General features: G+C 45.0%; 5 protein-coding genes, 2 long non-coding RNA genes and 3 pseudogenes across 15 annotated transcripts; 3 read left to right on the top strand and 7 right to left on the bottom strand.

Annotated features, from left to right (window-relative positions):
* The first annotated feature begins 3563 nt into the window (after positions 1 to 3563).
* On the top strand, positions 3564 to 5961 carry CLPS (colipase). Of its 2 annotated transcripts, XM_033216938.1 has the most exons (4): positions 3564 to 3698; positions 4553 to 4748; positions 5095 to 5217; positions 5666 to 5961. In XM_033216938.1, the coding sequence occupies exons 1-4, from the start codon at positions 3661 to 3663 to the stop codon at positions 5795 to 5797; spliced, it is 489 nt and encodes a 162-aa protein (XP_033072829.1). In that variant the 5' UTR covers positions 3564 to 3660; the 3' UTR covers positions 5798 to 5961. The 2 variants fall into 2 exon arrangements, with proteins under 2 accessions (XP_033072829.1, XP_033072830.1); XM_033216939.1 differs by lacking the exon at positions 4553 to 4748.
* Positions 5962 to 11923: 5962 nt separating this feature from the next.
* On the bottom strand, positions 11924 to 21522 carry CLPSL1 (colipase like 1). 2 transcript variants are annotated; one of them, XM_033216935.1, is made up of 3 exons: positions 21190 to 21522; positions 12960 to 13082; positions 11924 to 12214 (listed from the first exon to the last, which is right to left on the bottom strand). In XM_033216935.1, the coding sequence occupies exons 1-3, from the start codon at positions 21286 to 21288 to the stop codon at positions 12071 to 12073; spliced, it is 366 nt and encodes a 121-aa protein (XP_033072826.1). In that variant the 5' UTR covers positions 21289 to 21522; the 3' UTR covers positions 11924 to 12070. The 2 variants fall into 2 exon arrangements, with proteins under 2 accessions (XP_033072826.1, XP_033072827.1); XM_033216936.1 differs by having other exon boundaries at positions 12082 to 12697.
* Positions 21523 to 23149: 1627 nt separating this feature from the next.
* CLPSL2 (colipase like 2) lies at positions 23150 to 26274 on the bottom strand. Its single transcript, XM_033216937.1, has 3 exons — positions 26001 to 26274; positions 25135 to 25257; positions 23150 to 23351 (listed from the first exon to the last, which is right to left on the bottom strand). The coding sequence occupies exons 1-3, from the start codon at positions 26082 to 26084 to the stop codon at positions 23256 to 23258; spliced, it is 303 nt and encodes a 100-aa protein (XP_033072828.1). The 5' UTR covers positions 26085 to 26274; the 3' UTR covers positions 23150 to 23255.
* An 11238-nt stretch (positions 26275 to 37512) lies between these two features.
* Positions 37513 to 45053, bottom strand: LOC117088526 (annotated as a pseudogene).
* Positions 45054 to 67553: 22500 nt separating this feature from the next.
* Positions 67554 to 80531, bottom strand: ARMC12 (armadillo repeat containing 12). 2 transcript variants are annotated; one of them, XM_033216932.1, is made up of 6 exons: positions 80029 to 80531; positions 78875 to 79020; positions 78537 to 78671; positions 69328 to 69501; positions 69115 to 69186; positions 67554 to 67929 (listed from the first exon to the last, which is right to left on the bottom strand). In XM_033216932.1, the coding sequence occupies exons 1-6, from the start codon at positions 80270 to 80272 to the stop codon at positions 67597 to 67599; spliced, it is 1104 nt and encodes a 367-aa protein (XP_033072823.1). In that variant the 5' UTR covers positions 80273 to 80531; the 3' UTR covers positions 67554 to 67596. The 2 variants fall into 2 exon arrangements, with proteins under 2 accessions (XP_033072823.1, XP_033072824.1); XM_033216933.1 differs by having other exon boundaries at positions 80110 to 80522.
* Positions 80532 to 88453: 7922 nt separating this feature from the next.
* On the top strand, positions 88454 to 108737 carry LOC117087111. Of its 3 annotated transcripts, XR_004438684.1 has the most exons (4): positions 88454 to 89092; positions 96736 to 96956; positions 107171 to 107271; positions 108680 to 108737. It is a non-coding gene; the product is annotated as an uncharacterized LOC117087111 (long non-coding RNA). The 3 variants fall into 3 exon arrangements; XR_004438683.1 differs by lacking the exon at positions 108680 to 108737 and having other exon boundaries at positions 88463 to 89092; positions 107171 to 107402; XR_004438685.1 differs by lacking the exons at positions 96736 to 96956; positions 107171 to 107271; positions 108680 to 108737 and adding an exon at positions 90163 to 90534 and having other exon boundaries at positions 88476 to 89092.
* A 19262-nt stretch (positions 108738 to 127999) lies between these two features.
* FKBP5 (FKBP prolyl isomerase 5) lies at positions 128000 to 240747 on the top strand. 4 transcript variants are annotated; one of them, XM_033216929.1, is made up of 11 exons: positions 128000 to 128154; positions 174960 to 175083; positions 181300 to 181444; positions 194554 to 194696; positions 195582 to 195696; positions 216564 to 216720; positions 222746 to 222836; positions 226745 to 226828; positions 235235 to 235420; positions 238179 to 238418; positions 239485 to 240747. In XM_033216929.1, the coding sequence occupies exons 2-11, from the start codon at positions 174979 to 174981 to the stop codon at positions 239590 to 239592; spliced, it is 1374 nt and encodes a 457-aa protein (XP_033072820.1). In that variant the 5' UTR covers positions 128000 to 128154; positions 174960 to 174978; the 3' UTR covers positions 239593 to 240747. The 4 variants fall into 4 exon arrangements, 3 of the variants coding, with proteins under 3 accessions (XP_033072820.1, XP_033072821.1, XP_033072822.1); XM_033216930.1 differs by having other exon boundaries at positions 128014 to 128118; XM_033216931.1 differs by lacking the exon at positions 128000 to 128154 and adding an exon at positions 128507 to 128863.
* LOC117088899 lies at positions 165764 to 165880 on the bottom strand (annotated as a pseudogene).
* On the bottom strand, positions 165961 to 168232 carry LOC117087109. Its single transcript, XR_004438682.1, has 3 exons — positions 168143 to 168232; positions 166634 to 166758; positions 165961 to 166056 (listed from the first exon to the last, which is right to left on the bottom strand). It is a non-coding gene; the product is annotated as an uncharacterized LOC117087109 (long non-coding RNA).
* Positions 207907 to 208632, bottom strand: LOC117087107 (annotated as a pseudogene).
* Positions 240748 to 286632: the final 45885 nt, after the last annotated feature.

Here is a 286632-nt window from a genome sequence, read left to right as displayed (position 1 = left end):
TTTACATAAACTTTGGCAAGTAGAGATGCCATAAAAGCTACGGAGTGCTCAAAAGGGGGTCACTTTCTTTGTTTTCTCCTATTCTGAAACCCCCTTTGCAAAATTATGACTGAGACAGTGAAAGAGATCTGACTTAACTGACTGCATCTTGCTTCTAACCTCCTAGCTGTCCTTGTTCATTCCTAGGTGTAAGCTGAACTAACTATGGGAGAAACTTAGTTTATAGTTTAAACAAAGACAGTAACAGCCCTTTCCCAAAGCAGACTTTATTCTTGCCTGGGGACTAGATTGCCTTTGTAGGACTAACATTAGCCACAAGATTAGAAATTATGACTTAGGAGTCATGCAGCTGGAACCTACAAGATTCTGATCTTCCCTAAACCACTCCTAAGATCAGGGCTTGAGATATTTTGCAGACCCTGCACTTGATGGATCAGCTGGCACCACCCAGATCAATAAACTGGCTCATCTGATCTTGTGGCCCCCACCCAGGAACTGACTGAGTGCACGAAGGTAGCTGTGAGTCCCTGTGATTTCATATTGGACCAATCAGCACCCCTGGCTCACTGGCTTCCCCCCACCCACCAAGTTATCTTTAAAAACTCTGCTCCCTGCTGGGTGTCGTGGCTCACACCTGTAATCCCAGCACTTTGGGAGGCTGAGGCAGGTGGATCACTTGAGGTCTGGAGTTCGAGACCAGCCTGACCAACATGGTGAAACCTTGTCTCTACTAAAAATACAAAAGTAACCGGGCATGGTGGCACGTGCCTGTAGTCCCAGCTACTCGAGAGGCTGAGGCAGGAGAATCACTTGAACCCAGGAGGCAGAGGTTGCAGTGAGCCGAGATCACGCGATTGTACTCCAACCTGGGCAACAAGAGCGAAGCTCTGTCCCAACAACAACAACTCTGTAAAACTCTAGTCTCCCGCACCTGCACAGCTGGCTCTGCATGAAATACTCTTTCTCCACTGCAATTCCCCTGTCTTGATGAATCGGCTCTGTCTAGCTAGTGGGCAAGGTGAACCCCGTGAGCAGTTACATCCTGAGGGCTGTGTCACAGGCCACAGTTGCTCATATTTGGCTCAGAAGAAATCTATTCAAATATTGTACAGAGTTTGACTCTTTTCATCGACAGGTACTTAATTTTTGCTTTCCTTTTAGAAGCACATACAATGTAAAAGTTCTCTTTGCTGTACTTCATTTGTGATGGAAAAAACTCCAGTCTTTTTCCTCTGTGAGCTTGGCTGAGACCAACTAGGGACAGGGCTGCTGGTTTTCACAGCTCCCTGCATGGACAGAAATCTCTCCTCCAGTCCTTCACCAGTCTCCATCTTGACTTGTGAGGAGGGAGTAGTGATTCCCTTCCCTGTGGCTCACCTCACAGAGGTCCCGGGGGTGGACAGCAGGTAAACAGAAGGAAGGATCAGAGTGAGCTCATAGGAAAAAGTGGTTTCAAACACTGAGGTTTTTTTTTGTTTTTTTTTTTTTTGTTTTTTTGAGACGGAGTCTTGCTCTGTCACCCAAGCTGGAGTGCACTGGCCAGATCTCAGCTCACTGCAAGCTCCGCCTCCCGGGTTCACACCATTCTCCTGCCTCAGCCTCCCGAGTAGCTGGGACTACAGGCGCCCGCCACCTCGCCCGGCTAGTTTTTTGTATTTTTTAGTAGAGACGGGGTTTCACCGTATTAGCCAGGATGGTCTCTATCTCCTGACCTTGTGATCTGCCCGCCTCGGCCTCCCAAAGTGCTGGGATTACAGGCTTGAGCCACCGCGCCCGGCCTCAAACACTGAGTTTTGTAAAAGAGAGAGGGGATAGTGTTGTTTCATCAGTGGTATTTCCGCATCGCTGGAACCAAATGGGTTTTTCTTTTTGAGAGTCTCTTGGCTGTTCCTCCAGCTATTCCTCTACATTCCACACCCCAGGGATGTAAAGGTGAGAGGAAGTGGGTCATATTATATGACTGGGCATCCACCATGTGCCAGGCACTTCCGAAGGGGTTCCACGTGCATTGTCTTAATCATGGCCTTAGGAAGTAGGAGGCATTATCTCCCTAAGGTAAATAAATAAGGAAAGTGAGGTTCAGGGAGCTTCACTTTCAATAATGTGTCTGAGGCCATGTAGCTCTAGTAAATGCTGAGTTTTGAAGCCAGCTTGGTCTGGATCAAAGCTGTGCTTGAGGCTGGGTACAGTGGCTCACACCTGTAATCCCAACACTTTAGGAGGCCGAGGTGGGAGGATTGCTTGAGCCCAGGAGTTTGAGACCTGGGCAGCTGAGGGGGAGGATTGCTTGATCTCAGGAGGTGGAGGCTGCCGTGAGCCAAGATGGCACACTGCACTTTGGCCTAGGTGACAGAGTGAGACCTTGTCTCAAAAAATTAAATTAAATTAAATTAAAAGCTGTGCTTGAGGCCTGGGCCTCTCAGTGGAGCTATCTTCTACCTCCTGGGATGGAGAGGGGAAGGGCATGGGCCTCTGGCTGCCATGACTAGTCCTTCAGGAAAAGCTGCTCTGTTCCCATGCCTAAGCAAACTCAGGCAGCTGTGCCCTTCCCAGCTTCCTGAGGCCCCTGCTCCATCTGAGGCTCACAAGACCTCTTCATTCTCAGCTAGGACTAACGACTGCTCATGCGCACACGTGGCCTTGGGTAGGGGGCAGCGTGAGTGGAAACCTTAACTAAAGGTGTATCTGATGCTGGAATTGCAGATAGTAAGTGAGGTAGAAAGAAAAGGGGAGAGAGACATTTAGGAAGGGCCTCCTAAGGGCCCTTGAGTCAAGCCTGCAGGCAGCCCCCTGGTGTGAGGGCAGGGGGAGGGTGCCAGAGTGAAAGCACACACACCCTGGCCTGCTGGAGGTTGCAGAACTGTCAGCCCCAGGGATCTGGGCCTGGCCTGGAATCCTCCGAGGAGACTGAAGGAAGGTTGAGGGGTGGGAGGCTGGGATCCTCATACCTGGAGTCTGACACTGCTAGACACCCAGGCTTGGGTGGGCCAAAGGCAAGACCTGACTATGGTGAGGCAGAGAGGCCCTGAGTACACAGAATGTAAGCAGGCACTCACACCATAGGTGCCTCTCTTGCCTCAGACTCGTCCAGGCACTGCCCAGGAGCTCAGGACAGAAGGGCAGCTGCCCTTACCCACTGCTTATGTGGCATATGGGAATATACAATATAAATATATTCTTATAATTGTATATAATCATGTTTATATATATGTAACACATATAAATGTGTATTAATTCAACACTCACAACTCTTTAAATTATCCTTAGTTGACAGATAAGATGAAAGGCAGAATAGTTGGAACAGATAGTAAGTTTGCCTCACTAATAACTTGTACACAGTCCACACTCTTAACCATGATGCAACACAATTATCACCAATACACACACAACACACACACACACACACACACACACACACACACAAAAGGCCACCAGGTACTCACCCAGCTTCCTTATCAGGACCCGCCCCCCAGCAGATTGGCCACAGCTGTACCTCTGCCCACGGCCAGCCCTGTGGGATGTAGGTGGGTCACGTGAGGTCAAGGCCCCTTTTATAGCCCCATCACCACAGCTGGCTCTGTTTCCTGCCACCCACACCAGCTGTCCCACTAGCCATGGAGAAGATCCTGATCCTCCTGCTTGTCGCCCTCTCTGTGGCCTATGCAGCTCCTGGCCCCCGGGGGATCATTATCAACCTGGTAAGAGGGTCTTCAGGGGAGGGGCCTCCTGAGTCCCCAGGTGAAGACGTCCTAAGCTTGGACCTTGACCTCTGATGTCACCACCTGGACTGGCAGGGGCTGGGAGGAGTAGCATCTTACATCCCTCTGTTTACTTCCATGTCCTGTTGTATGCCTCTTCCCAGGGGCCACAGGAAAGGCTGATCAGCCCCTCTCCAGCTCCAACTGGAGCACACTCAGAGCAGCGGCTCAACCTGGCTATGAGGGACCTTTTTTTCTTCTTTGTTTCTTTTTTTTTTTAAGATGGAGTCTCACTCTATCACCAGACTGGAGTGCAGTGGCGCAATCTCGGCTCACTGCAACCTCCGCTTCCTGGGTTCAAACGATTCTCCTGCCTCAGCCTCCTGAGTAGCTGGGATTACAGGTGCCCGTCATCACGCTCAGCTATTTTTTGTATTTTTAGTAGAGACGGGGTTTCACCATTTTGCCCAGGCTGGTCTCGAACTCCTGACCTCATGATCCATCCACCTCGGCCTCCCAAAGTGCTGGGATTACAGGCGTGAGCCACCTCACCTGGCCCTATGAGGGAGCTTCACAAAAATCCAGAGCCCTGGGCTTCCATCCTGAGAAAATGCTTTGTGCCAATCATTCCAGCTTCTAACTTATGGTGGCATCTTACTGTGTGTCCAACACAGTTCGAGATGCCTCGGAGATGTTTACTCATTCTGTCCTCATAATAACCACTGAGGGAGGTGCTTTCATAGTCAGCCCTATTTTCAGACAGAGGGAGGGTGAGCAACCTGCCTGAGGTCACATAGCTGGAAAGTGGTTAAGCTGGGGCCCCACCACTGGCCCACACCACCTCTCCACCATAGGTCTTGGCTGGGAAAGCCCTTCCAGAACGTCCATGAGGTTGAAAGATTCTCTGAGGTCCATGAGGTTGAAAGATTCTCCCTTAACTTGGGGCCATGGCTGGATTTGGAGGCCCAGGACCCTGGAGATTATAGATCAGATCTGTTGCGGGAGGAAGGAGTCTTGCAGGGAGAGGCAATCTTCACTGCCTCCTTAAAGGTGTGTGGGACCCAGAGAGATTAGGGGCCTCCTGTGCACATTCCAGATGGGAACACTAAGGCTTGAGAGGCAGTGACTTGCCCAGAGTCACGCAGGGAGTTGGTGGTACAGCCGGTACTAGAACCCGGGGGTCCTGACCCTCTGTGCAGTCTGCTTCTCTGTCACCGCATGCCCACTTCTCATGTGGGTGGGGGGGCACAAAGGCCACCAGACCCACGGGTTGGACTCCTTCACATACATCCCCAACAGGGGAGACATTGTTAGCAGTAGTGGGTGGTGGGTGCGGGTCTGAATGGAGAAGGGACCTGAAGGAGCGAGGCCCGGGCTGACTGGCTGCCCCTGGCAGGAGAACGGTGAGCTCTGCCTGAATAGTGCCCAGTGTAAGAGCCAATGCTGCCAACATGCGGGTGCGTTGGACCTGGCCCGCTGCATACCCCTGGCCAGCGAGAACAGCGAGTGTTCTGTCAAGGTGAGTGCCTGAGGATGTGGCATGGGTCCGGGAGAATGGGGAGGAGGGCCCTGAACACTTGTGAGTGGGATCAGGGAGGAGGGTCAGCCTGGACACTGAATGTTGAGGAGACGAGAGGGAGGTCGACAGGTGTCAAAGCACTTTCCCATCCCATCATCTCTCTTGACCCGAGTGACCAGTGAGATGGGTGGGGGTAAGGATTTGTTATCCCCATTTCATGACTGAGTAAGTAGAGGCTCCCCAGAGAGATCAAGCCAGTAAGAGCAAATGAGCCAGAACAGAGGTCAGAACTGGGGTCTCCAGGGCCCACAGCACCCTGGGGAGGTAGGTGGGAGAGACACTCCCTGAAAACACAGGCTGGCCTACTGGTTCTATAGGTCAGGCAGGGGACAACTGATGTCCAAAGTATCCCCCCATAGCCTTGACTTCATTGGCTGTGTCTCTGCAGACGCTCTACGGGATTTACTACAAGTGTCCCTGTGAGCGTGGCCTGACCTGTGATGGAGACAAGACCATCGTGGGCGCCATCACCAACACCAACTTTGGCGTCTGCCACGACATTGGACGCTCCAAGCAGTGAGACCGCCCACCCACTCCCACACCTAGCCCAAAATGCTGCAGGCCACTAGGCTCAGGGGCACCTCTCCCCCTGCTCCAGGGCATCTCCGGGGCTGGCCACCTCCTTGACCAGCTCCTCTGTTTTCTGATTGGACTCTTCACAATTAAAGGCCTCCTGCAAAAATTTCCCAGTCTCCTGCATATTCTCTCTGAGTCAGCATCTTCTCTGAAGTTGCATCAGGCCTTTGGCCCACCAGGGCAGGCTTCAGGCAGGTCAGAAGAACAAGGGATGGGTCTGGGGCTGGAGAGGATGTGGCCAAACAGATTGGAGACTGGAGACAAAGCTGTGAAGGAGGCCCAGCCAGCCTGGGAGGCCCTCCATTTCTGGGGAGCAGTCACGCCTACCTGGGATGCCCTCCTTGTCCCGCCGGTTCTCAAAGAGATAAGCGGGCACATGTGCACACACAGATACACACACCCTTGCGGGTAAGGAGTTTTAATGGCCCATGTTAGTCACCCTGCATCAGAGGCATCAGTGTCCTGGGCTCTCACCTCTTTTCTGGACACAGTTCTCCAATGTGACAGCTAGCTGACACAACTCGTGTGTTAAGGGGTCAGACCACTCTCAATTGCTATGAGCTTACTCTCTGCCAGCAAATGCTCACAAGGAACCCAGGAGGGAGAATTTCTCATCTCCACTTTATAGATAGAGACCAAGTTTCAGAGAGGAGCTTGCCCAATTCCACATAATCAGAAAATGTTGGCACTCTACCATCCAACTCCACTGCCCCGCTTCTACAATTCCTACCATCCTACTCCACTGCCCCGCTTCTACAATTCCTTTTTTTTTTTTTGAAACAGAGTCTTGCTCTGTTGCCCAGGCTGGAGTGAGGTGGCTTCATCTCTCGGCTCACTGCAACCTCTGCCTCCCAGGTTCAAGCAATTCTCCTGCCTCAGCCTCTCCTAGTAGCTGGGATTACAGGCGCCCGCCACCATGTCTGGCTAATTTTTGTGTTTTTAGTAGAGATGGGGTTTCATCATGTTGGCCAGGCTGGTCTCAAACTCCTGACCGCAGGTGATCCACCGCCTCAGCCTCCCAAAGTGCTGGGATTACAGGCATGAGCCACTGTGCCTGGCCTTAGGATTCCTTTTTCTTTCCCAATTATTCACACTAAGAAAAATGGGTGGAAATTGTAGGGAATTTAATTTTGCCTTAATATAAAGATTGTATATGCCCTGCAGCCATCAAACATGAGTTACCTTAGGCAGTACTGAGGTTCCCATCCTCCAGGTATGCAAGTGAAAGCTCACCGACCCCTCGGTGGAGATGCCCAGAGAGTGAGGGACAGTGAACTGAATGAAACTTCTATGTTGCCGGGGGCGGTGGCTCACACCTGTAATCCCAGCACTTAGGGAGGCCGAGGTGGGTGGACCACCTGAGGTCAGGAGTTTGAGACCAGCCTGACCAGCATGGAGAAATTCCATCTTTACTAAAAATACAAAACTAGCCGGGCATGGTGGTACATGCCTGTAATCCCAGCTACTCAGGAGGCTGAGGCAGGAGAATCTCTTGAACCCAGGAGGCAGAGGTTGCAGTAAGCTGAGATCGTGCCACTGCACTCCAGCCTGGACAGCAAGAACGAAACTCCGTCTCAAAAAAAAAAAAAAGAAAGAAACTTCCATGTCGTGCCGGCCCTAGGATCTTGCAGTTTTGTGATCAATGAATCCCCTTTTAACCACAGGCTTATGAGTTAGGATTGCATTCAGCTGTAAGTAGCAGAAAAACCCAAGTAATTACAGCTGAAGCAAATAGGAACATATATTTCTCATGAATCCAAAGCCTAGACATAGGAAGTGCTGGCATTCTTTTGGTGGCTGGTAGCTCTGCGTTTCTCTTGACCTTCTCTTCAAGGTTGCCACATGCCTTAGGAGCAGCTCCTGACTTCATGTTCCCACCGTACTCAAAGGCAGGAAGCATGGAGTAGTTGGTGGCTGGGAAGTGGGGAGAAGGAGCAGAGAGTTTCTTCTTGCACACCCTCTTTTTCTTTTTTTTTTTTCGAGACGGAGTTTCACTCTTGTTGCCTAGGCTGGAGTGCAGTGGCACGATCTCGGCTCCCTGAAACCTCCACCTCCTGGGTTCAAGCAATTCTCTTGTCTTCAGCCTCTCGAGTAGCTGGGACTACAGGCACCTGCCACCATGCCCGGCTAATTTTTTGTATTTTTAGTAGAGACGAGGTTTCACCATGTTGGCCAGGCTGGTCTTGAACTCCTTACCTCAGGTGATCCATCTGCCTCGGCCTCCCAAAGTGCTGGGATTACAGGCGTGAGCCACGGCGCCTGGCCCATGCTCTCTTCTTGTCTTTCCCCAAATGCTCAAGGCCAACTTCTCTTCATATCTCAGAGGTTAGAACTAGGTTATCTGACTACCTCTAGCTGCAAGGGATGCTGGGAAAGCAAAGGGAATAAGATCCTTCTCCTGGGGCCAGGCACATTGATGCCTAAACAATATTGGGTTTCAGTTGGCAGGGAAGGGGGCAATGGCTATTAGGAAACCAGGTAATGTTGTCTGCCACATATGAATTATGTTCTCAACAAGAGGAGCTTTCAATACCTTAACCCAGGAGGAGTCTCAGGCCCTGAGGCAGGGCTGAGTCACGCTTCTTGGTGCCACATTCAGTCCTGGAGATCTGCATTCATGTCCTCTTCATGTGTTCACTGAATGACCATAGTGTGCCTGGCACCATGTTTTGGACTGTGGGGGGCATAAGGAAAATGTCCCTGGTCTCCAACAGTAAGTAGGCAGATGGGCTTTGGGCTCTGCAGAAGCAAGTGACCAAGACCCCAACCTTTATATAGCTTGCATTTTGTTTCCAACAGGCAGTAATGTTGTAGACTCTCGATTTCTGTTGCTTTTCAGCATCACAGAGGCACAGCAGAGGCACAGTCTACCCACAGCTCAAAGAACCACATGGTCCCAACTTACAATGGTTTTTTCAACTTTATGATGGTGCAAAAGCAACATGCATTCAGTAGAACATCAGTAAATTACATGAGATATTCGACACTTTATTCTAAAATAGGCTTTGTGTTATTTTGCCCAGCTAATGTAAGCATTCTGATTGAGCACATTTAAGGTAGGCTAAACTAAGCTATGATGTTCAGTAGGTTAGGTGTATTCAATGCTTTTTTTTTTTTTTTTTTTTGAGACAGGATCTCACTATGTCACCCAGGCTGGAATGCAGTGGCATGATCATGGCTCACTACAGGCTTGACATCCTGGGCTCAAGCGATCCTCCCTGCTCAGTCCCCCAAGTAGCTGGAACTACAGGTGTGTGCCACCATACCTGGCTAATTTTTTTTTTTTTTTTTTTTGGCCGGGGGTGGAGATGGAGTCTCTCTCTGTTGCCCAGGCTGGAGTGCAATAGCACAATCTTGGCTCACTACAGCCTCCGCCTCCCAGGTTCAAGCAATTCTCCTGCCTCAGCCTCCTGAGTAGCTGGGACTATAGGCGCATGCCGCCACGTCCAGCTAATTTTTTTTTTTTTTTGTATTTTTAGTAAAGATGGTGTTTCACTGTGTTGCACAGGCTGGTCTCGACCTCCTGAGCTCAGGCAATCTGCCCAACTCGGCCTCCGAAAGTGCTAGGATTACAGGTGTAAGCCACCAGGCCCGGACTTATTTTTTTATATTTTTAGTGGAGATGGGGTTTCACCATGATGCCCAGGCTGGTCTTGAACACCTAGGCTCAAGCAATCCATCCACCTCAGCCTCCCAAAGTGCTGGGATTACAGGTGCGAGCCACCACACCTACCCATTAAATGTATTTTCTTTTTTCTTTTTTTTTTTTGGAGAGAGTCTCACTCTGTCGCCCAGGCTGGAATGCAGTGGCACGATCTCGGCTCACTGCAACCTCCGCCTCCCGGGTTCAGGTGATTCTCCTGCCTCAGCCTCCTGAGTAGCTGGGATTACAGGCATGCACCACCACACCTGGCTAATTTTTTGTATTTTTAGTAGAGACGGGGTTTCACCGTGTTAGCCAGGATGGTCTCAATCTCCTGACCTCGTGTTCCACCCACCTCAGCCTCCCAAAGTGCTGGGATTACAGGCATGAGCCACTGCACCCAGCCTAATTTTTGTATATTTAGTACAGATGGGGTTTCACCATGTTGGCCAGGCTGGTCTCAAACTCCTGACCTCAGCCGATCCACACGCCTTGGCCTCCCACAGTGCTGGGATTACAGGCGTGAGCCACCGCGCTTGGTCCAGAGTTTTTCAGCATGTAGTCTCATTTGTTTATTTTTGCTATTGTTGCCTGTGCTTTTGGTGTCTTATCCAAAAAATCACTGTCAAAACTAATGTCGTGTAATAGTTCCCCTACATTTTCTTCTAGGAGTTTTAAGGTTTCAGGTCTTATATTTAGGTCTTTAATCAATTTTGAGTGTATTTTTGTGTGTGCTATAAGATAAGGGTCCAATTCCATTCTTTGGCATGTGAATATTCAGTTTTCCCAACACCATTTATTGAAAAGACTATCCTTTCCCTAGGGTGTCTTCTTGGTGCCCTTGCTGAAAATTGACTGTACAGGCTTGGGTTTATTTCTGGGCTCTCTATTCTCCCCTTCCCCTTCTAACTTCTTAGACATTGGGTATCCTTGGGAACTTCTTAGACACTGGATATCATTGGGTTTCCAGCTTGCCACCTCTCCTTCACAGGTTTTCTTTTTTTTTTTTTTTTTTTTGCCGTGGGAATTGCCATTTATTCCCCAAGTTGCCAAAATCATCACCAAGGATTCACCAAGGGTGCGTGGGGGGGGTGCGTGAGGGGAACAAGGAGGCTCAAACACTGACTGGGGGTTGAGAGTTTGGAGGGAGGGGGAATGGGTGGGGGCCCCAGCCGTCTCTCCCCCTTCTAATGCCATGGGAAAGGGGTCCTCCTCTGGCCAGCTCCCCTCCCCAGGCCCCAAGTCCAGTTTCTCTCCGGGGAGGTGGGGTGGGAAAGGAAGAGGGTGTAGTGTGAGTGGGCCCCAGGAGGGGGAAGGGCACTGGAGGCAGGGATCCCCCATTTCACATGCACTCACAACACTGATCTCCCAGGGAGCCAGAATGGGGCAGCCGGATGGAGCCAGGCCCCCTTCCGCCCTGGATTTCCTTCACAGGTTTTCTCTGAATGGGGAGAGCTCATGTGACACAATGGAAGTCTGGTTATCAGTCTGATACAGTTAGTACAGGACAGCATATTCTACCAAGGTATGGTTCACATTGTTTTGCTGTGACTTACAAGGGGGTGTTCTAAGTACAACCATAGATTACCTCCAAACTCCCCAGCCCTTGCATCCTAAGCCCAACATCCTGGAAGGCACGTTTGGCTCAGTTCTGGTGGCTGAATGTGGAACCTTACGTCCAAAATCTGAAATAATTAACTCCAAAATGTAACCTGAATATAACAGGCACTACGCACAAACAAGCGAGCTATCATCTAACTCGAAAAGCCTCACCACACACTGAGACTTCCTAAAACTCCACTTGACTCATTCTCTCCCCAACCCCACACCACAGTCACTGCTCCAGTCTCTTTCTCACTCTTTCCTAGGCTCTCCTTCTTCTTTTCTTGTCCCTCTTTTCTCTTGCCTCCCAGAAGATTCAGGTTCTGCACTTTCCAACTGTGTGACCTTGAACAAGTTGCTCAACCCCTGTGTCCCTACCTGCAAAAGAGAGGTGATAACAGGACAGACCCCACAGGTTTGTTGTAGGATGAAATGAGATCATGTGCGTAAGGCACCTAGAGCTGCCCCTAACATCTAGTAAGTGCTCCATAAACATCATCAATTCTTCATACACATGGATGTTTTGTGTACCTTCTTTCACATTTCTGAAATTTAAGGTCGTGGAACTGAAATATTACGTGTGAACTGGGCTTTCAGGGGGTAGATTACAGAGTGGGCTGAAGGCAGAAAGGGGTTGGGGTGGGAAGGGAGCTTTGATCTCCTCTGGGGGACTTTCATTCATGCCCCAACTGGGAAAAGACCCCAAGCCCAACAGTGTCCCTTCCTGCTTCCTCCCTCATATCACCTCCCTCCCCCCGCAAAACCTGCACCATGCCCACTCCAGCCCAGCCCACCCAGGCCCCAACTCTGTGGGCAGCAAACATTTAAAAAGCTGTTTATTTCAATGATGGCGCATCACTCCTTCCCCCTTCCCTCCACTCATGGCGGAGGCTCTGGGGAACAGGGCGGAACACAGAGCTGTGGGCAGGGAGGAGAGCAGTTGTAGGAGGAGGCAGCAAGAAGGGGGGAGCACTAGAAGAACATTTTCTTAGCCAGCTTCTGCCTTCCAATTTTCTGACAATGGCCATAGGCAATGATAGACCATTTCTCATTCTTCCAATATACACAAGTCAGGTTCTGCAGGCAGGGACACTCTCTATATTGGCCAAAGAATGCCTGGGAAAGACAGGACTTTGACCTCGACCTTGCGGGCAGCTCGTCCCTGAGCCCCTAAGCCCAGCCCACTCCAGCTCCAGGGTCTCCGTGCTTGCCCACAGCCAGGAGTCAGGGATAAAGGATAACTTGACAGCTGCGCAGAGTGGCACCTCTGGCTGCCTTCTCCAGGCTAGCTCCTGGATTGCTCAGTGCCCTCCCGGCTCCAGCCCTTGTAATCCTGCCTGTCACTGATTCATCTGCCTGTCCTAAGTCCATGGACACACCATTGTAGGGCCTCCATGTCTTGTCTTTAAATCCTTCTATGGGCAAATCCACTCCCTCCCCTACACACCCAGCTTAGAGGCTGCCTCTCCCCATCCCCCACTAGGAACACCCGAGGCCACAGCAGAACTCCTGTACTGGATGAAGACGGGGCTCTGGGGCAGAGGCCGGACCTAGCTGTGCCCATTTACTGTACTACTTTCGGCATTTGTGAGAGGACCCCTGGAGAATGAGAACCCACATTAGGGAGTGAAGCATCACCTCCCCACCCCCAACCAAGATTCCAAGATCCTAGGGTGGGCTGCCATATTGGTTCCGTCCACAGGCTCCCCCAGAAGGCTTGGAGGTGCAGTCCCAGGGGGGAATTCCAGGCTGCGGGACATTTCCGCCCACCTACCCTTCTTTCCTCCCCAGGAATCTGGGTCCGCCCTGGCTCCCCCTTCCCCTGAATCCCCTTTGGCTCCCCCCAGGCGCCGATACCCACCAGCGTTTGACATGGGCTGCCCTCGGACCCCTTCTCCGTGCAGTGCGACTCGCAGATGTCTGGAGTCCGTCGGCAGCACCCAGTCTGGCAGTCCTGGTTCCGGATGCAAATCTCCTTGAGGTCCTGCAGGGAGGGACACGGCCCCGCCAAGCTCCACCGCCCGCCTTCCGCCCTCGCCGCCCGGGGCTTTCTCCCTACGGGGCTCTCCCCAGACTGTGTTCCCACCATCATCTCTGGCTCCTGCCAGGCAGGGCGGTCTCTACGTGGGGGCCAGGGTAAGTCTGTACAGATGGAGGGTGCCTGGAGGGGACTGAACGGTTTTTAAAAGGTTTACTCTTGGTGCCCTCAACATAGGCTGCTTCTCATACACACCAGGGTGGTCTAGACTTTCCTGTCTCTCTCTTGCACTTCATTCTGCTGCAGTCTTCTCTCCCCGAAAACTCATACTTACCCTTTCACCGGTGGTTAATGGTCACCTACATGCCCCCCACCCACTCCCCCCACACACATCAATGACCTCCACCCAGTATTGGGGCTTAGGACAGTAATTAACATTATTGATCACAGCCACCCATCACCTCTGACAATTTCAGTAGTCATTCTAACGGGCAAATACTGAGCACCTACTGTGTGCCAGGCACTGTTCCAGGCACTGGGAATACAGCTGGGAACAACAAAAACAGAAATCCCTGTCCACCTGCAGCTGACATTCCGGAGCAGCACTGTCCAACAGAGCTTTCTGCAGTGATGAAAATGTGCTTTTTCTGCTCAGTCCAATAGTCACTAGCCACTGCTGAGCACTTGAAATATGGTAGTGCAACTGAGGAGATGAATTTAAAACTTTTTTCTTTCTTTTCTTCTTTTTTATTTTTTTTCTTTTGAGATGTAGTCTCGCTCCCATCATGCAGGCTGGAGTGTAGTGGCACGATCTTGGCTCACTGCAACATCCACCTCCTGGGTTCAAGCAATTCTCCTTCCTCAGCCTCCCGAGTAGCTGCGATTACAGCCGTGCGCCACCATGCCTGGCTAATTTTTATATTTTTAGGAGAGACAGGGTTTCATCATGGGCCAGGCTGGTCTCAAACTCCTGACCTCAGGTGATCCACCTGCCTCGGCCTCCCAAAGTGCTAGGATTACAGCTGTGAGCCACCGCGCCCAGCCCTCTTTCTTTCCTTTCCTTTTTTTTTTTTTTTTTGGACAAGGTCTCACTCTGTCACCGAGGCTGGAGTGCAGTGGTGCAATTATGGCTCACTGTAGCCTCAACCTCTGGATTCAAGCAATCCTCCTGCCTCAGCCTCCCATGTAACTGGGACCACAGGCATACACCACCATGCCCGGCTAATTTTTCTATTTTTTGTAGAGATGTTACAGGTAGTTAGACAGGCATGAGTGGGGTAGGAGAGGGCTCTCCCCCTCCCACCAGGAATGTCAGGTGATGGTTCAACAGTTATCACATTGCCTCTCCAAAAATGATAATTTGGCAGCTAGGCTCCAGGGAGAGACGATCTCCATTTTTTTTTTTTTTTTTTTTTTTGAGACGGAGTCTAGCTCTGTCGCCCAGCCTGGAGTGCAGTGGTGCGATCTCGGCTCACTGCAAGCTCCGCCTCCCGGGTTTACGCCATTCTCCTGCCTCAGCCTCCCGAGTAGCTGGGACTACAGGCGCCCGCCATCTCACCCGGCGAGTTTTTTGTATTTTTTAGTAGAGACGGGGTTTCACCGTGTAGACCAGGATGGTCTCGATCTTCTGACCTCGTGATCCACCCGTCTCGGCCTCCCAAAGTGCTGGGATTACAGGCTTGAGCCACCGCGCCCGGCCGAGACGATCTCCTAATGGTCCATAGCTGTTAACATTAAAGTGTTCACTGAATGCAGGGGCCAGAGAGAAGCAAAAAGGGCTTCCAGTAAAATCTCAGGTGTTGGGCGAGTGAGCCCGGGAATGCACATTAAGAGAAAAAATGGAGGAGTATGAATTTCTGTGGGTGCACTCCACTGGAAAAGGAAAGAAAGTCTCAGACGGGCATGTGTACAACTTCCTAAACACGCTGCGTGTGCTCACTTCCCAAGAGTAAGGAGGACACTGCACATGTGGTCAGCTCACCCTAAGGGAAGAATCAGGGGAGAGAGGCAGGCGACGCTGGAGGTGGGCAAGGGCTAGGGCCAAGGTTAAACACTGCACTTGTCCTTCAAGTTGCGCACTTGGGAATCTTCCAAGTTTACTTTCCATTCTTTCCTGCTCTAAAGCTTTTTAATAAACTTCCATTCATGCTCTGAAACCTGCCTCAGTCTCTTTGTCTGCTTTATGCCCCTCAGTCAAATTCTTTCTTCTGAGGAGGCAAGAATTGAGGTTGCTGCAAATGCATACAGATTCATTGCCAATAACTCAGATACCTTCCACCAGTAAGAGACAGGAGTCTCGCTTTGTTGCCCAGATTGGTCTTGAACCGCTGGGCTCAAACAATCCTCCCACCTTGGCCTCCCAAAATGTTGGGATTACAGCCATGAACCACCACACCTGGCCTGAATTTTAAATTTTGTTGAATTTTCATAAATTTAAATCTAAGTAACTATATGTGGCTAGTGTAAACCAAAAATAAAATTTGAAGCCTCCTACCACCACCAATCCACAGCCATCTCAATGGACTCCCTCCTTGGCCAGAGCACTCTAAAATTTAACCTGAAAGACTGGTTCAGGCCATGACGGGAAGTGGGGGCTGGACATGCCTCATTAATACCCCATTCAGCATTACCATTAACAAAGACCTTAAGTCTGATCAGAAACATGTACAATCTATTTTCTAGGAAGCCTATTCCTGGAGGCTTCATCTGTATGATAAAACCTTGGTCTCCACAAGCCCTTTTTTTTTTTTTTTTTTTGAGACGGAGTCTTGCTTTGTCACCCGGGCTGGAGTGCAGTGGCCAGATCTCAGCTCACTGCAAGCTCCGCCTCCCAGGTTTACGCCATTCTCCTGCCTCAGCCTCCCGAGTAGCTGGGACTACAGGCGCCCGCCACCTCGCCCGGCTAGTTTTTTGTATTTTTAGTAGAGACGGGGTTTCACCGGGTTAGCCAGGATGGTCTTGATCTCCTGACCTCGTGATCCGCCCGTCTCGGCCTCCCAAAGTGCTGGGATTACAGGCTTGAGCCACCGCGCCCGGCCACAAGCCCTTATCTTAACCCAGACATTCCTTTCTGCTGATAATAGCTCTTTCAACCAATTGCCAATCAGAATATGTTTAAATCTACCTATGACCTGGAATGGAAGTCACGCCCCCCACTTCAAGTTGTCCCGCCCTTCCATATCGAACAAATGTAAACCTTACATGTACTGATTGATGTACTGTGTCTCCCTAATGTGTATAAAAGCAAGCTGTACCCCAAAAAACAAAACAAAAAAAAGCAAGGTGCACCCCAGCCACCTGAGGGTGTATCACGGGTGTGTCCCTAACCTTGGCAAAATAAACTTTCTAAATTGACTGAGATCTGTCTCAGATATTTTGGGTTCACACTAGTAACTGCACTATTGGATAAGTACAGCTCTAGAGAGGGAAGACAGGGAAGAGATACATAAATGAAATGATAGGGTGTCACAGACAAAACGTTGAGCAAAATAAGTCAGATTTTTTTTTTTTTGGAGATAGAGTCTCGCCCTATCGCCCAGGCTGGAGTGCTATGGCGCAATCTCAGCTCACTGCAAACTGTGCCTCCCAGGTTCATGCCATTCTCCTGCTGGGATTAGAGGTGCCTACCACTATGCCCAGATAATTTTTTTTTGTATTTTTATTAGAGACGGGGTTTCACTGTGTTAGCCAGGATGGTCTCGACCTCCCGATCTTGTGATCCGCCCACCTCAGCCTAAGTGCTGGAATTACAGGCATGAGTCACTGCACCCTGCACAATCCCCCCTTTTTTTTTTTTTTTGAGACAAAGTCTCACTCTACTGCCCAGGCTGGAGTGCAATGGCACGATCTTGGCTCGCTGCAACCTCCGCCTCCCAGGTTCAAGCAATTCTCCTGCCTCAGTCTCCCAAGTAGCTGGGATTACAGGCATGTGCCACCATGCCAAGCTAATTTTGTATTTTTGGTAGAGATGGGGTTTCACCATGTTGGTCAGGCTGGTCTCGTACTCTTGACCTCAGGTGATCCACCTGCCTCGGCCTTCCAAAGTGCTAGAATTACAGGCGTGAGCCACTGCGCCTGGCCCAGTTTTTTTTTTTTTTTTTTTTTTTTTAAGTACATACTGTGTGATTTTATCATACAAAGTTCAAAATCAGTCTATAATAATGAAAGTTGCTGGGCACAGTGTAATCATGCCTGTAATCTCAGCACTTTGGGAGGCCGAGGTGGGTGGATCACGAGGTCAGGAGGTCGAGACTATCCTAGCAAACGCGGAGAAGCCCTGTCTCTACTAAAATACAAAAAATTAGCCGGGCGTAGTGGTGGACGCCTATAGTCCCAGCTACTCAGGAGACTGAGGCAGAAGGATGGTGTGAACCTGGGAGGCAGAGCTTGCAGTGAGCGGAGATTGCGCCATTGCACTCCAGCCTGGGCGACAGAGTGAGACTCCGTCTCAAAAATAATAATAATAATAATATTAATAATAATAATAATGGAAGTCAGGAGACAGTTGCCTTTGGTTCTATTGACTAGGGGAGAAAGAGTGAGCCTTTTGGGGTGCTGAAAATGTCCTGTATCTTGTTCTGATGGTAGTGACGAGGGGGTCTGCATAGATTCAAATCCATTGATTTCTGTGTAAACTCAAGATTTGGGCACCTAATAAGGTGTAATTTTTACCATATACGTTATATATATAAAGCAAGTAATATTTATATTATATATGTATAATCCTATTATGTATGATTACATGCTATAAAGAAAATAAAGCAGGAATGGAGGATTGGCTATAGCTGCCTCCCGGCCTCCCTGCTTCCACCCTTGCCAGTGACCTACCCCAGGTGCCCCCTCACCATCCCCATTCTCGCTTCCACCTCCCCAACCTCCTCAAGTCAGTCCTTCCCAGAACAGCTGGAGGAGTCTTTTTTAAAAGGTAATTTCCACAATGTCATTCTCTGGATTCAAAGCCATCACTGGGGCTCTGAATCCACACGTGGCCTGACCCCAGGGCATCTGTGCTTGCTGGCCCTCTGCCCAGAGCACCTGTCCTGCACTCTTTGCCCGGCTGTCTCCCGCTCCTGCCTCGGGCTGAAGACTTCCTGGACACAGCAGAGCAGTCCCCATCACCTGCTTGTACTTTGTTCACAACACTTATGACTCTCTGAGATCATCTTATTTATATGTTTAAAAAATAATTTATCAGGCCGGGCGCGGTGGCTCAAGCCTGTAATCCCAGCACTTTGGAGGCCGAGACGGGTGGATCACGAGGTCAAGAGATCGAGACCATCCTGGCTAACACGGTGAAACTCCGTCTCTACTAAAAAATACAAAAAAACTAGCCGGGCGAGGTGGCGGGCGCCTGTAGTCCCAGCTACTCGGGAGGCTGAGGCAGGAGAATGGCGTGAACCGGGAGGCGGAGCTTGTAGTGAGCTGAGATCCGGCCACTGCACTCCAGCCCCGGCGACGGAGTGAGACTCCGTCTCAAAAAAAAAAAAAAAAAATAATAATAATAATATAATAATAATAATATTAATAATAATAATAATGGAAGTCAGGAGACAGTTGCCTTTGGTTCTATTGACTAGGGGAGAAAGAGTGAGCCTTTTGGGGTGCTGAAAATGTCCTGTATCTTGTTCTGATGGTAGTGACGAGGGGGTCTGCATAGATTCAAATCCATTGATTTCTGTGTAAACTCAAGATTTGGGCACCTAATAAGGTGTAATTTTTACCATATACGTTATATATACAAAGCAAGTAATATTTATATTATATATGTATAATCCTATTATGTATGATTACATGCTATAAAGAAAATAAAGCAGGAATGGAGGATTGGCTATAGCTGCCTCCCGGCCTCCCTGCTTCCACCCTTGCCAGTGACCTACCCCAGGTGCCCCCTCACCATCCCCATTCTCGCTTCCACCTCCCCAACCTCCTCAAGTCAGTCCTTCCCAGAACAGCTGGAGGAGTCTTTTTTAAAAGGTAATTTCCACAATGTCATTCTCTGGATTCAAAGCCATCACTGGGGCTCTGAATCCACACGTGGCCTGACCCCAGGGCATCTGTGCTTGCTGGCCCTCTGCCCAGAGCACCCTGTCCTGCACTCTTTGCCCGGCTGTCTCCCGCTCCTGCCTCGGGCTGAAGACTTCCTGGACACAGCAGAGCAGTCCCCATCACCTGCTTGTACTTTGTTCACAACACTTATGACTCTCTGAGATCATCTTATTTATATGTTTAAAAAATAATTTATCAGGCCGGGCGCGGTGGCTCAAGCCTGTAATCCCAGCACTTTGGGAGGCCGAGACGGGTGGATCACGAGGTCAAGAGATCGAGACCATCCTGGCTAACACGGTGAAACTCCGTCTCTACTAAAAAATACAAAAAAACTAGCCGGGCGAGGTGGCGGGCGCCTGTAGTCCCAGCTACTCGGGAGGCTGAGGCAGGAGAATGGCGTGAACCCGGGAGGCGGAGCTTGTAGTGAGCTGAGATCCGGCCACTGCACTCCAGCCCCGGCGACGGAGTGAGACTCCGTCTCAAAAAAAAAAAAAATAAATAATAATAATAATAATAATTTATCTCCCCCTGCTAGCACCTCAGCTCTAGGACACGGATCTTCTGCCCTCATATTCACCGCTGTACTTCTTAGCCCCTTGGACTAAAGTCCTTACACATTGCAGGTGCTGAATGAATAACTGTTGAATAAATGAGAATATTGTAACTCTGTTCCATTTATCTCTCTGATCTCATCTCCCATGATTTCCACTCTCTCTCACTCCTCTTTGCTATTCCTTGAATATGTCAGCACATTTCCACCCCCAGAACTTTGTCCTGGCTGTTCCCTCCATCTGGAATGCTCTACTCCCAGAGACCTACCTGCTTTGCCTGTTAGAAAGGACTTCACTCCCTGTAGGCCTTTGCTAAAATTTCACATTCTTGGTAAGCTCTTCCCTGAGCACCCCCTTTAAAACTGCAAACACTGGCCGTGCGCGGTGGCTCAAGCCTGTAATCCCAGCACTTTGGGAGGCCGAGATGGGCGGATCACGAGGTCAGGAGATCAAGACCGTCCTGGCTAACACGATGAAACCCCGTCTCTACTAAAAAAAATACAAAAAACTAGCCGGGCAAGGTGGTGGGCGCCTGTAGTCCCAGCTACTCGGGAGGCTGAGGCAGGAGAATGGCGTAAACCCGGGAGGCAGAGCTTGCAGTGAGCTGAGATCCGGCCACTGCGCTCCAGCCTGGGCGACAGAGCAAGACTCCGTCTCAAAAAAAAAAAAAAAAAAACCTGCAAACACTGGCCGGGTGCTGTGGCTCATGCCTGTAATCCCAGCACTTTGGGAGGCCAAGGCAGGTGGATTGCTTGAGGTCAGGAGTTCAAGACTAGCCTGACCAATACGGTGAAACTCTGTCTCTACTAAAAATACAAAAAAAAAAAAAAATTATCTGGGCATGGTGGTGGGTGCCTGCAATCCCAGCTACTTGGGAGGCTGAGGCAGGGGAATCGCTTGAACTCAGGAGGCGGAGGTTGCAGTGAGCTGGGATTGCCCCACTGCACTCCAGTCTGGGTGACACAGCAAGACTCTGTCTCAAAAAACAAACAAACAAAAAACCCTGCAAACCCTTCTCACACCACCACTTCCCTAGCCCGTTTCTTATTTTCACTTTCCTTGCTTATCACCTGAGATAGATGTCATTATTAATAGCATGTATTGTGAGGTTTTACTTCTTTGCTTCACACACTACAGTGACTGCTCCACAAGGGCAAGAATTTTTATCTTTCTTGCTCACAGACCTATCACTAAATGTAGAAAAATAATTTACATATAGCAGGTATTCAATAAAAATGTGTTGCATGAGTGAATACCTGTCTCCCTCACCACGTGTGCATGGGCAGGGGGGCTCTCTCACATTCACCTCTGTGGCAGCAGCACCTGGCACTGCCCTGGCACAGCTCCCAGGACCAGGGTGTTTTCTCTTTCCTCCGAGACATCCAACACCCAACATTCCCTGCTGCCCCCACTTCTGGCCTTCTCCCACACCAGCCTCCATGCCCACTCACTTCCCCAAATAGTACAGGCCTTAGGACAGTGGAGGAGGAGGTGACTGCACTCTCCAGCTTTCTTACCAAAAGGTTGTATTTTGTCGGAGAAAGTGAGCCCCTGGTGAGGAGGAAGAGAAAGGAGAATAGAAGGAACAGCAGCAGTAGCCATTGGGGTAGCATCATGGCCCACAGGTGGTGGTGGCTTTTCTAAGGTCCAGCGAAATATCCTGCACACCAACCATGTGGGTGTGCTCCCAGCTGTGGGAACACCAGGTAAAACCAGCCCCCAACCGTGTCAGAATTTTCCCATCCTGCACAAAACTCAGGCTAGGCCAATCAGCAAATTCCACCACAATGATTAGTTCAGGCAGACTAAGCCAATCCAATCAGAACCGATCTTAGGATGTTTGCTGAGAATTGGGGAACAGAGACGTTTTCTTTCTCTGAAAGGCACAATATTGATATACATGGTGGATTTGTGGTTAGGAGCCTGGCCTCTGGGGCAGGATTGTCTGGGTTCAAGTCTCAGTTCCAATCCTTACTCTAGGAGCCTCAATACCTTGTTTGTAAAATAGGGATAATTATAACACCTACTATAGCCCTGTTGTGACAACAAGATGAGTCAATACAGTTAAGAAAGCACTTTGGGCCAGGCGCAGTGGCTCATGCTTGTAATCCCAGCACTTTGGGAGGCCGAGGCAGGAGGATCACTTGAACCCAGGAGTTTGAGACCAGCCAAGGCAATATACTGAGGCCCTGTCTCAGAAAGAAAGAAAGAAAGAAAGAGAGAAAGAGAGAGAGAGAGAGAGAGAGAGAAAGGAAGGAAGGAAGGAAGGAAGGAAGGAAGGAAGGAAGGAGGAAGGAAGAAGGAAGGAAGGGGGGAAGGAAGGAAGGAAGGAAGAAAGAAGAAAAAAGAAAAGAAGAAAGAAAGAAAGAAAGAAAGAAAGAAAGGAGGGAGGAGGGAAGGAGGGAGGGAGGGAAGGAAGGAAGGAAGGAAGGAAGGAAGGAAAGAAAGAAATTGGCCGGGAGAAAGAAAGAAAGAAAGAAAGAAAGAAGGAAGGAAGGAAGGAAAGAAAGAAAGAAAGAAAGAGAAGAAAGAAATTGGCCGGGCATGGTGGCACACACCTGTAGTCCCAGTTACTTGGGAGGATGACGTGGGAGGATCTTTTGGGCCCGGGGGTTGAGGCTGCAGTATGCTGCGATTGAGCCACTGCACTCCAGCCTGGGTACTGTCTTAAATTTTTAAATTAAATGAAAAAGAAAGCACTTTGCACAGTGTCTGGAACACAGGAAGTGCTCAATAAATCCTACCTGTTATTACGTGACACCTGGAATGTCTATGACTACTGGGAAGGAATTCAGCCTGAGAGCTGCTGGCTCTGGCCCTACCTGAGGGCTGCCCGACCTCTGGACTTCCATTTCTGATCATCAGGAAATCCCCTCCTCACCTAGACCAATTTGGGTTGGTTTTTAAGATACTTGCAGCAGAAACAGGCCTCACTGCTACCGCAATTATATGACCTAGGGCAAGTCATGTCGCTTCTCTGGGCCTCAGTTTCTTCGCCCATGCAGTGCAACCGACAATACCTGAGAGAGCGGAGGCATCGATGCACCAGGTCCCTTTCCCACCACAGGCATTTTTGCATTTATACTTTGCACATTCTCACCAACTCTCTAATGACCTCTACCCTTTTGTGCCCCCCAACCTGCCCCGCAAAACATTCAGATACCTCCACCTAGTCTCTACCTACCACACACCCCTCGATAGGCACCCCAACGTACACTCTACAGGCATATTCCTCAATCCCATCTCTCCCACACAGCCCTCCAGCCCTCCAACCAGAGAATTGGCCCTTTCCCAGACCCAGCCTCTGCTCCATCACACCCTCCCTACGCCATTTCCTTCCTGGAGTTCTACCCTGAGCTCCAGACAGAGCCAAATCCCATAAGAAGCTCATTCATGCCTCCAGCCTCCCCTTTTGCCTGCCCCCTAGACTGGTACAATCCCCACCAGGTCCCCTCACCCAGAAAGTACAGACAGAGGCCAGGCCAGAAAGTGACTTTAATGTCTCAGGAGCTGGATTTGGTGCAAGTTGGTGGCACCCAGGGCCTCCGGCCCCAAGGGAGCAGTAATCAGTCTGCATCTTCCTCTAAATCATATGGCACCGGCGGGCACACATCAAGTCCTTGGATATGCATGCCAAGCCCCCCCGGCAAGGGCAGATGATGTTGGTAGCTCCCTTGGTCTGCAGGGAGTGGGTATGAGAATTGGGAGTCACCAGGATGCAGGAAGGATGGGGACTTAAACTTCTTAGGGACCAGAACCAAGAGTACCAGGGCTGGAGTAAGACAGACCTAGGCTGTCTCTACAGCTTGTAACTGCATGACCTTCAGCAAGTCAATGAACTTCTCAAGCTCAGTTTCCTCATCTGTCAAATGGGGACAGTAATAGTAACCCACCTCATAGGGTTGTTGTGAGGACTAAATGAGATAGAGCAGATCAAGTGGTGATAATAAAAAGACCCTTTAGGCCGGGTGCGGTGGCTCACCCCTGTAATCCCAGTGCTTTGGGAGGCCAAGGCGGGTGGATCACCTGAGGTCAGGAGTTTGAGACCAGCCTGGCCAACATGGTCATGTACTAATAATACAAAAATTAGCTGGGCATGGTGGCGCATGCCTGTAATCCCAGCTACTCCAGAGGCTGAGGCAGAGAAATTGCTTGAACCCAGGAGACGGAGGTTGCAGTGGGCCAAGATCACGCCATTGCACTCCAGCCTGGGCAACAAGAGCGAAACTCTGTCTCAAAAAAAAAAAAAAAAAAAATACCCTCTAGCCACTTCAGCTGTAGGGCCAGGCCATGGTAGGGGCCCTGCTGCTTCCTTAGGGCATTGTCAACTCCCCACACAGGGACACAGAGGCTGAGCCCACCCATCCTAGAAAGGTTTGGGCCCAGGGCCAGGTGAGCAGGAACAGGGCGTACTGAGCATTCTTCTCCCTGCATTCCTAGAAATGAATGACAACCATGCTGGTCTGCACACTGTCCTTCCCAGGACCACATAATCTTCCCAATAGCCTGGTGGGGTAGGTACTTTAGCCTCTCCTTGTAGATGAGGAAACTAAGGCTCAGAGAGCCATGATGACCTGCTTGAGGTCACAAAGATTGGGTGTGGAAAAGTCAGGATTTAAACTCAGGTCCAACTCCAAAGCTGTGGTCCTGCCACTACAGCGCCATGCTGCTCTCAAGAAATCATGTCACTGTGGCAGGGAGATGGGGACTAGTAAGGGGAAGGTCATTTCCTACTTACCCTGCCTCAGTGATGTGAGAGAAGAGATATTCATTCATTCAACAAGCATTTATTGGCTGGGCACGGTGGCTCATGCCTATATTCCCAGCACCTTGGGAGGCCCAGGCAGGTGGATCACCTGAGGTCAGGAGTTCGAGACCGGCTTGGCCAACATGGCAAAACCCCATCTCTACCAAAAATAGGAAAATTAGCTAGGCATAGTGGTGCATCCCTGTAATCCCAGCTACTCAGGAGGCTGAGGCACAAGAATCGCTTGAACCCAGGAGGCAGAGGTTGCAGTGAGCCGAGATCATGCCATTGCACTCCAGCCTGGGTGACAGAGCAAGACTCCATCTCAAAACAAACAAACAAACAAAGATAAGCATTTATTGAGCACCTACTATATGCAGACACTAAGCTGGGGGTAGGTGCTTCATAGATGAATATGATGCAATCCCTGCCCTTGAAGAGTTCTAACCAGTGGGAGAGGCAGAGAAAATACATGGCCAATTAGGGAGATACATGTCTGACCCCAGGGTACAGGAGCTCCAAGGAGGGAAGGCTTCTCAGAGGAAGTGGCTGGAGTTGTTTTGTACCATGAGTAGGAGTTTGCCAAGTGGAGAAGAGGAAGGGCACTCCAGACAGAGGTGAAAAAACAGGTGGGGCCAGGTGTTTTTTTTTTTTTTTTTAACCTCCTCTGCCTGCTTCTCTACTTGCCAGAAGTTGCCCCTTCCTAGGGCCTCACCTGGGGCAAGCAGATCATGGTTATTCTGGCCCTGGGGGCACAGAAGGCTCCACCGGATTCCAAGTCCATGAGGCAGCAGCCACTGTAGCACTCAGAGTGGTGGAAGCACCTGTCGGTGATTTTCTGTGGGGACAGGCAGGATGTCTGCCAGGCTGGGGACAATCCCTGAGTTGTGTGGGAGGGTAGGAGAGGGTTCCCACCATTGCCAAAGAGCCCAGGGGTCCAGGAGAGGTTACGAGGTTGTCGCCCCCTGGGGGAACTGGTCCCACCAGCCCCACCCCGGCCCCTCAGCAGGACCCAGGGGAGCAGAGGAGAGGAGGAGAGGGGGATTAGCACTTTCCCTTCGGCCTCTCCTTTCGTGGACCCCCCTCACCTCCATGAGTCCCATAGGGTGTGTCCCATTTTGCGGGGCGGGGTTGGGGGGTGAGAATGAGGGGACTGCGGGCTCCAAAAAGAGGAAGAGAAAGAGAAGAGGGGAGAGCCCTCCTGCCTGGAAGAATCACTAGACAGTGAGGCCAGGCGGAGGAAGAGGGGGAGAAACCAGAGCAGGCAGGGAGGGTTTGGCTGTGAGCACTTTGGGGAGGCAAGTGAACCCAGGACTGAGGCCATCGGAAGAGGCACGGGCGGGGGAGGTGGGGGGAGCGAGGGTGCTGGTCATAGGCCAATTTCTCTCCCCTCGAGGCCGCCAGGGGAAAGTGAAGCGGCTTTTGAAGTCCGTCTGAGGATGCCCCAAGCTGCCCGCCTAGGTGTGGTTCCGGACCCACCTCTCCCTTTCAGGCTGCCCGGCGCCTTCGGGCTCCACTGCCCCTGCGGCGGGGCCACCCTCCCCTGCGGTCGCGGCGGGCTGGGGGCGTTCCCTGCCTCACCTTTTTATATTGCGGAAGCGCGCTCCAGAGGGGCAGCACCGCCCCCGCCAGGATCCCCGCCACGAGCGCCAGGGCTGCGGCCATGGGCCTGGGCGGCAGAGCAGCGGCGGGGCTCGGAGGGGCAGCGGGATAAACCCTCTTCCCGCCACGTGACCCGGCGCCCCAGGCCGCCCTCGCGGAGGAGGGGCGTGGAGGGCGCGGACGCCTGCGGAAGGGAAGGAGGGAAGAACGGCGCTCAGGCTCTCACGGCTGGGATTCTAGACTGTAGGGGCCTCCATACGTGTTACTTCCAAGTAGAAGCTTGAAACTGTAAGATAAAACTATGTTTTTATTGTATTTATTTATTTTACAGACGGACCCTCACAGTGTCGCCCAGGCTTAAGTGCAGTGGCGCCATCTCGGCTCACTGCCATCTCTGCCTCCCAAGTTCAAGTGATCCTCCTGCCTCAGCCTCCCGAGTAGCTGGGACTACAGGTGTGCGCCACCACACCCGGCTAATTTTTAAAATTTCTGTAGAGACGGGGGTCTCCCCATGTCGCCCAGGCTGGTCTCGAACTCCTAGCCTCAAGTAATCGTCCTGCTTCAGCCTCCCAAAGTGCTGTGATTACAGGTGTGAGCCACTACACCTGGCCTCAAAAATTTTATTTTTATAAATGGCACAAAACATATATACTGAAATAAAAAGAGCTTCCTTCCTGCTGCTGATTTTCTGTCTGCCCTTGCAGCCCCAGATTCTCCCCTTAACTTCAGGATAATCCAGCCCCTCCCTCTGGGCTGCTCACACCCGCTGCAGGCCCCATTCTCCTCTTCTGTAAGAACCAGGAAGTGGGACAAGATGGTCTCTAAGTCTTAAATCTCGTGCAGTCCTAATCATTGTATTAATTGTCTAAGGATTCATCTGTGAATTGTGTGAAAGTCAAGATGTGGGGGCAAAATGGAGGGGTGGGAAGAGAAGAAAACTCAGAATGGGGAAGAGGGTTAAGGGAGAGCTGCACAGCGCAGTCCTGGAACTGGGGGAGGCAGGTCTTCCTCAGGACTTCCCTATGGATGAAGCTTCCACCTCACCCCGCCTGCCTGCTTCTGCTTTTTCTGATTTCTTTTATTTTTATTTTTATTTTGTATTGTTAATATTTGTTATAGAGACAGGTTCTCCTTATGTTGTCCAGGCTGGTCTTGAACTCATGGGCTCAAGAGATCCTCTTGCCTAGCTAGGCCTCCCAAACTGGTGGGATTACAGGCGTGAGCCACCACTCCCAGCCTGCTTCTACTTTTGAAGTTTTGCTTAAGAAATGGACTGAGGTGGCCGGGCGCGGTGGCTCAAGCCTGTAATCCCAGCACTTTGGGAGGCCGAGGCGGGCGGATCACGAGGTCAGGAGATCGAGACCATCCTGGCTAACACGATGAAACCCCGTCTCTACTAAAAAATATAAAAAATTAGCCGGGCGAGGTGGCGGGCGCCTGTAGTCCCAGCTACTCGGGAGGCTGAGGCAGGAGAATGGCGTGAACCCGGGAGGCGGAGCTTGCAGTGAGCTGAGATCCGGCCACAGCACTCTAGCCCGGGCGACAGAGCGAGACTCCGTCTCAAAAAAAAAAAAAAGAAATGGACTGAGAAATCCTGTCTCGGTGGGGAATAACAGCCAAGAATAACAGCCCCCACCGCACTCAGAGGGCCCTGTATGCATTATTTCCGTGAGCCCTCCCTGTATTAACACTAGCTGTCACAGAGTAATTAACACTGGCTGTCACAACAGAACTCCTGGAATTTCATGGCTTGGCACAATAATGCTTTATGCAAAGTCTGATTTGGGGCAAGAGACCCTTCTTCCATCCTGTAGCCACACCATCTATAAGACTTGCCTCGGCCAGGCGCGGTGGCTCAAGCCTGTAATCCCAGCACTTGGGAGGCCGAGACGGGCGGATCACGAGGTCAGGAGATCGAGACCATCCTGGCTAACACGGTGAAACCCCGTCTCTACTAAAAATACGAAAAACTAGCCGGGCGAGGTGGCGGGCGCCTGTGGTCCCAGCTACTCGGGAGGCTGAGGCAGGAGAATGGCGTAAACCCGGGAGGCGGAGCTTGCAGTGAGCTGAGATCCGGCCACTGCACTCCAGACCGGGCGACAGAGCAAGACTCCGTCTCAAAAAAAAAAAAAAAAAGACTTGCCTCTGGCTGGGCATGGTGGCTCACACCTGTATTCACAGCACTTTGGGAGGCCAAGGTGATAGGATCTCTCTCTTTTTTTTTTTTTTTTTTGAGACAGAGTCTCACACTATTGCCCAGGCTGGAGTGCAATGGCACAATCTTGGCTCACTGCAACCTCTGCAAAGTGCTGGGATTACAGGTGGGAGCCACCATGCCTGACCGAGTCTCTTGAGCTCAGGAGTTCAAGGCCAGCCCTGGACAATATAGTGAGGCCTCATCATTACAAAAAAAAATTAAGAAATTAGCCATACATGGTGGCACATGCATGTAGTCCTGGCTACTCGGGAGGCTGAGGCTGCAGTGAGTTATGATCGCTCCACTGCACTCCAGCATGGGCAACAGAGTGAGACCCTGTCTCAAAAACAAACAAACAAACAAACAAACAAAACTAGCGTCCAAGGTCTCTGTGGAAGACCTGCCTTCTCCATTCACAAACCACCTGCTGGAACTAGTCACATGATCCCAACCTTCTAACCTTCTGCAAGGGAGGCTGGGAAATTCAAGGGAGTCTTGGAATATTTAGCATCTACTATCATTTCTGCTATGTAACTCTTAGCTCTGTTTTACAGACTAGGAAACTGAAGTCTCAAGATAAAGTTACTTGCCCAAGTAACAAGATGAAATGGCAGAGTCAGATATAAATCCAGGGCATTCTAGCTCCTGGGTCCAAGTTCTTACGACTAAACTACACTGGGAGTGGCCGGAGGGCTTTGCCCCTAGTAAGGGGGTTCCCATCATTAACTAGTAAGGGGGGTCCAGCAGTCGTGGTCTGAGCTCTCTTCATATGTGTGTTCTGGTACCTTGGCTAACTAGTGACCCATCCACGCAGATCATTTGTAAACTGGAGAGGAGGTCTGGGGATGGATACTTCTTGTACTGCTTCACTGGCTTCCTTTGCCCATACCCCCATGACCGTTAGACACTTGAGAAGTATTGTTGACTGCTTAGGAAAGTGGCAAATTTGAAGGCAAGGGGCCAGCAACTGTGTGTCAGGGTTGGCAGCCCCTGGGGAACCCACTGAAGGCTCTGAGGGGTGGTGAAGCCGCTGGAATTCTGTACAAAATATTATGTGCATGGATTTTTTTTTTTTTCTTTTTCTTAAGCCAGAGATCTTCTGGTTTCCTCAAAAACAACTGGTTCAGAACCTTTATTTTCAGTTGAGTAAACTGAGGCCCAGAGAGGGCAAGGACTTCTCCCAGTGACTCAGCTGGTGAGTAGCAGAGCCAGGCCTAGCTCTGCTCCTGACTCCAAGTCCTGTGCTTTTTCTCCTGTACCATGGCCTGCCAGCACTGGTCACAGGCATGTGTCCAGGGTACCTCCGCATTGCGGGGGAGTAGGAACCATATCACCAGGGTCTCCAGCACCAGGAATCACTGAGCTGCCTGACCTGTGGGCGTGGCCACAGCTCTGCCCAGGGCCCAAAACTGGCCACCTCAGACTTCAGTGAGCAGAAGGGGGTCAGTTCAGGACAGGGGAGCACCTTGCTGGTGGACTTCTTACCCCCTATTTCCTGCCCCTTCACCTTCCCCTCCTCTGACGGTCTTTAATGTCTCACTTCTTTTCTTCTGCATCTTTCTGGTGGCCCAGGTGGTGGTTTCCATGACAGTGTTCTCACTGGTCTGCAGCAAAATGAAAACAATAAGGATAATGTAGTAGTGTTTTTGTTAAAGGTAAATATATTAAATTTATTATTATTAAACAAAAATTTTTTTTGAGACGTCACCCAGGCTGTAGTGCAGTAGCACGATCTTGGCTTACTGCAGCCTTCGCTTCCTGGGTTCAAGAGTCTCCTGCCTCAGCCCCCACTCCAAGTAGCTGGGACTACAGGTGCGCGCCACTACACCTGGCTAATTTTTGTATTTTTAGTAGAGGTAGCGTCTCAACATACTGCCCAGTCAAATAAATGTATTTAATTTAAAAAGTGATTATTTATTTTGAAATTACGTCTTTTCTACTTCTTTGGTGTTAAAATGTGCTTTTTTTTTTTTTTTTTTTTTTTTGAGACGGAGTCTCGCTCTGCCGCCCAGGCTGGAGTGCAGTGGCCGGATCTCAGCTCACTCCGCCTCCTGGGTTTACGCCATTCTACTGCCTCAGCCTCCCAAGCAGCTGGGACTACAGGCGCCTGCCACGTCGCCCGGCTAGTTTTTTGTATTTTTTAGTAGAGACGGGGTTTCATCATGTTAGCCAGGATGGTCTCGATCTCCTGACCTCGTGATCCGCCCGTCTCGGCCTCCCAAAGTGCTGGGATTACAGGCTTGAGCCACCGCGCCCGGCCAAAATGTGCTTTTATGAAATAATGGCCATCAGTAGTTCAAGACCAACCTGGTAACAAAGTGAGACCTCTGTCTCTACAAAAAATTAAAAAATTAGCTGGGCATGGTGGCATCTGCCTATGGTCCCAAATACATGGGAGACTGAGGTAAGAGGAGCTCGAACCTGGGAGATTGAGGCTACAGTGAACCATGAGATGGACTGTCTCAAAAAAGTAATAATAATTAAAATAAATAAAATGGTGATGGTATTTGGAGGTAAAAAATAACAAATAAAATATTTAAAAATACATTTTAAAAAAGCAATAATAGCCACGATACAGTAGTAGTTTTGTTTCATTGTTCATGTTCTTTTTTTGGGCATATATATACATATATATACACACACACATATATATATTTTTTTGAGACCGAGTCTTGCGCTGTCACCCAGGTTGGAGTGCAGTGGTGCCATCTTGGCTCACTGCAACCTCTGCCTCCCAGGTTCAAGCAATTCTCCTGCCTCAGCCTCCCGAGTAGCTGGGATTACAGGCACCCGCCACCATGCTCAGCTAATTTTTGTATTTTTAGTAGAGACGGGGTTTCACCATGTTGGCCAGGCTGGTCTTGAACCCCTGACCTTAGGTGATCCACCAGCCTCCCAAAGTACTGGGATTACAGGCTTGAGCCACCGAGACTGGCTTTTGGCCAATATATTAAATATATGTGCACAAATTCTCAGTCCTCAAAATTTTTTGGAGGTCTTATCAGTCTTTGAAATCCAAAATAAAATCCTGGGGAAAACTGACCTTGTGAAAATTGCGCATTACTCAAGTCCTCCTGAAGGAACTCTAAAAGTAATCTGGGGAGAGTGAGGAATGAGTGGGTGCCCTAAGAGTTTGAAATGCGAAAATAGATCCTCAAAGCCTTCCTAGACAAGAGGACCAGAGTGGGAAGTGTTTGGAGGTGAGGAGGTGGAGGCCTCAAGCTTGTATGTCGCGGACTCTGGCAGGAGAGGGCCGTGCTGTTTTGCTAAGCCTTAAAGGGGGTCTGGGATTTGGTAAGCAGAGACTAAGGGTTTCCAAGCAGGGGTACAGGGTGGGTAAAGGTTTGGAGGTGACAGTGAATAGCTGTGAGTAGAATAGCAAGGAGATGGTGTCTGCTTGTGGGGGATACAGATTGGAGATGGGGCGGTCAACGTGCCAGGGAACTTGAGGGTCTGTGAAAATAGCCCCCGTTGAGGTGGCTCCTCGGTGGAAAGCTGGGCTGGTGGTGGCAGTGCTAAAGTCAGAGCAGGGGGACCTGAGCCATTGAGCCAGGGGTGCAGGGTGAGGGTGGGGTTGCCCGGCTCTGTCTGTAAGGTCTCTAGAAGGAGACGCCCAGCATGCCCAAGGGAGATCAACTGTTTCTCAGCTTCTAGTCACCCCACCCACACAACATACTCTGAACCAGGGGCAGGGCTCAGAACACACACTTCTCATTTTATTTCTTCCCAGGACAGGCTGGCCCTGCTGAGAGGCTATCAGCTCAGCTTGGGAGAAAGACAGGCCTGGAGGGAGAGGAGGGAGATGACCTGCCGCCGCCTCCTGGACTGGGCTGGCCCTTTGACCCTAGGGCTTTGGCCTGAAGGACAGAGTGGGCGGTGGTGTCTGGCGACCAAGTGTGCTGCCCCATTGCCTTCACCCATGGGAGGGGACTGAGCTTTTCTAAACAACTTAGCCTATGACAGGGGCCTTCCTTAGAGGGGCCAAGGAGGGCTCCCTACAACCTCTGTGTTCAGGCAAAAGGTTCATGCACAGAGAGGTCTCCAGAGGGGACATAGCAAGGGAATGCCCCGTTCTGCCATCCGCCTGTGCGTAGGGTGCATGTGTAGACTTGCTGGCACTAGAGTCCCTTCCTTCTCCCACTCGGTGAGTCTGAGCCACATTTGTGCCCAGTTGCCTTGGCAGTGAGGGCCCCTTGCTTACCTCAAGGAGCCATGAGGGAATCACAACTCCTGCAGCTGCAAGTGAAAGAATTCCAGCCAAATTATGTAATTTTAACACTAAAAAGCAAAAGAAACAGTATTGGGTCAGTCACCATGTGAGGCTGGCCTCAGGGCTCCAAAGAGAAACCACTGACAGGTGTCTCTCTCTTCAGCGTCAGCCTTCAGGCAGTCTCATTTCCTCTCAGGGAGGGAGACTGCCTCTCTGTAGGGGCAGCAGGGAGCTGTACACAGCTCTATGCACCGCCCTTCAGCACCCATCTAGAAATCCCTAGAAGGCCAGGGGGATTAGGGACCAGAACCTCATGGAACCTGAACAGGGCAGCTCCCCAAAGGCAGGGAGATAGGGGGTTGCTGCCTCTTGAGGAATACTGCATGGATGCTGAGTAGGTAGAATTATAAGTGCCCATAACACCCCAAGTTGCCATACACAGAGGACTGCTCTGCTTAAGACCATACCTGGGCCGGGTGCGGTGGCTCAAGCCTGTAATCCCAGCACTTTGGGAGGCCGGGGCGGGCAGATCACGAGGTCAGGAGATCAGACCATCCTGGCTAACATGGTGAAACCCCATCTCTACTGAAAATACAAAAAATTTGCTGGGCGTGGTGGCGGGCGCTTGTAGTCCCAGCTACTCAGGAGGCTGAGGAAGGAGAATGGTGTGAACCCAGCAGGCGGAGTTTGCCGTGAGTCCAGATTGTTCCGCTGCACTCCAGCCTGAGGGACAGAGCAAGACTCTGTCTCAAAAAAAAAAAAAAAAAAAAAAGATCCTACCTGGATTCAGGAACAGCCCCCTGGGGCAGGAAGGAGTCATGGACAGTAGTATCCTTTAGCCAAGGGTGACACTGAAGGAAGGGTCCTTGAAAACTTGTTCCCGCCCACCACCGTCAAGAAGCCTAAGCTACATTCTATAGAGTAATGGATCTCAATCACTTTTTTTTGGCTACAACCCATGGTAAAGGTACATTTTACACAGATATTCAGACAACTAGTAGCTCCAATTAGTTGGTGTCTGTGTTATGCTGGTTTGATGATCACCACTGCAAACGTGTGTGCTCGTGCATACATCAATGTGTAGATGTGTGTATGGAACTAAAGTTTCACAAAACAATACTTACATTTACCATATGTGATCTTATCTGAGATTTTCTATCCTTTTCGATTTCATCTTTTAAAAGTGCTGGTTAGGGGCCGGACGTGGTGGCTCATGCCTGTAATCCCAACACTTTTGGAGGCTGAGGCGGGCGGATCACGAGATCAGGAGTTTGAGACCAGCCTCACCAACATGATGAAACCCCATTTCTACTAAAAATACAAAAATTAGCCATGTGTGGTGGCATGCGCCTGTAACCCCCAGCTACTCAGGAGGCTGAGGCAGGAGGATCGCTTGAACCCGGGAGGCAGAGGTTGCAGTGAGCCAAGATCGCACTACTGCACTCCAACCTAGGCGACAGAGTGAGACTCCGTCTCAAAAAAAAAAAAAGCTGGTTAGGATGCACCAAATTGGTTTCATTGCCCACTTACCATCCATCAATTGCTCTACCACTCTGTTGAGTCCACTAGATTCATCTGTCCAACTGACTGTATACATCTTGTTGGTCTCCATTCCATTTACCTATTCATTCATCATTCATTCATGTATTCAACAAACGTTTAGTGATACCTATCGTATGTCAGGTACCTTAACATCAGAGCTCAGTTGCAGATAAGAGATACCACCGTACTTATTTTAAGCAGAAAGGAATGTAATACAGATAATCGAGGGCTGACAAAGACATTGAAATGACTGGAAGAGTGGAAACCAGACTGAGCCTCCAGGAATGACTTAAAAAACAAAACAAAACAACCTTGCAGAACTGAGCTACCAGGGGAGCTACTACCCCTGCCGCCATCAGGCAGGCGAGGAGGCAGGTAGTCGTCACTGCAGCTGTGGTCCCGGGAACACACACGTTAGCTGTGATATCGGGTTCAGGAAGCTGCCATGAAAAATTATTGCCTGCCAGGTGCAGTGGCTCACACCTGTAATCCCAACAGTTTGGGAGGCCAAGGTGGGAAGATTGCTTGAGCTCAGGAGTTCAAGACCAGCTTGGGCAACATAGCAAGGCCTGGTCTTTACAAAAAAAAGTTTAAAAATTAAACTGTAAGGCCGGGCGCGGTGGCTCAAGCCTGTAATCCCAGCACTTTGGGAGGCCGAGACGGGCGGATCACGAGGTCAGGAGATCGAGACCATCCTGGCTAACCCGGTGAAACCCCGTCTCTACTAAAAATACAAAAAACTAGCCGGGCGAGGTGGCGGGCACTTGTAGTCCCAGCTACTCCTGAGGCTGAGGCAGGAGAATGGCGTGAACCCGGGAGGCGGAGCTTGCAGTGAGCTGAGATCCGGCCACTGCACTCCAGCCCGGGCGACAGAGCGAGACTCCGTCTCAAAAAAAAAAAAAAAAAAAAAAATTAAACTGTAGTCTCAGCTGTAGTCACACCTGTAGTCCCAGCTACTTGGGAGGTTGAGGTGGGAAGATCGTTTGAGCATGGGAGATTGAGGCTGTAGTGAGCCATGATTGCATCACTGCACTCCAGCAAAACTATTGCCTGTAGGCAGGTGTGGTGGCTCACGCCTGTAATATTAGCACTTTGGGAGGCCAAGGCAGGAGGGTTGCTTGAGGCCAGGAGTTTGAGACCAGCCTGGGCAACATAGTGATACCCTTGTCTCTACAGGAAAAAAAAAAAAAAAATTGCCAGATGTGATGGCTCACGCCTGTAATCCCAGCACTTTGGGAGGCCAAGGTGGGCGGATCACGAGGTCAGGAGATCAAGACCATCCTGGCTAACACGGTGAAACCCCGTCTCTACTAAAAATATACAAAAAATTAGCTGGGCACGGTGGCGGGCACCTGTAGTCCCAGCTACTCGGGAGGCTGAGGCAGGAGAATGGCGTGAACTCAGGAGGCGGAGCTTGCAGTGAGCCAAGATGGCGCCACTGCACTCCAGCCTGGGCAACAGAGCGAGATTCCGTCTCAAGGAAAAAAAAAAAAAATTAGCTGAGTGTGGTGGTGTGCACCTCATAGTCCCAGCTACTCAGGAGGCTGAGGTGGGAGGATCACTTAAACCTAGGAGTTTGGAGTTACAGTGAGCTATGATCATAGCACTGCACTCCAGCCTGGGCAACACCCTGTCTCTAAAAAAAAAAAAAAAAAAAAGTATTGCCTGCGTCTTCCCTAGCCAAAAACAAAACAAAAACAGTATGCCTCCTACAAATGCCACTGCCCTCCCTTACCTCCATGAAGATTAGGCTTTAGGGAGTGCCTGTGATCAGCAGTCACACCTAGGTCTACCACTGTAGTGTTTAGCTTTCCTGCCCCGCAGTGCAGGAAGGGACACCAGAAGGAGATGAAAGAAAAGCTGAACAAGTCGTGCTACAGCAGCCACTATAGGGAAAAGTGCCTGGAAGTGGCACAGGTTACTTGGAGAGGGTGAAGTTAGTTTTCTACTTCCTATTTGAAATCTTCAGTTTTTACAACTGCAAATCACTTTTTTTTTTCTTTTTGAAGACAGGGTCTCACTCTGTTGCCCAAGCTGGAGTGCAGTGGCATGATCATAACTTACTGCAGCCTTGGCCTTCTGGGCTCAAGTGATCCTCCTTCCTCAGCCTCCCAAGGCTAGGACTATGAGTGCACACCACCACACCTGGCTTTTTTTTTTTTTTTTTTTTTTAGCCTTTTAAAGATTGTCTGTCTTTCAGTGCTTCAACATGATGCCAAAACAATAGACTGAATACAAATAGCAAGGAAAGGAATCAAACATTTATAAGATATTTATTATTCTTCTGACCAAAGTGCAATGATTTTTCATTTTTTTAAACAACTATAAAAAAAGTATTCAAGAAAATAAAACACAAATGGGAAATTTAACTAGATTGCTTCTTCTAATTAATCCTAACCTTGTGTTTGGTCTAGAAAACAAACAAAAAAACATTTGAAGTGTTACTAAAATGCTAACTGAATCATTTTAGCATAAATCTAGCCACATGCATTTCAAGGTTCCAGTGCTAGGAATTTTGTTAAGATCAGTTGAATCATGAATAACACCATATAATAGAGGATGAGGAACACAAGCCTTAGATGTGATCCTTGCCCCATACCCTTAGATTATGTCAGAATAAAGCTGCCAATTCTGCCAGGCTCTGAACCCCTAGTGCCTCCAACCCAAAACTTGGAAGCAAAGAATATGCCCTGTCATATAACATTGTACAACTTGTAATAAAACACAGCCTATGTTTTCTTACTTTTCTATAGGAAATGGTTAGTTATTTGATATGTACTAAAACACTGCTAAGAATCCACTTCGAGTTTGTTTACTAAACACATTGTGTGCAAGAACTGACTCCACAAAAATTTCCTTTGAAATCTGGTCCACAAATTCACCTAAGGTTGGAAATTTAAAACTTGCAAGAAAAGGAGGAAGTGGGTATCCCTAAATCCTAACATGTTGTAATTACTAAATTACAAGCATACTGAAAAGTTTTGCGCCGGGCGCGGTGGCTCAAGCCTGTAATCCCAGCACTTTGGGAGGCCGAGACGGGCGGATCACGAGGTCAGGAGATCGAGACCATCCTGGCTAACACGGTGAAACCCCGTCTCTACTAAAAAATACAAAAAAACGTGGCGGGCGCCTGTAGTCCCAGCTACTCGGGAGGCTGAGGCAGGAGAATGGCTGGAACCCGGGAGGTGGAGCTTGCAGTGAGCTGAGATCCGGCCACTGCACTCCAGCCTGGGCGACAGAGGGAGACTCGCTCATAGAAGGCACAAACTATAAAAGGGATAGTCTTTTTGAGTTAAAACAAAAAAAAAACTAGCTTGTTTAGTGAGCACTGTAACTAAGATGAAGAAGTTATGTCTCTTAATTTACTGTCTCTCCTGTGACCAAAAAAAAACTTTAAAAAATTAATTTGTCTTACCATATACTTTCCAGCCACTAATTGAGATGTAGTTATGAAAGATTAAAATTGCCTTAAAAGGGGGTCGCGATAGCAGCTATCAAAGCAATATTCAAGCAAAATTTCAAGGATGCTTTCAGGTTGAGAATTAGTTTTCCTTGTCAAAAATCTTCACAACTTCAAAAACTTAACAGATTGAGAAGCATTTATTTTCTTTACTTTCCCCATTTCTTTATATAAGTCAATAACTGGCTTTGTTGTCTGAAGATGGCTCAGTTCTCTTTCCCAAGCTTTCTCTGTTGTCATCACTCCTACCGCTACTCTTTCCTCTCTCAGGACATCATTCCATATAGATCATATTATTACAGTATATATATATATATATATACACACACACACACACACACACACACACAGAATGAAAGATACATCTGTCTGCCTTCCCATCCATTGTCTTGTTCCAACTTTGTTTTTGTGCGCGCGCACGCGTGTGTATGTGTGTGTGTGTGTGTGTTTTGAGATGGAGCCTCGCTCTTGTTACCCAGGCTGGAGTGCAGTGGTGGGGTCTCGACTCCCTGCAACGTCCACCTCCCGGATTCAAGAGATTCTTCTGCCTCAGCCTCCCGAGTAGCTGGGATTCGAGGCGCACGCCACCAGGCCCGGCTAGTTTTTTGAATTTTTAGTAGAGACGGTGTTTCATCATGTTGGACGGGGTGGTCATGAACTCCTGACCTCAGCTGATCCACCCACCTCCGTCTCCCAAAGTGCTGGGATTATAGGCGTGAGCCACCATGCCCGGCCTATGGTTCCAACCTTGAAGGTTGTCTTGACTTCTTGGAAACCCATCCATCAAGGATGTACTCTTTTGAGCACTGACAGCCATTGTCATAAACTGATGGTTATCTCCACTGGTCCCATGTTTCTTTCTTTAATGTAATTTTCAGTGAGTTCACCATACTGTGAATCTGGGCTCTTCCTTTCATCATGAAGCAACTCTCCTGCAGAAAGGTGTGTGCAGTCATCTTTCTCAAGGATGCCTGTGCGCCGGGACCGCCGTGGACAAACACCACCAGCGACTTCATGAGACTGGGAGGGCAGAGAAGACTCGGCTGGCAGGTCTGCAGCGGGAAGCTAAGGCCCAGGACGTGGAGCAGCGGCTCAGGTAGTGGCTCAGCCTGCACCGCACCTCAGCTCAGGGAGCTGACAGCAGCCAGCCCGAAGTGGGGCAGAGAGGCCGCGTGGGAAAGCAGCGGGCTACCAGGGCATCTGCGCCACGGTCAGAAGGGAACTTGTTTTTTTCTTTAATTATTTTATTTTATTTTTTATTTTTTGTACAGATGGAACATGTTGCACAGGCTGGTCTTAAACTTTCTTTGTTTTTTTTTGTTTTTTTCTTTTTTTGAGACAGTCTGGCTCCGTCGCCCAGGCTGGAGTGCGGTGGCACGATTTCGGGTCACTACAACCTCTACCTCCTGAGTTCAAGAGATTCTCCTGCCCCAGTCTCCTGAGTAGCTGGGATTACAGGCGCCTGCCACCACGCCTGGCTAATTTTTGTATTTTTAGTAGAGACGGGGTTTCACCTTGTTGGCCAGGCTGGTCTCAAACTCCTGACCTCAGGTGATCCGGCCACCTCGGCCTAGCAAAGTGCTGGTAATATAGGAGTTATTAAGAAATTATTTTAGGCAGATAGTAAGGGTAAGGAGTTATTAAGAAATTATTTTAGGCAGATAGTAAGGGTAAGGAATTCTCAGTAAAGCTTTTTCTTTTAATAAAAGCAACTCCCCGGGAGGCTGAGGCAGGAGAATGGCGTAAACCCGGGAGGCGGAGCTTGCAGTGAGCTGAGATCCGGCCACTGCACTCCAGCCTGGGCAACAGAGCAAGACTCCGTCTCAATAAAAAAATAAACTCCCCCAAACATTTCAGGGTTTTTTTGAGATTCACTCAGTTGCCCAGGCTAAAGTGCAGTGGTGCGGTCTCCACCCCCCACTTCAAGCTATTCTCCCTCCTGCCTCAGCCTCCCGTTTAGCTGGGATGACAGGTGCCTGCCACCAGCCCGGCTAATGTTTTGTATTTTAAGTAGAGACTGGGTTTCACCATGTTGGCCAGGCTGGTCTCGAACTCCTGACCTCGTGGTCCACCCTGTCTGCCTTGACCTTCCAAAGCTCTGGGATTACAGGGGTGAACCACTGCGCCCGGCCGCAACGTTTCTCTGCTAACAGAAAACAGCCTGAAAAGCCAGGCCTGCAAGCTTTGATACGCAAACACAAGCGGTTAGAAACTGGGTCCATCCAATGTGGTGATTCCTGCCCTCTTCTCCTTGTCCCAAAGTGCGCCAGCTGTCGTGACCACCTCCAGATGACTCTAAGAATGCAGGACATCCCGGAGACCTGCAGTTGCATATTAAAAGGCTAGGGTGGGAGGGCCAGGTTTTTCGCAGGCTCTGTGAATGACACACCTGATCAAACCAATCCCCTGGGCCCTATGCACATCAGACACTGCCTCCTCCAGCCTCCCAATATAAAGGACTAGTTTTCCGTGGCACCCGGGGTTTGTCTGTTTGGAGCCCCGCTCCCTCTTTATGGGGGAGCCGTTTTCTTCTTTCTTGCCTGTTAAACTTTCCGCCCTTTGAAACCACTCCACGTGTGTCCGTGTTGTTTATCTAATCAGCAAGAGACAAAGAACCCTGGTGTTTCTTCAGTCATCGGAGCTGTATCACTGGGATTACAGGCATGAGCCACCAAGCCTAGCCTGGTCTCAAACTCTTAGCTTCAAGGGATCTTCCTGCCTCTGCCTCCCAAAGAGCTGGGATTACAGGTATGAACCACTGTACCTGGCCCTATACCACATTTTCTTTACCCATTCATCTGCTGTTGGACATGTAGGTCGATTCACTTTTTCCCATTCCCACATACGGCACAATCAGGAGCTGTGCTATGCACTTTCCTGGCTCAGCTTTCCAGGGAACAGAAGTAGATATAACAATTTGAATTTCCCCATTATAATCTGAATCGATGACTCCTGTACGTATTTGTACGCCTTTTAAACTTAAACTAGACCTTCCTAAAAGTAACCCTATTGTCCCTGCTGGCAAGGATCCACAGACTTCCTGTTGGGACCTTTTGCAGGGGTTCCCCAGGCAGAAGGCTCACAACTTTTGTGCAGCAAAAATCTACTGTGGCACTACCGGCTGTGACGGGGGACACACATTGTACAGGGGTGAGGGAATGGCCTGAGCTGGAAATGCCCCAGTTTAGAACGGGGCCTGGGACGGGCCCCTCATGGCTCATTCCCAAAATTGGGTTCCCTTCTTTATCAAAAGTGATGAAAGTTCCCACTTTTATCAAAAGTGACACTGACTAGCCCCGTGTTTTCCTTTTTTACGTTTTGGACATATTTCAGGATCAGCAGTTTTCTTTTTTCCCCTATCTGGCAGCCTGACTTGCTGATTTTTTCTACATTCTTTTTTAGTATGACCACGTGTCCCATAGTTAAAACAAGCTCCAGGAAATGGAGTATTTCCTTTATCCACTCTCAGTCCTGCCATTGCCTGTGCCAATAAGGTAGCTTTATGCAGATTACCTCCAATACCATCACAGTCCTTGACATAATCAACTAAATGTGCTTTCCCTCTGATAGGTCACAGAGCAGCCTGGCAATCAGGATTAGCATTGTCGGAAGCTAGTAACTGCAACACTATATCCTGAGCAGCTGAATCTGCAATCATCTTTTTAAGAGACTTCTGTAACCGAGCTATAAAATCAACATATGGTTCTCTTGGTCCCTGTTTTGTAGCACTAAAGGAAGGGTATTTTTCCCCACCTGAAGTGATTTTTTCCCAAGCTCTAATGCACGCTCCTCTAAGCTGTTCTATGGCATCATCCTGCATGACCAGTTGTGCATCTAAACCAGCCCAGCCGCCAACCCCCAAAAGTTCGTCTGCAGTTATATTAATTTGAGGTTGGGCCTGGGCATTGAGAGCAGCCTGAATGGAAGCTTCATCTGGCCACCAAGTTTTAAATTGTAAGAACTGAGCAGGAGTTAGACAAGCTCGAGTAAGAGCGTCCCAGTCAGTAGGAATCATTTGACCGGAAACAGTAACATTCTTTAACAGTCCTGTGGAGAAAAGAAAGAGATCAGACTGTTACTGTGTCTATGTAGAAAGAAGTAGACATAAGAGACTCCATTTTGTTCTGTACTAAGAGAAATTCTTCTGCCTTGACATACTGTTAATCTGTAACCCTACGCCCAACCCTGTCCTTGCAGAGACATGGGCTGTGGCTACTCAAGGTTTAATGGATTTGGGGTTGTGCAGGATGTGCTTTGTTAAACAAGTGCCTGAAGGCAGCATGCTTGTTAAACGTCATCACCATTCTCTAATCTCAAGTACCCAGGGACATAAACACTGCAGAAGGCCGCTGCCTAGCAAAGCCAGGTATTGTCCAAGGTTTCTCCCCATGTGATAGTCTGAAATATGGCCTCGTGGGAAGGGAAAGACGGATGGGTCTGTGCTGAAGAGGATTCGTAAAAGAGGAAGGAAGGCTTCTTTGCAGTTGAGATAGAGGAAGGCATCTGTCTCCTGCCCATCCCTGGGCAATGGAATGTCGTGGTGTAAAACCTGATTGTATGTTCTATTTACTGAGATAGGAGAAAACCGCCTTAGGGCTGGAAGTGGGACATGCTAGCGGCAGTGCTGCTCTTTATGCCCTGAAAATGTTTATGGAGATGTTTGCATGTATGCACATCAAAGCACAGCACTTTTCCTTAAACTTATTCATGACACAGATCTTTATTCATATGTCTTCTTGCTGACCTTCTCCCTACTGTGACCCTATTGTCCTGCCACTTCCCCCTCTCCAAGATGGTAAAGATAATGGTCAATAAATACTGAGGGAACTCAGAGACCGGGGCCGGCGCAGGTCCTCTGTACGCTGAGCGCTGGTTCCCTGGGCCCACTTTTCTTTCTCTATACTTTGTCTCTGTGTCTCTTTCTCAAGTCTGTCGTTCCACCTGACGAGAAATGCCTACAGGTGTGGAGGGGCAGGCAATTACAAAAGAAGAACCTGGTCCATACTGACATTGCTTGCTTTAATTCTTCGAGTAATTTAAAAGGAAAAGGTGCAAAGTAGCTGTAACATTTCCCTCTTGATCTGGGGGGTGTATTCTAACAGGGAACTAACTGCCAAGCCTCTAAATCACCCTCTCGCCTAGCTTGCTGAATTCCTGCCTGAAAAGAACTAACAGCAGTCACTCGAGGTGCTGCTCTAACAGTCGCTGGGGCAACTACTTTTCACCCAGTGTCCTCCGGAAAAGAAAGATCTGGGCGGTCATTTTCTTCAAAATAATGGGGGTGCAGAAGGGTAGGGATGAACCTCTCCTTCCTTTGCCTCTTTACCTTCAGCTGGCAAATAAACATGCTCTGTAACCTCTTCTGTGACTTCAGTATACTCTTTTTTTTTTTTTTTTTTTGAGACGGAGTCTCGCTCTGTTGCCCAGGCTGGAGTGCAGTGGCCGGATCTCGGCTCACTGCAAGCTCCACCTCCCGGGTTGACGCCATTCTCCTGCCTCAGCCTCCCGAGTAGCTGGGACTACAGGCGCCCGCCACCTCGCCCGGCTAGTTTTTTTTTTTTTTTTGCATTTTTTTAGTAGAGACAGGGTTTCACTGTGTTAGCCAGGATGGTCTCGATCTCCTGACCTCGTGATCCGCCTGTCTCGACCTCCCAAAGTGCTGGGATTACAGGCTTGAGCCACCGCGCCCGGCCATACTTCAGTATACTGTTGTTCCTCCTCTTCATCAGTGTGAAAAAGTTCCAAGGTGGAACAAACCAGACCCCAAACTTGCCCCACTGTTACCCTGATGCTTCCGAGCTCCCCTCCTTACCACGAGGATTGCTTTAAGAGTCCTCGGGTGTCCCCCAGCTAGTGTTCCGTTCCAACCATCTCTCCGGGGACCCTTCGACCTGGATTCGAGCCCCCACGATGGACACCAATTGCCGAGACCAGCTCGGTCGGGGAGACCCTAACCCAGTGGTGCTACAGGAATTAAAGACACACACACAGAAATATAGAGGTGTGAAGTGGGGAATCAGGGGTCTCACAGCCTTTAGAGCTGAGAGTTTCGAACAGAGATTTACCCACATATTTATTAACAGCAAACCAGTCATTAGCATTGTTTCTATAGATGTTAAATTAACTAAAAGTATCCCATAACCTTATGGGAAACGAAGGGATGGGCTGAATTAATTGCAACAGGAACATGCCCTTAAGACACAGATTGCTCATGCTTTTGTCTGTGGCTTAAGAATGCCTTCAACGGGTTTTCCGCCCTGGGTGGGCCAGGTGTTCCTTGCCCTCATTCCCGTAAACCCACAACCTTCCAGCTTGGGCATTAGGGCCATTATGGACATGTTACAGTGCTGCAGATATTTTGTTTACAGCCAGTTTTGGGGCCATTTATGGCCAGATTTTGGGGTACTTACTCCAAACACATTAATTAATTTCTAGGTTCTCTATTTGGTTCCATTGGTTTACATGTCTGTTTTTATGCCAGTACTATGCTGTTACTATGGCTTTGTAGTATATTTTGAAGTCTAGTAATGTGATACCTTCAATTTTGTTCCTTTTGCTCAGGATGGCTTTGGTTATTTGGGGTCTTTTGTGATTCTATGCAAATTTTAGTGTTTTTCTATTTCTGTGAAGAGTGTCAGTGGTATTTTGATAATAACTGCATTGAATCTGTAGATTGCTTTGGGTAGTGATATGGTTTAGCTCTGTGTCCTCGCTCAAATCTCATCTCAAATTGTAATCCCCACGTGTCGAAGGAGGGACCTGGTGGGAGGCGATTGGATCATGGGGACAGGTTCCCCCATGCTGTTCTGGTGATACTGAGTGAATTCTCATGAGATCTGATGGTTTAAAAGTGTGGCATATCCCCCCTCGCTCTCGCTCTACTGCCGCCTTGTGAAGAAGGTGCTTGCTTCTCCTTTACCTTCCGTTATGATTGTAAGTTTCCCAAGGCCTCCCTAGCCATGCAGAACTGTGACTCAATTAAACCTCTCTTCTTTATAAATTACTCAGTCTGGGCTGGGCATGGTGGCTCACACCTGTAATCCCAGCACTTTGGGAGGCCGAGAAGGGTGGATCACAAGGTCAGGAGATCAAGACCATCTGGTCAACATGGTGAAACCCCATCTCTACTAAAATGCAAAAAAATTAGCCAGGTGTGGTGGCACGCACCTGTGGTCCCAGCCACTCAGGAGGCTGAAGCAGGGGAATTGCTTGTACCCAGGAGGCGGAGGTTGCAGTAAGCCAAGATCGTGCCACTGCACTCCAGCCTGGTGACAGAGCAAGACTCCATCTCAAAAATAAATAAATAAATAAATAAATAAATAGTCAGTCTCAGGTAGTTCTTTGTAACAGTGTGAAAATGAACTGATACAGGTAGTATGGAGCATGCCTTCTAATTCCACAAGTTACACTCTATGCCTAAGAGTCCTGTCTCTAAGCTCCTTAACTACAAAATCTCCATTCTATGACCTCTTTGTCTCCTAGACTCTTGACTCCAACATCCCCCAGAATACGATTATCCAGGATGATATGAGAATGGAGAGATTCCATAGTAAGAATTAGATTCCCTTTGTCATCCTGCCTCACCCCCACTGACAGGGCTGTACCAGACACAGTGACCCACATTTCCAGCTCTTACAAACAACAAAAATTTGCCAACCATGTCCTGAGAGGATGTCACTGATGCTCAGCAGTTAGCTTTGATGGTTTCCAGTGTTAGCAGACAGGATGCATTACACAGTGCCTCCTCCCCACTTGCCAGGGATGTGGCCTGGAGTACCTTCGGCCTTGGGGAATCTTCCCCCAGATTCCATCCATGGGTCAAATTTTAGGAATCAGCTCACTCCCTTAGAGGCAACTGTGATTCTCATGCTTGTCCTGCTGATCTGGACCTTCTGGTGCTCTCTGTAGAAACCAGGAAACATCAGGAGATTTAATCCCACCTCAGGAACTCAGTTTTCTTTCTCTCTGTCTTCATTCCCTCTTCTCACTCTATTGCGTGTAACTAGGTCACTGCATCTCAAAAAACACATAAACTTTTTTTTTGTTTATTTTTGGGTTTACTTTTATTTTTATTTTTTGAGGCACAGTTTCACTCTGTCACTCAGGCTGGAGTGCAGTGGAACGATCTCAGCTCACTGCAACCTCTGGGTTCAACTGATTCTCCTGCCTCCGCCCCCCAAGTAGCTGGGACTACAGGTGCGTGCAACCACGCCTGACTAATTTTTTTTGTATTATTAGTAGAGACGAGGTTCCACCATGTTGGCCAGGCTCCTGAGGTCGAACTCCCAAGTGATCTGCTTGCCTCAGCCTCCCAAAGTGCGGGATTACAGGCGTGAGCCATTGCACATGGCCAATACATAAACTATTTTAAGAAATCACATTTCTGTGTTTTTCTAATACTCTTTGCTCCTTGCTCATTCATTTGGCCGTCTGTTACTCATCAGCAGATAAGCCGTAGCAAGTGGGAAAATGGGAAAAAGTATCTATTCACTTAACTTTTCCTTCCACGTGATGAAAAATAGGCATCACTTTTTTTTTTTCTTTGAGTTGGAGTCTTGCTCTGTCACCCAGGCTAGAGTGCGGTGGTGTGATCTCAGCTCACTGCAACCTCTGCCTCCTGGGTTTAAGCGATTCTTCTGTCTCAGCCTCCCAAGTAGCTGGGTCTACAGGCATGCACCACCACGCCTGGCTAATTTTTGTGTTTTTAGCAGAGATGGGGTTTTGCCACATTGGCCAGGCTGGTCTCAGACTCCTGACCTCAAGTGATCCGCCCACCTCAGCCTCCTAAAGTGCTGGGATTACAGACGTGAGCCACAACACCTAGCAAAAATAAGCATCACTTTATTTGTTTATTTGTTTGTGACAGAGTCTCGCTCTGTCTCCCCGACTGGAGTGCAGTGGCACAATGATGGCTCACCATAACCTCAACCTCCTGGCTCAATCCATCCTCCTTAGTAGCTGGGATTACAGGCATGCGCCATCATGCCCAGCTATATTCTTTTCTTTTATTTTCTTCTTTTCTTTTCTTTGGTGGAGGTGGGATTTTGCCATGTTTTCCAGGCTATTCTCAAACTCCTGAGCTCAAGCAATCTGCCCTCCTCAGCCTCCCCAAGTGCTGGGATTACAGGCATGAGACACTGTCCCAGGCCATCACTTCCTTTGGACTGTAGAACTCCTTGGCCCAGCTCATGGGAAAGAGCATTCTAAGGTGGCAATTACTGAGCAGCTCAGGGGCAATAAGGGGATTTTGAGGAAAGGAAGACATTGGAGAGGAAAGGGGGCCTCCCAGGCTAGCAGGTGTTGTAGAAGGGGAAGCTCCCTCCATGCCCTTCCTGCTTCTCTGGAAGGAATCCATGCCATGTTCCAGGACATACAGAAGGCCATAGTTACTTGTGGGGAGGAGTCACAGGCATTAAAGGCTCACACTTGTCACATTGAGTATTCTTCTTCCCATCTTTGAGTAGAAGAAGAGAACTGACCCAGTGCCTGGACCCTTGGAACAATCACCTGTTGTATTGATTACCTTCTTGCATAAACAAATTCCCCCAAAGTTTAGTGGCTGTATTAGTCTATAAAGAACTACCTGAGATGGTAATTTATGAAGAAAAGAGGTTTGTTGACTCACACTTCCACAGCCTGTACGGGAAGCATGGATGAGGCATCAGGAAACTTACAATCATGTTGGAAGGCAAAGGGGAAGCAGGTGCATCTTACCATGGCAGAGAGAGCAGAGGGGGACGTGTTACACACTTTTAAACCATCGGATCTCGTGAGAACTCAGTCACTTTCATGAGAACAGCAAGCGGGGATCTGCCCCCATGATCCAATCACCTCCCACCAGGTCCCTCTCCCAGCACTGGGAATTACAGTTCAACAGGAGGTTTGGATGGGGACACAGAGCCAAACCATATCAGTGGCCTAACTCATTTTTTATCTCACGGTTTCTGTGTGTCAGGAATCTATTACAGCTTAGCCATGTACTCTGGCTCTGAGTTTCTCACAAGGCTGTGGTCGAGGTGCTGGCGGTGGCTGCAGTCATCTTCAGTTTCCACTCAGAGGTGCATTTGCTTCCAAACTTATTCAATAGGTTATTGGCAGGTTTTGGGTCCTTACAAGCTGTTGGATTGACAACTTTGGCTCTGCACAGTCTGTTGGCCTGGGTCCTTCCCGGGTTCCTTACCATGTAGGCCTGTCCACGAGGAAGCTCACAACTTGGCTGCTGCCTTTATCAGCATGAGCAAGTGAAAGGGCAAGAGAGAATGGGAACAAGAGGAATCACAGTCTTTCGTAGTTTAATTTCAAAAGTAACATGCAGCCAGGCGCAGTGGCTCATGCCTGTAATCCCAGCACTTTGGGAGGCTGAGGCAGGTGGATCACCTGAGGTCAGAAGTTCGAGATCAGCCTGGCCAACACAGCAAAACCTCGTTTCTATTAAAATTTAAAAAATTAGCTAGGCATGGTGGCAGACACCTGTAATCCCAGCTACTCGAGAAGTTCAGGCAGGAGAATTACTTGAACCTGGGAGGCGGAGGTTGCAGTGAGCCAAGATCGTGCCACTGCACTCCAGCCTGGTTGACAGAACGAGACTCCATCTCAAAAAAAAAAAAAAGGAGCATGCTCTCCCTTTGCCATATTCTAGATCAGAAGAAAATTACTAGGTCCAGCTCAGATTCAAGGGCAACAAAGTAAACAGGGCATATTTAAGAAGTTGGGGTCACTGGGATAGTTTTAGAAGGCTGCCTACCACATTTGCCGTTTATTATTATCAGAGATGTATAAAGGTTATACAAAAAATATATACAAATATATTATGAAATATTTAAAAAAAATTCTTTTTTTTTTGAGACGGAGTATGGCTTTGTCGCCCAGGCTGGAGTGCGGTGGCCGGATCTCAGCTCACTGCAAGCTCTGCCTCTCAGGTTTACGCCATTCTCCTGCCTCCGCCTCCCAAGTAGCTGGGACTACAGGCGCCCGCCTCGTCGCCCGGCTATTTTTTTTTTTTTTGTATTCTTTAGTAGAGACGGGGTTTCACCGTATTAGCCAGGGTGGTCTCGATCTCCTGACCTTGTGATCCGCCCGTCTCGGCCTCCCAAAGTGCTAGGATTACAGGCTTGAGCCACCGCGCCTGGCCTTTTTTTTTTTTTTTTGAGATGGAGTCTTGCTCTGTCGCCCAGGTTGGAGTGCAGTGGCTGGATCTCAGCTCACTGCAAGCTCCGCCTCCCAGGTTTACGCCGTTCTCCTGCCTCAGCCCCTCGTGTAGCTGGGACTACAGGCGCCCGCCACCTCGCCCAGCTAGTTTTTGTGTGTGTGTGTGTATTTTTTTAGTAGAGACGGGGTTTCACCGTGTTAGCCAGGATGGTCTGGATCTCCTGACCTCGTGATCCACCCGTCTCGGCCTCCCAAAGTGCTGGGATTACAGGCTTGAGCCACTGTGCCCGGTTCAAAAAAATTCTTATTTCATAAAAGTGAAACCAGTCTCCGCTGGGCGTGGTGGCTCATGCCTGTAATCCCAGCACTTTGGGAGGCCAAGGTGGGTGGATCACAAGGTCAGGACATCAAGACCATCCTGGCTAACACGGTGAAACCCCGTCTCTACTAAAAATACAACAAAATTAGCTGGGCATGGTGGCGGGTGCCTGTAATCCCAGCTACTCGGGAGGCTGAGACAGGAGAATTGCTTGAACTCGGGAGGCTGAGACAGGAGAATTGCTTGGACTCGGGAGGCGGAGCTTGCAGTGAGCCGAGATCACACCACTGCACTCCAACCTGGGCCACAGAGCAAGACTCCATCTCAAACAAACAAAAGAAACCAATCTCTTTCTTCACTCTTCTTCTTTGTTTCTTTACTCATAAGAGCAACACTAGAGTTCTTATTGCTTTGGGCCCAGAGAGCCGTCGTTGGTAACATGTGAGTTTAGAGAAAATGAAAGGCTCTGCTTTAAAGATTTTGTTTTCGTTTTTTTTCAGAGATAGGGTCTTACTCTGTTGCCCAGCCTGGAGTGCAGTGGCACAATCACGGCTTACTGCAGCCTTGAACTCCTGGACTCAAGTAATCCTACTACCTCAGCCTCCAAAGTAGCTGGGAGGCTACTGTGCACACTGCCACAACTGGCTAATATTTTAATATTTTATAGAAATGGGGGTCTAGCCGGGCGTGGTGGCTCACGCCTGTAATCCCAGCACTTTGGGAAGCTGAAGTGAGCGGATCACGAGGTCAGATCGAGACCATCCTGGCTAACACAGTGAAACCCCATCTCTACTAAAAATACAAAAAATTAGCCGGGCGTTGTGGCTGGTGCCTGTAGTCCCAGCTACCCCGGAGACTGAGGTGGGAGAATGGTGTGAAATCCAGGAGGCGGAGCTTGCAGTGAGCCGAGATCACGCCACTGCACTCCAGCCTGGGTGACAGAGCGAGACTCCATCTCAAAGAAGAAAAAAAAAAAAAAAAAAGAAACGGGGGTGTCTTGCACAGTGGCTCACGCCTGTAATCCCAACACTTTGGGAGGCCAAGGCACGTGGATCACCTGAGGTCAGGTTGGGGGTTCAAGACCAGCCTGGCCAACATGGTGAAACTCCGTCTCTACTAAAAATACCAAAAATTAGCCAGGCGTAGTGATGGGCGCCTGTAATCCCAACTACTCAGGAGGCTGAGACACAAGAGAATTGCTTGATCCTGGGAGGCGGAGGTTACAGTGAGCCAAGATCACGCTGTTGCACTCCAGCCTGGGCAACAAGAGTGAAACTCCATCTCAAAAAAAAAAAGAAAAGAAAAAGAAATGGGGGTCTTGCTGTGTTGTCCAGGCTTGTCTGGAACTCCTGGCCTCAAGTGATACCCCTGCCTGTCCTCCCAAAGCACTGGGATTACAGGTGCCCGGCCCCTGCTTTAAGTTTTAAGACACACCTGGCTACTCCAGGCCAGTTTTGCTTGAGAACCCTGTGTTGGGGTCCTACTGGAAGCCATGCATTGGGGCTGGAGTTCCCTTTATCTCTGTCTCTCATACATCTCCTTCAGGTAATCAGTTAGAGAAGTAACTGGCAATCGGCCTGGCCAAAATCATCTACCAGCACCCTACCCCTATCACAATCCCATCAGAGGGAAACTCTGATTGGTTTCCCCTCCTGTAAAGTCCAAGTCTCCCAACCTGGAGAGCTCTTCTCTCTCCTCTCTGGAGATCCAATTCAAGCCACTCCTCTTCTCTGAAACGTTAGAATTAAATGAGAAGATGGGAAGAGATGTTTCTTTGTAAATAGAATTGCCTGAGGGTCAAAGAGGCCTGCAAGTGAGAAAACAAGCTAAACAGCTGGAAAAAAAGACAGAGGGAAAGGATGGAGTGTCAACTACTGGTTATAAAATTTCTCTTCTCCTTGGCAGGGAATGTCTCTGTGGGGATACAGATATATCTAGCTGCTGAGCACACAGTAGGTGTCTAATTAGTCCTTGTTGACAATGTACCTGTAGTGGTTTTTAAATGTTCACAAATTCCTTGATATTCTTCCCTTTAATAGGTAGAGCCTAATTCCCTTCCTTTGAATGGGGGCTAGACTGACTTCTAATGAACACAATGTGGCTGAAATGACAGTGTATGACTTCTGAGGTGAGGTCAGAAAAGGCATTGCGGCGTCTGCTCTGTTCTCTCTTGGATGATTTACTATAAGGCAAGCCAGTTGCTATGTCATTAAGGGAGGAGACCACCCTTCATATTGCCTTATGCCCGGTTTCTGCCTCCAAAGAAAGAAAAAGTAAAAACTAAAAGGCAGAAATGAAATCCGCAAGCAGACAGCCCAGCGCCACACCCTGGGCCTGGTAGTTAAAGATCAACCCCTGACCTAATCAGTTATGTTAGCTATAGATTATAGACATTGTATAGAAATGCACTGTGAAAATCCTATCTTGTTCTGTTCCTATCTAATTACCAGTGCATGCAGCCCCCAGTCACGCACCCCCTGCTTGCTCAACTGATCACGACCCTCTCACATGCACCCCCTTAGAGTTGTGAGCCCTTAAAAGGGACAGGAATTGCTCACTCGGAGAGCTTGGCTCTTGAGACGGGAGTCTTGCCGATGCCCCTGGCCGAATAAACCCCTTCCTTCTGTAACTCGGTGTCTGAGGAGTTTTGTCTGCCGCTCGTCCTGCTACATTTCTTGGTTCCCTGACTGGGAAGCGAGGTGATTGGCAGATGGTCGAGGCAGCTCCTCAGGCGGCTTAAGCCTGCTCTCTGGAACATCCCTGCGGGGACTCCGACCAGCCTGAGTGAGGCGGATCCTGAGAGCGCTCCTGGGTAGGCATTTGCCCCAGTGGGACACCTCGCCAGAGCAGTGTGTGGCAGGCCCCCATGGAGGATCAACATGGTGGCTGAACACCAGGAAGGAACGGGCACTTGGAGTCTGGACATCTAAAACTTGGTAAGACTAGTCTTTGAAACTTGCCCACTCTGTTTGAGTGGAAGCGTGGCCTGATCACCCATGGCATGCCATTATCAGCACTTTGGTTTTGGTGTTGACTTGGTTTGGATTGCTTTGACAGGATTGGTCTTGGGAACTTGCCTACTCCATTTGAGTGGAAGCGTGGCCTGATCACCCATGGTGTGCCTGTACCAGGACATTGGTTTTTGGTTTTGACTTGACTTGGATTGCTTGATACTTTGGTTTTGGTTTTGACCTGGCTTGGATTTCTGGATACTCTGGTTTTGGTTTTGATTTTGGTTTGGTGCAAACTGCAAAAGTGTGTGTGTACCCTTTTTACCCATTCTTTGTTTTGTGGTGTGCGTGTGGTGTGAGTGTGGTGTTTGGTCTCAGAGAAGCATAGGTCAGGCACAAATAAGCCCACCCTACTAGGAACTATGTTGAAAAATTTCAGGCCGGGCGCGGTGGCTCAAGCCTGTAATCCCAGCACTTTGGGAGGCCGAGACGGGCGGATCACGAGGTCAGGAGATCGAGACCATCCTGGCTAATACGGTGAAACCCCGTCTCTACTAAAAAAATACAAAAAACTAGCCGGGCGATGAGGCGGGCGCCTGTAGTCCCAGCTACTCGGGAGGCTGAGACAGGAGAATGGCGTGAACCCGGGAGGCGGAGCTTGCAGTGAGCTGAGAGCCGGCCACTGCACTCCAGCCTGGGCGGCAGAGCAAGACTCCGTCTCAAAAAAAAAAAAAAAGAAAAGAAAAATTTCAAAAAAGAGTTTAAGGGAGACTATGGAGTACTATGACACCAGGAAAACTTAAAACTTTGTGTAAGATAGACTGGCCAGCATTAGAGGTAGGTTGGCCATTAGAAGGAAGCCTAGACAGGTCCCTTGTTTCAAAGGTATGGCACAAGGTAACCTGTAAGCCAGGGAACCCAGACCAGTTCCCGTACATAGACACTTGGTTACAGCTGGCTTTAGACCCCCCCACCCCCAACACACAGTGGTTGAGAGAACAGCAGCATAAGAGGCTGTCAAAGGCAAGGAAAGACCAGCAGAGAGAGAGAGAAAGGAAGAGACAGAGAGGCAGAGAGAGAAAGAGAGACAGATATACCAGTAGTTAAGAAAAAAAAAAGTGTACCCTATTCCTTTAAAAGCCAAGGGAAATTTAAAACCTGTAATTGATAATTGAAGGTATTCTCCCTAACCCTATAACACTCCAATACCACTTTGTTATCAGTGGAAACAAGGGCATATCCCGAAAGCACTAAGGCCTTCCTATCAAAAATTCTTAACCCAGTAACCCGCAGATGGCCCAAATGCATTCAATCTGTAGTGGCAACTGCTTTGCTAACAAAAAAAAAAAAAGTAAAAACATAACTTTTAGAGGAAACCTCATCGTGAGCACACCTCACCAGTTCAGAAGTATCCTAAGGAAAAAAAAAAAAGGAAAAAAAAAGGGGGGGTGAAATTTATATATAAAAAGAGTGTTATACGGTAGATTCTTGTCCTGAAATAAATTAACTGGTTATTTAAAGAAAGAAATATTTGTAATAAGTCAGAAAGTTGAGGCATGTTGAAGGATTGTCTACGAAAGTCATGAAAGAGAAAAATGTTATAAAAAAGAATTTATCCGTGAAACCCCGTCTCTACTAAAAATACAAAAAAACTAGCCGGGCGAGGTGGCGGGCGCCTGTAGTCCCAGCTACTCGGGAGGCTGAGGCAGGAGAATGGCGGAAACCCGGGAGGCGGAGCTTGCAGTGAGCTGAGATCTGGCCACTGCACTCCAGTCCGGGCGACAGAGCGAGACTCCGCCTCAAAAAAAAAAAAAAAAAAGAATTTATGCAAAAAATGTTGTGTAATTTAAAAGTAGGCCTCCTGAATGTAAAACTATTGAAAAAAAAATTACTGTTTTGAAGGTTTAAGCAAGTTTTAAAATGTTAATTGTAAAGAAAATTCTGTGTGTAAACATATTAGCTAAAGTTAAAGAAGTATCATCCAGTTTTTCTGTGAACTGGACTTTAAAGTAAAAACATAACAGGTTGGGCCGGGCGCGGTGGCTCAAGCCTGTAATCCCAGCACTTTGGGAGGCCGAGACGGGCGGATCACAAGGTCAGGAGATCGAGACCATCCTGGCTAACACGGTGAAACCCCGTCTCTACTAAAAAAAATACAAAAAAACTAGCCGGGCGAGGTGGCGGGCGCCTGTAGTCCCAGCTACTCGGGAGGCTGAGGCAGGAGAATGGCGTGAACCCGGGAGGCGGAGCTTGTAGTGAGCTGAGATCCGGCCACTGCACTCCAGCCTGGGCGACAGAGCGAGACTCCGTCTCAAAAAAAAAAAAAAAAAAAAAAACATAACAGGTTGTTCTTAAAGCACCAACCTGCTCTTTAGCAAAAATTTTAAAAGGTTAAAAAGAGTCTGTAAAATCTTACCTTATGGTCAAACATTAAAAATTAGATAAATAGGTCTACAAGGTTTTATTAAAATTAGGTTTAACATTAATAACACACTATATAAAGATTAAATTTAGCTTATCTGGTATAAAAATCATATGAGAAGCATTGTTAAATGTAAAATCATATTCAGCTTTCTTTGGTTTAAAAACTAATAAAAATAGGTGCTAAAGGAAATTTCTCAGTAAAAAGGCACTAAGGACTATAAAGTCCACTGCCAAGGTCCCCACATTTAAAACAAAAGGTCAATTTCTTAAAAATTATTTACTTGGTTTATCTTCCACTTTCCTTTCTCTCAAAAACTAAAAGTCTTTTAGCACATGTACCACCCCTAGAATTTCCAGTAAACCAGCACCAGTCTGAAGATCATGTTCTCATCAAAGGGTAGAAAGAAGAAAAACTCGAGCCAGCCTGGGAAGGACCCTACCTTGTGCTGCTAACCACCAAGACTGCTGTTCGTACAGCCAAAAAGGATGGACTCATCACACCCAAGTCAAGAAAGCGCCACCCCCTTGAGTTGTGGGCCATAGTCCCAGGCGAAAACCCTACCAAACTAAAGCTAAGAAAAATTTAACTATTTTCGTCTGTTCTATTACTCTTTCTTCTTTCCTCATTGTGTTGCTGACCATCTAGTTATTAACATAACCAAGTCAATTTTGCCTCAAACTATTGCATTTAATGCCTGCCTTGTTATACCCTGTGGGGACTTGCCAAGTCAAAGACAGCTTTCTACTTCAGAAAGTACTTCTGTCCCTCCTGAGTCTCCTCAGACGGCATTAGTAAACTAGGACCATTTAACCCAGGGAGATATCGATCAAGATTCCAGTGCCAACCAGAAGTCTTGCCCCCCGATGTAGGGCTTTCATGCCATAGTTGGTCCAACGTTCTGTGGACCACTAAAGAGCAAGAATGGACTTCCCCAACTGGTTTTTGTAATTTCCTAAAATCATACATTCATTTTACTAGAGGATCATAGAAGTTAAAGACTTAAAACAAACTTTAGCAATCAAGGCAGGATACCAAGATGCAAATGCCTGGTTAAAATGGATCATATATTCCATCTGCACATTAAACAAAAGCAATTGCTATGCTTGTGCACATGGCAGGCCAGAGGCCCAGATTGTCCCCTTTCCACTAAGGTGGTCCTCCAGTCGACCAGGTGTGGGCTGCATGGTAGCTCTTTTCCAGGATTCTACAGCCTGGAATAATAAGTCGTGCCAGGCTCTCTCTGTTATATCTCAAAGTCCGGCACCCTGCAGGTCAGACCCAGAGGGCCATCCAGCCTCCATCTCCCAATACTAAGTTCACTTCGTGTCTCTCATGACAGGGAGGAAACTTAGCGTTCCTTGGAGACCTGAAAGGATGCAGTGAGCTTAAGAATTTTCAAGGGCTTATCAATCAGTCAGCCCTTGTTCATCCCTGTGCGGATGTGTGGTGGTATTGTGGTGGACCTTTACTGGGCACTCTGCCGAATAACTGGAGTGGCACTTGTGCTTTAGTCTAATTGGCTATCCCTTTCACCCTGTCATTTCATCAACCAGAAGGAAAAAAATAAGACATCATAAAACGAGAGAAGCCCGTTATGGGTCTTTCGACTCTCATGTCTACTTAGATGCAGTTGGAGTCCCACGAGGAATACCAGATCAATTTAAAGCTTGAAATCAAATAGCTGCAGGATTTGAGTCAATATTTTTGTGGGTGACAGTTAACAAAAATGTAGATTAGATAAACTACATCTATTACAACCAATAGCAATGAGCTTTTCATGAGTTAAAAGAAAAACTCATGTTGGCTCCAGCCCTGAGGCTACCTGATCTGACAAAACTCTTTACACTCTGTGTCAGAAAGAGAAAAAATGGCAGTTGGAGTTTTAACAAAGACTGTGGGGCCCTGGCCAAGGCCAGTGGCCTATATCTCAAAACAACTAGATAGGGTTTCCAAAGTCTGGCCCCCAGGTCTAAGGGCCCTAGCAGCAACAGCCCTGTTAGCAAAAGAAGCAGATAAACGAACCCTTAGGCAAAACCTGAATATAAAGGCCCCCCATGCTGTGGTAACTTTAATGACTACCAAAGGACATCATTGGTTGACAAATGCTAGATTAACCAAGTACCAAAGCTTGCTATGTGAAAATCTCCGCATAACCATTGAAGTTTGCAACACCCTAAACCCCGCCACCTTGCTCCCGGTATCAGAGAGCCCAGTTGAACATAACTGTGTAGAGGTGTTGGACTCAGTTTATTCTAGCAGGCCCAACCTCCGAGACCATCCTTGAACATGAGTAGACTGTGAGTGGTACATGGACGGGAGCAGCTTCGCCAACCCCTGCAAAGTGACTCTGAAGACGATGACAAGCCCTGCTCCAGTCACACCCGGAAGCTGACTGGTCCACGCATGGCCGAAGCATGAGAAAACTCATTGCAGGATTCATTTTCCTTAAAATTTGGACTTTTACAGTAAGGACTTCAACTGACCTTCCTCAGACTGAGGACTGTTCCCAGTGTTTACATCAAGTCACTGAGGTAGGACCAAAGGTTGCTATGGTCCTATGATTTTATGGTTATTATAAGTGTACTGAACTCTAAAAAGAACTTGTTTGTATAATGTTATTCTATACAAGGTATGTAGCCCAGGAAATGACCAACCTGATGTGTGTTATGACCCATCTGAGCCTCCCATGACCACAGTTTTTTTTTGTTTTGTTTTGTTTTGTTTTGAGACGGAGTCTGGCTCTGTCGCCCAGGCTGGAGTGCGGTGGCCGGATCTCAGCTCACTGCAAGCTCCGCCTTCCAGGTTTAGGCCATTCTCCTGCCTCCGCCTCCCAAGTAGCTGGGACTACAGGCGCCCGCCTCGTCACCCGGCTAGTTTTTTGTATTCTTTAGTAGAGACGGGGTTTCACCGTATTAGCCAGGGTGGTCTCGATCTCCTGACCTTGTGATCTGCCCGTCTCAGCCTCCCAAAGTGCTAGGATTACAGGCTTGAGCCACCGCGCCCGGCCAACCACAGTTTTAAAAATAAGATTAAAGACTGAGGGCTGGTGGGGGCTCATAAATGATACGAGTAAAGTGTTAGCCAAAACAGAAGAAAAAGGGGTGCCCGAACAAGTCACCTTAAAATTTGATGCCTGTGCTGTCATTAATAGTAATAAGTTAGGAATAAGGTGTGGTTCTCTTAATTAGAAAAGAGGCTATGTGGCAGAAAATAAGTACATCCGTCATAAATTAGGACTGTGTGGAAATAAATGTAAATACTGGTCTTATGTCATTTAGGCCACTTGGATAAAAAAAAAAAAAAAATGAAAAGGATCCAGTCCACCTGCAGAAAGGAAAAAATGGCCCTTCCTGTACTAAGGGACAATGTAACCCCTTAGAGCTAGTAATAACCAATCCCCTTGATCTTCGCCAGAAAAAAGAGGAGCATGTGACCTTAGGAATTGATGCGGCCAGACTAGATCCTCGAGTAAATATATTGGTTCAAGGAGAAGTTTACAAACGCTCTCCTGAGCCGGTGTTTCAAACTTTCTTTTTTTTTTTTTTTTTTTTTTTTTGAGACGGAGTCTCGCTCTGTCGCCCAGGCTGGAGTGCAGTGGCCGATCTCAGCTCACTGCAAGCTCCGCCTCCCGGGTTTACGCCATTCTCTCGCCTCAGCCTCCCGAGTAGCTGGGACTACAGGCGCCCGCCATCTCGCCCGGCTAATTTTTTTTTGTATTTTTTTTTTAGTAGAGACGGGGTTTCACCGTGTAGACCAGGATGGTCTCGATCTCCTGACCTCGTGATCCACCCGTCTCGGCCTCCCAAAGTGCTGGGATTACAGGCTTGAGCCACCGCACCCGGCCGTTTCAAACTTTCTATGATGAACTAAATGTGCCAGTACCAGAAATTCCAGGAAAAACAGGAAATTTGTTTTTGCAATTAGTTGAGCGTGTAGCCCAGTGTCTCAATGTCACTTCATGTTATGTATGTGGAGGAACTGTAATAAGAGATCAATGGCCATGGGAAGCCCGAGAATTAGTACCTACAGACCCAATTCCTGATGAATTCCTGGCTCAAAAGAATCACCCCGATAATTTCTGGGTCCTACAAGCCTCAATTATTGGACAACATTGCATAGCTAGAGAAGGAAAAGAATTCACTAACCCTGTGGGATGACTTAGTTGCCTGAGACAGAAACTGTATAATGGTACCACAAAAACAGTCACTTGGTGGAGTTCAAATCACACAGAGAGAAATCCATTTAATAAATTACCAAAGTTGCAAACCATGTGGACCCACCCGGAGTCCCACTGGGACTGGACAGCCCCCACTGGATTATACTGGATATGTGGGCATAGAGCTTATGCCAAATTACCTGACCAGTGGGCAGGTAGTTGTGTTATTGGCACTATTAAACCATCTTTCTTCCTACTGCCCATAAAAACAGGTGAACTCGGCCGGGCGCGGTGGCTCAAGCCTGTAATCCCAGCACTTTGGGAGGCCGAGACGGCGGATCACGAGGTCAGGTATCGAGACCATCCTGGCTAACACAGTGAAACCCTGTCTCTACTAAAAATACAAAAAACTAGCCGGCGAGGTGGCGGGCGCCTGTAGTCCCAGCTACTCGGGAGGCTGAGGCAGGAGAATGGCGTAAACCCGGGAGGCGGAGCTTGCAGTGAGCTGAGGTCCGGCCACTGTACTCCAGCCTGGGCGACAGAGCGAGACTCTGTCTCAAAAAAAAAAAAAAAAAAAAAAAAAAAAAAAAAAAACAGGTGAACTCCTGGGCTTCCCTGTCTATGCTTCCCGCAAAAAGAGAAGCATAGCTATAGGAAATTGAAAAAATGATAAATGGCCCCCTGAGAGAATCATACAATATTATAGGCCTGCTACTTGGGCACAAGATGGCTTGTGGGGATACTGGACCCCCATTTACATGATCAACCAAATCATACGGTTACAAGCTATCTTAAAAAAAACACACACACTAATAAAACTGGTAGAGCCTTGACTATTCTGGCCCGGCAAGAAACTCAGATGAGAAATGCTATCTATCAAAGTAGATTAGCTCTCGACTACTTGCTAGCAGCTGAAGGAGAGGTCTGTAGGAAATTTAACCTTACTAATTGCTGCCTACACATAGATAATCAAGGGCAAGTAGTTGAAGACATAGTTAGATACATGACAAAACTGGCACATGTGCCCGTGCAAGTGTGGCATGGATTTGATCCTGGGGCTATGTTTGGAAAATGGTTCCCAGAGCTAGGAGGATTTAAAACTGTTATAATAGGCCGGGCGTGGTGGCTCAAGCCTGTAATCCCAGCACTTTGGGAGGCCGAGACGGGCGGATCACGAGGTCAGGAGATCGAGACCATCCTGGCTAACACGGTGAAACCCTGTCTCTACTAAAAAAAATACAAAAAACTAGCCGCGCGAGGTGGCGGGCGCCTGTAGTCCCAGCTACTCCGGAGGCTGAGGTAGGAGAATGGCGTAAACCCAGGAGGCGGAGCTTGCAGTGAGCTGAGATCCGGCCATTGCACTCCAGCCTGGGCGACAGAGCGAGACTCCGTCTCAAGAAAAAAACAAAAACAAAAACAAAAACAAAAAAAAACTGTTATAATAAGAGTTATAATAGTAATAGGAACCTGCTTACTGCCCCGTTGTTTGCTACCTGTACTTCTTCAAATGATAAAAAAGCTTGATCGCTACCTTAGTTCACCAAAATGCTTCAGCACAAGTGTACTATATGAATCACTATCGATCTGTCTTGCAAGAAGACATGAGTAGTAAAAATGAAAGTGAGAACTCCCACCATTGAGTGAGAGTCTCAAAGGTGGGGAATAAGGGAGGAGACCACTCCTCACATTGTCTTATGCCCAATTTCTGCCTCCAAAGAAAGAAAAAGTGAAAACTAAAAGGCAGAAATGAAATCACAAGTAGACAGCCCAGTGCCACACCCTGGGCCTGGTAGTTAAAAATCAACCCCTGACCTAATCAGTTACGTTATCTATAGATTACAGACATTGTATAGAAAAGCACTGTGAGGCTGGGTGTGGTGGCTCACGCCTGTAATCCCAGCACTTTGGGAGGCCGAGGCGGGCAGATCACAAGGTCAGGAGATTAAGACCATCCTGGCAAACACGGTGAAACCCCGTCTCTACTTAAAAAAAATACAAAAAATTAGTTGGGTGTGATGGCAGCGCCTGTAGTCCTAGCTACTCAGGAGGCTGAGGCAGGAGAATGGTGTGAACCCAGGAGGCAGTGGTTACAGTGAGCTGAGATCGCGCCACTGCACTCCAGCCTGGGTGACAGAGGCAGACTTTGTCTCAAAAAAAAAAAAAAAAGAAAAGCACTGTGAAAATCCCTATCCTATTTTGTTCCAATCTAATTACCAGTGCAAGCAGCCACCAGTCACATACCCCCTGCTTGCTCAATTGATCGCGACCCTCTCACGCAGACCCCCCTTAGAGTTGTGAGCCCTTAAAAGGGACAGGAATTGCTCACTCAGGGAGCTTGGCTCTTGAGACAGGAGTCTTTCCAATGCTCCCGGCCGAATAAACCCCTTCCTTCTTTAACTCCGTGTCTAAGGAGTTTTGTCTGTGGCTCGTCCTGCTACATCATGAAGACTCTCAAACACCCCTGTGGAGATGCCCACGTGTAGGAAGACTGAGGCCTCCTGCCAACAGCTGACACCAACTTGTCAGTCCCATAACTGTGCTATCTTGGAAGGGGATCCTCCAGCCCCAGTCAAGCCTTCAAATAACAACAGTCCTTGGCAAAAGCGTAACTGTAACCACAGCTTGACTGAGCCAGAACCACCCAGTCAAGATGCTCTCAAATTCCTGTGAGAGGTAACATATGTTTATTGATATTTAAATGACTAAGAGGAAGGGAGCTGGAGGGACATTGTGGGAGGAAGAGGTTTTTGCTTCCTGGTTCCAGTGTGCTTGATTGACAAGCTCCTGCTGTGCAAACAACTTTCAGTGCTGTTTCTGGAGTAGCCAGCAACACCCAGAGGCTAGCAGCTTCTCCTGGCACTGCCCACCTTGGGCTGTAGTGTAAGCAGAATGCCTCCAACTTCTGCCTCACATAGCACCTGTGTGCATGTGGCTTCTCCTGCATCAGGCTCCTGTAGCACCCATAGGTTCTCCAGTGCCAGCTCCCACAGCACATGAAGACCAACAGGACCCAGTGGGCAGCAGCTTCCCCTGCACCTCACTCAGTTAGTTCTGTAGTGGAAGGTCTCTGGTTCCACACCTCCCTGGGGAAGAGCTTTCCCTGGCATCCGAGACGGCATATTTCTGGCGAGTTCCACTGGCATGACAGTACAGTGACTTTTCTGCCACCTAGTGAGCTGTGGGCTGTGCTCTACTCAACAAGGTCTGGATCTCAACCCTGGGTGGGGAGAGGATACCTCTTTCTTGGGTGCTGTATCTTAGCCTTGGGAGGTAGGGGCTGCTCCTCATGCCAGCTATTCATTAGTCCATAGGGTTCTCATAACTCCTTACTAACCAATTCTTTGTTACTCCAATTCCCTGTTTTAATAATCATATTCAAATTTCCTGTTAAATTACTGTGAGGTTTCTCTCTTGATCAGACCCAGACTGATACACCAAGTTTTCTCATAATTTGTTACATGGCAACAGATAACTAATACACCGCTCCCATCTGATCTGCCCACTGCCAATTCCTTCCATTACCATCAGCCAATTGCTATCATGTGCCTGCCCTGAGCAGCCTCTTCAAGGCTTTGATAAGCATTCAGGTATGTCCTACTGCAGGCAGTCCGGGTACAGTGGCTCAAACCTATAATCCCAGCACTTTGTGAGGCCGAGGCAGGCAGATTGCTTGAGGTCAGGAGTTCGAGACCAGCCTAGCCAACATGGTGAAACCTAGTCTCTACTAAAAATACAAAATTTAGCCAGGCATGATGGTACACATCCATAATCCCAGCTACTTGGGAGGCTGAGGCAGGAGAAATGCTTGAACCTGGGAGGCAGAGTTTGCAGTGGGCCAAGATCGCACCACTGTACTCCAGCCTGGGCAATAGAGCAAGACTCCATCTCAACACCACCAAAAAAATAGCTGGTGGGCACCTGTAATCCTAGTTACTCAGGAGGCTGAGGCAGGAGAATCGCCTGGGGATGCAGAGGTTGCAGTGAACCAAGATCACACCACTGCATTCCAGCCTGGGCGACAGAGTGAGACTCCATCTCAAAAACAAGCAAACAAACAAACAAAAACATATGTCCTACTCCAAAAAAGAATAAAAGTACAAGGTATATAAGATTCAAGCTTTAATTTGCCAAATGCCAAGTGAGAGGTTCAGATGAGAAATGCTGCAGTATGCACCAAAGGCTGGTATGCTTGAAAAAAGATCTCGGCTGCAGTGGGACGTCCACTTTGATGACACTAGAAGGCACAGTGCAGTGGGAAGAAGAGGGAAGGCCATTCTAGCATTCTAAGCAGCAGGAAAGTTGTATCAAAAGTAGGCCAGGTGCAGTGACTCATGCCTGTTATCCCAGCACTTTGGAGGCCGAGGCGGGCAGATCACCTGAGGTCGGGAGTTTGAGACCAGCCTGACCAACATGAAGAAACGCCATCTCTACTAAAAATACAAAATTAGCCGGGTGTGGTGGCATATGCATGTAATCCCAGCTACTTGGGAGGCTGAGGCAGGAGAATCGCTTGAACCCGGGAGGCGGAGGTTGCAGTGAGCCGAGATTGCACCATTGCACTCCAACCTGGACAACAAGAGCAAAACTCTGTCTCAAAAAAAGAAAAAAAAAAAAAGTTTGGAGGCATATTCTCTTTATAATAGTAATTTAAAAAAGAGAACAAGTTTGGAGCAAGAGTACACATGGTATGATTAGGGCAGCAATGACTAGTTTGCTCCAGTTTGGCTGGAGCAGAGATTTGGCACAGTAGGCTTGAGGCAGGCAAGAGGATCACATTGTGAAGGGCCTTGAATGCAAAGCTAATTCATTTGGTTTTGTCATGTAAAAAAGGGGTCCAGTGACCACATCTTTAAGGACAAAACTCAAACTTTTGCTGAGAATACATTTATACCTGTCAGATCATGTGACTTTGCTTTGAGGCCGAGAAAGATTTCACCATGGCAATGGGGAGCCCCTGAAGGTTTTTGAGAATGGTGCCATGTGGGATTATAAAATTAGCCTGGAGTGTGTAGGGCTGGAGAGGATGGAAACCAGGAGGAGGAAAAGTCAGGCCCAGTGTGGTGGCTCACACCTGTAATCCCAACACTTTGGGAGGCTGAGGAGGGTGGATCGCTTGAGCCCAGGAGTTTGAGACCAGCCTGGGAAACGTGCAAAACCTCATCTTTATGAAAAAATACAAACGATTAGCTGGGCACGGTGGCACATTCCTGTAGTCCCAGCTACCCAAGGAGGCTGAGGTGGGAGGATCACGTGAGCCTGGGAGGTCGAGGCTGCAGTGAGCCGTGTTTGTACCTTAGCCTGGGAGACAGAGTGAGACCCTGTCTCAAGAAAAAAGAAAAAAAAAAAAGAAGAAGTAGGCAAGTCCTGATGTGGAGGACAGGGCAGTAGCAATGGAAATGGGAGAACTAGGTGGATATGGTGGGGAGAATTTGAAAGTGATGCCCAACACCTTGTTGGTGACACGGGCACACATGGAGCTGGTCGAAAGGCAATGCTGGCATTTGACAAGTTCCACTGGTGTGGCTGCAGTGTATCCAGCAGCAAGAAGGAGCAGCCTCAGGCCTGAACTCAGGAGGGAGACAAGGGGTGCTGATTCAGATCTGGTAGTGACTGCCCACTCATTCTGGGAGACAGTGAGAGGGCTGGCCTCTCTATAGGCTCTGGCTCTTTCCCATCAGCCCATCCTCATCAAGAAACACCCTCCCTATTCCACCTGAGTGATATGACCTTGGGCCAGGGATTAAGTGGAGACAGATTTCCTTAAGTACTTCAGTCCTAAACTGGCCAGATGCATCAAGATCCTCCTCAATTTCCATAGATTTTGGCTTAGAATCCATGATCCACTCTAGGCCGGGCGTGGTGGCTCAAGCCTGTAATCCCAGCACTTTGGGAGGCCGAGACGGGCGGATCGGATCACGAGGTCAGGAGATCGAGACCATCCTGGCTAACACGGTGAAACCCCGTCTCTACTAAAAAAAAATACAAAAAACTAGCCGGGCGTGGTGACGGGCGCCTGTAGTCCCAGCTACTCGGGAGGCTGAGGCAGGAGAACGGCGTGAACCCGGGAGGTGGAGCTTGCAGTGAGCTGAGATCCGGCCACTGCACTCCAGCCTGGGCGACAGAGCGAGACTCTGTCTCAAAAAAAAAAAAAAAAAAAAAAAGAATCCATGATCCACTCTTACGGGCTTGGACCAAAGCATGTGAGGGGAAAAGAAAAGCTCAGTAGTAGGAGGTTCTAATCCTATTTCTGCCCTAGACCAGTCATGTGACCTTGAGCAAGTCACTTTTCCTTTTTGGGTTTGTTTTCCATGCCAGGGTTGGTCCTGGACGAGACTGGTTTTCAAATCCTACTTCTGAAGAACACCAGGAGCCCGTGGCTGGACCAGGTTCTTTGTCCTAGATCGAGCAGACTCAGGCTAGGAATAGCTCCAACATTAGGTTTCTTTCCCATAGCATTTTCTTAAACCATTAGCAATCCCTACTGTTTCCCAGCAAGGACTCACAGATAAAACAATGAATGAGGGCCAGGCAACCATCACTTTGGGAGGCCAAGGCGGGCGGATCACAAGGTCAGGACATTGAGACCATCCTGGCCAACATGGTGAAACCCTGTCTCTACTAAAAAATACAGAAAATTAGCTGGGCGTGGTGGCATGCTCCTGTAGTCCCAGCTACTCAGGAGGCTGAGGCAGGGGAATCACTTGAACCCAGGAGGCAGAGGTTACAGTGAGCCGAGATCACACCACTGCACTCCAGCATGGTGACAAAGCGACATTCTGTCTCAAAAAAAAAAAAAAAAAAAAATAGGCTGGGCGCGGTGGCTCAAGCCTGTAATCCCAGCACTTTGGGAGGCCGAGACGGGTGGATCACGAGGTCAGGAGATCAAGACCATCCTGGCTAACACGGTGAAACCCCGTCTCTACTAAAAAATACAAAAATCTAGCTGGGCAAGGTGGCGGGCGCCTATAGTCCCAGCTACTTGGGAGGCTGAGGCAGGAGAATGGCGTAAACCCGGGAGGCGGAGCTTGCAGTGAGCTGAGATCCTGCCACTGCACTCCAGCCCGGGCGACAGAGCGAGACTCCATCTCAAAAAAAAAAACAACAACGAATGAACAACTGGGAAATGCAAATGAATGGGAAATCAGAAAATGGGTGACCATATTTGGTTTGACAGTCTTCTTGTTTCAGGAAACTTCGTGGTTATGGTGTTATATTACTTACACTATTGTTCTGGTTTCCAAAGCTTAAGTTTCAATGACTTTTCAGGGTGCTTCATGGAGGACTCCAGGACTCCCCAGTGCCTATAACCTGAAGAGACTGGAGAAATGCTGGAGGCAACACTCTCCAAGGACCTCCCCAGGGATGATTTCTTTTTTTTTTTTTTTTTTTTTTTCTGAGATGGAGTTTCACTGTTGTTGCCCATGCTGGAGAGCAATGGTGCAATCTCGGCTCACTGCAACCTCTGCCTCCTGGGTTCAAGCAATTCCCCTGCCGCAGCTTCCCAAGTAGCTGGGATTACAGGCGTGTGCCACCACACCTGGCTAATTTTGTATTTTTAGTAGAGACAGGGTTTCTCCATGTTGGTCAGGCTGGTCTCGAACTCCCAACCTCAGGTGATCTGCCTGCCTCAACCTCCCAAAGTGCTGGGATTACAGGCGTGAGCCACCATGCCCGGCTTTCTCAGTGATGATTTCATAGCTCCTCAGAGCCCATCTTTGAGGAATGCATGCAGAACACTGACTTATATTCTTTAACTTATATAATCCCCCTTTCTTTTTCTCAACAGCCTCATGCTATCAGTACTATTATTATATGCATTTGACAGATGAGGAGCCTGAAGCTCGAATAGGGTTAATGGCTTCCCTGAGGTCACACAGTTAGTAAGTGACAGAGCTGGGATTGCAAGCTAGCACTCTGATTCCAGAGCTCCCTTTCTGACCCAGTATGCCCCAGATCTCTGTCATTAATGCTGTCACCAAGTATCATCAGTTCTTGCTTGGACACGTGGAAAGAATGATCTTCCTTACTCCCTTTGGCTAATGAGATGTGAGCAGAAGTGATGACATTTATCACTGCCACGTTCCCTGCCCTTCTGTAATAGTTGTAGAAACACAATGAAGAAACCTCCCTCAGCCTGGGTCTCTGTGTGAGGATGTTGTGAAGCAGAGGCCTGCCCTTCCATCCCCACCGCTGATCTGCAATGGGCATGCAGTGTAAACAAGAATTAACTTTTGCCATGTTGAAGCCACTGAGGTGCGAGTGTTGTTACTGTGGCATAGCCTCGCCCATCCTAATTAACCCAATGCTATACTGTGTCCTGTTGATTATCTTTGGCTTCAAACCCCAAGCCTGCCTTCTTCCAACTCCCTGAAAGCAATGGCTCCACATTGATTTGAAAAGCAGCGGCCGGGCGCGGTGGCTCAAGCCTGTAATCCCAGCACTTTGGGAGGCCGAGACGGGCGGATCACGAGGTCAGGAGATCGAGACCATCCTGGCTAATGCGGTGAAACCCCGTCTCTACTAAAAATACAAAAAAAAAACTAGCCGGGCGAGGTGGCTGGCGCCTGTAGTCCCAGCTACTCGGGAGGCTGAGGCAGGAGAATGGCGTAAACCCCGGAGGCGGAGCTTGCAGTGAGCTGAGATCCGGCCACTGCACTCCAGCCTGGGCGACAGAGCCAGACTCTGTCTCAAAAAAAAAAAAAAAAAAAAAAAAAAAAAGAAAAGCAGCAAGAGCTAGCCTGGCCAACATGCTGAAACCCCATCTCTACTAAAAATACAAAAATTAACTGGGCGTGGTGGTGGGCGCCTGTAGTCCCAGCTACTCGGGAGGCTGAGGCAGGAGAATGGCGTGAACCCAGGAGGCGGAGGTTGCAGTGAGCCAAGATTGTGCCATTGCACTCCAGCCTGGGCAACAGAGCAAGACTCCATCAAAAGAAAAAGAAAGAAGAAAGAGAGAGAGAGGGAGGGAGGGAGGAGAGGGGAGCCAGTCCCCCAAACATAGAAGTGGGGATGTGCTTTGGGAGATAAGCCTATGCTGTGCCACACTCTGGAGCAGAAGTTATACTGAATGAAATCTCCATCCAGCCCTGGAAGGCCACCGACAGACAATCAAGCTTCAGGAAACTTCAAGTTTCTATCCCATACTCATTTATTGGCTCTCCTTAATTTTATTCCGTGTTTTTAAAGTATGAACGACTGGGCTGGCAGGAGGAGGGCCGGGATCTCAAGTCCTGGGGATACTGCAGGCTGACAATGACCTTGCATGCCTGGATCTGAACATCCTCCTCAGGGTGGATGACCAGGGCAAGCAGTCGGTCTGCCAGTCGCGACTCTTCCCCAAAGAGGGATTCATACAGGGACTGTTCGTTGTAATGCCATTTCACCGTGCGGTAGTGGGGTGCGTTCCGGCCCTCACTCAGCCGCTCAGCAAACACCAGTACCTCATACAGGAGACTCCCTGGCTGTGTGGGCTGGAACAGGTTTAGGAAGTTGGAGTGAACCTGTGATGGGAATAGAGAAAAAATGGGAATAAACTCCTAGGCAAGTTATAAAATTCTTGTTCTTGTATACTCCTATTGCCTAAACTCCCAAACATGCCTAAATTTCAGACTCAAGTATGTAGTAATTTTTTAGTTTTTCTTTTATTACTATCCTCTAACTTAATTGCCTTGTGATTAAAAAATGAGTGATATGATAATATTCATTCTGGAAAATTTGTCGAGACAAACTTTAAGGCTTAGTGTGTAACTTCTTAAATATTGTGTGTGCGCTTGAGAGGACTGTGCATTTAATCCTTGTAGACTGTTCTGGGTATGTCTAATGGCTCAAGTTTATTTGTGTTATTCACTAAGAGTATATCCTCACTAGTTTTGGTTTTTTAATCTATCAGTTGCTGCCAGAGTGGTAAAAATATTCCAAATCTCCCACTGTAGAGGTATATTTGTCAATTTATCCTTTCAATTTTTGTCATATATATTTTGAGACTATGTTATTAGGTGCATACAAGTTTACAGTTGCCCTACTGTTCTGGTGAACTGAACCACTGATTATCACAGAGTAACTTTTTCTATCCCTAATAAGGCTCTTTACCATAGTAATTTCCCCCCAATATTAAAATACCTACATTAACTTTTGTTTTGTCTCCTGTGTCCCTAACTCTCAGAGTTCAGGAAACTCCTCAAAGGGGAATCCCGGCCAGGCGCGGTGGTCCACGCCTGTAATCCCAGCACTTTGGGAGGCCGAGGTGGGTGGATCATGAGGTCAGGAGATCAAGACCATCTTGGCTAACACGGTGAAACCCCGTCTCTACTAAAAATACAAAAAATTAGCCGGGCGTGGTGGCGGGCGCCTGTAGTCCCAGCTACTTGGGAGGCTGAGGCAGGAGAATGGCACGAACCAGGGAGGCAGAGCTTGCAGTGAGCTGAGATCGTGCCACTGCACTCCAGCCTGGGCGACAGAGTGAGACTCGGTCTCAAAAAAAAAGGGGGGGGAATCCCCCTCCCAACAAAATGGTGTCTCCTACTGCAGGGAACAGAAGAAGGATGATTTTCAATGCATTTAGTGCAGAGGCAGGAAGATAACTAAAACAACTCATCAGGGGTAAATCTGTCTGGAGATGCTATGATTCTTCCCTCCCCCTATATCTGAGTTGGCATTCATCAGCCCCTCTTCAATTTCTTTCTCACCTGGCAGTTGAGAATGTCATAGAGAAGGTCATTCTTCTGTGCCAGGTAGCTCAGCAGTCGTACGGCTTGCACCTGAATAAAGGAAAGAGTAAAGCATGAGAAGGCAGGTGAGTCTGAGCCTGAGCAAGGAAGACATGAACCTCTGCTCCTCCCTCTAAGTGCTGTGCTAGGGCTGGTCAGCAAGGCAGGGCCTTGGCCATGGTCCTCAGGCACCTGTGCCAGGATGTAGTCGGACTGCAGGATCTCCATCAAGGCAGGCATCACCCGTCGCAGCTGTGGATGCACATAGTCGGGCAGCGGAAGGTTGTTGAGGAGTCTGAGGCCCGCAATGTGCAGTTCTGTGTCCCAGATGGTGGAGATCAGTTCGAGTACTTTGATGGAGTGTTCCTGGAGTGGGGGAGAACAAAAGGGCTTACTTTTACAGGTGATCACCACTATCCCAGTATCTGACTTTACTCTTCACTCTCCCCATGGATGTCCCCTGGGCCAAACCCAATAGACAACTCTCCCTAACTCTCAACATCATTTGACCCAATGACCCACTCCCACACCTTAAAATTCTTTATTTGGCTTTTTTTTTCTTTTTTTTTCCAGACTTCTTTCCTAGCGCTTCTGCCCAACCTCCTCTTTTCTACCTTCCTCACTCCCGTACCAGTATCATCCAGACTCACAGTGTTAAATACAGTCCACATGCTGGTGATTCTCCCCTTTATGTCTCTAGCTCCAGCTATGTTGCCCCTCCCCTGAACTCCAGACTCATATATGCAGCTGCCAATTCCACTTTTCTCCCTGAATGTCTAACAGAGCTCTCAGAGTTAACAGGCTCCCCCATCCCCAGACCTGCTCCTTCTATAGCTTTCCCTGTCTCAGCTATGAGTTACACTTTCCTTCCAGTGGCTCAGGCCAAAAACGGTTGGCATCAACTCCTTTCTTTCTCTCACACTCCTTTTCCAATCCTTCAGAAAATCTGGTAGGCACTACCTTCAAAATCTATCAAAATTCATCCTCACCCCAACTTCTACCGCCCTCTTTCAAGCCACTGGCATCTCACTGGGATTTCTGCAATAGCCTCCTGTCTCCCTGCTTCCATTCTGCATCTACTTTCAGAGCAGCTGACATGTTAGACATGTCACTCCTCTGCTCAAGAGCTCCCATTTCATTCAGTGTAAAAGCTGAAGTCCTTACAGTGGCATACGGTCCGATGTGATCTGCCCTGCTCTCCCTACTATTTCCTGGACTCCATCATCTCTTCTCTCCCTCATGACCAAAGTTCCCATCACAATGGCCTCTTACACATTCTGTGAACATGCCAGGTACACACCTGTCTTAGGGTGTTTGCGTAGGCTGTGCTCTCTGCTTAGCACACTCTATCCCCAGAGACTCACAACTCACTCTCACACCTTCTTTAAGATTTCATTAAAATGTTACCTTCTCAGTAAGGCCTTCTCTAACCACCCCCATCCCAGCCTTCCTTACCACCCCCCACTGTTATTTTATTTTTCTCTATAGCATTGTCATGTGTAACACATATTTTCGTTTTTTAAATTTTGAATTTTGTTTTTTATTATTTATTTATTTTGAGACAGTCTCACTCTGTTGCCCAGGCTGGAGTGCAGTGGTGCCATCTCAGGTCACTGCAACCTCTGCCTCCCGGGTACAAGCGATTCTCCTGCTTCAGCCTCCTGAGTTGCTGGGATTACAGGTGTACACCACCGTGCTCAACTAACTTTTGTATTTTTAGTAGAGACGGGGTTTCACCATGTTGGCCAGGCTAGTCTTGGACTCCTGACCTCAGGTAATACGCCCACCTCGGTCTCCCAAAATGCTGGGATTACAGGCATGAGCCACTGTGCCCGGCCTTTATTTTGAAATGATTATAAATGTACAGGAAGTTGCAAAAATAGTACAGCGAGGTCCCATGTGCTCTTCCCCCAGTTCCCCTCTATGGTCATATCTTGCATTATAGTACAATTGCAAAACTAAGAAATTGGTGTTGGTGCAATATGTGTGCATAGTTCTATGTCATTTCAGCACATGCACATATTTGTGTAACCACAACTGCAGCCAACAGATTATCCCACCAGAACTGTCCCATTGCCACAAAGATCTATCTCAAGAGACCCCTTTAGAGTCACTCCCACCTGCTCCCCCAGCCCAAAGCCCAGGCAACCACTTGTGTTTTCTATCTCTATATATGACCTTTTAAGTTTGAGGATGTTATATAAATGAAATCACACTTTATGTGATCATTTGAGATCGGCTTTTTTCACTCACCATAATGGCCTTGAGAGCCATCCAAGTTGTTGTGCATATCAATATTACGTTTTTATTTTTATTACTAAGTAGCATTCCATGGTAATGGCTATACCAGTTTGTTTAACTATTCACCTATTGACAGACATTTTTGGTTGTTTCCAGTTTGGGTCTATTCCACATAAAACTGCTATCAACAATCGTATACTGGTTTTTGTGCAGATGTAAGTTTTCATTTCTGTAGGATAAATGCCCAAGAGTTCAACTGCTGGTTGGTAAATGTATGTTTAGTTCTGAAAGAAACTGCCAAACTATTTTCCAGAGTGGCTGCTGTACCATTTTATATTCCCACCAGCAATATAGGACAGATCCAGTTTTTCTGTATCTTTGCCAGCATTTGGTATTGTCACTAATTTTGAGTTTAGATCTTCTAATAGGTGCACAGTAATATCTCAGTGTGGTCTTCATTGCATTTCCCTAATGGCTGGTGATATTACACATGGTTTCATGTGCTTATTTGCCATCCATATATTCTCTTCAGTGAAATATCTGTTCATGTCTTTTGCCCATTTCCTAATTGGACTGCTTGTTTTAACATTCAGGGTTGTTTTTGTTTTCAGATGTAGTCTCACTCTGTCACCAAGGCTCGAGTGCAGTGGCATGATCTCAGTTCATTGCAACCTCCACCTCCGAGGTTCAAGTGATTCTTCTGTCTCAGTCCCCTGAGTAGCTGGGATTACAGGTGCCCACCATCACGCCTGGCTAGTTTTTGTATTTTTAGTAGAGACGGGGTTTCACCATGCTGGCCAGGCTGGTCTCAAACCCCTGACCTCATGATACACTATGCCCAGCCTAATATTCAGTTTTGAAAGCACTTGATATAATTTACCTGAGTCCTTTATCAGATATGCGATTTTCAAATATACTCCCCCAGTCAGTCACGGTGGCTCACACCTCTAATCCCAGCACTTTGGGAGGTCCAGGCGGGCGGATCATGAGGTCAAGAGACCGAGACCATCCTGGCCAACATGGTGAAACCCCGTCTCTACTAAAAATACAAAAATTAGCCAGGCATGGTGGTGCATGGCTGTAGTCCCAGCTACTCAAGAGGCTGAGGCAGGAGAATGGCAGGAACCCGGGAGGCGGAGGTTGCAGTGAGCCGAAATCACGCCACTGCACTCCAGCCTGGGTGACAGAGAAAGACTCCATCTTAAACAAACAAACAAACAACAAAAAAACAAATATACTCTCCCAGTCTGCAGCTTTTTTCATCCTCTTAACAGTATCTTTCATGGAGCAAATGTTTTTAATTTTAATAAAGTCCAATGTATTGATTTTCCTTTTATGGATCATGCTTTTGGTGTCATGAACTCTTCACCAAGCCCAATATCCCAAAAGATTTTCTTTTCCTTTTTTTTTTTTTGTTTTTTTTGAGATGGAGTCTCACTCCCATCACACAGGCTGGAGTGCAGTGTCGTGATCTCGGTTCACTGCAACCTCTACCTCCTGGGTTCAAGTGATTCTCCTTCCTCAGCCTCCTGAGTAGCTGGGATTACAGGCCTCCTGGATTCAAGATTTTCTTCTTGAAAACTACATCACCCCTACCCAGCCTCCTTTATCCACCCCCCAACTTTTATTTTACTCCATGTCACTTACCACATGAAACACACTATATATTTTACTTATTTGTGTATTGCTTGCCTTGCCATGTTAGAATATAAATTCCACAAGCACAGGGATCTTCCCTGTACTGTTTTCTGCTTTCTCTCCTGTACTTAGAGAGCGTGTTGGCACAAAGTGTTCAATGTTACATTTATTGAGTGAATAAAGGGATCTTGGGTTCTAGGATGCAAGATGCGTGCAGGACGCGGTGGCTCACGCCTTTAATCCCAGCACTTTTTGAGGCTGAGGCGGGCAGATCACCTGAGCTTGGGAGTTCGGGATCAGCCTGACCAACGTGGAGAAACTCTATCTCTACTACAAATACAAAAAATTAGCCAGGTGTGGTGGCACATGCCTGTAATCCCAGCTACTTGGGAGGCTGAGGCAGGAGAATCGCTTGAATCCAGGAGGCAGAGGTTGTGGTGAGCCGAGATCGCACCATTGCACTCCAGCCTGGGCTACAAGAGCGAAACTCCGTCTTAAAAAAAAGTAAGGGCCGGGCGCGGTGGCTCAAGCCTGTAATCCCAGCACTTTGGGAGGCCGAGACGGGTGGATCACGAGGTCAGGAGATCGAGACCATCCTGGCTAACACGGTGAAACCCCGTCTCTACAAAAAATACAAAAAAAAAACTAGCCGGGCGAGGTGGCGGGCGCCTGTAGTCCCAGCTACTCCGGAGGCTGAGGCGGGAGAATGGCGTGAACCCGGGAGGCGGAGCTTGCAGTGAGCTGAGATCCGGCCACTGCACTCCAGCCTGGGTGACAGAGCAAGACTCCGTCTCAAAAAAAAAAAAAAGTAAGATGCTTGGACCTAGAGGTATTACCAAAGACAGGTAACCTCATGAGCTACACCTTTATGAGCCATGTAAGAAGTAAGCAAGAGTCCTGGAGTGGAAGTGAGCACTCCCATCAGCATCCTGCTCTTCCCTTCCCCTACCCCTCAAAAACCGTGGAGACCTGCAGGACAGGAGGGAGTCAGCAAGTCTGGGACAGGGTTTTAGAATGAGGGAACAGCAGCAGGGGAGCATGTGAGAGCATAAAGCATGCATTGTACATTGCTGGGGTTAGGGCAAGGAGGTGCAGCCCGTCGCCAATCATGCACTTTATGCTGAGAGCCTTGAGGCAGACCCAAAGGGCGTGATGGTCCAAGAGCCCCCTAGAGAGAGTGGGCTGATTTAGGGAATGGGGTGAGCTCCATTTTGGATATGTTGGGTTAGAGAACTTGGAGGGCATCTAAGTGGATATGCCTAGTAACAGCTGGCCATGGGGAAGGCAGGGGAGCCCACAGGCTGCAGAGATCCAGAAGGGCACAGCTAGATGGAAATTTAGACCAAGGAGTAACTACTTTCACCTGAAAAGAAACCAGGGGTCAGGCCCTCAGGAAAAAGACACTGGGGAAAAGGAAGAATGGGGCTCAGGCTGCCTGCATCAGAATTTCCCGGGGGATTTGTGAAAAAGTTCTCCTGTTGAACTGAACTCTCTGGGCATCAGTCCCAAAATCTTTGTGTTTTTTTTGTTTGTTTGTTTTTTGTTTTTTAAGATGGAGTCTCGTTCTGTGGCCCAGGCTAGAGTGCAATGGCGCTATCTTGGCTCACTGCAAGCCTCCGCCTCCCAGGTTCAAGTGATTCTCCTGCCTCAGTCTCCCGGGTAGCTGGGATTACAGGCGCCCGCCACCACACCTGGCTAATTTTTGTATTTTTAGTAGAGATAGCGTTTCACCACGTTGGCCAGGCTGGTCTCGAACTCCTGACCTCAGGTGATCTGCCCACCTCAGCCTCCCAAAGTGTGGGGATTACAGGCTTGAACCACCATGCCCAGCCAAAATCTTTGCTTTTAACAAGCTCTCCAGGTGATTATAATATGCTTGAGAATCACAACCTGACCAGGCATGGTGGCTCACACCTGCAATCCCAGCACTTTGCGAGGCTGAGGCGGGTGGATCACTTGAGCTCAGGAGTTTGAGACCAGTCTGAACAACATGGCAAAACCCCACCTCTACAAAAAGTACAAAAATTAGCCAGATGTATTGATGCATGCCTGTAATCCCAGCTACTAGGGAGGTTGAGGTGGGAGGATCACTTGAGTCCTGGAGGTGGAGGCTGCAGTAAGCCAAGATCGCACCACTGCACTTGAGAAGGCTGAGGGATGAGGCAGCAAGCAGAGATCTCTCTAGGTATATTTTTCTGTTTGTTTCTCAATCTGTTTTTATTCTTTTGTGTGTTTGCTTTTATTGATATATCATAGTTGTGCATATTTTGAGGATACATGTAAAGAGAATTTTTTCCCCAAAAAAGTTTGATACCAAAAAGTAAAATGTGGATCACACACAGTGGCTCATGTCTATAATCCCAGCAGTTTGGGAGGCCGAGACAGGCAGATCACTTGAGGCCAGGAGTTTGAGACCAGCCCAGTCAACATGGTGAAACCTGTCTTTACTAAAATACAAAAAATTTAGCCAGGCGTGGTAGTGTATGCCAGCTACTCTGGAAGCTGAGGCACAAGAATTGCTTGAACCTGGGAGGCAGAGGTTGTAGTGAGCCAAGATCATGCCACTGCACTCCAGCCTGGGCAACAGAGCCAGACTCTGTCTAAAAAAAAAAGTGAAATTATCAAATGTTAGTGAGGTTATGACACAAGAGAATACTCGTGCAGGGCTGGTGGGGTGAAAATGGATACCACCCTCCTGGAAAAGTTGGGCATACCCTTTGACCAAAACCATTCCACCCCTGCGGACACACCCTATAATCCTCTCTCAGGCACACAAGGGAAATGAACACAAGAATGTTCACAGCACAATGTGAGTGTGACGAGCACCTGGAAACAATGCAAATGTCTACCAACGGGCAAGTGGCAGGGTATCACGAAAGAGACCACCACAGCGTGGTGAAAGAGACCCAGGCGGGAGGATCGCTTGAGCCCAGGAGTTCAGGGCCAGCCTGAGAAACATAGTGAGACCCCGTCTCTACAAAAAACACAAAAATTAGCCAGGCATGGTGGTGCACACCTGTAATCGTAGCTACTAGTGGGGCTGAGGTAGAGGATTGCTTGAGCCCGGGAAGTCAAGGCTGCAGTGAGCCAACATCGCGCCACTGCACTCCAGCTGGGCGACAGAATGAGACCGGCCTCAAAAAAAAAAAAAAAAAAAAAAAAATAAGAGAAGAAGAAGAAGAAGGAAGCAGAGCTGCCCAACCACAGAATAGAAACCATCTACTTCCATGTACATGAAGCTTAAAAACATACCAGACTACATTTTACCTCTTTATTATCTGCTGTGCCCTGCTAGAATGTGCAAGGATACATACATATATGGTAAAACTACAAAAAAAATTCGAAACTGCTAAACAAAATGCAGGGCAATGACTGCCTCTGGTGGGGGAGGCAGCTGAGATGTGGGAGGGGGCTGTGCTCTATTGCTTGGCCTGGGCATGTTCTATTTTGTTGTTATTCCTTCTACCTTACACATATACACATTATTTGCAAGTTTTACATATTTTATTTGTTTTTAATTTGGGAGAGATAGACTATTTGCCAGGAAGAGATGTGGAGGTCAAGGAAGAGGCTTTTTTTGGTTTTGCTTTGTAAGATGGGAGGGGTTGGAGCCTACTGCGTGCTGACGGGGAGCATAAGCAATCAGAGAGGCCCTTAAGGAAGGGGTGGGAGGCAGGATTGAGACTATCACTGGCCACAGACCAGGAGAAAGCCATTTTTTCATGGCAGCAGCAGGAAAGCAGGGAGGATGGGTGTGGATACTATAAGTCTGGGGGTATAATAGCAGGGAAAGTGGGGAGTGACATGTGGTATTTTACATTTTCTCTATGGAGAAATGGAGAAGGTATCCGTGGCCCTGACACCAACCTCCGATTAACACAGCCACAGGGGATGGAGTATAAAAAATACATCTGATCTTTGTCCCTAGTTCCAGGAACAGAGCTCCTGAAACCTTTGGAATTTCCTGAGTGACAGCAGTGTCCTTTGTTACTGCAAACCAACCCTTTTTGGTCACAACAGAGCTTATGCTAATGAAGTGACTCCAGGCAGGGCCCTTGGATAGCTTCTGGTTACCAGAAAGACCAAGGCATGATTAGAAGGTTGGGATTTTCAGCTTCATTCCCAAATTCTGGGGAGGGGTGAGCAGCTGGACATGATTTAATTCATCAAGACTACATAATAAAAACCTCTAATCAATGGAGTTCAAAGAGCTTCCTGGTTTTTGAACACGTGGAGGTACTGGGAACAGCAGGGCACTCCTGAAGTGGGCCTGTGGCAGTCCTCCATAACAACTGTTTCAGTGCTGACTGCATGGTTAAGTTAAATGTTAAAGGCAGTGCCCTTACACAAAGGCTGGGATGTAACAAAAGCCCACCAAGAGTTTTGCTTAGGTCTTTCCTGGGTCTTAAAGCATGACAAAATAATGAAGGAATTCTTAATGGGACCCATTCAGGATTAAACAAGTTTTACTGGGGTTCTGAGGAAGCTCCCCAGGTCTCCACAAACAAGTTTATTGGGGGTCTGAAGGAATTCCTCAAAACTCCTTGATTTAGCAGGAAACAAAATAAGGGTAATCACCTCAGCACCTGGACCCATTTTGATTAAGTAAATTTACTGAGGCTTCAGAGGAAGGTCTTCAGGACTCAGACCTTAGTTATAGATTAAAATAAGTTAATCACTTATGTCTTTAGGTGAATGCACACTTACACATAGACATATAGCTTAGAAGGTATATAAGCTCTGAAAAACTTTGTAATTTTGAGTTGGTCCGGCGATAATTTCCAGGCCTTCTCCCTGTAACCGGTTACAGAAATAAAAACTCTCTTCCTCCCCAGTTCATCTGCATCTCGTTATTGGGCCACGAGCAATAGCAGTCCGACCTTCAGTTTGGTCTGGTAATAGGCCTGGAAGCTCCGTGCCCTGATACCCTGCCCTATGTGTCTCCTCCATTTGGCTGTTCCTGAGTTGTGTCCTTTATTGAAAAACAGTAGCAGTAAGTAAAGTATTTTCCTGAGTTCTGGGAGCCATTTTAGCAAATTACTAAATCTAAAAAGGGAGTTGTGGGAACCCCCGAATTCATAGCGGGCCAGTCAGAAGTCAGACCTATGACTGGTACCTGAAGTAGGGGGAAGTCTTGGAGGACTCAGCACTTAACCTGTGAGGTCTGCCCTAACTACGGATAGTGTCTGAACTGAATTGAATTGTTGAACACCCAGCCAGTGTTGGAAATTGGTTGGTGTCAGAAAAACGTGGCAGTGGCAGTAGCAGGGAGCTTGTGGGGTAGCGGGGGTCCTTCTGTTTGGGGTTGAGAGATACTACTAGTGCCTCAATTCAGTTTCATCCTGAAATTCAAAGGCCTTCATGACCCTGCTGGGAATCTGACCACCGTTTTCCCACTTATTTCTAGGTTACAAATTCACACCCAAACAAACTTCTGGAACATGCCCATTTATCCTATGGTAATTAAAGGACTTAAGGACTATAGGCATCCTGCATGCCCCACCACTCATCCCTAGGCTCACCTGGATTTTGAGCCTGAATTTTCTGATGCCAGAGAAAGCTTTAAGTGTATTCAGAGCTTGGGTTTTGACACTGTTGTCCTTGTCATCCAGCATGTAGCCCAGCAACACGATGTCATCCGTAGTACAAGCAGAGGCCTGGAGTATGTGGGGAGAGATGGAAGAGGCAGGAGAAGCGGGTGTTCTGGGCCCACTGACCCCCACGTCACCAAGATCCCTCAGCATACCCCTCCCACTATCAGCCAGAGAGAAGTCCCAGGATACAGTCTGGTCATTCCAGGGGCAGGGATCAGCTGTAACCCCCAGGGGCTAGGGGGGACCTCCTGCTTCTCTTCCCTCACCTCAGCCTCCAGCAAGTACACACAGCGAGTGATACTGTGCAGGATCATGCTCTTGGCGTACTCATCCTGTTTGCACTCCAAAGAGTTGAGGAGCCTCCGGAGCTCGCCTGAGTCCCGCCCGTGCCGCTCTCGTTCGACTGCCAGGCCTAGACAGCCACCCCAGCCCAGTTCAGGCTGTGGACTCAGAAGTGATGAAAGAATGGGGTTGGGAAGTGGGGGACAGGGACCTGGGGACAAGGCTGTCTTGCCTTTTCTTTTTTTTTTTTTTGGAGACAGAGTCTCACTCCGTCACCCAGGCTGGAGTACAGTGGCGCAATGTCGGCTCACTGCAAGCTCTGCCTCCTGGGTTCATGCCATTCTCCTGCCTCAGCCTCCTGAGTAGCTGGGACTTCAAGTGCCTGCCACCATGCCCAGCTAATTTTTTTGTATTTTTTAGTAGAGACGGGATTTCACCATGTTAGCCAGGATGGTCTCGAGCTCCTGGTCTCAAGCTCCTGACCTCATGATTTGCCCACCTCGGCCTCCCAAAGTGCTGGGACTACAGGCGTGAGCCACCGCGCCCGGCCTTGCCTTGCCTTGCCTTGCCTTGCCTTTTTGGAGAAGCCTTCTCGTCATATGCAGGACCACCATGTACAGTTGAATGAATGTTTACTGCACAAGGGCACCCTATCTAATGTGGTATTGTCCATAACGTACCATCATAGATTTGTCCATTTACTCTAACAACTGGCATATGGCGGTAACAAGTAGTGTTTTATCATAACCAGTATATGGCAATGATACTCCAGCAGATGGCAATAAAGAGTCTTGCAGAAGGGGCTCATTTTCCTACTCCGCACAAAACAACATGTGGACTAGTGGAAGCTCTGGGCATATAGTAAGTCCTCCAATTTTCCCTTTCCTTAAAGCCTCAAGTTCCTGGGGCAGAAAATGCAGGGAGCTGCTGACACCAAGTTTCTGAGAAGTGGAATCCTGCGAGCCAGAGGAAATGTAGCATTTGGAGGCCTGCCAGATGAGTCTGAGGATCCACTTGAGTGAGATCCAGGGACCCTGAGCTAGCATCTCTAGCAGGTCCTTGCCTAGGGCGCTGCAGGGTGGGCTTGAGGAAGGTGGAGAAGAGAAAGACAAAGGAAAGAGGAACTTGGAGGCGTCACCTTTGGGCCCTCCCACAGCAGAGGCCTCGGGAGCAGGTGCCTCCTGGGGCAGAGCCCTCTCCCCAGGGCCCGGACACTCACGGGCGATGCAGATGGGTGAGTTGGTACAGAGGGGCGGTTTGCATTTTATGCCGGCCTTGATGGCCTTGTAGAGCAGGTAGATCGCCCCGGCGCCTGTAGCCAGGCTCACTACACTTTTGCGGATGTCCAGTTGCCCCAGGTATTGGGGGATGCTCTTGCCCATGACTTCAGTGTTGCCCTGGGCCCGGGTGAGAGCTAGGCCCAAGGCACCTATGGGGGGCCTTCCGGAACCAGAACTCTGGCTGGGTCAGGAACCAGGGTACCAGAATTGGAACCCAGGCAACAAAGGAAACTGGGGAGATGATGGGATGGAGGGTAGTGGTCAGGAAATGGGGCAGCCAGAGGTGCTTGAGAACAGATGGGGCCAGTCACAGTGGCCCACACCTGTAATCCCAGCACTTTGGGAGGCCGAGGTGGGCGGATCACTTGAGGTCAGGAGTTCGAGACCAGCCTGGCCCATATGGTGATACCTCGTCTCTACTAAAAATACAAAAAAATTAGCCAGGCGTCGTGGCATACACATGTAATCCCAGCTACTCAGGGGACTGAGGCAGGAGAATCACTTGAGCCTGGGAGGTTAAGATTGCAGTGAGCCGACACGCCGCTGTACTCCAGCCTAAGCAACAGAGCAAGACTCCATTTCAAAAAAAAAGAAAAGATTCCGCTTTAGAGACCACAAGAGATGAAACATAAGACGGAAGGGGAATAAAAGGGGGGAGGGCAGAAGGGTCCTTCACATCCCCTCTTCTTTAAGGTGGGGCCCCAGTAGGTAGTGCCAGAGGCTGCCCTTCTGCCATTAGAGGGCAGCAGTGGTCCATTTCTGGGCTGAGCCCTTAGGGCATTTCTGGGAGGGGTGTTTGGGGTATGCCTATTGACAACCCTGTTCCTTTTCTTTCTGGGCCTTCCCATCTGTGATCGCTCCACCCTAGATCTACCCTTGGGCCTTAGGGTGTTTCTTCAGGTAGGGTTCCCTCCCTGCATCAGAGGATGAAAAGGAGGGGAGCATCTTAGAAAACAGGCACAGACTCTGAGGCAAATCCACCCTTTTCCAGCATCTGCGCGTTGCCCTAAAGTTTACCTGTTTGATGAAAAGCTCTTGAGGACAGCAACCTTTGCATCTCCAGCATAGAATCTTGTACTTAGCAGGTGATTTAAGTCATGTTCTACCATTCTTTAAGGACTTGGGGGCAGAACAATGACAGCATCTAGTAACTGGGGCTCCAGACCCATCTAACCAGAGTGACCTTGGAGGAGAAAGGATTGAATTTGCCTTAGTCTGTTTCTGCATTTGTAACCTAAAGGGATTCAGATTTACCATTGTAAAACTCAAAGATTAAAATGTGAGTAAGTCTGTGCCTTTCAGCTAAATCTGGAAGTACCAACTCTCAGCCTCCCCAGAGGTACAATGAGGCTGGAGTCAGAAAATGCCACCACCCCAGAGGATGTGAGCCTACCTGTGGAGGCCTTGACCCCCACCACTAGGATGGGGCAGGTGAGACTAGACCCTTCCCTTTTCCCTACCATGGTCTCCCTACACCCTCTGACCCCACTCTCTGTCACATAACAGGCAAGTGGCCAGCTCCAAACTAGGGTGATGCCCACAGCCAGAGCTGAGCATGCTGCACCAGAACAGGTGTTCACCCACCTGGGCCCTGAGCCCTTTTTTGTGAGAACTGGGACAGAAGGCTCTGAGTCCTGGGCTGCACCCAGGATGGAAGGAGGTAGGGAAACAGGCAAACAGCATCTCCAATAATGCTGTGGCCAGCCAGGCCTGCCCACTCAGAGCCTTGGTCCAGTACGCCCTAGGCGGCAGGCGGGGAACAAGCAACACTCCTGGGTGGCCATTCTCTTCCCGTCCTCATGCCTCTTCAAGGGTCATTCCTGGCACTCTCCTCAGCCCCAAGGTGGATGACTGCATGAACTCCCTGCGGTGAGGGGTGAGTAGAAGCCCACGAAGCCTCCCTACAATGCAACCCCATCGCATCTCCACTGAACTCTGGGCAGAAAACGGCTGTCATTTAGGTTCCTGTCATTTAGGTTCCAAGACTACTTTGGTGGATCTGAGAATAAATTCCTCAAGGCAATGTCCTTGCTCTGCCCTTCTCCAGGGTGGGACCCAGAGTTACTGGCCCCTCCATCCCATGGAGCTGATTCTGCAACCCTCACTTCCTAAGCACATGTAAGGCTCACCTGTTCTTTAAAGACCTGCAAAAAGTGTTCTTTCTTGGCTGCAACCTAACTCCCTCCTGCCACACCTAAGGCCCATTTCTTCTGGTTCTGCCCTCAAATGATTCAGAGAGATTAGAGGCAGAGTCATTCCTAGAGTGACATTTTTACTAGTCCACAGTACAACAAAAAATTAAAGACAATGGAATATCTATTTGTTGGCATAAAGTCCATTGACCATCTTTTCTTGGGAATAATTGTTTTCCTTCTCTCTTTTTTTTTTTTTTCTTTTTTGAGATGGGGTCTCACTCTCTCACCCAGGTTGGAGCTTGGTGGTATGATATTGGTTCACTGCAACCTCTGCCTCCCAGACTCAAGCAATCCTCTCGCCTCAGCCTCCCAAGTAGCTGGGACTACAGGCATGCGCCACCACACCGGGCTAATTTTTTGTATTTTGGTAGAGACAGGGTTTTGCCATGTTGCCCAGTCTGGTCTCGAACACCTGAGCTCAGGCAATCCATCCGCCTTGGCCTCCCAAAGTGCTGGAATTACAAGCATGAGCCACTGTGCCTGGCTGGGACTAACAGATTCAGATGATGTCATTCCTATTTTGAGAATTAAAATGTATTTATTAGGTCAGGCATGGTGGCTCACACTTGTAGTCTCAGCACTTTGGGAGGCGGAGGTGAGTGGATCTCTTGAGCCCAGGAGTTCGAGCCTGGCCTGGGCTCAAGCAAAACCCCCCCCCTACAAAAAATACAAAAATTAGTTCAGCATGGTGGTGCATGCCTGTAGTCCCAGCTACTCTGGAGGCTGACTGCCTGAACCTGGGAGACAGAGGTTGCAGTGAGCTGAGATCACACCACTGCACTGCAGCCTGGGTGACAGAGCCAGACCCTGTCTCAAAAAAACAGAAGTATTTTCTTTAATGATGGTGATAATAGATGGTAGGTACGTTCTGCGTGCTCTTAGGGAGCATAAATTAAAAGCTGCAGCTCTTTATGGGAACCTGGCTTTCACTTGTTTTCTTGCTTTTTCTGTCAAATCCAGAAATCTGGAACCACTGGTTAAAGAGAAGTCTGAGAGCCAAAATACACAGAGCCAGCTGTGAGTTACTTATCTGCCTTACTCAGGAAAAGGACATGGGCTGCTCAAGCACACACCTCTTTGCCATCTATGCCAGCATTTTTACCTTCAAGGCCGATGTTCTCATCATGTTAAGTACATTTGAGTTTAGTAAATAAGTATGGGTTCTAACCAGGGTTCAAAACCAGTTCAGGGCAGGGCGCAGTGGCTCACGCCTGTAATCCCAGCACTTTGGGAGGTGGAGACAGGCAGATTACAAGGTCAGAGTGGCCAGCCTGGCCAACATGGGGAAACCCTGTCTGTACTAAAAAATACAAAAATTAGCTGGTGGTGTGCACCTGTAATCCCAGCTACTCAGGAGGCTGAGGCAGAACTGCTTGAACCCAGGAGGCGGAGGTTGCAGTGAATCCAGTTCACACCACTGCACTCCATCCTGGCAACAGAGGGAGACTCCCTCTCAAAACAAACCAGTTTAGTCGCGGATTTAGTTTTGTGGTCTCCTTGTGCCTCATTTTCCCCACCTGTAAAATAGAAACAGTAAGACTTACTTCATGGGATTGTGAGGATTAAGTAAAGCACTTGGAACAGTGCCCAGTACAAAGAGCTCAACAAATGTTGACTATAATCCTAATTATCTCCGCAGGTTTCACCTGGACAACATGTGGGGTGTGGGCAGGCAGTGAGAACACAGATGGTAGCCCTCAATGCATCCCAGCCTGAAAAGCACATGAGTCAGCCCTTCCTTCCACTTACCCACTACCTCTCACGCTAGTCGTTGTCTTTTTTTTGTTTTGTTTTTGAGACGAGTCTGGCTCTGTCTCCCAGGTTGCAGTGCAGTGGCGCCATCTCGGCTCACTGCAAACTCTGCCTCCCAGGTTCGAACAATTCTTGTGCCTCAGCTTGCCGAGTAGCTGGAACTACAGGCGCGCACCACCGCCCCCGGTTAATTTTTGTATTTTTAGTGGACTGGATTTCACCATTTCGGCCAGGCTGGTCTTGAACTCCTGCCCTCAGGTGATCCGCCTGCCTGGGCCTCTCAAAGTGCTGGGATTACAGGCGTAAACCTCCACACCAGTCCTCCCTGGTCTTCTTAAAGTGAATCAACCCGAATTCCTGTAATCCATGTAACTGCTTTGAGTGACTCTGGAACCCTCTTTGAAGCCCCCACAAATACCTAAAAGAGGAGCAGGAGCCCTACAACACATTCCCCTAAACTGTGTTCCTAAGAACTATCCAACTACCTGTGGAACCCTAAGGCCCCTTCCTCATTCTCTTTACCAATATCCTGGCAATGGTTGTTTGAGCCTAGTTAATGACAGAAGCTCCAGCCAGATGCTGATGGGGGTCCTCTACGAAAAGACACCGCCATTCCCGAGGGTGATACTGCAGCGACCCAGTACTTGTGCGCATAGAAGCTAAGGGGAAATTGCCCTACCCTAAACTCCAGTGAAAAGCCCTTTGCAGTCCGACAGGCTTGCATTCACATCCCAGCAGTGTGGGGTTTGGACAAATTCCATAATCTGAGTCTGTTTCCTCCTCTAGAACGCGAGTCTATGAATTCCTGTCTACTGCCTGGAAGTGCCGCTGTCAGGACTAAGATAATGTGTGTACTTTCGGTGCACAGGGGACGCTCAACACGTGCGAGCTTCCCTTGCAGAAAACCAAGAGATGAAAGGCTGGGGGCCGCCCCTGCCTTGACGTGCATCCCATACTCTCCGAGATCATCTCTCCCCAGCTAGCGCTTACTCCTGCCCAGGAACCAGATCCTGGGGCCTCCGGGTAGCTCTGGTTAAGGCGCGGGAAGCAGAGGGGACCAGCGCCCCCAGAGGAGGAGGTTGGGGGGGAAGGAGGCCGCGCCTTTCCCCGCCCCGGGCCTCCCCCCGTCTTGCTCTCCCTCCCCGGACTACCTCCTCCCCCCGCGCGCATCCGGCGACGGGCACAGGATGTTCTTTCGCTCCCGTCCCCGCTCCGCCCCCGCTCTCACTTTCTCTTCGCTCCCCTCCCCCACTCGCGCCGCGCCCGGCGCCGGCACCTAATTTAACTCTTTCTCTCCCGCGCTCGGCGGCGCCTGTGCGCCTCCTGGGCGGGGGTCCCATCCTTCCCGCCCGCCCCCCAGGACGTGGAGCGAGGGGGCTGCCCGGGAAGGGGCGGGCCTGGGCTGATCGCTGGGCCCAGGTTCTCAGGATCCTGTGGCCCGCAGCTGGTGGAGAGGGCTCACCGGGATCCGGCACTCTAGAACCCCCGCTAGTTCACCCGGGTGAGGGTGGGGGTGGAGATGGGTACCCACACTCGAGACAGCTGCGCGCCCGAGAAAGGCGGCCAGGCGGGCTTAGATGCTGGCCCGGCGGGGGGCGAGTAGGGTCAAGGGCCACCAACCTCATCCCCCCCAGGTTCGGATGCGGAGGGGCCCAGGGCACCAGCAGAGGATGGAGAGAGGCCACGCCCCTCGGCGACGTCACTGATGTCAAGGCAACCGGGGGCGGGACGGTGGGCTACTGAAGGGCAGACCTCAGGGAATAGAGGCTGCCGGTGGCTCTGGGACGGGGTGGGGGTGGGGTGGGGGCGCAGCGGGGGCGGGCTTTTCAATTTCCTTCAGTCAATGATGTCCAAAAAACGGAGTGAGGGTCAGCTTCTGTTCGCTCTTTGATTCAACAGGCATTTATTGAGCGTTATGCTTGGGGCTGTGCTTAGGCACTGGGCTGTTGCGTGCCATTCGAACCCAGCCAGTTGTTGTGAACTACGGTAGGGTGGCTCTGCGTCCCTGGAACGGACGTAATTATTAACAGTGCCCCTTTTCAAGTTTAAAGTGTCCCAGTATGGGCAGTAGTTAAGGAACACCTTCCTCCCAATTCAGAAAAGGCTCAACCATACGGGGAAGGAATATAAACTATTGGGTACAACAGGCACTTTCCTGGTGCTTTGTATTCTCTGTAATTTTTGCCCCTCATTCTGCAAAACGAGTGTCACTAGCGACTTTTACAGACGAAGAAACTGGCTCAGAGAGGTTAAGAGACTTACCCAGGGCCAAACAGCTAAGTGTTGGAACCAGGATCCAGACCCAAGTTTTATGTGCCCTCCAAAGTATTTCATGCCCGCTTCTCAAAATAAGTAGATGATGTCAAATAAATAAAAGACACTGTCCCTGCCATTAAAAAGCCTACAGCCTATGGGAGAAGAAGTTTAAAATACTACAGGACATAACTAAGCAATAAAACATAAAAAAGATTAGGCGGGGCGCGGTAGCTCACTCCTGTAATCCCAGCACTTTGGGAGGCTGAGGCGGGTGGATCACCTGAGGTCAGGAGTTTGAGACCAGCCGTACCAATATGGTGAAACCCCGTCTGTACTAAAAATGCAAATATTAGCTGGGCGTGGTAGCGTTCAACTGAAGTCCCAGCTACTCGGGAGGCTCAGATAGGAGAATTGCTTGAACTGGGGAGGCAGAGGTTGCAATGAGCCACTGCACTCCACCCTGGGCGACACAGCAAGATTCCGTCTCAAAAAAAAAAAGAAAGGAAAAGATTAAAGGCAGCTCACAGGCTCAGAGGGAAGCCACTAGTTATGCCACTCTCCTTTCCACCTTCTGCCCTCCTCTGTGGTTTTGTCTCTTACTGAACAGGGACTCCTAGCAGGCATCTGCCCTCATTCTACTCTGCACCCAAGGTTTTGCAGTTGGTATTTGGCACAACCTTCCTGATATTAACTTGGATGTCAGCCTCTCCCTTCCCCACCAGCTCCCCCCCCTCCAGCCACCGAAGATTTTGGGGAAATGAAAAACAGTGGCCCTTCAAAACAAAAGGGCCCCAGTGAGCATTGGGAAGCCAATAGGCTTGATGGGACTGGGGAGACCAAGGCAGGAGAGAGAATCGGAACGGTGGAAAGGGAACACTACCAAATGGATGGGTCACTTGAGGAACATTTGCTGCCCTCCTGCTGTGCAGGAGGCACTGCACTCAACCCTGTGGCCTGGACATGCCATGAGTGAATTCAGGTCCCATCTCACAGAGAATACACAGGTTAGCTAGTGTACTCACTGTGCTTGGTTGAGGAGTCTGAAGTTGATAACATACACAACAAATGATGTTTGAGAAAGATTATTCCAGCAGGGTGTGTAGGAGGAAGGAAAAAGAAAGGACAGTGTGGCAGCTGCTGTGAGAATTTGGGCCAAAGGTGGAATCTATGGGGCTGGAGGGGAAAGGGTGAAGGAGAAAAGTAATGAACAAACAATATATTTTGAAATAAAAGCAACAAAGGGAAGAATTTGATAAGATATCAGACATAAGGATGGTAAAGGAGAGAAAGTAGTTAAACATTAATCTACCTTTGCAGTGAGTTTCAGGACTGGGAGGGTCATGGTGGGCAATGGGGAGGAGCTGGTGTGAGGGACATGAATATGAGTCCAGTCACTTCTAGGCCATGTAAGGGCAGGTGTCCCGTAGGTGACTGGACTTGGAGATAGGGAAGTCCGGAAGAGCAGTGGGCTGCTGTCTGAGAGTGTCCCTGTCATAGCCTCGAGCAATCACTGACCTGGGATCATGAACAGATTTCAAGCATCAGGAAGAAGGTGGGAGTAGATGGCAGTGAAGGTGCCTCCCAACTGGGAGATGCAGTGTGCACTGGCTGGGTGACAGCCTGTGTAGGAAGTGTGATGTATGTATGTATGGGAAGGGGGTCCACGGCTCAGGCCTGTGTTGGCATCTTTAGGCACAGAGGGTGCCAGAGATGCCATCAGATGGCAGGAAGCCCAGGTAAGGCACTTCAGCAGCCTGAGGTCCCTCCCCTAGGCCCACCCTCAAAGGCCCTGGAGCCCAGGCCTCTGCTGCCTGCCAGGGCCTTTCCCGGAACCACTCCTCCCCGCCTGCCCTGGCACTCTCCAGGCACAAAGCATCCCTCAGGGCACTGCACAGGCACCCCAGGAAGCTGGGACGTGGGACAGGTCCCCATCCCCAGGAAGAGCCCTGCTCTGGGCTGCTGTCATCATCACAATGGCCCCACAAGACGCCAGGAGACAGCATAAGTCCCCAGTGGGGACCCCAAATGGGACCCCATTTCCCCTGCATAGAGTTGGAAGGAGGAGCTTTGTGGCTAGGTGGCAGGATTCCTGGGTCTTTATTGTGGTTTGGGGGTGGGGGCAGAAAAGCAGGGTCTCAGGCTTCAAAACACCACACCACCTGCCTCTCCCTCCCTCCGAGGAGGAAATCTTCAGGGGCCTTGTGGTTTTGAGGGGAGGGGGCAGGAAGAGACTCTGAACTCTGGGTCAGCTGAGGACAGAGATAGGGGAGATCCTCTTGCCCTATGTCCCACTTTTCTCCTAGGATCCTCTTCCTCGGCTCCCTACTCCGCCACTACCTCAGAACAAACTCCTACTTCTGTTTGCAACTAAGAGTTACATCCCCCATGCCAAGACCTTCCGAGGCGTCCCAGAGGGGTGAGGTTTGGGGAAAACAGAACATGTACACAGCAGCTGTGTGCCTGGCCACACCTGTCGGGTGGGGTGAGGAGAGTGCTCCTCCCAGGTGGGCAGAGCCTGCCGCGCTCAGGCTGGGGGCTGGGAGACGCTTTAATAGAGGGGCGAGATGGCAGAGAGATGCGCAAACCGGCCACGTGGAGGTCCAGCGCGGTAGGCTCGGGCGCAAGCAGAGGAGCGGGCCGTACGCTCGCCCCTCCCGTTCCAGGGAGCCGCCGAGTGCCGGGTCGTCGCTGACCGCAGGCTGCAAGAGCGGTTGATCTGGTGAGCGAGCACACCCACTTACCCAGCTGCTGAGTCAGGCTGTTCTCGCTCGCGCTCGCCCGCCCGCCCGCCCGCTCGGGACATTGTGTTCCAGCCCCGGCGCGCTGGCAGCGGGCCCAGGCGCTCACACCAGCCTCCTCGCCCTGTTTGTGCTCGCGGCTTGCGCTCGGCGCGCAGCCTCCCGGCCGCCGCAACCATGCGATTGCACGCTGGGGCAGGGGCTGGCGAGCAACCTCCGGGTGCGCGTGGGCCCCGCAGCCCTGCCCACTCACCGGCCTTGGAGCACCCAGGCCTAGCCATCCCCCATTTGCCCCTGCTTGGGTACCCCAGGCTTGGGTGGCGCCTGCATTAGCACAGCTGGGGGAGGGAGCAGGTGTGGGGAGCTCTACGAGCAGAAGGAGCCACCCAGGCTGCCGCCAGCGCTCTCCAGCGCTCAGTCCGTGCCTCTCCAGCGCTCAGTCCAGGAGGCAAGAGGAGGATAGCTGGAGCTCGCCAGCCCCAGACTTGCGAGACCTGGGACGCAGTCATGTGACAACGGAAGCCCGTGTTGAGGGGGCCAATTCAAGCAATCCCCAGGAGGAGCCTCCCCTTTCCTAGCCTCCCTTGCCTGATCCTTCACAGCAGCCTGGAACACGGAGACTCCAGGGATTCCCGGGGCTGGCAAACCAAGCCCAGCCCTTTTGGACGGTTTGGGAAATCCCTGGCAGAACGCCGGGAGTAGGGAGAGCCCAGACACTGGCGGGTGGGTGTGGACGACAGGGTGGAAGAAGGGCAAGGCCAAGGAAGACGACCCCAAGCTGACCCTGGAATCTGACCCTTCCCTGTGTTTTGCTCCAAACCCCCGGTTTATTCAGAGCCACGTTTTCTCCTTACCCATCCTTCTGTGGAAAGACATCACTAAGTGCTGGTCCTAAAGATCCCACTCTCTCCAAACCAAGGAGGGGACAAAGCATTTATATAGCACGTCTGCCATGAGGAAGGCTCTGTGTTGGGTCCTGCTAGAGAATGTCACTATGAGGTTAAGACACAGTCCTGAAGTCCTTTGTTCTCCCTCCTTTCCACCTCCACAGTTTGCTGTGCCATTTCTCATGCCAGGAGTGCCCGTCCTCCCTGTCTACCCATCTCTGCTGCTCCAGTTCATAACGCTTCCTTGAAACAGTGCCAGCCAAATCTGATTCTCGTCTCCTCTGAACGCCCAGCACACTCAGTTTGTACCTTTCTCACGGCACAGCATGTGGCCTGTCTCATATTCTAGCGATCTGTTTACTAATCCTGTTCTTCTAACCAGATTAGAAAGTCCTTGAGGCAGAAACAAAGTCTGCTTCTTCTTTGAGCCCTTTCCTCTACTGCCCCCGCCTCCCGCCACCATTCCAACTCATCCCCCACAGGCCAGGCTCGGCACCGGAGTTCATGTTCAATAAATACTGGGTGTATTGAAATGATATCCTCCCCTTGGGCAATTGAAGAGACAAACACACTGCATATTAGGTTAAATAATAACCCAAGCCAGCAGGTGGTGAGTACCAAATGTGTGTAATAGCTATAGGGACTCAGAAGAAAGAAGGTGGTGATATGGGAGAAAGATCCCAGGAGGTTCTAGGCCTTGAGCTATGTGTGTGTGTGTGGAGGAGGAGGAGAGGGGAGGGGTGGATGTGACTCATTCTGGTTGACATCACCACAAAACAACCTCCACGCTAGGCACTTCACATACATTATCTCTAATATTTAAGGTTGGGGGCATAGGATTGGGAGGCTTGGAGGGGACGGTGCCCAAGCCAGGCCTGCCTTCCCAAAGCCAACCAGAGCATAGAGGCAGCCTTGGATCTGGGCTCCCCACCCTCAGTCCCTGGGCCCTGTCTCTTCTCTGGCCTGCCACTCCTACATACTACACCCAAGAGAGCTGCCCAGCACTGCCTAGTTCTGGATACACTCTGGTCCCACCCTGGTGAACAACTGCCTGTGTGACCTAGGACAAGGCACTTCCTCACCGTCATCTGTGCCTCTCTTGCAGCCCTTACAGGCTGTGACTTCCAGTCGGTATCCAGTGATGTTTGCCGCCTTTCCGGGTGTCACCTAGGCTGCTGTGGCTGTCTGCACCCCACATTCCCCCAAACACCCCATGCATACACACTTATTGCTCCCTCCCAGTCTGGAGCTACTGAGAGGAACAGGGTACAGAGTGTGAGCAGAGATGGTAGGTTTCCTGTGGTTGCAAAAGGAACATCAGGACTTTCCCTGCGGTGCCCCGAGCTGTGGGAGAAGTGAGGGAGGAGGAGGCAGGGCCAACCTCGAAGGAACCTCTGCTCTCTTCCCTCCCCTTTTTAGTGCTCACAGCTCTCAAAAAGGCTGGTACAGTTTGTTACGCTGGGGCCGGAATGTACCGTGTGTTTCATATGGCCTCTGTCCAGTCCTACACTGGCCGCTTTATATTTATACTTCCTTCTTTAGCTGTGGCATCCTGCTGTCAGTTACCTCTGCTCTCATCTCCCCATCTTCCACTTGGGCTCCCCAACCCCCCATGGATCAAGAAATGAGTCTCCTGCTTCCCACTCCCAGTCTTTAGGTTCTAAACTCTTGCTGGGGGTGGGAGGGTGAGGTGCAGAGAGACCCTGTAGAAGTTAGACTCCAGAAGGGTGAAGTCCCCAGTCTTTTCTCCCATCACCCAGCCTTGAAACTGCCTCTAAAGCTGTGGAATCTCCACACCAGGTCTGGAGTTTCTCTGGACCCTTGAGGCTGATCCCTCTCCCCTTGCTAGCCTTGTTTCCCAAGCATTTTAGCAATATTCCTGAGCCCAGCTAGACAAGCACTATGACAAGCGCTTGTCTAGCCCCGCTAGGCAAGCCCAGTGACAGCATTGTGTAAGTTGCCTCCAAAAGCTTGGCAGACCTGGTCATTATGGATCCTTCCTTGTCAGTCACAGAGAACAGAGGCAGAGGTGGGGGCCTGGCGGCAGGGAGGGGAATCTACCTATGTTGTCACCCGCAGGAGTCACACATTCCTGATGGAATTTGACGCTTGATGATTTCTCAATGATTTTCTGAGTTGTGACCAGTTTAATCTCCTCAAAGTGGCTTAGATATTGAGAGACCAATATGTTTATGATCTGGCCTTCTTCCGGCAGGAGCATGGGATATTATTATTCACATCGATGGCTAATCTTGATTGCTTATATGGAGAATTATCTCTGCACAGCAACCCCCACCAGTGTTTGGAACCCAAAGACTGTGGCGCAGGAGACTCACTACTAGACCCAAGGTTGAGGTTCAGGTCTTTCTTTACAGGATCTCATTTACTCCTCAGAACAATTCTGGGGTGTGGACGCTATTGTTAGCCCTCTTTGACAGTTAAGGAAACTGAGGCTCAGAAAAACAACAGAGCTCAGCTGAGATTCACACTCAGGTCTTTCTGACACCAAAGCCAGCACTTTTTTTTTTTTTTTGAGACAAGGTGTCACCCTGTGGCCCAACCTGGAGTACAGTGGGGAGATCATGGCTCACTGCAGCCTCAACCTCTGGGGCTCAAGCAATCCTCCCACCTCAGCCTCCTAAGTAAACATCCCAAGTAGCTGGGATTACAGGTGTGCACCATCACACCTGGCCAAAGCCAGCACTTCAAAATAGTCTTTGAGTTTGCTCAGATTATGTACCTAAAATGCAAATCCTCCATTTCTCAAGCCTCCAGTCTTACTCCCTCCTCCCCTCAAATGAAGGAGAACTCTGCCTCCTTGGAGCTCCTACATGCCTTGAGGTGTGATCTGACAGCTAGAAAATTGTTTTTAGCCCATTTGACAGGCAGCAATCTGGATGCTAGCAAGGCCCCAGAGGATAGTCTCAGCAGTGGAGTTGGACAGACAGGCCTGCTGGCTGTGGGCTCCGTATGTCTCTTGGCTGCCTGGCATGCCTGCTGCCCCTCACCCTTCACCCAGGAATAAACTGCCTGGTTGTATTGATTTGGCTCTGGGATCCAGAAACCAAGGGCTGAGCCTGGGTTCCAGGACTCTGAAGTCAGGTCTGTCTGCAGCACCCAGTGACAGTGACACAGCCTCTCTTAGGACCTGTTCACAGCAGGCCTTTGGGAGAAAGCACCACCATTATGTCAATCCCTGGCATTTGTATCAGGCTGTGTACATTTAATGTACCTGCCTTAACTCAGTATGATCTTAATATGCCTCTAAAGTAAGAATCAGACCCATTTTCCTGCTGGGAAAACTGAGGCAAGAGCAGCTAAGTTGCATGCCTAAGGGCAAGAAACTAGGTTTGTAGTTGCTGTCTGGGGTGCTTTGTTTCCTATCCCAGGGCCTCTCCTGAGCTAAGAGAGGAAAAGTTTTCCAAGATGTCCTGATGATGTGTGGGCTTTCACTCAGCCCTATCACCCAAGGAAGGGACCACAGCGCCACACTGCCCATGCCAACCTCATCTGCCTGCCCCCAGGGGATGAAGCAGGAACACCAGGCATAATGTATTTAGTTGGTCTGTCCTGGTCTCTGGCAATCTGTCCTCTATGGCTTTCATGGGCACATTTTGTCTTTCTGACCTTCTTCTTTCTCTCAGTTCATTCTTCTTTGTTTATCTTTCCTTCTGAATTTCTCTCTCCTTGTTCACTGAGAGTCCTGTTTGCCTCCATCTATCTGTGTTTACTTTTTATTTTTGCTTTTTGTATTTCCAGTCTTCTGGGAATTTTCCCAAAATCCTTTCTGCCTTCTTCCCTCTGACACCATCTTGTTTCCCAGGAAGCATCTTCCATTTGTTCCTACCCGCATGCCCTGTGCCTCACCTTGTCCCAAGCTTCTTCCAGTGTCAGATTGCTCAGCCTTGTTAATCCAGTGGGTACTTATGGAGCACCTACTGTGTGTCCCAGGAATTGAGTTAATGCCCTAGGAACCAAAGTCTAACACCTGTGCCTGAGCATTTCTTTATTTATTTTTATTTTTATTTATTTATTTTTTGAGACAGAGTCTCTCTCTGTTGCCCAGGCTGGAGCACAGTGGTGTGATCTCAGCTCACTGAACCCTCCTGGGTTCAAGCGATTCTCGTGCCTCAGCCTCCCAAGTAGCTGGGATTACAGGCACCTGCCACCATGCCCGGCTAATTTTTTGTATTTTTAGTAGAGACGACATTTCACTGTGTTGGCCAGGATGGTCTCAATCTCCTGATCTCATGATTCACCCACCTTGGCCTCCCAAAGTGCTGGGATTACAAGCGTGAGCCACCACACCTGGCCATGCCTGAGCATTTATTAAGCACCTACTGTGTGTGTGCCAAGTATTGTGCTATAAACTGGGGATACAAAACCTGGTCGCTGCCCTCCTATGGGCTACTTGGGAAGTCTGAGTCCCTGGTTTACTTAAAAACAGATCATTATAATGTCTTGGGAAGTTGGGGACTGGGTGTGACCAGAGCAGAAGGTTCAGGGAGAGAGGAACTGGCCAGGCAGAGCAAGGGTGCAGGACGTTCCAGGTAGAAGGAACAGTGTGTTTAAAAGCATACAGGCGTGAAGCAGCCCGGTGTTCTCCGGTGGGCACTGGGAGTTGTTTGGTCTGGCTGGACATGGAGTGCAGGTTGGAGAGCCCAGGGAGATGAGGCCAGAGGCAGGCAAGCCCAGATGGTGCAGAACCTCGTGTTCCAACAAGAGTTGACCTTTATCCTGGAGCAGCCGGAAGCCCAGGCAGACTCATGGTTCCCTGCAGCCCGGGAGCTTCAGAGCTGAGCCTGGGTCAGAGCCAGGCCCAAAGCACTCTCCTCTGATCCCCCATTAGCCCACAATCACAGCCCTCAGCAAGGCCTGTGAGAGTTAGTCACTTAAATATAATGCTATTTCCAAAGCTCATTCATTCATTCATAAATGTTTAGCAAGCTCTGATGTTTGCCAGGTGCTGCTCTGAGCACCATGAATGGGTCATTAAACCCCACAGAGGTTCCAGCTTTCAAGAAACGTATATCCTTGGCAGTTGGGAAGGGGACAGGCCATAAAAAACCAAACAGAACAAATAAGAAAGAAAATTTCAGATCACGATATGTGCAAATAAGAAAATGAAACAGGGATGCAATGGAGTGTGATGGGCTTCTGCTGAGTAGTCAGGGAAGGCTGCTCTGAGGAAGGTTATGTTTGAGCTGAGACCTGGTTGACAAGAACAAACCAGTCATGTGAACATCTGCAGGCTGAGGGTTTTAGGCACAGGAAACAGCACAGCACATGCAAAGTCCTCAAGGCATGAAAGAGCTTTGTGTTTTCCAGGTTTAGAAAAAACGCTGGGTTCAAATCCACCACTCTTCAGTAATCCTCTGCAAGGGTTATTATACCCATTTTGTAGAGATGGAAACTGAGGCTTGGTCAGGAAGGTTAGTTTGTTGGTCAGAATCACAACTGGGAGTACACATTTTGGCTGTAAAGCCACTATTGTCGGCTGGGCACGGTGGCTCACGTCTGTAATCCCAGCACTTTGGGAGGCCGAGGTGGGCAAATCACCTGAGGTCAGGAGTTCGAGACCAGCCTGACCAACATGGAGAAACCCCGTCTCTACTAAAAATACAAAATTAGCCGGGCGTGGTAGCACATGGCTGTGGTCCCAGCTACTCAGGAGGCTGAGGCAGGAGAATCATTTGAACCCAGGAGGCGGAGATTGTGGTGAGCCGAGAGCATGCCATTGCACTCCAGCCTGGGCAACAAGAGCGAAACTCCATCAAAAAAAAAAAAAAAGCCACTATTTTTGAGGTATTTTGGGGTGTGTGTGTGTATGTGTGTTTTTTTTTAAATAAAAGCATCAAGTTCAGCAACCATGTGTCCTAAATTATCTAGAATGGTCAAATTTCTAAAATTTTTTTTTTTTTTTTGGAGACAGAGTCTCACTCTGTTTCCCATGTTTCCCAGGCTGGAGTGCAGTGGCACGATCTCAGCTCGCTGTAACCTCCACCTCTCGGGTTCAAGTAATTTTCCTGCCTCAGCCTCCCAAGCAGCTGAGATTACAGGTGCCTGCCACCATGCCTGGCTAATTTTTGTATTTTTAATAGAGACAGAGTTTCACCATGTTGGCCAGCCTGGTCTCAAACTCCTGACTTCAGGTGATCCACCCACCTCAACCTCCCAAAGTGCTGGGATGACAGGCGTGAGCCACCGTGCCCGGCCCTAAAATTCTTACTGTCTCCTGGACAGTCATCTTGGACGTGCTCTGTGTTCCATAACATGACTTCAAGCCTTCTCTTTGTCATGTACTACCAGTGGGATCCTAGACTAGCATTTCACCACTTTAAGCCTCAGTTTCCTAATTTGTAAATAGGGAGGAATGGTAATCATTCCAATATCACAGGCTTGCTGGGAGGATTAAATGAGATCATCCACATCAGGGTCAGCACAGTGCCCGGAATGGGGTACCTGTGAAATTAATGGTGATTCTTCTTTATTGTTACCTTGGGAAATGGAGGCCAACTGCAGGATGATGGTGGCTCCAAGCAGCTGGGGACCCAAAACATGCACAGAGAAAGAGAGGCCAACAATGTGAGGCCTCTGATGCATGAGACAGGCAGGGGAGTGGTGGGAGGAGAGAGCAAGAGTGAGCAGCCAGGAGGGCCTCTTCCCTTCCCTTTACCCAGCCTCTCACTCCTCTGCTAGGATCCTACATTGACACATCTTGTACTTCCTGTTTCCAGGGAAATTCCTCACTGCCGGACTGCACCCACCCTTGAGGACCTCACAATCTCTTTGGGCAGAGCAGAAGCCGGACAGAGACAGGGACTACGAAGCGACAATCCCCAGCCCTGTGTGTTCAAGGAGCCCCCGAGGGGCAGGCAGCCACGCTGCAGAAGGCTAGCCTCTCCCACCCCCAGGGAGCCTGGCATGGGCTGCAGGGACAGAACGCTTCTCAGAGGAGGTAGGGACCCCATGGAGTACGTGACGCGGGGCCCTCCAGCTGCATGCTCCAGTTAGCAGGACAGAGACCCCTCCCCACCCATTCCCAGCCTTCCCTGGCTTCCTGCTCTGCTGCTGGGAGGCCCTGTCACCACACATGCGCGTGCACGCGCTAACACACACACCCCTCCCAGGCACCCCCGGAAGACCAGCTGCAGCTGGGGGTGGGGGTGCACAGAGCACAGCCAGGGTTCTCAGATCCCTAGCCTGTTCTCCCACCCCGCCCTAGCCCCCAACTGCCGAGCTGCTTCTAGGTTTAAAGCAAAACATGACTCTGTCCTTCCTGCTGCTCAGTGGCAGCAACACTGCCTCGGGTTATTTTTAGCAGGGATGCAGGGAAGGCACAGTTCTCCTTGACTTTAACTAGGGACAACCCCCAACCCCCAGCCAAGACTCACTGGAGGAGGCCGGGTACGGAAACCGCCCCCCCAGAAAGGGGAAATGGTGTGTTTTCTGTTCCTTCAATTCACTAGAATGGGAGTTGCAGTCAAGCTTGGGGTTGAACTGATGGGAAATTCTAGGTTCCAAAGCCTATGTATAGGCCCTGCCCCATTCCTGGTCTCTGTGTTTCCATGAATCCGGGAAGCAAGAGGCACACAGTGTCTGGAGTCAAGGTGCCCCGTCTGTGGGTGGTGGGGTCCCTGGGAAACGGTTTGGTTATAGCCAGGCTCTGTGGACCACACAGGGGCACCAGGCATTGTGGGTGGTGTTTCAAAGGCGCTGGCTAAATAATTCATTCAACTGAGCATGTCCATTCCGTGTATTTTTCCGTATGTGCATCTTTTAGATGCTAGCAGTACTTGATGAGGTATAATGTACATACATTCCACATACAGTAAAATGCACAAATCTTAAGTGTACAACTTGATAAATTTTGACAAATATATCTGCCCATGTAACCATCACCTAGATCAAGATTTCAGACGTTTTCACCACCTCCAAATTCCTTTGTGCCCTCTTCCAGTCAATCTCCACCACAGAGGCAACTGATTCTGATTTCTATCTATCACCATAGATCATGTGTGTGTTTTACAAAGTTAAAAGAAATACAGCTGCTGTCATAGAAGAGGGAAATGAGCAATAAAGTTCTTAACATGAAAGGGAGGCCTCAAAAAAGGGGGTTACTGGAATTGGAAAAAAATGAAGGTATCATTGGCCTGGGAAACAGGAGGTTTCAGACTCAGCCCGACCCCTCAGGGTTGGGACCAGAGGGCTTGGGACACTTCTTGGAGCAGAGAGGCTGTGAGTTGGGAGGGGGCAAGGGTAGGTCCAGCCGTGGCTCAGGCCCAGCTAGCTGCCTCCTGTTCTGCTAGAGGTCCCTGCCCCTCCTCCCAGCCCTCCCCACTGCACAGTTTCAGCAAGGCCAAGGCTGCAAGGAAAGGTTCTCTCAGGGGCACCCCCCAGAGGGAGCGGTTAGGGCCCCTGCGTAGTTAGGTTATTTGTTTTTCTTGCCTTCCTCTTCAAGGTCTGGGACTCCTACAGCCTTTGTCCTGCCTGGGGAGGGGAGAGGCTGAGGCTATCAAAGTAGAGTGCTAGGGAAGAGCCACGATGCTTAACTTTTTTTTTTTTTTTTGAGACGGAGTCTTGCTCAGACCCCCAGGCTGGAGTGCAGTGGGGTGATCTCGGCTCACTGCAAGCTCCGCCTCCCAGGTTCACGCCATTCTCCTGCCTCAGCCTCCCGAGTAGCTGGGACTACAGGCGCCCGCCACCTCGCCCGGCTAAATTTTTTTGTATTTTTAGTAGAGACGGGGTTTCACCGTGTTAGCCAGGATGGTATCGATCTCCTGACCTCGTGATCCACCAGTCTTGGCCTCCCAAAGTGCTGGGATTACAGGCGTGAGCCACCGCGCCCGGCCTATGATGCTTTTCATTCTTTCCTTCCTTTCTTCATTCAGAAACAGTTATTTGAGCATCTATGTCGTGCTGTAGATTCTGCCAGGTGCTGGGGATAGGAGGATGACTAAGCCACATTTTAGCTTGCTATGGAGTCCAAGTTGGCATTCCCAGGTGAGGCCAGGCCTTATACCTCCTTCATATTGGAGATGAGGGGCCCCGAGAGGGGAAGTGACTTATTCAGAATCACACAGCTAGCTGCTGACAGAGGAAGGCAAAGAACAGGGATCCCTGATTTAGCCCTAGATGGGGATAAGAAAGCAAAGGAAACCAAACCAACAGCCGACTCCCCGGTGTTCCCTCCTGCAAGCTTTTTAGGGTAACAAAAAGCACTGACCTGGAGTAAGAGGACCACATTTCTACTGCTAGGTCTTAGAAACACTTCCTCTCTCTGGGTCTCAGCTTTCTTCCATGAACACGCGGGAGGCAGCTTGCAGAGGACCTCTGGCTCTCACAAGCACACCCTGCATTTTCCTGCCTCTGTGCCTTTGCTTGGGTTGTTTCTGCCACCTGGAATGCCCCCTTTCCCCTCCCACTTCCTTCCTCTGACATTCTCCTAATCATTTCTGGCCTAATTCAAATGCCACCCCCAGAGGCCCCCCAGTCCTTGGGCATCTGGGGATGGTGTCACCCAGGTCTCCACTACAAGAACAGAGCCTCCTCCATTTTGCAACTCTCCCATCCTAGGGCACAGCCTTCCAGGGAGATGGGGTCAGTCACTTTTGGAGGAATTGAAGGGATTTATTCCTCCCGCCCTACACTTTCACATGCCCCTTTTCAACATTCAGAGACTGATGTCATCCTTCTGCTGGGCCTCCAAGACATTGTGCTTTCTGCTGGCCATGCCAGCCCAGGCTGGAGCATCAAACTTGGGCACTTCTGGCAAAGGTGGCTGCCCTGGGAGGTGACCCCAGGAAGGACGGCGGGGCCTCAGCCAGAAGCACAGCTGCCCCACCTCAGTCGTCCAGTCCTCATTCACAAACACCCGAGCAGAAATCCTCCTTCCACTACAAATACATGACTCCTGTTCCCACAACCATATCCAGACCCACTCCTAGCTGCCTGCCCACAACAGCAAGTTTGCGAAAATGTCCCCCACTGCTCCCACAGCTCCCCTGCCCCTCCTGTGGGTGGGCATTGCCACGGGTGCACATTCATTGCACATACACACAGGGCGCACACAGACATGCACATGGGCGCATAATGGGCAACACAGATGTGGACACATGCATGCATACACACAGATGCATACATGGGCACGTAGCCCCACAAACACACGTGCACATGGAGCACACACTCACACAAACATGAACACACGGGCACACAGGCACATGTGTGCACACACGGGCGCACAGGCACACACACTCACACGCTGTCTCGTGATAGGGGGCTTCTCTCCACCCTCAGCTGTCAGGCAAGCCTAGCTCACACACTGTGAGCTGAGGACGCTGTAGGGGAAATGTGGGCTCAGTTGCTGGTTCCCAGCTGCCTCTGGCTTTATATCCAACTGGAGTCTTTTCTATTAATTTTTCCTACTGATGGCCCTATGGGAATGAGAGAGTGCACAAGAGCTGTGGGTTTACTCTGGGATAGCACCTTGTTTGGGTGCCTGGCAGGAATGGGGATGGGGGAGCGGGGTAAGGATTCCATCACTTCTAGGAACAAAGGTCTCCAAGGAGCTGAGGTTTGGTGAGACCAGTAAACACAAGGCTGGTCTTTCCTCTCACTGCCACACTCCTCCCTGCAGCCCATCCATTCTTCCCATTGCTGCAGATGCCCCAGGCCCAGGCTCTCCCCTATGGGGAGGTGGGAAGGCTTGGAAGAGGGCTCAGTCCCAAGGTTGATGTGGCAGCTTTGGGACTGGCAGCAGGGTTCCAAGCTGTCTAGACCCCTTCAACAGAAGGGTGGCTTCTCTCAGACTCCTTCAGGGCAGCACAGCAGAAATCCAGAGACCAGCCAGGTAGGGGAAAATGTTTGCGACCCAGTTATCAGATCTTGAGAGTTGGGCAGGGAGGAAGCTTGGATTCAATTAAACCCTATTCAGCTGCAGTCACTGAGTACAGAGCATGTGCCTGGGATGGGTTGGGGCAGGTAGGAAGGGTGAGGGGTGGCACAGAAATCACAAGACACAGTAACTGTCTTCTAAGGGTGTGTGCGTCTTGGTGTGAGAGACTGGGGAACATCACATAGGCAGAAGAACTCCTGAGAGTGGAACTCAAACACAACGTGCTGCACACTGAGGCCATCACCTCTGCCCACCCCTCCCAGAGCATACAGACACTGCCACTTGCCTGATCTTCCTGTCGTCTTCCCTATTTTGTTTTTATTTTAGAATCAGGGTTTCTGTTGCCCAGACTGGAGTGCAGTGGCACAATCATAGCTCACTGCAACCTTGGACTCTTGGGCTCAAGTGATTCTCCCACCTTGGACTCTCAAGTACCTAGGACTATAGGTGTGTGCTACCACACCCAGCTAATTTTTTTTTTTTTTTTTTTTTGAGACTGAGTCTCGCTCCGTTGCCAGACTGGAGTGCAGTGGCACAGTCTTTGCTCACTGCAACCTCCGCCTCCTGGGTTCAAGCGATTCTCCTGCCTCAGCCTCCCAAGTAGCTGGGATTACAGGCGTGCGCCACCACGCCCAGCTAATTTTTGTATTTTTAGTAGAGATGGGGTTTCTCCATGTTGGTCAGGCTCGTCTTGAACTCCTGACCTCAGATGATCCACCCGCCTTGGCCTCCCAAAGTACTGGGATTACAGGCTTGAGCCACTGCGCCCGGCCCTCACCGAGCTTTTTTTTTTTGTTGTTGTTGAGACAGAGTCTCACTCTGTTGCCCGGGCTGGAGTGCAGTGGCCGGATCTCAGCTCACTGCAAGCTTCGCCTCCCGGGTTCACGCCATTCTCCTGCCTCAGCCTCCCGAGTAGCTGGGACTACAGGCACCCGCCACCTCGCCCGGCTAGTTTTTTGTATTTTTTTTAGTAGAGACGGGGTTTCACAGTGTTAGCCAGGATGCTTATTTTTAAAAATGTTTTTAGAGATGAGGTCTCCCTACCTTGTGCCCAGGCTGGGCTCGAACTCCTGGCCTCCAGCAATCTTCCTACCTCGGCCTCTTGAGTTGCTGGGATTACAGATTCGAGCCATTGCCCCCAGCTGTCTCCCCTATCTTGGTAACTAATGTCACATGGCAGCCCAGGACAGAAACTTTTGGGCCACCCTAGATTCTACCCTCCCCTACCCCATCCAATCAGTCCTCACATCCCACGGGTTATTCTTGTCCCATCGTTTCCATCCAACCCCTCCTTCAGGCCTCACCACCACTGCCTTGGCGTTTCTCACCACTTCCCTCCCAGGGCTTCTAATGGCACAGGGGCTGGAAGGATCTCACCTTCAGGTTTATACCATCCTCTTCTCTCCATTCTCCACACAGATGCCAGAATGATCTCAAACTCCTGACCTGCCCACCTCGGCCTCCCAAAGTGTTGTGATTACAGGCATGAGCCACCACGCCCAGCAGAACACAGAATATTTTTGAAGAAAATACATTTTGAGAGTAAAATCCTATACAACCTTTTTTTTTTTTTTTTTTTGAGGCAGAGTTTTGCTCTTGTCACCCAGGCTGGAGTGCAATGTCTCCATCTCAGCTCACTGCAACCTCTGCCTCCCGGGTTCAAGCAATTCTCCCGCCTCCCGGGTTTAAGCAAGCACCTGCCACCACACCCTGCTAATTTTTGTATTTTTAGTAGAGGCAGGGTTTCACCATGTTGGCCAGGCTAGTCTCAATCCCCTGACCTCAGGTGATCTGCTCACTTCAATCTCCCAGAGTGCTGGGATTAGAAGCATGAGGCACTGTGTCTGGCCTTATTTTTTGTTTTTTTGTTTTGTTGTTTTTTTCTGAGTCTCACTCTGTTGCCCAGGTGGGAGCGTGGTGGCATGATCACAGTTCACTGCAGCCTGGACCTTTTGGGCCGAAGCAATCCTCCCGCCTCAGCCTCCCAAATCATTGGAATTACAGGCGTGAGCCACCTTGCCCAGCCCATCTTGCCTTTTTTTTTTTTTTTTTGAGGCAGGCAGAGTCTCGCTCTGTCGCCCAAGCTGGAGTGCAGTGGCCTGATCTCAGCTCACTGCAAGCTCCGCCTCCCAGGTTTACGCCATTCTCCTGCCTCAGCATCCCGAGTAGCTGGGACTACAGGCGCCCGCCACCTCGCCTGGCTAGTTTTTGTGTGTGTGTGTGTGTGTGTGTGTGTGTGTGTGTGTGTGTTTTAGTAGAGACGGGATTTCACCGTGTTAGCCAGGATGGTCTCGATCTCCTGACCTTGTGATCCGCCCGTCTCGGCCTCCCAAAGTGCTGGGATTATAGGCTTGAGCCACCGCGCCCGGCCCATCCTGCTTTTTAAATAGAATTTATGTGAATCTCCAAGCCTAAGATTTTTCTTTTCTTTTCTTTGACACTGAGTCTTGCTCTGTCACCCAGGCGGGAGTGCAGTGGCACGACCTCTGCTCCTGTGTTCAAGTGATTCTACCTTAGCCTCCTGAGTAGCTGGGATTCAGGATTACCCTGAAACCTTGTCTCTATTAAAAATACAAAAATTAGCAGGGTGTGGTGGCAGGTGCCTGTGATCCCAGCTACTCAGGAGGTTGAGGCAGGAGAATTGCTTGAACCCGGGAGGCAGGCACCATCATGCCCAGCTAATTTTTGCATTTTTAGTAGAGATGGGGTTTCACCATGTTGGCCAGGCTGGTCTTGAACTCCTGACCTGAGGTGATCCACCCACCTCAGCCTCCCAAAATGCTGGGATTACAGGTGTAAGCCACCACGCCCGGCTGCCTAAGATTTTTCAAGTCAGTGAAGAGAGATGTCCTCATAACCCCCTAAGGACCTGCTTAACCATGGATGGGTGTCAGCCCCTTCCTAAGCAAGCCCTGTGGTTTTATGCCCCCAGGGAGACAGACCCACTGAGAAGTGACCCCAGGCCTCGGTTGAAAGAGCCTCATGTCTCAGTGGATGGACTGCGGACAGATTGTTCCAATCAGGGATGTCTGTGAGGGATTTCTGGAAGAGGTAAGATTTGGGTTGAGTCTTGACAGATTTTGACAGTCAGAAGGAAGGGAGAAGGGCAGGAAGTCAAGAAAATATTTGGACCCCAAGGCTTAGTAGTTGGACAGGCAGGGGAGAGAGGATGTGAGGGTGTGAGTCCAGAGAGGCAGGTCACAGCCCTCCTGGGTGGCTGCACAGTTTTGGACAAGTGGTTGCTTTTTACATTCTCTGCTACCCTTTATGCAAATTGAGCACTTAAGTCTGGGAAAAAGCTCCCATGAGAATCCCCAGGGCAGAAGCGTTTGCTGATCCCTGGGTCCCCACCCTCCAGCTAAGCTGCTTCAGCCTCTTACACTGACTTCTGAGAGGTGTTGTGGCTTAGAGTATACGTCACAGCTCTGCCGCTTGCTAGAAGGGCAGGTCTTTTAAAACCTCTGTGCCTCCATTTCCTTAACTGTCAAAGGGTGGTAGTATCTACCTCACAAGGTTGTTGTTGGAGACTAAATTAGTTAAGGCACCTTAGACCATCTAGACCACCAGCTTCATTAAGGGCTTAGTAGACATTAGCTAATATTGTCACTGGATCCAACTGTCTTCATAATGAGGCAAAATTCCATTGGGCTGTCCCTCTTCTAGGCCACAGGATTTGGCGTTGGCTGCTGCCGCATTCTAGTCCTAGGGTTCCCTCAACAAGTGTGGCTCCCGTTGACCTGAGCCACATCCTTCTCACGCACCACATGCCCCACGGAGTCACTCCCCTCTTTTTGCCCCTGCCCACTAATGCCCACTCTACTGATACTGGCTTCTTGTTATAAGATTTTTTCTTTCTTTCTTCTTCTTCTTCCTCTTTTGTTTTGGGGGCGGGGGGGGGGCGGGGCAGGAACCAGATCTTGCATTGTCGCCTGAGCTGGAGTGCAGTAGGGTGATCATGGCTCACTGCAGCCTTAACCTCCTGGGCTCAAGTGATCCTCCCACCTCAGCCTCCCGAGTAGCTGGGACTACAGGCACCCACCACCACACCTGACTTTGGGATAAAATTAGTTTTGCTTTGTGCCCACAGGACCTGGACAGGACAGCAAAACTGTGATGAGAGTTTACTAAATAGTTTTGGGGAGTGACCAGGCCACACAGCCAGCTTCAGTTCAAGGGTTGGCCCAGTTCCTGCCGTCAGAAGTGAGTCTCAGAAGACGAGGCACTGGTGCCTCAGCATCTCCCTGAGGGGAGCCAGCTTACCACCCTGCATGCCAGGGTGAAAGCAGCATCTAGCTATGCAATGGCACCCCTCAGATCTCTGGGAACTAGGCTGGCATGGTAGACAAATCTGGCTCCTTGCTGTGAAGGGGCAGGTAGTGAGGGGATTGGCTTACAAAATGGAGCCTGGGCCCTTTCCTAGTGCTAGGCCCTACGAGCTGTTCCTTAGCAAACCATGAGGGCCTCCATGCTTCTCTTTGAACTTCCAAGTGTATCTCCCTGCAAGATAACTACTACCTTACCATACTTACCCTCCTTACCCACTTCTGGGGCTTTCTCCTGACACCTCCCATTCTACAAAAGCCTTCTCTAAGATTCCCCTGTAAAATGGAAACAAACAAACATTTCTGTGGCAAGGGCTGAGATGATGGAGTTGGCCTTAATAGTTAGAAATTCCAGGTGACGGGCTTAATTCACTTTGGTGCAGGGGATAAAGGGAAAATAGAGAGCGGGTAACAAACAATTATTTGCAAGCTATTTTCTAGAAAATACAGAGAGGCCCCGTGTGGTGGCTCATGCCTATAATCCCAGCACTTTGGGAGGCTGAAGTTGGGAGGATTGCTTGAGCCCAGAAGTTTGAGGCCAGCCTAGGCAATATAGGGACATGCTGTTTCTACATTTTTTTTTTTTTTTAATTAGCCCAGTGTGATTGTACGCACCTGTAGTCCCAGCAACTTGGGAGGCTTAAGTAGGAGGATCATGAGCCAGGAGTTCAAGGTTACAGTGAACTGTGATTGCACCACTGCACTCTAGCCTGGGCGATAGAGCGAGACTGTCTCAAAAAACAAAAAACAAAAAAACAGACAGAAGTAGAAACATAATGTACCAGACTAGTAAGTACACACACACACTGTGTGTTTTAAATCAGCTTTACGGGGGCATAATTTACATACAATAAAATGCACCCATTTAAGTATATAGTTTGATGAGTTTTGACAAATGTTTACCTATGTAATTGTCTATGATAATATAGATTAGTTCCTCCACTCTAAAAGTTTCCCCGTTTCTTTTTCTTATCTTTCTTTCTTTTCCTTTCCTCCCCTCCCCTCCCCTCCCCTCCCCTCCCCTCCCTTCCTCTCCTTTCCTCTCCCTTCCTTTCCTTTTTTTTGAAATGGAGTCTTGCTCTGTTGCCCAGGCTGGAGCACAGTGGCACGGCCTCTGCTCACTGTAGCCTCTACCTCCCAGGTTCAAGCAATTCTTCTGCCTCGGATCCTGAGTAGCTGGGATTACAGGCATGCCACCACCCCCTGCTAATTTTTGTATTTTTAGTAGAGACAGGGTTTCACCATGTTGGCCGGGCTGATCTTGAACCCCTGACCTCAGGTGATGCACTCACCTTGGCCTCCCAAACTGTTGGAACTATAGGCATGACCCACAGCTCCCGGCCTTCTTTTTCTTCTTTTGAGACAGGGACTTACTCTGTTGCCCAGGCTGGAATGCAGTGGTGAGATCGCAGCTCAGGGAAGCCTCCACTTCCCAGACTCAAGTGATCATCTCACTTCAGCCTCCCAAGTATCTGGGACTACAGGTGCGAGCCACCACACCTGGCTTTTTTTTTTTTCTTTTTGTAGAAACAGAGTTTCGCCATGTTGCCCAAGCTGGTCTTGACTTCCTGGACTCAAGCCATCTGCCTACCTCAGCCTCCCAAAGTGATGGGATTACGGGCATGAGACACTGCACCAGCTGTCTTTGTTTCTTTTTGCAATCAATCCCTACCTGCCAAGCAAGGGTCCATCCCTACCTGGTCCAGTCTGCTTTCTATCAGTATGGATTAGATTTATATTTCCTAGAATTTTACATAAATGGAGTCATACAATATGTACTCTTTTGTATCTGGCTTCTTTTGTTCAACATAATGTTTTTGAGATTTGTTCATGTTTTTGCACATATTAAGTAATTTGTTCCTTTTTATGGCTGTATTGTATTCCACTAGATGGTTATACTACAGTTTATTTATTCATTCTCCTGTTGATGGACATTATGGTTGTTTGTTGTTTCAGGCTGTTATAAAAAGTTGCTGTGAATACTCTTGTACAACTCCTTTTGTGGACACATGTTTTTATTTGTCTTGGGAGCAGAATTGCTGAGTCGTATGGCAAATGTGTGTATGCTTAACTTCAAAATAAACTGCTAAACTGTGTTCCAAAGTGACTGTATGTTCTCACCAGCCAAGTATGAGAGTTCCAACTATTCCACATTTTGGCCAGCTCTTGGTATCATGGGCTTTCTATTTTTCACACTTTTTTTTTCTTCTTTTTTTTTTGAGACAAAATCTCACTCTATCGCCCAGGTTGGAGTGTAGTTGTGCAATCATGACTCACTATAGCCTCAATCTCCCTGGGCTCAGGTGATCCTCCCCCTCAGCCTCCTGAGTAGCTGGAACTACAGGCACACATCACCATGCCCAGTTAATTGTTTTATGTTTCGTAGAGACCCGGTTTCCTAAGTTGCCCAGGCTGGTCTCGAACTCCTGGGCTCAAGCAATCCTCCTACCTCAGCCTCCCAAAGAGCTGAGATTACAGGCATGAAGCACTGCACCCAGCCCTATGTTTTGCACTTCTGGTTAGGTGCGGAGTATCTCACACTGAAGCACACAGATGCTGCCCTGCTACCTTTTCTGAAGCTACTCTTCCTGCCCCTTGGTCTTCTGCAACTGCTCTGAGCATCCTTCTGCTTCTGCATGTGCTAGGATCATTTCCTGGAATTCTCATCATTTGGGCCTTAGCACAGATGTTACCTCCTCAGAGGTCTTCCCTCACTACCCTCTCTAATGGAATTCGCCACACTTTTTATCACATTACCCTGTTTGTCCCGTGAGAACATAAGCTCCATGAACAAACATATCTTGTCTGTTTTGTTTACCTAAAAGCCGTGCCTTAGAGATCACAGATGCTCAATATATATTGCTGAATGGACTTGCAAGTTTAAAATGTATGTTCAACATATTGACCTTTGAGGTCCTGGGAATGAAAGCGTTTGCATAACATCACATCAGAAATATTTAAAGCCTAAGTTATTTTTATTGTCTGGGACTGTTCTCTTTTGCATGTAAATATCTTAAAGTCCTACAGATATATAAAATGAGAAAGAAAAGAAAAAACAACCATAGTTTCATCAAACTATGTTGATTTCTAAAAAATCAAATTGTTATGGTTTAGAAATACAAATCATTTTTTAATTAGTTTAAAACCGATTTTTTAAAGTTCACTTTTGAATAAGTTATATTTGCACATGGTGAAAAATTCTAACAGTATATACTTCTGGAAAATGCTGCCCATATGCAAACATAGTTACATCTTTCTGCACTTTTTTCCAAAAATAATATCATACTGTATGCATTGCTTGCACCTTGCTTTTGCATTTAACAATTTATCTTAGAGATCATTCCACCTCATTATATGTGATATGGTTTGGACCCGGCGGGAGGTAATTGAATCATGGGGGCAGGTCTTTCCCATGCTGTTCTCATAATACTGAGTAAGTCTCATGAGATCCGATGGTTCTTTAAGGGGGAGTTTTCCTGCACAAGCTCTCTTCGCCTGCCGACATCCACGTAAGATGTGATTTGCTCCTCCTTGCCTTCCATCATGATTGTGAAGCCTCGCCAGCTATGCGGAACTGTAAGTCCAATTAAACCTCTTTCTTTAGTAACTTGCCCAGTCTCAGGTATGTCTTTATCAGCAGTGTGAAAACAGACAAATATAATATGTATCAGTTAAGATTAGATTTGGCTGCTGGTGAAAGAAAATTAAAAACATCAGTGCCTTGCAAAATTAGACATTGATTTGTCTCTCTAATGAAGTCCAAAGGTAAGTGACCAGGTAATACTAGGATTCCATAATTATCAGGGACCTAGGATCCTTCTATTGTTTTTATGCCATCTTCAACATGGGGCTTCTACCTCATGTTCCAATATGGCTGTCTGAGCTCCTGCCATTACATCTACATCTATCTAGAAAAAACAAAACAAAACAAAAAAAACGTTAACAAGAACACAGGGGCCCGCCTACCAGCAAAGGAGGCTGGAAAATTTATTCTTTATTTCAAATAGCCATGTACCCAGCTTAAAAATCAGAGGGGAAGAGGAGGATGGATATTGGGGCACAACTAGCAATCTCTGTTATAAGTATACATAGATTTGCCTCATTAAAAAAAAGCGCTATATAGCATGCCATTGTACAAGGCCAGGTGTGATGGCTCATGCCTGTAATCCCAGCACTTTGGGAGGCCAAGCTGGGTGGATCATCTGAGGTCAGGAGTTTGAGACCAGCCTGGCCAACATGGTGAAACCCCACCTCTACTACATATACAAAAATTAGCCAGGCGTGGTGGTGCACACCTATCCCAGCTACTCAGGAGGCTGAGACAGGAGAATCTCTTGAACCTGGGAGGCAGAGGTTGCAGTGAGCCAAGATCACACCACTGCACTCCAGCCTGGGCGACAGAGGGAGACTCCGTCTCAAGAAAAAGAATTCCGTTGTATGAATGTACCATTATTTATTTAACCAGTTGGCAGGCCTTAAGTTCTTTATACTCAGCACAAATGATGCTGCAAGGAACTAGATCTTTATACCTACTTACTTCCTTGGCATATGTGGGAATATTTCTGCAGGAAAAATTCCTAGAAGTGGAATTATTAGGTCAAAGACTGTTAGTTATTGCCAAATTTCCCTCTGAAGAAGTTTCATCAATCTTTGCTCTTACCAATAATATTTTCCCACACCTTGACCAACTGTAGCAATCTTCTAGGGAGAAAATGATGTATCCTTCTGACAGGTATAATATGGTCTTGGTTTACATTTCTCTTATCACAAGTTAGGTCAGAAGTCATGAGATCATGTCCTTTGCCAGAACATGGAGCTGGAGGCCATTATCCTTAGCAAACTAATGCAAGAACAGAAAACCAAATACTGCATGTTCTCACTTATAAGTGGGAGCTGAATGATGAGAACACATGGACACAAAGAAGGGAACAACAGATACTGGGGCTTACTTGAGGGTGGAGGGTGGGAGGAGAGAGAAGGGAGAGGATCAGAAAAAATAACCATTGGGTACTAACTTAGTACCTGGGTAACAAAATAATCTGTACAACAAACTCCCTTAACATGAGTTCACCTGTGTTACAAACCTGCACATGTACCCCTGAACCTAAAATAAAAATTTAAAAAACAAGTTAGGTCAAAAGTCTTTTCATATGGCCGGGCGCGGTGGCTCAAGCCTGTAATCCCAGCACTTTGGGAGGCCGAGACGGGCGGATCACGAGGTCAGGAGATCGAGACCATCCTGGCTAACACGGTGAAACCCCGTCTCTACTAAAAATACAAAAACTAGCCGGGCGAGGTGGCGGGCGCCTGTAGTCCCAGCTACTCGGGAGGCTGAGGCAGGAGAATGGCGTAAACCCGGGAGGCGGAGCTTGTAGTGAGCTGAGATCTGGCCACTGCACTCCAGTCCCGGCGACAGAGCGAGACTCCGCCTCAAAAAAAAAAAAAAAAAAAAAGTCTTTTCATACTTACCAGTGATCTGAATTATGAAAGTAGTTCAAGTATCTGGTAATACACTTAAAACAATCTAAAGAGAAATATAATAAAAACTAGTCCTTTTTCCTACCCTAGATTCCCAGTCCCATCCCCTTAGGCATAACCACCATTAAGAGTTTCTTGCATATCTTTCCATAAAGTTCCACTGGAACTTTATGGAACTTTAATTACATTTAACTATACATATAACATTTTTAAAAAGTAGAAGTGGGAGTATCCATTATATTCTGTTCTATGCTTTGCTTTTTCACCTAATATATTTTATAGATCTTTTTATGTAAGTACATAGATACATATCATATTCTTTTAAATTGTTGCATATGTTGAATGGCAAAGCCATAATTTAGTAAAACAATCTCCTGCTACTGATGATCAAATTATCTTTAGTTTCTTGCTGTTACAAATACTGCAGAGAACATCGTTGTATATATAGTTTGGCCAACATGTAGGAGTACAGCTATAGAATGAATTCCTGGAAGTGGAATATTAGGTCATTGAGTATGTGGGTTTTAAAATTTGATAAACATTGCTAAATTATCTGCCAAAGAGGTTATACAATCTTCACTCCCACAAACGAAAATGGCTTTGCACTATTTCCCACATCCTTACCTATATTGTATATTATCAAACTTTTAAATCAAGTAGATACAAATGGCATATCATTATATTAAATTGCATAATTTTCATTATGAGTGAGGTTCAGTATCCTCTTATGTATTTCTTTTTTTCTTTTTCTTTTTTTTGAGACAGAGTTTCACTCTTGTTGCCCAGGCTAGAGTGCAATGGCACGATCTTGGCTCACTACAACCTCCGCCTCCCAGGTTCAAGTGATTCTCCTGCCTCAGCCTACTGAGTAGCTGGGATTACAGGTGCATGCTACCACACCTGGATAATTTTTGTATTTTTTGTAGAGACGGGGTTTTGCCACATTGGCAAGGCTGGTGTCTGACTCCTGGCCTCAAGTGATCCATGTGTCTGGGCCTCCCAAAGTGTTGGGATTACAGGCGTGAGCCACTGCATCCAGCCAGTGTTTTCTCTTATATTATCTTTATAGTTTCATCTTTTACCTTCAGATCTTTGATTCATCTGGAGCATTTTTGTTGTAAGAAATGAGGTAAGGACCTAGTTCCCCTCACCCTCCTCACCCCCAGGTAGCTAATCAGTTTTTCCACCATTGTTGTTGAATACTTAAATGTTTCCTCACTGCTCTGAAATGTCCATAGGTAGTTAGAACTGTTTCTATGTTTTATATTATTTCATTTGTATGATTTGATTAAAATAAATTTGCAGGCCAGGCACAGTGGCTCACGCCTGTAATCGCAGCACTTTGGGAAGCTGAAGCAGGCGGATCATGAGGTCAGGAGTTTGAGACCAGCCTGACCAACAGAAACTCTGTCTCTACTAAAAATACAAAAATTAGCTGGGTGCATTGGTGTATGCCTGTAATCCCAGCTACTCAGGAGGCTAAGGCAGGAGAATTGCTTGAACCTGGTAGGCGAAGGTTGCAGTGAGCCGAGATCGCGCCATTGCACTCCAGCCTGGGTGACAGAGTGAGACACTGTCTAAATATATATATATACACACACACACATATATATATATATTTGCATTTCACATGGCAGAATCAAATTGTTCTAGTGACAGTTTTGTACTACGTTTTCCTCTCTGGTGAGTCTATAATTCTTTTTCAGAATTTTCATAGCAATCTTTACATGCACATTTTTCCAAATGAATTTTAGAATCAGTTTGTCAAGGCAAAAAAAATCATATTTTCATTGGGATTGCAAACAGTAAGTATTTTTGTACCTCAGTCTACAAAAATACACAATTTATAAACAAAGGCCTATAAGTGATATATGGTATCTATAAATCCCACAAAACATGTTGACAAGCTATTAGGCCTTCTCCTGAGGCTCCCAGTGATCTTGGTGTCTCAAAGCAGCTTCTGCAACTGGGAAATTGTCTCAGGAGCTAAATCCAGCCACCCAGATATATTCCTAGTTTTTTGAGCAATAAAATTGGAAAACCATTCTTTCCTGTTGAGGTGTCACTGGTACAACCAAGTGAAGGCAGTAGGTGCTGCATTGGAGTTCAGCACCTTAGGAAGAACAGAAAGAAGCAGCTTCAGATCTGGCAGTGGTCATCCTGGAAACTACAGTGGGCAACAGGCTTCTCTGGGCTCTCAATTACTTGTCTGTGACTCTGTAGGCCTGGAGCTCCTTTCTAGATACCTGATCCCACTTCTCTATAGAAGTAGAAACTGCAGCATGGAGGGGAGAGAAATTTCTCAAGTTTGCACAACTATTTAGTGAAAGATCAGAGCCCAGAGATCAGGTGTATCATTAGTGGATCTTAGTTACAAACAACAGAGTCCTATCTGACTAGAATGAGCAGAAAGGGGACTTATTTCAGGTTGTTAGGTAACTCACAGAATCATTGGGAGGGAGGAGAGAGACAGATTCCAGGCTAAGCTTCCAGGTATAATGCCTAAAATCACATTGCAGAGAAAATGATGGCTACCACCAGTGCTGAACACTGATGCTGAGAACTTAATGTTAGCACAGCCACTCCTGCCTCCAGCACCAATGCCAAATTCGACTTCAGGAACTTGACCTTACAACGCTGCGAAACCACTTCTGTTGCCATTGTGACCACCAAGCCTCCTTCTGTGCACTTCAGAATTGAAGTCTTTCTTGGGTGTGTGATTGGTAGAACTGGGTCACATGTCAATGTTCTAGCTGCAAGGGAGGCTGGGAATCTGAGTTCTGACTTCTAGTTTGAGAGGCAAAACCCATAATAGAGGAATTTCCCCAGTACAGAAAGGCCAATTAGAATTGGACCAATACTCCAAAGACAACTACATATGCTAGACAAATATCTTTAAATCTTTTATAAAATTGATAAATAATATTAGTACATATTTATGGGGTACATGTGATATTTTGTTACATGCATGGAATGTGTAATGATCAAATCAGGGTATTTAGGGTATCAATCACCTTGAGTATCATTTCCATGTGTTGGGATTTAACTTTTATTTTTTATTTTCCTTGAGACGGAGTCTTGTTCTGTCACCCAGGCTAGACAGTGGCTTGATCTTGGCTCACTACAACCTCTGCCTCCCAGGTTCAAGTGATTGTCGTGCCTCAGCCTCCCAAGTAGCTGGGATTACAGGTGCCCAGTACCACACCTGGCTAATCTTTTTTTTTTTTTTTTTTTTTTTTGAGATACAGTCTTGCTCTTGTTGCCCAGGCTAGAGTGCAGTGGCATGATCTCGGCTCATTGCAACCTCCGCCTCCTAGGCTCAAGCAATTCTCCTGCCTCAGCTTCCCAAGTAACTGGGATTACAGGTGCCTGCCATCACACCCAGTTAATTTTTGTATTTTTAATAGAGATGAGGTTTCATCATGTTGGCCAGGCTGGTCTTGAATCCTGACCTCAGGTGAGCTGCCCTCCTTGACCTCCTAAAGTTCTGAAATTACAGGCATGAGTCACGGCGCCCAGCCTGAATTTAACTTTGAAAAAAACTTTTTTTTTGATAAAATACAATTTGTTAATGTATAATTCCTTTAGTTTCATATCAAATAAATCTTTGTTTAACGCAAAGTCACAGAGATTTTCTATGTGTTCTAGAAATGTTTTTGGTTTTGCATTTAGGTCCAGGATCCATTTTTAGTTAATTTTTCTGGTCCAGGATCCATTTTTAGTTAATTTTTCTATACGGTATGAGATGTAAATCAAAGTTTATGTTTTACATTCCATTATCCAGTTGTTCTAGCACCATTTGTCAAAAGACTGTCTTTTCTTTTTTTTTTTTTTTAAATTTTATTGTAGGTTTGGGGTACATGTGAAGGTTTATTACATAGGTAAACTCATGTCACAGAGGTTTGTTGTAGAGATTATTTATTTAATCACTCAGGAATTACGATTTAAATCTTAAATGCATCAAAAACCTAATGAGATAGTGAGAAATTATTGGACCAAGATAGAGGAAAATGTAAGAGTTAGGTTAGGGTTGCCAGATGAAAATACAACATTCCTGGCTGGATGCAGTGGCTCACGCCTGTAATCCCAGCACTTTAGGAGGCCAGGATGGGTGGATCACTTGAGGTTTGGAGTTCCAGACCAGCCAGGCCAACAAGGCGAAACCCCATCTCTACTAAAAATACAAAAATTAGCTGGGTGTGGTGGCCCACGCTTGTAATCCCAGCTACTCGGGAGGCTGAGGCATGAGAATCGCTTGAGCCTGGGAGGCAGAGGTTGCAGTGAGCCGAGATCATGCCATTGCACTCCAGCCTGGGTGACAGAGTGAGACTCCACCTTAAAAAAAAAAATACAGCGTTCCTGGCCAGGTGTGGTGGCTCACGCCTATAATCCCAACACTTTGGGAAGGTGAGGTGGGAGGCGTGCTTGAGCCCAGGAGTTCGAGATCAGCCTGAGCAACATAGTGAGACCCTGTCTCTACAAAAAATAAACAAAATTAGTAGGGCATGGTGGTGCACATCTGTAGTCCCAGGTACTCAGGAGGCTGAGGTGGGAGGATTGCCTGAGCATGGGAGGTTGAAGCTGCAGTGAGCTGAGATTGTACCACTGCACTCCAGCCTTGCAACAGAGTGAGACCCTGTCTCAAAAAACAAACAAACAAAAACCCAGCACTCCCAGTTAAATTCTTTTTTTTGTTTGTTTGTTTGTTTTTTTTGAGACGGAGTTTCGAGTCTCGCTCTGTTGCCTGGGCTGGAGTGCAGTGGCCGGTTCTCAGCTCACTGCAAGCTCCGCCTCCCGGGCTTACGCCATTCTCCTGTCTCAGCCTCTGAGTAGCTGGGACTACAGGCGCCCGCCACCTCGCCCGGCTAGTTTTTTGTATTTTTTAGTAGAGATGGGGTTTCACCGTGTTAGCCAGGATGGTCTCGATCTCCTGACCTCATGATCCGCCCATCTCGGCCTCCCAAAGTGCTGGGATTACAGGCTTGAGCCACCGCCCCCGGCCACCCAGTTAAATTCTTATCTGAATTTCAGTTAATAGATAACTTTTCAGTGTGTGTCCCAATTAAATTCAAATTTCAGATAAACACTGAATGCTTTTTTCATATGCAAATTATGTTCCTGCAATATTTGGGATACACTTAACATTAAAAAAAAGTGTTTGTTGCTTATCTGAAATTAAAATTTAACTAGACATCCTATTTTTAAATTTTTATTTATTTATTTTTTAATTTATTTTTTAGATGGAGTCTTGGTCTGTTGCCCAGGCTGGAGTGCAGTGGCTCAATCTTAGCTCACTGCAACCTCCGCCTCTTGGGTTTAAGTGATTCTCTTGCCTCAGCCTCCTGAGTAGCTGGGATTACAGGTGCGCATCACCATGCCTGGCTAATTTTTTTGTATTTTTAGTAGAGACGGGGTTTCGCCATATTGGTTAGGCTGGTCTTGAACTACTGACCTAAGGTAAGCCGCCCACCTCGGCCTCCCAAAGTGCTGGGATTACAGGCGTGAGCCACCGCGCCCGGCCTTTTTTACTTATTGAATGTGGCAACTCTACCAGAGAGGTGAGCCCAGCACTTGGCCCTGCTTTTGCTCAAGTGCATTTGCCAATCTGAAGGAGCCATTGGAGAGGCTGAGCCGTACCTCTGAAAGCTTCTTGGGATTAAGGGTATGAATTTGGAGTTTGGGGCCTACCAAGGTTGGATACCCTGACAAATCACTCTTGTGATAGACTGAGCCGTGGCTATGGGTATTCATATCCTGTGTATCCCTTGATTCTGGGCTGCCCTGTGACCTGCTTTAATTAATAGCATATAGCGGTAGTGATGTTGTGCCACTTCTGGCTTAAGCCTTAAGAAGGCAGCTTCATACAAAAATTAGCCAAGCGTGGTGGCACATGCCTGTAGTCCCAGCTACTCGGGAGGCGGAGGCAGGAGAATCGCTTGAACCCAGGAGCCAAAGATTGCAGTGAGCCGAGATTGTGCCACTGCGAGACTCTGTCTCAGAAATAAATAAAACAAAAAGGAGGAAATGGCAGGCACATAGTAGCCACGGGTCCGTAGCAATTCTGAAATCAAGCTGGACACACAATTCCTTAGTTAGGTCCCTATTCTTCAGGGTAGTTGCATTTTTTTTTTTTTTTTTTTTTTTTTTCTGAGACGGAGTCTCACTCTGTCGCCTGGGCTGGAGTGCAGTGGCTGGATCTCAGCTCACTGCAAGCTCCGCCTCCTAGGTTTACGCCATTCTCCTGTCTCAGCCTCCCGAGTAGCTGGGACTACAGGTGCCTGCCACCTCGCCTGGCTAGTTTTTTGTATTTTTTAGTAGAGACAGAGTTTCACCGTGTTAGCCAGGATGGTCTCGATCTCCTGACCTCGTGATCCGCCCGTGTTGGCTTCCCCAAGTGCTGGGATTACAGGCTTGAGCCACTGCGCCCGGCCATTTTTTTTTTTTTAAGACAGAGTCTCACTCTGTCGCCCAGACTGGAGTGCAGTGGCGCAATTTCAGCTCACTACAGTCTCTGCCTCCTGGGTTCAATAGATTCTCCTGCCTCAGCCTCCCGAGTAGCTGGGATTACAGGCATGCGTCAACACCCCTGGATAATTTTTGTATTTTTTTGGGTAGAGACGGGGTTTCACCATGTTGGCCAGGCTGGTCTTGAACTCCTGACCTCAGGTGATCCACCCACATTGGCCTCCCAAAGTGATAAGATTACAGGCGTGAGCCACCATGCCCGGCCATTTCCTCCTTTTTAGTGAGTGTCAATTATGATTTTACCTTCCCTGCCTCACCATTGTGTGTGGGGAGTGGATAACTTGAAGTTCAAAGGTCTTCAGACCGAGAGCAGCATCAATTGAAATTGAAGACTCATTCGTACCTGGCCTTGATTTAGATGAGGAAAGTGTGGACATCAAGCTCAATACTAGCACATTAATGGGGTGAGACCTTGGGGGGATTTAAGGGGCAGTGAGTGTATTGTACATGTAAGAGCAAGTGAATCATTAGGAGACAGAAGATGGACTGTGATAGAGAGTAACCTTAGTGGTCCCCAGAGAACCATGTATCTGAATATTCACACCATTGTTAGTTTCCTCCCATTGAAACTGGACTGGGCTATAACCTGTTTTAACCAAGAGAATGTGGTAGAAGTGATGCTGTGTCAGTTACAGGCATAAACCTTAAGAAGGCCTGACAATTTCCATGCCTTCCATGTGAGTAAGACCAGTTTCAAAGTGGATCATTCAGCCCTGTTCAAGCTGCCCCAACCCTTGCCACATAGACTAGAGACCAGCTGTCCCTGCTGAATTCTGTTCAAATTGCAGAATGATGAGCAAATGATGTGGTTTGGATTTGTGTCCCCACTAAATCTCATGTTGAATTGTAATCCCCAATCTTTACAGGTGGGGCATAGTGGGAGGTGATTGGATCATAGGGGTGGATTTCTTATGCGTGCTTTAGCACTATCCCCTTGGTGCTGTTCTTGTGATAGTGAGTGAGTTCTCGTGAGATCTGGTTGTTTAAAAATGTGTGGCACTTCCCTGCTCCCTCTCTTGCTCCTGCCATGTGAGAGGCCTCGATCCCCTTTTGCCTTCTGCCATGATTGGAAGCAGAAGCAGAAATCGTTATGCTTCCTGTGTAGCCTGCAGAGTCACGAGCCAATTAAACTTCTTTTATTATTTATTTATTTATTATTTTTTGAGATGGAGTCTTGCTCTGTCTCCCAGGCTGGAATGCAGTGGCACAATCTTGGCTCACTGCAACCTCTGCCTCCCAGGTTCAAGCGATTCTCCTGCCTCAGCCACCCGAGTAACTGGGATTACAGGCTTCTGCCACCAAGCCCAGCTAATTTTTGCATTTTTAGTAGAAACAGGGTTTCACCATATTGGCCAGGCTGGTCTCGAACCCCTGACCTCAGGTGATCCGCCGCCTCAGCCTCCCAAAGTTGGGAATACAGGCGTGAGCCACCGTGCCCGGCCTTATTATTACTTTTTTTTTTTTTTTTTTTTGGAGTTTCGCTCTTGTTGCCCAGGCTGGAGTGCAATGGTGACCTCCACTCACTGCAACATCCACCTCCCAGGTTCAAGTGATTCTCCTGTCTCAGCCTCCTGAGTAGCTAGGATTACAGGCATGCACCACCACACCCGGCTAATTTTGTATTTTCAGTAGAGATGGGATTTCACCATGTTGGTCAGGCTGGTCTTGAACTCCTGACATCAGGTGATTCACCCACCTTGTCTTCCCAAAGTGCTGAGATTATAGGCGTGAGCCAACGCACCCGGCCGCCTGTTTTCTTTATAAATTACCCAGTCTCAAGTATTTCTTTATAGCAATGTGAGAACGGACAAATAACAGTGAGTAAATATGACAGTTGTTTTAAGCCAGGAGTAAGCAAACTATGACCCATGGCTGGCTATTTGTTCTTTTATTTTTATTAACAGCTTTTTTGAGATATAATTCACATACCATACAGTTCACCCACTTAAAGTGTACAGCACAATGGTTTTTAGTATATTCACATGTGTGCAACCATTACCATGGTCAACTTTATAATAATTTCTCAAAAAGAAATTCTGTATCCTTTACCTATCACCTTCCCATCCTCCCTTCTTTTACACCCCCAGCCCTAAGAAATCTATATATTGTCTCTTTTCTTCCCTGTTCTGGACATTCCATAGGAATGTAATCATATAATATGAGATCTTTTGTGACTGACTGCTTTCATTTATTATGTTTTCAAGGTTCATACATGTTGTAGCATCTATTAGTACTTCGTTCTTTTTTTTTTTGAAACAGTGTTTCACTCTTGTTGCCCAGGCTGGAGTGCAATGGTGCAATCTTGGCTCACTGCAACCTCTGCCTCCCGGATTCAAGCGATTCTCCTGCCTTAGCCTCCTGAGTAGCTGGGATTACAAGGCATGCAGCACCATGCTCAGCTAATTTTGTATTTTTAGTAGAGACAGGGTTTCTCCATGTTAGTCAGACTGGTCTCGAACTCCCAACCTCAGGTGATCCGTCCACCTCGGCCTCCCAAAGTGTTGGGATTACAGGCGTGAGCCACTGCGCCTGGTCTTACTTCATTCTTTTTTTTATGGCTAAATAGTGTTCCATTGTGCAGATATATCACATTTTGTTTATCCATTAAGTGTTAGACTTTGAGTTGGACCTACCTTCTGGCTATCATGAATAATGCTGATATATACATTGGTATCCACGTATCTGTTTGAGTTCCTGCTTTTAATTCTTTTGGATAAATACCTATGAGTGGAATTACTGGAATATATGGTAATTCCATATTGAACATTTTAGGATTGCCAAACTGTTTTCCACAGCCATACCATTTTACATTCCTACCACTAATGCATGAAAATTCCAGTTTCTCTATATTTTCCCCAATGCTTGGCACCCTTGTCAAAAATCAGTTGACCATAGATGAGTGAGATTATTTCTGGACTTTCAATTGTGTTCCATTTCTCTGTAAGTCTATCCTTGTGCCAGTACCACACTGCATTCATTATTGCTGCTTTGCAGTAAGTTTTGAAATCAGAAAATATTAATCCTCCTACTTTGCTTTTCTTCTTAAAAGTTGTTTTGGCTATTCTTGGTCCATATGAATTTTAAAATCACTTTGTCAATTGCTATAAAATAGTCATCTCAGACTCTGATGGGGATTGCATTATATCAAAAGATCAATTTGGGAAAAATTGGCATTTTAAACAATGTTAAGTCTTACAATCCATAAACATAGGATGTTTTTCCAATTTTTTTTTTTTTCTGAGACAGAGTCTGGCTCTGTTGCCCAGGCTGGAGTACAGTGGCATCATCTCAAGTTATTGCAGCCTCCAACATCTGGTCTCAAGCGATCCTCCCACCTCAGCCTCCCGAGTAGCTGGGACTACAGGTGCATGCCACCATGCTGGGCTAATTTTTTGTAGAGCCAGGGTCTTGTCATGTTGTTCAGGCTGGTCTTGAACTCCTGGACTTAAGCACTCCTCCCACCTGTCTCCCAAAGTGCTGGGATTATAGGCAGGAGCCACCATGCCTGGCCAGTTTTTCCAATTATTTAGATGGTCTTTAATTTCTTTTTTTAAAAAGCTCTGCATACTTTCCACTAAAAATTGTTTTTTTTTTTTTTTTTGAGATGAGTCTCGCTCTGTCACCCAGGCTGGAGTGCAGTGGCATAATCTCAGTTCACTGCAAGCTCCGCCTCCTGGGTTCATGCCACTCTCCTGCCTCAGCCTCCCGAGTAACTGGGACTACAGGTGCCCGCCACCACGCCCGCTACATTTTTGTATTTTTAGTAGAGACAGGGTTTCACCGTGTTAGCCAAGATGGTCTCGATCTCCTGACCTCCTGATCCACCTGCCTCAGCCTCCCAAAGTGCTGGGATTACAGGTGTGAGCCACCACACCTGGCCTAAAGACCATCTTTAATTTCTTTCAACAATGTTTGTTGTTTTCTAAGTTTACACTTCTTTCATTAAATGTACTCCAATAAAATGTATTTTATTCTTTTTGATGCTATCTTAAATGAAATTGTTTTTTTAATTTCATTTTTGGATTGCTCATTGCAAGTATGTAGAAATACAATTGATTTTTGTTAATTTTTCTTGTATCCTGCAACTTTGCTGAATTTGTTTGTTAATTCTAATAGTTTTTTAGTAGATTCCTTAAGATTTTCCTTATACAAGATTGTGTGTCCGTGAAGAGATAGTTTTATGTCTTCCTTTCTACTTGGATTCCTTTAATTTGTATTTCTTGCCTAATTGTCCTGGATAGAACCTCCAGTATAATGTTAAATAAAAGTGTTTGAAATGGTTGCATATGGTGGCTCAGGCCTGTAATCCCAGCACTTTGGGAGGCCAAGGCAGGTGGATCACTTGAGGTCAGGAGTTTGAGACCAGCCTGGCCAATATGGTGAAACCCAGTCTCTACTAAAAAATACAAAAAATTAGCCAGGTGTTGTGGTGTGCACCTGTAATTCCAGTTACTTGGGAGGCTGAGGCATGAGAATCCCTTGAACCCAGGTGGCAGAGGTTGCAGTGAGCTGAGATCAAGCCACTGCACTCCAGCCTGGGTGACAGAGCGAGACTCTGTCTCAAAAAAACAAAACAAAAATAAGTAGAAGTGGTTGGAATAGACATTCTTCTCTTATCCTTGTTTTATTTACTGGGGAAAGCATCCATTCTCTCACTGTTAAGTATGATATTGGCTCTAGGTTTCTCACAGATGCCCTTCATCAGGTTGAAGACGGCTGCCTGTTTTTGTAAATAAAGTTTTGTTGGGACACAGACATGCCGTTTGTTTATCTATTATATATGACTGCTTTTTGCTATAATGACAGAGTTGAGTTGTTGGGACAAAGACTGTATTGCTTGCAAGTCTAAACTATATACTATCTGGTCCTAAAAAAAAAAAAAGTTGGCTGGACATCTGTTTTAAGCCACTAAATTTTGGAGTAGTTTGCTATGAAGCAATACATAACTTAAAAATCTACCAATCTTAGACTGGGACCCCAAAGAACTGCACAACTGAGTAAAGGAGAACTGTAAAAAACACACACACACAAAAGAAAACAAAACAAAAACCCTTCCATAAACGTAGTCCAGCTTTGAGTCATCAGGTGACTCAGAAAATCTGGAGCCCTGAAATTGAGTTAAGATGATCCTAGACTGCCAGTGCCCCTAGATGCCTGGTAGAAGCAAATGGAAATCTTTCCCAGAGGAAGATATTATTATTGTTACTTAAAATGATTTTTAAAAGTACAATGTCCAAAACATAACCAGGTATATGGTGACATGAGAATGAATCAGTAAAAACTGATAATGGGGCAAGGAATGGTGGCTCACACTTATAATTCCAGCACTTTGGAAGGCCGAGGCAAGAGGATCACTTGAAGCCAGGAGTTGGAGACCAGCCTGGTCTCTGCAAATAGTGAGACCCTGTGTCTACAAATAAAAAAAAATTAACCAGACATGTTGGCACACACCTGTAGTCCCAGTTACTTGGGGGCTGATGTGGGATAATCGCTTGAGCCTAGGTGGTCAAGACTGCAGTGAGCCATGATCACACCATTGCACTCCAGCCTACGTGACAGAGTGAGACCCTGTCTTGAAAATGAAAACAAAAATAGAAACTGGTTGGTTGCAGTGGCTCACGACTGTAATCCCAACACTCTGGGAGGCCAAGAGAGTAAGATGCTTTGGGCCCTGGAGTTCGAGACCAGCCTGGGCAACATAGACAGACTCTGTCTCTCTCTTTTTTTTTTGGTAAAAAGCAAAAACAGTATCTGATAGTGGAAGCAGACTCACAGGAACTCCAGATTGGAATTATCAGTTATAGACCATAAAACAACAATACTATGTTTAAGGATGGAAAAGATAAGCCTGAAAAGTATAGCAGGGCACTGGGAGATACATGAAGTGGCATAGCAGATTTGAAAAAGAACCACCTAGAGGCCAGGCACAGTGGCTCACACCTGTAATTCCAGCACTTTGGGAGGTCGAGGCGGGTGGATCACCTGAGGTCAGGAGTTCAAGATCAGCCTGGCCAACATGCCGAAACCCTGTTTCTACTAAAAATATAAAAATTAGCTGGGCGTGGTGGCAAGTGCCTTGTAATCCCAGCTACTCGGGAGGCCGAGGCAGGAGAATTGCTTGAACCTGGGAAGCGGAGGTTGCAGTGAGCCGAGATTGTGCCACTGCACTCCAGCCTGGGCGACAGAGCGAGACTCTGTCAAAGAAAGAAAAGAAGAAAAGAAAAGAAAAGAAGGCCGGGCGCGGTGGCTCAAGCCTGTAATCCCAGCACTTTGGGAGGCCGAGACGGGTGGATCACGAGGTCAGGAGATCGAGACCATCCTGGCTAACACGGTGAAACCCCGTCTCTACTAAAAAATACAAAAAACTAGCCGGGCGAGGTGGCGGGCGCCTGTAGTCCCAGCTACTTGGGAGGCTGAGATAGGAGAATGGCGTGAACCCGGGAGGCGGAGCTTGCAGTGAGCTGAGATCCGGCCACTGCACTCCAGCCTGGGCGACAGAGTGAGACTCCGTCTCAAAAAAAAGAAGAAAAGAAAAAGAAAAGAAGGAAGAAGAAAGAGAGAAAGAACCAAATAGAAATTCTAGACTTAAATAATAGAATAACCAAATGGAGCTCAATAGTTGGGGTTTAAGAGTTGCTTTTTTTTTTTTTTTTCCTGAAAAGAGACTAAGTGAGCTGAAAATAGAAGAAACTTATTAGGACAAAGCATAGAAGGATAAAAGACAGAAAATACAGAAGAAAGGGATGAAGTAAGAAGGTTGAACGTGTTTCAATTGGAGCCCCAGAAAGAAAGAAGAAAAAGGACAGAAACCGTATTTGAACACATAATGGCTGAAAATTGTTCAAAACTGAACTATTCAAAAGGCGATAGGCAGCCGTGAAATGACAGATATCTACTCTACCATGTAGTCTCTCTTTTTTTTTTGAGACAGAGTCTTACTCTGTTACCCAGGGTGGAGTGCAGTGGCGCAATCTTGGCTCACTGCAACTTCTACCGCCTGAGTTCAGGCAATTCTCATGCCTCAGCCTCCCGAGTAGCTGGGACTATAAGCGCACGCCACTATGCCCGGCTAATTTTTGTATTTTTAGTAGAGACGGGGTTTCACCATGTTGGCCAGGCTGGTCTCGAACTCCCGACCTCAGGTGATCCGCCCACCTCGGCCTCCCAAAGTGCTGGGATATGAACTACCACGCCTGGCATATTCTGACTCTTAAAAACCTTAATGTACAAAGCTGCCTTTAAAAGGATTCTGAAACCAAGATGAAGGTAGCTTGGTAGTAGGTGGAGCAGGGCTTGCCTGGGCTGAGTTCAGGTACAAGCTCTGCTACTTCCTAGCTGTGCCACCTGGAGAAAGTTGCCAAACGTCAATTTTCTCAAGTAATAAATGAGAATAAAGAGTAACACCGGCCTACCCCATTGTGAAAATCAAATGATAAGTCCAGGCAAGGTGGCTCACACCTGTAATCTTGACAGTTTAGGAGGCCAAGGTGGGAGGATCTCTTGAGCCCAGGGGTTTGAGACCAGCGTGGGCAATAGAGTGAGCCCTCGTCTCTAAAAGAAACAGAAAAAGAGAATCAAATGATAAAATGCATGTGAATGAGTCTAGTGAATGCCAAGTGCTTTTAAAATGAGATGTGGTTTCAGCAGTTCCACAAGCATGCCCAGGGTCACTACCAGTGACAGGCAGGACTGGCCACATAATTTGCAGGGCCCAGTGAAAAATGAGAGTGCAGGGCCCTTTGTTAAGAAAGTACTAAGAATTTCAAGACAGCGGCAGTAGAGCATTAAACCCAGCACAGGGCTTTTCTAAGTACAGGGCCCTGTATTCTACACAGGTCACATACCCATGGAGCTGGCTTTAGTGACAGACCCTGCAAAGAACCATACTGTGCCTTAGGAAAGGGCTGCTCACCCCACACCCAGGTATCTGCAGCCATAGCCCATGTCATCTTTGAATTCTGAAGGGCAGCAATGTTTTGGGAAAATGCAAGCACACGTGTTTCCAAATGCCAAGGAAGGCAAGTGCAGTGACCGGAGTGGTTTTCTGGGAGAGTGGGTGGGGCTAGCAAGGCTACCATTGGAACTGTGGAACTGACTGTTCTCCACAGACTCTGGCCTAGAAAAAAAAAGAACCCTGTAGCTGTATCTACAGGGCCTGTTGTTGTTGCTGCGGTGTATTACAACACAGTCTGGCAGCCTCCCCTGCCTTTCTGTCTTCCTCCTGGAAGAGCCTGGTCCCAGACATGTGACACGTCCACACAGCCCTCTGCAGATTTGCCCACACTGCTCCTCACTGTTCCTTCAATTATTAGGCTTTTCCAGGTCTGCATGCTTTTTGCTCATGCTGTCCCCTCCTGCCTGGGAGTCCCTTTCCTCCTTGTCCACACTCCTCTGTCTGGCAAACACCTACTTCATCTTCTAAGATTCGGCTCTACTGTCAGGTGACCTCTTCAATGAAGCCTTCCCTGCCTTTCGTAGGAAGAGCTGATTCCTCTTTCCTTGGCGCCTTCCACTGTGCTCTATGCAGACATCTGTCACAACCCCTGTAACATGAAGAGGAGAACTGACGTGTTACGTGTATGTCACTGTCTCCTAGACTGAAGCCCTTGAGGGTTGGGACATATATACCCTGATAGCATAGAGCTTAATATGTGATGTTATTTTATTTTATTTTATTTTTGTTTTTATTTTTTTGAGACAGAGTTTTGCTCTTGTTGCCCACGCTGGAGTGCAATGGTGCCATCTCAGCTCACTACAACCTCCGCCTCCCAGGTTCAAGTGATTCTCTTGCCTCAGCCTCCCAAGTAACTGGGATTACAGGCATGTGCCACCACACTGGGCTAATTTTGTATTTTTAGTAGAGATGGGATTTCTCCATGTTGGTCAGGCTGGTCTCAAACTCCCAACCTCAGGTGATCTGCCCACCTCAGTCTCCCAAAGTGCTAGGATTACAGGTGTGCCCCAGGCTAATATGTGCTGTTATTAAGCATAGTAGATGCTTAATCAATTGGTATTAGTATACAGAGGAATTTTGATCAACTTTGTCTTTTTGTGTTAATGAATGAATAAGTTCTTTCAGTGACTCTCCCTGGCAACTGGTAAACAGGGAAGCTTCTAGGCATTGAGAATAGACAAATGACTGAGACAGAACCCCTGCCCTCGAGGTGGTTTCAGTCTTGCCTTTGTCTTTCTGCAGACATCATCTCTCTTTTTTTTTTTTTTATCTTTTTTTTGAGATGGAGTCTCACTCTTGTTGCCCAGGCTGAAGTGCAATGGCACGATCTCGGCTCACTGCAACCTCTGTTCAAGCGATTCTCTTGCCTCAGCCTCCTGAGTGGCTGGGATTACAGGCATGCACCACCATGTCCAGCTAATTTTTTTTAAAATTATTTTTAGTAGAGATGGGGTTTCTCCATGTTGGTCAGGCTGGTCTCGAACTCCCGACCTCAGGTGATCTGCCCACCTCAGCCTCCCAAAGTGCTGAGATTACAGGTGTGTGAGCCTCTGCGCCCAGCCTCCAGACATCATCTCTTGAAGGCAGCATGTTGATTTGATTTGTAGACGAGGCTCTTCACAAATATTTGAATGCAATATAGTGCAAAGAAAGCAGGTTTGGAGTCAGGAGACATGAGTTCTAATCTGACTATGGGACATTAGGTTTCCATAGGTAACTATTAGGTCCCACGGGTAACTAGCTATGGGACATCAGTTTTCTGTTTCCTCAAAAATGAGGGAGTTAAGAGATTCCCTAAGGCCCAGGTGCAGCTCCTTCATCTCTATGGGAGCGACTCAGAGGTAGCCATCTGATTGGAGGAAGGTAGGTTCATCCTGAACCTGCTTTTGCTCAGTAGTTTACCCTTTGGAGTTGGCGGAAGAACTCAGCCATTTTGTTTTTGTTTTTGTTTTGAGACGGAGTCTTGCTCTGTCACTGGAGTGCAGTGGCGTGATCTCAACTCACTGCAACCTCTGCCTCCCAGGTTCAAGCGATTCTCCTGCCTCAGCCTCCTGGGTAGCTGGGACAGCGCGCGCCACCATGCCCAGCTAATTTTTGTATTTTTAGTAGAGACGGGGTTTCACCATGTGACCAAGATGGTCTCCATCTCTTGACCTTGTGATGCGCCCACCTCTGCCTTCCAAAGTGCTGAGATTACAGATGTGAGCCACCCCACCCGGCCGAACTCAGCCATATAGGCCTCTTCGTGTTTTAATCTCCTGGGATCTCCTGCTTGAAAGGTAACAAGCCAAGAGAAAGTATGGTCTTTACAGTTACTGGGTGTCCAGAGGGAGGTGATATCTGCTAAACTGGTTCTCGAGGTGGGATTTCCCCAGTCCCGACTGAGCATCTTAGACTTCATGGGGTTGCTTCCTAGGGCTAACCCGGCCAGCTGACCTAACAAACAGCCTGGCCTGCCCCTCTCCAGCCTCTGGGTAGGCCCGGTGGACAGATAGGAGGGGCAATGCCTTCAGAGAGACGATACAGATGGGAAGTCAACTAGCTTGCTTAGGCATTAATTTCTCGGGATGTAAGAGATGTTGTGAGGGGGTGTCAGTTTCCACCATCCCTTCTCTATGGCCCCCACAAAGGGCAAGGGCCAGACACGTGGGCTGGCGTGGAGAGGCGGAGAAGCCAATGAATGGGGGCGGGGCCTCATTTGCATGGACGGCGAGCGGCCACCAATCCGGACAGGCGGATCGACAGCCCGCGCGCCTTTTGGGGGCGGACTGACAGCCCCGGGGCCCTATGGAAGGCGGGTCCTGCGGCCGGCGGGGGCGGGACGGCGCCGGGCGCTGCCCCGGGGATTCGGGCCGGCTCGCGGGCGCTGCCAGTCTCGGGCGGCGGTGTCCGGCGCGCGGGCGGCCTGCTGGGCGGGCAGAAGGGTTAGCGGAGCGCGGGCGAGGCGGAGAGTGACGGAGTCGGCGAGCCCCCGCGGCGACAGGTACCGGCGCCATGGCCGCGGAGATGGGGCGGCCGGCCGCGGCGCCCCGGGAGCCGAACGCCCTCCTTTCAGGTCCCGCCGCGGCCGCACTCGCTGCCTCAGCTCCCACCCCCACGCGGCTTCGCAGTCCAGGAGCCGCGTGTCGCGGGGGAGCGGGGTCCGGAAGCCTCGAGGGGAGCGCTCGGGAGGCCCCAGCCCCACTGCGGCGCCCCTCGCCGCGCCCCGGGGGCTGCGGGGCCGGTGCTCCCCGCGGGAGGCGCAGAGCCGAGTGGCCACGGGCGCCACTCCCCGCCCCCGCCGGCCTCTCCCGGCAGAGGCGAGGCGGGTCGCGCCCGCCCGTCCTCACTGGGCTTTTGTTTCCCGCCCGGGATGACAGGTCCCGCGCCGCCTCCGGTCTCTGGCCCCCGGCTTGTCCGGGACAGGCGGCGGGACCCTAAGCCGGCACCGCTGCAGGCGGGAGCCAAACTTCGCTTTCGGGTCCGGGCGCCGGGACAACCGTACCCCAGGGCAAGCCGAGCCCGGGACGCCGCGGGCGCGGGGCGGATTCGCCCACCTGGCGGGGCCGTGGAGGGGAGGGTGGCGGGGTGGCCGCACTCCGGGTGTGGATGGGCGGTCCCCGCCTTCACCTGCCGCCTCGGGACAAGCGTTGGGGAACCGCATCGCCGCCGTCGGCCGCTTGTGGAGGAGTTCGCGCAGCGCCGTCTAACAGGTGATCCGCGTCACTCCCAGGCCATACCGAAGCGGCTGAACGCTGTGCCAGGGGTCCTTATGCTCTTCAGTTCTGGGAAGTGAAAACGCCTTCCGCCTTACTGATCGTCCAAAAAGGTGTACAGGTCACAGTATAAGAGTCAAAAACCGGTATTGCCAAAAAGACACTTCGAGCGTCAGGGTACAGAGTGGCTTTCTTCGATCAACGAGCCGGCAGGAACATCGTAGTCACTAAAATCGGGTTCTGCAGTGGTGGCGAAGTTGTAAGCGGAGATGCAGAACTCTAGATACCCTTCAGTGTGGTTCAGGACAGTGTGTTCAGCGTTTGGCCGCCGTTCAGTAAATTCTGCATGAAGCAGTTTGAGCTCGTGGTTTTGGATTTACTTTTCAGGAGTATGTTTTCCAGTGGAATAAGGCTTACTACTGAATGGGAGCTTTCTTTGCCTCCCTGAGAGTAGACAGGAGTGTTTATTTTCATTGTCTTCCCATTTTGTTAGATTGTGGACAAGGAAAAAGTTAAAGCATGTTTTGGTTAAGTATTTTTAATAGTCTGAGATTTTATCCACCTCCCCCATAAGGGTTTTTACTTGAAAGAATTGTAAAGTAATTCTCTAAAGGGAGCTGCTTCTCTTGGTGTTTGAATCAAGAGCCAAGAATCGACTTGAAAAAATTCTTATTCTGGTGGGAAATTTTTATTGTCATACTTTCACTTCACCATTTTCTGTTTATCTCTCCCCCAACTGACCTCTGCCTGACAATCTACAATTATGGCCCTGACCCATTTAGAGATTCTATACAAATAACATTTTTAAAACGAGGGTTATTAATACTCATTATTAGTGAGAAACACTTGATTTAGTTACCAAGTTTTTTACTCCTAATGTGTCTTGGTTGATATCTGTATTGGGTATGATTTATACTTCAGAGATTAAGTTTAAGTTAAGAACAAAGTTGCTAATCTTGATTTAATTATGCTATCTTATTATTCATTGAATGGTCATTTTACTTATTTGCCTAGGTAATTAAAGTTAGCTGATGACTGATAAGAGTTCGCCACTGAACCATCAACTCTTTAATCATTAATAGTGACTATTTTAGATTAAAAAAAAAGATGGTCTTTATTGTTTTATTTCTCCAAAACAAGCTCTGAGGTCTTTGTATGTTTCTGAATCTTTAATTCTTTTAATTATGGGAATTTTGGGTGAATTTCTTTTTTAAAACATAATTTTAATCAGTTCAACATGAAAAACTTAAAATACTGCATTAGGCAACTAATTAAATCTTTAGTTTTCTGTTTATTCTTGGAAAATAATGCATATTTTGGGTTTAGTTTAGTTTCCTAAAGGCTTCTCTGCTTAGGATGAATTAGTCCAGAGAAGAAAGAACATCCTGTTTGTATACCTGTAGAAGAAGTTACTGCTGTTAAAAGCTAAGTTGGCTTTTTGATGCTTAGTGTGGATAGATAGGTTGAACAATGATTCATCCTCACGTTTGGAAGGCTTATTCTATGTAAATAGTTGTAAGGAGCTGGATAAGACTGTAGCTTCCATTATTTTTGATCATTTATGTAATTGCTCTTTAGTGTACTTGAATATATTAAATACTATTCATAATTAGTTGTTTATCCTTATTCTATGATGTATGTATATATACCACATACACTAAAGTTGTATTTCTTATTTACATATAAGTATATTTTAGTATTTAACTGTAAAAGTTAAAGTTTTATTAACTTTAAGTTTAATTAAAAGACCATTTTAAAATTCAGTTTTTAGATATTTTAATTACTGACTGTTGTCTACTTTAACTTGTAATAGATGATATCATAAAGTTATCAACCACAATTTTAGTTTCAAAATTAAGCATAAGTTGAATTCTCAAATCCACACAATAAACATTGGGAATGTTTTTAAAGCCATTTACCCTCAGGTTTAACTCCTTTTGTGTTTGGAGGTGATAGTAAGTATTTTTAAGTAAATAAAGCTACAGAAAACAAGGACTTATATTAAACCAGCTAACTTTGAGGATAGATCAAATGGCACTATTATACACATTAGTATTCCCTTTTTTTTTTGAGATGGAGTTTCGCTCTTGTTGCCTGGGTTGGAGTGCAAGGGTGCAGTCTCGGCTCATTGCAACCTCTGCCTCCTGGGTTCAAGCGATTTTCCTGCCTCAGCCTCCTGAGTAAGCTGGCACTATAGGCCCCTGCCACCACGTCCAGCTAATTTTTGTACTTTTAGTAGAGACGGGGTTTTGCCATGTTGGCCAGGCTGGTCTTGAACTCCTGACCTTAGGTGATCCACCCGCCTTGGCCTCCCAAAGTGCTGGTATTACAGGCGTGAGCCACCGCGCCTTGCCTAGTATTGCTTTATTTAACGGTAATATGCTTGCTGTACCTGGCATGAAGAATTCCTCTAAAGACCATTAATTAAAATAAGTTTTCATAATTCCTAAAGAATAATCTATGTTATACATATTTGACAGACTAAATTTTGTAATTTGTGTTTAACAATTAAATATCTGCATTTTATAATAATGAAACTATTTGAACTTTATAACCTAGCTGATTAATAGATTTTGTTTTTTTCAGTATTTTATATTTCTAAATTTTTCTGCAGTACATTTTAGTGCATTTTAAAATTCTGACATCATGTCCCCAAAAGTATAAAGAAAATTAAATCTACATTCAGTAGTGACTGGGTGGATGGTGGTATGTATGTCACAGAACTATTGATTTAAAACAATAACCACTTAAGTGTGATTTAATTTGCAAATGAGATGTTTATTTACTATGTAAAAGTACTGCCAAATGAGACTGGTTAAAATAATTTACAGTAGGGCCATATGTACTACCAGGTTACTAACAGATTAATAAGGATATTTTAACAATATTTAGAACACTAAAATTCCACTACTCAAAATAATTTGTACTTCTTATAGCAGTTTGAGAACCTACATTTTATGCTTAATTTAGTATTTACTTCTAGTCTTTTTTTTTTTTTTTGAGTCGGGGTCTTGCTTTATTGCCCAGGCTGGAGTGCTGTGGTGTGATCATGGCTCACTGCAGACTTCCCAGGCTCAGAAGATCCTCCTGCCCAACCTCGTCCCAAGTAGCTGGGGTTACAGGCACACACCACCACGCCCGGCTAATTTTTAAAACCATTTTTAGTAGAGACAAGGTCTCACTATGTTGCACAGGCTTGTGTCCAACTCCTGAGCTCAAGTGATCCTGCCTTGGCCTCCCAAAGTGCTGGGATTATAGGTGTGAGCCACAGTGCTAGGCCTACTTACAGCCTTTTGGAAAACATTTGGTTAATGAGAGTGAAGGTCCACCAGAGGGAGTGTGGGGTCTATATATTTGTTGTATTTGTTTTTTACCCTTGGTCTGGAATCAAAACATTTAAAAAATAAGAATAAAATTTTATTTTAGTTCTCCAAAGCAATCAGGCAAAAGATACTGAAAATTGTGATTGTAGTTGTTTGGAGTTGCTGTCATTTTTGTGATCAAAATCAAGGCTTAATCAAGGCTGTTTTTCTTCTTAGAAAATTTCTAGGTGGCGAAGTGCAGTGACTCACGCCTGTAATGCCAGCACTTTGGGAGGCCAAGGCAGGTGGATTGCTTGAGCCCAGGAGCTCAAGACCAGCCTGGGAAACGTGGTGAAACCCCCTCTCTACAAAAATACAAAAATTGGCCAGGTGTGGTGGAGTACACCTGAAGTCCCAGCTACTTGGGAGGGTGAGGTGGGAGCATCACTTGAGCCTGGGAGGTTGAGGCTGCAGTGAGCCGTGATCAAGCCATTGTACTCCAGCCTGGGCGACAGAATGAGACCCTGCCTTTAAAAAAAAAAAAAAAAAGTACAATTACTGGAAAAATGAAAATGATGTATTTTCAAAGTGAAATAATGGGTTAAGTAAACAGTCACACATCTGTGAAAGCTAAGAAATGTCCAAATTCTTTATTTTATTATTATTATTTTTTGAGACAGGGTCTTGCTCTGTTGCTCAGGCTGGCATGCAAGTGGCACAGTCTCAGTTCACTGCAACCTCCATCAGTTCAAGTGATTCTTCCTGCCTCAGTCTCCTGAGTAGTGGGGATTACAGGTGTGTGCCACCAAGCCCAGGTACTTTTTGTATTTTTGGTAGAGATGAGGTTTTGCCATGTTGGCCAGGGCCAGGCTGGTCTTGAACTCCTGATCTCAGGTGATCCGCCCGCCTTGACCTCCCAAAGTACTGAGATTACAGGTGTGACCCACCACACCCAGCCTAGGAATGGCGAAATTCTGATAATGTTTTTTAAGATTAAAAATGTAGGCGAGGTCAGGAGTTGGAGACCAGCCTGGCCAACATGGCAAAACCCTATCTCTACTAAAAAAAAAAAAAAAAAAAAAAAAATTTGCCAGTCATGGCAGTGCATGCCCTTAGTCCCAGCTACTCAAGAGGCTGAGGCAGGCGAATTACTTGAACCTGGGAGGTGGAGGTTGGAATGAGCTGAGATTGCGCCTCTACACTCCACCCTGGGCAACACAGTGAGACTCAATCTGAATAAAAAAAAAAGTTATATATATGTATATATACCACGCATGATGTCTCACACCTGTAATCTCAGCACCTCAACACTTCGGGCAGCCAAGGCGGGAGGGTTACCTGAGCCCAGGAGTTAAAGACCAGCCTGGGCAACATAGTAAGACCCCATTTCTACAAAAAATATAAAGTTCTCCAGGTGTGGTAGCTTGTGTCTGTGATCCCAGCACTTTGGGGGGGGTATATATGTGTATATATATACACACACACACACACTTTTTTTTTTTTTTTAAAGAACTTGGGATATATATTTTTATACTTTTTTTAAGAAAGAGATTGGGAGATATATATATATAGATATATAGATATATACACATACATACTTGTAAAGAGATTGGCTTGTGTATGTTTTTAAACTTTTTAAAAAAGAAATTGGGATATATGTGTGTGTGTGTATATATATACACACACACACATATATAGCCTTTTTTTTTTTTTTTTTTTTTTAAGAAGAGATTGTGTCTTGCTCTGGCACCCAGGCTGAAGTGTGGTGGCTAATTGCAGCCTTGACACAAACTCCTGGGCTCAAGCGATCCTCTTTTCTCAGCCTCCCAAAGTCCTGGGATCCCAGGCTCAAGCCACCATGCCTGGCTTAAAAATGTAGTATGTTTGAATTGTATCTTTTTGAAATTGTTCATTTTTGGGAAAGAAGAATAAGAGATGAAGAAAAATCAGACTGGAAGAGGGTGGTTTTTTCCGTTTTGTAGTTGCACATCCTAAATGGGCAGTGATACATTTCTAGAATCATTTGTAGCATTCTGTTTTAATCTTGGCAATTCAAAGATGTTATAAATTAGTAGTCCCCAGAAAATAGTCCTTTCATTGTCAAAAGCAGGGTTGCAAATTTCAGATTGATCTTTTCAAAAGTTAGATTTGTACTTGTTTCTCAGTGTTCCTATCTCTGAAAACTAAAGAACTTCCTCCATTGTTAGCTGAAAATTGCACAGTGAATTTGAAAGTCAAGATGTCCCAGGCACGGACATAGTGCTGCGATAGGTTACTTTTTGGAATGGAGAAAACATCCTAGAGATTGAGTCTGCATCAGAATATATTCTGAATGAGCATGGAATGTTCTTTACCCATGTTAGATATTAACCAATTAAGTTTTTCCATGTTTAACTTTTTTAAAAAAGCAAGACAATAAAAACAGTCTTGTAATCTGAACACATATTTTGGGTTTTGTTGTTAGCATAAAAATTACTACCTAGTGGATGGTAACACTGTGTTGAAATTCTAGCTTGGAGGAGATGTTTGCTACAAGAGAAAAGGTGTTTCATTGAAACGTAACAGGGCAATTTACAGGGAGAGATACTTGTTTCTCTTTTGAATTATTGTTAGGTTAAAACATAAACTTAGAAAAATTGAGATGCTCATCTTTCCCATCTTAGATTTACTTTCACTATGAACTTTATAAAATTATTTTTTTTTGAGACGGAGTCTCACTCTGTCGCCCAGACTGGAGTACAGTGGCATGATCAGAATTATTCAAGCTTATGTATATGTGTGTATTACACATATGTTACACATATGTATAAATATCAAATATCTTTTTTACATTATATGTAGCAGTATATATAGTTGCTGTATGTTTTATGTGTATGTACTGCCTCATTTCCCAGGCATATTTATATGCAAAACTTTTTTTCAGTGAAATTTTATTGTACCAAGAGGAATAAGTGTATGTCCACAAAAAGACTGGGTCATAGCAGCTTTTTTCACAGTAGGAATAAACTAGTGATTCACATAGCAACATAGATGAATCTCAGAAATACTGTTCATAGCAAAAAGAAGCCAGGCACAGATGAGTATGTGTAAGTGTTTATGATGCCATTTATGAAAAATACAAGAACAGACAAAACTAAGGTATGGTGATAGAAATCAGGACAGTGGTTGCCTCTGGGTAGGGGTTGTGGTTGACTGGAAAGGAGCACAAGGAAACTTTCTGGCGTGATGGAAATATTCTGTAGCTTGACTTTGGTGATGGTAATTCAATTATATACTTTTTTGGTAACTTTGTTTTCATATAATTTTTAACTTACAGAAAAGTTGCAAGACTAGTATAAAGAACTTCCATATACCTTTATCCAGTTTTGCCAATTGTTATATACATTTACTCAAACATACTGATTCAAACAAGATTTTATAGTACGTAAATTTTACTTTAATAAAGGAAAGAAAGCTAAAAAAATTTGTTGAAAATGAGGATGATCTTGTTATCTAAAAAACGTGAAATACCTCACTTAGGAATTAACCAGTGGTTTAATAATGATGAGAAAAAGAATCGTTGACTATCTTTTGTCTTCATGTATATGCATACTGCTTTTCACTAAAGACTCATGACATGTTTCTGTTAGAAGAAACAGGATCCTCAAAATGATTCAAGGTAGAACTGCCTGCAAGGAAAACCTGCTTTGTTTTGTTATCCTACACATGTCACCTAGGGAATGCGACAAACCCAGCAATAGCTTTCTGGGAATTGGAAGTTGGGACTGTTTCTGTTAAAAGAGTTGTATACCTACGGTGTGCTAGCTGTTGCACAGACAGGAACAGTTTTTACTATCCTAGAACTTAACCAAAGAAGAGGACGCATACAAATCTGGTGGTTGTTTTTGGGTGGTGCTATTTTTCATAGGCAGGAAAGACATTGGTGTTTGTAAACTAAACTATTCTTGATCATTGGTAAGTGGTAAATCTAAGTGGTGAATCTGTCACCGTCTACTAGTTTTAATGTTCTCACAGCCTCAGTAGTATGATTTGATTTAGATTAAATCAATTTAAATCATAGCTTAAACAATAATGACTAAAAAAATTCAACTTTCCCATTCTACTTATTATTTTATATAATTTTTAGTATGTGTTCATTACAATTTAGTATTAGGCATAATTAATGGATATTGGTTCTCTCTTTTTTTTTTTTTCTTTTGAAACAGGGTCTAATTCTGTTGCCCAGTCTGGAGTACAATAGTGTGATTATAGCTTACTGCAGTCTGGAACTCCTGGGCTCACATGATTCTCCTGCCTCAGCCACCTGAGTGGCTGGTACTATAGGTATGCACCACCATGTCTGGCTAAAGAAAAATTGTAGAGACGGAGTTTTGCTGGTTGCTCAGGCTGGTCTTGAACTCCTGGCCTCAAGTGATCCTCCCGCCTTGGCCTCCTGAAGTGTTAGGACTGCAGGTATGAGCCACCATGCCTGGCCTGTTTCAGTTTTTTTAATCTTTTTATTTTTTCCATCTACATCAGAAAGTTGTTTATTTGGTTATGTAGTAGAGTAGAAGATGTTTGAAGTAACTGGTGGCCTAACCAGATGCTTCAACAAGTTAATCATTGATATTCAAGATAAACATTTATTTTGCCTTTACTCATGAAAATAATAAAGTTATATGCCCTATATATTTTTATTTATAAGTTTTTAAATTTAATATATTTTTTATTTCAATAGCTTTTGGAGTACAAGTGGTTTTTGGTTACATGGATGAATTATATCATGGTGAATTCTGAGATTTTAGTGCATCTGTTACCTGAGTAATACACATTTTACCCAATATGTAGTTTTTTATCCCTTTCCCCTGCCCTCTTCTGAGTTTCCAGAGTCCATTATATCACTCTGTATGCCAACTGTACTCATAGTGTATCTCCTCACTCATATAGCTGAGAACATGCAGTGTTTGGTTTTCCATTCCTGAGTTAGTTCACTTAGAATAATGGCCTCCAGCTGTATCAACACTGTTGTAAAAGACATGATTTCATTCCTTTTTAATGGCTGAGTAGTATTCCATTGTGTATGTATACCACATTTTCTTTACTTGTTTAATCTATATATTTTTCAACAAAAACATAATTCTTTTAAGAATGACAGATGTCTGATATCAATCAACATGGATAAAAGGACTAACTTCTTCCGTGTAATAAATATCTTCATGTTTCTCTGAAATGACAGACTAGGCCTTTTCCCCTTTTATGGTCCATTTCACTATGGTGTTTAATTGATCTATCAAGAATGAAGAAAACATTATTTGAAAAGTATCTGCCAGAATTTTGTTTAGAATGGTCAGCCTTACCTGAAGATAGGATTTAAAAAGTATCTGTAAGTAGACCTTTTTAGACTTTTTATTATGAAAGTTGCACACATACACAGAACTAACTGTAGAGAATTGTCTAATGAAGTTCCATATACCCCACTCCAGATTCTTTAATGAACTTCCATGTACCCATTCCCCAGATTCATTAATTACTGACATTTTGGTTATTTTATTTTATATATATTATATTAAATATATATTATATATAATACATATTACATAAAAATATATATTATATAATATAATATATAATGTATATTATATAATATATATATTTTTTGAGACGGAGTCTCACTGTGTTGCCCAGGCTGGAGTGCAGTGGCCGGATCTCAGCTCACTGCAAGCTCCGCCTCCCGAGTTTATGCCATTCTCCTGCCTCAGCCTCCTGAGTAGCTGGGACTACAGGCGCCCGCCACCTCACCCGGCTAGTTTTTTGTATTGTTTTAAGTAGGGACGGGGTTTCACCATGTTAACCAGGGTGGTCTCGATCTCCTGACCTCGTGATCTGCCCATCTTGGCCTCCCAAAGTGCTGGGATTACAGCCTTGAGCCACCGCGCCCGGCCTATTTTATGTATTTTTTTGAGATGGGGTCCTACTTGTTGCTCAAGTTGAAGTGCAGTGGTAAAATCATAGCACACTGCAGCCTTGACCTCCTGAGCACAAACAGTCCTCCCACCTCAGCCTCCACAGTAGCTGGGACTGCAGGCATGCAACACCATGACCAGCTAATTTTTAAGTTTTTTTGTAGAGCCAGAGTCTCACTGTGTTGCCCAGGCTGGTCTTAAAATCCTGGGCTCAAGCTGTCCTCTTACCTTGGCCTCCCAGAGTGTTGGGATTACAAGCGTGAGCCACTGTGTCCAGCCATGTGCTATTTTAAACTGTTAAATTCTCACAGAGATCATAAAACAGTGGTAGTATTGGTGTACCCATTTTTTCTGAGTTTTTGCCCAAAAGTTTGTTATAAGTAAAGAAACATAGAAAACATTGTGTTTTAGCTCAGAGATTGACTTTGGACAAATGGTAATTATGAAACTGTTTTTGTCTTTAGCTTCTTTTTGTCAGTTCATAGCCTGGAAAAGAAAAAGAAAGATTAATTTTTATGCTTTTCATTAGAATAAATTAGTTTAAGTACTCTGTGTCTGTAGAATAAGGTATTGTTTATCTGGAAAGTTAGGTTAGTGTAATATCTTAGGAATGCAGTTGTCTAAATGTTCTTCTGTTGCCTTTTCTTTCTCTAAAACCTTAATCATTGCAGTGCTTTAACTACCACCCCTTTTTTAGGCCCCAACCCTACATCACTGTCTAACCTTGAGGTCTAAATATTCACCTATGTCTTGAAATGAAATGCATTTAAATACCATCTCTGTAGCAGCTGTATGCCAACGTGACCCCTCCCCACTCCCTCTAGCCAAAACACTTATCTTCCCGACTTCCCTCTTTAGCTGTTAATGACTCCATTATTCTTATTGGTCATTTTGACTTTTCCTTCTTAAACTCAGTGAGTCACTAAATTCTTTTGTTTCTAACTTTATGTCTCTTTATCTTTTTGTCCTTTTGATTTTCACTACACTTGTCCTAATTTGGTTAAAGCAGGATGTTATCCTGAATCTATAATGAACTTCATACATATCAAAATTAAGATATGCCCCCGATGTAAAATAGGACGTTTTCTTCCCTTCCAGAGAAGGCCTCAGTGTGGGGGCACATGCCTGTAGTCCCAGCTACTCGAGAGGTTGACGTGGGAGGGTCACTTGAACCCAGGAGGTTGAGGCTGCGATGAGCCATGATCGCGCCACTGCACTCCAGTCTGGATGACAGAGAGAGCCTCTGTTTTAAAAAATCAAATTACAAAAAAAAAAGGCTTCAGTCAGCCTTTAGGCGGACACATCATTTTTAAGGAGTAGGTAATAATTATATTAAAACCAAGGTGATATGGAAGATTGCCAAATCACTCAGCTCAGATAACCTGGTGAATAGTGGTAACTGGCAATGCCCATGATTTTTCAAGGAGTTTGAGCAGCAGACTTTCTTAGACCACAGATTGTGGCCCAGGATGACTTCCTCCCAGCCCAGAATATCTGCAAGTGCTTTGTAGTAGGGGAAATGCTGAACCGAGTACATATAACACATTTTCAGGACTTTCTAATGTTTTTATGGGAGAAAGTGCAGGTCTTTGGTTTTACTTGAAGACTCTCTTATCCCATGTCTCATATTTCCTGACCAAGATAATGCCCTTTAAAAATCCACCTTTTCTGGGCTGGGTGCGGTGGCTAACACCTGTAATCCCAGCACTTTGGGAGGCCGAGGCGGGCGGATCATGAGGTCAGGAGATCGAGACCATCCTGGCTAACACGGTGAAACTCTGTCTCTACTAAAAATACAAAAAAATTAGCCAGCTGTGTTGGCAGGCACCTATAGTCCCAGCTACTTGGGAGGTTGAGGCAGAAGAGTGGTGTGAACCCGGGAGGCAGAGCTAGTAGTGAACTGAGATTGCACCATTGCACTCCAGCCTGGGCGACAGAGACTCCGTCTTTAAAAAAAAAAAAAAAAAAAAATCCACCTTTGCTGAAAATGACATGACACTCTATTTCATTACTCTGCCTTCTCTTTGCAGGCTTCTGGAATTGGTTTGTCAGAAAGAGAGGAGCTTGAGCTTAGTTGGGAGGAGATAAAATAGAAATGAGATTTTAAGTGATCTCCTTTGTTCTTCCCACTAGCAGTTGTCTAGCTTCCAGGGGTCTTGGGCCTGATTCCTTTCCAGATGGTCAGTAGTTGCGACTTGTTTTTGGTCAGTTTATGGAGATTTCTTTCTTATTTCTGCCCTTTGGGGAAATGTTAAAATTTCTTCCTGGTACGAACCAAGACCCAGTTTAAGTAATTACTGACTTTGGGGATAAGAGAATGAAATACTATATTACCCTGGATAATTCAGAACATCTGATTCTTTTCTTCTGCCGGAACTACAGATAATATAGGGATTTGGAAATGATTATGCAGAAATTAATTTAATGATTATTAAGGGTGGAAAAAGGAGAAAAACATCCCTAGGAAGCCTGGTATGGTAGGAATAGACACTGGAATGAGATTCAGGACTGTTGCCACTAAATTGCTGTATGATCTTGGGTGTGTTAAAATTACTTAACCATTCCGAGCCTTTATTTATAAAATGAGTGGGTTGGATTTTAGGTAGTGTCTTAAGGACCCTCTGCAGTTCTGAAATTCTAAGATGAGTGGTTTCTCAGGAAAAAAACTCCTAATTTATAATATGTTCCTAGTTAATGATTTTTCAGGGGCTGTTTCACATACATATTTTTTTGTTTCCATTAGCAGTTAGGAAAAGAAATAATTAAAGGAGTCAGCATTTATAAAGTGGATTTAGATGCATCTATGTTTCTCCACTGAATTTATCCTGGACCCTTACTTTCACCTTCTATTAATATTGGTATCCACTTTCCTGCTTTTCTTGCCTTTTCTTTTTCTATTTGCTTTACAGTATGATGTCAAATCCCTCTTTTCTCTTCTTGCTGCTGCTTTTTTCCAGCTGTCCTTTATTACTCATATTTCATTATGACTGGAATTTATCAGATAGACCCTTGAGCTTAAGCTATTACTGATTTAAATTCAGGTATCCCAATAGTTGTTAGAATTAATAGGACCCTTCTGCTCTGTTATACAGCAGCTAAAGAGATGAGTCCTAGGGTTAGAGGGGGTGGGCAAGCCTGAGGGTAGAAGGAATGGTGTAAAAGAGAATTCCAAGGATTGCTTTGATTTTGCCCCTAAAATATAAGTTAAAGTCCTAAGTTTTGATGATGATGACTTTTGTCATGATAAAAGTTTGATCCTGAAGTCATAATGGACTGTGAGTTTCTTGAAGGCAGAGCTGAACTTCTAATTCTAAATCCACAGCATTCAGTAATGCTGAAGTATTGCTGCTGCTAAGTGCAAGTTGAATTGAATTGTTAGGATTGATGCCTTCTTCCCTTGAGGTGTTATGTGGTAGGCTGGGGATTAAGAGTATGGTATAGACTCTTTTTTTTTTGAGATGGAGTGTTTCTCTGTCACGCAGGCTGGAGTGCAGTGGCGTGATCTTGGCTCACTGCAACCTCTGCCTCCCGGGTTCAAGCAGTTCTTTTGCCTCAGCCTGCTGAGTAGCTGGGATTTTAGGCACGTGCCACCATGCCCAGCTAATTTTTGTATTTTTAGTAGAGACGGGGTTTCACCATGTTGGTCAGGCTGGTCTCGAACTCCTGACTTTGTGATCCACCTGCCTCGGCCTCCCAAAGTGCTGGGATTACAGGCGTGAGTCACTGCCCCCAGCCTACAGTATGGTATAGACTCCTATAAGACTTCAGTGAATCTTATCACTACCACTTTGTGATATGGGATAAAATACTTATTTTCTCTAAGTCTCAGTTTCCTCAACTATAACATGCGAGAGGGACAAAATGAGCACTTATCTCAAGGTTGTTGTGAGGATTAAATGAGACAATACGTGTAAAGCGCTTAGCTCAGCTCCTAGTATGTCTTCAGTAAATATTAAATACTATTGTAGTTTCATTAATAAGTACTGCTGTGTTGCAGATATTGATTAAGTTCTGGTAGGTTCTAAGTAGGGTTAACAAAATGAACAGGACATGATCCTGCTCTCAGAAAAGACAGAACATACACGCAAAAGATAATTAACAACCTAGATCCAATGGTAAGTGGCAAAGGAGTGGTTTACTTAAGGGTTCAAGAGGCAGGAATAATTGCTCAGCAAATGAGAACTTCAGGAAGGTGACAGAGCTTGATCTCAGCTTTGAAGGACTAATTAGCAAGTTGACAGTCTCCTTGGAGCCAGACTGCTTGTGTTTGAATCCTAGTTCTGCTACTGTGTCATCTTAAGCAAGTGATGTGAGCTCTCTCCTAGGATTGTTGAGAGAATTAAATGAGTTAATACATGTAAAACACTTAGAATAGTTCCGCAAACATTGTTAGGGCTTGATAAATTATTATTAATAAGTTGAGAGAAGGGAGAATGCATTTCAGATAGAACATTGAGTAATAGTGAAGGGTTTGTTTGAAATGATGAAGCCAAATTGGCCAGAGGGATAGCTTGTGGGAAAATAGTGGATGAATACGTCGGAGCAGAGTTATGAATGATTAAGCCAAGAAGTGTGACATCTCTTCCATATGTACTGAGGGAACTTGGAAAGATTCTTGGGTTATTTGTCAACTCTTATGTGTTACAGATAATTTCCAAGTCTGTATCTGCAGCATCTCTACCTTTCTTGATTTCAAAATAACTGAAACTTCTATTCAAGTTAATTTTGATAGTAAAGCTCATAATCTTCTAAATTGAGCCATTATGCCTCTTTATTTGTTCATTTATTTTTGTAAATGTGTTTGCCTTTCTCTTTTTCTCCGTATTCTAGTTGTTTACATAATCCTTACTTCTTTTCTTCAAGTTTAGTGGGTTTCTGCTAGTTTTTCCTCTCTGTCCTCAAAACCCCAGTCTAGATCCTAAATCATCAAGCCATGAAGTGGAAAGGACTAAAGAGAGGGAGAAGGGGAAGAAGGAAGGGAACCATCCTCTAGTCTAGCTATCTTGTTTTACAGATGAGGAAATTGAGATTCAGAGGAAGTAGAGACATGCTCAAGATCCACAGGTAGTGAATGAGCAGGGCTGCCCCTTTCAGGGCTAGACGAAGGCTATTTTTTACTATCATCTCAGTGTAATTCTCAGCCATCTGGGTGGGAATTATACTAGTACAATAAATAAATTTTTGTTACTACTATTAAGCACCAAGACAAAAAATTTTACTACCAGAAACTATATGATAATAATTCAACCTTATTAATAAGCTCATGATTGTATTTCTCAGATGAGCCTCACTATTCTTAATGCTTAAAACCAAGACTCAAAAATCTGCTTTGAAAAGAAGAGGGTTTCTTGCTTTCATTTTTGGAGTTGTAAATTATAAATATAATAGTATTATAAACATAAATAGTATTCTCAAAAGAGTGGACTTTTGTTTCTTTTTCTTTTTTTTTTGAGACAGGGTCTTGTTCTGTTGCCCAGTCTGGAGTGCAGTGGCACAATCAAAGTTTCTTCCCAGGCTCAAGCGTTTTTCCCACCTCAGCCTCCCAAGTAGTTGGGACTAAAGGTGCACACCACTGCACCTGGCTAATTTTTAAATTTTCTATAGAGATGGAGTCTCACTCTGTTGCCCAGGCTGGTCTCAAACTCCTGGCCTCAAGTGATCTGCCTGCCCTGGCCTCCCAAAGTGCTGGGATTACAGGCAGGAGCCACTGCACCCAGCCAATCTCTCAGATTTTAATATATGCCACACACAACACATAATGGTATGTTATGTATTCAAGCATTTTCTTCTACATTGTTTTTCTACCTAGATGTAATGTGATAGAATGTATATATAAAGCCCTAAGCTTAGTGTCTGGCCAAACCAGTTGCTCCATAAATATTGTCTTCCCTTTTTACGGGGCTGGTAATTTTTTCTCATATATATTAATTCCCAATCACCAATTCACTATCATATCACTTCCTTTTCTTCCCTCGAAGCATATGTTTAAATACATTTGCCCTCTCTGCATTTTGAACATTTGCATATTGCCCAGGCTGAAGTGTAGTGGCACGATCTTGGCTCACTGCAAGCTCCGCCTCTCGGGTTCATGCCATTCTCCTGCCTCAGCCCCCCAGTAGCAAGGACTACAGACGCCACTACGCCAGCTAATTTTTTGTATTTTTTTCCAGTACAGACGGGGTTTCACCGTGTTGGTGAGATGGTCTCGATCTCCTGACCTCGTGATCCACCCATCTTGGCCTCCCAAAGTGCTGGGATTAGAGGCGTGAGCCACCGTGCCCCGCAACAAATACTTTTTAGTTGCTATAAGCATAATCAAGAAATCATTTTACAAATGGTAAACTTGTCATGTTCTGTATTCTTTCCCATGATTAAAGAAGTAAAAATTGGCCTGGGTTACATAAAGATATCCTAAACCTCTGCAATCTGCCACATTATTTCTAAAAAAAAAGAAAGAAAAAAAAAAACAAGCTTCTGGACTAGATTGCTTTTTACTGAAATATTGATTTTTCTTTTTTTTTTTTTTTTTTTTGAGGCTGAGTCTCGCTTTGTCGCCCGGACTGGAGTGCAGTGGCCGGATCTCAGCTCACTGCAAGCTCCGCCTCCCGGGTTTACGCCATTCTCCTGCCTCAGCCTCCCAAGTAGCTGGGACTACAGGCGCCTGCCACCTCGCCCGGCTAGTTTTTGTATTTTTAGTAGAGACGGGGTTTCACCGTGTTAGCCAGGATGGTCTCGATCTCCTGACCTCGTGATCCGCCCGTCTCGGCCTCCCAAAGTGCTGGGATTACAGGCTTGAGCCACCGCGCCCGGCGATTTTTCTTAATTATTTTTAAACACTGTGAAGTTGAATTGTATAATTCACAAATGCCTATACAAAACTTTTTTCCATGTTCTCAATACCTTGTATCAGATTATTTATTTATATTTCTCATGGTTTGGTTTCTTTTTCTTGTCTTCATTTTTCTGAAGGTAAAAGGGGATTTTTTCCCCCTTTTCTGATCTGTAACTTGTTTTGTATTTGGATGATTACCCTTTATAACAAATTTTATCTTCTAATTACTCTATTAAGAGAGAAGATAGCGACCGGGCGCAGTGGCTCACACCTGTAATCCCAGCACTTTGGGAGGCTGAGGCGGGCGGATCACGAGGTCGGGAGACCACGACCATCCTAGCTAACACAGTGAAACCCAGCCTCTACTAAAAATACAAAAAATTAGCCGGGCATGGTGGCGGGCGCCTGTAGTCCCAGCTACTCGGAGGCTGAGGCAGGAGAATGGCGTGAACCCGGTAGGCGGAGCTTGCGGCGAGCGGAGATCGTGCCCCTGCACTCCAGCCTGGGTGACAGAGCGGAAAAAAAAAAAGAAAAAGAAAAAGAAAAAGATAAATGCTTCAAAATTAGATTTTAGGGTTCTTTTGAGGGCTGAGCTTGTGTGTGTAGGTTTCTCTTAGCCCCTTCATATAATGTGTTGGAACTTCTGTTTCTATTTTTTAAATGTTTTCTTATGTTGAATTATTTTATTGCTGTTTGAAAAAAATTTGTTAAACTATATGGGTGTACTACTAATTTACGTAGTAATACATTTTGCTGTTAACTTCATTCTTAGAATATGAAGTTTTTTGTAATTTAACTTTAGGTATTTACCCTGCAATTCTGGTAACTTGAGAGAGAGAGAGGGATAATTGACGTTTTCACTTTCATTTTATAGATACGATTTGGCTACCTTGTTCCTTCCCTTTATTATTATTTTATTTGTGTCTCCTAAAAGTGGGGACCTTCAATATAATGGAAGGTGCTTTATAGGCTGTCTTTTCCATTATAAAGTATGTTCATTTCACTTTTCCATTTTTAATATGACTATATTCTAGATTCTTTAATTCATTATATATATATATATTTTTTTTTTCTTTTCTTTTTTTTTTTTTTTGAGACGGAGTCTCACTCTGTCGTCCAGGCTGGAGTGCAGTGGCCGGATCTCAGCTCACTGCAAGCTCCGCCTTTCCAGTTTACGCCATTCTCCTGCCTCAGCCTCCCGAGTAGCTGGGACTACAGGCGTCCGCCACCTCGCCCGGCTAATTTTTTGTGTTTTTTAGTAGTGACAGGGTTTCACCGTGTTAACCAGGATGGTCTCGGTCTCCTGACCTCGTGATCCTCCCGTCTCAGCCTCGCAAAGTGCTGGGATTACAGGCTTGAGCCACCGCGCCCGGCCAATTCATGATATATATATATATTTTTTGAGACGGAGTCTCGCTCTGTCGCCCAGGCTGGAGTGCGGTGGGCGGATCTCAGCTCACTGCAAGCTCTGCCTCCCGGGTTTACACCATTCTCCTGCCTCAGCCTCCTGAGTAGCTGGGACTACAGGCGCCCGCCACCTCGCCCGGCTAGTTTTTTGTATTTTTTAGTAGAGACGGGGTTTCACCGTGTTAGCCAGGATGGTCTCGATCTCCTGACCTCGTGATCCGCCCGTCTCGGCCTCCCAAAGTGCTGGGATTACAGGCTTGAGCCACCGCGCCCGGCTCGTGATATATTTTTTAGGATTTTGGCCAGATTTGTCGTTTTGGATTGTAGTTTCTTTTAACCTAACTGTTTTTGTTTGTTTGTTTGTTTGTTTTGAGACAGGGTTGCACTGTGTTACCCAGGCTGAAGTGCAGTGATGCTATCTCAGCTCACTGCATCCTCTGCCTCCCAGGCTCAAGCAATCCTTCCACCTCAGCCACCCAAGTAGATGGGACTACAGGTGCACACCACCATGCCCAACTAACTTTTCTGTTTTTTGTGGAGACAGAGTTTGGTTTTACCATTTTGCCCAGGCTGGTCTCAAACTCCTGGGCTCAGTGGATCGTCTCACTTTGGCCTGGGAAAGTGCTAGGATTACAGGCATGAACCACTGGAGCTGGCTTATTAATTTCATTAATACCTTGCTTTTATCTCCACTTAACAAACTTTGGTATTACCATATATGAAATATTTTCATGTGTATGTGTGCGTTTATATTTTTTAAATATGTGACTGAGTTTTTCCCCTTTTTCTTAGATTCCTAGACTGTTTTCAATATTTTTTATACCTATTGTCTACTCTGCAGCTAATGACACAGATAGCAGTATATGAGTTTTTCTTTTCTTTTCTTTTTCTTTTTTTAGACGGAGTCTCGCTTTGTTGCCCAGGCTGGAGTGCAGTGGCACGATCTTTTCTCACTGCAACCTCCCCATCCCAAGGTTCAAGTGATTCTTGTGCCTCCAAGTAGCTGGGATTACAGGTGCCCGCCACTACATTCGGCTAATTTTTTTTTGGATTTTTAGTAGAGACGGGGTTTCACCATATTGGCCAGGCTGGTTTCGAACTCCTAACCTCAAGTGATCCACCCGCCTCGGCCTCCCAAAGTGTTAGGATCACAGGCATGAGCCACTGTGCCTGCTGATAATTTAATACACTTTATGTAAGTTAATTTTTTATGATAGTTATCTAGCTTTGCCAGACCAATTTTGTCAGTAAATTTAAAACATTAAAAAATTTTGAATCCTCCTAATTCAGTGTCTCTAATTTAGTAATTTAAGTTTTGATCCTTGTTTCATTCTATCATTCTTTTATTTAAAAAATTATCATTGGCTTTTCTAAAAGTGAATCATGAATCATGTGAAATAATTAACTTTAAAACAGCAAAGATACCTTTTAGAACCTCCATTTTTTATAAATTGCATTAACAAGTTATGCAGTGATGTGAAGATACAAACTAAGGTCATTAAGTTTTGCTTAATTTATAATTTATATTAACCTATTCATTGAAGAGGATTTGATAGTTTGTGATTAAAGCAAAACAGGCAAAGACCATTAAAAACAAAGACAGAAAATGAGCATAAATTACTTGAGAAATAATGAGCAGAATGAAGGGAATGGGAAGAAATCTTTACACCAGTAATCTGAGGCAAGATAGTTTCTGTGTTTGAACATTAAATTTAGCTCTGAGCTTCCTGGCAAGCAAGAGAAAAAAGGAAACAGGGTGGGTTTTATAGTTATTGTCCAATAAAGAAAGTTTTTTCAGTTTTTCAGAAGAGAGAAACTTTTTCTGAGTCATAAGTTAGAAGAGGTTTGCTATGTGAATTCTTACATATGGAACATAATTTATATTTCCAATTTTGAAAATTATTGAATTTCTTCTGTTGCTCTCTTAGCCATCAGGTACCATTCTATGCAGTGTAATTATATTGGTCATATTAAGTTCATGTCCACTGTTGTCAACAGTGGAAATACCATGGCTGGGGTGTGTTTATGTATTGCCTCTAGAGCTGTAGCCACTGACGAACAGGAAACTGAAAGCTAAAAGTTCAGGAAATGTATTGTATTTAGACTGTGAAAAAAATATATATGATACTTTGCTGAAAGCCATGCTCTTTTGAAAACTGAAAAATTTATGTATTTAATTAGAGATGAATATTAAGGATTCTTATAATAATGCTGTCAGATGCTTAAATATGATAATAGATACAGTATGTGCATTGTAGGCCAGGAACATTGTGCAATGCTAGAAAAAAAGGCAACAGATTATTGTATGTATTCAGCTATATTCTTTCAAGAAACAAAACAGCTGGCACATCAATTGAATTCCTCAAGGATGTCTTATTTCCAGAGAATTCCAGAGTTTTAGTTTTAGCTTAGTTCCAAGGAAGAGGAGGTCCCTGTTTTACAGGATAGCCTATTTCAGTCTTAAGGAGTTCTAATGGTTAACTTCTGTTTTCATACACTGAATTTAATTTTGTTTTCCTGTGATTTATTAATATATTCTATAGCTTTCTTAGAGTTGAGAAGAAAATGATTAATTGATTACACTTTTTTTGGAAAGTTAATTGCATCTCAAATGTTTTCTTAGGTATTGTCGCGTTTTAGGTTCCTTATAAAATCCTTCCTACAGGAGTCTTTAGTTTTGAAGTTATAAAAAAAACTGTCAGAGGAAATGTGACTAATGTATATGCCTGGTTGAGCTGCATTTTCTTACTGTTTCTATACTTAGTATTTTAACAGGATGTGATTGATAGGAATTTAACATTCCAATTCTTTAAGACAATCATGAAGCTCTAATAGCTTCTTAGAAATGGAAATTATGTCATTATATATTGTTGTTTTATTGTTGTGCATTTTAACAAAAGAAGTGACTTAACAACTATTCTGTTCCAGTTTTATGATTTGAAATTATAGTCACACAAAATATTTAGGGGCCACATTAAGTGAAAATTCTATTTATTACAAAGGTTTTTAAAAGGATTTTTAGGTGTATTGCATGTCACTTACTTATAATCAATTTAATAGTTTCATTAAAATTAGTCTCTTTTCAAGATTGATTTTGGTTTTGGTCTGTTAGGGTCGTGTGTTTACCCCTGAACCGTTGTGGTAACCAAAGGGATAGAAAGCACTGACTGACAAAAAATGGGCACTGGGCCTAGCCTAAGAGGTGAGGAGCAGGGCTTCCCAGAGGAAAGTCCCGGGATGCTGTTTCGCATAAAGGGGAGTGGGCTCTGGGCTGACACAAGGAGTCTCAGCAAGGCCAGACCATAAAGGGCCGGGTATAGTGGGAAGAAGAGTTGGATTTTATGCAGTAGCTGATCTGTTGTTGCCATAGGGGATTCTTTTTGAATAATAACTGTTACTTTCTTACTGTGGTACATACTCATTGTAGAAAAATTAAATTAGTGAAGAAAATAAAATAAAAATATCCTATAGTTTTTTTCCCTTTTTGAATGTTCTTAGCTAATTTTTGAATGTTCTTCCCTTAAACTTCATTTAACATTTAGGTTACTTTCTTTTCAAAACAGAGTCTCACTCTGTCACCCAGGCTGGAGTGCAGTGGCGGGATCTCAGCTCACTGCAACATCTGCCTCCTGAGTTCAAGTGATTCTCCTGCCTCAGCCTCCTGAGTAGCTGGAATTACAGGCGCCTGCCACCATGCCCGACTGATTTTTGTGTTTTTAGTAGAGATGGGGTTTCACCATGTTGGCCAGGCTGATCTCAAATTCTTGACCTCACGGGATCCACCTGCCTCGGCCTCCCAAAGTGTTGGCATTATAGGCATGAGCCACTGCGCCCAGCCAACTAGGTTACTTCTTGTTTATTTGAAAGAGTGCGGCCGGGCGTGGTGGCTCAAGCCTGTAATCCCAGCACTTTGGGAGGCCGAGACAGGTGGATCACGAGGTCAGGAGATCGAGACCATCCTGGCTAACACGGTGAAACCCTGTCTCTACTAAAAAATACAAAAAACTAGCCGGGCGAGGTGGCGGGCGCCTGTAGTCCCAGCTACTCGGGAGGCTGAGGCAGGAGAATGGCGTAAACCCGGGAGGCGGAGCTTGCAGTGAGCTGAGATCCGGCCACTGCACTCCAGCCTGGGCGGCAGAGCGAGACTCCGTCTCAAAAAAAAAAAAAGAAGAAAGAGTGCTTGTTGAGTTGTTCTTTCCACAGATTATGCTTTTAATAACTTTAAAAATTAATTATGGAGGAAATGGGTTAATCATGTTAAGGATTCTTTTTTGTTGATATAATGATTCTATTAATTAATATTTGTCTTATGGGAGCCATAAGCATAATAGGCATAATGAGAGCACACACTTGTAAGTCAGAGTGGTTCTTATAGGGGAGACAGGAAAAATGGAGTCCAAAAGGCCTTTCTGTAAGTTCCTTGGGAGCAGGGACTAGGTCTTTCTTGTTCACCATTGTGTCAGGCACAATGCTTGACGCATAGTAAGTGTTCCATAAATAGTTGAATGAATGGATGAGTTTTTCATTAAGTACTTTTAGTAGCTCATATTTCTTGTACTATGGATAATCAAGTTCAATTATATTCATCTAAGGTTAAGAGCCTTTGCTGTACTCAGTTTTCTTTATTAATGTAAATTTAATAAACTGATTATTTTTTTAAAAGGCATGCATGTATGTATGCACACACATAAAACAAGTGAAAATTTATTGTTTCTTCCCCTGAGCCCCATTCTCCAGAATTAGCTACTATGAATGGCTTACTATATTTTTTTCTAGGTATTTTCTCTTCATATACATTTTCTTTTCTTTTTTTCTTTTTTCTTTTTTTCTTTTTTTTTTTTTTTTTGAGACGGAGTCTCGCTCTGTCTCCCAGGCTGGAGTGCAGTGGCCGGATCTCAGCTCACTGCAAGCTCCGCCTCCCGAGTTGACGCCATTCTCCTGCCTCAGCCTCCCGAGTAGCTGGGACTACAGGCGCCCGCCACCTCGCCCGGCTAGTTTTTTGTATTTTTTAGTAGAGACGGGGTTTCACCATGTTAGCCAGGATGGTCTCGATCTCCTGACCTCGTGATCCGCCCGTCTCGGCCTCCCAAAGTGCTGGGATTACAGGCTTGAGCCACTGCGCCCGGCCTCTTTTTCTTTTTCTTTGAGACAGAGTCTCGCTCTGTCTCCCAGGTTGAAGTACAGTGGTGCGATCTCGGCTTACTGCAACGTCCGCCTCCCGAGTTCAAGGGACTCTCCTGCCTCAGCCTCCCGAGTAGCTGAGATTATAGGCGCCCGCCACCATGCCCAGCTAATTTTTGTATTTGTAGTAGAGACGGGGTTTCACTATGTTGGCCAGGATTGTCTTGATCTCTTGACCTCGTGATCCATCTGCTTCAGCCTCCCAAAGTGTTGGGATTACAGGCGTGAGCCACCACGCCCAGCCTTCATATACATTTTCTTTACACAAATAGAATATTTATGTTCTGTTCTATAAATAGCTTTTTTCCCCCCTTCATGGCATTCTTAAACTTTCCATATCAATTCATTTGTAACTGTCTTTATTTTTAATTGTATAATATTCCATTGTAGAGATGTATAATAGAAGTCTATTAAGGAAATCCACTCCCTCCCCCCGCCTTTTTTTTTTTTAACTATAATAGTAGTGTTTCTGCATGTATTTTTGCTTGCTTCTGTGAGAATATCTGCGGGTTATTTCCTGGAAGTGGTATTGCTGGGCTAAAGGATATTTGCACATAAACTTTCAGTAGATATTGGGAAATTTGCCCTTAAAAATATTCTACTAATTTGTACTCTTACTAAAGATATTAAGTGTTATTTTTCTGATAACTGTACACACTTTCATTTTGTGGATTAGAAGGATTAAACTTCTGAAAATGAATCCTTGTCATGGTAACTTGAGATGTTCAGAAGATGATAGATTAGGTAATATATATGTTCCTTGGCTTATGGTGGTTTTACCTCCTGATAAACTCATTGTAAATAGAAAATATCACAAGTTGAAAATGCATTTAATGTACCTAACCTACTGAACATCATAGCCTACCTTACACGTGCTCAGAACACTTAAATTAGCCTACAGTTGGGCAAAACCATCTAATAGAATGCCTATTTTATAATGTGTTGAATGTCTCACATAATTTATTGAAAACTGAAAGTGAAAAGCAGAATAGTCGTATGGGTGCTTGGAGTACTGTTTCTACTGAATGTGTATCGCCTTCTCACCATCATAAAGTTGAAACTCGTAACCCAAACCATAAGTTGGGGACTATCTATAGTTCCATTGCCTGATGTGATCCGTGGAAGTTAAGTAGAAGATGTTGTACTATGACCTCTATAGACCCACAGTGTGCTTTGTACAGATTCAGATGTGGAAGATCAGAATGTTGAGTTTCTAGGTTTTTATCTTTTTAGAATGTTTAAGACAAACATTTACAGCCGGGTGCGGTGGCTCATGCTTATAATCCCAGCACTTTGGGAGGCTGAGCGGGGGCGGATCATGAAGTCAAGAGATTGAGACCATTCTGGCAAACATGGTGAAACCCCATCTCTACTAAAAATACAAAAAAAATTAGCTGGGCATGGTGGCTAGCGCCTGTAGTCCCAGCTACTTGGGAGGCTGAGACAGAAGAATTGCTTGAACCTGGGAGGTGGAGGTTGCAGTGAGCTGAGATCGCACCACTGCACTCCAGCTTGGTGACAGAGCAAGACTCCTCTAAAAAAAAAAAAGATGAACATTTACTAGTGACGTTCTAAAGGAGCGGAAGACCCTGAGTGCTGGTTTGAGTTTAGATTTGTTGTGCTGGGGCACTATTTAAGGTCTGGGAATTAGAGAGTAATATGTTGGGCGTGCTGTCAGAAAGGCTTCACTAGCAGTGTATACAGAATGAGTGGGAGTGAGTGAGCCGTCTGGAGGTAGGCAGGTCCTCTGGAGAACTATAGTAATTCACGAAGGAAGGGAAGAAAACGCAAAATGTGGTGATAGCTATGGAGCCGAAAGTAAGATAAGAAACACGATGAATAGTTGGCAGGTCCTATTGATTAAGTGGAGAAAAATTATATTGAAGTTGCAAACCTAGGAGAATGGCCAGATAATACAGATTATGAAGTAAATGGAGAAGGGACCAATTTTGAAAAAGTTAATTTTCCTTAAAAACATCAGGAAATAAAAGGGTCCTGAAGTGAGAGAAATCAAAGATTGGAGAAGGAAAGAGGGAGAAATTATGGCACTTTTAGTTTCAGCTACTATAGGATTTGGGAGTTATACTGATAGAGGTAGTAGTTGAAATTAAGAGTGGATGAGTTCTGGTATGAAATGGTTGATGGGAACAGCTGTTGATTGAGAACTACATTTTAAGGAGAGGATACTGACAGTAATGGGAGATGGGATGAAAGAATGCCCAGGCAGAGAGGAAATTTAATAATTTCGGGAGTGGGGAAAGAATAAAGAGAAACGTTACTGTGGCCTACCTTTCATTCTTTTACTGTGCATATGATATTGTATTTGTTGGATGTTTTCCTATAGATACCACATTGTTCTTCCTCCTGGAGTGGCATGTCAGAAAATTTTGATGATTATTTTAAAGATGTTGAGTTTTTTTTTTTTTTTTTGAGGCGGAGTCTCGCTCTGTCGCCCAGGCTGGAGTGCAGTGGCCGGATCTCAGCTCACTGCAAGCTCCGCCTCCCGGGTTTACGCCATTCTCCTGCCTCAGCCTCCCGAGTAGCTGGGACTACAGGCGCCCGCCACCTCGCCCGGCTAGTTTTTGTATTTTTAGTAGAGACGGGGTTTCACTGTATTAGCCAGGAGGGTCTCGATCTCCTGACCTCATGATCCGCCCGTCTCGGCCTCCCAAAGTGCTGGGATTACAGGCTTGAGCCACCGCGCCCGGCCGATGTTGAGTTTTATTCCTGAAATTGAATGTGGTACCTGAAAAAGGGTCTTGGGAAAGTAGTTTTTGGTGTCATATGCTGTGTTCCTTTTAGTTCATAAAATATTTTCATCTTGTTTGAATATCTGTGGGTCTAAAAAAAAATGGCTAATTTTTGGATAGGTAAAAGTCAAGATACTTTGTACATTTTAATTGATTATTTAAAAAATATTCCCGGCACTTAAAACCTGGCAAATACAAATTATAAGAATCACCATCTTTTTAGAAGGACATACTATGAATTCAGACTTTTTGCTGGTTTAGTGCTTGTCAGCATGGAGCCTGTTCACAGGAAATGCTTTAGAATCAGAGTCAGGGACCTGTGACACTACGGGGGGAATCAGTATGTAAAATAGTTAGAGTGCAAGCTCCGGAGTCATTCTCCCTGGTTCCACTGTTCACTAGCAGTATATCCATGGATAGATTTACTTAGCTCGTCCCTTAGATTTGCTCTCTGGACGTGACAGTAATAACAATCTCAATGTCACATTTTTATTGAAGGGATCCATCATAGAGCTTATATTCTAGTAAGGAGAAACAGGCAGTATACAAATACTATAAATACACTGGAAGAAAACATAGTGGAGCTGATTATAGTCGATTTTTGCTCTTTTATTTCTGGTAACAGTAAAAGCAACTCTGATGAGAAAAGGTTTGAACATGAAGGCAGACCAGAAGGGAGTAAGGGAGCGAGGTCTGCAGCTCTCCAGGGAAGAGTTCCAGGTAGAGGGGAGAGCAAGTGCAAAGGCCCTGAGGAAAGGGCACATGGGAGGAGGCAGCAGGAAGGCCACTGTAGCCAGAGCAGTGAGTGAGGGGAGAAGGAGAAATAATTTCAGAGATAGCCAATGATCAGCATATATAGGGTATTAAGCATAAGAAGGACTTTGGGTTTTATCCTGTGTAAGATGGGAAACTATTGGAGTTCCAGAGTAATTTTTTCTTAAAGCTAGTCTGCTTGTCACTTCTTTTCTTAAAAATGCCTCAGTTCCCTGTTGCCTTTGGAATAATGTTCACGTACTTTATTTTGGCACACAAGGTCCTTCACAGTCAGGCCTCTGCCTCTTTATTTAGCATCATCTGCTTCTTTCCCACATGTACCCTTCACTTTAGCCAAATGGGATCACATGCAGCTCCCTGGATGGGTCATGATGCTGTGTGTTTTCGTGTCTTTCTGTATAGTTTGCCCTGTGAGAAGCCCTCCCCCTCAGCTCACATGGTGACTGGCTCTGTTTTAGAGGGTCCTCTTTGTGCTCTTGCTCTCTCATCACTTCTGCCCTGAGCCACTTTGTACTTAAGCTACTTAGGCTTGAAGCGTGCTGTGTTCTTTTACCAGCCTTGATTTGACTCTTGCCACACCCTTGCTGGTTGAAAGTATGCCAATCCTTTGAGGACTAGCTCAGACACTGCCATCTTCTGCCTCCTTTGGACCCTCAGAAACACTTTGTAGCTCTCTTCTACCTAATCATAATTATTTGGAATTAAAATGTTTCTTTGCATTCACAAAAAATCCTTGGGCTAACTTATTTCAGTTTTCTGTGTAGCCTCTAGAAGAGGGTCTTACAGACATTTCATATTCAGTAGGTATTCATGGTGTGTAGGATTCACAGGATAATTAGAAAACTATTGGCTTTTAAACAACTAAGGGCCAAAAGTAGCAAAAATGAATGCACAATTGAAATGAGATTCCTATTAACAAAACAAATTTACTGTAATTATGATAGCTAGGTAATCCTTGTTCTCTTATACATTTATATATACTTACTAGTGGCACCAAATATTAGTATACCCAATTTGAGATATAGTTTGTTGAAATATATTTGGACACAGCCAGGTGTGATGGCTCACACCTGTAATCCCAGCACTTTGGGAGGCTGAGGTGGGAGGATTGCTTGAGCCCAAGAGTTCAGGAACAGCCTGGGCAACATAGTGCAACCTCGTCTCTACAAAAAAAAATAAAATAAAAAATTAACTGGGTGTGGTGGTGCATGTCTCTAATCCCAGCTACTCAGAAGGCTGAGGTGGGAGGATCATTTGAGCCTGGGAGGTTGAGGCTGTAGTGAGCCATGACTATGCCACTGTACTCCAGCCTGAGCAACAGAGCGAAACTCTATCTCAAAAAAAAAAAAAAAGAATCAGACATGTAAATGCTCATGGTTTTTGACGAGGTCATACCACTTCTGGAAATCTTCTTAAAATAATACAAACTAGCCAGCCACAGTGGCTTTTCCATGTAAATCTCAGCAGCTTGGGAGACTGAGGCAGGAGGATCACTTGAGCCCAAGAATTTGAGATCAGCCTGGGCAACATAGCAAGACCTTGTCTCTCTTAAAAAAAAAAAAAAAAATTAAAAAAAAGAGAAAGTAACACAAACTAAATGATAATTACAACATCTACTGCTACTAATGTTGAAAGTTTACCATGTAACAGGCACTGTAGAAAGCCCTTTATGTGCATTACTTTAGTCCTCACAATCCCAAGAGACGTTGGTAAATGATAGCCTTGTGTTTTAGACAGGGAAACCATGGCACAGAGAAGGTGAGTGACTTGCACAGCACCATACCGCTGCCGTGTTGTCAAGCTAACATTCTCACTCAAGCAGACTGTGTTCAAGAAGCCATACTTTTTTTTTTTTTTTGAGACGGAGTTTTGCTCTTGTTGCCCAGGCTGGAGTGCAATGGCTCGATCTCTGCTCACTGCAACTGCCACCCGGTTTCAAGAGATTCTCCTGCCTTAGCCTCCTGAGTAGCTGGAATTACAGGCATCTGCCACCATGCCCAGCTAATTTTTGTATTTTTAGTAGAGACGGGGTTTCACCATGTTGGTCGGGCTAGTCTTGAACTCGTGACCTCAGGCGATCTGCCTGCTTCAGCCTCCCAAAGTGCCTGGGATCAGGCATGAGTCACCGTGCCCAGCCAAGAAGCCATACTTTCAGTTACATATGATAAAAGCTTAGGCACAAAAATGTTCATAGCAGTGTTACAGAGTATTAATAAGTTGGAAGCAATGTATATCATTCATGAATTATGGTCATCCATTCAGTAGAATAATTTTTTAACAGCTTAATTGAGATAAAATTCACATACCATAATATTCTCCCCTTTAAAGTGTACAGTTCAGGCCTGGTGTGGTGGCTCATGCCTGTAATCCCAGTACATTGGGAGGCTGAGATGGGAGGATCACTTGAGACCAGGAGTTCAAGACCAGCCTGCTCAACGTTGTGAGACCCCATATCTCTATACATAAATACATACATAAAATAGAATAAGGTAAATCAAAAATAAAGTATATAATTCAGTGGTTTCCAGCATATTTCCGGATTTGTGCAACTATTACTGCTGTCCCACTTGGGAATATTTATAACCCTAAAAAGAAATCTCCCACTCCCCATTTCCTCCTGTTTCCCCTAACCTTAAGCAACCACCAGTCTACTTTCTGTCTCCGTGAATTTGCCTATTCTGAACCTTTCGTATAAATGGGATCGTATAATGTATGGCCTTTCATGATTGGCTGCTTTCAAGTGAAATTAATAGTTGTAAATATGCACCTAATAACAGAGCTTCAAGATACATGAATCAGAAACTGACAGAACTGAAAGGACAAATAGATCTAAAATTATAGTTGGAGATTTCAATACCTCGCCTTTCTCAATAATTGATAGAACAAGTAGACAAAAAATAATTTAGAAGATGTGAACTACATTATCAACTAACCTAATTGACATTTACATAGTATTCTACCCAATACAAGCGGAATACACATTCCTTTCAGTTGCACACAGGACATTTACTAAGATAGTTTATATTTTTGTTCACAAAATAGTGTCAGTGTTGGCCAGGTGTGGTGGCTCACGCCTGTAATCCCAGCACTTTAGAAGGCCGAGGCGGGCAGATCACCTGAGGTCGGGAGTTTGAGACCAGTCTGACCAACATGGAGAAACCCCGTCTCTACTAAAAATACAAAGTCAGCCGGGCGTGGTGGTGCATGCCTATAATCCCAGCTACTTGGGAGGCTGAGGCAGGAGAATCACTTGAACCTGGGAGGCAGAGGTTGGGGTGAGCTGAGATTGCTTCATTGCTTTCCAGCCTGAGCAACAAGAGCAAAACTTGGTCTCAAAAAAAACAAAAAAACAAAAAAACAGTGTCAATGCATTTAAAGTGACTTCGATCATTTTTAAATTTTTTTGTCATCAGTCCCTTTTTGTCATCAGTTTTACTCATAGATATAATAGAAAGTGTAGAAAGTGATGGCTGGTTTTAAAATTCATATGGAAATGCATAGACCTAGAATTGCCAAAACTATTTTGATAAAGGACAACAGAGATGGAAGATTTAACACTGATTTCCAAAACTTATAGTTGCAGTGATTAAAACATGGTATTTGTGGTAACTGGTGTAAAGATAAACAGATCCATGGAACAGAATAGAAAAGTCCAGAAAAAAAAATATGGTCAATTGATTTATGAAGAAGCTTCCAAGGCAATTAAATGGAAAGAGTATTGTCCTTTTAAAAACAAAGGTTTTGGAACAATTTGGTCTTCATATATAAAAAAGTGAATCTTGATTCATACCTTACATCATACTTAAAAGTTAACTCAAAATTGATCATAGACCCAAATGTAAAGCCCAAATTTATAAAATCTCTGGAAGGAAATCTTTGTGACTTTAGGTTTGGTAAAGATTTCTTAGGTATAACACCAAAAGCATGATTTATAAAAGAAAAAAATGATAAATTGGACTTCATTAATATTAAGAGTATCTCTTTAAAAGCCATGTTTAAGGGAATAAAAGGACAAGCCCCAGACTGGGAGGAAATATTTATGGAAGATATTCTGATAAAAGACTTGTATTTAGAATATGTAAGGAATTCTCAAAACTCAACAATAAGGCCAGTCACAGTGTCTCCCGCCTGTAATCCCAACACTTCGGGAGGCCAAGGCGGGGGTAGATCACTTGAGGCCAAGAGTTCGAGACCAGCCTGGCCAATATGGCAAAACCCCATCTCTACTAAAAATACAAAAATCAGCCAGGCATGGTGGCAGGCACCTGTAATCCCAGCTACTTGGGAGGTTGAGTCACGAGAATCGCTTCAACTCAGGAGGCAGAGGTTGCAGTGAACAGTCAACTGAGATTGCGCCCCTGCACTCCAGCCTGGTTGTCAGAGTGAGACTCTGTCTCCAACAAAAAAAAAAAAGAAAAGAAAAGAAAAAACACTCAATAAAGCAAACAACCTAGTAAAAAAAATAAGCAAAAGATTTGACCAGATATTTTGTCAGAAAAGATACATGAATGGCAAATAAGCACATAAAAGATGATCAACATCATTAGTCATTAGTGAAATGCAGACTAAAACTATAAGAATATACCATTACATCCTTACCAACACTTTTAGGCTTCAGGCTTTTAAACTGAAGACATTATAGTGTCTAATCTCCAGATAAGATTTTTCAGATTAAATTTAGAGAAGACATTACAGTGTCTTCAGTTTAAAAGCCTGACAGTAACAAGTGTTGGTGAGGATGTGGAGCAGCTGAAACTCATGCACTTGTGGTGGGAATGTAAAATGGTACAACCACTTTGGAAAACAGTTTGACATTTTCTTAAGGACTTAAAACTGACACTACCAAGTGACCCAACTATTTTGCTCCCAGGCATTTATCCAAGAGGAATGAATACATATGACCACATAAAGATTTGTTTACAAATACATGGCAGGTTTATTTGTAATAGGCAATAATTGAATCTATTCAAATGTGCATCAACAGAGACATTTGTGGTATGTTCATACGATGAAATACTATTCAACAATAAAAGGGAATGAACAATTGATACAACTTATTTTATTCTCAATATAATTATAGTAAGGAAATGAAGCCAGAAAAAAATGGCACGTTATATGAAATTCTATAAAATCTACTCAAAAAGCAGATCAGATTGCCTGGAGACCTGAGTTGCAAATGGATGACTTATGCGGGAAATATTTGTGAGTAATAGGTATGTTCATCATCTTAATTGTCATGATGACTTCGTGGATATATGTACATATGTCAGAATTTATCGAATTGTATACTTTAAACGTGTAATTTATCGTAGCTTAATTATGTCTCAAAATCTGTAAAAAAAAATATACTTCATGTGTTCTTCAACGTTTATAGCATGCTCAAATTTCAGAATCACATAAGGGATTGAGACTAATTTTTAAAATAATTTTTCAGTGATTGGGTTTGAGGTAACTCATGCATTATATATAGCAGATTTGCCTATTATTATTTTTTTTGAGACGGACTCTCACTCTGTCGCCCAAGCTGGAGTACAGTGGCGTGATCTCAGCTCAGTGCAACCTCCGCTTCCAGGGTTCAAGCGATTCTTCCACCTCAGCCTCTTGAGGAGCTGGGACTACAGGTACATGCCACCACGCCCAGCTAATTTTTTTTTTTTTTTTTTGAGACGGAGTCTCGCTCTGAAGCCCAGGCTGGAGTGCAGTGGCGTGGTCTCGGCTCATGGCAAGCTCCGCCTCCTGGATTCACGCCATTCTCCTGCCTCAGCCTCCCAAGTAGCTGGCATTACAGGAGCCCGCCACCACGCCTGACTAATTTTTTTTTTTTTTTTTGTATTTTTAGTAGAGACGGGGTTTCACCGTGTTAGCCAGGATGGTCTCGATCTCCTGACCTCATGATCCACCTGCCTCAGCCTCCCAAAGTGCTGGGATTATAGGCATGAGCCACCACGCCTGGCCAATTTTCGTATTTTTTTTTTATTAGAAATGGGGTTTCACCATGTTGGCCAGGCTGGTCTCGAACTCCTGACCCCGTGGTCTGCCTGCCTCAGCCTCCCAAAGTGCTGGGATTACAGGTGTGAGCCATTGCGCCTGGCCTTATAACTTTATTACAAAATTGAGAAACCAGATGTTTTATTTTGTTTTCTGAATTTCTGAATGCATTTTCAGAATGATATAAAATGATAAATGTTATTTTAGATTAGAATATTGTTGTCCAACTGGATGATTAATAAAGAAAAAGAAAGGAAAGAATGTAGTGAGACCCCCTAAGTACAAAATGGAGGAAGTCAGTGGACTTCCAAGCTTGAGATAAATTCTTGTGATCTTGATTGGATGATTAGGTATCGGTGGTAGAGAGAATAATGGCTCCTCAAAAATGGAACTTGTAAATGTGTTACCTTATAGGGCAGAAAGGACTTTGCAGACGTGAATAAGGTTAAAGGCTTTGAAATGGGGAGATTATCCTGGGTTACCCAGATGGGCTCAACTTAATCACATGGGTTCTTAAAAGTGGAGGAACTTTCCCAACTATAGTCAGAGAGAGAGAGAGATGGCTACAGAAGAATGATCAAAGAAATGCAGTATTCCTGGCTGAAGATGGAGGAAGGGGGCCACCAGCCAAGAAATGTGGGCAGCCTCTAGAATGTGAAAAAGCCAGGAGATGAGTTCTTTCCCAGAGCCTCCAGAAGGAATGCAGCCCTGTCAATACCTTGATTTTAGCCCAGTGAGACCCATTCTGGACTTCTGATCTCCAGAATTTTAAGATGATAAATTGGTGTTATTTCAGCCACTAAGTTTGTGTTAATTCCTTTATTTTTCTTTCTTTCTTTTTTTTTTTTTTTTGAGACGGAGTCTTGCTCTGTTTCCCCAGGCTGGAGTGCAGTGGCATGATCTCACCTCACTGCAACCTCCATCTCCCAGGTTCAAGTGATTCTCCTGCCTCAGCCTCCTGAGTAGCTGGGATTACAGGCACGCGCCACCATGCCTGGCTAATTTTTGTATTTTTGGTAGAGATGGGGTTTCACTATGTTGGCCAGGCTAGTCTCAAATCTCGAACTCCTGACCTCAAGTGATCCACCTGCCTCGGCCTCCCAAAGTGCTGGGATTACAGGCATGAGCCACTTTGCCCGAACTGTTTGTGTTAATTTGTATGGCATCTTTAGATAACTAATACCATATGTAAGTGGGTAAAACTCAGAATTCATACTGTGCCAGAGGATTGCAATGGAAAGTGAACTCTGTATTGTTAAAATAACTTTCTATCCCTTGGGAATTGTTTTTCCTTCCACATAGCAAACCTCATTTTCCCCAGAAGTAAAACATATATTTATAAGTTACTTTTTAATGAATAAATACAAAATAATAGAGTTGGAATAAACCTTAGATATGATTCTAGTCTAACCCCCCGAAAGGTATAGATAGAAAAACTGAGTGAGGGCCAAAGATTCCACAGCTAGTTAATGATAGATCTGAGTTTACTGGCCCTTTCTTCCTTCCATATTTTCATGGTGGGGATTTAAGATGGCCAAGGTTTTTTATTCTTTCTACACAGACTCAAAATGTTATTCTTGTACAATTTTTCTCTTAGACATATAATGGACTTTGGGAAACAATTTCTATAATAGTGTTTTAATGAGATAGCACTATAAGAGGATGCAGTATTACGTAAAACTTTTGTCTTGGGTTTTTTTCCCTCTGCGTCTCAAGTCCGAAACATCTCTTCCTCCAGTTGCTAGTAAATGTATACTCAAATATTGGCAGCTAGGTGTGGTCCTCTGTTCTTGATTGTCCATATTTAAACCACACGAATCCAGTTAATAAGATAATTCTCTGTGTGTTGTGTATGCACAGACATATTCTTATAATGCACAGACATATTCTTATAATGCACTGCAGAGATAGATTTTAATTATGCTTGGGTGTTCTTAATCAGTACTCCTGATTAGAACAGAATTTTATTTTTACTTTTATAGTTGAACACTCAGGTACAGTGTAATTCTCCAGATTAGATTTTTCAGATTAAATTTAGAGAAGGAATGTACTCAGCTTGTAATGGTATTTCAGCACTGACTCTATAGTGTCTAATATTTTGCCTTCTTTACATTGACTGTGATTTTGAAAACTGTGATTCATCTCATCATTTATTGAGTACTGCTCCTATGTCATTTACTTATACTAGGTGGTGGGAGTACAGAATGAATAGGACACATTCTCTATATGTATAGTGTTTATAGACTTTTCTCATATGTTACCTTGTTGGCTGGTTCCTAGAAAACATCAGGAGACTTGGACCAAACTCTTCAGCCCTAGTGAATCACGTCAAGGTACTCTACCCTGTGGCACAGGTAGAAATTTGACTTTCTATAAAAACCTAGACAAATAATAGGGGCTCATTCCTACTGTCTTCACCCTTATCAAAATGTAAGTTCTATGGAGACAGAAATTGTTTCCTGTTGTTTAATGCTGTATCTCCACTACAACAGTGCCTGGCACATAGTAGGTGTTCAGTAGATATTTGTTGAATAAATAGCTGAATGGCTTCTACTTATCCTTCAGCTTTCAATTAATTTATTATTATTATTTTAAATTTCTGTTTCTTTTTAGAGATGGAGTCTCACTATGTTGGCCAGGCTGGTCTTGAACTCCTGGCCTCAAGTGATCTGCCCGCCTCGGCCTCCCAAAGTGCTGGGATTACAGTCGTGAGCCACTGAGCCTGGCTCACAACTACTTTTTTTTAAGAGTCAGGGTTTCACTATGTTGCTCAGGCTAGACTCCAATTCCTGGGCTCAGGCGATCCTCCCACCTCAGCCTCCAAAGTTGCTGGAGGTACAGCACGTGGCACTGGACCCAGCTGCTGCCCTAACTTTAACAGTGATGCCTATCGGATGTACCTTTGAGCTAAGGGGTCTCTTGTCTTGGTGCAAAGCTGGATACAGCTTATGAGAGATAAGAGGCATAAAATTAGCTGGCATGGTGGCACATGCCTGTAATTCCAGCTACTCGGGAGACTGAGGCGGGAGAAACGCTTTAACCCAGGAGGCGGAGGTTGCAATAAGCTGAGATCGTGCCATTGCACTCCAGCCTGGGCAACAAGAGCAAGACTCCATCTCAAAAAAAAAAGCAATGCATAAAGTCAAGAAGGAAAGTACCAGAGAAGGATTCAGGTTGCTTCAGGGGGTAAAAGAGCAGTAAATAGTTTTATTTGAACAATAGTGTGGTGTGGTATTAAAAGACAATGAGAAGAATAGTGCAGTAACTTCAGACACTTTCTAAGTGCTGTAGATCTTTTAAAATCCATCATAGTTGTCTTGCTGACTTCTTTAGTGACGATTTGAGTTTTAATTATTCAGTTATGCTGCCAAAAGTACTGCAGGTTGTCAAGTATCATTTATCCAAAATGCTTGGGACCAGAAGTGTTTTGGATCTTGGATTTTTTCAAATTTTGAAATATTTGCATATTTCTCTAAGAGAAAAAAGATATTTTGGCATGTAATGCATAATATTTGCATAATTTTAATCCAGTGTTCTAAAATTGTACCCACCAGAATCTACAAACAATAAGGAACTGTGGTTGTTTGCTGCAAATAACTATGACAAACCACACTGTATCACATGTATTAGCCCATTGTGACATTGTCAATTGACCATATGTACATACGTGTATACATGAGATACAGTATCTTGGGGATGGAACCCAGGTGTAAACATGAAATTTATTTATCTTCATATGTACTTATACACACCACCTGAAGGTAATGTTATACAATATTTTTATTTTTTTATTTTTAATTTGCTATTTTTTTAAAGTCAGTACATTTTTATTCAAGGAATTCCATGTTATGATTTCTTCCACTGTCCATCAAGGCCACTTTAGATCCACTAAAGAGCTGCAATCAAAAGATTTATCTTCAAGTTAGCCCTTTTTAATGAAACTGATGCTTATTTTAATCCAGTTGTCTGTCAGCCCATAATTCTTTTACTTTGGCTTCTGTCATCTCCTTTTAATAAGGATATACTGATGAAGACTTCAAAATTCGCCAAGAATCTTTGGGATCTAATTTCTTCAACCAGTTTACTTTCACTGTAGGTGTGGGTCTGCCTGGTTCTCAGTTTGACACCCTCTCAACATGAATGAGCTCAAATCATATTTGTTCCTAAGCGATCACACTCAGGAATAGTACAGATGTGTGGAATATGCCAGTACCTTTAACTCTAGACATCATGTTCTCAAGATAAAAGCCATTAAAACAAAAAGCCATCGTATGTATCGTCAATGTGAAATTGTAATGCAAAATTAATACTGCTGAGGATTTCCCTTATATCCCATGCTGTTTATCTATTTTACAGTCCTAGAATCAGTCTTTTTTTTTTTTTTTAAGAGACAGGGTCTGTCTTTGTTACCCAGGCTGGAGTACAGTGGTGCCATCAAAGCTCAGTGCAGCCTCCAACTCCTGAGCTCAGTTCTTTTGCGTCAGCCTCCCCTTCCTGAGTAGCTGCAGCTACAGGCACATGCCCCAGTACCCAGCTAATTTTTAAATTTTTGTGAAGATGAGGTGTTTGTTACTTTCTTGCCCAGGCTGGTCTTGAACTCCTGGTTTCAAGCAATACTCCCACCTCAGTGTGGAGATTGCAGGCTTGAGCCACTGTGCCTGGCCTGGAACCAACCTTTATGGCTATCAATACTCCCATCAGTTAACTGTCTCAGGTATCATAATATCCCTTCTTATGTGTATCAAAACTCATACTGAACAATGAGTTCTAGGTTGCAAAAGAGGATTTATTTTTTGCATTTATCCATAAGTCTTTGTCCACAAGTTAAAAACAGTGCAGTATACAATATTTTTAATAATTTTGTGCATGAAATAAAATGTGTGTACCTTGAACCATTAGAAAGCAGAAGTGTTAGGTGTGGAGTTTTCCACTTGTGGCATCATGTTAGAATTCAAAAAGTTTCAGAGTTTGGAGCATCTTGGATTTTGGATTTTTCCAGTTAGGAATGCTCAACCTAATCAGAAGTGAGACTTGGACATTAAAAGTTTGAAAGCCACGGTTTTATTTGCTTAGTAAGTACATAATTGCAACAGTACTTTTTATCTTAATTATTGTGTAGAATCTGATGACTCCTCGACATGTCACCCACACTTCTCTCCTGAGCTCAGGCCTTATCTCTGATAACCTTCTGGACATCGCACAAGCATCCCTTGCTCAACACACCCCAGCCAGAGTTCTCTTGCTCTCCATAAAAAGCACTCTAAAATGTTTGAATTAAATTGAAGAGAAAGAATACAAAGTCCTGATGAGTGGAACCATGAAATGTTTCATCTTTTTTTCCCTAAGTTTAAAAAGATCATGAAAGTAATACATGTTTAATGTTAAACTATTTAAATAATATAAAAATAAAATATAAGAAGTGAAAATTCCTTCTTATCCTCCCAAATCTCATTCTCCAGAGGTAACACTGTTTTAGTAGTTGGGTAAGTTATCTTTCCAAACTTCTTGTATAAATAAGCAAATATACAAACACATATATACTTTTTCCCCCTTGGAAACAGGATCATGTTACAAATCATTCTGCAACTCACCATTCACTTAACAGTACATCTTGAAAATCCATCTGCCTTTTCATGTCATTATTAGAAGATTGTTTATGTGGAATGGGTAAGACCCCACCTGCTCCATATTAGTGATATTTTCCAAGGTTAGCTGTCTTAAAGGGAAACAATGAAAAAGACATTTTGGCATGTAATGAATAATATTTGCATAATTGTAATCCAGTGCTCTAAAATGATCACACCCACCAAAATCTACAAACAACTGGGAACCATGGTTGGTGGCTGCAAATAATTGCTATAAATTACACTGTTTGTGCCAGGTGCGGTGGCTCATGTCTGTGATCCCAGCACTTTGGGAGACTGAGGCAGGCGGATCACTTGAGCTCAAGGAGTTCGAGACCAGCCTAGCTAACATGGCAAAACCCCATCTCTACTAAAAATACAAAAATTAGCTGGGCATTGGTGGCTCACACCTGTAATCCCAGCTACTCAGGAGGCTGAGGCAGGAATATCATTTGAACCCAGGAGGTGGAGATTGCAGTGAGCGAAGATCAGGCCACTGCACTCCAGCCTGGGCAACAGAGCAAGACTCTGTCTCAAAAGATTTAAAAAAAAAAAAATTAACACTGTTTGTGTTACATGTATTAGCCCATTGTGGCATCATCAGCTGACTTTTTTTTTTGTAATGGTCCAGATAACCAGATCATCACTGGGCACTATGCACCATAATAATACACTTCATTTACTACAATGCTATTCTTTTTTCCTTTTTTTTGACAATATCTTGCTCTGTTGCCCAGGCTGGAGCGCAGTGGTGCAACCATGGCCTGATACTCCTGCCTCAGCCTCTCCAGTAGCCGGGACCACAGGCGTGTATTTTTTATTTTTAGCAGAGATCGGATCTCACTGTGTTGCCCAAGCTGGTCTTGAACTCCTGGGCTCAAGCCTTGACCTCCCAAAATGCTGGGATTACAGGTGTGAGCCACTGCACCTGACATTCTTTTATAATGGATGAACATTTACAAAATATTTTCCCAATTCAGTTGTTTGGATGTTTTTGTTTAGACTCTTAGCTAAATGATGCTCTACTGTATAGATTTATCTCATCGTTTTTAAAAACTGTATATTTTTATAAGTATGCATTTGCCAAATTTTACTCTAACATTCCCGTGACTATCCTCTTAAGGAAAAACTTTGAAATACTTTTATTTAGCCATACAGTTAAAATTTGGCTGGACCTAAGTGATCTGTGTTTAGCTGATGAACAGATCCATGCCTGCATTCTTCCTGTTCTTGCATCATGACTTTTTCATCTCCCCTTGATTCTTTTCCCTATATGCATTTAAGCCTGTCTGGTTCTTTTCTCAAGCCTTTGCTCTCTACTTCCCTTTCACCCAAAGCATTTCATGTTTCCCCTTTATAACCATAGTGTAAGTATCAAACTTCTTACCTGTGACTTCTGCCTCTCTATACATCTCTCTTCTACTTTTAACTTTCATGTTCACAATATGCTATCTTTCTCTTATTTTCACTTCTTACCTTCTCCAACTTCAGAGAATCCCCACTGCCTAGTGTTCTTGGGAGATGCTAGAGGATACGCAAAATGCCACCTCCCAGAAGGTCGAGGCATTTTTTTTCCTTAAAAAAAAAAAAAACCCTTTTAGCCAAATACTTCTAAGAAATGCTCCATTTTCTCAGTAGTATCTTCAGAAAGATTTCAGAGGTAATTGCATCTACAAAATAAAGACTAAGTGCTAAGAAAGTGAGCAATCCGATAAGAAAATGTAAAATAAAAAACATTATTACGCAATTCTTTTTTTTTTTTTTTTTTTTTTTTGAGACAGAGTCTTGCTCTGTCGCCCAGGCTGGAGTGCAGTGGCATAAACTTGGCTCACTGCAAGCTCTGCCCCCTGGGTTCACGCCATTCTCCTGCCTCAGCTTCCCAAGTAGCTGGGACTATACAGGTGCTCGCCACCATGCCTGGCTAATATTTTATATTTTTAGTAGAGACGAGGTTTCACCATGTAGCCAGGATGGTCTCGATCTCCTGACCTCGTGATCCGTCTGCCTCAGCCTCCTAAAGTGCTGGGATTACTGGCATGATCCCAGCCTGGCCTTTTTTTTTTTTGAGATGGAGTTTCACTCTTCTCTTCCAGGCTGGAGTGCAATGTTGTGATCTTGGCTCACTGCAACCTCTGTCTCTGGGGTTCAAGTGATTCTCCTGTCTCAGCCTCCCGAGTAGCTGGACTTACAGGTACCTACCACCATGACCAGCCAATTTTTGTATTTTCAGTAGAGATGGGGGTTTTTCCATGTTGGCCAGGCTGGTCTCGAACTCCTGACGTCAAGTCATCGGGCTGCTTCGGCCTCCCAAAGTGCTAGGATTACAGGATTGAGCCACCTCACCTGGCCACTAAATTCTTCTAAAAATCCCTTGAGCGTACTACATGATATATTGAACATAGTTGATGACCAAATGGTGATGTAAAAATTCCATCAGGCCCGCATGGTGGCTCACTGTTATAATCCTAGCACTTTGAGAAGATGAAGTAGGAGGATCATTTGAGCCCAGGATCACTTCGAGACCAGCCTGGGCAACATAGCGAGACCCTGTCTCTTCTGAAAAAAAAAAAAAATTAGGTGTGGTGGCACATGTCTGTAGTCTGAACTACTAGGGTGGCTGAGGGGGAGGATTGCTTGAGCCCAAGAATTCAAGGCTGCAGTGAGCTATGATGGTACCACTGCACTCCGGCCTGGGCAACAGAGCAAGACCCTGTCTCTTAAGAAATAAAAATTCCATCAAAGATTTTCTCTTAGGGTATAAAACCAGAGACAAAGATGAAAAACGGGAGAAATGTCCAGTGGTTCTCAACCATATCTGGCTGCACATTAGGATCATCTAACATGCTTTTTGAAAACACCATTACCCTGGCCCCACCACAGACAAATTAAATCCAGACTCTCTGGGCTGGAGTCCAGGCATCAGTAGCTTTTTTAAGTTCCTCAGGTGATTCTATTGTTTAGCCCAGGTTTAGAAAAATACTTAAAAAACCTGAAGGATAAAACCAAAATGTCCAAAGTCTATCTAATAATACTTCTAGACGTAGAGGACAGAGACATCAAAGGAAAAGAAATAATGCTAGAAAATTTTTCTGGAGATTCCGCAAAGACTTGTCTTTAGCAGTTAAGGGCCAGAATATCACGGCCCCTGCAGGAATTAAGGAAAGAAGACAAGTACCTTGACATATCCTTGCAATGGGTCTGAACTCCAAAAATAAGGATTATTATGTCTTCCAGAGAAGAAAAGATGGGAGCCACAGTGTGCACTCTGGAGGGAAAGAAACCTACCTGGCCTAACTGATCCAAACACAGGTTCTGCTTTTTCCCCCAGATGCCACTCTCCAGTGCGTCCCCCTAGCTCACTCCTGCTTTCTGGGGCTGACCCCAGACCTAGAGCTTCTCCAGCCTCTCCTGAGAAAAGCTGCTCTTAACAGTTGGTGTTTGGGAGGCAACTTTCTCTTCTTTGCTCTTTCAGTCTGACCTCATCTGCTGTGTAGTGTTCAGAAATTCCCCCAAAGTTCTGGTTCAGTTAGGAACACTTGTTTTCCACCTCAGAGTTTTGCAAATTTTAAAAACTTTCTTGTCATCCCAGCATCTTCCTGGGGAGAGGAAGTTGATGACTTAATCCTGTCGTTCAACTTTTTTGAGGCCAAATAGGGTAAAATCATATTAAGGGGAATAATACTGTATTTAGGTTCATCCTTTAGTATGTAATAGTAACATTTGGATAGCCTAATATTTTCTGGCTTTTTTGTTTGTTTTAATATAATCCTTTGCTTTCTGTTTACTTAAAAACAGTAATTTATCCAACTCAGCACTCAGAGTCAGGGAAAGTGTGGTCTGTTAGCTTTGTTTTCTTCAGTAATTACTTGTACTGAGAAGAAAAATAAGTTTACCAAAGAAATATCTTTCTGAAAACTCTCCTGTTAGTAGCATAATCTGAGGCAAGACACTGATATTTTAACAAAGAGAACAATACAGTAATTTACGTAATACACATAGGGAATTTGTGGATATGGCTTTAAAATGACTTCTCATTTGGGGGACCTGATAGTTTAGTTATGTTAACTGAAGTTTTCAGTACACTGTTGATAAAATATTAAGTGTGTTCTCATTTTTCTGTTATGTCTCAGGTGTTTGCTGACTAGCACTTTGGAGAGTGTATGCTTATCTGCCATGTCCATAACAGAACGAACTGTGTGTTCCCTTTCTGATGTACTGGGTAGCAATTTTTCGCCTTTGGACAGTTCAGCACAATAAGCTTTATCATAGATTAATATCCATAGCTACATAGTGATATTAAATCCAGAATAAACCTAGAGTGAGGGAAAGAAGAAAAGTCTCTCTTAGAAAAACGGTGAAACGGTCTCAGTGTGTCATTACAGTTTTTAGGAATTGTCTGTCCTTACTGTCTTTTTTATATAACATTCAATCAAGGAAAAAGTTTCATTTGTTTTGTTAGCTTACAAAAACCTATACTCCTAATGGCTTAGCTGGAATTAAGGGGAAATACTTGGAAAATTCAGTTTATTTCTTTATTCTTCCAGCTTTATCTGCTTTTGAAAGTTCAAAAGTTTGTTTTCTTGTTGTTTTTATCTTTGTGTTTTAATTATTCATAGTACTTCTCTTCATATGGACTCAGTACCACTGACAAGAGCCATCCTCTGAGATTACTGAGATGACTTGCATCCCTTGAAGTGCTGGAGCCAAAAAATGAAGAGCTAATTCCTTTATCAAATGGGATTTAGAAAGCTAGTAAATCAGCTTATACAGGTTGCCTATTTACTTGGATTTAAACAAGCCATTGTTTTCAAAATAGCAAGGTGTGAGAACCAAAAGAAAATGTTTCTTTTTTTTCTCTCTCTTTTTTTTGAGACAGAGTCTTGCTCTGTTGTCCAGGCTAGAGTGCAGTGGCATGACCTCGGCTCACTGCAACTTCTGCCTTCCAGGTTCAAGCGATTCTTGTGCCTCAGCCACCCGAGTAGCTGGGATTACAGGCGTGTGCCACCACGCCTGGCTAATTTTTGTATTTTTAGTAGAAACGGGGTTTCATCATGTTGGCCAGACTGGTCTCAAACTCCTGGCCTCAAGTGATCCCACCCGCCTCAGCTTCCCAAAGTGTTGCGATTACAGGCATAAGCCACTGTGCCCAGCCTGAAAACATTTCTTCATTGACAGTATTTTCATTAAAAAATTCAGCTGAATTCCAAATGATGAACATTCAAAAGAAAGCATTGTCTTTGGATGTGTTGTAGTTATGTTTGCTGAGTGCTTTGTTTTGATTTTTTTGGTGACATTTGTGCATGTGCGATCTCTCTAGCACTCTGAATGATTTGAAAGCAAGTTGCGGATATCATGACACCTCACCCCTAAATACTACAGCATGTGTCTCCTATGAACAAGGATATTACTCCACATAAAACCATAATATTATATCACACTCCAGAAGGCTATAGTAATAATAAGCTAATACATATAGTAAGAACATATAGTAATAATAAGCTAATACACAGTCTCCTTTTCCAAGTTCTTTACATATTTTGTCCCTTAATCCAGGATCCAGCCAAGGATCACTGATTACGCTTGGTTGTCATATCTCTATAGTCTCCTTCAATCTGGAACAGACCTCTCGTCTCTCTCCTCTCTCTCTCCTCTCTCTCTCTCTCCTCTCTCTCTCTCTCTCTCGTCTCTTTTTTTATCTTTTAAGAGATGGGGTCCCACCCTTCGGCCCAGGCTGGAGTACAGTGACATGATTATCGTTCACTGCAGCCTCAAACTCCTGAGCTCAATCAATATCCTTCCACCTCAGCCACCTGAGTAGTTGGGACTACAGGCACACACGACCTTTTTGGTTCTTTATGTCATTAACATTTTTCAAGAGTCTAGGCCAAGAGTTTTTGTCTTTTCTTCTTGATTAGTTTCTGGTGAAACATTTTTGATAGGGATACCACATAGATGATAGCACATCTATATCACGTCACTACATCATATTAGGAGACAGAGTAATAGCAGTTTTTTTCATTATTGGTGATGCAGAGTTTGGTTATGATGCAGATCACTTATTAAAGTGGTATCAGTCAGATCATTTTATTTGAAAGGTCCTTTTTCTTTTTTAATAATTAGTTATCTGTGGGGTACTTTGCCAACAACCTCTCACCTGGTGGTTTTGATTTGTTCAGTGCTTTACACCCAGGTTTACCCAGAGATCTATTGATGGATGTCAGCATCTCTGTGAATCCCCAGGAAATTTTTTTGTGTGCATATATTTTCCCAGGCATACAGTCCAGGACCCTCCAAATATTTAAGAGATCTTTTCCCTCTGTTATCGAGGTGCCTTTTACAAGTTTCTGTACATCACAGAAGCATGTTATAAGCAGTGAGTTTCTAGAAGCTGGGAACCAATGCCGTTCTTCTGATTTTCCTGATTATCTAGCCAGCCTCGTGTAGAGCTAGGTACATAATTTTTGTTGTTTGTTTGAGAACGATTTGTTCTGGCCTTTCCCTTATCCTGAGCCAAACATTTGGATCTTTCATGTTTGGTATAAACTGTACTAGAAACTAAACCAGAGGGACTTAGCCCCTGGTTTTTGGTGTTCTCTTTGAAGATTTTGGGCACAACAATTGGATTTGTGTCTTTATTGAACTGAAATCAATAGTGGTCATTTGGAAATGATTTAAAACACTACAATGTATGTTTTCGTTGTCTAGTTACAATTGTATCAATAAGACATTTTCCACAAGTGCAGAAAGACTGTTTGACTCTGTAGACAAGAAGGCTCAGGAGATGACTTTAGGGTACCTTAAGTTTGTTATCAGCCTAATGTGGAATAGCTGTAGGAGTGATTCCTTCTTGATTTTCCCTGACCAAGCAGGGAGCAGTTGGAATTCATCATGACAGTGGCTAGGTGTGTTTTGTTTAGCCTGTGATTAGCCTGTTGGTTACATTGGCTTGCCTTGCATGAAAAAAATGTCTGACAGGTGACCAACAATAACAATAACAATAAGAACTAACATTTGAATAGTATACCTTAAAAATACACATTATACCACTTCATCCAGAAGATTATCTGTGAAAACAGGTATTTGTATTCTAATCACAGGTAAGGAAAAAAGTCTTAAGAGAAGTTAAGGTAGCCAACATCAAACAGCTTGTAAGGAGCAGAGGAAGAACCCCCCAAATTCCATTACAGATTCCTTGCACTTTTTGTCTTACCATTCTTAAAGGTAGAGGCATTCTAGGGAATCTAAATATGAACAAAACATGGACCTTGCTCTGAAGGATCTTTTAAACCTAACAGGCGCATAGACTTATAAATCTCTTACAGACAACAAATCGATAGAAGAGCTAAGGAAGTACATAAAAGGGCAAAATGGCCTACAAATAGAGGGTCAAGGTTGGTATGATAGAAGTAGCATTTGAGGGAGGTGGATGTTTTGGAAGCAAGAAAGGGAGTGACCAGAAGAATGACTATGGGAAAGTCCTGGGCTTGTTGTAGAAGTGGAATTGGCCTAGTTTGGCTAGAGCATGAGCTGCATGAAAGAAAGTAAAAGAAAATAGTGGCAGCTAGAACTGAAAGATAGATTAGGGCCAGATTGTGAAGGGCCTTGAATGCCACATGGAAGAACATTCTGTAGGTATTTTGGGCAGGAGATGAAAAATGACCCTACAGAAGACCCAATCGTGATGATAAATGGTTAAACATGTTTAAGTTACCAATCTGTGCTAATCTTTAAACAAATGTTATCTCACTGCTGCCTCACTGTAACTCTATGAATAGCGTACTGTGTCCATTTTGCAGATGAGAAACGAAGGCTCAGCAAGATTAAGGAAATTGGAAATGTCAAGAGCTGGAGCTAGGACCCAGACTTGGGTCTGTCAGATTCTAAGCCTGCTCTGTGTCTCACTGTGATTGATATATTCTTTTATTAAGAACTGATAAGGTCTTAATCCTCTGTCAAGAATATGGCTATAGAAAAAGGATGTTTTCAAAGTTGTGAAGGGACTGCTTCTCGCCATGTTATGTTGAGGAATGTAATCACTACCCAACCTGACTTGTACTGTTCTCTGTTTTGAGACCAGAGCTAGATGGGAAATTAAAGAATTGGATGATGTTTTATTTACATGCCCGATGACATCAATACATGCTCATAGCAAATGCCTTTGTTTTCGTTTTCAGTATCTAAGCTTATTGGCCCTAAGTAAATCTTAGGTTAGGTAGAGCTCAGTTCCCAGGGACATTCAAGATTCATAAAGAAGTGATATTTTTCCTAGCTAAAATATTTTTCTTCTTACCAGGTTCTCTACTTAAAAGACAATGACTACTGATGAAGGTGCCAAGAACAGTGGAGAAAGCCCCACAGCCACTGTCGCTGAGCAGGGAGAGGATATTACCTCCAAAAAAGACAGGGGAGTATTAAAGGTGAGGCCACAAAGCTGAATGACATACAAGGAAATCTGCTGTCTGGAAAGATTGTTTATACTCTTTCTGAGGGGGACTGGGGTGGATAATGTTTATTGAGGGTTACTAAGTGCTAAACAGTAGAGCTAGATTCTCATTTTGTCTTCATAACTTCAAGGGTTTTTTTTTTTTTTTTTTTTTTTGAGGCGGAGTCTCGCTCTGTCGCCCGGACTGGAGTGCAGTGGCCGGATCTCAGCTCACTGCAAGCTCCGCCTCCCGGGTTTACGCCATTCTCCTGCCTCAGCCTCCCAAGTAGCTGGGACTACAGGCGCCCGCCACCTCGCCCGGCTAGTTTTTGTATTTTTAGTAGAGACAGGGTTTCACCGTGTTAGCCAGGATGGTCTCGATCTCCTGACCTCGTGATCCGCCCATCTCGGCCTCCCAAAGTGCTGGGATTACAGGCTTGAGCCACCGCGCCCGGCCAAGGTTTTTTTTAAGAGTTGAGTCTCGTTACGTTGCCCAGGCTGGTCTTGAACTCCTGGGTTCAAGTGATCTTCCCATCTCAGCTTCCTGAGTAGCTGGGATTTTCTTTTTAAATTAATTAATTAAATTTTTGAGAGAGGGTATCTCATTATGTTGCTCAGGCAAGTCTTGAAATCCTGGCCTCAAGCGATCCTCCCACCTCAGCCTTCTGAGTAGCTGAGATTATAGGCACGAGCCACTGCGCCCAGCTAGATATTTTAATTTCTAATCCCAGATTATAGATGTTGAAATTGAGACTGGGCTAGGTAAATTAACGTGCCCAACATCATATATCTTAGTAATGCAGATTTACCTGGGGTTCAGGTCCAAGTTATATCTCACTCTAAAGGGCTATGTTTCCCTATTCTCAGAGCATACAAATAGGTTACTATTTTAATGTATCCTTTTAGTACACTAAAGCTAGCTAATGATAATTTTAAGACTTTTTAAGGAAAGAAAAGCTAACTTGAAAAATTCAAAGGGGTTTATTTTATTTTATTTTATTTTATTTTATTTTATTTTATTTTGAGACAAGAGTCTCCCTCTGTTGCCCAGGCTGGAGTGCAATGTTGCGATCTCAGCTCACTTCAACCTCCGCCTCCTGAGTTCAAGTAATTCTCCTGCCTCAGCCTCCCAAGTAACTGGGATTACAGGCACCTGCCACCATGCCTGGCTAATTTTTGTATTTTTGTAGAGACAGGGTTTCACCATGTTGGCCAGGCTGATCTTGAACTCCTGACCTCAGGTGATCCACTTGCCTTGGCCTCCCAAAATGTTGGGATTATAGGCGTGAGCCACCATGCCCAGCCCAAAGGGGTTTATTTTTATATGTAAATATTGTTCCTATGTACAGTGAAGATATCTTTTGAGATTTCCTCAGAGAATATGTCTTACTTTTGAATTAGCTTTCCTACTTATTAAAGCACTATACAGTCATTCACCATATAATGACATTTCTGTCAGTGACGGACCGCACCTTCAGCGGTGGTCCCATAAAATTGTAATGGGGCTGAAAAGTTCCTATGGCCTAGTGGTGTCATAGCTATTGTAACATGGTAATATAGTATATTACGTGTTTGTGGTGATGTGGGTGTAAACAAACCTGCACTGCAGTCACATGCAGTTATGTGTAGTACATAATACTTGATAATAAATGTTTATATTACTGGTTTATGTGTTTACTATACTTTCTATCATTATTTTAGAGTGTGCTTCTACTTTTTTTTTTAAAAAGTTAACTGTAAAACACCCTTGACTGAGTGCGGTGGCTCATGCCTGTAATCCCAGCACCCTGAGAAGCCAAGGCAAGAGGATCACTTGAGGCCAGGAGTTCAAGACCAGCCTGGGCAACATAGTAAGATCCCTATCTGTAGAAAAAAAAAAATTAAAAAATTAGCCAGGCCTAGTGGCATGTACCTGTACTCTCTACTACTCAGGAGACTGAGGCAGGAGGATCACGTAAGCCTGGGAGTTCCAAGCTGCAGTGAACTATGATCATAGCACTGCATTCTAGCCTAGGTCAGAGAGTGAGATCCTGTCTCAAACACAAATGAACAAACAAAAAACAGCCTTGGGCAGGTCCTTCAGGAGGTATTCAAGAAGAAGGCATTGTTGTTATAGGAGACGGCAGCTCCATGCATGTTATTCTCCTGAAGACCTTCCAGTGGAACAAGATGTAGAGGTGGAAGACAGTGATATTGATGATCCTGACCCTCTGCAGGCCTAGGTTTATGTATGTGTTTGTGTTTTTGTTTTAAACAAAAAAAAAGTTAAAAAGTAAAAGAATAAAAAAATTTTAAAAATAGAAAAATGCTTATAGAATAAGGATATAAAGAAAGAAAATATTTGTGTACAGCTGTATAGTGTGTTTGTGTTCTAAGTGTCATTAGAAGAGTCAAAGCTAAAAAAAGTCATAAAGTTTACACAGTTAAAATGTTACAGTAAGCTAAGATTGATTTATTATTAAAGAAAGAAAAAATTTTTTAAATAAATGTAGTGTAGGTATCCAGTGTTTATAAAGTCTATGGTAGTGTATGGTAATATCCTAGGCCTTCATGTTCACTCACTACTCACTTGCTGACTCATCCAGAACAACTTCCAGTCCTGCAAGTTCCATTCATGGTAAGTGTTCTGTATAGGTGTACACTTTTTTTTTTCTTTTATACCTTTGAAAACTGTACCTTTTTCTGTGTTGAGATATGTTTAGATACACAAATACCACTGTTTTACAATTGCCTGGGGTATTCAGTGCGGTAACACAGTGTACAGGTTTGTAGCCTGGAAGCAATAGGCCAAACCAAACTAATGTGGGTATGTACTAGTAGGCCAGGCCATCAAAGTTTGTGTAAGTACACTCTGCGATGTTCACACAAGGATGAGATCACCTAAGGACACATTTCTCAGAACATACCCCTGTCCTTAAGCGATGCATGACTGCGTGTGTTTCTTTACTCTATAGTTAATCATTTTCACATGAATTTTTTTGTTCGTTTGTTTCTTACAACAGTGTGGTGAGACAATCAGAGCATCTCTTGATTCTTCCATCTTATAAGTGAATAAACTGAGTCTGAGAAAGCTTAAGTGGCTTTAGTCCCATTAAGTAGTTATTTCTCCTACAACATTGTTAACACATACAGGTTTTGTATAGTTAAGTTTTGTTTTTCCTGAAAAGATTATCTGATGTATTCTAAATATTACCAGGATGCTGAGTTTTAATATCTCCTGTGCCAGCAGTAGCAAATAAGAATTTTTGTTTTGTCTAACCTTGCTTATGTGAAAGCCTTTCTTCTGTGCCTGGCTCTCTTTTGAATATATGTGAATTGCCATTATGTACCAAGTCAAATTTTGGAGACTTGCAGCTATAGAATAAGGGCTTTATGCTATAGATTTACATCCTATTGTCTTCTTTTAGAGGACTTCTCAACCTTGTAGCTATAGTTGCTCATCCTAAATTCCAGGAAGCTTCTAGACACAGTGGAGACTTCGCGGCTGTCCTCAGCATCTCCCTGCCTCTGTTTAAGACTTCCCCTTTCATCTTTTCAGGGTGCCCACACCCAGAGAACATGATCCCCAACTTGCCTCAGACCCTGTTTTGTTCTAGGGAATAAATCTAATTGCAAGATTTTTAGGCTTATTAAGAAATGTTGGAGATTTGAAGCCCTTTAAATTATATCATTTATCATTGTCTAGAGCCTCAGCTTTCACCGTGAGGCTTTTGGTTAAGATTTAAATAGGTCTAGTAACTGTGCGAGCTAGGGCAATTTAGTTAACCTCTCTGTGATTAAATTCTTGTTTTTAAAGTTAGAATAAATAATGCCATCAGTTTCATAGAGTTGTTAGGATTAGGTGAAGCACTTAGTATAGTGCCTGTCCTATAGTAATCTATCTTATTAACTATTACGTATTTAAAAAAAAAAAAAGTGCTGGTTTGGAAATTCAGTAACTATCTGAGGAAGATAAAAATTGAATTTATATTTTAAAAATGAATAGAACCTAGATTGTGTCCTTAAGGCAACTCTAGATTTAGGCACAAATTCATCTTGCTAGGGAAGCCTGAAGTGATACCGTAGTACCACTTGCTGGTGTGGATGGCTCTCTGACTCTCTGATAGCCATTCATCCCAAATGCCCAGTTACTGTTTATAGTCCTAGAAATGCAGATTCCTTCCACACGAGGCTGACAGTTGAGCATAGCCTCCCAAATACCACATGCAGTCAATGAACATGAGCACTTGTAGAATATTGTGTAATGTCTTTTGATGTTTTGAAAACTGTTTTTTTCTTTTGAAGTCCTAGAAGGTCAGTAATGTTTCTTTGCCTTTAAAGAATGTTTGGGGCTGGGTGTGGTAGCTTATACCTGTAATCCCAGCACTTTAGGAGTCTGAGGCAGGAGAATCACTTGAACTCAGGAGTTCCAAACCAGCCTGGGCAACATAGCAAGATTTCATCTCTACTAAAAATAAAAAAGTTAGCCAGGTATGGTGGCATGTGCCTGCAGTCTCTGCTACTCAGGAGGCTGAGGTGGAATGATCACTTGTGCTGGGTGATAGAGGCTGCAGCAAGCTATGATTGTACCATTGCATGCACTCTAGCCTGGGCAAAAGAGCAAGACCCTATCTCAAAAAATAAAATAAAGTTGTTTGGGCTTTTGAGTTAAGAAAGCTGTGGAATTTAGGTTCACAGTGTTTATGTGATATTTATGTTAGGCGGAGGGTATACTTGTCAAAAAAGAATTTAGGAGCAAATCATTGAATTATTTATTATTCCTTCCCCAAAAAGATATTCATCAGATGTTAGCTACCATCGTCTGTTATCTACCAAAAATGATTAATTTGGCATAGATGATTGACAAATTACACCATCACACACCTGGATTTGATTTTCTTTTCCCAGAACTGACCAACTACATTAGCAGCTTGCTCTGCCAAGAGCAAAATAAATACACTGGATTTTACAATAGCTAAATACTTTACTAGAAAACAAGTTATTCAGTATCATATCAAACTGTGCAGTGATACTCATTTTTTTAACAGATAGACTGTGTGTCAAATAATAGGAAATGTAACCTATTTTACCAGGAAATTGGGCTTTCTGAAAATAAACAAGCAGAATCTATTCAGAAGCTAATGTTTTTAGCAAAGGAGGGAAATAAAACTACATCTTTGAAGTTTTACTTAAGCTTCTTTTTGAATATTTTTAAAAGTCCACCATTCTTTCTGGTCTAAGTCAGTGCGTACATGGACTAGCTCACAAGTCTGTGTTATGAGAGTTTAGTGTCAAAACAGGGCATTAAACCAATGAACAGGATTTATTGGTTAATTCTTTGAATTAGCTGGGTGTGGTGGCGGGCGCTTGTAGTCCCAGCTACTCGGGAGGCTGAGGCAGGAGAATGGTGTGAACCCAGGAGGCAGAGCTTGCAGTGAGCCAAGATCGTGCCATTGCACGCCAGCCTGGGTGACGAGCAAGACTCTGTCTCAAAAAAAAAAAAATACTTTTTTACTAAATATGTATAGATACGTCATATAAACAAAAGCTCTTTGGAGTCCTCAATTTTTAAGGTGTTATGGGGTCCTGAGGAAAAAAGGTTGAGAACTACTTTTTTCAAGTATTAAGTATGATTTTTACTAATTTATTTTCTTTTTTTTTTTTTTTTTTTTTTTTTTTGAGGCGGAGTCTCGCTCTGTCGCCCAGGCTGGAGTGCAGTGGCCGGATCTCAGCTCACTGCAAGCTCCGCCTCCCGGGTTTACGCCATTCTCCTGCCTCAGCCTCCCGAGTAGCTGGGACTACAGGCGCCCGCCACCTCGCCCGGCTAGTTTTTGTATTTTTTTTTTTAGTAGAGACGGGGTTTCACAGTGTTCGCCAGGATGGTCTCGATCTCCTGACCTCGTGATCCGCCCGTCTCGGCCTCCCAAAGTGCTGGGATTACAGGCTTGAGCCACCGCGCCCGGCCACTAATTTATTTTCAAATGCCTTTTTTTTTTGAGGAATAAATAGTATGATTACCAATAAAAGTAGCTATAACATAAGAGTAGGTTGGTAAAGTACAGTTTTCTAACAGTGAGTTATTGTGAGGAATGAAGGAAGGCATTAGAAAGAATGGATAATAGTATATTTGCATATCTGCCTGGATGTCTTGGGATGGACTGTGTGACCTTTTTATTCTCTGATTACAAGTAAAAAGTTTCACCTCCGTTTTCTTAATGTTTGTCTTTTCTAGATTGTCAAAAGAGTGGGGAATGGTGAGGAAACGCCGATGATTGGAGACAAAGTTTATGTCCATTACAAAGGAAAATTGTCAAATGGAAAGAAGTTTGATTCCAGTCATGATAGAAGTGAACCATTTGTCTTTAGTCTTGGCAAAAGTAAGAGGGTATTTTTTTGAGTTGTGTTTTACTTAGCTTTATTATATTTGCAATATATAGGAGCAGAGGATTCTATCCTTTCTAAAAGTAAAGATATTTTAGAATAGTAGTACTCAAAGAATGGTCTGAGAATCCCTAGGGCTCCCTGAGATCCTTTTAGGGGGTCCCAAATGTCATTTCTTTTCATAACAATAGTAAGATATTATTTGGCTTTTTACTGTATTGACATCTGCACTGATGGTACAAAAGCTGCAGTGGTAAAAAACTGCTGGTTCCTTAACACAAATCAAGGCAGTGGTAACCAGCTCTTCCAGTAGTCATGGTATTTTCCACTGCCACTCCTTCACTATTTACATAAGAGGAAAAGCTAGTTTCACATAAGAATGTCCTGATAAAGAAGTAAAAATTGGCCGGGCGTGGTGGCTCAAGCCTGTAATCCCAGCACTTTGGGAGGCCGAGACGGGCGGATCACGAGGTCAGGAGATCGAGACCATCCTGGCTAATATGGTGAAACCCCGTCTCTACTAAAAAATACAAAAAGCTAGCCGGGCGAGGTGGCTGGCGCCTGTAGTCCCAGCTGCTCGGGAGGCTGAGGCAGGAGAATGGCGTAAACCCGGGAGGCGGAGCTTGCAGTGAGCTGAGATCCGGCCACTGCACTCCAGCCCAGGCGACAGAGCGAGACTCCGTCTCAAAAAAAAAAAAAAAAAAGAAGTAAAAATTATTAGCTTTATTAAAACCCAATCCTTGAGTTTCACATCCCTTTGATATTCTGTGACAGGAAGGGATGCACATATAGAGCACTTCTGTACCCCAAAATATGATGGTTGTCTCAAGGAAAAGTACTTGTCCTCTTGTTTTAGTGAGATCTGAACTAACTGCATTTATTTCATGAAATACCATTTTTACTTGAAAGGGCAAATCTGCTTATGCAGACTTGATTCAGTATTTGGCAGGTGTTTTTCTGAGAATGAATGGAGTGAATCTGTCACTTCAAGGAAAAACAACTGACAATGTTTTTTGCCATTAAGTTTTCAAGTAAAAATTATAGTTTAGGAGAACTTGTATTTACCACTGTGTGCTTGACAGCTTCCAAAGACTTCTGATGAGATCGGTGGGTATTAATGAATGTGGTTTTAAATATACAATGAAATGTGTCCACATTTGGAAGATCTGTATAACTAAGAACCAATATTTTCTCAGTGACCAATGCAAGATGTTACAAGATCATGTGTGAATAAACAATTCATTCAAAGTTAGACAACAGATTTTAATTTAACAGTATGAAAAGTTCACTGATACACTTTCAGTTTCCACATTGTAATTGACTTTTATGAAACTTACAACTTGTACAGTTTTGATGTAGTATCAGATAATTATATTCACAATTATCTAAAAAGTTATTAAAGGGCTCCTATCCTTTTCAACTATCTGTGGGTTTGGATTTTTTTTTTCATGTACTTCAGCCAAAATTGCAGCAGATGAATGCAGAAATAGATATGAGAATCTGGTTGTCTTGTGTTACAAGTCAAACATACTTCTACATGTATAGCATTCTAAAACAATGACACTTGTCTCACCAATTTTTTTTTTGTTTTGGAAAATACAAAATATAAAAATACCTTGTACAAAATTAAATTACTTACATTAACATGGGGTTATTCTAAAATTAATTATTAAATAACTGCTTTTGTCCGGGTGCGGTGGCTCACGCCTGTAATCCCAGCACTTCGGGAGGCCGAGGTGGGCGGATCATGAGGTCAGGAGACCGAGACCATCCTGGCTAACACCGTGTTAGAAGGGTCTCTCTTCTTGTGCTTAGTGGGCATTTGTTAGCCAGGATGGTCTCGATCTCCTGACCTCGTGATCCACCCACCTCGGCCTCCCAAAGTGCCGGGATTACAGGCATGAACCATCGCACCCGGCCTCAATCTTACTATTTTTTTGGTTCTTTGTACAATTAGTATAATTTAGGTGACAATCATATTAACATTTGTGTCAAAGCTACTTTGAATGGTTTTTTTTTTTATTGAGGTATTATTTACATATAATAAAGTTTACCCTTTTAAGTATATAGTTTGATGAATTTTGATAATAGTTCTATAACTACCACCAATCAAAATATAAAACAATTTCTTTACCTTAAAAAGTATTTTTATGTCCTTTTGCAGTCATTTTCCTTCCTGGACTCTGAGCCCCAGGCAGTCACTAACTTGGTTTCTGTTCCTATAATTTTGCCTCTTGTAGAATTTCGTATAGACAGAATCTTGTATTATCTTTGGTATTTGACTTCTTTCACTTAACATAATGACTTTGGGATTCTTGCATCTTGAATTCCTGAGAAGTATTCCACAATTTGGGAATGCCACAGTTTGTTCACCCATTCAAAAACAGGACATTTGGTGGTTTGCAATTTGGGGCTATTCAGTGTTTCATATCCTTGCTAACATGTAGTATTGTCGATCTTTTTAACTTTAGCCATTCTAGTAAGTATGAAGTAGTATCTCACCTTGGGTTTTGTTTGCATTTCTCTGATGACTAGTGATGATTGAGGGTCTCCCTTCTTGTACTTAGTGGGCATTTGTATGTTTTCTTTTGTAAAGTGTCTGTTCAGATCTTCTGCCCATTTTAAAACATCGGTTGTTTGTCTTATTGAGTTGTACTTAAAAGGGCAAGCACTTTGGCAAATATGATCTCCCAGTCTATCTTGCCTTTTTATTTTCTTAATTGGTCTTTGGAGAAGTAGACGTTTTTACTTCTGATGAGGTCAGTTTTATCAATTTTTTTCTTTTATGGTTTGGTTACCTACTGTTATTAACCATTTTTGGTTTGATGTGATTTTTTGTTTACTATATTACAGACTAAGGTACAGAAAAGCTTGGTAAATTGCCCAAGGCTATACAGTAAGTGGCAGAGCCAGGATTCAAATCCAGATAGTCTTTCTTATGTTAGATCTTAAGGTTTAAAACATAGCCCAAACCAGGTATAGAAATGAAGTAGGTCCTGGTTAGCAGTATTTATCGAGTGCCTGATATACAGTAGAAATTTCTCTGTTTTTTGAGACGGAGTCTCGCTCTCGCTCAGGCTGGAATGCAGTGGTGTGATCTTGGCTCACTGCAACCTCTGTCTCCCGGGTTCAAGTGATTCTCCTGCCTCAGCCTCCTGAGTAGCTGGGATTACAGGTGTACACCACCATGCCTGCCTAATTTTTGTATTTTTAGTAGACGGGGTTTCACCACGTTGGCCAGGATGGTCTCTATCTCCTGACCTTGTGATCTGCCCACCTTGGCCTCCCAAAGTGCTGGGATTACAGGTGTGAGCCACTGTGCCCGGCCACAGAAGACATTTCTTACCAGTAATGATATGTCATAGTAAGGTTTATCAAAAGTGCTAGCGTTTGTGTTGGCTCGCTCTCTCTCTCTCTTCCTCCTTCCTCCTTCTCTCTCTCTTTGTCTCCAGAGACTTGCTCTGTTATCGGAGCTGGAATGCATCATAACTCACTACAGCATTGAACTTCTAGGCTTCAGTGATCCTCCTGCCTCAGCCTCCCAGAGTGCTGGGATTACAAGCATGAGTCACTGCCCTCAGCCAATATGTTCTTAATATCTGTTTACTTTTTTTTACATTCAGTTTAGGAGCATTCAGGAGATTTGTAAGGAAAGCTTTTAGGCTAAAATATTTAATTTTTCTAATTGTCCCCAAAAGTGTGAGCCAGAAAGACAGCAAACTTTAAGAAAGTACTTACTTTGATTTTTCCTGGTACTTTGCGATACAGGAGGAATGCTTCCAGTTTCCACTGCTGAGTGGATATCAGGGAGGAGCTGATTTAGGCTGTGAAAAGCTGAGCAAATTTCTCACTCCATTTAAATTCGATATTACATCATGTCTTTGTTCTTTTTTTGAGTACAATATTGTGGTGCTATAGTTCTTTGCAAAGAGTAATTAAAACATGACCCCTGCCTTCAAGTGTAACAATTTAGTCTGGCAGAGTTGATCCTTAAGACTGTCCCAGGACAGATAATGCCACCATATCTGTTTTCTTTCCCTTTTCCCTTTTTTTTTTTTTTTTTAATTATAAACCTTGCAGGTGGGGAGAGATTATCCTATGATTAGTTTTCTTAGTAGTTAGAGAAATGACAAAAATACAATGTAATATAAGATATGAACACTTTAAAAGAGTCTTAAACATAAATTACTGTAATCTCAGCAGTTTGGGAGGCCAAGACAGGAGGATCAGTTGAACCCAAGGGTTCAAGACCAGCCTGGACAACGTGGTGAAACCCCATCTCTACAAAAAATACAAAAATTAGCCAGGCGTGGTGGTGCCAGCTTACTCAGGAGGCTGAGATGGGAAGATCATTGGAGCCCAGGAGGTCAAGGCTGCAGTGAGCTGTGATCACACGCCTTCACTCCAGCCTGGGTGACAGAGCGAGACGCTGACTCAAACAAAACAAAGTACATAAATTAATTTGTTTAATTCATGATTAGTTACTATTGGTAGGGGGTAGGGATGATTATTAGAGCCCTTTTGTAGCTATTTTAAAATAAAACTAGTGGCTCATGCCTATAATCCCAGCACTTTGGGAGGCCGAGGCGGGCAGATCACCTGAGGTTCGAGGTTCAAGACCAGCCTGGCCAACATAGTGAAACCCTGTCTCTACTACAAATACAAAAATTAGCTGGTGTGGTGGCATATGCCTGTAATCCCAGACTACTGGGGAGGCTGAGGCAGGAGAATCACTTGAGCCCAGGAGGTAGAAGTTACAGTAAGCCAAGATTGTGCCACTGCACTCCAGCCTGGGCGACAGAGTGAGACTCTGTCTCAAAAAACTAAAAACAAAAACAAAAAAACCTAAAATATATGAGGAAAAAGTATACAGGAAAAATAATTTGCTTTGTTTAGTGTAAAAAGAAGAAAGGATGTCTGTATTATCTATTATATGAGGTTTTTATTAACAAAATTAGTAGAATATGCAAGTAGTTAAAATAGACATCAGAAATTGGTACTAATTAGTAGAATATGCAAGTACTTAAAATAGAGATCAGAAATTGGTACTAAGTCCTAGGAATCCCTCAAGGAAGGTGAAGCAGGAATGAATAAGATGCACTTTTAATTACCTGAAGCTTAGTAAGTGATTAACCTTAAGTGTTTGTCAACTTTTATATTTTGAAAGGAAATCTTTTACAGTTAAAATATTTACCTTTCTTGTTCTCCTTTACTACTCCCATATGAAAAAGTAATTTTTTTCTGTATGATATGGTGTAGCTTTCATCCTATAGTGTGTTCAGTATGCTCATATTCAAATGTAAATGTACATTTAAAAGGTAGTGATTTTTCAACAAGGGTGCCAAGACCATTCATTGGGAGAAAGGACAGTCTTTTCAACAAATGGTGTTGGAAAAGCTAGATATCCAGATGTAAAAGAGTGAAATTGGGTCCTTATCTTACACCATCTACAAAAATTAACTCAAAATGGATCAAAGACCTAAACGCAAGATCTAAACCTATAAAACTCCCATAAGAATATGGAGGAAGGCCAGGCACAGTGGCTTACACCTGTAATGCCAGCACTTTGGGAGGCCAAGGCAGGCGGATCACCTGAGGTTTAGGAGTTCAAGTTCAAGACCAGCCCTGACCAACATGGTGAAACCCGTCTCTACTAAAAAAAAAAAAAAAAAAAAAAAAGCTGGGCATGGTGGCGCATGCCTGTTGTCCCAGCTACTTGGGAGACCGAGGCAGGAGAATTGCTTGAACCCGGGAAGCAGAGGTTGCAGTGAGCCAAGATCACACCATTGCACTCCAGCCTAGGCAGCAAGAATGAAACATCTCAAAAAAATAAATAAATAAATGAAGAATATGGAGGAAAGGCTTCCTGACACTGGATTTTGCAGTGGTTTCTTGGCATGACATCAAAAGTACAGGCAACAAAAGTAAAACAATTAAACATAAATTACTGGACATCATAAATTAAATTGGAATACATCAAAATTTAAAACTTTTGTGCATCACACAGTAACCGAATGAAAGGCAGCCTATGGAATGGGAGAAAAATATTTGCAAATCTTATGTCTGATAAGGGGTTAATACCCAGAATACACAAACAACTCCTATAACTCAACAAAAACAACAACATAGCCCAATTAAAAAATATGTCAAGGACCAGTTGCAGTGGCCATACCTGTAATCTCAGCATTTTGGGAGACCTAGGTGGGAGGATTATTTAGAGGCCAGGCTTTCAAAGACCAGTCTGGGCAACATAGTGATACCCTATGTCTAAAAAATTTTTAAAAACTGGGCAGAGGACTTGAAATTTCTTCAAAGAAGATATAAAAATGGACAACAAGCATATGCAAAGATGTTCAACATCACTAATCATTAGGGAAATTCAAGTCAAAACCACAGTGAAATACCACCCTCATACCGGTTAGAATGGGTACTATCAAAAAAACAAAACAACAAGTGTTGATGAGGATGTAGAGAAATTGGAACCCTCATGCATTGGTGGTGGGAATGTAAAATAGTGCAACTGCTGTGGAAAACAGTATGGAAGTTCCTCAGACAATTGAAAATAGGGTTACCATGTTGATCTAGCAATTCTGCTTGTGGGCATATAACCAACAGAATTGAAAGCAGAGTCTTGAAGAGATATTTGTACACTCATGTTTGTAGCAGCATTGTTAACAGCAACCAAAAGGTGGAAGCAACTCAAGTGTCCATCATAGATGCATAGATAAACAAAATGTGATAAAAACGTACAGTGGAATATTTAAGTTTTAAAGAAAAAATCTGGCAGATGCTACAACATGGATGAACCTTGAGGACGTTATACTAAGTGAAGTAATCCAGTGACAGACAAATACTGTCTGATTCCACTTATATGAGTTATCTATCTAGAGTAGTCAAATTCATAAAAACAGAAAGAATAGAAGTTGCCAAAGGTTCGGGAAGGAGGAAATGTTTAATGGGTATAAAATTTTAGTTTTGCAAGACAAAAGAGTTCTGGAGATTGGTTGCATAACAATGTGAATATACTTAAAAATAGTGAACTGTGCACTTTAAAAAATAGCTAAGGTGGTAAATTCTTTTTTTTTTCCCCCCACAATTAAGCATTTTTTTTTAACTCAAGGAGGAAACATTATGTAATCAGAATGTTCTGAAGTGGTCACTATAGTCTTTATTATAAATGAGAGTGTTAAGTGATTAAAATGTTATATCTTAAAATATGTTATATAATTTTTTTAAGCCAGAAGTATTACATTACAGAAGGAAGAAAAAGTATAATAAATTGTTTTTATACTAGGCTTTATATACTTTTAAACTTTTTCACCTGCCTATAGTTACATACATATAAAAAGCATTTAAATTTAGTAATAGCTATATTACACATTTGTGTATATATATATATATTCTCATTTTATATTTTATTACAAATGGAATAAGACTCCTGAAATTGATAAATTGTGTATAAGCTAGTAAAACTGAAGTCTAGATCAAGTGTAAGAATAAATTGACGTTATATATTCTTGGTGTTTTTTTTCTTTTTTTCTTTCTTTTTTTTTTTGAGACGGAGTCTTGCTCTGTTGCCCAGGCTAGAGTGCAGTGGCGCAATCTCGGCTCACTGCAAGCTCTGCCTCCTGGGTTCATGCCATTCTCCTGCCTCAGCCTCCCGAGTAGCTGGGACTACAAGCCCCTGCTACCACGCCCGGCTAATTTTTTATTTTATTTTATTTTTTTGAGACGGAGTCTCGCTCTGCCGCCCAGGCTGGAGTGCAGTGGCTGGATCTCAGCTCACTGCAAGCTCCGCCTCCTGGGTTTACGCCATTCTCCTGCCTCAGCCTCCCGAGTAGCTTGGACTACAGGCGCCCGCCACCTCGCCCGGCTAGTTTTTTGTATTTTTTTTAATAGAGACGGGGTTTCACCGTGTTAGCCAGGATGGTCTCGATCTCCTGACCTCGTGATCCGCCCATCTCGGCCTCCCAAAGTGCTGGGATTACAGGCTTGAGCCACCGCGCCCGGCCAATTTTTTATATTTTTAGTAGAGACGGGTTTCACCCTGTTAGCCAGAATGGTCTTGATCCCCTGACCTTGTGATCTGCCTGCCTTGGACTCCCAAAGTGCTGGGATTACAGGCATGAGCCACCGCGCCCGGCCTGTTCTTGGTATATTTTACCTATGACTGAGATCCTAAAGATGCAGAATCTTTAAAATGTTTATGCTTTGGGGGTTGGGCATGGTGGCTCACACCTGTAATCCCAGCACTTTGGGAGGCCGAGGTGGGCAGACCACTTGAGGTCAGGAGTTTGAGACCAGCCTGACCAACATGGTGAAACCCCATCTCTACTAAAAATACAAAAATTACCTAAGCATAGTAGCACATGCCTGTAATCCCAGCTACTTGGGAGGCTGAGGCACGAGAATCGCTTGAACCCAGGAGGCAGAGGTTGCAATGAGCAAAGATTGTGCCACTGCACTGCAGCCTGGACAACAAAGTGAGACCCTATCTCAAAAAAAAGGAAAGTATTTATGCTTTTGGTGCAGTAATTTTACCTCTAGGAATTTAAGGAAATGTGGTGTAGAAGCTTGCTTAACCTACTCCAGACTAATTGATGCTCTCCATTCTATTTGCAAATATACTGAGTGATACAACTGGTTTCCTGTTCTGCGGTGTGGTCCCACACACTGCTTCCATCAGTTGAGTGGGCCTTGTCAGTGCCCTGCAGCCGCAGACCACTAGGAATACACCTATAGTTGAACACGTTGGTTCATTACTTGCGAGGGAGGATACACACCATGCAAACTGTGGAGTATCTCAGTAAGAGTGTTAGAAGGAATATTTTATAGGACTTGGGCTTGTATTAGGTGATTTTGGGGAGTTTTAAGAAAGCAGAGCTTTCTCAGATGCTGTTAGGATGTGGGTTGATTTATGTTTGGGTATCTTAATAAATCTTATTAGGAAATGGGCCAACTAGAGTGAGACCAAAGCTAGAACTGGTAGAGAAGCAGCAGTCACTCATATTAGCCAGGAGAGGGGGATGTTTGGTATTTTGTAAAATGCACAGTGACCTTGTTTTTCTCCTCTGGGCTTAGACAAAAAAAAAAAAATTTTTTTTTCTTTTTTGAAATGGGACTGGAGTGCAGTGGCGTGATCTCAGCTCACTGCAACCTCCACCTCCCAGGTTCAAGCAATTCTCCTGCCTCAGCCTCCCAAGTAGCTGGGATTACAGGCATGTGCCACCACGCCCTGCTAATTTTTACATTTTTAGTAGAGACAGGGTTTCACCATGTTGGCCAGGCTGGTCTCGAACTCCTGACCTCAGGTGATCCACTCGCCTCAGCCTTCCAAAGTGCTGGGATTACAGGTGTGAGCCATCACGCCCAGCCAGACAAAATTTTGAAGTATTTTTGTTTTGTCTCACTTGGACACAGTCTCAGAGTGACCTTGTCTCGTTGATATTTTGCAAGATTGTTTATGTCCCACAGGAGAATAATATGGCCTCCCTGTGATCCCTAGGCCAGCTTCAAACAACACTGAGGTCTAGCTGTAAGTGTTCAAGCAGTTTCCAGATGTTGGGGAGGCTACTTTTTCTTTCTCAAACTCTTGTTAAGAATCAGTTGAAGCCAAGTGCCTGTAGTCTCAGCCACTCAGATGCTGAGGTGGGAGGATCCCTTGAGCCAGGAGTTTGAATCCAGCCTGAGCAACATAGCAAGACCCTGTCTCTTAAAAATGAAAAAAACTGGGCTGATGCAATGGCTCACACCTATAGTCCCAGCACTTTGGAAAGCTGAAGCAGGAGTATCACTTGAGGCTAGGAGTTCAAGACCAACCTGGGAAATGTAGCAAGACTCCATATCTACAGAAAAATTTAAAATTATGGTGGTATTCACCTGTAGTCCTAGCTACTAGGGAAGCTGAGGCAGGAGGTTCTCTTGAGCCCAGGAGTTCAAGACCAGCCTGGGCAACATGGTGAGACTCTGTCTACAAAAAAAAAAAAAGAAGAAGAAGAAAATGAACCCAATGTGGTAGCACATGTCTGAGGTCCCAGCTACTTGGGGGGCTAAGGTGGGAGGACTGCTTGAGCCTGGGGTTGAGGATGCAGTAAGCGATACTCATACCACTGCACTCCAGTCTGTGTGACAGAGCAAGACCCTGGCTCTTAAAAAAAAAAAAAGTAGCCATTTTATAAAGACAGTTGGGCAATAACTATCAAATTTAAAATGCATATCACCTTTGCACTTCCAGGAATTTACCCTCCAAATATATTTATGCAAAGTAGGCAAACATAAATGGACAAGTAGTCTCATTAGATTACTGTTGGTAATATATGCATCAATAGGAGATTGTTGTATTATACACCCGATAATGTTTTTCCTTTATCAAATACATATTATGTGCCAGGCACCATGCCATGCATTTGATGTGTTTTGTCTAATAATTCTTAAAACAACTGAAAATATATGGCAAGTACTGTTATTATCTACATTTTGCAGGTGAGGAGACTGCAGCACAGAGATTAAGTAACTTGCACAAGTTTACACAGATAGTAAAAGGCAAACTGGGTATTCAAATCCAGGTAGTCTGAGGTTAGAGTATGCTGCATTTTTGACCTCTAAAATGTACATCTTCCTTTCTACTGTTGGAGAAAGAGGATGAAGATATATATTAAATGAAAAAGTAGTTCAGAACTGAATGTCTAGTTCACTGTCATTTGTGTTTTAAATTTTTTTTAAAAAGGTACAGCACACAGTAGGATACCAAAGAAACAAAACAGTGACTTGTAAGGAACAAATGGATGGCCTTTCCGCTTTCACTTTCCATCTCTTTCATGGGTGTTTTAATAATAGGCATGTATTACTTGAATAACTTTTTTTTTTTTTTTTTAAGAGACAGGGTCTTACTCTGTCACCTAGGCTGGAGTGCAGTGACACAATCATTGCTCACTGTAGCCTCTTACTCCTGGGCTCTAGCTATTCTCCTGTCTTAACCTCCAAAGTATCTGGAACTACAAGCATGTGCCACCATGCTGCACTAATTTTTTAAATTTTTGTAGAGATGGAGTTTCACTGTGTTGCCCTGGCCCGTCTTAAAACTCTTGGGCTCAAGTGGATGCTCCCACTTGGCCTCCCAAAATGCTGAGATTACAGGTATGAGCCACTGTTCCTGGCCACTTAACATATATTTTTAACTGAAATAAATGTAGCTGACATTTGGAAAAGTTGTAATATTTAATGAAGATTAAGCTAAAATCGTGAATGCCAAATGGTTTATCCATCCCTGCTTACATACTGTTATGTAGGATTTCCCTTGTCCTAATATCCTACCACCAGCTCACTTCAAATTCACTTCCTCTGGGGTTCATCTCTTATCTGATCCCACTTTGAATACTTACATTTTTGTTTTTGTGTTTTGAGACAGGACAGGGTCTCCACTCTGCTGCCCAGGCTGGAGTGCAGTGGCATGATCTCAGCTCACTGAAACCTCGACCTCCTGGGCTCAAGCAATCCTCCCTCTTCAGCCTCCTGAGTAGCTGGCAAGCACCACCACGCCTGGCTCATTTTTTCAATTTTTTTTTTGTGGAGATGGGGTTTCAGCATGTTGCCTGGGCTGGTCTCAAACTCTTGAGCTCAAGAGATCTGCCCACCTTGGCCTCCCAAAGTGCTGGGATTACAGGCGTGAGCCAACGTGCCCAACCCCCAGATACTTAATGTTTTTGATTAACAAAGTACCTCATTTGTAATTTAGCCTTTTTTTTTTTTTTTTGAGTCAGAGTCTTGCTGTGTTGCCCAGGCTGGAGTGCAGTGGCATGATCTCTACTCACTGCAACCTCCGCCTTCCAGGTTCAAGTGATTCTCCTCCCTCAGCCTCCCAAGTAGTTGGGTTTACAGGCACACACCACCATGCCTGGCTAATTTTTGTATTTTTAGTAGAGACGGGGTTTCACCATGTTGGCCAGGCTGGTCTTGAACTCCTGGCCTCAAGTGATCTACCCGCCTTGGCCTCCTAAAGTGCCAGGATTACAGGCGTGAGCCACCATGCCCCACCAAAATGTAATTAGCCTTTTAAATTGCCTGAATTTTCTATTGTTTCCCAAAGGACTTGATACTGCTTACAGTAAGATAATGATGCACATCATAGGAACTGTAAACATTGAGATTACAATTATATAGCCTAATATAGTCCTACAATTGAGCAGTAAATTTAACTTAGTTTCCTGGAAGTAGGCAAAAAATAAAACATTTTAAATTCTGTAGTTGTGGTTTGACAAAAAGACACATACGTTTTTGTTTAAAGAAACCTTTTTCTGATTCTAAATTTTGTGAAGAAATGTGTTTCATAGACCCTTTTATGCAATTTATACTGTTCTGGTTACTTCTTGTTTTGTTGGGTTTTTTTTTTGTCTACCCAACTAAATTATAAGCTTCCTTAGGACAAACTCTATTTTTCAATACTGTTTTTGTTCTATCTTTGCCTAGAAAATGTGTGCTTATTATAGTTGAAATGATAAATTAAGCAACAATTGCAACACAGCCATATTTCATGGATAATGTTACCACCAGTTTTCAGACTTAATTTTTGAGTAGTTTAGGAATTTATACTACTTTCATCCCTTTCAGCAGGGAATCCTTTTTGAGACAGGTCTCACTCTCACCCAGGCTAGAGTGCAGTGGCATAATCTTGACTCACTGAAGCCTCAACCTCCTGGGCCCCCAGGCTCAAGCAGTCTTCCCACCACAGCCTCCGGAGTAGCTGGGACTATAGGTGTGCACCACTATACCCAGCTATGTTCCTTGGGTTTTTTGTTTTGTTTTGTTTTTGTTTTTAAGAGATGAGGTCTTGCTGTGTTGCCTAGGCTGGTCTCAAACTCCTGGACTCAAGCGATCCTCCCACCTCAGCCTCCCAAAGTGCTGGGCCGATCAACAGGGAATCTTTTATGATAGCCTTGAAAAAAATAATAATTTATTTATTTGTATGTAGCACTCTGTCATCTTGTAGCCCATACTTTCTAGCTGAGTATGTAGTATGAAAAATTGGAAATTTGAACTTTTGTTTTATGAAAGTTAAATATTTTTAAATAGGGCTTATAGCTTTCAACTACCTTTTCCTTTCTCTTAGGCCAAGTTATAAAGGCATGGGACATTGGGGTGGCTACCATGAAGAAAGGAGAGATATGCCATTTACTCTGCAAACCAGAATATGCATATGGCTCGGCTGGCAGTCTCCCTAAAATTCCCTCGAATGCAACTCTCTTTTTTGAGGCAAGTATGTGTGTGATGTTGCCTTGTCAGCATCTGCTCTGCAATAGGAATGGCTTTGAAGCAACAGGCAGTGGGAAAAGGAGCTATAGAGAATCAGATCCAACTTACTTATTTTGGAGCATGGCTTCTTGAATTGTTTCCCACAAACCCAAGGGTGCACGTGCCAGTGCTTTTTGAGAAACGTGTTTCCAGCACAAAAAGGTCATATCCAAATACACAAAAGACTTAGAAATAAAGATTCTGGTCCATGGTGTGAGTGTGACATACTCAAAATTAACCAGAATGCAGGAATGTTGAAATATGCCTATGTCAAGTTGCAGGGTATTTTCACATTATAAAGGTTTATGTCACAGATCTCACTTCTCTAGAAGTGTTTGATGGTGATAAAACATTATTCAACCTGTGTTGAAATTACATATATTTGGCAAAACTTGATTTTTAAGAACCACCCCAGCTAGGTAAAATACACCTTTAATCAGTCGTAGGCCACATTCATGAAATTTATTCTTACATTTTGAGAAGGGAACTCCATAAATCCAGGGTGGGGAAGTTGTGGCCTCAAACAAAATGTTCTACCAGCACCTTGTAGCTCTGGCTTTTTGCCCACAGAGTAGTGTTCCTAGTATTTCCTATCTTTGCACTGCAGTCCCTTAGGATATAGTCTTAGACATTATCATTATGTGAAATTCTTTCCAAGTATGGAAAAGTATAGTGGGGTTTTTTTTTTTTTTGCTACTTTTCCAATAATTAAGATGCATAAATGAATGTATACATTTTAAAACAGCTTTATTTTGTAAAATGAAATAATTGGTTGCCCTTGCCTTCACATACGTTAAATTGGCTTTATTTGGTCTTTTCTCAGCTGAATTCCTTTTTTCTTTCTAGATTGAGCTCCTTGATTTCAAAGGAGAGGACTTATTTGAAGATGGAGGCATTATCCGGAGAACCAAACGGAAAGGAGAGGGATATTCAAATCCAAACGAAGGAGCAACAGTAGAAAGTAAGTATTAAAGTAAGAGGGAACTAGTCCTTAAACACTGGACCATTTATGTGGACGAAATGGAGACTTAAAAAAAAAAATGTTTATGGAAATGAACATATTGGCTGGGCGTGGTGACTCACGCCTGTAATCCCAGCACTTTGGGAGGTCGAGGCGGGCGGATTGCCTGAGCTCAGGAGTTTAAGACCAGCCTGGCTAGCATGGCGAAACCCCATCTCTACTAAAAATACAAAAAAACTAGCCAGGCGTGGTGGTGCACGCCTGTAATCCCAGCTCCTTGGGAGGCTGAGGCACAAGAAGCACTTGAACCCGGGAGGTGGGGTTTGCAGTGAGCCAAGATCGTGCTACTGCACTCCAGCCTGGGTGACCAGCCTGGGTGACAGAGCGAGACTCTGCCTCAGAAAAAAAAAAAAAAAAGGATTGAATATATCTCAAAGATAGTCTTAGCTGGGCACAGTGGCTCACGCCTGTAATTCCAGCACTTTGGGAGGCTGAGGCCGGAGGATCTCTTGAGCTTAGGAATGCGACAGCAAGGGCAACATAGTGAGGCCCCATCTCTACTAAAAAGCATCAAGAGAATTAGTCAAGTGTGGTGACACGTCCCTGTAGTCCCAGCTACTTAGGAGGCTGAGGTGGAAGAATCACTTGAGCTCTGGAGATAAACGCTACAGTAGAGAGCCGTGATTGTGCCATTGCGCTCCGCCTGGACAACAGCGAGATTCTGTGGGAAAAAAAAAAAAAAAAAAAGTCTGGGCGCGGTGTCTCACGCCTCTAATCCCAGCACTTTGGGAGGCCGAGGCGGCCAGATCACGAGGTCAGGAGATCGAGACCAGCCTGCCCAACACGGGGAAACCCCGTCTCTACCAAAAATACAAAAAATTAGCCAGGCATGGTGGAGGGCACCTGTAGTCCCAGCTACCCGGGAGGCTGAGGCAGGAGAATGGCGTGAACCTGGGAGGCCGAGCTTGCGGTGAGCCGATATGGCGCCACTGCACTCCAGCCTGGGAGACAGCGAGACTCCTGTTTCAAAAAAAAAAAAAAAAGAATAGTTTCAGGTTCAACATTTATTTAATAATTTTATTTAGTAAATATTAATTTAACATCTACGTGCCAGGCATGCTACCAGCCTCTACCAACTCAAAAATGAATACAAGTAATTCCATCCACAAGAAATTCTCAATCTATGAACTCTTTGATGTGCCAACAACTATATTAGTTGCCCGATATATTTGTTCGTTTATTTCTCACAGCCTTAAGAGGTAAAATTTCCTGTCCCCAGATAAGAAAAGTTAATTCAGGCCGGGCGCGGTGGCTCAAGCCTGTAATCCCAGCACTTTGGGAGGCCGAGACGGGCAGATCACAAGGTCAGAACATCGAGACTATCCTGGCTAACACGGTGAAACCCCGTCTCTACTAAAATACAAAAAACTAGCCTGGCAAGGTGGCGGGCGCCTGTAGTCTCAGCTAGCCGGGAGGCTGAGGCAAGAGAATGGCGTGAACCCGGGAGGCAGAGCTTGCAGTGAGCTGACATCCGGCCACTGCACTCCAGCTTGGGCGACAGAGCCAGACTCCGTCTCAAAAAAAAAAAAAAAAAGTTAATTCAGAGATGTTAAATAAATTGCCCAGGGTTACAGAGTTACTAAACAGAGCAGTAGATTATAATCCTATTTAGGACTCAAATCCATCTCATCAGCTGTCATCAAGATAAAAAAATAGTTCGTCATTTAGATCAATATTCGATAATAATGTTCATTCTATTCCCTATCAGTAGACCTAGGTTCAAGTCCTGCTTTGGTGTTTATTGAGTAACCTGAAGCTTTTCCGTTTCTTCATTTGCTAAGTGGGAGAACGGGCATCTCTGAGGACTGAGATAGCTAACTCTTCTTTCCTCCCAGAGCAAATTATATATACCACTGTGTATACTACTTGTCACTTTACATTGTAATAGTATTTGCCCATTTATCCCAGTATACTGTGAGTGCTTGAGGACCAGAATCTTTCTTCATGGCTTTTGTTTTCAGCATTACCTGCAGTGCGTGACACACATTTGGTGTTCAATAAAGGCTTTCTGCATAGATAAGTGCTTGAGAAGTGTCATTAGTGAGCTGAAATCCTTCAAAAGAGAGTTGTGAGAAAACAGAGAAATACTTCCATTAAGAACAAACATCAAATCATTCAACAAGGATGGGAACATGAACTATTATTATAAAAGTTCTGTTTAAAATAAAGATTTCAAAAGCCAGGTGTAATGGTGTACACCTGTTGTCCCAGCTACTTGGGAGGCTGAGATGGGAGGATCACTAGAGGCCAGGAGTTCAAGGCTATAGCATGCTATGATTACACCAGTGAATAGCCAGTGCACTCTAGCCTAGGCACCATAGTGAGACCTTGACTCTTAAAAAAAAAGAAAAAAAAGTAAAATAGAGTTCATTTAAACAGAAAACAAGAATAGCTGAGTTTCTTATATTTAAAGTATATACGATTTTCGGCCCATCACTTCTACGAGTCTGGAAAATCAGTTAAAATTCTGTTGTTTTGGGAAGCAGTTATAAATATTACTTACCCCAGATTGTCATTTGGAATAAGTTTTAGAATACATGAAGAGCTTTAAATGTAGAATATCAGGGAAATAGCTTCAGACTAGGAGTTAGGAGATAGGGTTCCATCCTCAGCCCTGGTCTCAGGCTGGCTCCAAGTAGACCTCACCTCTGGGCATTAGCATCCTTCCTATGCAGTGAGGCAAGGTGGAACCTCTTAATTTTTAAGGTCCTACTAGCCCTAAAACTCCATCATAGAATTCTAAACATTTACAAAAGTTGTAGGAATGATAGAAAATCATCTTCACTTTATTAGTAAGCACTTAAGCTTGTCTATAATGTGTATTTTAAATTTTTATTATGAAAAATTTCAAATGTATATACAAAGGTAGAGGTTTACTCCTATGGATACAGGAACTCCCTAGATTCAGTAATTTATAATATATATTTTTAAACTGGAGGGTTTTGTCAACTAAGAGGAAAAACTTTTCCCAATTATAGACAATACCACAACATTACTACTGTGGAGACAACTTTAGAGCAGACTAAATTAATCAAATTTTGCTTTTGGTAATCCTTGTGATGGGAGTCAATTTTTTAAAACTTTTTGTTTTGAAGTAATTTTAGAATTACAGAAAAGTTGCAAAACTAGTATAGAGTGTTCCCTTATATGCTTCACACAGCTTCCTCTAAATGTTAACATCTTACCTAATCACAGTACATTTATCAAAATCAGGAAGTTAACATTGATGTAGTACCAGTAACTGTTTTCCAGATCTTATTTCAATTTCACCGGTTACTACACTACTGTCGTTTTCTGGTCTAAGATCAAACTCAAGATCCAGCATTGTATTTCCTTTTTTTTTTTTTGAGATGGAGTCTTGCTCTGTCACCCAGGCTGGAGTGCAGTGACACAATCTCAGCTCACTGCAACCTCCACCTCCTAGGTTCAAGTAATTCTCCTGTCTCAGCCTCCCAAGTAGCTGGAACTATAGGCACACGCCACCATGCCTGACTGATTTTTAATTTTTTTTAGAGACATGGTTTTACCACGTTGTTCAGGCTGGTCTCGAGCTCTTGACCTCGGGTGATCCACCTGCCTCAGCCTCCCGAAGTGCTGGGATTACAGGCGTGAGCCACCACACCTGGCCTACTCTACTATTTTGAATACAACTGACCATTTTGTAGAATATCCCTCAATTTGGGTTTCTGGGATGTTTTTAATTAGATTGAGGTTATGCATTTTTTAAAAATACCACTGAAGTGATGTTGTGCCTTTCATCATTATCAAGATACTGATGTTTCATTACTGGTGATGTTACCTTAGAACACTTGGTTAAGGTGGGAAACCATGTTTCACTACTGCAAAGTTACTATTTTCCTTTTGTAATTAAAAAGCATTAGGAGGGAAGTACTATCTTGTTTTATATCACAACTTTACACACTCATTTTGACATTTGTTGATTTTTGAATGCAACAGTTATTACTGTGCCTTTTGACTAATGGTAAATTCTCTATTGCTGTTATTCTCACTACATTAATTTGAATCCTACCATATATTTATTCAGTTGATTTATATCATTATGGACCTGTGTATACTTATTCTGTAAGTTATTATTCATTACTATTCTTATTTATTTTGTTGTTCAGATTGTCCCAGATTTGACCATTGGAAACTCCTTTGAGCTTGTTTTTGTGTCCTTTCAATATTATCCCCATTTTTTTAAAGCACTTCCTTACTTTCTGGTACCACAAGACACTCATGGCTCATCTTAACATTTTCCTGCCCCACACCTGGAACCGACCATTTCTCCAAAGAGCCCTGATTCCTTTTATTGGAGAAAGGCATTTAGAAACTAAGATCTGAGTGCTAGGTTTGCTCCTGCTATGAGATGTCATCATTCCTAGATCCTCTTAGCAGACAGAGAGATAGAGAACATATGAACCTCAACATACATACATATACATCTGCATGTATTTCTACATCAGCCTGTGTGTGTGTATAGTGGTTGTTGTTGTTTTGTTTTGTTTTTTTTGGAGACAGAGTCTTACTCTGTCGCCCAGACTGGAGTGCAGTGGTGCAATCTCAGCTCACTGCAACTTCCGCCTCCCAGGTTCAAGTGATTCTCCTGTCTCAGTCTCCGGAGTAGCTGGGATTACAGGTGCCCTCCACCACGCCCAGATATTTTTTGTATTTTCAGTAGAGATGGGGTTTCACCATGTTGGCCAGGCTGGTCTCGAACTCCTGACCTCGTGGTCTGCCTGCCTCGGCCTCCCAAAGTGCTGGGATTACAGGAATGAGCCACCGCACCTGGCCAGCCTGTATATATATGTGAAAAACCATGAATACTCACTGGCAGTTGCAGTTCCAGTTCCAATCCAGCACCGCAAGTTTACTTGCCCTTTGCTCATTTGAAACTCCATTCTCCAGAAGTGAGAAAGTGCTCTCATTCTCCACAGCATACTCATGGCTCCATCCTAGTGTATATGTAAGGTGGTTTTAGAATTGCTAACCTAGACCCCTGTGACAAAGTGACTTTAGAAAATATTTGTGTATAGTACCTTTTGTCATTGGCCTTATAGTATATTCAAAACACTTGCTTTCCAACTGAGGTAACGTCTTTCTTCCCCACCCCCTTCAATGTGATTGTGTTATTCAGTTGTAACAAACTGTTCATTTGTTACTGTTTATATTCCATTTTGGGTTCCTGCCATGCTCTGGTTAATTTTAATTATTTGTTTTATTTTGGATATTTGAATATCCAAATATTCAAATGGATTTTGGATATTTTGGATTTGAAACATTACCATGATTTTAAACTATACAAAAAATAATATACTCAAAAGTGTCATTTCCCCCCTCATCCCTATTAACCTGTTCCCATTTCCCCATTATTTCCACCCTATTCCAGTCTCATTAGTTATATCATTAGATCCTGGTTTTTCTTCCTGTATTTTATTATGTTTTATGTCGTCTTATTTTTTCTGTTTCTGTCAACAAAGGGAGCCAGGTATGGTGGCTCACACCTGTAATCCCAGCAATTTGGGAGGCTGAGGCAGGAGGATGGCTTGACCTCAAGAATTTGAGACCATCCTGAGCAACATAGAGACCTTGTCTCTACAAAAAATTTAACATTTAGCCACGTGTGATAGCACATGCCTCTAGTCCCAGCTACCCAGAAGGCTGAGGCAGGAGGATCTCTTGAGCCCAGGAGTTCAAGGCTGCAGAGAGTTGTGATCATGCCACTTGTACTCCAGCCTGGGCAACAGAACAAGGCTCTGTCTCCGTTTAAAAAAAAAAAAAGAAAAAAAGAACAAAAGAAAGGGCAATGACTAATCTTTTGTCTTTCATCTTGATAGAATGTACTTTCCTGGGAAATTCTAGAGTAAATGGTTGATTTTACTTTTTCACTCAAAAGACCTCCTTGGTTTTCTGGAACAAATCTATTTTATAGAAATTTATTGTGTCATACTTTCATTTATCAAGGTTAAAATGTCCTGGTTTTTCCTCCTTTAAACAAGTTAGCTATCTAGGGGAGGAGAACAAAGATTACCCTAAAGGTGGTCCCTGTTCAAAACCAAGATCACCTTGTTCTTTTTGAAATCTTCTCAGTCTTTACTGGTTTGCCTTTTCTTTATAGCATCACCAGATACACTTAGATGTGAAACCAGATATAAAACCTGGAACTAGGCCAGGTGCGGTGGCTCATGCCTGTAATCCCAGCACTTTGGGAGGCCAAAGCGGGCAGATCACCTGAGGTCAGGAATTCAAGACCAGTCTGACCAACATGGCAAAACCCCATCTCTACTAAAAATACAAAAAATTAGCTTGGAGTGGTGGTGGGCATCTGTAATCCCAGCTATTTGGGAGACTGAGGCAGGAGAATCACTTGATCCTGGGATGCGGACGTTGCAGTGAGCAGAGATCGCACCACTGCACTCCAGCCTGACAGAGTGAAACTCCGTCTCAAATAAATAAATAAAATAAAACCTGGAACTAAAGTCAGCTGTAGAGTGAACAAGAACAATAGACACTGATCACCCATTACAATATGTTGTTATAGATATGTGATTTACTAAATTTCTGCCATTTCTGTGTAAAGAGACAATGAAGTGGTGTGGAGGAGGGGACAGATAGGCTTTGAAAGTGATGGACTTGAGTTTTGAATCTTGGAATTGCTCCCTGATATTTTTATAACTTTAGACAAGTTACATAACTACCTGGGGCATCCAGTTTTTTTTAAATCTGTAAAATGGGAATAATTTTCACTCCCACAGGTTGTGTGACAGTGATATGGTTTGGCTATGTGCCTACCCAAATCTCATCTTGAATTGTAGTTCCTATGATCCCCACGTGTTGTGGGAAGGACCCAGTGGGAGGTAACTGAATCATGGGGGCAGTTTCTCCCGTGCTGTTCTCATAATAGAGTGAGTTCTCACGAGATCTGATGGTTTTACAAGTGTCTGGCAGGGAAACCTGCCGGCCCTTCTGTCTCCTCCCACCATGTGAAGAAGGGCATGTTTGCTTCCCCTTCTGCCATGATTGTAAGTTTCCTGAGGCTTCCCCAGCCATGTGAAACTAAGTCAATTAAACCTCTTTTCTTTATAAATTACCCAGTCTCGGGCAGTTCTTCATGGCAGCATGAGAATGGACTAATACAAATAGTTATGAACAAGAGTGTCAGACATTTAGTGGACACTTAATTTTTTCTGCCCTATATATTGTGTTTCACTAATTTGTTTTGCTTCCTTTTAATTGATCTAAGGAAAAAGATCCTTGACTCCTCTTCTTCTTTTTCTGTCGCCAAGGCTGGAGTGCAATGGCACATCTTAGCTCACTGGAACTGTGGCCTCCCAGGTTCAAGTGATTCTCCCACCTCATCCTCCTAAGTAGCTAGGACTGCAGTCACGTACCACCACGCCCAGCTAATTTTTGTATTTTTAGCAAAGCTTGGGTTTTGCCATGTTAGCCAGACTGATCTTGAACTCCTGACCTCAGGTGATCCACCCACCTTGGCCTCCCTAAGTGTTGGGATTACAGGCGTGAGCCCTGTGCCTGGCTGTCTCCTCTTTTTCTTATCTACTACATGTCATCCATCAGCAAATCCTCTTGGCTCTACCATGGTTATTAGAGACCTCATTTGCCTTTAATAACCATCTTCAAACTAATCATATATCTTTTTTTTTTTTTTCTCAAGACGGAGTCCGGCTCTGTCGCCCAGGCTGGAGTGCAGTGGCGCAATCTTGGCTCACTGCAAGCTCTGCCTCCCGGGTTTACGCCATTCTCCTGCCTCAGCCTCCCGAGGAGCTGGAAGTACAGACGCCCGCCACCTCGCCCGGTTGGGTTTTTTTTTGTATTTTTTAGTAGAGACGGGGTTTCACCGTGTTAGCCAGGATGGTCTCGATCTCCTGACGTCGTGATCCGCCCGTCTCGGCCTCCCAAAGTGCTGGGATTACAGGCTTGAGCCACCGCGCCTGGCCAATCATATATCTTAATAGTAATCTTATCTAACTTATATTTCTCTAGGTTCTGGGGGAAGAATAACATTATGGACTCAAAAAGGCTTTTCTGAATTGTAAACCTTTACTTCCTTTTCATGATTCGTCTGTGTATGGAGGAGATAACTTAGGTTAGTTTGATGGGATTTATTCTTTCTCAAAGAAATTTTGATTTTTACTCTTTATATGAGGATCCTAATGGTTGCAAATCAGTTTCTAGAATCTGTCCCACTGTGCTTTTTCTTATGTCAGTTAAGATGACCATCTTTTAATTTTTATTCAAAGTTTTCCTTTCATTTAAAAAGTTACTGTGTTCTAAAGTACTCTAATTGATATGATTATGATGACTGATACTTCAGTCCTTATACTTAAGTTTAATTGCAAGTCATGGCTACATTGCTACTTTTAAGCTTTGCGTTCTTAGAAAATCAAATCTGACTTACATAAGGTTCTAAATAGTTACCAATTACTCTTCCCCCATCCCCCAGTCTCTCACATCGTCTGATTTGTCAACTTTAGTGGTTGGAAGAGGCCCATCAAAATGCTGGCTGTATGTGGTTCTCTTGCCTCTCAGTACTTTCAGCCACATTTGAATGCAAAGAATGCAGATAGTCAGCAGTATTTTTAAATGTGAAATTTTCAACAGAGTGTTCTACAGGTTCCAGTTGTTGGCATACCTCCTTTCCCTCTCCAAATCTCACTGAAATGATAGATGGAGGGAGCAAAGATTTTCAAAAGAAGAAGAAGAAATCAATAATAGTGCTGGAAAGGGGAGGAATGTAACAGTGGATCAGAAATTATGGAGAATTTCTGGAATATGTAAAGTTGATGGAGTTGGACCAATGGAAACTAGTCTCAGCAAATCCAACCCAAGACAGGTGTAAAGAGGACTTATGCAGAGGTACATACTGTTCCTCTCAACAGGCTTAGGCGGAACTCCAAGCTCATAGTTAGCTGGTATGAGGCAGCCCAAGCAGGCTGTGCAGCAGTCATCAGGGTTGTTATAAAACAAGATGGAACAGCGGGGCCAGTAAACCTCCAGTGCAGTAGTTCTCAACTTTTCCTGAATTTAGAATTACCTAGGGAGCTTTTAAAAATTCTGACACCCAGACCAGTTAAATAAGAATCTCAAATCTCAGAAAATGGAACTCTAGGCACAAGTTTTTTTTTTTTTTTAACTCCCAGATTAGTTTGCAGACAAGGACTGAAAACTACTAGACTAGGGTCTGGCTGTGACTTTTTCTCCCAAGCTAAAACCAGTAAGACCAGGTTCTAAAATAAAATAGAAAAATAATAAAATACATTTAAAAATAAATAATAAAATCAAATGTGCCTCAAAAGACTCCAAGTGTTAGGACTTAGACTAGGGAAAATGAATGTAGTTTTTGAAACCTTTTTGTTTTTTTTGAGACAGAGTCTCACTCTGTCACTCAGGCTGTAGTGCAGTGGCGCGATCTCAGCTCACTGCAAGCTGCACCTCCCGGGTTCATGCCATTCTCCTGCCTCAGCCTCCCAAGTAGCTGGGACTACAGGTGCCTGCCACCACGTCCAGCTAATTTTTTTGTATTTTTAGTAGAGACAGGGTTTCGCCATGTTTGCCAGGATGGACTCGATCTCCTGACCTTGTGATCCACCTGCCTTGGATTACAGGTGTGAGCCACCACGCCCGGCCTTTTTTGAGCTTTTAAAACAAATTTAAAGGGGAAAAAAGTGAAAAGACAGCTTTTCATAGTAAATAATGCTAAAGTGTTCTGCTCCTGAAGTCAGCTTTCCTGTGCCATCATGCCCAGCTCATAGTAAATGCTTAATAAATATTTGTGAGATCTTCACCCGTAGATCCCCTCAATCAGCCCATCCTTTTGCAGAAAGGCCTGCCATGGAAACATATCTAATTGCTTAGAAAAATGGTGCCAGCTAACTATAGTCATTTGATCATCCCAAATCCTTCCTTTATAATACAGCCAGACAACAAAGAATCATCAGCAAATCTCATGAAAAAAAGCACCACTAAAGTGGACTAACAGAAGAAGAGAACTTTAAAAATACTAATTATTGTCTTCAGAAATTGTTAACAGGACATCAAATTCACAAGTAAAAAAGCCAACTTCCCTGAAAAAGGAAAGGGAGGACAAGAAAGTTTCTGGAAATCAGAGCATGATGAATCAAAACTGAAACTCAGAGGAAGGGTTGAAGAGCAAAATGGACAGTCCCTGAAATCTGGTGATCTGAAAGACAGCCAAGGATTTCTCAGAACACAGGAAAACAAGAGGGATGAATAGTGAAAAAGAAATTAGAAGATATGGATAATAAATCCAGGAGAGGTAATATGCATCTAATCAAACATCTAATAGAAAATTTCTATAGGCAATGAAAGAAAAACAGTCTTAAGATTGAAAGGGCCAGTTGATAGTGGTACCCAGGAGGAAGGAGTGATTTTTCACCCAGATACATCCTGGTGAAATTTCTGAATTCTGTAGCTTACAAGAAAATTCTGAACTCTTCCAAGGAAGAACAAGCTATGTGCAAAGGAATAAGAATCTTACTCATTACACCAAAGACAATGCTTTTGATCATTGTTTATAGCTATATGTATTTTGAACCTAGAATTCCATACTCAGCCAAACTATCATTTATGTACGAGAACAAAATTAACTTTTTGGAATTTGCAGACTCTTATTTTTGAAAAAAATACTGTGAGATGTACCAAAACAAACAAAAAAATAAGAAGCAACAACTCAAGGCATAAGAAACAGTAGCGAGAAAAAAAAAGTAATTCCCATATCAGATACATTTGTCCTGAAAGATCTCTGAAGCAGTAGAGCTGTAATGTTAAAAGTAATTATTAATAATGAAACAGTCTGGACTGGGCACAGTGGCCCACACCCGTAATCCCCACACTTTGGGAGGGCGGGGTGGGTGCATCACTTGAGGCTGGGAGTTCAAGACCAGCCTGGCCAATATGACAAAACACCATCTCTACTAAAAATACAAAATTTAGCAAGGTATGATGGCACATGCCTGTAATCTCAGCTACTCAAGAGGCTGAGGCAGGAGAATCACTTGAACCCAGGAGACAGAGGTGGCAGTGAGCCAAGATTATACCACTGCCTGGGTGACAGAGGGAGACTCTGTCTCAAAATAATAATAAAAAAACAATAACAGTCTGGATTCTGGGTTATTTTAACAAAAGGTGGTGAGGGTAGGAAATGAAGAGGGGAAGGCAAAATTGTCTAAGATTATTTTATTTTTTAAAACATTTTTTGGCCGGGTGCAGTGGCTCACGCCTGTAATCCTAACACTTTGGGAGGCCGAAGCAGGCGAGTCATGAGGTCAGGAGATCAAGACCATCCTGGCTAACACGGCGAAATCCCATCTCTACTAAAAATACAAAAAATTAGCCAGGCGTGGTGGGGGCACCTGTAGTCCCAGCTACTTGGGAGGCTGAGGCAGGAGAATGGCGTGAACCCGGGAGGCGGAGCTCGCAGTGAGCTGAGATCATGCCCCTGCACTCCAGCCTGGGCGACAGAGCAAGACTGTCTCAAAAAAAAAAAAAAAAAAAAAATTTTTTTTGGAAATGAGGTCTTGCTCTGTCGTCCAGGCTAGCATGCAGTGGTACAGTTGTGGCTCGTTACAGCTCAACGTCCTGCCCTCAAGCCGTCCTCCCACCTCAGCCACCGGAGTAGCTGGGACTGCAGGTGCACACCCAGCTAACTTTTTTTATCCTTCTAGAGACTGCGTCTTGCTATGTTGCTCAAGCTGGTCTTGAACTCCAGGGCTTAAGCGATCCGCCTGCTGCAGCCTCCCAAGTAATTGAGATTACAAGCTAGTGTACTACCATAACCAGCTGTCTTAATTTCTTGTTCCAGGGGAGATTATGCTGATTCTTTTATTTTATTTTATTTTATTTTTAAGATTCAGGGGAGACATGTGCCAGTTTGTTACATGGATATATTGTCTATAATGCTGAGGTTTGGGCTTCTATTGAACCCATCATCCAGATAGTGAACACAGAATATAGCCCTTGTACCTACCCCTCCATCCTTTTTCGCTTTTGGAGTCCCCAGTGTCTCTTGTCTCCATCTTTATGTCTGTGTGTACTCAGAGTTTAGCTCCTACTTATAAGTGAGAACAGGCAGTATTTGGTTTTCTGTTTCTGTGTTAATTCACTTAGGATAGTGGCCTCCAGCTGCATCTGTGTTGCTGCAGGGGACATCCTTTCATTCTTTTTTATGGCTGCATAGTATTTCATGGTGTATATGTACCACATTTTCTTTCTTTTTTTTTTTTTTCTTTCAAGTCTGTCAAGCTATTCTTTACTTTGGAGAGAGGGCAGGGCAGAGTGCTCTGTCCTTCTTGGCAGTGGCTTTTGTCACGGTGGCCAGGACATTGCTCAGTTCCTCCCGCTTCCTCTTGGTGTGGATGTGCATCCCCACCCTTGTCTTGATGAACTTGAGGGCCCATTTGTCCTTGGAGACCTTCAGTAACTCCATGGTGCACGGCTCGTATGGGGTGAAGCCACACACCTCTCAGATCATATCCTGCACGAACTTGGTGTATTTGGTAAGGTGCCTGCCAGGGCGGCTGTGCCTGGGCTTCCTCACGTTCTTGTCACCTTGTGGCCCTTATTGAAGCCCACGGCCATAGGGTAGCACAGAGCCATGGCTGCTGCTCTCCAATGGTGGCCATAGTGGAAGGAAGCCCACATTTTATTTATCCAATCTACCGTAGATGGACATCTAGGTTGATTCTGTGTCTTTGCTACTAAGAATATAACTGTACTTAAGAGTAAGTGCTATGCTGGGCATGGTGGCTCATGCCTGTAATCCCAGCACTTTGGGAGGCCAAGGTGGGAAGATCACTTGAGCCCAGGAGTTTGAGACCAAACTGGGCAATGTAGTAAGACCCCATTTCTACAGAAAAAAAAAAAAAAAAAAAAGCCAGGCATGGTGGTGCATGCCTGTAGTGCCGGCTACTCAGGAGGCTGTAGTGGGAGGATCATTTGAGTCACATTTATACCACTGCACTCTAACCTGGACAACAAAGCTAAACCCTATCTCAAAACAAAACAAGCTGGATGCGGTGGCTCATGCCTGTAATCCTAGCACTTTGGGAGGCCGAGGCAGGCCTCCCAAAAAAAGAAAAAGAAAACATTGTGTAGAAAACCTAAGACAAGAATAAAACCACTCATGTCAGTGATTACAAAAAATATGAATGGGATAAAGTCACCTATTAAAGGCAAAAGGTCTTATAAAGTGAGAGCAACAACAATGTCTAGCTATGTGTTCTTTTTTTTTTTTTTTTTTTTTTTTGAGACGGAGTCTCGCTCTGTCACCCAGGCTGGAGTGCTGTGGCCGTTTCTCAGCTCACTGCAAGCTCCGCCTCCCGGGTTCACGCCATTCTCCTGCCTCAGCCTCCCGGGTAGCTGGGACTACAGGTGCCGCCACCTCGCCCGGCTAGTTTTTTGTAGTTTTTAGTAGAGACGGGGTTTCACCGTGTTAGCCAGGATGGTCTCGATCTCCTGACCTCGTGATCCACCCGTCTCGGCCTCCCAAAGTGCTGGGATTACAGGCTTGAGCCACCGCGCCCGGCCCTAGCTACGTGTTCTTTATAAATGAAACACCAAAAATGTACCAAAAATTGAAAATAGAGGAAAGATTACATCTGCCCATATTGAGATCGGATGGAGCTGTGAGACTTTACGTTTTTGTTTTTCATATGCTTTTGAAGTATTTATGAATGTCCTGGGATATAAGTCCAGGAATAGAGAGCAAATTCTTGGAACCACTTTATTATATGTTTTCACAAAATAATGTAATAACGGTACTTGGTCTAAAGTGGCCAGTGTTCATTCTTTCAAATATTTTGGATTTATATAATTTCTTTCTTCCAAAAAGGTATCTTCAAGTCTTCAGGTAGAATAAAATCATAGTAGAAAATAAGTCTTTCTGGCCAGCCATGGTGGCTCACACTTATAATCCCAACACTTCGGGAAGCCAAGGTGGGAGGATTGCTTGAGGCCAGGAGTACGAGACCAGCCTGGCAACATGGTGAGACCCCATTCTTAACAACAACAACAACAACAACAACAAAATAGCCAGGCGTGGTGGTGTGTGCCTATAATCCCAGCTACTAGGGAGGCTGAGGAAAGAGAATAGCTTGAGTCTACAAGTGTGAGGCTGCAATGAGCCATGATCACACCACTGCACTCCAGGCTGGGCAACAGAGTGAGACCCCCAACTCAAAACAAAAAAATAAAGAGGCCGGGCACAGTGGCTCACACCTGTAATCCCAGCACTTTTTGGGAGGCCGAGGCAGGAGGATCACTTGAGGTCAGAAGTTCAAGACCAGCCTGGCCAACATGGCGAAACCCTGTCTCTACTAAAAACACAAAAATTAGCTGGGCATGGTGGTCCCAGCTACTCGGGAGTCTGAATGAGAATTCCTTGAACTCAGGAGGCAGAGGTTGCAGTAAGTTGAGGTTGTAGTGAGGCAAGATCACACCACTACACTCCAGTCTGGGCAGCAGAACAAGACTCTGTCTCAAAAAAAGAAAGAAAACAGTCTTTTGTTGCTGCTGCTGCTGCTGTTGTTACCAAAAAAAAAAAAAAAAAATCCAGCCAGTTGGTCATTTATTTTAGAATAGTATTAAAAAACAAAGGTTCCATGTCAATATAGAATTTGTATAGCTTCCTAGAATTTATTAAAATAGGAATACTAATAGATTCAAAAAGGAAAATTTGTATAAATTAGTGAAAATTACCACCCTGTCCTTAATGCCCTATTTTAAGATTAGTCACTAAATAAATATTTACTTGCTGGCCCTGAACTCTGTGCTGGGTACTGTGAGGCACAAAAGAAGTACAAGATACTGCCTTTGCTTACTAAGACTTTTATTCATACTTTGACAGCTTTCTGTGTTAAGCCATTAAATGTTTTCTTACACAGAGCTCTCAAACATGTTTAATCTGGTATAATTTACCACTAGGTGGAGGAAAATAATTACAGCTAACATTCATTTAGTTCATCTTTGTATATCCACACTTTACAACAGCGTTTTCACATGATAGACACCCTAACATATGAATGAATGAATGAATGAATGAATGAATATCAGGTGCTAGATTAAAAGCTCTAATTCAGTATCTAATTTAATCCTCTCCACAATGATCATTTAGCTAGTATATTATGCACATTCTATCAATGAAGAAACTGAGGTTCAAATCACTTTAATTACTTTGCCCAAAGTCATAATCGAAGTGCCAGAATGGAACTGGAATCCAGGTCTAACGCAAGTGCTATAGTGGTGTGAATGGACGACTGGTAAGGGCTGGTGTTCATGGAGAATTTGTTGCTAGATGTGTACTTCTTGTTTAGACTAAGGAAAAGAAATCATTTGCATAAATGTTACCCAGTTCCAGGAGCCAAGTTCCATGCCTGTTAGCATCTAGCATCTGTCCGTCAGTTCCGGAATCAATCTTACAGTGGTGTGTGTTCATCCTAAATAATACAAAACAGTGCAGAGGAGGAAGGGGGACAGTTTAGGGGAAATCTGACCACCATGCATGATGGAAGTGTTTCTCTTGTTCTCCTGCTTTTAGAAAGCCATCTCTGCTTGCTTTTTTAGGGGGTTATTAAGATCCTACTCTCTTGGATACCATGCTCTATTAGGCAGGAGACACAGGCAGAGAGAAGCTCACTTGGCATGAATTAACCAACAGAGAAAACCTTTGCTCAGTGGGAGTAACCTGTCACAACCTGGTTTTCTCTGGCCACATAACCAGTCTTATCTAGTAGTAATGCCATTACAACATTCCCATTCAGATCCCCATGACCCAGTAATTGTTTTGAGAATGAGTGCAAAGCTATCAGACACCAACTACTATAATTAGAAAAGGGAAAATAGACACTTACCAGAGCTAATGTCTTTAGGCTGGAGCATTTACAGCTTTTTGTTTTTTTGTTTTTTAAGTTATGGAGCCTCTTTCTCAGTTTTGCTTCCTAAAATACAAAGTGCATGGTTTAAGGGTTCTTGCATTTCATTTTTGTTACTGCTGTGCACTCTCTTTCCTTTTTTCCCCCCTATTTTAATCGGAGTACAAATTGCTGTCAGCACATCGAGTTCATGTGCCAGCCACATTCAGAACAGGGTGTTCTGTGCTCTTCAAAACAAAATTGCTCTAGGGCAGTAAGAGAACAATAAGTCAGAGCTCCAGTTTAAGTGATGTTTTGCAGCTCGCTTGATGTGGTTACACTCCGATTGCGCAGCTAAGCTTGGGTAATTTGGTTTGGTTTGAGTTTGTGGGGATTTGGAGGACCTCCCTCTCCTTTTAAGTTACATAGTCTTTAAGTCAAGAAAAAAATGTTGTCTCTTTTTAACTTGTTTATTTCTTTCTCTACCAAAAAAGCCCTAAGTAGAAGCATCCTGTATGTACTTTTATTCTCTTTGGGCACGTCATAGATGATTTACTTCCCGTAAATCATGCTGGTTGGGATTAGCAACAGACCTCCTGAGCCCTAGAGGCTGCACTCCCAGTGAGTCATGATGGTTATTATTAAATATTTATTAAGTTAGTATTTGCACTAAAAGATGCCAGGTCAAAAAGCAACCACAGGTCTTCCACAGCCAGAGCTGCCATGGCTTTTGTTTTGTTTTGGCTTTTTTGGTAGCAATTTTAAAGATAACATTAAAAAGAATAAGTGGAGCTATAGGAACTAGGCACATCTGCATCTGTTACCGCAAGCGGGGCCCCTACTGTGGCAATCAGCAGTCTTTGGTGACTCCAAGTAGTATGTGAGTTCTTGTCAGCAGTCTTGTAGAACTTGTCACATCAGTGTTCCAAGTTTAGAAACCAGTTAACCCAGCAATACCCTTTGCTCCTTGTAGATGTAGAGAATCAATGGGCTGTATTCACCATGAGGCTGTGATACCTCCTTTTACTCTGACATTCCGAATATTGTCAGTATTACAAAGTGATGGTTTTGGTTTTTTTATATAAACTGGGGTGTATGTGTCTGGATGTGTATCCATTTAAGATTTTATAGTACTACAGGGTCCAATTTTGAAGGGTTAGATTTACCAGGAAAAAAAAAAAAAAGATTAGTCCACATGTAAAGTAGAAAATATTTATAAGAGCTACCACAAATGTTTACTGTCCTATTACAGCATCAGACACTAGTTCTGTCATTTATTGTCTCTCTGAGAAAGACGAGCTACAATGAATGTTTTGCTTTCTTAATTATGCCTTTGTTACAGTTTGACTTTTTTTTTTTGGCACGGTTACTTCATTTATCTTTCCCAACATGCTTATTAGTAGCCAGTCTTTTTCCCTCACTAATGATGGGTTATCACATCTAAAGAGAACTTCTGAGATTGCTTATATAATATTAATATCAAGTACATACATCAAGCTGAAAAACAGCCTGGGAAACTAACGCACAGGCAGGAATCCTTGCAGAGTCTCTGGATTTCCTGTTTTGAAAACATTCAAACTCGATCAACCAAAAGCCACAACAAATGTACTGATAATTTCCTCCCCCACTAAATGTACTCTCCTTAAGGGAGGAAGATGATACTTCCAACAATAAACTTCAGACAAAAAAAATCTGTTCACTAAGTTGTGAGCTACTAGGACAATAAATCTCTATGCTTGAGACATTCCACAATACATGAGCTGAAATTTACTTTGCTCAGCAAATCTTTTTTTTTTATGAAAAATGTTATTAGTCTAAATTTCTTGGGCAGAGTTTTAAATATTTAGAACTCGTAACCTCTTTAGAAACATCAATTTTTACTTCAGTAAAAATATCTTTTTTTTTTTTTTTTAATGGAGACAGGGTCTCACTCTGTCACCCAGGCTGGATTGCAGTGCCGCAATAACAACTCACTGCAGCCTCGAACTCCTAGGTTCAAGCAGTCCTCCCACCTCAGCCTCCTGAGTAGCTGGGACTTATAGGGGTGTGTCACCACCCTCAGCAAATTCAGTAAAAATATCTTAAGCTTCAGACTCCCTGTAGAACCTCTCTAGTATGCATGTACAGTCATATGCTGCATAACATTTTGTTTAACAGCAGATTGCACATCGGACAGTGGTCCTATGAAATTATAATTCCTTATTTTTACTCTACCTTCTCAATGTTTAGATATGCAAGTACTTACCATCGTGTTACAGTTACCTACCATATTCAGTACAGTAACATGCTATACCGATTTGTAGCCTAGGAGCAATACGCTACACCACTTAGCCTAGGTTATAGTAGGCTGCTCCATCTTGATTTGTGTAAGAATATTCTAAGATGTTCCCACAACGGTGAGAATACCTGATGACACATCTCTCAGAATGTATCCCCATCCTTAAGTGAAGCATGACTGTATTTGAAAATTTTAAAGTTGAATTTATTTTTTAAATGTTTTCCAATCCAGAATGAACTTTCAATTTGCCACAAGTTAATTTTATCTAGAGCATTCTAAAAGTAAGTATAACAGAAGGAATTATCAGCATTCATGACTGTGGGACATAAACTAAAATGCTGTATGCCAGCTCTACCCAGACACTCCAGCTCTAGCCCTTGTTTGGAGGAGCTGACTCAAGAGTTAGGCCCTTTCTAGTTTGGCCCAAGTTTCCTAGACCCCATTCTGTGTCTGCAAGGGAAACACGTCAAGATGGTGTTAATACTGGTGAGTTAAAAAAGGACAGCGAGCACTCACTTCGGCAGCACACATTTGGAACAATACAGAGAAGATTTAGCAAATCAAAAGAAAAAAGACAAGAAAAGGGTAGAAAGCTTTAGAGCATAAATGTCCTGCGGACATTCTGGCACCTAGTGTCTACACCATTCCTGTTCATTTTTCAGTTTTTCTCATTTCTCAGGCCTGGGCTAGAGGTAATTCAATTAAATGATTAACTGCAGGAATTCGATTTGAAGCTGGTTTCTGGGCTATATTGATATTGAGAGTGATATTACCAGGTCATAGAATCATAGAATTTTAGAGCTTCATTGAGATCATGTAGTTCAAAAGTAGAATGAGTTAGATTTGAATTTTTATTTGGGAGGTAATAGTTGTCTTATTGGGCATGAAATGAGTATAACAGAACGAGTGATTTTTAGTCTCTCTACAAGTCGTTGATCTAAAGTAGATCAGCCAGTGTTAGAAGCATTTTAGGAAATCTCTAATTTTGAATATAGGCTGTTATATTACAGAAGTAGAAATAAAGGATTTTCTTTTTTTTTTTTTTTTTTGAGACAGAGTCTCCCTGTGTTGCCCAGGCTGGAGGCTGGAGGCTGGAGTGCAGTAGCATGATCTCGGCTCACTGCAACCTCCGCCTCCCAGGCTCAAGTGATTCTCGTGCCTCAGCCTCCCCAGTAGCTGGGATTACAGGCACGTGCCACCACACCTGGCTATTTTTTATATTTTTAGTAAAGATGGGGTTTTGCCATGTTGGCCAGGCTAGTCTCAAACTCCTGACCTCAGGTGATTTGCCCACCTCGGCCTCCCAAAGTGCTGGGATTACAGGTGTGAGGCACCGTGCCTAGTCAGGATTTTCTTATGAAATCCAAATTATCATATTGCTTGGTGACTGTTACGCTATATTACCAGCCATCCGTTTTTCTTATTACATCAAAAACTTAAATAGAAAGAATAAATACCCTTAATATTAAAAGTAGTTGTAAAGTTTCAGAGTATTGTTTTTCCTAGAAATAAAGAGTCTAGGCCAGACATGGTGGCTCATGCCTGAAATCCCATCACTTTGGGAGGCTGAGGCGGGTGGATCACCTGAGGTCAGGAGTTCGAGACCAGCCTGGGCAACGTGGTGAAACCCTGTCTCTACTAAAAATACGAAATTAACCGGGTGTGGTGGCACACACCTGTAATCCCAGCTACTTCAGAGGCTGAGACAGGAGAATTGCTTGAACCCAGGAAGTGGAGGCTGCAGTGAGCCAATATTGTGCCACTGCACTCCAGCCTGGGTGAGACAGAGCAAGACTCTGTCTCACAAAAGAGTTTAACTGATCAAGAAAAAATAGATATCTGTATGCATTTTTCCTATTTTGTCTTAAAATAAGATAAAAAGCCTCTTATTTTAATATGAAATTACCCTGGTAATGAGCTTGGTAAATTGGGGTGGAACAAGAAATTAGGCCTCCCAAAATTGGCCTCCTAACATTTCAGGGGAGGTTATTAAGTAATTTGATTTGTGAAGTTGTAGTAGACTATTGATTCTTTCACACTTTACATTTATTATTTCCAGTAAAGGATATAGCTAAGATAGTTATTGATGTTGCTGTCTTTGGATTTACCATTTTTATTCAGATATATTTGTGAATGAGATTAGGACTCTTAAAGAAGAAGGAGCATCTTATTCATTTAACCTTTGTATATCATTGGAGAAATAGCCATTTAGTTTGGTTTTTTGGCATCTGAAGCCAAGATGCAGTTATAGGTGTTTAAGCCATTATATATTTGATATTAAATTTGTGGCATTTGATAACTATTAAATGATCCAGCATGTCTTGACGTTGTATTATAGGTGAGGAAACTTCTGTCACATAGCAGGCTTAGAATAAATCTATGTTTCTGGTTTGTTACCTACTAAACTGTCTTATTGATACAAATATCAGTAATTACAAGTTTAACCCAAAACAGAAATATGGTTGCTCCTAAACTTTCAGACTGGGTAGACTAAGCTTCACCAAGACATACTGTGTGTGTCTCTTGATGAAATGAGAAAGGGGAAATGGTATTTGCTACATTGTCGGCCACTCATTTATCACATCACTGAATTAGCCAGTCCTAAGAAGCAGCTCTGTTGACTTCTGTCTCCTTGCCCTCAGTCCACCTGGAAGGCCGCTGTGGTGAAAGGATGTTTGACTGCAGAGATGTGGCATTCACTGTGGGTGAAGGAGAAGACCACGACATTCCAATTGGAATTGACAAAGCTCTGGAGAAAATGCAGCGGGAAGAACAGTGTATTTTATATCTTGGACCAAGGTAAGCAGCATACCAGTTTGGAACACAGTTTAGGAAGTCACCTAAAGGACAGGAATATGCTTGCAAAATTTTTCATTCAGTGTTTTGGCATTTTCAGTGAAGTTAATCCAACAACGGAAACAATTAAATCAGGCTGCAGTTAGTCATCACATAAATTAATGGACCTTACAATATCAGAGGTTTGTGAGCATGTTTACTTGATTGATATATGTTCAGAATAGGACTTACAGGCACTTTTTGCTTTTGTGATGATTTGTTTTGCCTGCATTATTGCCAAGACAGGCAGTTATGGACCCTTCTCATATGTGGTTCTCTCACCCCCTCTTCCCTTTTCTCTAAATTAGGCAGGAGGCAGGAAAATATGGGGGTTGGGAGTCAAAGAAGCATTTGGATGATTTACTACCACTTGAACTTGTGTCACTTGGTCTTATACAGAGTCCCTGGAAAAAAAAAACAACACATTCTTCCTGGATCTAAAGACAACGGAGATGACTCATTTTTTGCCTAGATTTTTCCCATCATAAGGATATCCATTAGCACTTACAAGCTTAGAACCATCAGACACTGACAGTCTCTCTTATGAAAACATGTTTAATATTATTTTTAGATCTAAAATTATACCATGAATCCAACCCTTCTGTCTTGAGAAACAGACCCCTGAGAGAACCCAGGGTGTTTTGATTTTGTCTGCATGAGAGTACATCTGCTTATCTAGTGTATCCTGCCCCTGGCTCCATGGATTTCAGACAGTGGGATTCTGAGTTACTGAGAATCTTGATGACCTGCACTTGCCAGTAGGTGATGTTATGCCTTTGGTGGTGTCATTTTGTAGACTTTGTAGTAATCCAACGGCAGTTTACCTTTGCCCCAGCACTTGATCCATAATCATATATATGTATTTTTTGAGATGGAGTCTTGCTTTGCCACCCAGGCTAGAGTGTAGTGGCATGATCTTGGCTCACTGCAACCTCTACCTCTGGGTTCAAGTAATTGTCCTGCTTCAGCCTCCCAAGTAGCTGAGGCTGAAGATTACAGGCACTCACCACCATGCCTGTCTAATTTTTGTATTTTTAGTAGAGACAGGGTTTCACTATGTTGGCCAGGCTGGTCTCGAACACCTGACTTCAAGTGATCTTCCCACCTCGGCCTCCCAAAGTGCTGGGAGGCCAGCACTCCCAAAGTGCTACCACACCCAGCCCATAATCATATTTTTGAGGTGATGTTTTAGCCATGCAACTACCACTTGAAAATCCTTGCAAAATGCTCTACCTTGAACTCTTTATAGCCCTCACTGAGGCACCCTTTGTATAATGCCTTCTTTTTCTCTACCTGGTTCCTCTTTCCACTAACTATAGCCGCCACTTCAATGTGTCTTATTTATATTAACATTTACTCTATATTTGTAGTTTATTCTTAGGTAAAACTAATTCTGTTTCTAGGAGATACTTCTTAAAATTCAGATAGAGCATAGAAAAATCTATCTCTTCCATATCCAAATAATCTCTAATTACTTTTTTTTTTTTTTTTTTTGTAACAGGATCTCACTCTGTCGCCCAGGCTGGAGTGCAGTGGCACAATCACGGCTCACTGCAACCTCAGCCTCCAGGGCTCAGATGATCCTCCCACTTCAGTCTCTGGAGTAGCTGGGACTACAGGTGTGCACCACCACACCCAGCTACTTTTTGTATTTTTTGTGGAGACAGGGTTTTACCATGTTGCCCAGGCTGGTCTCCAACTCCTGGACTCAAGTGATCCGCCTGCCTCACCCTCCCAAAGTGCTGGGATTGATTACAGGTGTGAGCCACTGCGCCAGGCTATATCTGATTATTTTTAATCAGCATTTCAAAATTACAGTAGTTCTAAACTCAGAGAGGTGGATTTATGTGTAATGTATGTTTTCAAAATTTAAGCTCCCTTAGGATAAATTCTGTATGTATTATGACAATGTAATGTTATATGAACAGTTTATATACATTACATTTTAGCCTGGCTGACAAGGCAGTTGTGGGGACAGATGTCTCAAGTTTAATGGCAAAGAAAAATAGAAATTGTCTTTATATTTTTTAACACAAACAGTTCTTTTCAGATTTAAACTGTTTGTTGTCTCGTTAGTGGCTAGACCCTGCTCTGTGCACTTGGCCAAGGCACTTAACCCTCCTAAGCCTCAGTTTCCCCTCTGTAAATGGGGATGACAGTATCCACCTCATAAAGTTATGGAGAGCTAAATGAAATCCTGCACATGTAGGGCACAAGTGAGCCTGCGGTGTGTGAGCTTTTGTTGCTATTGTGACAGCTTGCCTTCTCTTCCATTTTACCCTCGGACCACAAGAAAAAGGAAATCCTGTTTAACATGAAATCGATTTTTCAGATCTTTTCAGGCATAAAAGTTGTCAATAGGTTTTCATAAATTTCTAGGTATAAAAATTTTTCATGTGTTTTATGGAAATAGTTTAGCATATTTAGAAAGGAACATTATTTTTGTTCAAGGTGTTGGTTGGTATGTTGAAGAATTATGTGAAGTGCATTCTCTGTAATACGAGACTGCTGCATATGCATTACGTAGTACTACATATATATGTAGAAAACCCCTACATGCTATATATGTGTGTGTGTATATATATGTACTTTTATGCATACCCTGTGTGTGTGTGTATAGAAAACCCCTACATGCTACGCATGTTTTCAGTGCATGTAGTGAATTTACTTCTTTTATTCAGGTTCCCACTTTCATAAAACATTGCAGCTAAATGTTGCTATAAGTATGGCTGTTGCAGAAAATATCTGCAAATAGCTCTTAGTGTTATCTGTATTTCATTCTCCAGAAAATTTCCAAGACTGACCTTCTCTTTGACTCTGATACTCTGATAGACTCTTGGGAAGAATGTTTTCTTTCTTTTCCTCCTCCACCCCCCGAGACAGGGTCTCACTCTGTCACCTAGGCGGGAGTACAGTGGCATAATCTGTAGCCTCGAACTCCTGGGCTCAAGGGATCCTCCCACCTCAAGCTCCCAGGTAGCTGAGACTACAGGCATGCTCCACCCTGCCTGGCTAATTTTTTTCATTTGGTAGAAACAGGGTCTTACTAAGTTGTCCAGGCTGGTCTCAAACTCCTGGGCTCAAGCAGTCCTCCAGCCTCAGCCTCCCAAAGTGCTTGGGATTACAGGTGTGAGCCACCACACCTGGCCTAGAATGTCTTCATAGTAAGAAATTCGTAAAACATTTCCAGACAATCCATTTTTCTTTCTCCTCATTGGGACAATAGCTTCCCTTTGTATTGTTTTAAATACTGAGACTAATAAATCTTTTTTGTTTTAGGTAAAGTGTATATAGTTTTAACTTTTTTTCCTTCCTTTCCTTATGTTTCTGTCATGCATGAACTCCAAACAAAAACACAGGCTATTGGTCGGGCGAGGTGGCTCACACCTGTAATCCCAGCACTTTGGGAGGCCGAGGCAGGAGGATCACTTGAGGTCAGGGGTTCAAGACCAGCCTGGTCAACATGGTGAAACCCCGTCTCTACTAAAAACACAAAAATTAGCTGGGCATGGGGGCACATGCTTGTAATCCCAGCTCCTCGGGAGGCTGAGGCAGGAGAATCACTTGAACCCAGGAGGCAGAGGTTGCAGTGAGCTGAGATCATACCACTGCACGATACCTGGGGTGACAGAGTAAAACTCTTGTCTCAAAAAAAAAAAAAAAAAAAAAAAAAGGCTACTGAGAGCCATAGTGTCTAGTTATGAGGCAGTATGAGTCAAAAAAAACTGATTTTCTGGGGACACACAGGGTCTGAATTTAAACCCTGGCTCTACCACTGCCTCTTTGTGTGACTTCTCAGGAAGCACTTATCTCAGCCTCTGTTTCTTTATCTGTAAAAATGGAGCGATTGATAAGAGCTCGTAGTCCAAGTGCTTCTTATATGCACATTAAGGCTTAATGGTCATTAAAAGTCATTATTTGTATCTCTAATCTCTGGAGGAAACTTAATTCAAGGGCATTAACACTGAATTCCTTTTGTTACTGTAGTTTAGATTATCTTTTGGTTAGGTCCTGGTATTCCTCTTGTGGTGTTTTGTTTTTCAGTCAGATGAGTTGAGTGCCCTGGTTCCTTCTTTACCCAGGCTGACAACTTTCTGTGTAATATGGAAGTCAGGATAGGTGCTGCCAGAATATCTTGCCGTGGGCTTTCACCTCTGCAAGATCATGTGCGCCACATGTATCTTGACTGAATCGCTTCATTTTAACCTGGGAGAGAGTATAGAAATAATATTTTTCTTTAGTCTTCTTTCATCCCATCAATAATAGGACACTTGGTGCCTCTCTTCATTCAACCCCACACTCCCCACCCGCCTTCCTCTAAGGCAGATTTTCTCATCCTCAGCACTGTTGACACTTTGGGCTTGCTAATTTGTGGTCATAGGGGGCTGTCTTGTGCATTGTAGAGTATCCAGCACCAGTAGCACCCCCATAGTTGTGACAACCCATAATATTTCTGGACATTGCCAAAGGTTTCCTGGAGGGAAGAGGAGTTAAAATCACCCTGGTTGAGATCCACTGGTCTAAGGCAAATGCCACATCATTTGTTGCATTTGCAACTGCTTAGCACAAGATTCCAAATATAACATGCTGTCGATAAACATGTGCTTAGCAAGGACTCACCTACCTACCTGGGTAGTTAAGGATTTTTTTTTTAATTTATCAGATGGCAGAAACAAGGTAGTAGATATATACATCTAAGATCTCAAAGTAGAAAATTAGGCATCACTTCTTAAAATTAGTCATTGGTAATTATGTCCTTTTTTATGTCTTTGCGGAAGATACCCTTTGCCCAGCTCCTCATTCCTAGCAGCTCTTGCATCTCTCTTCCTCTTTCTGGCGCCAGCTTCCATTTTCTGTGTAACAGTGGAGGTGAGTGAGTAAGCATTTTTATTCCTGGAAAATTCAGGCAAAGGGTAAATAAAGTGGTGCAAGCAACAAAATTTGAGTGTTCCCACTCTAGTCCCTTTGCCCCAGAGAAAACTGGAGGTATTAGATAACTCGGTTTTGACATCTTTCAACCTGTACCCTGAAAGCTTGAGTTTACTAAGTTTTTTGTAATACCGTTTCATATATTAAAGAACAGCTTGACTTGCAACAAATGGGAACAGAATATATTTCGGTGAACACTTGACTAATATGCTAGGCCTTGTTCTAAACGCTGGGAAACAGTCGAACCAGACAGAGCTCTGCCGCAGCTCCCATTCTAGTAAATATCTGCTTCCGGAATACATTTAATTTGCTGGAGATCTTACATGATCTCAAAAAAGCAAATTTGTATGTCCTCAGTTATTTTTTTCAGTAAGTTTTGGCTAAAAGGTATAGAATCCTACACTCTAATAGCTACAAGCCATAAGAATATGTCTCTAGAGGAGGTGTCAGAACTTGCTAGGGCAGCTATTTTTGAGTGTATCATTATTCATGTGCTTTTACAAAACTTAAATAGTGTGAAAACTTTTCTCTCCTAATGTGTGAGCCTTTCCCCTTCACTTACATGACTGGAGGTGATGCTACTAGAAGGTGACAGCACTTTAAAGTTAAAAGCTTATTAAAACATCCTTCCAATTACAGAGACTGGGTCTTCTCTGTCCTTTCTGCTGATAAAACTTAGGGGAAAATTCCTGGCAGCTAAATCATGGCCATTTTATAAAAACAAAAAACAAACAAAAAAAAACACTAGATATAAAATCAAGTAGAGAAAAAGGCAGTGACATTTAAAATCCCATGAATCAAGCTGCCCCAAGGAGTACAGGTGTTGCATTACGTGTGAATGTGAAGGAAAAAAGAAAACTAAACTAGCCTGGTTTCTAAGAAAACTGTAGCAGTGAAGATACTTCACACTGTATCTTCTGGTCAACATCTGGTTTGTCTTCAGGGTCTCTGACACATGTAGCTTGCAAATGATAGCTCTGTTGATGCCTCAAAATACTGAAGGAAGTGCCTGGAAATACACCAATTCTTTTAAAGTTTTATTTTTTACTCTCCATTTCAGATATGGTTTTGGAGAGGCAGGGAAGCCTAAATTTGGTATTGAACCTAATGCTGAGCTTATATATGAAGTTACACTTAAGAGCTTCGAAAAGGTGAGAAAATACCAACTTCCTTAAAATCATAGTAGATTTCTTCTCCATCCACTTCCTATAAATCAGTATCTTATTTCAGTAGGTGGTATAGATAGATGGTGTTTATTCATTATCAAGTTTGTCTCTTGCCTCCAACACTACTGCTGAAGAATAGGACAACTGACATAGCACAGCTGATATACAACGAAGGAGCTCCGTGTTCTTATTTTGTTCCTATGTGTCAGCTTTTTTTTTTTTTTTTTTTAACTTTTTTGGGTAGAATCCAAGACTTGTTCCCTTATTTGTTCCTAGACTTGTTCTTTTTGTACTTTTTTTTTTCCTGGGTTGAGGACAGAAAGGTTCACGTTCTGCCAAGTGGCTCCTTGGGGGAGTGGGGTGCAGCTTTTCAGAGCTGAACGGATTGTACCCTTCACAGGAGTCACGAAGAGGCCTGCACTGTGGCTCCAAGTTGTTATCCCAACTGCAAGTCCTCGAAGGCCTCTAGGCTGTATGACCAGGGATACAAGAAAGAAACCGGCTAACCCGAAGCCTTTTTTTTTTCATACTTCTCCAAGTAGAGAAGAGAGAGAATTTGTCATTTGCCTTGGATTCCAGAAACAGTATGACTCCTTGAACATATTTCCATCTCAGCTTCACTCTGGAGGCTCCCAGCAGCAGCTGAACTGGACACACACAGCATATACCTGAGCTAGGTATGCTGTCATCTTCGGCCACATGCCCCTGGCATTTCCAAAGCCCTGCCCCTTTGTGGAGCTCCTCAAGGACTGCATTTGTGTTCCTTTTTTATTCCTGCACAGTGCTACCTCCACTTTCTGTACATTAAGGATTTTTTTGTTGTTTTTTTTCCTTTTTTTTTTCAAGACATGGTCTCACTCTGTCACCGAGGCTGGAATACAGTGAGCACAATCATAGCTCACTCCATCCTTGACTTCCTGGGCTCAAGCAATCCTCTGACCTCAGCCTCCCAAGTAGCTGGGACTACAGGCACACGCCACCACGCCTAGCTAATTTTGTTTATTTTTTGTAGACATGGGGTCTCACTGTGTTGCCCAGGCTGGTCTCAAACTCCTGGGCTCGAGCCATCCTCCTGCCTTGGCCTCTGAAAGTGCTGGGATTACAGGTGTGAGCCACTGTGCCTGGCCACATTAAGTACATTAATATAAAAGGAAACATGACCACATATATTTTGTTAGATTCAGAAAGGAAATCATTGTCCTGTGGGCTTGTACCTTTGGGTTAAGAAAGTGAGGGGAGGCCTGCTTTGGGATTCACCCCCAACAGTGACGTTCCTAATCATACCCCTTCCATTTCATGTTCCCCCAGAGAGACATATGCTCTGGTTATGACCACTGATTATCATGTAACCTCTTCTGAAAACCTGCTAGCTCAGCACTGGTGCCCCAATGCTGTCGTCATTGCATATTGTGTTTTTTTTATTGTTAGAGAGAAGATAATCTTTAGCATGTGGTTATTTAGACCTCTGGCTTTACTATTTCCATTTTGATAAAGCAGCCTCTTGCCCCTTCCCTCTCATGGCCCAGTGGACATTGCTTATTTAGGAGCACTCTCCCAGTGACACCACAGCAAGCCTGTGCTCTGTCATCACTCCAAGAGTATATTCATGCACTGCTGCTTGGTATATTTGAAATCACATGAAGGTATGTGATGTTGTTCGGGGCAATGTGATTTAATCCTTTGCCTTGTTAAGAATAGACTAGGCCTGGCCAGGTGCTGTGGCTCACGCCTGTAAGCCCAGCACTTTGGGAGGCCGAGGTGGGTGGATCACCTGAGGTCAGGAGTTCGAGACTAGCCTGGCCAACATGGTGAAACCGCATCTATGCTAAAAATACAAAAATTAGCTGGACGTGGTGGCAGGTGCCTGTAATCCCAACTATTCGGGACGCTGAGGCAGGCGAATCGCTTGAACCCAGGAGGTGGAGGTTACTGTGAGCTGAGATCGTGCCACTGCATTCCAGCCTGGGAGACAGAGCAAGACTCTGTCTCCAAAAAAAAAAAAAAAAAAGAATATACTTGTATTCCAGGCATGGTGGCTCACACCTATAATCCCAGCACTTTGGGAGGCCGAGGCAGGAATACCTGAGCCCAGGAGTTCAAAACCAGCTTGGCAACATAGTGAGACCCCCTCTCTACAAAAAAATTTAAAATTTTCCTAGGTGTGGTAGCACGTTCCTGTAGTCCCAACTACTCAGGAGGCCAAGATAGGAGGATGGCTTGAGCCCAGGAGTTTGAGACCAGCCTGAGCAACATAGTAAGGCCCTGTCTCTACAAAAAAAAAAAAAATTGCTGGACATGGTGACACACGCCTGTGGTCCCAACTACTCGGGAGGCTGAGGCAGGAGGATTGATTGCTTGAACCTGGGAAGTCGAGGCTACAGTGAGCCATGATCGTGCCACTGCACTGCAGCCTGGACGACAGAGCAAGATCGTGTCTCAGAAAAAGAAAAAATAAAAGAGTATACTTATATTCCATAAAGACTGAAGCCAACCTAAGGAATACAAAGAGACTTATTAACTAAGTGTTCTTTGTTTTTGTTTTTTTGGGTGCTAAAACCTGGAATTGAACCATAACTAGGTTTTTGAATAATTGAGCTACATTATTAGGAAGCAGAATTATATGAGTTACCAGCAAGATGAGTAACCCTTTCATTATTCACTTTTAAAAAGTAGAGGATAGTCGCTGGCACGGTGGCTCACGCCTGTAATCCCAGCACTTTAGGAGGCTGAGGTGGGCAGATCACCTGAGGTTGGGAGTTTGAGACCAGCCTGACCAACATAGAGAAACCTCGTCTCTACTAAAAATACAAAAGATTAGTGGGGCATGGTGGCACATGCCTGTAATCCCAGCTACTCCGGAGGCTGAAGCGGGAGAATCACTTGAACCTGGAAGGTGGAGGTTGCGGTGACCTGAGATCACGCCATTGCAGTCCAGCCTGGGCAACAAGAGTGAAACTCCATCTCAAAAAATAATAATAGTAATAATAATAATAATAAAAGTAGAGGATAACAGGGGCTGTGACACCAGGAACACACACTCCTTGTCTTTTGAATAGAGAGAATTTTAGTTACCCATTTAAACTTCATAATTTATATGCAGTAAATAGCACTGACCACACCCACTGTCACTTTTCCTAAAGGCTCCCAGATTGTTCTCTTGACTCTATGATCCTTCTGAATCCAGCTTTTAAATGGCAAGTGCAGTTATTTCTGGATTTGTATCTATAATGGTGGAAGTAATAATACACACAATACAAGCTAGCAGATGATAATGAAATCATTTATTTATGGCTCTAAAGTGATATTTTTGCATGAGCTTTAACTCCCAGTTATGTTTTGCTTGAAGTCCCCTAGTATACATCTGCACGTTGATATGATTTAGCAGTATTAGTATATCTGGTTGTTTTAGAGTGACGAGACAACCTGACCCAGAATTTTGAAAATTCTGTATGAATATACAAACTACAACTTGACTACAGTCATGTTCCCATTTTAGAGTTGAAAAACCGAGGCTTGAGAGAAACAGCCCAGTGGAGAGGCTTGCAAGAGGGAGGAGATAAGGCATGACCTTAACTTTGTGCCTTCACCTTATATTTCTAAAGATTCACTTTGTAGCAGTGCTTACCAGAGTGTGTTCCTTGCTGTGTTTTTGCGGCTCCTCCCTCTTGAGCAACATTGTTCAAGCTGCAGCTTGGTCATAATGGAAAGTGAGTTCTTAAAACAGTGTAAAGAAGCACTGGCCTAGCAATAAATTGGCACTGACACACAATTTCAACAGCCAGAGTGTTTTCAGTTTGGAGTATCTTCTAGAATTAGCTGCTCTTTGTTCTAATAGGGCTAAACTGATGCTTTTCTCTCTGTTCATCTAACAATTGTCACAAATTTACACACAGGCCAAAGAATCCTGGGAGATGGATACCAAAGAAAAATTGGAGCAGGCTGCCATTGTCAAAGAGAAGGGAACCGTATACTTCAAGGTGTGTGAGTCCCTGTACAATCCTTTCCATCTCAAATAATTTACTCAAGTGTCAGTGAATTGTGCTGATATTCCCTACTCTGAATTTTATCAACACTCCGCTTGGTAAGAATAAACTGGAATTTTTACAAATCTGTCATTTTCAATATGAAAAATGGTGAGAAAAGAATAATGTGGGCCGGGCGCGGTGGCTCAAGCCTGTAATCCCAGCACTTTGGGAGGCCGAGATGGGCGGATCACGAGGTCAGGAGATTGAGACCATCCTGGCTACACTGTGAAACCCCGTCTCTACTAAAAAATACAACAACAAAAAAAAACTAGCCGGGCGAGGTGGCGGGCGCCTGTAGTCCCAGCTACTCGGGAGGCTGAGGCAGGAGAATGGTGTGAACCCGGGAGGCGGGGCTTGCAGTGAGCTGAGATCCGGCCACTGCACTCCAGCCCAGGTGACAGAGTGAGACTCCGTCTCAAAAAAAAAAAAAAAAAAAAAGAATAATGTGGAAAAAAAAAAGTACACATTCCTCTTTTACACATTCTGCTCTAGATTGTAACCTTCCACACAGGCAGACCAGTCTGGCATCCCCACCCACCACAGTATCACTCACTCCTAAAGCATCTTGCTTGGTACATACTTGGCACTCAACAAGTGTTTTGGGAATGAAAAAAGAATGAATAGAATAATTATTAACAAAGAATGGAATTCATAGGGGTAAGTTTCTCATCATTTTTCTTCCTTTTTTTTTTGTATGAGAGACAGGGTCTCCTTTTCTTTCCCAGGCTGGTCTCAAACTTCTAGCCTCAAGCAGTCCTCCCGCCTCAGCTTCCCAAAGTGCTGAGATTACAGGCATGAGCCACTGCACCCAGCCCATCTTCCTTTATACTGTCTTGATGAAGTCACTAGAGCATATGACAAAGGGAAAGAGAACATATACAGATTTCAAAAAGAACTGCCAGGAGAGTATTGACTGCTTCTCACGGCCAAGATGATTCCTGCACACTTGCTTTTGTGAGGAATCTCCAGATATTCCTGAATGATACTCATCGTAGATTGCTTCTCAGAAACTCTTCTTGGAGCATCTGGAGTGTGATATTTTCTCACTTAGATCTTAAACCTCTAGATATAAGAAGAAAAGAAACTGCACTTCATTCTGTTTTAATCAGTGTTCTACCCATTGCTTCCCCACCCCAAATATATGCCTTCTCCATGTCAAGCAGAAAGGGCTTAGTGATGAGAATTAGAGGGAGAATGGGAGTTTTGTCAAGGTTTTTTTCGTTTTCTGCCACTGCAGTACATGCAGTGTTTTTCAGCAGTATAAAGCAGTGAGGATGGCTAGGCGCGGTGGCTCAAGCCTGTAATCCCAGCACTTTGGGAGGCCGAGACGGGCGGATCGCGAGGTCAGGAGATCGAGACCATCCTGGCTAACCCGGTGAAACCCCATCTCTACTAAAAAATACAAAAAAAAACTAGCCGGGCGAAGTGGCGGGCGCCTGTAGTCCCAGCTACTCGGGAGGCTGAGGCAGGAGAATGGCGTAAACCCGGGAGGTGGAGCTTGCAGTGAGCTGAGATCCGGCCACTGCACTCCAGCCTGGGCGACAGAGCGAGACTTCCTCTCAAAAAAAAAAAAAAAAGTGAGGCATAAGTGTACTTTAACAAGTCTTTATGGGGCATCTGCTATAAGCCATGCTATTATTAAGTTACAACCTTGTCAGGAGGGAGGGGTGGCAATGTTAATCCAAAGGAAACAACTAGAGAATTATGTAAGAATATATAATCAACCCAAAATTAACACAGCCAGAGGGCACCATGTGTTTTCAGAATTTGAGCCAAGACAATATTGGGTCGTGAAATCCGTTTTGTGGAAGTGTATTGCAATATAAGGATCAGTTTTGTTGCATAAAACTTTACGTGTGTATGAGTAAGTACTGGATTGCACATTTCTTACTGTAGGTCATATTCAAACAAATTTAAAATCATGGGTTTAGATAACATTTATATATTTATACTTATTTTATCATCATTTACTATGGGTACTAACCTCTTTTACGAATCACCAGAAAGCATTGGGGTATGATAGAATAAGCTCGGAATTGGGGAAAATGGGCTTTATTTTAAAGTCGTTTAAGGTCCAAAGAGGTTATATTTTCAAGTGAAAAATAGGGGAGTTAGATGTTCCTCAAGTTTCCTTCCAGCCTGAATTTCTGTGAGTTTCTAAACTCTCAAGAACAAGGGGGTTTTTTTGTTTTGTTTTGAATTTTTTATTATTTTTTTTGAGACGGAGTCTTGCTCTGTCCCCCAGGCTGGAGTGCAGTGGCGCGATCTCGGCTCGCTGCAAATTCCATCTCCCAGGTTCACACCATTCTCCCGTCTCAGCCTCCCAAGTAGCTGGGACTACAGGCGCCTGCCACCATGCCCGGCTAATTTTTTGTATTTTTAGTAGAGATGGGGTTTCACCGTGTTGGCCAGGATGGTTTCCATCTCCTGACCTTATGATCTGCCCACCTCGGCCTCCCAAAGTGCTGGGATTACAGGCGTGAGCCACCGCACCTGGCCTGTTCTTAATTCTAATTGAGGTATATTGGATACTTCTAAACTGTTCAAGTAAGATTCCAAATGGGTTGTTTGTATATCCAAATATATAATACACTAGAGTGAAAAATGTTTCTACAAAATTTCTTAAGATCATGGGTCCTTAATGGTATTTTCTGTATTTCTGAAGTCTGTAAAGATCCTGAACTGTATTTTATATATTTCTTAATACTTCTAAATGGAATATTAACAGTTTGGGAAGACTTGAGGCTTTTGGCCCTTGAGTAGAATCATATCGATTCAGTGTAGTAAAACAGCTCAGCTATTCAAAGGCTCTAATTGGTTGCTATGATACAGAATTTTGGAGAACATTATTGGTAATGAAATAATGTGACGAAGCCATGTGTCATATAGCTGTGTTCTGAATATGTACAGAGAGATGGCCAGAATTAGTAATCAGTAGCGGAAAGTAATGAGTAAGTGTCTGTACAGTTACTTAACTTTGTTGCTTATTAGCATCACAACTGCAAGAGTGATACTATTATGAACCTTCTTAAAATTACCAATCTTTGGATAAAAATCTGAATCAGCAGTCACACATACGGAACAAATTATTTTTAGCATGGAATTTGATAGGCAAAATCTTTCAAAACATTAGTCCATTGGGGAAAAATTAATGAAAGGTTCAAAACCACTGACCTAAGATTTTTCTCCCAGAATGTCTCTGAACATTTTGTACCACTAAAAACTTCCCTGGAGGCACCTTTATAATTTTAGGTAAAAGATCCCAGCAGTAGTCCTAGCTTTAGCTGTAAAACTTCAAAATGGTTAGTAGATAGTTTCCTGTACATATTCCCTTCCCAACTTTCAGGGAAGGTTTCCATCTGCCATACTGCCCTCTCGGGCCCTGTCTGACTTGGCATGGTATGCATTTGCACAGAGTCCAGATGTGTAGGTGAGAGCAGAGATGGGCTGAACTAAAAGTCTGTATTTCCTGCCATCTGCATATTGGAATTCTGTTTCCATTGATCTGTTGGTTTGGTTTATACCTAAATGGGTAAAGTCTCTCTCCTGAGTAGGGTTGAATTGTACTCAGCTTTTAAGTGGGAATCATTTTGCCATTGAAGATGTAAAATCCTCATTTGAACCTCTGACTACCAAAGAGAAGAAAAATAGAGAACTCTTTATTTGGTTCTGAAAATAATTATTAAGTACAGGTAACAGCATAATATTAAGCCAGGCATTGTGCAAGCCAGTTAAACAGACACAATTTTTGCCCTCATAGCTGACAGTGTTCTGCAGGACAGGAGCATTAACGCACACCTGGTCGGTGTTTTTTTTTTTTTTTTCCCCTGACTTGGCAGCAGAGTGGCAAGAAAGCTAAGGATTCTTGCGCCCCCTTGTGCTTCTCCTGGAAAGAAAGCATTTCTAAAACAAACTGAGAATCGTTCAACCTCTGAACTCTTCAGATAAATCGGGCTTTACTATATTTTCACCACCCTTGCTGTTCCAAGATACCAGTAGTGTGATTTAGAAACAAGCCATTTATGACTCTAGAATTTGAGGTTTTAAAAAATTCCTAAGAGGAGTCCACCCTCTTTTATCTCTTCTTTTAATGCAGAATTTTTCAACCTCGGTACTGTCAACATTTGGAGTGGGATAATTCTCGGTTGTGTGGGGCTGTCTTGTGCATTGTAGAATATTTAGCAGCATTCCTGGCCTCTGCCCATTAGATGCCAGTAGCATCCTACCCAGTTACGACAACTAAAAATGCCTCCAGACCTGCCAGGTGTTACCTGGGGGCGGGGGGGAGGGCAAAATCACCCCCTAGTTGAGAACTGCTTTAGTGCCTCAGAAGCAGGGAGTACAAGACCGACTTTTCGCTCATTGGAAGTTCAAGTCTAAATAAAGTTACATGATATATATGCAAGAGCTTTCAAAAAATTTAAATGCCCTATAAATGTAAAGGAACTATTAAGAAGTCTAATACCGGTTTTTTTTGTGTTTCGTTTTACCATAGCCATCTACCATTCTGATTATTCAGAACTTACTGAAATGATAAGATCTAGGTTTTTCCTCCTCCCTGGCTCTTCTTTTCTTTCCCTACACAATATATTAGGAGATAATCAGAGAAGTTAATAGGTACATTACAGATGGAGGAGGAGAGAGGATGAAGAAATGAGGCATGACAGGGGAAATGCCTGTCCTTCCCATCTCATCTCAATGAAACAGCACCTTTCATTCCCACCCACACGTTTTTGCTCCCAATGATAGCAAAAGGTTTTGTTGTTGGTATTGTTTCTAGAGAGAGACAGGGTCTTACTCTATCACCCAGGCTGGAGTGCAGTGGCACAAGCATAGCTAACTGCAGCTTCGAACTCCTGGACTCAAGTGATCCTCCTGCCTCAGCTTCCCAAAGTGCTGGGACTACAGGCGTGAGCCACCACACCACTTTAGAAAAAGTTTTGTTTCTTGGCCGGGCGCGGTGGCTCAAGCCTGTAATCCCAGCACTTTGGGAGGCCGAGACGGGCGGATCACGAGGTCAGGAGATCAAGACCATCCTGGCTAACACGGTGAAACCCCGTCTCTACTAAAAATACAAAAAAAACTAGCCGGGTGAGGTGGCCGGCGCCTGTAGTCCCAGCTACCCGGGAGGCTGAGGCAGGAGAATGGCGTAAACCCGGGAGGCGGAGCTTGCAGTGAGCTGAGATCTGGCCACTGCACTCCAGTCCGGGCGACAGAGCGAGACTCCGCCTCAAAAAAAAAAAAAAAAAAGTTTTGTTTCCATACTTACATTCCTTTGATTTCAATATTTACTCAACAAACCTTTATTAAAGACCTCTTGGTGCTAAACCCTGAATATTCCAAAAGGGAGAGGAGAATGCTGCCTGTCCTCAAAGACCAGCGAGAGAATAGGCAGTGACAGAAAGAAAATTTCAACCTGAAACTGGTGAGGACTTTATTCTTATTTTTTTGTAGCATCCAAAAAAGGAGGGGGTAGGCCTAAGGCTGTGACAAAATGTAAGTATTGTCTTACTCAGCTTGGGCTGCCACAGCAAAATACCTACACTGGGTGGCTTCAACAAGAATTTACTTCTGGAGACTGTAAGTCCAAGATCAAGGTGTTAGCAGGGTCAGTGTCTGGGAAGGGCCTCTCCTCTGGTTCCTTGTAGCTCCCATCTTGCTGTGACCTCACATGGCCTTTCCACATGAACGTGAGCGGAGAGAGGGCAGAGGGCAGCAAGCACCGTGTTTCTTCTTGTAAAGGCTCTAATCCCATCATGAGGCCCCACCCTCATGACCACATCTAACCTAATTCCCTCCCCAAACACTCCATCTGCAAATGTCACATTGGGGGTGAGGCTTCAACATAGGAATTTGGGATGGGGGGACACAATTCAGTCCATAGCAAATCTAATTTCCTCAAGAATTTCAGCATTTATAATAAAATACCCTGGTTTCGTGTTCTTATGAATAAGCTGTATCGCACATTTCTGAGGCAGAGAGGGTGACAGACTTTGATTTTAGTGCCAGTCTCCCCTCCCCTAAGCGAGTGACTTGGGAAGAAGGATGTTCGAGGGATATAGCCTGGTCCTCATTCACACCCAGGCCCTCCAGCTGGAACAGGTCTGCCCCATCTTCATCACCAGAAAATCTACACTGGGGCTTCCTTTCTACAGGCAGAGCTTGTTTCTTTTTTTTTTTTTTTTTTTTTTTTTTTGAGACAGAGTCTTGCTGTGTCACCCAGGCTGGAGTGCAGCGGTGCGATCTCGGCTCGCTGCAACCTCCGCCTCCCAGGTTCAAGCAATTCTCCTGCCTCAGCCTCCTGAGTAGCTGGGACTGCAGGCACCTACCAACACGCCTAGCTAACTTTTTTGTATTTTTAGTGGAGATGGGGTTTCACCGTGTTAGCCAGGATGGTCTCGATCTCCTGACCTCGTGATCCACCTGCCTCGGCCTCCCAAAGTGCTGGGATTACAGGCGCGAGCCACCGCGCCCGGCCCAGAGTTCATTTCTTATGTCACCCGCTTGGAGTCCTGTGTCACAGGTGCATCCTCTTACACCTGCTCTATGGTTTCTCTTACTCAAGAGTCCTTGGGGGAGGGTTGGAGTATTTGTGGGGAGAGACAACTCGGCGGTGAGATGTACACGCTGCTTTAACAGTGGTAAATCCTAGTAACATGGTCTTAACACTGTTGGTCAGGCATTGAATTTAATGTCCTAACAGGTCTGGCTGCTCCTCTGCCATCTGGCAAGATGTGTCCTCTGTGGTTTTGAGCTTATCACCTCCTCAAAGGAGAATCCCCATTTGCACTCTTGTTTCTATTTGTGTGTTTACCAGCGATCCCCCAGTTCTTTCATTCATCTTAAATCTCAGTGAACACATTGTCTCAGCCCTAGAGGGGTTTGGTTTTGTTTTGTTTTTGAGAAGGAGTCTCGCTCTGTCACCCAGGCTGGAGTGCAAGTGGCATGATCTCGGCTCACTGCAACCTCTGCCTCCAGGGTTCAAGCGATTCTCGTGCCTCAGCCTCCTAAGTAGCTGGGATTACAGGCATGTGCCACCACACCTGGCTCATTTTTGTATTTTTAGTAGAGAAGAGGTTTCACCATGTTGGCCAGGGTGGTCTCAAACTCCTGGCCTCAAGTGATCCGCCCGCCTTGGCCTCCCAAAGTGCTGGGATTACAGGTATGAGACACCACGCCCGGCCCCCAGAGTTTCTTATATGAGCATGCATATATATATATGTATATATAATTTATTGATGTGATTGTTAAAATTGTTAGAATTCTAATTCTAATCAGGTAAGAACAAAAATATGAGTAGGAGGAAGATTTTTCTCACATAGCTGAAAGACCTTTCTGATGTATATTGTTTTGTAGCTGTGATTTATGTTGTATGCTACTATCCAACTATTTGTATTCCCATTGCCTATAGAACAGGGGTCAGCAAACTACAGTTTGCTGGCCAAATCTGGTCTCTGCCTGTTTTTTAAGTACAGTTTAACTGAAACACAGCTGCACCTGTTGATTTACATACTGTCTAGAGCAACTTTTGCACTACGAATGACAAGAGTTTAGTAGTTGCAACAGAGACTGGTTCAAATAAGATTGGCTGTATTTGGAACTAGCACTTGCCAGAACGTAGTATTTGCTGTGAAGTGTTGAAGAGAAAAGTAACTTCCTCTTCGTTTTTTTAGTGGCATGGTCTAAAACTGCTCACAGTCCTTTTGAAAGACTAAAGAATAGGCCAGGAGCAGTGGCTCATGCCTGAAATCCCAGCACTTTGGGAGGCCAAGGCAGGCGGATCATGAGGTCAGGAGTTCGAGACCAGCCTGGCCAACATAGTGAAATCCTGTCTCTACTAAAAATATGAAAAACTTAGCTGGGCGTGGTGGCGGCCACCTGTAGTCCCAGCTACTCAGGAGGCTGAAGCAGGAGAATTGCTTGAACCCGGGAGGCGGAGGTTGCAGTGAGCTGAGATCATGCCATTGCACTCCAGCCCTGGAGACAGTGCGAGACTGTCTCAAAAAAAAAAAAAAAAAGACTAAAGAATATTGGCATCAAAGAACGTAGCCCAGAAGCCTTGCTGTACTACACCAAAGGGTAGTACAACCGTAGTACTCTGGCTGTACTACGCCAAAGGGACGGATGGAAATGCTGGAGAGAAGCACTAGACAGTGCTCAGGCACTGCCCCAAACCAGCTCACAGGCCACGGAGGCCTCCAGGGGAGTGGGAAAGGTACCTGGAGAGCCACCTCCAGAAGGAGAGAAAGAAACCAGCTGTACCAGGTTTGCTGGGGGGGTTGCTTCACTTTGAGGATTTGCTTTTCTTTTGTACGCCCTCAAGAGCCGAGTACAAGTAATGACACTTTTTTCTCCTAGGGAGGCAAATACATGCAGGCGGTGATTCAATATGGGAAGATAGTATCCTGGTTAGAGATGGAATATGGTTTATCAGAAAAGGAATCAAAAGCTTCTGAATCATTTCTGCTTGCTGCCTTTCTGAACCTGGCCATGTGCTACCTGAAGCTTAGAGAATACACCAAAGCTGTCGAATGCTGTGACAAGGTAACGCCGTGTCTCCTGTGAGATGGACTTGAGATATTCCAGATCTTTTCTCCATCTCTGTCTTTTGCTTCCTCTCAGCCAAAGATTGAAGGATTTTTCATTTTGCTTTGTTTATTTGAATGTTTGGGATTATTTGTTTCTCAGTATGAATTGGGAAATTCAGCAAGATTTTTATTATAGGCAGACTTTTATGATACCTAGACTGTTTGCATAATGCATTCTGAAGAAAAGTTTTGATTAAAATTAAATAATTTTTATCCATGACCTTCCTTATAACTGTAGTATGTATATCAGAGTAGATGTATAACTTCTCAGGTTCAGTTTAATAAGAGCAGATTTAACTTAAGCTTTTCTGGACTTTAACAGACTGCAACTGTTGATATAAAGCATATTTGTAGGTCAATTTTTATTATAATCATTTATTTACTGATATACATAAATAATTTGAAAGGTCCACAGAGCATCAGCAGCCCTTTCATTTTTACATTTGTCGTCTTAATACTCTCTTTGGCCTTTGAGTGCTTACACACAGTAATAACAATGGTTTATCATCTGTATTGTTATGTATCATTCTGATATATTTATACACCAGCTGATACTATTTTAGGTATCTGGTCTCAGAGTGAACAGTGTATATTATACTGTGGGTAAAAGTAAAAACTAATCATTGGATGTATCTTAAAGGTAGACATAAAAGGATAAGAAAAACAAGGCAACTATTTTGTACATTCTTTGTGAGATTATTTTTGAATTTTGTGGATCAGTGTTTCCTATCGCATCCTGTCTCCCAAGACCGGTTATTCATTTTATACATATTTTTTCATTTTTTTCATACACAGTGGAGAGAGAGAGAGAGTGTGTGTGTGTGTTGTTTCTGTTTTAGAGACAAGGTGTTGCTATTTTGCCCAGGCTGGTGTGCAGTGGCTATTCATAGGCATGAACATAATGTACTACAGCCTCAAACTCTCAGGCCCAAGCTGTCCTCCCATCTCAGCCTCCTGAGTAGCTGGGACTACAAGTGCATGCCACCACACCCTGCTAATTTTTAAGTTTATTTTTGTAGAGATGGGGGTCTTCCAAAGAGCTGGGATTAAAGTTGTGAGGTACCACACCCAGCACAGCCTTGACTACATTATTTGTCTGTTTTCTATTGAGAGAAGCAGTCATATAGTGTCACTGTTAACCCTATTTTTGGCAATAGGAAGCCTGTTCTCCTTTCTTTTTTTTTTTTTCTTTTGGAGATGGAGTCTTTCTCTGTTACCCAGGCTGGAGTGCAATAGTGCAATCTTGGCTTACTGCAACCTCCACCTCCCAAGTTCAAGCGATTCTCCTGCCTCAGCCTCCCAAGTAGCTGGGACCACAGGTGCCCACCACCATGCCTGGCTAATGTTTGTATTTTTAGTAGAGACAGGGTTTCACCATGTTGGCCCGGCTGGTCTCGAACTCCTGACCTCAGGTGATTTGCCGCCTCAGCTTCCCAAAGTGCTGGGATTACAGGTGTGAGTCACTGCACCCCAGCAATTTTCTTTTAACTTTGTTGATTATATCATTCTCTTTAAAGAAGGTTTTAATGTTTATGTAGTCAAATTTATCTTCTCCTTTTTAGTTAGAAAAGACTTCCCCACACCAAGATTATAAAAATAACTGAGGCCAGGCACAGTGGTTTACACCTGTGACCTGTAACTCCCGGACTTTCGGAGGCTGAGGCGAGAGGATTGCCTGAGCCCAGGAGGTAGAGGCTGCAGGGAGCTGCGATTGAGGCACTGCCCTCCAGCCTGGGCGACAGAGTGAGACTCTGCCTCAAAAAAATAATAATTAGATTTTAAATATTTTAAAATAAAAAACAATAGAAACATTTTATGGTTTTTTATATGTAAATATGATTGATCTAGAATTTATTTTTATGCTTACAATATGAGGTTAGAACTTAACTTTTTTTTTTTTTGGAGACAGAGTCTTACTCTGTCACCCAGGCTGGAGTGCAGTGGCATGATCTCGGCCCACTCCAACCTCCGCCTCCCTGGTTCAAGCAATTCTGCCTTGGCCTCCCAACTAGCTGGGATTACAGTTATGTGCCACCATGCCCGACTAATTTTTGTATTTTCAGCAGAGACAATATTTCGCCATGTTGGCCAGGCTGGTCTTGAACTCCTTACCTCAGGTGATCCACCTGCTTCATCCTCCCAAAGTGCTGGGATTACAGGCGTGAGCTACTGCACTCACCCTTAACTCTTATTTTCTACATAGATAGCTGCTGCTGTCCTGGCCCCATTTATTTTAAAGTTAACTCTCCACTGATTCACATTACCACCCTTGTCATTTTCAAACGTTTTTATATGCAGACACGTGACTGTTTCTGAATGATTCATTCTGTTTCACTGAGCTGTTTGTCCACATACTAGTAACCACACTGTCTTAATTTCAGTAGTTTTAAAGTTTGTCTTTTTCTCTGGTAGGACAAGTGCCTCCTAGTTTTTTCTTTTTTCCCATTTTTTTTTTTCAGCCATTCTTGGGCACTTACTTGTTCCAATGAACTTCTCAACAGCCCCCTCTCAAATCTCCTTGGTATCTTTCTAGAAATTGCATTAAATGCAGAAAATAATTTGGGTAGTAAATTTTGATCAGTAGTATATAATTATCTTGAGCCCCATTTTTTAAATACACTTTTTCCATCTCCTTTGGCAAGAGAACTTTGGTAAGCTGTTTGCTGAATTTATTAAAATTCATCCTTTCTAAAATATAAACCATCTATTCCTAGGCCCTTGGACTGGACAGTGCCAATGAGAAAGGCTTGTATAGGAGGGGTGAAGCCCAGCTGCTCATGAACGAGTTTGAGTCAGCCAAGGGTGACTTTGAGAAAGTGCTGGAAGTAAACCCCCAGAATAAGGCTGCAAGACTGCAGATCTCCATGTGCCAGAAAAAGGCCAAGGAGCACAACGAGCGGGACCGCAGGATATACGCCAACATGTTCAAGAAGTTTGCAGAGCAGGATGCCAAGGTGTGTGCAGAGCCCGCTGACTGCAGGTGGATCAAGAGCCTGCCATGCCCCTTTGATTTTAGGGGACAGGAACAGTTAAACAACCCAAGAGGCTCAAGAGTAGGAAAAACGATTTCCAATCTGATCTGAGGATGCTTTGGATCCAAAGGTTGAGTTACCAAAGGCACACGTCACCAAAGGCACGTCACCAAAGGCACACGTCGTGAGAGATGAGAAAAGTCAATTCCCTTCAGATGTATTAGATTGTTTCAAAAGTAATTGTGGATTTTAACATTACTTTCAATGGTAAAAACAGCAATTTTGCACCAACTCCCCACCCCCAAGTTAGAGTCTCACTCTGTCACCCAGACTGGAGTGCAGTGGTGCTATCATGGCTCACTGCAGCCTTGACTTCCCTGGTTCAAGTGATCCTCCCACCTCAGCCTCCTGAGTAGCTGGGACAAGCACACCACCACACCCGGCTAATTTTTTTTTATTTTTTGTAAAGATAGGGTTTCACTTTGTTGCCCAGGCTGGTCTCGAACCCCTGGCTTCAAGGGATCCTCCTACTTTGGTCTCCAGAAGTGCTGGGGTTATAGACATGAGCCACCATGCCTGGCCCTTTTGTCATTTTTGAAAAATTGTAAACCCATCAGGAATTTTTTTTTCAAGTAATACTTCCTCATTAAGACTTCTGATTTTCCTAGGAAATGGGATGTTATAGGAGCCCCACCATCACCACACCTGTTATCTTGAGGGTTGGCAGCCAGGCTGGCAAGTGTGGCAGGAGAGGTCTGTCTGGAGAGAGGGTGGCCTCCCTACAGCATAGTGGGCACTCTGGTCCCGTCCCCAGTCTCCAGGAATGCCCAGACTTCATTATCTCACAGCTGTCCTGTGTATCAACCAAAGGAAGGTGAAGCTCCCACTCTAACTAGTGGTAGCACAGCACTGACCTACCCAGCTAGATAACCTAGAGAAAATCGTTGCAATACCCTTGTGTTTGGGACCTGATCCACAGTCCGGAGGAGCCAGGAATTATTTCACGTCTTTTTTCTCTGACCTTCTTGATTGCTTATTTCTTCCTTAGGAAGAGGCCAATAAAGCGATGGCCAAGAAGACTTCAGAAGGGGTCACTAATGAAAAAGGAACAGACAGTCCAGCCGTGGAAGAAGAGAAACCTGAGGGCCACGTATGACGCCACGCCAAGGAGGGAAGAGTCCTGATGAACTCCGCCCCCTCCTCAATGGGCTTTCCCCCAACTCAGGACTGAACAGTGTTTAATGTCAAGTTTGTTATAGTCTATGTGATTCTGGAAGCAAATGGCAAAACCAGTAGCTTCCCAAAAACAGCCCCCCTGCTGCTGCCCGGAGGGTTCACTGAGGGGTGGCATGGGACCACTCCAGGTGGAACAAACAGAAATGACTGTGGTGTGGAGGGAGTGAGCCAGCAGCTTAAGTCCAGCTCATTTCAGTTTCTATCAACCTTCAGTATCCAATTCAGGGTCCCTTGAGATCATCCTAACAATGTGGGGCTGTTAGGTTTTACTTTTGAACTTTAATAGCACTGCAGAAACCTTTAAAAAAATGTGTCATGAATTTCTTCTTTCCTACAGTTGGGTGTAGGGTAGGGGAAGGAGGATGAGCTTGTTTTTTTTAAATGACTGAAGTGCTATAAATGTCATCTGTTGCATTTTTAACCAACAGAACCCACAGTAGAGGGGTCTCATGTCTCCCCAGTTCCACAGCAGTGTCACAGACGTGAAAGCCAGAACCTCAGAGGCCACTTGCTTGCTGACTTAGCCACCTCCCAAAGTCCCCCTCCTCAGCCAGCCTCCTTGTGAGAGTGGGTTTCTACCGCACGCAGCCTGCCCTGGGGGAGTAATTCTGTCATTCCTAAAACACCTTCAGCAATGATAATGAGCAGATGAGTTTCTGGATTACCTTTTCCTATTTTCGATGAAGTTCTGAGATACTGAAATATGAAAAGAGCAGTCAGAATCGTGCTTTTTCTCCCTCCTCTATTCCTTTAGGAAATCATATTCAATACACAGTACTTCCTACCAGCATTGCTACTGTTCAGCTGCTTCTTTCATTCTAATCCTTGCTATTAAGAATTTAAGACTTGTTCTTACAATATTTTTGACCTGGAGTGGATCTATTTACATAGCCATTTAGGATCCATGCAGCTTTTTTTGTCTTTTTAAGATTATTGGCTCATAAGCATATGTATACTGGTTTATGGAATTTTATCTACACTCCTCTATCATGCAAAAAAATTTTGACTTTTTAGTACTAAGCTTAATTTTTAAGAAACAAAATCTATAGGGTTGACAAATAAGTAGTTGCTCTTCTATGGTAGGGGTTTCACCTGCAGGTTTGACACGCAGTTGCTCGCTTTTCTTGCCCTGTCAAGCTTCTGTTCTGGCGTGAGTTGTGAAAGAGCTGAAGACAGCTTCCCATGCCGGGACCCAGCCAGCAGCCTCAAACTCCAGTACTTGAGCTGAGCATTGAACTAGGGCAAGTCTTAAAATAAATGTGTACATGTAGTTGAATTTCAGTCCTTACGGGTAAACAGATTGAGCATGGCTCTCTATTCCGTCAGCCTAAGAAACACTCATGGGAATGCATTTGGCAACCCAAGGAACCATTTGCTTAAACCTGGAACATCTCACTTTTTTAAATCCTAAAAAACACTGGCAGTTATATTTTAAATTAGTTTTTATTTTTATGGTGGTTTTTTTTTTTTTTTTTTTTTTTTTTTTTTTTTTTGAGGCGGAGTCTCGCTCTGTCGCCCGGGCTGGAGTGCAGTGGCCGGATCTCAGCTCACTGCAAGCTCCGCCTTCCGGGTTCTCGCCATTCTCCTGCCTCAGCCTCCCGAGTAGCTGGGACTATAGGCGCCCGCCACGTCGCCCGGCTAGTTTTTTGTATTTTTTTTAGTAGAGACGGGGTTTCACAGTGTTAGCCAGGATGGTCTCGATCTGCTGACCTCGTGATCCGCCCGTCTCGGCCTCCCAAAGTGCTGGGATTACAGGCTTGAGCCACCGCGCCCGGCCTATGGTGGTTTTATCAAAAGACTTTTATTATTAGATTAGGACCCCCTTAAAACCTAAAAATCAAGTTATTATCTTTTATAATACTTTTCTTCTCCATGGAATGAATGGAATCAATTTGTGAGTTTTTTCCTTTAATGATAACTAAAATCCCTCTAATTTCTCATTTAGGCTTTTGTCTTTTTTATGAGATATTTCTTTTAAAAGCCCTAGTCTCACCTACGAAATATGAAGCGCAAACGCTGATTTTGCTTACTCGTTCAACTGTTTGGAAAGCTCTGTAGAGTATGGTTCCAGTAAGGCCAAGATTAAAATTTGATACTAAAAAGGCCACCTCGCTTTTTGCAGATAACAAACAAGAAAGCTATTCCAAGACTCAGATGATGCCAGCTGTCTCTCACATGTGTATTATGGTTCACCGGGGGAACTGGCAAGAGTGTGTGGGGAGGGAAAGGGTGTGTGAGTGGTTCTGAGCAAATAACTACAGGGTGCCCGTTACCACTCAAGAAGACACTTCACGTATTCTGGTACCAAATTCAGTCATCTTAAACAATTTGTGTAGAAGTCCACAGGCATCTTTCAACCTTTTAGGCTGCATATGGATTGCCAAGTCAGCATATGACGAATTAAAGACTTTTTTTTTTAAAATCATTTAGATGCACTTTTTTGTGTGTTCTTTAAATAAATCCAAAAAAACAAATGTGACCTCCCATTGTTTTTGGTTTTGCTTAAGTGATTTTCAGGGAAAGCTATATTGGTTAAAAAACCATGGTGGGGGCCAACTTGAAGAAATTAGACATCAGAGAGGTCAGGCTCGGTGGCTCATGCTTGTAATCCCAGCACTTTGGGAAGCTGAGGCAGGTGCATCACCTGAGGTCAGGAGTTCAAGACCAGCCTGGCCAATGTGGTAAAACCCCATCTCTACTAAAAATACAAAAATTAGCCAGGTCTGGTGGTGCACACCTGTAATCCCAGCTACTTGGGAGGCTGAGGCAGGAGAATTACTTGAACCTGGGAGGTGGAATTTGCAGTCAGCTGAGATTGTGCCACTGCACTCTGGCCTGGGTGACAGAGTGAGACTCGGTCTCAAAAAAAAAAAAAAAAAAAAAAATCAGAAAATTGGCAATGGACAGTATCGTCCTACACTTTGCTCTGAGGTGCACCTGAAACCAACATTGGGGTGAAAGTGGCAGAACAATGCATCATTGCTAAAAAGAACCAAGTAATCAGAAAAATAAAAGGGTTCTGTTTTTTCATTAGCCAGTGGATATTTCACCTTTTTAAGCTGATTTTAAGGTAGGTTCAATTTGCAAAATAAAATTTAATTGTGCTCTTTAATAAATATATGAAACATAAGTAAGCATATCTCAGGTGGTGTTCCGTATTGAGCATACATTTCTTAAGTAGCATGTATCATCAATACCCATCATCACAGACTCTGAAGGCGTAAGGAGATGTCACATATACTGCAAATCCTAATTTTCACACTGCAAAAGAAAGTGGCACAGTGCTGGAAAGGTACTTACTAGGACCTCTGAGGTCTACAGACAGGTTGATGCAGGTTCTAGGCACCCTTTATTCCCTCTGAATTATTGGCTTCATCTCTGGATTTGAATTATATTTCTCCCTCCTGGCTATTAAATTATTTGGCGATGAAATAAATTCCTAGCTGGGTGCAGTGGTTTGTGCTTATAACCCTAGCACTTTGGGAGGCTGAGGTGGGCAGGTAGCTTGAGCCCAGGAGTTCGAGACCAGCCTGGGCAACATGGCAAGACCCTGTCTCTACAAAAAGTACAAAAATTAGATGTGATGGTTTGCACCTTTAGGCCCAGTTACAGGCTGAGGTGGGAGGATCACTTGAGCCCTGGGAAGTTGAGGCTGCCGTGAGCCATGAGCACGCCACTGCACTCCAGCCTGGGTGACAGCAAGACCCTATCTCAACAGTAATAAGTTCCCTTTATTTGCATGCTTTTTTTTCTAAGAAAATAATGATCACCCTAGGGATCTTGAGGATGAGCCAGAGAAGATTCCTGGCTGTAAATCTGTGATCTCAGTAATTCAGAGGCAGCCTGCACAACCTCCAAACATGAGGACTGCCAGTGAAGGGCTTTGTCTATACTTACTTGGCCTTAGCAGCATACTGAACTCCGCTTTTAGTATGGTATATTTGAACCCTGTATTCTCTGAGACTGGAGACTATCTCCAATATTGGTGACAAAACTCATTGAATTTGAGCCAGTTAGTCAAAATCCTGAAACTCAGAATTTCCCAACCCAGCTGTATATTTTTTCCATCAGCTGGCTACTTATGCATTTGAATGACAATGGCTGACAAAAGTGCATAAAAGGACGGGCTCTGATGGCTTGAAAAGTTTTGGTAGACTTTCAGTACTTCCCTTCAGATTTTTCTCTACTACATGTCTGACGTGGAGATTTCTGTGGGAGAAGGCACTATCTGTAATTGCCCAGAATCTCCACATGTGACCTTAATATATGGCAAGAAAGAGACATCGTTAAATACAACTCCTAAGATTTTTGACAGCATCTTGTTTGGGTAACTGCAGCCTATAGTTAGAACAATTCAAGCACAGTTTATAAGGCAGGGATTCTTTGTCTTCTAAAGATGAGGGAACCTCAGAGAATCAAGAATGGGGAGGACCCAGAATGGTGATACAGCCAGCCCATGGCCATCCAGGTCACCTGATGCCCTTGTACCATCTTAAAACAGGTCTTTTTCTAGTATGATGAGTGATGCTCTTGGTGTATGGAAGGAGATGTTGGTACTTCCTTAGAATTCCCACACATTCAGTGGAACTGAAATGGCAGCAGAGCCACAGGCCTCATAGTCTACTTTGGAACAAAGCTATGGTGGGAAGCTCGCCAGCGTGTTAAGCAGAGGCATCTTTTTAAAATACACTTTAGGGGCCAGGGATCGTGGCTCACACCTGTAATCCCAGCACTTTGAGAGGCTGAGGCAGGAGGATTGCTTGAGGCCAGGAGTTCAAGACCAGCCTAGGCAACACAGCAAGACCCCATCACTACAAAATATATATATTTAATTAGCTACACATGGTGGTGCATGCCTGTAGTCCCAGCTACTTGTGAGGCTGAGGTGAGAGGATACTTGAGGCCATGAGTTCAAGGCTGCAGTGAACTATGATCATGCCACTGCACTCCAGCCTGGGCAACAGAGTGAGACCCTGTCTCTAAAATTAGAAAGAAAAAAATGTGGCTGCTACATTATTTCCACTTCTCAAATCTCCACAAGGTCACTGGTCCTTGCTAACCCATGACTAAGCAGGGAAGGAATTCTGGGATGTATGTTTCCATCTTGGCTTAGTTGACACATTGCAAATACACCATGTGGCTAAGCCTTTCTTTTTTTTGTTTTTGAGAGGGAGTTTTGCTCTTGTTGCCCAGGCTGGAGTGCAATGGCACAATCTCGGCTCACTGCAACCTCCACCTCCCGTATTCAAGTGATTCTCCTGCCTCAGCCTCCCAAGTAGCTGGGATTACAGGTGTCCGCCACCATGCCCAGCTAATTTTTTTGTATTTTTATTTTATTTTATTTTATTTTATTTTTTTGAGGCGGAGTCTCGCTCTGTCACCGGGACTAGAGTGCAGTGGCCGGATCTCAGCTCACTGCAAGCTCCGCCTCCCGGGTTTACACCATTCTCCTGCCTCAGCCTCCGGAGTAGCTGGGACTACAGGCGCCCGCCACCTCGCCCGGCTAGTTTTTTTTGTATTTTTAGTAGAGACGGGGTTTCACTGTGTTAGCCAGGATGGTCTTGATCTCCTGACCTCGTGATCCGCCCATCTCGGCCTCCCAAAGTGCTGGGATTACAGGCTTGAGCCACCGCGCCCGGCCTGTATTTTTAGTAGAGATGGGGTTTCACCATGTTGGCCAGGCTGTTCTAGAACTCCTGACCTGAGGTGATCAACTCGCCTTGGCCTCCCAAAAAGCTGGGAGCCACTGGGTTCCGCCTGTGTCTAAGCCTTTCTTGAGGTATTAAATATTTCCAGCCTGGGTCTGCTCTGAGATAGCGTGTTTTCATAAGATAAATCCTTATCGTAGGAATTGTTCTTGGCTTAAAGTTATCTCCTTAAAGCTTCTAAGGAAATAAATGGTAAGAATAAATAGTTAATGATGAGTATTTGGGGATGCAATGACTAATTCTAGTGAATGACTTGATGAGTTTGTATCACATCTGCTCACAACCATGTTTCCACACTAAGGACTCCTGAATTTTTTTGTCTTAAAAACTTAGGCCGGGTGTGGTGGCTCAAGCCTGTAATCCCAGCACTTTGGGAGGCAGAAGCAGGTGGATCACGAGGTCAGGAGATCGAAACCATCCTGGCTAACACGGTGAAACCCAGTCTCTACTAAAAAATACAAAAAACTAGCCGAGCACGGTAGCAGCGCCTGTAGTCCCAGCTACTCCAGAGGCTGAGGCAGGAGAATGGCGTAAACCCGGGAGGCGGAGCTTGCAGTGAGCCGAGATCGCGCCACTGCACTCCAGCCTGGGCGACAGAGCGAGACTCTGTCTAAAAAAAAAAAACCAAAAACAAACAAACAAAAAAACCTTAAACCTGCCGGGTGTCCTAGCTCACGCCTGTAATCCCAGCACTTTGGGAGGTCGAGGCGGGCGGATCACGAGGTAAGGAGATCGAGACCATCCTGGCTAACACAGTGAAACCCCGTCTCTACTGAAAATACAAAAAATTAGCTGGGCGCGGTGGCGGGCGCCTGTCGTCTCAGCTACTCGGGAGGCTGAGGCAAGAGAATGGCGTGAACCCGGGAGGCGGAGCTTGCGGTGAGCCGAGATCGCGCCCCTGCACTCCAGCCTGGGTGACAGAGTGAGACTCTGTCTCAAAAAATAAAAAAATTTAAACCCATGTGTATCCTATTGCCCTTTGTGGATACCAGAGTCTTCCTAATATGACACCAGCCTTTACCTGTAGTTAATAAAATGTGATTCCCCTTCTCCCACTGAGGGATCAGGAACACTGCCTTACTCATCACCGTCCTCAGTAGCCAATGCGTCATCCCCCATCTAGAACATAGCAGATGCTCAGTAAGCTGGCTTTGTCCCTCCTCTGAAGGCAGCCTCTTGTCTGTATTCCAGTGGCCCTTCACTCCTGTTACCTGAGATGTGGAAGCCAAAGCCCCATGATACTCTGGCTGTCCCTGCAGCCTGATTTTGTGTCTTGAATTCTTTTCCAAGTGATGAACTAGCAGCAACTTGAATTTTGGAAGCCCATAACTGTAAAATGGGTCCACGGTCTTCAGGCTACGTTGATCTTAAATCTATTTTTAGTCACAATTGATAACTCAAAGTTCACCAAATAAGAAGATCAAATGTATTTTCCTTAAAAGTATTCTAAGACCACCCCGCCCAGTCTGGTGCCCTGGTCAGCCAGCCCCCAAACATTTCCGGCCCATCTGTTGTGAACCAGATACTGTTCCATTGAGGTGAAGGATGGGGCCCCCTTGGACTGAGCAAAATGAGGCAGGCAGACGGCTGCACCACCACAGAGCATCTGCCGTCTGTGGCTGACACCTACAAAATAGGGAACAGCAGGAAACTCAAGCCTGCCTCTCCAGCTCTCCCCACTCATTCACAGCCACACTGGAGACCAAGTCAAGCCAGGGCCCACCCCACTGCTGACATCCAGCCCAGTGCTACTGGGCAAGCCCTTCCTCAACGCTGCCCCCAGCTGGCCACTATTCCACCTCTGTGCTTCTCTCCAAGTATCTGGGGCTGCGAAAAGTGCCGGGCCCTACCCTGATCTACACCATCCCTCTTGCCCTGGGCCCAGCCAGGATGGTTTCTCCTGGTGGCAGGACGTTCATCTCTTTGGCACACCAGGCAGAAGTCTGGGAGCAGAGAGCTATGTCCTTATATTTGTTTTTCAGTTACCTGTCTACTGGAATACAGCTGCAAAAAACCAGTTTCCTTTATTTACAAGGCAACTGTACAGATACACCACGCCTAACTTTGTTTACTACATGGTCACTAGCATGTACTGAATTTCAAGGAAATATGTTTTTGCTACATCTTAATTAGCACTACCCCCTTAGGTGAAATTTGGGCTAGGTGCAGTGGCTCACACCTGTCATTGCAGCACTTTGGGAGGCCAAGGCAGGAGGATCACTTGAAGCCAGGAGTTTGAGACTAGCCTGGAAAACAAAGCAAGACCCTGTCTCTATTTTAAAATCAGCGGGGCATGATGGCGCACGCCTGTAGTCTCTGCTACTCACATGAGGCGGGAGGATTGCTTGAGCTCAGGAGGTTGAAGCTGCAGTGAGCTGTGATCATGCCACTGCACTCCAGCCTGGGTGATAGAGTGAGACCCTGTCTCAGATAGATAGATAGATAGATAGATAGATAGATAGATAGATAGATAGGCAGGCCAGGCGCGGTGGCTCATGCCTGTAATCCCAACACTTTGGGAGGCCGAGGTGGGTGAATCATGAGATCAGGAGATCAAGACCATCCTGGCTAACACAGTGAAACCCTGTCTCTACTAAAAATACAAAAAATTAGCTGGGCATGGTGATGGGCGCCTGTAGTCCCAGATACTCAGGAGGCTGAGATAGGAGAATGGCATGAACCTGGGAGGCGGAGCTTGCAGTGAGCTGAGATTGTGCCATTACACTCCAGCCTGGGCCATAGAAACTCCATCTCAAAAAATAATAAATACATAAATAAATAACTTCCTGACGGTTCTGGGAACCCTTACCTCTTTGTCACCAACACACTTCCCCTGCAGAGAAAGCTACACTGCTTGAGTGAGTTGGTAAATGCTTCTCTCTCTCCCACCCTGTCTCTCAAAGTCACGCAAGGCTTTCTATATGGGCTTCTAAACTTTCTCTGAACCCAGCCATGTCTAGTTGACAAGAAGCAGATTGTAATAAGACAGTACAGTGAGGTTTGCACCCTTCTACCCTTCAGCTGTTACCAAATGTGACAGTAGGTAAACAAATAAACCAAGCCACCTTCAGGCTGCAAGTCTGGGCCTCAGAACCAAGTTATAACCTGAGACAACCCCAGTTGACTGGATGATCACCAAGACCAGACTTCCTACAGACAGTGCTGCCCGCTTCTGCAGTGTGATTTCTTAGGTGATAACTGTAAAACGGGGCCCCTCATAAGGTCCTCATCAGGACCTCCTCAGTATGAGGAACCCAGAGGCCTCCAATGTTTGGCAAGAGTACTGGTTTGGGTCCAGCTCTGTGTTGGGATATCTTGTTTCCTCACCCGTGAAATAATAATGGCTAATATTTATACAACTATTTAAATTATAGTAGAAAACACATACCGGCCAGGCGCGGTGGCTCAAGCCTGTAATCCCAGCATTTTGGGAGGCCGAGACGGGCGGATCACGAGGTCAGGAGATCGAGACCATCCTGGCTAACACGGTGAAACCTCGTCTCTACTAAAAATACAAAAACTAGCCAGGCGACGTGGCGGGCGCCTGTAGTCCCAGCTACTCGGGAGGCTGAGGCAGGAGAATGGCGTAAATTTGGGAGGCGGAGCTTGTAGTGAGCCGAGATCCGGCCACTGCACTCCAGCCCGGGCGACAGAGCGAGACTCCGTCTCAAAAAAAAAAAAAAAAAAAAAAAAATACTATGATATTTATCATCTTAACCATTTTTCAGGTTTTTTTTTTTTTTTTTTTTTTTTTTTTTTTTTTTTTGAGACGGAGTCTGGCTCTGTCGCCCAGGCTGGAGTGCAGTGGCCGGATCTCAGCTCACTGCAAGCTCCGCCTCCCGGGTTTACGCCATTCTCCTGCCTCAGCCTCCCGAGTAGCTGGGACTACAGGCGCCCGCCATCTCGCCCGGCTAATTTTTTGTATATTTTAGTAGAGACGGGGTTTCACCGTGTTAGCCAGGATGGTCTCGATCTTCTGACCTCGTGATCCGCCCGTCTCGGCCTCCCAAAGTGCTGGGATTACAGGCTTGAGCCACCGCGCCCGGCCGGTTTTTTTTTTTTTTTGAGACAGGGTCTCGTTCTGTTGCCCAGGCTGGAGTGCAGCGGCATGATCTTGGCTCACTGCAACCTCTACCTCCTGGGTTCAAGCAATTCTTGCTCCTCAGCCTCCCAAGTAACTGGGCATGGGCCACCATACCTGGCTTTTTTGTATTTTTAGTAGAGATGAGATTTCATCATGTTGGCCAGGCTGGTGTTAAATACAGTAAGAAGTTCTTCTTCAAAGGTTTATCTTGTTTCAGTTTCCTTGTCCTCTGTTCCCTGCTTTCAAGGCCAGACTTCCTTACTCTGTGTCCCCCTGCCCTGGTAAACGACGTTCCCGCCAGTCCTTATCTACAGAGCCCACATTCCACATCTGCTACCCACTCTGTGAATTACCCCTCCCATCGCAATGACCCTTCCTGCGGAAACTGTCCCCCACCCCCACCAGTGTAACCACATCCCTGCACTTTTCAAGTTAGCCAACTGGGTTCAGCTTAGATTGATCCAGCTCCAGCCAATGGAGACAGGACACAGCAGCAGGGACAAGCTGCGTTAGGAATAAAAACCCCTTCCCTCCTTTGTTTGGGGTGCTCTCATGGCAACCAGACCTACGAGAAGCACCCTTCTGCAGAAGCAAATTTGCCTTGCTGAGAGATCCTTTGTCTCAGTGCTAGTTCTTCTGTGCAGCACCAAGCATTTGTTTCCAACAAATTTGGTGGCCCGTATGGGGACCTCATTCTCCTCTGGGAAAGGGTCTCCGATCACCTCTCATGAGGAGATGTGTCCCGCTGCCTTATTGTGGTAGCCTCAGGGGTAAAGAATCAGGACCTACCCGGTACAACAAATAAACCCAGATTCTCAGCAACACAGGAAGAAAAGGTCTGCAGTTACCATGGTGACCAGGTAACTCTATGCACAGACCAAGGTAAGAAAAACTGTGGGGGCGGGGAAGCACTTTCTTGGTGGTCGGGACAGTTTGGAGGTTGAAAGTGTGTAAATGAGTCACACAAGTAAGTGCAAAGCAAGTGTAGAGTAAAAGTAAAGGAGTGCAAGAAATCTCCAGTGTGGCGGTTGAGCCTCCAGGGAAAGTGAGCAAAACAGAAAAAAAATCTCTAGTAAAAGAGATTGAGCCCCACACACACTCAGGTTGAGCTTCCAGGGAAAAGGGTGCAAGAAATCTCTAATACGAGAGACTGAGCCCCCATTAACTTCCAGGATGGGAAATACCCCTAGTAAAACAGGAACTACAAAGGACCAAACATAATAAAAAGCAACAGATGATAAAATAATGTTGTTTTATTTGTACCAAAGAAGCTATTCTTAAACGTTCAGTTTTCTGGCCAAGGTTTCGGTCAAATAAGGATTAGATTTGTCAACTTTTAATAAAGTATGTAAATAACAAAAGCCCTGTCTCCCAGGAAGAAAGAGACTATGCCCTGTGCTGGTGGCAGGGGCCTGTCCTTCTCTATCCCCTAAAAACTGCAGGAAACAAGCCAGAAAATACCTCCCCTAAATAAATTAAAATCCCTAACCCCAAACAATCCACTAGCAAGTGGGATTCAAAATTTCCCTTTCCCGTCCTCCTCAAAAAAGTCTACCCCAACCCTTTTTCCTTTAAGCAAAGTGCCTCTAGGAGGGGGGGAAACTGGCTTTGTAAATGCCCCCTTAACTAGTTCAGAGGTCAGAAACCTAAGGAAAAAACTGAAACCACTATTAGACGATCTTTTTAGGGTTGCGGATCAAATTAACCAATTTTTAGGACCACACGTATACACTTGGGCTGAGCTAATGTCCATCTAAGTATTCTCTCTTCGGGGGAGGAAACAGCTATGATCTGCAGGGCGGCTATGACAGTCTGGAAGTGCAAACACCCTCCCAGTCAAAACATCCCTGCAGCAGAACAAAAATCATCGGCCCAAAACCCCCAGTGGGATAATAACAATGCAGCCCACCGAGAAAACATGAAAGGCCTTAGGAAAATGATAGTTAAAGGGATTCAGGAATCAGTGCCTCAAACCCAAAATATTTCCCGACATTTAGTATGCAGACAGGAAAAAACAAAGGGCCCACGGAGTTTTTAAACAGACTCAAGGAACAGGTAAGAAAATATACAGGCTTAAACCTAAAGGATTCCCTTGGACAGGGGATGTTAAAGCTCCATTTTGTTACTAATAGCCAAATATCACAAAGAAATTACAAAAAATAGAGAATTGGAAAGATCAACCTATAGAGGGAACAGAGGGAGTCAGGGAGAGAGAGAAAAAGAGGCAAAGAGAGACAGTCAAGGAGAGACAGAGAGACAGAGACAGAGAGGCAGAAAGAGAAAGAGAGAGGGGGAGGAAAAGACAGAGAGCCAGATGGAGAGGGAGAGAGAGGCAGAGAAAGAAAGAAGATAAAACAAATGTTTCAAATGTAAAAGAACAGGTCACTTCAAAAGATAATGTTCCAAATGGGAAAAAGAAACAAAAGTCATATATAAAAGCAGATCAGCTAATATTAAATTTCTGTTAATTCCAGAGGCAAGAACAAACCTATTAAGGAGAGATCTAATGCTGAAATTTGGCTTAAGCCACTGTATTAATCAGGGAAAATTTCTCACCTCCCTAAACTTACTCACCACCACAGATGAAAACCGTATCTATCCTGATATATGGTCAAAAAAAGGAAATTGAGAGAAATTATGAGTTCCTCCAATCGAGGTCAAATTTTAAAATCCTGGGAAAATAGTAAAAAGAAAACCCTTCCTTTGAAAGCTGGAGAAATAATCTAGCTGACCAAATAGACAAGTGAGCTGCCTTTTCCCAAGTGGTACCCATTTTCCATTTAGCCCCTTGCCTTCCCTTCCAGCTGCTGTCCCCATCTTCTCCCATAAAGACTAAAAAAAGGTTAAAGGAAATAGGAGCCAAGAAAAGCTCAGAGGGAAGGTGGGTACTACCAGATGGGAGGAAAATGTTGTCTAAACCTCTCATGAGGGAAATATTGTCGCAGCTCCATCAAGGATCTCACTGGGGACCTCAAGCCATGTGTGGTGCGGTCCTCAGAGTTTATGGGTGTATAAGCATATATACTCCGCTAAGGAAGTAGTAGATAGTTACAGGGTGTGCAGAAAAACTAATAAACAAACCCTAAAAAGGCAACCTCCTGGGGGCAAAAATCCAGGGCTAAGACCATTCCAAAGTGCTCAAATTAATTACACGGAGATGCCCCCAGTCGGTTGCCTGAAGTACTTATAGGTAATAGCAGACCACTTCACTCGCTGGGTAGAAACTATTCCATTCTCAAGTGCAACCACCAGTAGTGGAGTTAAAGCATTAGTTAAAAACATTATACCCAGGTTTGGACTAATAGAAAACATGGATTCAGATAATGGAGCCCATTTCACAGCACATGTCATTAAAAAGCTAGCCCAGGTGCTAGACATAAAATGGGAATGCCATATCCCTTGGCAGGAAGAGTAAAAAGAATGAACCAGACTCTTAAAAAAAACCACCTAACCAAATTAATCCTAGAAACCCAGCTACCCTGGACTAAATGTCTCCCCATTGCCTTGTTGAGAATCAGAACCATCCCTTGGAAAGATATCAGCTTATCCCCTTATAAAATGTTATATGGGCTATCTTATTTACACATTCCACTACTGACATTCCTACATTTAAAAGAAAATATCAGTTTCTCAAAAATTATGCCCTTGGTCTATCTTCCACTTTCTCTTCTCTTAAAACCAAAAGTCTCTTAGCACAGGCGCCGCCCCCTGGAATTCCCAGAACATCAACATCAGCCGAGATCACGCCCTCATCAAAGGGTGGAAAAAGGAAAGCTTGAACCAGCTTGGGAAAGACCTTATCTAGTGCTCCTGGCCACTGAAACTGCAGCCCGAACAGCGAAAAAAGGATGAATTCCTCATACTCAAGTGAAAAAGCATTGCCAGCTCCGGAGTCACGGGCCACTATTCCAGGGGAAAGTCCTACCAAACTAAAGCTAAGAAAAGCCTAACCCTCCTATATCTACTATATTATTCTACCGTCTTTTCCCACTTTGTAGCTAGTCACCTTATTATTATCATAACTAAATCAAGCCTACCTCAAGTTATCACTTTTCTGCTTGCCTCATTCTGCCCTGAAGGATCTCCAAAACCAAAGAAAGTTAGTCTCGATCAATAAGTACCTTTGCCCCTCCAAAATAAACAAAACTGCTAATAATCATAAAACTTATACCAGATGTGCACAAAGCGCGGGGTGGAGGTTCTGTTGTGGTTAGGAAGATGAACTCTGGACCACCAAACATCAAGGCTAGACCTCCCCAGCAGGAAGCTGCATTAATCTAAAGCCCTACGTCCACCTTACCAAAGGCATAACTCCCTCTAATTGTCAGCCTTAGCAGTGTCACACCCTGTACAAATCTTTATCACTGTCCCCACCTCCACTGATACTAACCCCACTCTAAGGCATTTCTATGGCCTAAAAGCTAATTTTCGTTCTGGGACAGACGCAATAGGATCTTTTGAAATGTGTTTCATTGATCCCTCACCCCCTTCCCTTTCTCCTTCTCCAGACCCTTCTTTCAATCAAACTGTTATTTTTTCCAATAACAAAGCCATAGTTGACATTATAAACATTAGAGATTTAAAACAAACTTTAGCAGTTGAGACAGGATACCAAAATGCAAATGCCTGGTTGGAATGGGTTAAATATTCTGTTCGCACACTAAATAAAAGCAACTGTTGCATTTGTGCAAGACAGGCCAGGGGCTCAAATAGTGCCTTTCCCACTCGGATGGTCTTCTAACGAATTGGGCATAAGCTGCATCGTAAGTTTCTTCCAAAACCCCACAACCTGGGGCAGCAAGCCACGCAAGACTCTCTCACTGCTATTCCCCAAAGTCAAAGGCTCTGCGGATCAGCCCCCAGGGATCATCCGGCCTCCAGCCTCAGATGTTAATTTTACCTCGAGTCTCTCACAGCAGGGGGAGAAATTAATGTCTCTCAAAGACCTAAAAGGGTGCAGCGAGACTAAGCCTTTCCAAGAACTTACCAGTCAAGCTGCCCTTACTCAATCCCGAGCAGACATGTGGTGGTATTGCGGGAAACTACTATTAAGTTCTCTGCCGAGTAATTGGAGTGGCACTTGTGCTCCAGTTCAATTGGCCATCCCTGTCACCCTGGCATTCCGCCAACACAGTAAGCAAGAAAGTCAGAACCGAGTTTAAAAAAAAAAAAAAAAAAAAAGTGCTTCACCGGATCTTTTAACCCTCATGTTTATATAGACACTATTAGAATTCCACAAAGAGTAACAGATAACTTTAAAGCCCAGAATCAAATAGCTGCAGGATTTTAATCTGTGCTGTTTCAGTTGTCAACTATAAACAAAAATGTAGATTACACAAATTACGTTTATTACAACCAACAACGATTTGTTAATTATACTAGAGATACTATGATAGCTGAACAATTAGGACCCACCAGTCAAATGGCCTGGGAAAACAGCATAGCATTCAACATAATACTAGCGAAAGAGGCCGAAGTCTGTGTCATGATGAAAGTCCAATGTTACACTTTTATCCCTAATAACACAGCCCCCAACAACACAATAACAAAGGCTTTGCAAGGCCTAACCCTCCTCATCCAACAAGTTAGCAAATCTAGACTAAACAGCCCCTTCACAAATTTAATGGGAAATTGGTTCAGCAAACGGAAGGGACTTATGTCCTCAATCCCCACGTCTCTTACCACGGAAATAGGGTTGCTTTTTCTTGTAGGATGCTGTATCATACCCTGTGCCCAAGGATGAATACAAAAGCTTGTTAAAACAGCTCTCACCAAAACCTCCCTCAATCCTCCTTTTCCTCCTTATTCAAACAAGCTTTTTCTTTTAAAAGACCACGTAAAACAACAGAGCCAAATTATATTTTAAAAGTCTGAAGAAGCACTTTATAAAAAATTAAAGGGAGGAATTGTTAAATACAGTAAGAAGTTCTTCTTCAAAGGTTTATCTTGTTTCAGTTTCCTTGTCCTCTGTTCCCTGCTTTCAAGGCCAGACTTCCTTACTCGGTGTCCCCTGCCCTGGTAAACGGCGTTCCCACCAGTTCTTATCTACAGAGCCCACATTCCACATCTGCTACCCACTCTGTGAATTACCCCTCCCACCGCAATGGACCTTCTGGCAAAAACTGTCCCCCACCCCCGCCAGTGTAACCGCATTCCTGCACTTTTCAAGTTAGCCAACCGGTTCAGCTTAGATTGTGCAATCCAACTCCAGCCAATGGAGACAGGACACAGTAGCGAGGACAAGCTGCGTTAGGAATAAAAACCCCTTCCCTCCTTTGTCCGGGGTGCTCTCGTGGTGACCAGACCTACGAGAAGCACCCTTCTGCAGAAGTAAATTTGCCTTGCTGAGAGATCCTTTGTCTCGGTGCTGGTTCTTCTTTGTAGCACCGAGCATTTGTTTCCAACAGCTGGTCTCCAACTCCTGACCTCAGGTGATCCACTCACCTCAGCCTCCCAAAGGACTGGGATTACAGGTGCAAGCCACTGCACCCAGCTTGTTTTTTTGAAACAGGGCCTTGCTCTGTCACCCAGGCTGGAGTGCAGTGGCACCCGCATGGCTCACTGTAGCCCTTGACCTCCCAGGCTCAAGTGATCCTCCCACCTCAGCCTCCCAAGTAGCTACAGGCACACACTGCCATGCACAGCTATTTTTTGGTTGTTGTTGTTGCTGCTGTATTTTTAGTAGAAATGGGTTTTTGCCATGTTGCTCAGGCTGGTCTCAAACTCCTGGATTCAAGTGATCCTCCTGTCTTGGCCTCCCAAAGTGCCCAGCCTAAACATTTTTCAATGCACAGTTAACTATATTGACATTATTGTGCAACCAATCTCTAAAACTTTTTCATCTTACAAAACTCACACTGCACCCATTAAACAACTCCCCATTCCCCTTCCCCCCACTCCCTGGCAACCACCATTCTACTGTTTCTATGCATGTGACTGCTCTGGGTTCCACAGATAAGTGGAATGCTATGGTATTTATCCTTTTGTGACTGGCATATTTCACTTAGCATAGTGTCCTCAAGGGTCACCCATGTTGCAGCATCTGTCAGAATTTTTTTCCAGCCTGTCCCTGGATCTAAGAAAGGAATGTTTTCATTTTTTAAGGCTGAATCATGCATTGTACATATACATATATCGTGTTTTGTCTATTCATCTGTCAATGGGTGCCTGGATGTTTCCACCTTTGGCTATTGTGAATAATGCTTCTATGAACGTGTCTACACAAATATCTCCTAGAGACCTTGCTTTTAATTATTTTGGTTCTATGCCCTCAAGTAGAATTGCTGGATCAAAGGGTAACTCTATTTTGAATTTTTTGAGGAACTGTCATACAGTTTCCACAGCAGAGGCACCATTTTACACCCCCAATAACAGTACTCAAGGATCCCAGTTGCCCACGTCCTCACCAACACTTGTTATTTTCTGTTCTGTTTTTAGAGCAGCCATTCTAGTGAGTATGAGATGTTACCCCTTTGTGGTTCTGATTTGCATTTGCTGGAAAGTTAGCGACATGGAGCATCTTTTCATATGATTGTTGACCATACGTGTATCACCTTCGGAGAAATGTCTAATCAAGTCTTTCCCCCCTTTTTTTCCTTCTGTTTTTTAGAGACAGGGTCTTGCTGTGGCACTCAGGCTTGAGCACAGCGATGTGATCAGAGCTCACTATAACCTCAAACTCCTGGGCTCAAGTGACCTCCACACTCCAGCCTCCTGAGTAGCTGGGGTTACAGGCATGCACCACCACACCCAGCTTTTTGTTTTCAGTGACAGAGTCTCACTGTTGCCCAGACTGGTCTCGAATTCCTGGACTCAAGTGATGCTCCCACCTTGGCCTCCCAAAGTGCTGAGATTACAGGCATGAGCCACCACACTGGACATTTGCCCAGTTTTTATTTGTCTTGTTGTTGTTGTTTTTCTTTTTTGGTCATTGAGTAACGATAGCTAATATATATTACGCTCACATTATGTTCCAGAAAGTATACTCAGGGCCGAGCTGAGATGTGGCAACCCTAACAGATTCACAATTTGGTAACCTTTCAAACCTATAGTCTTTAAATATTCGCTGAACATTTATGGGGTAGGGGTGGGCAGGTGGACAGGGAGAAACTGATATCCTGTTATTAAAAAGTCATATATAGGCCAGGCACAGTGGCTCACGCCTGTAATCCCAGCACTTTGGGAGGCTGAGATGGAAAGATTGCTTGAGCCCAGGAGTTTGAGACCACCCTGGGCAACACAGTGAGACCTCGTCTCTACAAAAAAATTTAAAATTAGCCAAGAGTGGTGGTGCATGCCTGTAGTTCCAGCTACTTGGAAGGCTAAAGTGGGAGGGTCACTTGAGCCCAGGAGTTAGAGGGTGCAGTGGGCTATGATGGTGTCACTGCACTCCAGCCTGGCTGACAGAGCAAGACCCTGACTCAAATGAAAAGAAAAAATCATATAGAAACACTAATTCATTCCTCCTGGATGCAGTAGAGTCAATGTTTGAAGAAAAGCTTTTTTTTTTGACAAAATCTTTCCCACTTTTCTGAGATTTTTGTTCTCTCTTCTCTTCTTGTCTCTGATTTTCCAAACTAGATAACTTCTCAGAAGGCTTGTTCAGGGGCTTTTTTTTTTTTTTTTTTTTTAAGACAGAGTCACTCTGTTGCCCAGGCTGGAGTGCAGTGGTGCAATCTCAGCTCACTGCAACCTCCGCCTCCTGGGTTCAAGCAATTCTCTTGCCTCAGCCTCCCGAGTGGGTGGGAATTACAGGCGTGCGCCACCATGCCCAGCTAATTTTTGTAGTTTTAGTAGGGACAGGTTTCACCATGTTGACCAGGCTGGTCTTGAACTCCTGACCTCAAGTGATCCATCCACCTGCCTCAGCCTCCCAAAGTGCTGGAATTATAGGCATGAGCCACCACACCCAGCCTAGAGACTTAGAATTTCAGTAATGAAATGAATCACTCCTTTCCAGTAACCAGCACTAGGCCACGTACTCATCAGCCTCACAGTTTCAGCCAAGTGCCCTGCATTTCTCACTGAGAATGCGACACGTGGAAAGACAGGCGGGTGCGAGCAAGCAAAGCTTTTTACTTCCTTTGGTGGGCACAGGGCTAATTCACAAGTAAATGGTTACATAAGGAAACATCTGCAGAGACCTGAGCTGCTTGGGACATATTTCTGATTTACTGAAGTAAATTTTTTCCATTTGAAATTAGGAAATATTTCCTTAAGTATAGAATATAGTGATAACCCATGTACCCACCATTAGCATAGACAGATATTAATATTTTTGCCTTCTTTGAGAAGTTTTTTTTTTATTTTTTTGAGACAGGGTCTCACTCTGTCACCCAGGCTGGAGTACAGTGGCTTAATCATGGCTCACTGCAGCCTTCGCCTCCTGGGCTCAAGTGATCCTCCCGCCTCAGCCTCCCTAGTAGCTGGGACTACAGTTATGCGCCACTATTCTCCACTTTTTTTGTTTTTGTTTTGTAGAGATGGGGGTCTCACTCGGGTTTTGCCATGTTGGCCAAGCTGGTCCCAAACTCTTGACCTCAGGTGATTCGCCTGCCTCAGCCTCCCAAAGTGCTGGGATTACAGGTGTGAGCCGTCATGCTGGGCCTTCATTTAGTTGATTTCTTACTACATCTTTCCTCTGCCTCCCAGGTTCAAGCAGTTCTCCTGCCTCAGCCTCAGGTACAGCTTTAGTTGTTATGTTAGATCTGTGATGAAGCAGGGAGTGGGATTGCAATTGACTGCAAATGAGCAAGAGAGAATTTTCTGAGGTGATCCCAATGTTCTGTTGGAATGGGAATTATGTAAGGGTAGATATTTGTCAAAACTCATAACATGGTACTTTTAAAATGTGTGTATCTTTTGAGGTAAATCAATAAAGTTGATTTACATATATATATGATTTACATATAATAATTAAAAAAAAAGAGATGGGGGTCTCACTATGTTGCCCAGGCTAGTCTCGAACTCCTGGCCTCAAGCAATCCTCCCGTTTTGGCCCCCCAAAGTGCTGGGATTACAGGTGTGAGCCACCACGCCCAGCCCAGAGGTTTTATTTATTTATTTTTTTTTTTTTTGAGACGGAGTCTTGCTCTGTCGCCGGGGCTGGAGTGCAGTGGCCGGATCTCAGCTCACTGCAAGCTCCGCCTCCCGGGTTCACGCCATTCTCCTGCCTCAGCCTCCCGAGTAGCTGGGATTACAGACGCCCGCCACCTCGCCCGGCTAGTTTTTTGTATTTTTTAGTAGAGACGGGGTTTCACAGTGTTAGCCAGGATGGTCTCGATCTCCTGACCTCGTGATCCGCCCGTCTCGGCCTCCCAAAGTGCTGGGATTACAGGCTTGAGCCACCGCGCCCGGCCGAGGTTTTATTTTTAAGAAACAAAATGTTACGGATACAACTAGAGTCCCACATCTTTTCCTTTACTTCCCTTCTCAGAGGTACCTACACTCCTGGAGTTAGTGCATATCATTCCTATTAGTGATTTATATGTTAACAACCCATCTCCATATTCACCATCTAGTCCATTGCTTTGGGTGTTTTTCAGTTTTACATAAATGATAGCGATGTGCCCATTTATCATTCTTTTTAATTAATTATTTATTTATTTATTTATTTATTTATTTATTTTTTGAGATGGAGTTTCACTCTTGTCACCCAGGCTGGAGTGCAATAGCATGATCTTGGCTCCCTGCAACCTCCACCTCCCAGGTTCAAGCGATTCTCCTGCCTCAGCCTCCCAAGCAACTGGGATTACAAGCGCCTGCCATCACATCCAGCTAATTTTTGTATTTTTGGTAGAGATGGGGTTTCACCATGTTGGCCAGGCTGAGCTCGAACTCCTAACCTCAGGTGATCCATCCGTCTCGGCCTCCTAAAGTGCTGGGATTACAGGTGTGAGCTACCACGCCCAGCCCCATTTATCATTCTTTTAGCTGCTCAGTGTTTGAGACCCCCTCCTACGTAGGAGGCTGAGCCCACTTCCACCATAAAGGCTAAAAGGCCACCTGCCCACCGCCCTTGCGAAAGGGGTAGGCATGTGACCTAGGCTCTGCCAGCCAGACCCACTTCCCCTAATTTGGCATTCAGCACTAGAGTTGCAGAGACTGCACGAGGCAGAAGCAATTGTGGAAAGAGTTTCCAGGGTAGCAGAGGCAGTAGTATCAGAGGCAGCTTCCCTTGTACCTGCCCAGAGCTGGCAGGCGATGGCTGTGCCCGCTGAAGGGCTGGGGCTTGACTGCAGAAATGGTTTAGTCTTGGATCGTGGTTCCTCAGCTCTCTCAGTGATTCTGTGAACTACCCAATATCCTTCCAATGAATCCTTTTCCTGCTTAAACTCAGAAGGATTTTCTGTTGCTTACAGTTAAGGATCTGGTTGAAAAGGGTGATGCTTTTGCAAGTGACTTTTAAAATTTTTTATTTTAGAGACAGGATCGGCCAGGCATGATGGCTTATGCCTGTAATCCCAATACTTTGGAAGGCTGAAGTGGAAAGATCCCTTAAGCAGGAATTCTTTTTTTTTTTTTTTTTTTTGAGGCGGAGTCTTGCTCTGCCGCCCAGGCTGGAGTGCAGTGGCCGGATCTCAGCTCACTGCAAGCTCCGCCTCCCGGGTTCACGCCATTCTCCTGCCTCAGCCTCCCAAGTAGCTGGGACTACAGGCGCCCGCCATCTCGCCCGGCTAGTTTTTTGTATTTTTTAGTAGAGACGGGGTTTCACCATGTTAGCCAGGATGGTCTCGATCTGCTGACCTCGTGGATCCACCCGTCTCGGCCTCCCAAAGTGCTGGGATTACAGGCTTGAGCCACCGCGCCCGGCCGAGCAGGAATTCAAGACCAGCCTGGGCAACATAGTGAGAGGCTCGTCTCTTAAAAAAATAATAATGAGGCCGGGCGCAGTGGCTCACGCCTGTAATCCCAGCACTTTGGAAGGCCGAGGCGGATGGATCACAAGGTCAGGAGATTCAGACCATCCTGACTAACACGGTGAAACCCCATCTCTACTAAAAATAAAAAACAAAAATAAAAAAAATTAGCCAGGCGTGGTGGCAGGCACCTGGAGTCCCAGCTACTCGGGAGACTGAGGCAGGAGAATGGCTTGAACCCAGGAGGCGGAGCTTGCAGTGAGCAGAGGTCTCGCCACTGCACTCCAGCCTGGGCGACAGAGCGAGACTATGTCTCAAAAATAAATAAATAAAAATAAATAAAATTAGCCCGTGTGGTGGCATATGCCTATAGTCCCAGCTACCGGAGAGCTGAGGTGGGAGGATCACTTGAGTCCAGGAGTTTGAGACCAGCTTGGGAAACACAGTGGAACCTCATCTCTACAAGAAATGTAAAAATTAGGCAGTTAGGGTGGCATGCCTCTGTAGTCCCAGCTACTGGGGAGGTTGAGGTGGAGGATCGCTTGAGCCCAGGAGTTTGAGGCTGCAGTGAGCCATGATTGTGTCATTGCACACCAGACTGGGTGACAGAGCAAGACCCTGTCTTTTTTTTTTTTTTTTTTTTAAGAGACAACTTATCAACTATATTCATTCCATCTTGGGGCACAGTTAGGTTGTTTCCATATTTTTACTGTTGCAAAGAGTGCTATGATACATATCATTGTACATCTGTCTCCTTGTATCCATGTATGAAAGTTTACATAGGGTCTAAGCACCTGCAACTTCACTAGGTATTGACAAACCCCCAGGTAGTTGTACCAGTTTACCTAACCATCAGTGTGAGTAGGAGTTCAGGTTTCCTACATATTTACCACCATTTGGTTTTAGCAAATCCATTAATTTTTTTCCAATTTTATGGGACATTATATCTCACTGTTGCTTTGATTTTTACATTCTTGATTATAGGTGAGGCTTAGCAACTTGCCATATGAAAGGTTATTGGGGGCCGGGCACAGTGGCTCACACCTGTGATCCCAGCACTTTAGGAGGCAGAGGCAGGAGGATCACTTGAGCCCAGGAGTTCAAGGCCAGTCTGGGCAACACAGTGAGACCCTGTCTCTTAATAAAAAAGAAAAGAAAGGTTGTTGGGAAGCACCAGAATGGAAATCTCTATGGCTCTTTCCTCTTGAGCTGGTCCATTTCCCCAGAGAGGAATTTTCCTGGAAGTCAGCATCCACTCACCCATGCTCTTTCCAGGCTGTTACCTCCTTCCATCCTCAGCTGAGTCTGGGATTGCCAAGGTCACCAAGTCAAGCACGTATATGGCACAGCCTTGCCAGAGAAGAGGCCAGTGTTCTGCTTGGAGCAGGGAGGGGCAGCTGCCTGGCCACATGCGATGGGAGTGGTCTCTGGAAGACTTTCAGCTTCTCCTCTCTTTCAGCCCCATGCTGAACCCCCCGCTTCAGAAACACCTGCTGCCTTGCGCAGGCTCTGCCTTACAAATCCACTTCTTTTTGGCTGGTCAGGTCGTCTGCATACTCGGTGCCACCTTCTCCCTGCTGATGACTCTGTCACCCTCCAGCCATCCCCTTTCCAGCTTCTAAAATTCTGCCAGCACTGTGTGCTGCTCTCTCCTGTCCTGTTCATTCCCTTTGTCCTTTTGGCTCTATAATTCTTAAATTCCTTTACTGTCTTTTCAGAGGAAAGGGGCTTCCATGGGGAGGAGTGTACATTAGGCCCACCTTATTTATTTTTTATTTATTTTTATTTTGAGACGGAGTCTCGCTCTGTTGCCCAGGCTGGAGTGCAATGGCGTGATCTCAGCTCACTGCAAACTCTGCCTCCTGGGTTCAAGCGATTCTCCTGCCTCAGCCTCCCAAGTAGCTGGGACTACAGGTGTGCACCACCACACCTGGCTAATTTTTGTATTTGTAGTAAAGACAGGGTTTCACCATGTTGGCCAGGCTGATCTTGACCTCCTGACCTCAGGTGATTCGCCCACCTTGGCCTCCTAAAGTGCTGGGATTATAGGTGGGAGCCACCGCACCCCACCAGGCCCTCTATATTTAAATGGACACTGTGTAGGTATTTAGTCTAGAATGTACTTTGTATGGTGGAAGGTAAGGATCTAATATTAGCTTTTTCAGCACCATGTACCGCTTAGTCCATTCTTTCCTTCATGGTTTGTTATGCTACCTCTCTAACAGCCAAAGGCCTGCATGTGTTGCATTTCTTTCCAGGCTGCCAACTCTGTTCTATTAAGATGGATAGAGAGAGAGACAGAGAGACAAAGAGTTATCCATGTGCCAAGACTATAGTTTTAATCATAATAGCTGGTGGTGAAAGCTTATTCTTGTTCCTCTTCAAAATTGTTTTTGTTGGGTCAGGCACAGTGGCTCACACCTGTAATCCCAGCACTTTGGGAGGCCAAGGTGGGTGAATCACCTGAGGTCAGGAGTTCAAGACCAGCCTGGCCAACATGGTGAAACCCCGTCTCTACTAAAAATACAAAAATAGCCCGATGTGGTGGCCTGTGCTTGTAATCCCAGCTACTTGGGAGACTGAGGTAAGAGAATCGCTTGAACTTGGGAGGCAGAGGTTGCAGTGAGCCCAGATCCCACCACTGCACTCCAGCGTGGGTGACAGAGCAAGACCCTGTGTCAAAAAAAATAAAAAATAAAAAATTGTTTTTGTTGGACTTCTGGTTTGTGTATGGTAGAATAAAATTAGCATTTTCCTCCCTCCTCTCAAAAATCACTAGAAGCAACATGGAGAATGAGATACAGAAACATAAAGTCCATTTCCAGTGAACCTAGGAGCTACCCAAGATCCTGAGTACTAAAATAGGCCAGAGTGCTGAAAGCAGCAGGGATCCAGCAGAGGGACAGAAGGAAGATCACAGAGGGTGCCTGTGGCTGCAGATAGAGCAGCAGCGACTGCAGAAGCAAATACTTGCATAGCATTTGCAATGACGCTGAGGCTCAGAAAGATGATGTGACTCCGCACAGTCACACAGTAAGCAGGTAACACACACAGAATTCAAACCCAGGCCATCTGGCCCCAGAGTCTGTGCCCATGACCTCTCTGCCCGGTTTCCCATCCCCCTACACACACCCAAATGTGAGAAGCAGTGAAGTGCATGCCTTGAGGGCAAGGGGCACACCCTAGTGTATTAAAATAAAATCTTGGCTGGGCGCATTGTGGATCACCTGAAGTTGGGAGTTCGAGACCAGCCTGACCAACATGGAGAAACCCCGTCTCTACTAAAAATACAAAATTAGTTGGGCATGGTGGCGCATGCCTGTAATCTAAACTACTCGGGACGCTGAGGCAGGAGAATCACTTGAACCCAGGAGGCAGAGGTTGCAGTGAGCTGAGATCGCGTCATTACACTTCAGCTTGGGCAACAAGAGCGAAACTCCATCTCAAATAAATAAATAAATAAATAAATAAAATCTGATTTGCAGCAACTAGAGCAGATCAACAGCAGCTGCAAGAACACCCAAGAAACAAAGGAAAAGTGGCCAACTGAGGAATCACGCAGGCAAGCCATATGTGATGAAATAAAGATGGCTGCAATTTCTTTGCCACTCCTCCCATGAAGAAGTGGAGTCTGCTTCCCCTCCCCTTGAATTTAGACAGGCTGTGTCATGCTTTGATCAACAGAAGGTGTCAGAAGTGAGGCTGTGTGACTTTTAAGGCTGGTCTCCAGGACATCGGCAGCTTCCACTCTCAATACTTGAAACACTCCTTCTTGGAATGCAGTTGCCATGCTGTAAGGAAGCCCAAGATGGCACAAGGAAAAGCCCAGAACTGTAGCCCCAGCTAATAGTCAGCACCAACTACCAACCGTGAGTGGAACATCTTGGAAGTTACAGCCCTGTTTGAGCTTCTGGGTGGCTGCAATTCCAACCACCACCATGTGGAGGCAGAGTTGAGTCATACCCACAGAGCCTGCCTAAAATACAGAATTTTTATTTAAATAGTTGTTGCTGTCATAAGCCACTACGTTTTGGGGCGATTTGTCATACAGCAATAGATAACCGAAACACCATATCTGCAGAAATCAGAATGTGTAATGGGAGAAGAGTAGCTTTGCATTGTCAATTTTGTTAATCTTTTTAAAACCCAATTCTTGGTCTCATTGATTTACTCTATTGTTTTTCTATTCTCTATTTTACTTATCTCTACTCTAATTTTTATGGTCTTATTCCCTCTACTTGCTTCTGGTTTAGTTTGATCTTCCTTTTCTAGTTTCTTAAGATGGAAGCTAAAGTTATTGATTTGAAATATTTCTTTTCTTTTTTTTTCCAGAGACAGGGTCTCACTATGTTGCCCAGGCTGGAGTACAGTGGTTATTCACAGGCATGATCATAGCACATACAGCCTGAGACTCCTGGGCTCAAGTGATCCTTCTGCCTCAGCCTCTGGAGCAGCTGGGTCTACAGGTACACACTGCTACTCCTGCTCAGATCTTTATTTTAAAAAATGTTTTTAGAGATAGGGTGTCACTCCGTCACCTGGACTGAGGTAAAATGCCATGATCATAGCACCCTGCAGCCTCAAACTCCCAGGATCAAGTGATCCTCCTGCCTCAGACTCCTGGGTAACTGGGATTAGAGGTGTGCACCACCATGCCTGGCTTTTTTTTTTTTTTTTTTGTAGAGATGATATATGTTTTTCTGGGAATGTCTTCATTTCCACCTTCCCTCTGCCCTCTGATAGATCCTGATGGGGAATTACCTGTGAATCTTACTGAGGATGATTGTCTGCAATGAGTATCTTCTCTCTTGCTACTTCTTGCTACTTTCAAAATTCTCTTTTTTAAGACAATCTCACTCTGTTGTCCAGGCTGAAGTGCAGTGGCATGATCTCAGCTCAGTGCAACCTCCGCCTCACAGGTTCAAGCAATCCTCTTGCCTCAGCCTCCCAAGTAGCTGGGACTACAGCTGTTCCTTTTTCTTCATTCTCTCCTTTCCCCCTTCCTCAAACTAAATCATCTCAGTTAACCTATCTTCAAGGTCACTCATCTCTTGCCTGCTCAAATCTGTTGTTGAGCTCCTCTAGTGAATTTTTCATTTCGGTTACTGTACTTTTCAACTCCAGAATTTCTACTTGATTCTTTAATTCCTATCTTGTTGATGTTTGGTAAGTTATTCTTATATTTTCATTTAATTCTTTAGACACAGTTTTCTTTAGTTCTTTAAACTTTTTTTGAAATGCAGGTCTCACTATTTTGCCCAGGTTGGTCTCAAACTCCTGCAATCCTCCCACTTCAGCCTCCTGAGTAGCCAGGACTACAGGTGCCCACCACAGCGCCTGGCTAAACATATTTGAAATAGCTGGTTAAGTATTTTTTTCAAGTGGGTTGTTTGGATTTCCTCAGGAACAGTTTTTATTGTTTTTTTTTTTTTTTTTCCTATATGTGGGCCATACTTTCTTATTCCTTTTCATGTCTCATTTTTTTTGAAAAATGGACATTCTAAATAACAAGATGTGGCAGCTCTAGAAATAGATTCTTCTCCCTCCCCAGGATTTGTTGTAATTGCTGTTGTTTGCTTAGTGACTTTTCTGACTTAATTCCTTAATTCTGTAAAGTCTATATTCTGTGTTGTGTATGGCTACTGAAGTCTTTTCTTGGTTAGCTTAGTGGTCAGCTAATTATTACACAGATTTCCGTCACCACCTGGAACCAGCAAGCCTCACAGCCTTTGCCCAGGGGCTCTGTGTGCATGTTGGTCGTGCCTTCCACCTTCAGCCTGGCAGTTGACAACTCTGCCCTAGCATTGACTTACTCCTTGGAAAAGGCCATGGCTCTTACTCCACTTGAAAATCTCACCCTCTTGGCCGGCGCGGTGGCTCACGCCTGTAATCCCAGCACTTTGGGAGGCTGAGACGGGCGGATCACAAGGTCAGGAGATCGAGACCACCCTGGCTAACCTGGTGAAACCCTGTCTGTACTAAAAAAATACAAAAAACTAGCCGGGCGAGGTGGTGGGTGCCTGTAGTCCCAGCTACTTGGGAGGCTGAGGCAGGAGAATGGCATGAATTCGGGAGGCGGAGCTTGCAGTGAGCTGAGATCCAGTCACTGCACTCCAGCCTGGGTGACAGAGCAAGACTCCGTCTCAAAAAAAGAAAATCTAACCCTCTCAAATAAATTAAAGATGATTCAGTAGGGGATCTATGCAAAGACACTAGAAGAAAAAGGGAGGAAAGGGGCCAGGTGTGGTGGCTTATGCCTATAATCCCAGAACTTTGGGGGGCTAAGAGGGAAGGATCACTTGAACCCAGGAATTTGAGGTCAGTCTGGCCAACACAAGCAAACATTGTCTCTACAAAAATTAAAAAAAAATTTAAAAAAAAAAGGAAGGAACAAGATAAATATACAAAAACTGAAGAATACTTATCAGAAAATTTTTATCACTGAGCAGGTAAAAAATTCAAATAAGTATTTCATTTAAAAATTTTAAAAAAATAAACTCTTCCATAAAGCCAAAGCACAACTAAGAAACTAAGGTTGTCTGGCACAGTGGCTCACGACTGTAATTCCAGCACTTTGGGAGGCTGAAGTGGGTAGATTGTTTGAGGTCAGGAGATCGAGACCAGCCTGATCAACATGGTGAAACCCTGTCTCTACTAAAAATACAAAAATTAGCCAGGCGTGGTGGCAAGTGCCTATAATCCCAGCTACTTGGGAGGCTGAGGCAGAAGAATCACTTGAACCCAGGAGGTGCAGGTTGTAGTGAGCCAAGATCGTGCCACTGCACTTCAGTCTGGGTGACAGAGCAAGACTCCGTCTCGGACAAAAAAAAAAAAGAGCCGGGCGCGGTGGCTCAAGCCTGTAATCCCAGCACTTTGGGAGGCTGAGACGGGCGGATCACGAGGTCAGGAGATCGAGACCATCCTGGCGAACACGGTGAAACCCCGTCTCTACTAAAAATACAAAAAAACTAGCCGGGCGAGGCGGCGGGCGCCTGTAGTCCCAGCTACTCGGGAGGCTGAGGCAGGAGAATGGCGTAAACCCGGGAGGCGGAGCTTGCAGTGAGCTGAGATCCGGCCACTGCACTCCAGTCCGGGCGACAGAGCGAGACTCCACCTAAAAAAAAAAAAAAAAAAAAGAAAGAAAGAAAGAAACTAAGGCCAGGCATGGTGGCTCATGCCTGTAATTCCAGTGCTTTGGGAGTCTGAGGGGGGAGGATCACCTGAAGCCAGGAATTCAAGACCACCCTGGGCAACACAGTGAGACCTCATCTCTACAAAACATTAAGAATAGGCCAGGCCTAGTAGTTTCTCACCTGTAATCCTAGCACTTTGGGAGGCTAAGATGGAAGGATTGCTTGAGGCCAAGAGTTCTACACCAGGCTGGGCAAGATGGCGAGATCCCATCTCTACAAAAATTTTAAAAATTAGCTTGGCATGACATGCACCTGTGGTCCCAGCGACTCAGGAGGCTGAGTGAGGAAGATTGATTGAGCCCAGGAATTTGAGGCAGCAGTGAGCTATGATCATGCCACTGCATTTCAGCCAGAGTGACAAACAGGGACACCATCTCCTAAAAAAAAATTGTGTGTGTGTGTGTGTGTGTGTGTGTGTGTGTGTATTTTTCTTTTTAATGGCCAGGTCGGTGGCTTACGCCTGTAATGCCAGCACTTTGGGAGGCTGAGGCAGGTGGATCATGAGGTCAGGAGTTCAAGTCCAGCCTGGCCAACATGGTGAAACCCCATCTCTACTAAAAAAACAAAACAAAACAAAAATGGCCGGGTGCAGTGGCTCAAGCCTGTAATCCCAGCACTTATGGAGGCCGAGGTGGGTGGATCACGAGGTCAGGAGATCGAGACCATCCTGGCTAACACAGTGAAACCCCGTCTCTACTAAAAATACAAAAAACTAGCCAGGCATGGTGGCGGGCGCCTGTAGTTCCAGCTACTCGGGAGGCTGAGGCAGGAGAATGGCAAGAACCTGGTGAGCCAAGATCGCACCACTGCACTCCAGCCTGGGCAACAGAGCAAGACTCCTTCTCAAAAAAAAAAAACAAAAAAACAAAAAACAAAAATTAGCCGGGCCTGGTAGTGGGCACCTGTAATCCCAGCTACTTGAGAGGCTGAGGCAGGAGAATCACCTGAACCCAGGAGGCAGAGATTGCAGTGAGCCGAGAAAGCGCCACTGCACTCCAGTCTGGCCAAAAGAGTAAGACTCCATCTTGGAAAAAAAAAAAAAAGCAAGCATGGTGGTACATGCCTGTAGTCCTGGCTACTTGGAGTCTGAGACAGGAGGATCTCTCGAGCCCAGGAGCGCAAGGCTGTAGTGAGCTAGGATTGCGCCACTGCATTCCAGCCTGGGTGACAGAGTGAGGCTCTGTCTCAAAAGAGAGAGAGCTGGCAAAACCCAGGAAATACATGGAAGAGAAAAATTAAAGTAGCACAGAGGAGAAGATAAAATGGAAAGTGTCACAGGAAAAACAGATGCCACCGAAAACACAGAGAGGACTGTAACAAGGCGAGTGAGCAAATGGAAAGGAGATAGTTAAATGGGAAGTTTACCCTATAAGCTCTTCTTCCTAGATAGCTGAAAGGAAATGACGTATAGCAAATGGGCAAGCGAGCTAATAGATATGCAGTTGTAGTTCCTAAGGAAACAAAAGAACGAACTTGAAGACAGAATCCTGAAACTGTTTCCAGCACTAAGAAAACAGGATTATGAATCTTCCAAGGCCATGTCCCAAGAAAAGTGGATATAAACAGTCAACACTTCCAAATGAACTGACTTTCAAAGATAAGGATACTGATTGGCTAACAGACCAAATCACCTGGAAGAAGAAAAGAATGTGCGGGGCTCACTCATCTCTGCAACTGCGACCCAACGTTATAGGAAAGCGCAGCAAACAACGCCTAGAAATCCTGAAAGATGCAAATGTAACCCAAGACGTTTATACCCAGCCCAAACATTTCTGAACAGGCAAAACTCAAGGAATGTTGCTCTTGTGAGCTCCTCCTGAGGAAAATACTCAAAGGTGAGGCTCAGCCATCCAGGACCGGAAGCCCAAGCCAAAGGTCTGGCACAGCAGAGCTCCCGCGATGGCTGAGCAAGTCCCACACCCGGGCTCAATGCAGAACTCGCACCTTTCACACTCTGGGGAACCATTCCAATGCCCGCTTCTCTATACAAGAAAATGATTTTCAGTTAATAATCATGTTCTCAGTAATCATTATTTTCTTCTTCATTGTTTAATTTTAAAATAAAAGATTAACTTCAAATTTTAAAAATATTATTCAGTCAAATGAAATATTTCATGTACCAATTAAAATTTATACTGATTTTAAAAACTAGACCTTAGGCTGACATTCTATTTTACTGTTTTAAATTCAAAAAAACAGACGAATTTATGGATTTGGGATGGGATTACAGGCATGGCAGCAGGCACTTGTAATCCCGTCTATTCAAGAGGGGAGGGCAGGCCAGGTGCGGTGGGTCACGCCTGTAATCCCAACACTTTGGGAGACTGAGGCGGGTGGATCTCCTGAGGCCAGGAGTTCGAGACCAGTCTGGCTAACATCGCAAAACCCCGTCTCTACTAAAAATGCAAAAATTAGCTGGGCATGATGGTGGACATCTGTAATCCCAGCTACTCGGGAGGTTGAGGCACAAGAATCACTTGAACCTGGAAGGTGGAAGTTGCAGTGAACTGAGATTGTGCCACTTCACTCCAGCCTGGACAACAGAGCAAGGACGACTCTGTCTAAAAAAGAAGAAAAATGAAAAAAAAAGAAGCTAGGGCAGGAGGATGGCTTGAGCCCAGGAGTTCCAGTCCAGTCTGGGCAACATCGCAAGATCCCATCTCAACCAGAAAAAAAAAAAAAAAATTAAAAACAAATTAAAACTCCAAGCAATCATATAATTGAATTGAAATGATTCAAGTTGTTTAATCATTTTTACAAGCCCAGCGTACAATCACTACTATACACTCTGTGTACCATCATTTATTTCATATTCACTAAATGTAGGAGTATGCCGTACGGTGGGGCTAATGACACAAACCACACTGGAGAGAGCAGAAAGCATTTCAAGTCTTTAGGCACCTACTCTCCAAGTAAGTAGCTGTGTTTGGTGGGGGGTGGGGAGTAATTTTCCGAATTAGCTTCCATGTAGAATATAAAGGATAAGTAATTAAAATGTGCCAATTTGAAGGATATAGAGGGTTTTTAAAATAGTTTCATTTATTTTAAGTTCTTGGGTACATGTGCAGGATGCACAGTTTTGTTACATAGATAAATGTGTGCCATGATGGTTTGCTGCACCTATCAACCTATCACCTAGGTATTAAGCCCAGCATGAATTAGCTATTTATCCTGATGCTCTCCCTCCCTGCAGATAGAGGGGATTTTTTTTTTTTTTTTTAATTGAAACTCAAGGCTGGGCGCAGTGGCTCACACCTATAAACCCAGCACTTTGGGAAGCTGAAGCAGGCAGATCACATGAGATCAGGAGTTCAAGACCAGCCTAGTCAAAATGGTGACACCCTGCCTCTATTAAAACTACAAAAATGAGCTGGGCATGGTGGCGCATGACTCTAATCTCAGCTACTCAGGAGGCTGAGGGAGGAGAATCGCTTGAACCCAGGAGGTGGAGGTTGCAGTGAGCTGAGGTTGCTTCATTGCACTCCAGCCCAGTGACAGAGTGAGACTGTCTCAAAAAAAAAAAAAAAAAAGAAAAGAAACAAACAAACTCAACAATGACCAAAGCAATTATATAAAACTTAGATCCTAACAAAATATTTTGAGAGAGGAACATTTTATCACCAACATTGTTTAGGTTTGCCAGCACAGGGTTTTACGATAAAGAGACGGGCTAATCAGTTGCATTATTGGTTTTAGGTTCTCTGCAGACCACGGACCCCCACCTATTGCCACCACCTGGGGCTGACCCACCTGCTGCCCTGCCCTTAGTGCCTCCCACCCCCACCTTCACCCCCATATGCCATATGTGATCTTAAGGTTCAGATCACTTTTTTAGGTGATGAGATCTCTTGGCTGAGTTGAGATGGTAGAAAATCAACTCCAGCATAAGGAACAGGCAGGGGTGCCCTCAGGCAAGGGAGGGAGATGAAGTGGAATGGGACAGGGGTGAGAGGGGAGAGGAGTGGAGGTGAGGGCCAAGTGGAGTCTGGAGCCCGGTGAAGGGGAAGAGGACTGGGAGGGTGATAAGGAAGATACCCTTGGTTCCCTTGAGCTGGAGATTGGGCTTTGGTGGCTGAGTCACAGGGCTGGGGCCTGCAGGGGCTCCGCCACCCTGCCCTGCCCTGCGGGTGGAGGAAGAGGGAGGGAATAGTTCAGGCAGGAGGTAACCCAGTAAAGACTTGCCTGATGGCTAGAACCAGATAATAACAGCACCCGATCTTGGAGATGCAAGAAGATCCTCTCCTCCTGCTCCCCCTCCCCGGTCCCTGTCCCCTCCTCCTCTTCCTGCTTCACAACCTCCTCCTCCCCAGCTCTTAAATATGGTCCTGGGCCCTTGCTCCAGGCCGCCGCGGGCCACTTCTGGAATCTCCCCAGTCCTCCTCCACCCTCCTGCCCTTGTTCCCTGACCCTGGAACTCACCCCTCCAGATGGCGTCCTCGAGGTGGAGAGGTGAGGAGGGAGCGCTTCTGCTTGGAGGTGATGCCATCCAGGTGCAGACAGACATGGACGCACCTGCAGGGGAGAAAGGGTAATCACTGGCCGGCCCTGAGACCCACGCAGGAGCAAGCAACAACATCCGGAGGACACTGGAACTGAACAACCATGAATAAGAGCACGAGGGTCAGGGCCCGGAAGAGAAATGACAGGACGCCACCAGAGAAGGCGGAACAAGACCTCAGATGGACAATCCTGAGGCAACTCTACCTGTCAGGAGAGGCTTGTGGTTTGCAGACGAGCTGAAAGGCATCAGTGTTTGAGAACAGGGCTGGGAAACAACACAGAAGAGGTGCCTGCCTGCCAGCCAACCAGAGTGCGGTTGTTTCGGATTTGGAATCCCTGATTTTCGTGGAGCACCTTGGGAGCCTCTAATGAGAATTGGCACATTTGGCCATTTTCTTCTGGGGACCTTTCTTTCCCATAAAGAGTAAAAGATCTGAAGTGATTCAACCTCAGGCTCTGCAGAAATGTTTTAAAAAGTTAAATAAAAGATGTCATTTTATTAACAGAAGAGCAAAAGTTACGATATATTTTGAAGAAATCAGGCTACAGAGGGGGAATTTATTGAAGAGGTCGTTTTACCTACAATCAGAAGGATATGAAGCAAATGTGAGAGAAAATCTGCCCCTGATTTGGGGGAATCGAGGAAGAAAAGAATGTAAAGAAGACATGGGTCACTGGCTCAGGCCTGTAATCCCAGCACTTTGGGAGGCTAAGGCGAGTGGATCACTTGAGGTCAGGAGTTCGACACCAGCCTGGCCAACATGGCAAAATCCTGTCTCTACTAAAAATACAAAAATTAGCTGGGCCTTCTGGCGCACACCTGTATGAGGCACGAGAATCGCTTGAACCCGGGAGATGGAAGCTGCAGTGAGCCAAGATTGTGCCACTGCACTGTAGCCTGGGTGACAGAGTGAAACCCTGTCTCAAAAAAAAAAAAAACATGGAAAGCCAGTACTTCACGAAAAGATTATAATAAGGAATTTAGTAAAGCTTTAGGAAGGAAAAGAGAAACCCTTAATGAACCCCAAAACCAAGCAGAGAGAAGATTAAGTCTGAACACCATAAAATTCAAGAGAACAAAACATACCGGACTTAAGAGCACGGAACAGTTACCACAGGAAGTGAAAGATGAGTGAGCGACATTCTAAGCCTTCGTACTTCTCTAGAAGCCTTTATGCGAGAGTTCTCGCTGCCTGTGCATTGAAGTCACCTGGCGGGGTTTGAGAAAACGCTGATGCTGGGCCCCGCCCCCAGAGTTCCTTGGCTAAGAGGTCTGAGCCCCCAGAGTTCCTTGGCTAAGAGGTCTGAGGTACACTTGATCACTGGGATTTTAAAAGCTCTCCAGGTGATTCTAACAGGCAGCCAGGATGAAGCTGGAAGAAAGAAAGTGGAGAGGGAGGAAAAAAAGAATCACTCAAGAACAGAATACTGGCTAAAAAATGTTGGACTTAAACTGGCCAGGTGCAGTGGCTGACACCTGTAATCCCAGCGCTTTGGGAAGCTGAGATTGGAGGATTGCTTGAGGCCAGGTGTTCAAGACCAGCCCGATCAACATAACAAGACCCCATCTCTAAACAAAAATTAAAAATGGCCCAGCGCAGTGGCTCATGCCTGTAATCCCAGCACTTTGGGAGGCCAAGGCGGGTGGATCACTTGAGCTCAGGGGTTTAAGACCAGCCTGGCCAACATGGTGAAAACACATCTCTACTAAGAATATAAAAATTACCCAGGCATGGTGGTGGGCACCTGTAACCCCAGCTACTGAGGAGGCTGAGGCAGGAGAATGACTTGAACCCAGGAGGCAGAGGTTGCAGTGAGCCGAGATCATGCCACTGCACTCCAGCCTGGGCAACAGAGCAAGACTTCATCTCAAAATAATAATAATAATAATAACAAATGTTGAACTGAAAAAACTCAGATGTCCAACAACAGGAGAATGAATAACCAAACTGAGACATATCCCCCCAGTAGAATACCACTCAGCAATACAAAATGCTCCTATATAGAAAACAAGGATAAATCTTTAAAAACATTATGCTGGCTGGGTGTGGTGACTCACACCTGTAATCCCAGCACTTTGGGAGGCTGAGGCGGGCGGATCACCTGAGGTCAGGAGTTCGTAGACCACCCTGGCCAACATGGTGAAACCCCATCTCTACTAAAAATACAAATATTAGCCAGGCGTGGTGGCAGGCACCTGTAATCCCAGCTACTCGAGAGGCTAAAGCAGGAGAATCACTTGAACCCAAAAGGTAGAGGTTGCAGTGAGCCGAGATTGTGCCACTGCACTCCAGCCTAGGAGCCAGAGTGAGACTCCATCTCAAAAAAATAAATAAATAATTAAAAAATAAAAATAAAAAAAAGAACACTGTACTTGAAAAAGAGTCCATTTCAGATGCAAACTGAGTGGTGAGGTGTGAACTGGACAAGAGCAGGCATCACACACAAAACATCTGGCCAAGGTGGCAGTGGAGAAGGAGTGTAGAACCTTGCCACAGAGACCCTTAAATACTGAGTCAGCAGAGGAGGGGCTCTGCACGAGGCACCGACTCAAGAGAGAATGAGTAAGAGGACAGAGTGGAGCAGGCAGAAGTTCTTAGCTGCAGAGGAGGCAAAAAACTGAGCAAAGTGTTCCAGAACAGGAAGGAAAATTACAGGAGGGACAGAGAGAGAGATAAGTCTAATGGAACTGATTGTTCTTCATGATCAGTGAGTCCATGACAATATGTGTGTTGCTGTTGCTACCAAAAGAACACTTGTTGGACAGAAGCAGCAAGCTGCCAGCCTGGGACAGAAATTAATGTCAGTGAAACCAAAGATGGCGATGCTTCTAACACCAGCAACTGTAAAACCAATTCCAGAAAGACAAGATTATGAAATCCTACCATATTTCAAGAAAACTCTATCTACAAAAACAGATGGCAGATTTTTGCAAGACAGGCCAAGATGGCTGACTGTATTCCAGTCAAAAGGGACAGGAAAGAAGAGATGGGCCAGCACAACTTAAAGCTGCACACATTAGGCCGGGCGCGGTGGCTCACACCTGTAATCCCAGCACTTTGGGAGGCCAAAGCAGGTGGATCACCTGAGGTCAGGAGTTCGAGCAGCCTGGCCAACATGGTGAAACCCCGTCTGTACTAAAAATACAAAAAGTTAGCCAGGTGTGGTCGTGGGCGCTTATAATCCCAGCTATTCAGGAGGCTGAGGCAGGAGAATCACTTGAACCCAGGAGGCGGAAGTTGCAGTGACCCGAGATCATGTCACTGCACTCCAGCCTGGGCAACAAAGTGAGACATGGTCTCAAAAAAAAAAAAGGTTGCACACATTACTTTCATTCATAATCATTGGCCAAAACTTAACCCTTTGGCCAGGGTTAAGTTGAAACTGGAAGTATGGTCTATACTATGATGAGCCATGTGTCTATAAAAAAATCAGGCATCTGTCACACACACAAAAAAAATTAAAGCTAATAAAAAGTTCAGCAAAGTTGCAGGCTACAAGATAAGTATACAAAAATTGGCTTTATTTTACTTGGGCATGGTGGTTTATGCCAGTAGTCCCATCTACCAGGGAGGCTGACGCAAGAGAATTGCTTGAACCCAGGAGTTTGAGGCCATCCTGGGTAACATAGCAAGATTATGTCTCTTAAAAAGAAAAAAAGGTTGTATGGTTATACATTAGCAATGGACAATACAAATGAAAATAAAATTTTAAGGACAATTTCATTCATTATAGCATCAAAAAGATAAGATACTTAGGAGTAAGTTTAATGAAAGAAGTGCAAGGCAGGTGCACTGAAAATTACAAGCATTATCCAAAAAATTACAGAAGACCTAAATAAATAGAAAGAGAAATAAATGAATAAAAAGACCTAAATAAATGGAACAATTTTGTGTTCATGAACTGAAAGACTTAATATTGTTAAGACGTCAATACTCCCCAAATCACTCTACAACTCAACGTAATCATTATCAGAATTCCAACTGCTTTTTTGTATGTGTGAAAATGGACAAGCTGATTCTAAAATCCATATGGAGGCCGGGTGCAGTGGCTCATGCCTGTAATCCCAACACTTTGGGAGGCCGAAGCAGGCAGATCACTTGCGGTTAGGAGTTTGAGATCAGCCTGGCCAACATGATGAAACCCTGTCTCTACTACAAATACAAAAATTAGTTGAGCATGGTGGCACATGCCTATAATCTCAGCTACTCAGAAGGCTGAGGCATGAGAATCCCTTGAACCCTGGAAGCAGAGGTTGTAGTGAGCTGAGAACATGCCACTGCACTCCAGCCTAGAACAGAGCAAGACTCTGTCGCGGAAAAAAAAAAAAAAAAGAATAAAATAAAATTTATATGGAAATCCAAGAGACCCTGAATAGCCAAAATCTTCATGAAAAAGAAGAACGAAGTTGGAAGACTCATACTTCTGCTTTCGAAATTTACTACAAAGCTCCAATAATCAAAACTGTGTGGTACTGACATAAGGATAAACATATAGATCAAATAGAACTGAATCCAGAAATAAACCTATTTTTGACAAGGGCGCCAAGACCATTCAATGGGGAAAATAGTCTTCAACTAACAGTACTAGGATAACTGGATATCCATGTGCCAAAAGAATGAAGTTGGGCCCCTACCTCATACAAAAGTTAGGTCAAAATGAGTCAAAGACCTAGACGTGAGAACCAAAACTATGAACCTATTAGAAGAAAACATAGTAGTAAATCTTCATGACATTGGAGTAGGCAATAAACAAAATTCTGTGGATAGAATCTCACCATCTCCTGGAGCATAGGAATCTGGCAAGAGTGGATGCAGCTGAAGAAGGAAACTGGCTAGCTGGAAGTTAGGAAGAGGGAGAGTTACTTTCAACTATATATTCTTTTTTTTATTTTGAATGTTGTACCATTTGCATATAATGCTGATTCAAAAACTATAATTTAAATTAAAAGAAAGAAAAAAACAGATGGCAGGCCAAATTTGGCCCCAGGGCTATAGTTTGCTGAGTCCTGCTCTAAGCCAAAGTGGCTCCTTTGGCCCACCACTGAAATCAGCAGAACACTCTACCCCTAATCATGATGAATCTGTAGTTCTAGAATGTTGTGTTAATTGGGACAGGCCAGCTTTATCTCCACCATCTGACTTGCTCAGGCCTTACTAAGGAATCTAAAGTCCTTGCCACTACCTGCTCATCGGGTCCAAAGAAAACAGTATCATTCATGCAATGATGTTCTGTGAGATAGTAAAATGATTAAAACCTCTGCAGACTACATTATGAGTGAACAAGAGGGTTATCAACCTTGAGGCAAGACCACGAAAGTATACTGTTGGCCCTATCAGATTAAATTAAACGGCTTTTGTTAATTTTTGCAAATTGTTATTGAGAAAAAAATCATTTGCCAGATCAAGAGTGGTTTATCAGGGGACCAGCGAATATGCTGATTTGTTCCAAAAAGATATCACATCTGGTAGAGAAGCTATAGTTGGAGTCACCATCTGATTATGTTTACAATAAATTACAGTAATTCTCGAAAAGCCTTCTGCCTTCTGCACAAGCCAAACAAGTGAGATAAATGAGGGCATAAGGCTGGGTGTGAGGCCCGGTGTGGTGGGTCTTTATCCCAGCACTTCAGGAGACCAAGATGGGAGAATCACAAGTCCAGGAGTTCGAGACCCGCCTGGGCAACATAGCAAGAACCCTGTTTGTACACATGTACAAAAATTAGCTGAGCATGGTGACATGCACTTGTAGTCCCAGTATTCAAGAGGCTGAGGTGGGAGGGTGGCTTGAGCCTACAAGTTCAAGGCTTCAGTGAGCTATGATCATGCCAGTGCACTCCAACTTGGGCAGCAGGGTGAGACCCCATCTCAAAAAACATAAAACAAAAATGAGGAATTGACAGGTAACCTTGTCCCTGAAGTTTCCCCAGCTTGCAGCATTCCTTTTAGTTTACCATCCAGAGAGAGAGAGAGAGAAAGCTCTTGGCTCCTTTCTTGTGATCCTTCATACCACAACAGCCTTTATTCAATGGTTCTGAGAGCCAACATCAGGATTCAGGGATTCAGGTTTCAGGTTTGTTTGTTTGCATGTTTTCTTTTCTTTTCTTTTTTTTTTTTTTTTTTTGAGATGAAGTGTTACTCTTTAGCCCAGGCTGGAGTGCAGTGGCATGATTTTGGCTCACTGCAACCTCCACCTCCCGGGTTCAAGCCATTCTCCTGTCTCAGCCTCCAGAGTAGCTGGGATTACAGGCGCACGCCCCTGCACCTGGCTAATTTTTTGTATTTTTAGCAGAGATGGGGTTTTACCATGTTGGCCAGGCTGGTCTTGAACTCCCGACCTCAGGTAATCCACCCGCCTCGGCCTCCCAAAGTGCTAGGGTTACAGGCATGAGCCACCACACCCGGCTGTTTGTTTTCTGAGATGGAGTCTTACTCTGTCACCCAGGCTAAAGTGCAGTGGTGTCATCTCTGCTCACTGCAACTTCCACCTCTCAGGTTCAAGTGATTCTCCTGCCTCAGTCTCCCAAGTAGCTGGGGTTATAGGCACCCACCACCACACCCAACTGATTTTTTTTTTTTTTTTTTTGTATTTTTAGTAGAGACAGGATTTTGCCATGTTGGCCAGGCTGGTCTCGAACTCCTAACCTCAGGTGATCCACCTGCCTCAGCCTCCCAAAGTGCTGGGATTATAGTGTGAGCCACTGTGCCCAGCCCAGTGTGAAGATCCAATTGCCACTTGCCAAGTACCCATTCGAGAACTAAGGAAATAACCACAGAATGGGTCTGTGGTCCTACTTGACTCCCTGCAATTTAGCCAAAATTGCATTTATCATCTGAGCCCTATATGCCCCTACTAGTTTGTATAGTTTCCAGAAGTCAATGACAACTCTAAGTCAGAATCTAGTCATCTCCAAAAAGTCTGAAAATGTTCCTTTTCCCAGGATACAGTTACCCTAGTAAGTGACTGCGGAAGGCTTTAAGGAAGGCTTTGGAGAAGATTTATAGTACATGCACATGAAATTTTGCAAGACTTTATCTCAAAGGGACCCTGGCCATGATTCAGTTCAGGGGCTCTGGGCCCATGAGCTGCCTTAGGTCCAAAAACTGGGTGAGAGGCTGTGACTATTATTCTGAAACAAAGTCAGATTGCTGGCCACCAGACCTGGGATTTTTCTGTTCTATAGATCAAGTGATATTTTAGTAGGTTGCCCATCTATTTTATTCCTAGGGACACCAGGATTCATTAGCCACCATCAAGTCTGTACAGGCCAAACCATCCTGATTACCATTCTCCAATATCCAATATGTCTGTCTCTGGGGACTAAATGTGCACACTTGACCTTTGCTACTTCAGAACTCCAGCTTTCCTGTAGAAATATGGTAGGTAGCCCATCTCAATGGTGGGTCTCCCAAATTACACCTGGCCAGCACAGGGCTTTTTTTTTCTTTTGAGATGGAGTCTCACTCTGTTGCCCAGGCTGGAGTGCAGTGGCTCGATCTTGGCTCACTGCAACCTCCACCTCCTGGGTTCAAGAGATTCTTCTGCCTCAGCCTCCCACGCGGCTGGGATTACAGGTGCCTGCCACCACACCCCACTAATTTTTGTATGTTTTTAGTAGAGACAGGGTTTCATCATGTTGTCCAGGCCAGTCTCGAACTCCTAACCTCAGATGATCCAGCTGCCTTGGCGTCCCAAAGTGTTGGGATTATAGGCATGAGCCACCATGCCCAGCCGCAGCCAGCACAGAGCTTCATGTGGATATCAGTACTCCCCTTACTAACATATTTCTAATGCCTTTGGGTTGGGTGTGCCCTTGAGGCATCCCAGGGGATGCAATGGAGAGGGGACATGCAGGTCACATGTGATAAATCCACTTCATATTTCTCTCTTCCTGTATTTTTGGAGTCCTTTTTCTACATCAATTCAGGGAACTGCTAGTACCTCAAGTTCACTGAATGGAGGCCATTATTAAGTCTAAATTGTAGTCTTAATCAACGAAGCAAACTTCTAACTCCTCTCTCAATTGCACAAGCTAACAAACTGATAGATTGTAAAATAAAATGGCCACAAATCCCTAACCTTTCTGTATGCATGCACCTGTGTGACATGACTTGACTGCAACTCCCCTCAAGAGGCGGGGTCTACTTCTCCACCCACTTAAATCAGGGTTGGCCTTGGGCTGGACAGCTGGGACCAAAGCATGTGGCAGCAGTGACTTTGTGGGTGTTTTTTGTTGTTGTTGTTGTTGTTTTTGATGGATTTTCACTCTTGTCGCCCAGGCTGGAGTGCAATGGCACAATCTCGGCTCACTGCAACCTCCACCTCCTGGGTTCAAGCGATTCTCCTGCCTCAGCCTCCCAAGTAGCTAGGATTATAGACATGTTCGGCTATAATAGCCCACCACACCCAGCTGATTTTTTTTGTATTTTTAGTAGAGTCAGGGTTTCACCAATCAGTCAGGCTGGTCTTGAACTCCTGAGCTGAGATGATCCACCTGCCTCAGCCTCCCAAAGTTCTGGGATTAGAGGCGTGAGCCACCACACCCGGCCACTCTGTGGGTGTTCTGAGCCAGCTCTCCAGAGCCTTGCAACTTCCCTCTCTCTGCCCTGAGACTACCAGGTAAGGAGTCTGGGGTGGCCTCCTGAAGGACAAAAGGCCCCATGGAGAGACAATCGGGCTAACTCTCTTGGGTCACACATCCATCCCCAGTCAAGCCACAAGATGACTGCCACCGCATGAGTGACGGCAGAGGAGACCAGCGGAAGACTTGCCCACAGAGCCAAGCCAAACAGCTGACCCACAGAATCATGAGCAAATAAAATGGTGGTTGTTTTATGCCGCTGAGTTTTGCAGAAATAGACAGATGCTCATGTCGGCTCAAGTCCCCGTCAAGTGATCTCATTGGTGAACCCAGTACAGTAACAGAAAGCCTATCTTTGATAAAAGTAGGAGATCGCCAAAACCCCAAACTACAAAATGGCTGAAAGGGGGTGCCCAAAGCAATGGAGAGGAAGAAATGGTAGGGAGGGAAGAGGGAAAGGGCAGCTGCAGCTCGGATCTCAGGTGGAAGAAGCACCTAGCAGTCCCAGGGACGAGAAGCCTGTCCAGGTCTGATCCTGAGGGACGGTGCTGAGGTCAGGGCAAGGTGAGGCCATGAGAGGAGAGACTGAGAGGCTGGGGTAGGAAGGGTCACCTACATGGACACTGAATGAACTGAACCTCAAGAGCAGTGTTAGAGAGGACAGTGAGTTTGCTGCTAAACTCTTTTTCTTTTCTTTTTCTTGAGATGGGATCCACTCTGTCTCCCAGGCTGGAGTGCAGTGGGGCAATCACGGCTCACTGCAACCTTGACCTCCTGGGCTCAAGCAATCCTCCCACCTCAGCCTCCTGAGTAGCTGGGACCACAGACACATGCCACCATGCCTGGCTATTTTTTTCATTTTTATTGTTTTCTGTAGAATGGAATCTCACTGTTTTCCCCAGGCGGGTCATGACCTCCTGGGCTCAGCCTCCCAAAGTGCTGGGATTACAGGTGTGTGCCACCTCGCTTGGCCTCAACTCTTCAGAGAATGAGGTGACTCCCCATTCTCTGAAGAGTTTAGTTGTGGAATGTCTGCAGCAATGGTACTGTCAAATAACACGAGATTGAAAGCTGGGGGTTTGGGGGAAGAGGGGGAAGCTCGTGTTCTGCAAGCGGAGCAAGGAGGGCCCCCATCTGCCGGCCCAGTAGCAGGGGAGGGAGGGAGGCCGGGAAAACCGTCAGCACTTGGGCTCACAGTAGGGGAAGCAGTGTCAGAAGAGCCAGAAGGTGAAGGAAGCCTTCAAAGAAGACGTCCTGCGCCTGAGTTCCAGGGCACTTGGCGGAGAGTTTCAGTAGCTGGGGGTGGGGAGAAGGGAAGCAGAGCCAGATGGGGATTAGATGCAGGGAGGAAGGCTGAGCAGGGATCTGGGCTTCTTGTGATGGGCGATGTAAACAGGGATAAACAGAGTAATGAGATTAGTCCCGTGTCTGTAGCAGAGTAGCAGCGGGGCTGAGGGGCTGCCAAGGTTGTGAGGGAGAAAAGCAGAGTGCAGAGACGTGCCTGTGATCATGCAATGCAGAAACAACCCCATATAGGCAGGAGGAGGGGGTCTCGCCAGGAGCACACGCTAATCTGGGCTGCCCACCTTCAGCACAGATTCCTGTCTGGCCAAGGGTACAAGGAGAGACAGAGTTTTCAGACTCTGACCCCTGCCAACACCTTTCTAAGAATGGTCAAGAAAAAGATGAAAACGTCAGTGAAACAGAAGAGGAACAGATCCCAACAGAGAGTTGATGTAATATATAACAATGGTGGAAGCCGGGCACAGTGGCTCACGCCTGTAATCCCAATGCTTTGGGAGGTTGAGGTGGGTGGATCGCTTGAGGCCAGGCGTTCAAGTTTGCAGTGAGCTATGATCAGGCCACTGTACTCCAGCAGCCTGAGTGGCAGAGCGGGACCCTGTATCTAAACAACAACAAAAAACAATGGTTGAACGTTAATTCTGTGAGAAAGGATGATACTTTGCTTATTTGCAATTTTTTTTTTCTTTCAGACAGGGCATCATCCTCTGTTGCCAAGGCTGGAGTGCAGTGGCACAATCATGGCTCACTCTACCCTTGACCTTCTCGGCTCAAGCGATCCTCAGCTTCCAAGCTGGGACTACAAGTGTGTGCCACTACAACCGGCTAATGCTTGTATTGTTTGTAGAAATGAGGTCTCACTATATTGCCAGGCTGGTCTCAAACTCCTGGGCTCAAGCAGTCTGTCCGCCTCAGTCTCCCAAAGTACTGGGACTATAGGTGTGAGCCATCACACTCAGCCCGATACTTTCTTTAATAAGTGATGCTGACCAAACTGGCTATCCCACTAGGAAGAAAATGAGGTAGAATCCCTGCTTCTCACCAAAACCATATAAAAATAAATTCCAAATGCTTTAAGCGCATAAATGTAAACAATATTCAGAGTATATAAAATATATATAATTTTTTGAGATGGAGTCTCTGTCACCCAGGCTGCAGTGCAATGGCATGATCTCGGCTCACTGCAACCTCCACCTCCCGGGTTCAAGCGATCCTCCTGTCTCAGCCTTCCGAGTAGCTGGGATTACAGTCACCTACCATCACGCCCAGCTAATTTTTGTATTTTCAGTAGAGACGGGGTTTCGCCATGATGGCCAGGCTGGTCTTAAACTCCTGACCTCAGGTGAACCGCTCGCTTTGGCCTTTCAAAGTGCTGGAATTACGGGGGTGAGCCACTGCACCCGGCCAGAGTATATAAAATATTTTAAACTAAGACCCGAAAACCAGAGCTATAGGAGAAGAGATACACACATAAAATTACATAAACATTTAAAATTGTATATGGCAAAAGATACCTTCATCAAAGTCAAAGGGAACAATAAAATGGGAAGACATTTGAAATCCATGTGACAGATTAGTTAACGTCTATATTATACAAAGAGCTCCAACACACCAATAAGAAAAAGAAATAATCCAAGGATGGAAATAGATCATTCAGGCCAGGAATGGTGGCTCACGCCTATAATCCTAGCACTTTAGAAGGCCAAGGTGGGAGGATTGCTTGAGGCCAGGAGTTTGAGGCCAGCCTGGACAAAATAGCCAGACCCCTTCTCTACAAAAATAATCTAAAATAAAAAAATTAAAAATTATCCAGGCATGGTGGCATACACCTGTATTCCCAGCTATTCGAGAGGCTGAGGTAGGAGGATTGCTTGAGCCCAGGGGATTGGGGCTGCAACGAGCTATGATCACACCTATGTCCTCCAGCCTGGGCAACAGAACAAGACCTTATCTCTAAAAACAAAACAAACGACACACACACACACACACACACAACTGTTTTGCAGAGGCTGGAGGAGTATACGGTGGTAGAAGAAGAGAGACAGCCTGGTAGACCAGAGGGGAGGAGGGGTGGGTAACGATGGTTTGAATTAGATGTCAATTTTAAACTATGTGAAGGGCTGCATGGTTTTATAAGGAGTATAAAAATATGAAAGCACAGGTGTGATCAACCCTTAAAAGTATGGCTATTAATGGGAGAAAAAGGCGATTCCAGGACCTGGAGGGGTTTGGGGAGGTTTATTCTAAGACATGGAGACTTAGCATGTTCACAGTCTTATGGGCATGGGCCAGCTGGGAGGGAAGAGGACTGAAGGGGCTTGAAAAGACAGAATGAGTGCAGCAAGGCGGGATGGGATCTGCACATCAGAGCCACCAGGAGCTTTGTCAAAATTCCCATCTGGGCTCACTCCAGAACTACTCACTCAGACTCAAAAATGTTGAGCCAGAGAACCTGGGCTTTATTTTATTTATGTATTTTTTTTTTTTTTTTTGAAACAGAGTCTCGCTCTGTCACCCTGGCTGGAGTGCTGTGGCCGGATCTCAGCTCACTGCAAGCTCTGCCTCCCAGGTTCACACCATTCTCCTGCCTCAGCCTCCCGGGTAGCTGGGACTACAGGCGCCGCCACGTCGCCTGGCTAGTTTTTTGTAGTTTTTTTAGTAGAGACGGGGTTTCACCGTGTTAGCCAGGATGGTCTCGATCTCCTGACCTCGTGATCCGCCCGTCTCGGCCTCCCAAAGTGCTGGGATTACAGGCTTGAGCCACCGTGCCCGGCCTATTTATGTATTTATTTTTAAACAGGGCCTTGCTCTATCACCCAGGCTAGGGTGCAGTGGCGCGATCTCAACTCACCACAACCTCTGCCTCCCACGTTCAAGTGATTCTCCTGCCTCAGCCTCCCGCGCAGCTAGGATTACAGGCGCCTGCCACCATGCCTGGCTAACTTTGGTATTTTTGTAGAGATGAGGTTTCACCATGTTGGCCAGGCAGGTCTCGAACTCCTGGCCTTAGGTGATCTGCCTGCCTTAGCCTCCCAAAGTGCTGGGAGTATAGGCATGAGCCACCAGGCCCGGTCAGAATCTTGGTTTTTTAATTATTATTATTATTATTATTTTGAGATGGAGTCTTGCTCTCTCACCCAAGCTGAAGTGCGGTGGTTCAATCTCAGCTCACTGCAGCCTCAGCCTCCTGGGTTCCAGTGATTCTCCTGCCTCAGCCCCCCGGGTAGCTGGGATTACAGGCATGCAGCATCATGCCCAGTTAATTTTTGTATTTTTAGTAGAGATGGGGTTTCACCGTGTTGGCTGGGCTGGTCTCGAACTCCTGACCTCAGGTGATCCACCCATCTCAGCCTCCCAAAGTGCTAAGATTACAGGCATCAGCCACCGCGCCTGGCCAAGAACCTGGGCTTTAAATAAGCTTCTTGAATAGAATCAAATGATAAATCGATTACACAGGAATGAATGTAACAAAAGATTTACAAAGAACACTACAGAAGGCCAGATGCGGTGGCTCACACCTGTAATCCCAGCACTTTGGGAGGCGAAGCGGGTGGATCATCTGAGGTCAGGAGTTCGAGACAGCCTGGACAGTAGAGATGGTGAAATCCAGTCTCTACTAAAATTACAAAAATTAGCTAGGTGTGGTGGTGCACACCTGTAATCCCAGCTACTCAAGTGGCTGAGGCGGAAGAATCGCTTGAACCCGAGAGATGGAGTTTGCAGTGAGCCAAGAT

Source organism: Trachypithecus francoisi, unplaced genomic scaffold, assembly GCF_009764315.1.
Source record: "Trachypithecus francoisi isolate TF-2019V2 unplaced genomic scaffold, Tfra_2.0 Lachesis_group10, whole genome shotgun sequence".
NCBI classification, from domain to species: domain Eukaryota; kingdom Metazoa; phylum Chordata; class Mammalia; order Primates; family Cercopithecidae; genus Trachypithecus; species Trachypithecus francoisi.
This window is presented reverse-complemented; position numbering and strand designations above follow the sequence as displayed.

Excerpts from the sequence above, each read along its gene's own strand:
- CLPSL1 (XM_033216935.1), bottom strand. The coding sequence starts at position 21,288 with ATGATGCTACCCCAATGGCTACTGCTGCTGTTCCTTCTATTCTCCTTT. Across the intron at positions 13,083-21,189 it reads CGACAAAATACAACCTTTTG|GACCTCAAGGAGATTTGCAT; the intron begins GTAAGAAAGCTG and ends CCCTCCCTGCAG. Across the intron at positions 12,215-12,959 it reads GCAGCCCATGTCAAACGCTG|GCATTCTTTGGCCAATATAG; the intron begins GTGGGTATCGGC and ends TGTCTTTCCCAG.
- FKBP5 (XM_033216929.1), top strand. The coding sequence starts at position 174,979 with ATGACTACTGATGAAGGTGCCAAGAACAGTGGAGAAAGCCCCACAGCC. Across the intron at positions 175,084-181,299 it reads AAGACAGGGGAGTATTAAAG|ATTGTCAAAAGAGTGGGGAA; the intron begins GTGAGGCCACAA and ends TGTCTTTTCTAG. Across the intron at positions 216,721-222,745 it reads ATTTTATATCTTGGACCAAG|ATATGGTTTTGGAGAGGCAG; the intron begins GTAAGCAGCATA and ends TCTCCATTTCAG.
- CLPS (XM_033216938.1), top strand. The coding sequence starts at position 3,661 with ATGCAGCTCCTGGCCCCCGGGGGATCATTATCAACCTG. Across the intron at positions 3,699-4,552 it reads GGGGGATCATTATCAACCTG|GTCTTGGCTGGGAAAGCCCT; the intron begins GTAAGAGGGTCT and ends TCTCCACCATAG. Across the intron at positions 5,218-5,665 it reads ACAGCGAGTGTTCTGTCAAG|ACGCTCTACGGGATTTACTA; the intron begins GTGAGTGCCTGA and ends GTGTCTCTGCAG.
- ARMC12 (XM_033216932.1), bottom strand. The coding sequence starts at position 80,272 with ATGGGCAAGAGCATCCCCCAATACCTGGGGCAACTGGACATCCGCAAA. Across the intron at positions 78,672-78,874 it reads TGTACTTGCTGGAGGCTGAG|GCCTCTGCTTGTACTACGGA; the intron begins GTGAGGGAAGAG and ends CACATACTCCAG. Across the intron at positions 69,502-78,536 it reads AATTCAGGCTCAAAATCCAG|GAACACTCCATCAAAGTACT; the intron begins GTGAGCCTAGGG and ends CCCCCACTCCAG.
- CLPSL2 (XM_033216937.1), bottom strand. The coding sequence starts at position 26,084 with ATGGCCGCAGCCCTGGCGCTCGTGGCGGGGATCCTGGCGGGGGCGGTG. Across the intron at positions 25,258-26,000 it reads CGCTTCCGCAATATAAAAAG|AAAATCACCGACAGGTGCTT; the intron begins GTGAGGCAGGGA and ends CTGTCCCCACAG. Across the intron at positions 23,352-25,134 it reads CCATGATCTGCTTGCCCCAG|ACCAAGGGAGCTACCAACAT; the intron begins GTGAGGCCCTAG and ends CACTCCCTGCAG.